The following is a 243,793-nucleotide window of genomic DNA, read 5'->3' as shown; positions in this document are numbered from 1 at the left end:
CTAAATTGGGCCTAATTTGGACCAAATATGGGCGTGGCTGCCCTGCGGGAACTGTTTGGCAGTTGGTGGTTGGGGTTCGGGACCCCCTCAAAAGTTCGGTCACCGGTCCTAGTTTGTTGGTCAACTGCTATCTCGAAACCAAGTTTCACAAAAAAATCAGGGTGAACCCCCCCCCCCCCCCCCCCTTAAACTCAATGTAAAGCTGGGTGTCATCTGCATACATGTGGATAGGATGTTAAATCCATGTTTCTTTGCAATATGATTAAGCTTCTTTGTCGCGATCGTTGACTTGCTTCGCAGAGCAACGATCTCGATTGGTTGACATCGTCAATCAAGCACTGTAACAATAATTAAATTTTTGAAATCCCTCACTGCTCGTATCGGCTCAGTAATGCTAAATGCATACGTTGCGATATGTGGTTGCGATTTACTGGGCCGCGCTCAGCCTGTCATTCCGCCGAATCTAAATTCGAGCTGAAAATGAATTACGACCTCCATCGTCCTGAAAAAAAGTTTACCTGGGGACCTCAGGCTATTATGTTCATAGAGATTAGGCGGAATGACAGGCTGAGCGCGGCCCAGTAAAAAAAGTGCGGATGCTCATTGAATGTTAGAGCGCACGTTACTAGCATTCACATGATCGTTTAGAACCAGTCACAGCCGCGCACAAAATCACGTGCACTATTAAATGTTTTTTATTGATATTGTACCTATTCAATGTGCAATTGGCAATGTCAAATGTATATGGGTATAATGGGTATAATGGGTATTATGGGTATAATAAATTAAATTTTATATTTTAATTATAATGTTTAAAGAACTGCATCAATTCTATACTTCAATTAATGTCAATTGTTTTATTTTTATTGACGATTTCAACTCTTCGAGATCGTTGGTCCCTTCGAGATCGTTGGTCTGCGAAGCAAAGCAACGTTCTGCGAAGCAAAAATGATTGTTCTTGTTGACTGATGTTATTCAAAGCGGCGATGTCCTCCAATTTTTTTCCAATTGAGACAGAGGTGCGCGAAAAAACTTTGTTAATATAAATAGTTAAGATTTGAATTTGGAGCTTCACATAGCTGCATGTGTATACGCGTACTGATTGATGCGCTTGTTTCACAAGTAGACCTCCTTCGGCGGTTGCGCGCTACTGAGAGGGCTCTGGTTAGAGCAAATTTGGAGCCACAAGGCCGGTCCAAGGGTGATTTTCAAATGTTTCTCCCAATATTTGAAATAGGGAATATATTGATTTTTAAAGGTTTGTTTTTACATAGGGTCATTGTGAAAATTATGTGTATATTGTTTGAATAATTTATAATTTTTCTTCAAATCATAACATTTAAGGTTAAATCGGCTTATATAGGAATTTCTAATTTTTGTTATAAATACTGTTGTCAATTGCAATTTTGTATTCACTTTATTTTACAATATTGATAGAAAATACTTCAAATAACTTTTTACATCAAAACGTTTTATATCAGCTATAAAACGTCTTATCAGGTAATAAAAACAATTTGCCACTTTATGTTAGGTGTTTTTGATTTTGAAATTGATCTTTAGGAACTAATCTATATAATGTTTTAGTAGACAGAGGCAACTTCTGTGTCAGATATAGCTTTAGAGGAAGTAAATTATATCGAGACTATTTGCATAATAAAGGACACAGGAGAAGCAAAGTGCAAAGAAACTGTCACAAACTGCTACTAACTGCTACAAACTGGCACTAACTGCTACAAACTGCTACAAACTGCTGCAAACGGCGCGCGAATGCGTGGGCCCGATTGCAGCAGTCAGTGCCAGTTTGTAGCAGTTAGTGCCAGTTTGTAGCAGTTAGTAGCAGTTTGTGGCTGTTAGTGCCAGTTTGTAGCAGTTAGTAGCAGTTAGTAGCAGTTTGTGCCAGTTTCTTTGCACTTTGCTCCTCCTGTGAGGAGGATCATGATAAACAACCATTTCGACCACCAATGTCCTATTCAGTGGCGTAACGTTGCCTGTTGGCGCCCCCTGCCGAAAAGGCGCCCCCTGTTGGCGCCCCCTCCCCTTTTGTGCCCACCTCTTAAAATTGAACAAATTAGGTGATTTTAGGGGATACGCGCCGGTAAAATCTCTAAAAAAGTGTGTATCTAGAGCAAAATGCGCAGATTTGCTAATACTTTAGTTAAGTTTTCAAAATTGTCCCACATTCAAACGACGATTTGGCGCCCCCCTAAGACGGCGCCCCCCTGCACAGTGGGTCAGCGGGGGCCATCGTTACGCCACTGGTCTTATTGTGAGTTGGTATTAACCACAATTATTATTATTAGTATAGAATAAGACAATTGTAATTCTTTACATTACACATGTACCTAATTGTACTCCTAAAAGTTCTAAGGTCTTTTGGTAAGAATACTCCTGATTTATTATTAATGAATGAATTATGAATTTAATCCTCAATAATATCATGGATTTCCATATCATTCTGGTAAATTAACTGCAGGATAATTGTAACCATGGCACACCTCTGGGTGTGCATTAATGAGTGTGTTGCCTCGAAGCAGTACAGTAGAGAAACAACATGTTATATCTGAATTTTGCCGTCACAGCCTCTACTATATAAATCAGTTGAATTTATGGTTCTATCCTTCTTTATTACATATTATTCTAATACAAATTCTTCCATTTAGCCCATGGAAAAAAGTGAATATATAAATTCACTTGTGGTATTAGGCGATGGATCATTCTCAACAGTATACAAAGGATATGATAAAAGAACAGGAGAATCAGTTGCCATAAAAAAACCGAAAAAGTTCAGCCAAGGAAAAGCTCACTTTCGTAAAGAGATAGATATTTTGAAAAAACTACCTAAGCATCCTAATATAATTCAGGTCTTAGACCGTAAGTATGTGAGCTAACTTCGTAATTTTTAAATGATGAAAACTTTTTTTGACCATAGTCTGTATCAAACTTGATGTAAAATTTATGATTACCCCAAGAATTTGTTGCAATTTCAAGCACTGTTAAAATAAATGATAACTTTACAGATGCTGAGTCTGACAAAAATCAGTACATGATTTTGGAGTACTGTCAAGGAGAAAGTCTCATGTGTTATATGAAAAACAATCTTGAGAATGCTTTTGGTGTTAAAGTAAATGATTTTCACAAAGCACTTCTTGGTAAGTCCAGACACTTGAAATGATATTTTAGGGGTGTCTCTCTTAATTTTAATGTGAAATTCTGTGTAGAGATACGTAATAGCTAATTCATTAATTTGTATCTGGTACTGAGCTTTTGAAGAGAGGACAAGAGTTTTACTTAAAGACCCTGACCCTGAGTGCTTGCAAACATAATGAAACTCATTTTCCTACTCATTTCCATAAATGCAGCATCTATGTCACTTTTTATATTGTATTCTTCCAGATATCACAGCAGGCTACAAACATTTGAGAGACTGTAAATTTGCACACAGAGACATCAAGCCTGATAATATTATGATAAGCTACAGCAGCAAAGATGGTAATTTCATCATAATATAGCGAATTTGGATAATCTTGTTTATCAATTTGATTCAGCCTATATGATAAATTTATAGTAGGAGCAGTAAAAGATATTTATTGTTGTATCTTTTAATAAGTTTGTAATTTACATAATATCATCTTCAAATAAAATAGATGTTCACCTTAAATTGAATTAATTTAGTAATACATTTCTTGTGAAAGGAGATTTGATTATTCATGTTAAAATCACTCCTTAGGATCAACTACTTACAAGCTTGCTGATATGGGGACTGCCAAGCAGTATACTGATCATGACAGTGAAGCTGGTAACTCAGCAACTCAGTTGAAATCTATTGTAGGTAAGTATCGTTTTTAATATTTATGTGGAAGTCGCTCCACATACTAAAGTGCAGTGCTGAGTCTTCAATAATGTAGTAGAGTTTTAATGATGTGATTAATTTTCCTTTATGCCAGGTTCTATAGACTATATGGATACATACATGCTTGGTCGCTACATTGACGAACAAAACAGACCAAAATGGAAGGGCAAAGACAAGGATGTATACCGTGCAAATATCGACTTATGGAGCATAGGATGTACTCTGGTGTACATAGCCTGCAATTGTGCTGCATTTGCAGCAGCAACACCTGATGATATCTTAGATCTACACAAAGTTAGAAAAAGCGATGCCATAATGGGATCAAATATAAACGGCAAAAAAACATTTTCAAATGCTTTTAGAGAAGTATCACCTCTCCGAAAAACTGCTTCACCGAGCCTGCAAGCAAAATATTTAAATGTAATTCTTGAGTGCTTCAAGCCTCTTGAAGAGAGAAGTGCCGACGCGTTTTTTGAATCTGTGGGTGAATTGAGAAAACGAGACTTGTGCTACATGATCAATGTAAATGAAGGGTTTGGACAGTATGAACTAAGTAAGGATGAAATTTGCAGTACAGATGCTGTAAGTGTCATCTCCATGAAGTCAATTGACCACTTATGTCTGGCTTTGAAGTTTCCTGTTCGTGTCAGATTCACTTATACCAAGGATATTAGTGTAAAGTTGAGGAAACCTCCATTGATAATTATGCCATCTGATCCTTACGGCAAATATATCCATGTCATTAAGTCTCGGTGTTCATCAATAAGGATTATCGTTGCTCAAGTTCAGGAACCCGATTTCGTAATAGTTATGCTGAAGCATCTTTCCCTTATTGTGGTGGATGACGATGATTTTGAAAGAATACAAAAAGATCATATTAACCCAACTGATAATGTGAGTAACAACATTTACACCCAGTATTCGGAAATTGAGCAAATATATAAAGATATGGGGAAAGTGAAGCGTACGGTAGAGCTTGATTCTCTACAGACTAGGTGCGGGAATATTGAGAAGGACCTTCAAGGCAAGCTCAAGGAGTATGGAAAAGCAGTGTATGGGAAGAAGCAGGCTACTGGACTCATTAAAGCCTTGTCAGATGCTATATTATGTGCTATATTGAAGACTGATAGCATCATGAAGAACACTGTTGCTATTTAATGAGTGGGCACCATGGCTAACCCCCTGTTAACTGGAAAGTTGTTCTGTGCTGGTGTTTTCTGCAGTTCATGCATTTTTTCCCTGTTTAAATGTACTTTTTAGTGTACAAATTTGATTTTTAACAGAATTTTTATCTTACGGAATTTTATTTTTATGATTCTTTATGAAGCAGTCTAAAAGTTATAATACCTTTTGCTTCTGATTTCTACTTCTTTCACTGAACTGATTTATTGTTGTCTTATTGGGAAAATATGATTAATGCCAAGTACAGGAAGCGAAAGAATGCGGAAATACATGTAAACTGTGTATGGAATTTTATAGGAAGAATGGCTGGGTAATTTTAAATAAACAATTATGATACATTTCTGCTTTCTATTTTTAACATCATCTTTGTATGGTATTATTGATGATGTATTTTTTCAATGTTGTTAGTTGCATGTAAATTTTGTGATAAAATATGCCCATCTTTTGTTTCTATAGAGTAAGAACTTATTGTTATTCAAATAGGCAAGTAAGTAAGTTATGTACTCAATACAGTGTCTTGAATGAAATATATTACTTCGCAAATATGATAGTATACTATATAACTATACAATTGATCTCTTAGTAGCGAATAGTGAATGCCAATATTAAATTGTCCCTCAATTACTAGCCCAGAAATAATGATGGTTATTACATTTGGTTGCTCTTTAAACAAAAGTAACTTTAGATTGAGGTTGTGACAATAACTATTGTACCCAGTGCATGATGAGGCCAGACTATGTTATCAGGGGTGAGAGTGTGGTTACCTCGTTATGTAGAAAGGATACAACTTTAGTAACAGGCTCAGAAGAGGGTAACATAAAGCTATATGACACTGAAATAATGAGACCCACTGCTACTTGGAAGGCTCACAAAAGTAGGTACTGTTTACAATTTTGGTACAGTTTTCATTAAATGATCGAGTTAATTTCCTTTAATAAGCAACATGTGTGTAGAATGTATGATATACACTGTTTATTGAACACAACATATTCTGTTTGCTGATCAACGGCCGCAAGTTCCATTTTATACTAAAAGTTAAGCTAAGTCGGAAGTCCTGGTCGATTTTATCGGAAAAGTATCCAAATCTCACAGTTAACCTGACTAAAGAATAACGAGGATGCAGCCCAGGTGATGTGTATGAAGAACCAGCAACACGATGGTATTCTGTCCCAAGGTAGAGAGGGAGCTCTGACCCTGTGGAAGGAGGGCCAGTGTGTTAGAACCAGTAGTGTTGCCAGTACTGGCTTTTGTAGGTTCGCCTTGTCTGATGATCAACGGCACTGCTTCGTCGGTCTGGACGAGAAATCAAAGGTTGGGAATGTTCTCATGAATAATCTTTCTTGTTTTTATGATAGAAATAATTTGGTATCTCTGATATTATCTCGCAAGTGTGTAGCTGAACATAACTTTGATTGTTTTCAGATCTCTTGTATTGTTGCTGATAAATTGAATGTTGTCAATACTTTTCAACCTTCAGACTACAACCAAAAAGGTAAGATAAAGTAATAAGTACAGATCGTAATTTAAAACTGCCAACAGTAACATGATAGCTGTCGCATTTTATACAGCAAAATTGCACAGAATTCTGAACTAACCCTCCCTAATTGTAGAATATACTCAGCTCCTTTATTACCGGTTAAACATAACGAGACTTTTAACCCTGTTCAGGAATGTGCTGGAGCGTTGCTGTCAGAGGAAACTATGTGTATCTGGGATATGAGAGTGGGCAAATTGTTTTGTTTGACTCCCGTCATCTTTCTAAACAGGTTCATATTCTTTTGTTATACGTTTTATTGACTTCTTATTGTTGTTTTTGTTTAGGGTCCACAATATTCTTGTTAAATTGTCGCACTTTATAACGTTCATGTTTTCAAAGTTTGTTTTAGTGAGCTTCCAAAGTGCTCCAGATATTTAAATTTCAGGTGAAAGATCTTACGCTTTTACCTTCGCTTGCCGGCTGTTTAGAACAATACATCAAATTTGTAAGATCCCATTTAATCCAGGTTCTTGAGGTGAAGGTACACGATGAGATTGTCACAGCATTAGATGTAATAGATAACAAGATAATATCTTCCTCGCCAGACTCTACCATCAAGATAACGTCTCTTATAACTGAGGGGATGGTATCTGAAGGAACACCTTCTAAAGAAGAAAGCACCGTCAGTGGAGATGAAAACGCCCTGGAGTCAATTGTCAACTCCTTAAATCCAGCAAGAACGGATCAGAAATATTCCGCGGAGGTAACCCACACTGTTCCATTGGAATGCAAGGGTTCCAGTCACATCAGTATTCGAGGTGATGGTAAACTGTACGCTGTTTCGGGGTGGGATGGTGGTTTGAGACTTTATAGTTGCAAGAAGAACAAACTGTTGGGTCTTGTGGAGGCTCATAATCCAGAAACAATAACTGATATGATGACTTATGATAACAAGATCGTGTGTAGTGGCAGGGACTGTAAAATTAGTTTCTGGACTTTTTATTGACTTTCTTGGACTTTCGAATTGACATTTGAAGAAATTTTGAATTAATTCTGAAATTAAATTATTTTGTGTCCTATTTATAATTGCTTTTATTGATGAATACACATAATATGTATTTGGAAAAATGTGCTATTTTGAAAAATCATTTCCTGTTTCGAATTTAGGTAACTAAAAACCTACTGTACATATTACATTAACTTTCTGAATTAACTTTCAGAATTAATTCAAAATTTCTTCAAATGTCAATTATTTTGTGTCTTATTTATAATTGCTTTTATTAATGAATACACATATGTATTTGGAAAAATGTGCTATTTTGAAAAATCATTTCCTGTTTCGAATTTAGGTAACTAAAAACCTACTGTACATATTACATTAATCTGAAATAATTTCTCTCCCATTAGCATAATATAACAATTACTACTCTACGTATTTCTTCGCTCACAAATATGACAACTGACCCCTACAATACAGGTATAACAATGTAGATACCACACACCCTGTGAGTTACCTAACTCACTAAGATAAGATGGCCTCACTGTTTCGTAGAAAGAAACAGCCTCAGACGGAGGAGGAACGATTGTTTGCGGAGTACAGGAAACTTGAGAAGAGAACCCAGTCTCTAAGCAATGGTATCAAGTCTTGGAAGACTAGCCAGCTCAACTTGTGCAAGGTACGCGTTAAGTAATGCAAGGTACACTCAACTTGTGCAAGGTACGCGTTAAGACTAGCCAGCTCAACTTGTGCAAGGTACGTGTTAAGACTAGCCAGCTCAACTTGTGCAAGGTACGCGTTAAGACTAGCCAGCTCAACTTGTGCAAGGTACGCGTTAAGACTAGCCAGCTCAACTTGTGCAAGGTACGCATTAAGACTAGCCAGCTCAACTTGTGCAAGGTACGTGTTAAGACTAGCCAGCTCAACTTGTGCAAGGTACGCGTTAAGACTAGCCAGCTCAACTTGTGCAAGGTACGCGTTAAGACTAGCCAGCTCAACTTGTGCAAGGTACGCGTTAAGACTAGCCAGCTCAACTTGTGCAAGGTACGCGTTAAGACTAGCCAGCTCAACTTGTGCAAGGTACGCGTTAAGACTAGCCAGCTCAACTTGTGCAAGGTACGCATTAAGACTAGCCAGCTCAACTTGTGCAAGGTACGCGTTAAGACTAGCCAGCTCAACTTGTGCAAGGTGCGCATTAAGACTAGCCAGCTCAACTTGTGCAAGGTACGCGTTAAGATTAGCCAGCTCAACTTGTGCAAGGTACGCGTTAAGACTAGCCAGCTCAACTTGTGCAAGGTACGCGTTAAGACTAGCCAGTTCAACTTGTGCAAGGTACGCGTTAAGACTAGCCAGCTCAACTTGTGCAAGGTACGCGTTAAGACTAGCCAGCTCAACTTGTGCAAGGTACGCGTTAAGACTAGCCAGTTCAACTTGTGCAAGGTACGCGTTAAGACTAGCCAGCTCAACTTGTGCAAGGTACGCGTTAAGTAATGGTGGGCGATATTTTGGGGTGAAACCGTAATTTTAATCATGGGTAGAGTTTATTAATTTACATGTTCGTTCAATTTAGCAATTACCTCATTGTTCGTCCAGGGCCAGAACAAGATGTCGAGTTGTTTGAAGCAAGTATCTAAGATAGGGCTCGATCCCTCTGCTCTGACAAGATGTGTCGATCTTATTACCACCCAACGACACAAGATGGTTCGTTATCTACACATTTCTATATCATTTCATTCTTGTTTTGGAATCTCAACTTCCCCCCTTTTTTGCTATCTTTAGTGATAGCATCTATGCCATAAACTAATCTTCATGTGCTCTACATTTACATAATTCAGTCTTAGTAATCGTACAATGAATAATGGCTAATACTATACATTCTTTGATTCATCCCGCCCTAATTCTTAAAGTTCCGTACTCCCAGCTGGACGATGTTCGATTAACTACTCAGGCTTCAATGCAGAGACTTCATTCACTCTTCAACAACATGAACGGTGCAACTAAGAAACGTGCCCAGGCCAAAAGCGAGGCTGATAATGTAAGTTGTATTCTTATTTTATATTCAGTTATCTTAGACTTACTTCAGACTTATTCACAATTAGATATCAACGCAGTAATAATATATCATGTTTACTAAAATCTTTTTGATCTAAATTGTCTGTGTGTAACCGTTCAAATGTCGCCTACTTAACCCCACAAACTTTCAGCTGAAGAAGAAAGTAGATAAGTACTACAACCAGTACCCGATACCAATAGAGAAGTATAAGAATGCAGTTAAAATACACAAGGAGGCTACAGAGAGGCATTCCAAAGCTCACGATAACTTACTTAATGTGTGTACATGAGTTGATTCTTTCTTTATAATATATGTAATTCAGATATACTCTGCAGTTTTTAGATTTAAGTTGGCAACGACGACTGAATCATGAACGGTCATGAAATAAAAGATTTACTATATTCATATTATTAAATGTTATTGTTATAAATTTGTACTAACGCTTTCACTAGGATCTCCGCTGCATCAGCAAAGGGAAGTACGATTTCTTTGAGCCATGCCTGGAGTCCCTACTGCTAGCCCAACTAACCTACTACAAGCGAGTATGGAAGACTCTGGAACCTGCAATACACGAGGTCGAGTCCACAGAGACACTCTCCACTGCGGCTAATATGGAGAGACTTAGATCTCTGTCTATCGTTACTGGCCCCCAGAACAATCTCAAGGCTAGGATGATGTCTAGAAAGTCTAGCAAGGCTCCCGCTCCTCCTAGTGCCATGAGCTAAACTTTACAAGCAAGGCTCCCGCTCCTCCTAGTGCCATGAGCTAAACTTTACAAGCAAGGCTCCCGCTCCTCCTAGTGCCATGAGCTAAACTTTAAAGCTTAATTCTGATGAATCTGATAATATAACTATTCAGTAACCCGCAATAACGTGATCGTTTGACTTCAATTGTATTTTGTAGACGGTTTAGTGTTTCGATATCATAATTTCTATACGTTTATATTCGCATAAGTTGTTCGTTACTGAATTCTGATATATCAGCTAATGTATAAACAGTCCAAGCTTCATATAAAATCCTTTTTATGATCGGCTCTACTTTAAAGTTTATTATTTTTCGGTATTCGCCGATTCGATTTAGAACATTTGTGAATTTCTACATATAATTTGATAAAAACTTATTCCCGATAAATAAACTTACCAGTTTGTTGATGAGCCATTTGATTGAGCTACCGGTGTTTTGAAAATATATGCTTTACTCATTTATCCGTTTCCAGATAAGTGTGTACGATGATTTCCCCTTTTCAAAGTTTCGATACGATCCTCAGATCAATTGTTACCGTTTTATACCGATTTTAAAGTGCGTGTATTTCGTTAGGTAGCTAATAAATCAGGGGTATGTGACGTGTATCATACAAGTTTGTTTTTGTAATATTAATAGTAAACGTTTAACTGTGTTTAGAATTAAAATGATAATAATTGTAAAAACACACTAACTAATATTACTTTATTGTATGCTATCTAAATGTTATTGAATGTTACAGTTGTAAGTGTTTATATGAAGTGTTCACTTGTAATTTATGATACCACTTATTCAGGAAACAAAATAATTTTATACCTTCATTGAAAGGTATAATCATTCAATTGTGAACAATTGTTATAAGATCTTTTCAGTTAGAAACATGTTTCTATTCACACAATTAAAACCCATCACCAGGTTATGTCTGCTGTATGATATTGAGTCGAACCCTCACTCTCAGCACAACTCTCCTCAACTCTCTACAACTCTCCTCCACTCGGAACACAACTATCCTCTTCAGAACCATGACCTCAATGGTGGAACAAGCTAAAGACGCAGCAGCAGAGCGCGCTGTTAAAGAGCACGTGTATGACGGATGTAGACTAGGAGTGGGTAGTGGCAGTACGGTGGTGTACGCTGTTAAACATCTGTCTGCCTTGGTTAACAAATCCGGGTTCAAGGTCACCTGTGTGCCGACTAGTTTCCAGGTATGGATATTGAATACTTTAGTGTTGAGGCTTTGAATATTTTACTAACTAATCGTCAGATCAAATGAAGTCTGAACTGCAATGAAAATTAACCTTAGTCCCTACAAATTCTAATTTGATATGGAATCTTAACACAATAATTGTCCATCTCAGGCAAGACAGTTGATAATAGAGAACGGACTGGACCTCTCAGACCTGTCCCAGACCCCAGAGCTTGACATAGTGATAGACGGAGCAGATGAGTGTGATGCATCCCTCACCCTCATAAAGGGAGGGGGCGGCTGTCAGCTTCAGGAGAAGATTGTAGCTGCGTGTGGCAAGAAAATGGTGGTGATCGCTGACTACCGCAAGAAATCTAAAGAATTGGGAGACCAGTGGAAGAAAGGGATACCAATTGAAGTAGTTCCCATGGCATACGTTCCAGTAATGAACAAACTGAGGAGTTTTGGTTTGGACCCCGTTCTGAGAATGGCACAGAGCAAAGCAGGTCCTGTTGTAACAGATAACAGTAACTTTGTGGTGGACGCTAAGTTCACTGGGCCTCACAATTGGGATGTTTTAGAGACCAAGTTGTCAAGGACCCCAGGGATTGTGGAGACTGGTTTATTTGTTGGGTATGCTAGTGTGGCTTACTTTGGGATGGAGGATGGGTCTGTTTCTGTGCTTCATAAACCTGCTCTTTAGCTCATTTCTTAAAGGTTTAATAGTTTTATATTTTTAGTTGACCATCATTATATTTTTGTTGATTCTATTTAAGATTATTTTATAGATTTAATTTTATAAAGAGTATTAGTTACGTATGACTGCTTCACGGTTTACTTTATGTCCCTTGTATTTGTGTATAAATTTTAAACGGTAAAAAATCTAAGTACATATTTTCTTGTTCAAAAAAGGTTTTTCATTTCTGTTAAACTGCTGCCTCTTGGTACCTGCATAATTCCGCTAGTGATTCGGTAAAATTGAATGATCAGACATTGTCCACATAGATGGTTAATAGAACGAATTACAAAAATGGCTGAGACAAATCCCTCAACTAATGAGAGTTCTGGATGTAATCCTGGATTTGGGGGAGTTATAAGAGAGGAGAGAGATGTTGAAACTTTACTACTTGATGAGGGTGAATCTGTTAATCAGGTATGGTAAAAGTTCGTGGCTTAAAGTTTGAAATTACAACTAGTAGTGGTTCGAGTAATATCTTGCAACTTCATACCAGTAAAAAACATTTAGGGATCAATGCTCAATTCATGCTTGTATCCAAGCGACGAAGTGTGTGTATTTAATAGAGATGATGGTAATTTTTAGGCAGGATCGACACAAGCATTACCCTCCCCAAGTGGCAAATCTAACGAGAGTTCTGGCTTGAAATATGCATTTGATGGTATGAGGCTGGGATATGAAGGATAATAATTTCCCATATCTTATATGAAACGGTGTTATTCAATGATTTCGAATTCAAATTGTACATTCTATGTTGCTGTCCTCAAGTTACGGATGAAATAGTTGGTTGTCGTACATGATTATACAATCGCGTGAAAAGCTAATAAATGAAACAGGAATTCATTGATTGAAAATGATTGTTTTAATGTTAATTTTTTCCAGATGTCGTCGGAAGCGATAGTGACAGTGCCACAACATCCCAGCTCCCTGATTTTAGTTATGAGGATTTTGCGAGTGGTTCTGCCGGTTTGGAGCAACAGCCCCTTGTAAATATGAGTGACAGAAGATGGAAAAAACGTTTCCTCTGTAAGTTTTCAATACTGGAAAAACTCTTTTCGCAAATTGTTCGCAGACAGCTTCCTGTAGTATCAAGATTAAAGCACTGTAATGCATCGAAATAGGTTTTATTTCCCCATTACGTTGAAATCCTTCACTTTGAAGTTTGTTTTTTACTTTCCCAATTCCCAACTATTCAGTAGATAACTAGTATCATATCTTGACCTGGATCATTTTCAGGCACACCTCACGAAAAGATAATGCAGGCTGGATATGACCTACTTAGAAACGAGATAGGACTAACATTTAAACACGGAGAAGTTATATTTGAAACCTCTAGAGATGGATTTGGGATAAAGCGAGCGTACACACTTCCTCCAGCCCCTTATAACCCGAGCTTCATTGACAAGTTCTCCAGAGATGATGACGATCTCAGTAAAAAGGAGAAGACGGAAAAACAGCGAATTGATGAATTTGAAGCTGAAGTTGAGCTATTCAGGCATCTTGAGACGTTGGAAGATGTTTTTGTTTTGAACGGGTTTAAATACACTCATGAACAGTTTGACCTATTTGTTTCTAGTCATAGCATTGATGGGTGTAAGAAAAAACCTCAGGAAGAAGAGGGTGAATGTGACTTTATCGTAATCGGTGGACAATATATTGCCGTCTTCGAGGTCAAGTCACCAGATATGAATAGTAGAAATCCTGAGAAAATGTTTTATGATCGTTACAAGGAATCTCTTGTTCAAAGAAATCGCACAGTCAGACTTATTAAGGGTGTTTTTGACTACCTTGGATTGGAAAACCCTCCCACGGTATTCTCATACAGTGTTTTTAACAGACTTTCTTGGAAAAATGTAGCTCAATTCAAAAAGTATCGACAAATAGATGATCATGAAGCTCAATGTAACTTGCTATTCAAAGAAGATTTCGAGCATTTTGATGATTTTTGGACAAGAATGTTATTCAGTCGCAAAGTTGCCACAATTAGTGAAAGAGGGAAAGATATGATTGAAAAGTTTAAGGACATACAGAAAATTATTCCTATATTGATTGGTCTTTGGTGTACAAACAATAAGAACGTTGGTGGACAAAGCCTAGCCTCTTGCATTCTGGAAATCGACCACAAGTTAAAGACTGCGACCATCACTAGACAACCAAAAGGCCCATTCAACAGAGAAATCAAGGGAAGCTCCCCATTATTTAAGAAATATCTTGGAATTGAATGTCTGACACAAGAACAATCAGACATCTTTAAATGCAAGCAGAATTACTTATGTATAACTGGCGCTCCTGGATCCGGCAAGTCAGTGCTGCTACAAGGAAAGATGATTGAGCTTGCAAAGCTGGTGGCTGGTGGTGGGAAGTCGGTGGTGGTTATTATCTTTGGACAGAGTGCTCTAAACCAATACGAGAATGTTTGCAAAAATGCAGGGATAAGATATAAAAGCATACACTTAACTCGCAAATAAAATGTTTCTGAGCGTTTTATTTTTAGATCACAACAGAAACGACTTGAAGAAGTTGTCGAACATAATTGGGAAATAACGCTTGGGTGGCTTATAAAATGTTTCATCGAAAACGCCCGTGACAAAGTCTATGAAGTTACCTTACTATATTCTACAACCGAAAAGTGCATTCAAAAATTAACACAATACTGTGATTTGCTGCAAATGTGCCTTTGTCATCATCTATTGGTTGATGATGCTCAGTTATTTTTCTGTTACACTATCAAGGAACAAACGAACGAATGTGTTGAAGAATTTCTGGCTATCCTTAAGAGAAGAAATAGGCCTGATCATAAAATTGTCAACAAACTTATAACATGGCTAAGTTTCGAAAATTTGTGCAGGTTTAGTGAAATCTGATCATATTTTAAGAAACTCTTGTGGGCATAATATACATGGCTTTAAGCCAACGGTTTATGTCCTAAAAAGTGATGTCCATGTTTATTTGCTGCAACAACGTCACCCAGAGAAAAAGCTTGTTACTTTGTCTGATGATTTAATTCAGTTTACATTCGGTACGTATTGCTTTGAGTTTCATGTAGAGAAAAGTAGTTCTGATGAGAGACTTATGATGGATGATACGGCTCACCGAGAGGGTCATGTTAGTAATGTTCCCTCTGCTGAATGGCCTCTCTGCATAACGCTTCTTTCTATCGAATGTAAATCATTTGAAGACTTTCTCTCAGAATTTTACCTCCTCGTTAGTAGAGCCAGAGTATATTGTGATATATTTGTTGGACCAATGATCCAAGAGGCACCTATCTTTAGTAAAGTTGACAATTTTCTTCGAGAACTTTTTCAGACTGGCTTGGTTCACCACTCTGATGTTGACAACTCTTGCTCAGACAATTATTTGCACGCTGTTATAACACGTTACAGGTGATAGATCTGTTTGCTTGCTGAGACCTTCTAGTTGAAACCGAGACCTTTGCTAAGATAAGCGGAATTCGTTGTACTGTACTTTTAGTCTCTCCTTAGAGCCTTAGAGCAAATTTATGTTTTTGAACAAACCTCCACTCTTAAAAATGTAAAACTCCTGAGGCTCCAGGTGGTGCTAACCGTGCCAATTAGTGACTGATTTATTTTAATTTACTGCATTGTAAATAAGTAAATATGTATTATTTATTATTTTTGTAGTATCTATTATTTATGTAATATTTATTATTTGCATTTTTAAATTATGTGCATAAATAAATTATTTCAAGTTTAAAACTGTAATTTATTTGAATTATTATTTTAGATTTTAAAATCTCTCCAGCATTAAAACTTTTTTAATAAATTCACAATTATTATGCAATCATAAACCTACCCTTGAATGTGTTTCTTAAAAGCTAAATATTTTATTATTTTTAGTTGACTATTATATTTTTGTTGATTCTATTTAAGATTATTTTATAAAGAGTATTTATAAAGAGTATTTATAAAGAGTATTTATAAAGAGTATTTATAAAGAGTATTTATAAAGAGTATTTATAAAGAGTATTTATAAAAAGTATTTATAAAGAGTATTTATAAAGAGTATTTATAAAGAGTATTTATAACCTGATTATTTATTTTATAAAAAGTATATAATAAGCTCTAATTATTACTTTATTATTTTTTAGTTCAAAAATTATCATTTTCTAGTTCAATAATTATAATTTTCTAGTTCAAAAAATATTTTCATTTCTAACTAGTAATAAAACTGTTAGTTCGCAAATTATTGGTTAAAATTGAATGATCAGACATTGTCCATATAGATGGTCAATAGAACGAATTACAAAAATGGCTGAGACAAATCCCTCAACTAATGAGAGTTCTGAATGTAATCCTGGATTTGGGGGAGTTATCAGAGAGGAGAGAGATGTTGAAACTTTACTACTTGATGAGGGTGAATCTGTTATTCAGGTATGGTAAAAGTTCGTGGCTAAAAGTTTCAAATTACAACTAGTAGTGGTTCGAGTAATATCTTGCAACTTCATACCAGTAAAAAACATTCAGGAATAAATTATCAATTCATGCTTGTATCCAAGCGACGAAGTGTGTGTATTTAATAGAGATGATGGTAATTTTTAGGCAGGATCGACCCAAGCATCACCCTCCCCAAGTGGCAAATCTAACGAGAGTTCTGGCTTGAAATATGCATTTGATGGTATGAGGCTGGGATATGAAGGATAATAATTTCCCATATCTTATGAAACGGTGTTATTCAATGATTTCGAATTCAAATTGTACATTATATGTTGCTGTCTTCAAGTTACGGATGAAATAGTTGGTTGTCGTACATGATTATACAATCGCGTGAAAAGCTAATAAATGAAACAGAAATTCATTGATTGAAAATTTTGCGTAACTTTTCTTTATAAATTTTAGCTACCACGCGGACAGTGAAACAATTTTATCGTATTCCAATTTCTGATCGACTTTCATGAGATTCTCTAATCTGAATGACCTTTTTATCAATTTTTGAATTTCTTTGACTGAGTATTATGATTGATTTTATCTGACTAATTTATTTCTTTTTTGTAGGCTCTAGCGATGTATTAAACGAAGTTTCCAAGCCAAATTTGTGTGTTTCCCTTCGTGTCCAAATCAATCATTGATTGAAAATGATTGTTTAAATGTTAATTTTTTCCAGATGTCGTCGAAAGCGATAGTGACAGTGCCACTACATCCCAGCTCCCTGATTTTAGTTATGAGGATTTTGCGAGTGGTTCTGCCGGTTTGGAGCAGCAGCCCCCTGCAGATATGAGTGACGGAAGATGGAGAAAACGTTTCCTCTGTAAGCTTTCAATACTGTAAAAACTCTTTTCGCAAATTGTTCGCAGACAGCTTCCTGTAGTATCAAGATTAAAGCACTGTAATGCATCGAAATAGGTTTTATTTCCCCATTACGTTGAAATCCTTCACTTTGAAGTTTGTGTTTTACTTTCCCAATTCCCAACTATTCAGTAGATAACTAGTATCATATCTTGACCTGGATCATTTTCAGACACACCTCATGAAAAGATAATGCAGGCTGGATATGACCTACTTAGAAACGAGATAGGACTAACATTTAAACACGGAGAAGTTATATTTGAAACCTCTAGAGATGGATTTGGGATAAAGCGAGCGTACACACTTCCTCCAGCCCCTTATAACCCGAGCTTCATTGACAAGTTCTCCAGAGATGATGACGATCTCAGTAAAAAGGAGAAGACGGAAAAACAGCGAATCGATGAATTTGAAGCTGAAGTTGAGTTATTCAGGCATCTTGAGACGTTGGAAGATGTTTTTGTTTTGAACGGGTTTAAATACACTCATGAACAGTTTGACCTATTTGTTTCTAGTCATAGCAGTGATGGGTGTAAGAAAAAACCTCAGGAAGAAGAGGGTGAATGCGACTTTATCGTAATCGGTGGACAATATATTGCCGTCTTCGAGGTCAAGTCACCAGATATAAATAGTAGAAATCCCGAGAAAATGTTTTATGATCGTTACAAGGAATCTCTTGTTCAAAGAAATCGCACAGTCAGACTTATTAAGGGTGTTTTCGACTATCTTGGATTGGAAAACCCTCCCACGGTATTCTCATTAAGTGTTTTTAACAGACTTTCTTGGAAAAATGTAACTCAATTCAAAAAGTTTCGACAAATAGATGATCATGAAACTCAATGTAATTTACTATTCAAAGAAGATTTCGAGCATTTTGATGATTTTTGGACAAGAATGTTATTTAGTCGCAAAGTTGCCGCAATTAGTGAACGAGGGAAAGATATGATTGAAAAGTTTAAGAACATACAGAAAATTATTCCTATATTGATTGGTCTTTGGTGTACAAACAATAAGAACGTTGGTGGAGAAAGCTTAGCCTCTTGCATTCTGGAAATCGACCACAAGTTAAAGACTGCGGCCATCACTAGACAACCAAAAGGCCCATTCAACAGAGAAATCAAGGGAAGCTCCCCATTATTTAAGAAATATCTTGGAATTGAATGTCTGACACAAGAACAATCAGACATCTTTAAATGCAAGCAGAATTACTTATGTATAACAGGCGCTCCTGGATCCGGCAAGTCAGTGCTGCTACAAGGAAAGATGATCGAGCTTGCAAAGCTGGTGGCTGGTGGTGGGAAGCCGGTGGTGGTTATTATCTTTGGACAGAGTGCTCTAAACCAATACGAGATGGTGTGCAAAAATGCAGGGATAAGATATAAAAGCATTCACTTAACTCGTAAGGAAGAGGTTCCTGAGGTGAATAGTTTTTCACCTGACCCTGCTGTTGTCAAACGTAATTGGAAACTTACGTTTGCAAGGATTAGAAATTGTCTCTTCGAAAACGCTCGTGACGGAGAATATGAAGTTACCTTACTATATTCTACAACCGAAAAGTGCTTTCAAGAAATAAAACTATACAGTGATTTGCTGAAAGTGCGAGTGTGTAAATATCTCTATCATCTGTTGGTTGATGATGCTCAGTTATGTTTCTGTTACACTGTCAAGGAACAGACGAAAGAATGTATCGAAGAATTTCTGGCTATCCTGAAGAGAAGAAATAGGACTGATGAAGTTGTCGACAAACTTATAACATGGTTAAGTTTCGACATAACTCAGTACTTTAACAACACAATCATACCATTTGATGTTCTCAGGCATATGGGCCCCACTCATCCTCCTCCAGCTATGCCAGAGAGATTTGAACCTCATCGCAGCACAATCTTTCATCTTCTGATGAATCACTTTAAAGGTTCTTTGGTTCACTTGTCAAAAAATCTTAGAAACACTGTAGAAATTTTTCAACTTTTGTATTTTTTAAGACAAAAAATTTGTGCAGGTTTGTTGAAATCTGATTATGTTTTAGGAAACTCGTGTGGGCATAATATACATGGCATTAAACCAACGATTTATGTCCTAAAAGGTGGTGTTCGTGAGCTCAAGATTTGTTGTTAGCATATCACCCAAAGAAAAAGCTTGCTACTTTTTCTGATGATTTAATTCAGTTTACATTCGGTACGTATTGCGAAGAGTTTGATATTCATACTAGAAATATATCATGTATTATGGATGATAAGCGGGCTCACCGAGAGGGTCATGTTAGTAATGTTCCCTCTGCTGAATGGCCTCTCTGCATAACGCATCTTTCTATCGAATATAAATCATTTGAAGACTTTCTCTCAGAATTTTACCTCCTCGTTAGTAGAGCCAGAGTATATTGTGATATATTTGTTGGACCAATGGTCCAAGAGGCACCTATCTTTAGTAAAGTTGACAATTTTCTGCGAGAACTTTTTAAGACTGGCTTGGTTCACTACTGTAATGTTGACGACTTTTCCACAAAGGAAGCTGTGGCTTTTTGGAAGAGATCTGTTTGCTTGCTTAGACCTTCTAGTTAAAACCAAGACCTTTGCTAAGATAAGCGAAATTCATTTTACTGTGCTTTTAGTTACCTTTGATATCAGGTAACTGACACCTTAGCTGTCCTTAAAGTATTACTTCAACATTGTTAAGTTTTACTTCAGCTGTAATTACCTGTAACCTTTATTAATTATTCGAGTGGTAAAACGCATGATATATGATGACTGATGTTATAACCAATTTGTGTTATTCAAGTGCCCAGAGCCTTGTTACAGCTTTAACTTTTCACATATGTACCGCAAAATGGTCTCAACCAAAATATGTCTCTCTCTGGATTGGAGCAAATCTTCAATTCTATGGAAACTTTCAAACAAATCCCACTCTTAAAAATGTAAAATTCCTGAGGCTGCAGGTACGGTACGAGGTCCTGTTAACTTGACATTTAGTGACTGATTTATTTTAATTTACTGCATTGTCAATATTATGTTTTATTTATTCTTTTTGTAACATTTGTTATGCAAGCTTAGAAGTCTAATTCACATTTAAACTTTTAAACCTGTAAATTATTTTCATTACTGTTTTAGATTTTAAAAACTCTCCATACCAGCATTAAAACATCTTTTAATAAATTCACAATTATTATGAATTTATGCAATCAGTTTTAAATTTTAAAACCTAGGCTCCATAAACCTACCCTTGAGTGTGTTTCTTAAAGGTTAACTATTTTTATATTTTTAGTGTGCTATTATATTGTTATTGAATGTTGATTCTATCTAATATTATCTTATTTTTTTTTAATTAAATACTTTTCAAATTTTACAGAGTACAGCAATAGATGAATATAAAATAGAATCGTTCAAAATATCGCCCCCATCTGTAAAATATGATGGGCACCCAAACACGGTAAACACATAGTGAACTATGTCCGCAGTAACTTGGACCCATTACATCGAATTAATCTAAATCCAAAAATTTATGAAAAACTATTTAATAACAAACAAATCCATGGTGAATAACTGTGGATATAGAGTCAAAATTTGTATTTCAATACGTCAAATTCCAGATACATTAGATACAGGTCTGAAATGGTCATTAATGTGTGAGAAGGTGTGCGGGTGAAGTGTGATATGATGTTGAAAGTATAGGAAGGTAGATAAAAAAATTAATAAAACAAAAATAATAATAATATGGGGAGCAAAGAGACTAGGCTAGACTGTTGTTTCACTATCCAATAAACATTTCCATAGATGCTTAGTGACCTCAGCTTTGAAAAGACTAGTAGACACAATCTGTCTTACCTGTAAAGGGAGTCCATTCCACAGTATATGGGTTCTGTAGAAAAATGATTTTGCCAGTGGGCTATTTGAGGTACATGTGGTGTGTGAATTCTGACTTAACTTAGGTAAAATTGATGACACAATAGACAGACTGTCGAGGTGGCAACGTCTTAGTCGAGAAGTGCCCTGATATAAAGAGAGATAGTGAGGCAGTGATACAGGAATTAAATTGTTAAGAACTTTGTGGAAAAAAATAAGATCATTCAAGTCAAACTTTTGAGACAAAGGGAGAATGTCGACAAGCTTGCACTTTTTGACATATTGCTCAGGTGGATAACTGCGGCCCTCTTCAGACAGAATCCATTTAATAGCTCTCTTTTGGAGACTTTCTAATTTATCACTAAGTGATTTATTACAAGGGCGCCAGATTATGGAACAATTTTCGAATTGGCTACGAACCAGGGAGAGGTAAAGCGCCCGGCGACGTTTCTGATCAATGACAATATGGCCATCTCTTCTGACCATACCAAGTTGTTGGCAGGCCTTAGTATAAATTCTGTCGCACTGACTATTCCAACTTAGCTTAGGAGTAACATCGACTCCAAGATCTTTTTCTAACTCTACATACACAAGAGGAGAGCCATCAAGATTGTATGCGAATGGAGGAGATAAAGATGGTTTTCCTGAAACAATAAGCACTTTACATTTTGCTGGATGGAATCGCATTTTGTTTCTTAGTGCCCAGTCAGAGAGATAGTCTATATCCATTTGTAAATTAGTATTATCAGAAGATGAATGTATTTTACGCCAGATTTTTGTATCATCGGCATACAAAACAATATCAGTATTATCCGAAAGGCCAAGAGGAATATCATTGATAAACAATACAAAAAGTAAGGGACCAAATAATATAGATATTATTTTATACAGAGTATTTAAGCCCATTTTTATGTTATCATTTTCTAGTTCAAAAACTATTTTCATTTCTAACTAGCAATAAAACTGTTGGTACCTACATATTTTCGCAAATTATTGGTTAAAATTGAATGATCAGACATTGTTCAAATATATGGCGAATAGAACGAAAAATTAAAATGGCTGAAAGAACGGTCTCAAATCATGGCTGCAGGCTGTCTTATATAATATTATCATGATTGATTTAAAGAATATCAAAAAACCGAAATTTAAAACAAGTTACAAACTACCAGTAATGTATGCAACATGATCAAGAGTAAAGTCCATCTCAGCTAAAGATGCGATTCAAAGCGAAGCTGTTCGATGTTCAATCTATAACTCAGCTACAGAACATTATCAGCGCAGTGTCTAAGTTCTGTAAGACATGTTGTTTGAAGCTGACTGAGGATAAGATGTATTTTATTCTGAATGACAGGCTTGTTTGCGGTGGAACTACTATTTGGTGTGAGGTGGGTGTTCTTGATAATTCTGATTTAAAGAATATAATGTTCTATAAGTTCTTATTTTCTTGCTGCACCTTAAAAAAGTTTAAAAGTTCCTTTAATTCAGTCGACTTTTTGTGCAGACGGTAGTGATTCTAGAGAATATTTTAGTTATATTTTCTTATTTTTGGCAAGTTTCGGATACAACTTGTTGTTTTGCTCAATAATGTTGTGTATATAATAATTTAACGAAACCAAATCCCCACTCTAATTTTAGGTAACACAGAGTAGCTTCTTCGACGAGTACCGTATAGAGGGTAAAGATGATAAGGGTGCCATCCTGATGAGTGTCAGCCCCGAGAACCTCTCCAAGTCTCTGTGTAACACTATGAACGCTTCCTCTGTTAAAATCAAGTTAGCTAAGAAACAGTCTGCTTGTCTGAGTGTTGAAATAGCGCTTCCTAGCCCTGGTAACTCTTTTGTTTCAATACTTTCTAGTTAATCATTTTTAGTACAATTAATAAAACTATAAAAGGAACAGAGTTTGTCGGTGAAAGAGATTGTTAATTCCAACAAAAGAATATGAGTAGAAAGCAGATGATATCATAGCATACCTCTAAATCTCTAATGAGCCATCTGGGCAGGTGGTTCAGGAATACAGAGGTTAGTAACACACGACGTGCCAGTACACTTGATACCTCTAACACACTGGGCCGAGTACGAGGAACCTGGTATGCCCGAGTTTGACATATCTTTCTACCTTCCTCCTCTAAAAAGACTCAGAAATGTAAGTGCAAGGCTAGTGGACCTCTCTTTCTGTTTTTGGTGGGTAGAAACTCCGGCTTTCTCTGCTCATTTCCTTTCAGTATCACCTCAAGTTAAGATTTTCTTCTCTGACGTTTCTCACATGTTTAGGTACTGGAACGGATCAAGAATCTGAGTAATCACGTGACAGTACGGGGAGCATGGACCGGAGAGTTAACACTTTCTGTAAAGACAGAACTCGTCACCACCAAAACCTACTTCACTGATCTGGATATTCCCCAACTTGACTCTGAGGTTTTTATCTGCACTGTTTTCTCTCCCCTTAAAGCTGCCTATCTCGTGACCGATTCTAATTACCGACTTCAGTCGACTGGTGATCTTACCATAGTTTAAATTTCTAAGATCGCAGCTCGTGATTCATTCATTATATTATATGGGCAATTTCATGAAACATGAACAAGGAGGGGAAAATATAAATTTCAGTTATGAAACTAGCTTTGATTGGAGTCTGAAAGAGAAGATCATAAACTGTAAGACACAAAAAACCGCTTATAAATATCTCACTTCGTTTCTGTGTTATCGCGTTTTCAAAATACCCATAAATTGTCATGTTTTACAGGCCAAAACTACTCTATAATAAAAGCTGTTTACTAAAAAGAGATTGTTGTAATATTCATTAATTCTTGATCCGTAAAGGTGCATACCACTTCACTGAAGCTGTATGCAATATTTGGGACTCAAAATTGAAGCAGATTCGGAGCAATGCTATTCTACTTTCTCCTGTTTTTAGTGTAAATTACTATACATAAAAAACAAAAAAGTTTTCTGCTGGCCACATTTCTTGTTATTTCTTGCTGAAATCTTGCTAAAACAAGCTAACTCTGATGTCAAGACATAATGTACTTGTTTATTTAGATCCATAGATATCAGATCATGTCAATACCAGCGTCAAGTAAGTTACATGTCAAGTAATTTACGTGTCAAGTAATTTACACATATGCTTTTTATTCAGTAATAGTAGTAAAACACAACAAGTAACGATTGTCAAACAGAATAAAAGTTATTTAAAAGTGATAATAGATTGGTTCTGGTCAGAATTTCATTAAAGAAATCTATAAAAATGGTTAAAAATGGTTAAAAATTAACTTTTCGAAAATAATACTTTACTTTACAGAAAATCCAGTGGCCTGCTTGAACACAAATTTTTGAGCTGGGAAACATTCGTACATTTACGCCCACCTACCTACTCTGTATAACTGGGCTAACTGTGGACCCAATCAGTGGATCAATCAACCAATTAAGGGGGCCGGGGGGTCTTCATCAAAATTCCCTCGAAATTGACTTTTTAGTTGTTTCTGATAGAAGGGAGTGATATCTATCAGATGCTTTTGGTCCCATGGAAAAATATTATTCCTAGCCGAAATTATTGTCGGTCAAAGGTCAGCACTTATGTGTAATTGTATTGCGCAAGCGATTTTCAATCACGTGTCCTGAAAATCGAGTCTAAAAATCTATCTTCTCCTACATTTTTTGAGCAATCACCTTGAAACTTTCAGGATATGTTCTAGAGATAATTTAAAAGAGATGAGCCAGACAGAATTTTGAGATAGGCCTTTAAACATATTTTATTCGATTTTGGAAATCTTGGACCTCGTTTTTTGACGATTTTTTGAGGTCCAAGATTTTCAAAAATTGAAAATCGCTCGCGCAATACAATTACACATAAGCGCTGACATTTGACCGATCATAATTTCGTCTAGGAACAATATTTTTCCATGGGACCAAACGCATCTGATAGATATCACTCCCCTCTATTAGAAACAACTATAAAGTCAATTTCGAGAAAATTTTGATGAAGGCCCCCCCGGCCCCCTTAATTGGCTTATGATAAACTGATATATCATTATTAATCATATATTACATAGTTCATACACTTAGCAAACGAATTAAAGACAAAGGGGCAGCTTTAAACAGTTAAAATCAAAGGATTGTGTAACAGTGTAAACTACTTGACACCAAAGAGTAACTTACTTTACAAGGAACAAAGGCTTCTACAGAACACAGCTATTAACCATTTACCAAAACAAACCCTTTCCAGTACAGGCAAGACATTTGCCAGTGTGCATGAAAAATATTTAAATGTTTACTCTCACACCTGGGCACGAAATGAGATTTCAATACACGTTGGTCAGGAATGTCAATTTGTGCCCTGTAATTTACTTTACATTTTCAAACGTGCCTCACTCAAAAGCCATAGCAGTTGGAGTAAAAATCTTAATATAGCTGTGTGTGGAGTACATAGGAGATGTTTCATGCAATTTATCATGATTCTGTTATGTTTGTGTAATGCTTGAGAGTCAGAATAAGGCCAAATTTTTGTGCTAAGTGTAATTTACTTTACGTGAAATCGCCCATATACTAATACGTAACCCCTGTCCCAACGCAGGTGGACACGTCACGTGCAAGCGCGGAAGTAACAGTGGACATAAAGAAGCTCCTCCTGTTCGTTCAAAGTCAGGGAATGGGAGCGAGCAAAGCTATCTGTAACATCGTACACAACCGAGCTCTCCAGCTCTTCTTACTACAGGACGACGTTCAGTTACAATATTACCTCCCTAGCATCGACACTAGCTGATGCATTGTGTATCGGAATTCAAGTGATGATTACCTAATGCCATGATGCGTATTTTACAGAACTGCCACAATGTGCGGATAGTAAATTAATAAACGGACAAAGTTTGGTGAAAGCTTTGTTTTTGGAGCGTAACTGTTTGTTTGTACACATTTTAACATGACATTTTATTTAATTCTAATTTATTGCATATTTTCTATTTCAAACTTGTTCAAGAAAACAGCTAGTTTTATTCTTCTTTTTTTCAAGTAAACTTTCGTGATTCGTTTATAGTCTCTACCCAATTCGCCATTTTGTGATTTTTTCTTTTCTTCCTGCTTATTATTCGCATCGTTTGTTGGTGGCAGTCCTTAGTAATAAAGGAGTCCTTTTTCTTATTCAACGAAAATTGCGTTAAGAAGCAATAAAATATATTCGCTAAGAAGCTCAGATTCTGTGCAATAAATAGCTAGTCCTAACTTTGATAAACTTTCTTGAATCTACAGGTATGATAAGGATGAAATCAACTGGAAATGAAGCAGAGAATAACAGCACGATGGAACAACTGCTTCAAAACAGTGACATGGTTGAAATCAGAGTCGATAAGGTAATTGCTGTTAGCTAATATTATCATCGTTACCTTTCGTGGACCAGTGCAGCGAGAAATGTCATGACGTCACATTTTCTAAATTGTGTTGCCACTTTCTTATATAATTAACATCCTAACTGAATACCGAATGTTGCCCTGCTCTAAGAACCACCTCTTTTAGGTGACAAGTGGAGGATTCTTCTATGTTCGAATTTTATCACCTGCGGAGCGAGCACACCAGACTAACTTCAAGGAATTACACCTGACACCACAACAAGAGGATGAACACTGTCGGGCTCTTGATGAGTACGCTGCTTTCAACTTCATCTCTCTTCCTGCGGTTAGTACTTCTTGTAACACCTCTGGTTCTCCTCCGATCATTTCTTGTATTAAGTCACTGTGCCACGCTTTTATACACCTACGATACGATAAATTATCCAATTTCAAAGATACCATTTTCGTAATTCTAAATATGTTTTGTGACTTTGAAAATTTGCCAGGCTGATCCCGATAAGCTGCTAAAGCAGCTTGTCTTCTTCAAGAGTAGAGATCAGAAATACTATCGAGGTATCGTAGAGAAAAGAAAAGACATTGCAGAGAAAAGAAAAGATAGCAACATTCAACTTTTTCATATCAGAAATGTAAAAATCAACCCATTTCTCGAAACGATATCGAAATTTTCTTATTACCTTTGAGCTTTGACATTTCCAAAAATGTTGTGTAAATAATTATTTATTTACATCTTTGATCTTAGCCAATTTATGGTTTATCCACAGTCCACACCCGTCCTATGTCCATAACGTTCAACTAATGCATCTCTCAATTCAAAACAGATAGATACAAGGTCAATGATTATCAACATTCCTTTATCTGATATCCGGCTGCTCCCGGAGAAGTTTGGGATAAAACGCTGGCCTCCAAAAATACTACAGTTCCAGTTAACGCAGGTAATCCTTTTTTAGGGACACTTTTATCTGTTATTATCTGATGTTTCGGATCCCATGATCATAAACATTGTTTATTTGAAACCTTGCATTTATTTATTTTAAAGTTCAGTATTCGGAGACAGTATATATCCAGGTGAAGCCAGTAACATTAAAGATGAAAGACGGGATGATAGCAAAAGAAAAGGAGGACACTGAAACATGGGACACTGCTGCAATCAACTTTATCAAGCAGTCCATCAAATTAGCGATAGTGGTCTGCAAGATCTGCAGTATGAATCCTGTTACAGGGGTGTATGACGTCATGATGTACAAGCAGAAAACCGTCAGTGAAAAGGTAACTCCCAAATTCACCAATTTTTAGGCATCTTAAGAAAGTAAGAATTGGTTGGACCCTTTCCGTCTCCGTTCCATTGCCAAAAATATCAGATTTTTAGTCTCAATCACAGCAACAACGAGGACTTATCTTCTAGGCTGTTTGTATAAATGAGGAAGTGATAGTGAAAGGCTTTGCCCGGAAGTCCTTACCAGGAGAAGAGGCGTCATCAGCCAGACCAACCCAAGGTCCTGACTTCTCACCGACTACAGGAAGCATTTCAACAGCCAACATATCAGCAGACTCACGGAGAAACAGGAGTCCGGCAGGAAACAATACAGATGCTAGTGTTGGGGGAGGCTCTGACAGAGCTAGAGGACGAGATATTGTTGGGAGAGATTCTCCTAGATCGGGAGCCCTGCCTCAATTCAACCTAAATGCTCAGTGAGTACTTTGTTATGAAATGTTTTGATATCAAGACTTTGTACACTAATGTCTAATCTTTAAACATATAATTTCATTGAGTTCGATATAAGAAAAAATCTCGGATTGCGTTTCTGTGGCAGCTAAATGTTACAATTTTCTAATCTTTCCCATATTCAGCAAGCGTTCGCCTCAAGCCTGTCCACTGATATTAGGTTGTGAAGACTTGCAACCAGTTAACAGTATAGAGAGTTGCAACTTCGAGAAGAAAATCAAAGAACAGTACATCAGAGGCCGGGGAAAGTCCCATACGGATCTTAGCTTGATTCAGAGATACGGCTGGCCTTTCTTTGAAAAAGGTAAAATTATTTGTTAAAACAACGAACTATCATTAAATATAAATATCACCATTTAAGTTTAAAACGATTTCTATCAATTTTGCTGTCATTATTTTTGAGTCGTAAAGTCGTAAAGAATTCTTATTTCAAGACGAACCTCTTATCTCAGTGATAACAATTCTCAGATAATTGATGGCAAGGAATAAAGTTATGTCAATTTAAGTGCAACAATAAGAGCCAGGGAGTCTGCACTACCTGTTGTAACAGTGTCCCATCTCACAGTTTCAGTTCGCAGTCTCTTCAACACCAGATCTAAAAGTAACTTGTGGTCTAGCAGCCCTGTTGCCAATGAGAACACTATGTGTCTTGTCACGTGACCCCAACAAGCCTTTAAAATACCTCCGGAGGTTCTCTCCTCTCAAAATAAGGACGGCCGGGTTCAGGGCAGCATTCACGAACATGGGCACGTACCCAAATATGTAGAAGAGAAGGTACTGGTCTCTAGCGTCCAGTTTTTCTATTGGACTGTTGATCCTGTCAGCCCAGTAGACAGGCTGAAGAAGAGCGAAACTAGAGCAGACGAAGAAGAGGAGAGTTATCATGATAATGGTTATCTCAACCTGCCTGTTCTTCCTAGCCCCACTCTTCTCTGTTGCGCTCTGACCATCAGTCCTCACAAGGTAGAACACTTGAAAACCTGTCAGCACCACAGCTACCACTGCTGGCAGTGTTATTGGGATAATGGTCAGGAACAGTGCCCAGATGAACATGTCCCTGCTTTGCAGTGGCTTGCCTGATGATTCGTGTTGGATGCTCTTCAAGAGACCAGGTTCGTAGAAGGTGTTTTTGAAGAAGTTAACAGAGCTGAGAGGGTTGTGACCCTCTTCCTTGTAGGTTGAGAAGAGAACCAGTTCAACCAGGAACACTGATACCCAGATACCGGTATAAAACAAGATACACACCATCACTACTTTCTTCTTAATCCGGGTAAAGGGGGACATGATGTTCATAGTCCTTATCACAGAGAACAGCAGACTCACAAACGCTGATAACCTGAAGAAGATAATGGTACAGAAGTAAGAGAGGACAGCTACCCAGAAAAGGGGTGCTGACTCCTCAGCCTGGACGATAAGGAAGATGAGGAAAGTAAAGAAATGGAGAAGTGTGGTGATACCGGTACACAGGTCACTGACTCCCAGGATAAAGTAGATAAAGGGTACTGTCTTGTTGAGCTTCCTCCAGTAGAACGTTATCACCACTAAGTTCAGAGAAACTGCAGTGAAAGCTAGTAGTAGGTTGGTGAGCATGATGCAGGAGGTTGCTCCTGTCCCCAGGTAATAGTAGGTGGTTGGATCTTTAGGATCCGTTACAGGGCCCGGAGAGGGGTAGGGGGTCGTGGTGTCCTCAAGTAACATTCCTGAATTTTTATGAAGTATAGTGTTTATATATAACATGTGAGGGTTGAAACTGTGCAACAATGCGAGCTATATAAAACCGATACTACCACTGCACAAAAGTAAAAGTCCTAGCACTGGCCTCTGGTCCAATAGATACGCGATGATTGAAAACCATGACAATTAAATAAATTGAGTCAACCATATCACCGTTCTAATTGAATTAGATAATGACCTCAGTGGAAATGGTGCGATGTGAGCCAAAGTAACCACATCACAATCTTGCGACTATCATTACACTATGAGCTCGCTTCAACACGTCTTAATAATCACTGCTCTAGAAGTTGATATTGAGGGAGAAACTATAAAGTTTTTGAAAGCAGTTTGGATTTATGTAGAGGTTTGGGTTTGGGGTACGTGTTTTTTGTTGTCCAGCAGAGCCATCTACAGATTTTTGTATGTGACTTGACATCTAGCATCTAGAGTAATAAACCATCATCCCAAATATGCGAATAATCCATACAACATGATATCTTTACCGTCTCTTCTTCCCTATTCTATTGAGCACACATGTCTGTTACGAAGTGCCTAACTTTTAGGTTGATCACAATAATATGGTTCTCAAATATCCCAGGAACTGTATTTGGTGGGATTGCGTAACTTTGCAATGAAGCCTATGTAGTAGTGTAGTGGTGTAGTAGTGTAGTAGTGTAGTAGTGTAGTAGTGTAGTAGTGTAGTAGTGTAGTAGTGTAGTAGTGTAGTAGTGTAGTAGTGTAGTAGTGTAGTAGTGTAGTAGTGTAGTAGTGTAGTAGTGTAGTAGTGTAGTAGTGTAGTAGTGTAGTAGTGTAGTAGTGTAGTAGTGTAGTAGTGGCAGCTGGACTAAATGTTTGGTATTTTGTTGCAATATTCGCGGTTTTTTTAACGCCAAATGCGACGCAAAGGTACGGTTACTGCTATTAATTATAATAGATGCGGCAAATTATGATCCGAAATACTAATGTAAGTGATTACGGTGGGATCAATAACTTTTGGTCAAGTTATTTTTTACTCAAATATAAGGCAGTAGGTTAAGATCGCCGTCAGAGTAATGCAGGTGTTATCCTAGCCAAAACTACATGTCATAGTTACGAAACTACGTTAACAGATGAGAGCAAGGCTGCTCTTACAACTCGTCATAAAATAATATTTGTGATGCGGAAAACTGCTGATACCCACATTTCACCCTGGCTCCATAGTATGAAGAATTTGTTTCACTTCTAGAGGAAAAGTTCGAATAGCTAAAATGCGATTCCCCACGCACTTAAATGTTACATAATATGGAGTCATGAGAACTGAACGAAACAAATGAGCATTATTCTGGAACGAAACTCTCACGTATTGATAATAACGAATGATAAAGATAACGGAAGTCTTAGTCACAGATGGGCACATCTGATCAACAAAATCTGATTTTGTTTCAAATAAATCAGAACAACCATGGCACCATGGATAGGAGCATTATGAAAAGTACGCGCTACATGGCCACCATGAAAAGGAGACATGACGTGCTGTGAGACGCAGTAAAAACTGGTTAGGATTGAGTAATGTCGTTAGTAAGGAACAAGTTACCAGTTGTCAGGTCCCCTGATCCCTGGACGGTAGTATGGCAAAATGAAACATGAGCATCCTCCGGTAATGGTCAATCTCTTTATGGGGCTCTGCGTGCCATGACTGCACTTGTTTGGTAGATAAAATAAGTTATGCTTCATTGAAGCGAAACTTTGTATGGCTAGCGAAAAGATGATAACATTTTCGTGAAGACTATGCTCATTATAAGGTAATGCATGGTTGAAGTTTGAGCCATTTTTGAGTTACAACGGTCGACTGAATTTCCCCAAAAGAATTGAGATGACAATAAAGTATCGAGTGTCGGTGATGGACATTAACGTGAAATGGTCGTTGGTCGAATAACCACAAGATAGTCGGGGAGACTGTTCCAGTCTCAGACTCACAGATTGTAGCTTTCTGTGAACCGTGTTTACATGAGGGTTAATTATATTTGGTTGTAATATTGTGATTAGGGGGGACGGATATTAGAGACCTTCCCTATCTTCCTTATTATGTGTTTTAATGTCGGCGTTCGAGAGTTCGAGATATTGATATAATATCATGAATCATGATATGATTTTACTCGTAAACTATGAATTAATGTTAATTTGAATATCAATCATTATATAATATGGGCTTTAATAGATAGTATCACATTTAGTGATGTGTGAAATGACTGGATGGGAGGTAAAACGGTAAAACGGTAAAACGGTAAAACGGTAAAACGTTACAACACTGCGACCATGCTGAACTCACAGGATCACAGGATGATTGTACTATTATCTTATTACAATATGATATAATCAGACTCCTTCCTAATTCTGAGCTAATAATCGTTTAGATAATCAGTTGAAATAAGAGTTATTGATACTAGAAGATGGGTAAGCTAGCTATAACAAGGTATGTAATAATGTGGTGGGCCCTTTATTTCTCTAAGATTACGGTTGCTAGGACAGATAATAGAAAATGGGCCGAGAAAAGCCAACTTGGATAAGAATATATAGCAATAATTAAAGGCTTTAACTTCAATTATTACATGTGCAATCACTTTCTTAATTGAGATAAGACTTAATCGGGTCTTTGCATCCTGATTCCTGACGCAGCCGAATGATCTGAAAACAGTTATAGAGGGTTAAATGAGGAGTCACGTTTAGTCAGGTCCACATCATTGCAACCGTCGCTGGCTCCAGTAATCTGCCGGCTAATTAGTTGCCACGTGGCTGCTTGATTTACTGAATCGAGAAGAATGAAAAGTATAAGGTATAAGTTGACAATATGTTTGTGGTATTACTCTACATCTCAGAGCTCCGGCAGCTGATATCAATTACAACCGGTAACGAGGTCTGATCGTCATCTTCTTACAGCGTTCGATGTCTGTGTGAAGGTAAAATAGTGACTTCCTCTGGATCGGGCAGAGGTCGAGTGTTATCGGGATTACTTCTGTAGTAGTTGTACAGCAATACTACAGTCCCATTACTTTAGTATTGCTGTACAACTACTACAAATTACAACCGGTGTTGATAATGGACCACAAGTCATATTCCTGAAATAGCACCATTAATTGGACATGTAATATTACAGGTAGAGACGGGGTGTTGGTGTTCCCTCCAGACAACACACTGCGAACTGAACTCACTTTTCTGCTTCCCCTGCTTAGCAACATCGCTAAGGGAACATATGGTACATTCCCACGATCTTACTCCGTGAGTTATAAGCTACTTTTCTTGTTTCATAAGCATCTTATTCATTTATTTGTCTAAAATTGTGTTTCATTGGAGTTTTTACCAATTTAAATTGTGCATTTCTAACCAAATCCGCAGTAACAGTTTAACGTTTATTCCTGTTATTCCCCCAGCCCAAGATATTGATCATCGTACCATCCTGTGAGGACGCTGATCTGCTTATGAATTACTGTAGAGAGTCCCTGGACGAGTCTATGAAATTTTCTCTAAGGTAAGTTCATAACATCTGAGTAGTTATTTTCATATCTGAGGAATAAATGGCATTTTTATGAATTTCAGCACATCACTTCTTAGCCATTCATTTGATAGTAGACCTCGTTGAAATACAGCGAAATGATCACAGGTATTTATGGTCTGTCGTGGAATTCTCCGCATATAGCATCTTGTTCTGTTCATTATACGGATTCCGGGAATCATTCTCTTTAAGCACTCTCTTTAAGCATCAAATTCTGCATTGCGATATCGTTAATTTAAAAATGAGTAGTTATAGGACTGTCTCCTTTTTTCAGTGTCCATAAAGCGTATACCTTGTCCAAATGCTGTCCTCATGCAGAGTTGTGGAACACTCAGACCATCTTGATTGTAACTCCTGACAGCCTGGTTAAAACACACACCGAACACATTCCTTCTGACGGCAAGTAAGTAACACACACCGAACACATTCCTTCTGACGGCAAGTAAGTAACCCACACCGAACACATTCCTTCTGACGGCAAGTAAGTAACCCACACCGAACACATTCCTTCTGACGGCAAGTAAGTAACCCACACCGAACACATTCCTTCTGACGGCAAGTAAGTAACCCACACCGAACACATTCCTTCTGACGGCAAGTAAGTAACCCACACCGAACACATTCCTTCTGACGGCAAGTAAGTAACCCACACCGAACACATTCCTTCTGACGGCAAGTAAGTAACCCACACCGAACACATTCCTTCTGACGGCAAGTAAGTAACCCACACCGAACACATTCCTTCTGACGGCAAGTAAGTAACCCACACCGAACACATTCCTTCTGACGGCAAGTAAGTACCCCACACCGAACACATTCCTTCTGACGGCAAGTAAGTAACCCACACCGAACACATTCCTTCTGACGGCAAGTAAGTAACCCACACCGAACACATTCCTTCTGACGGCAAGTAAGTAATAAAACCCACACCGAACACATTCCTTCTGACGGCAAGTAAGTAACCCACACCGAACACATTCCTTCTGACGGCAAGTAAGTAACCCACACCGAACACATTCCTTCTGACGGCAAGTAAGTAACCCACACCGAACACATTCCTTCTGACGGCAAGTAAGTAATAAAACCCACACCGAACACATTCCTTCTGACGGCAAGTAAGTGACTTACTGGACAGTATTTTTATAGTTGGAAGGTTACAAGGATATAGATTTGGTGTATTTCTTGTGAAAATTGAATTACATGTAACTAAAAACCGGTATTTTCTCAGGAGTATTTACTACAACTGCACCTGTCACGTGGTGTTACATAAGTCACATGATCTATTTACTCGACATAGAGAGAGCATGCAACAGATATTAGCAGGGTTGAGGGAGGAGAGGAGTGAACAGGTACAGTTATTATTGTTCTAAATACTTGCTGTTATGGAACATTCTACCTACTGTCTCTTCAGCTTAATACGATTACTCATAAAAATTTCTCCTCGTTTTCACTTGCTTCATTTGAGGACACTATGCCGATTCTTTACGCTTCTAAAAATTGTACTGTTTAAATCTATTGAATATCTCCAACATAACCACTACAGGAATACGCACACGCGTGTACTGTTTAAATCTATGGAATCTCCAACTTAACCACTACAGGAATACGCACACGCGTGTCAGATCACACTTTTTTCGGACGTGTGGTTACCAGTGTTCCACGCTGTGATCAGACAGTTCATGACGGATCCTATCATCATGTTGCTGAACAGAACAGAGGCTGCCCTCTTTGGGGGCGTCACTTCCGTACGTACATTATATTATATCATATTCCATTTTGTATTATTCTCAATATAATATGTTGAGAATAATACAATACTTAGTTTTATTTCGTTTCATACATAATATTATTATGTATGAATCGAAATAAAACTTGCAGTTTTTAATTAAATTTGTGGAATTTTGTATTGTCAAATGTTTATTCTAAAGCCCTATGTTATGATTTGTGTTTCTTGATGCTTTTAATTAACTTTCAGTACGTTGAAGAATTCTCCAGTGCAGCTTCCAAAAGAGATTCTTTTATATCTACGACAAGAAAGTTATGTGATAAGAAGAAGAAAACTGCTATCCTTGTAAAATCTCGCTCTGAAGACTTGGTGCAGGTGTATTTTCAAATATATTTTAATCCTTCAAAGTTGGGACTTTTTTACAGTCCATTATAATTTTCTACTGCTAAGTACTAATACTTCAGTTCACGTCTATTTTATCTGCAAGGTACTAAAAAGTAAAGCTGTGCCATGCACCGAATTAGATACAAATGGTTCACAGCTCCAAAACTGGTCTCCTGGTAGCGCTATGGGTATGTTTTTAGATGTTCTTAACTTAAATTCTACTGCAACTCCAAAACCTGAATTAACTAGGTCGTGACAGAGAGGGAGAATCAACACATGGGAGTATTCCACCCTTTTATGATTCATTGCCTTTCAATGCTGATTTGTAATAGATTTTGAGAGGAAACAAAAGTGTTTCTACTACGATAATTTGACTACTTTTCACTTTCGCCCCTATTTATGGCAAACGCCGTGCTGTCCACAAATATATAATTAACGAAGGAACACGCGAAAACAAAATTATTATTTGATAGCGCGCACGCGCATTTTTCAACACGTGCTTGTAGATCACAGTGAACGGGGGAACTACAACTCGTTCTATCATGACAGTCAAACCGAAACGTTAAGTAGATTAGTGATTACACTCAACTTTTACCCTAATGTAGAGGTTTGATCTAAATTAGACCCCACATGATGTACATCATTTATACCGTATTTTATCCCAGTTATTAACGACGTGATGGCTGCGAGCTACTGTGTACAAGACTGTGATGTGATTCTGCACTATGATATGCCTGGCAGCTTGACTGCCTTCAACAACCGGCTGTCCTTCTTAGAGTCCCATCTGAAGGGGCTTCTTACAGTGAGTCACTGAATGATATGGCCAGTTTGGAATAATTGTAACTTTTAGATAGTGTTAATAGCATATCGCTGAAATCTCTCACTAACATACCCATTACACAGGCTCAGGATTGTCTGTCCATCTTCTTCCTAACGGAGGATGAGGATCCACAAAGTGTAAACAATCTGGTCAAGTATCTGAGTAGACACAGTGTTACCGTACCGAAGAGTCTTCAAGAAAAAGCTGACAGGGGCGAGGTGAGATCAATTTTCAGATTATTGTTGAGAGCTGCTAACAAATATTCGGCATAATATCAAATTAGAATCCATTGTAGATAAGCCACAAACTAGTTGCGATCATTTGCAGAACATAAGACAGAAAGAGAAGTCAGGAAAAGATCTGTGCCCCTATCTGCGGCAGTACGGTTCCTGCACTGCACGTGCTTGTTCGATGAGACACGTGGTCCTCGTCACAGACGCTCCCGGATCCAGTCTCAAAGTTATGAACCTCCCGCTCAAAGGCAAAATCAGGGTGAGATTCCAAACGGGTTACATTTTAAGCTGGCGTGTAAGAGATAATTTGCGAATTTGAACGACATATTGTTTAATTTCTAACTAAAAAAAGTAACTGATCAGGTGAAAGTAAGCTCGGTAGCAGATGGGAACAGGCTCTACGGTAGAATAATGTCAGTTGATCCTGATCCAGGTAGTTGTTCTAATGCTGAGGAGGAGTTCCAGAGATACAGTGATAAAGTCCAGGGCTGGTTCAATGACAAACCTTCCCTTATCGGTACGTTTTCGTTAGTAACACTACAAATTTGCATTTGTAAGAACCTTTTCTAAAATCGTCATTGTGTAATCATAAAATAGGTTAAAGACACTATCCCATTATGAGCAATTTGCGCATTGAAACGCTGCTAGTTATATCGTTTGTTAAGATATCGCTCAGCTCTTATGGTTGTTACAAAACCATTAAATTTGCTAGATAACATTTGTGAAATTACCGAAGAATTACCCTCAATCTTTTTACAGACGAGGACCAACTACGAGAAAATCTTAAGCGAGGAAAAGAGGTTATAGTGGGAGTGAAAGACAAGAAGGACGGGATATTTTACAGGCAAGCACAACAATTCACTCTAACAACTAATTTACTGTTAAGACATTTCCAATCCGAGAAGACTCCTCGACGCAGTAAAACTTATTTCATTAAAAAAACTAAAGATTGATGAGTATAGTCAAATTGTACACGTTATTTACCCACACTTTCGCTACCACAGAGCACGTGTCAAGTCGATCCGTTACAATGCGGACCGAGAAGGAAAGCTAGACGGTATAATTGGTCAGTGCCTGGACACCGGCTCAGAAGGACTCTACCCGCTGGAAGCTGTGTACCGTTTCCCTGCTCGGCTAGCTGAACGTCCTGCCTTTACCACTGAGCTTATCGTGTGCGGGATAAAACCAACCGAGAATGATCTACATTTCTCCAGTTATTGTAAGAGAGAGTTGGTTGGTAGGGTGGTGGGGGAAGTGCTGGAGGGTAACATCGAGCTAGCTCTCGGCAACACTCTCTGGGTCAGGTTTGTCAATGCTACTCGGTAGGATAGTCAGAATAGGAAACTTTTTTCCAGCAAAATCTCACTCGAAAAGTTAAGATATATTTCCGGTGATCATGATCTAATCATGAAATGTTAATTTTAACTTCAAATCTCGACTGCACTTTGATACTCTGAAACTTTGTCCCATTTTCTTACCTAAAACTATCCCCTTCTCAGAACACTTGAGAAAAGGCAGCTGTTGAAGAACTTGAAACTTATGTCATCCGAGCTTAGTGTTAAAAAGGTCATCTCTGACCACATGTTTGGTGTGTCCAATGATGAGGTTTGTACTTTGATATTTGTTTGTAAACAAAAATTTTCTGCCCCCTTGTTTATAGAAATCCTTCCGCTCGACAGTGCAGTGTGCACTGTGGAGAGCGATAATATGTCTCGGTCTACACTTAACTTACACTTAACTGTACAGTCGGACGTTAAAATTGATAACTGATGATTTACACGAAACCAACAACTGAACCACTCTCAACTCCCAGCACATAAAACTGCTACGAGCAGCTGTAAGAGAAGCACTTCCAGACGAGGTACCAGATGAGATCAGTGACGTCACGATATCACGTGTCACTGTAGATAAGAGTTCACAGCACGTGGTGTGTGTCTCTCATATAGAGTCTCCTCACAACCTTAACGTTAATATCGTCGAAAACATGGCCAGGTTGGATTATTTATTCTTCATTTCTTGGTTTGTTGGAGAAACTAATTTAGTTCCTTTGGTTTAACTTAGTATATTATTTACAATACCAGTGATATCGTTAATGCTTCTGTTTATTTTCTACAATTTGATATCCCTTTCCTTAGTTTGGCAGACATGGAGGACCGGATTAATAACAACAAACTCTTAGACAGTATACTACCCAGCTGGTTACCAAAACACACTTATTGTATGGCGAGATACAGCAAGGATAACCGGTAAGAACTGGAGGAACGTTACTAGAATTTCAGCTTTTCACTTCAATTGTAATTGTCTGATTCACAAGTAACAAGAACATTCTTAAGTATCATTAATACTCATTACTCATTCCAGCTGGTACAGAGCAGAGGTATTGAAAACGTGGCACGACAAGTACCACGTGTATTTTGTAGACTACGGTAACGAAGATAAAGCTGTTCCTTCTAACTTCGTCAAGACTATACCGTCTCATCTTTTAGAGGTAATCTATCCTGTTAACTGTGATTCTCTGTACCGTCTCATCTTTTAGAGGTAATCTATCCTGTTAACTGTGATTCTCTAAACCGTCTCATCTTTTAGAGGTAATCTATCCTGTTAACTGTGATTCTCTAAACCGTCTCATCTTTTAGAGGTAATCTATCCTGTTAACTGTGATTCTCTATACCGTCTCATCTTTTAGAGGTAATCTATCCTGTTAACTGTGATTCTCTGTGATAATCCAATCTTTTAGAGGTAATCTATCCTGTTAACTGTGATCCTCTGTACCGTCTCATCTTTTAGAGGTAATATATCCTGTTAACTGTGATTCTCTATACCGTCTCATCTTTTAGAGGTAATATATCCTGTTAACTGTGATCCTCTGTACCGTCTCATCTTTTAGAGGTAATCTATCCTGTTAACTGTGATCCTCTATACCGTCTCATCTTTTAGAGGTAATCTATCCTGTTAACTGTGATTCTCTATACCGTCTCATCTTTTAGAGGTAATCTATCCTGTTAACTCTGATTCTCTGTACCGTCTCATCTTTTAGAGGTAATCTATCCTGTTAACTGTGATCCTCTGTACCGTCTCATCTTTTAGAGGTAATCTATCCTGTTAACTGTGATTCTCTATACCGTCTCATCTTTTAGAGGTAATATATCCTGTTAACTGTGATCCTCTGTACCGTCTCATCTTTTAGAGGTAATCTATCCTGTTAACTGTGATTCTCTATACCGTCTCATCTTTTAGAGGTAATATATCCTGTTAACTGTGATCCTCTATACCGTCTCATCTTTTAGAGGTAATCTATCCTGTTAACTGTGATCCTCTGTACCGTCTCATCTTTTAGAGGTAATATATCCTGTTAACTGTGATCCTCTGTACCGTCTCATCTTTTAGAGGTAATCTATCCTGTTAACTGTGATTCTCTATACCGTCTCATCTTTTAGAGGTAATCTGTCCTGTTAACTGTGATTCTCTATACCGTCTCATCTTTTAGAGGTAATCTATCCTGTTAACTGTGATTCTCTGTACCGTCTCATCTTTTAGAGGTAATCTATCCTGTTAACTGTGATTCTCTATACCGTCTCATCTTTTAGAGGTAATCTATCCTGTTAACTGTGATTCTCTGTACCGTCTCATCTTTTAGAGGTAATCTATCCTGTTAACTGTGATTCTCTATACCGTCTCATCTTTTAGAGGTAATCTATCCTGTTAACTGTGATTCTCTATACCGTCTCATCTTTTAGAGGTAATCTATCCTGTTAACTGTGATCCTCTATACCGTCTCATCTTTTAGAGGTAATCTATCCTGTTAACTGTGATTCTCTGTACCGTCTCATCTTTTAGAGGTAATCTATCCTGTTAACTGTGATTCTCTGTACCGTCTCATCTTTTAGAGGTAATCTATCCTGTTAACTGTGATTCTCTATACCGTCTCATCTTTTAGAGGTAATCTATCCTGTTAACTGTGATTCTCTAAACCGTCTCATCTTTTAGAGGTAATCTATCCTGTTAACTGTGATTCTCTATACCGTCTCATCTTTTAGAGGTAATCTATCCTGTTAACTGTGATCCTCTATACCGTCTCATCTTTTAGAGGTAATCTATCCTGTTAACTGTGATTCTCTGTACCGTCTCATCTTTTAGAGGTAATCTATCCTGTTAACTGTGATTCTCTATACCGTCTCATCTTTTAGAGGTAATCTATCCTGTTAACTGTGATTCTCTGTACCGTCTCATCTTTTAGAGGTAATCTATCCTGTTAACTCTGATTCTCTGTGATAATCCGCATAACTAGTATTTTAGAGGTAATCTGTCCTGTTAACTGTGATTCTCTGTGATAATATAATATATATAATCCAAATAACTAGGAAGCTCGTGTTAATCTTGGTGGCATATTGAATTTGAAAGTTGATCAGGTAGATTATAATATTATGAAAATAATTATAAAAAACTAAGCATAGAATAGTGTAAACGGAGCTACTAAACCAGTCTGGTTTAAGGTTTATAATATTATCCGGGAATTATTTCCCCGAAAAGTCGTGGACACTGGTAACCGATAATTTTCCGCAAGGGTTGCCATAGTATTATGAGGACAGACTGCGAGTCACCTCAGATGTGCCCCCGCGTTCCCTCCGCTAAAGCATCGGGAATTATCGCGGGTAGCACTCAACAGCCAAGATATTATTGTATTGTAATGTGTTACACTCTGTGATATAAAGTCTTGTAGAGTACAATACGCATTATACCTACAATTTACCCAAGGAATGATTACCTTCAGTTGCCGTTCCAAGCAGTGCGGTGTAAACTAGCAGATATCAGCCCCATAACAGAGTACTGGAATCCAGCAGACCAGCAGGTTATGTCTGAGGTTACAGAGGGGGAGGACTTCTATCTGGAGCTCATGGAGGGACCAGGTAACTTGGGGACATATTCTCAACAAAGCCGTCAAACTGCTAGTCTTGGGATCACATTTACCAACACATAATGATGTTTAGTTATTAAGATAATAAGCTAGAGAGCATTTTGGATATCTACATAAACCACATTCCACCATACCTCCCTCATTTGATATCTACATACAGCGGGCACTAAACCACATTCCACCATTTCTCCCTCATTTGATATCACGATAATATATCCCTCAGATGATGATAATCTGTACACAGTAAAGTTGAGTTACACAGACGATGGAGCTAGTCTTGTGGACATTCTCTGTAGAGAGCCAGCTGGTATGAACTCCTCTCATATCAAGAACAGTGTTTTTGGGGACCTCATGGAAACGGTGAGTTATTTACTGATCAGTAGATGATGTTTATCTTTTATTTGTACTCCGAGGAGTCCGCATATTATGTTAAAGTGCTTCTCGTAGTCAAAATAAGCTTCAGCATGGTTGCGCAACATAGCATTATAGTACAGTTAAATGTACCGTTTTATATTGTCGAAAGTAATATTATAACACTATCGTATTCAGCGGTTATTTAAGCCAGATTTTATGGCTATTCTTTTATTTTCAGTTGTACAAGAGCAAGGAGGATTACCTCTCGTTGTGTTCAGCTGATAAACTCGAGTCTCAGATAACATCACCTGACTCAAGGATCACGCCATCTGATCTGGTGACTCTATGTAGACTCACTAAAATTAGAAATCAGGACCAGGACATCCTGGATCATCTCATAAGATCTCTCACTCATGTAATCTCAAAATCAGGTTCGTGTTTATTATACTGCTCCGTAATCTAATTTCGTTTTATTCCGGATTATTGAATGCTTGGCTTCGAGCTCTCCTTTTGTAGCGATGTTGGTAAATATTGATACAAAAAGGAGTACTAGATGTGTATAGTGTATACTAACCAAGCATTAATGAAGGTTTACTCCCCATTTCAGATGGCTGGAGTAACGAAGTGGTACAAGAAGTGTTTCTAGGACCTCTAATAGACAAGCTAGCATCTCCCTCAGCCTTACACGCTGCTGTGGCTAACCTTATATCAGCCATCGGCACAGATACAGGTGAGCACACCCTTCTAATCGTTATCACTGATAATTTCTTTATCAATAATATCACGATGTACTGAAACTGTAGTCAGATTTAAAGTACATCTCATTATTTATCTCACCATTTACTGCACTGTTAACTAAGTTAATCTAGCGTCCTGTTAGTAGTTAAAAGCTAATCTAGCGTCCTAAACCTCCTACTTATCTCAGAGGTGTTTAATCACTGTATCTTGGAGACCAAGTGTATAGTGTCCCTCTGTGAGCTGTGTGTCTACAAAGCGGACCAGACCCCTAAGTTACTGGCAGTGTTACATGCCATTGAAACGTTAGCTACTGCTATCACGGTGGGAGAGGGAGGAGCTACTGCTATAACGGTGGGAGAGGGAGGAGGGGACGCGTTAAAGGGATCTGACTACATTCGCAAGGAGATTGTTGCTACCGGTTGGTTAATGGTTATTCCATTTTCAACTTTCAAACTTTTCAGATAAGATTTTTTGGAGATTTAAAAAGCTTATTTACGTTATATACGTACCAGGTTGAAATGGGAAAGTCGGATATTTTAATAGTTTAACTGTGTTATTCCTGCAGGACATGTTCGAACATTATGCAAGTTCGTCCGAGAATCTTCGGATGAGTGTCTGGAGAAAGTACTGATCGTATTAGCAAGGATATTTGAAGTCGAGAAAACTTCCAGTATGTTTTATAGTTATAATACCTTTTAACCTAAAATCCACTAGGTTCAGAAACACACACTACATCATCATGAACTGCGTAGACTCCGCCTCGTTCTCCTTTTACCTTCCCATTTTTATATTCTGTGATTACAATCGCTTATCGCTACCCCAAATATACTAATTTGAATAATTTCAGGCAGTCAGCGTATATACAGAGGCTTCAAAGAGGAAGGGGGTATTATAGATGTTTGTAAAGCTACTAGAAGGACAAACTCTACTGCTATCATTGATATCGTCAACTCACTCGATCTGGATAGACCAGAGGTTAGCAATAGTTGTTATAATACAATTATATACAATTATGTGATATATCTTGATAGTTATAAATGGTTGGTATAATATTCAAATATTGGTTGTAACTTGCTTTTCAGACATTAACTATTCTGAAGAAAGAAGGTCTGGCTGAATGGTTTAAAGCTCTGAGAGAAAAGAGAAGAGATTTTGGGACACGTATTGCGTGTGATCAGTTCTACAAACGTATTTCATCTCACAAGGTAGACATTTTCTACAATCTACAATTTATTTCGTCTCTCGATGTTCAATAGATCAAATAGTAGTTCAAACAGTAAACAGTAAACAGTAAACAGTAAACAGTAAACAGTAAACAGTAAACAGTAAACAGTAAACAGTAAACAGTAAACAGTAAAAAGTAAACAGTAGGGGGGGGGTCAACCTCATTTTACCTCATGAGGCCAGCCAAAAAAGGCAAAATTGGGATGAGGTAAAATGAGGTAAAATGAGGTAAATAAATCTAGTTTTCTAAGCCTTTTTTTAGAGACAAAAAAGGTTTATTCGAAGTCATTATACTATAATTCGAGGCTGTGCATGGTCTCCCATGATATTTAATGGTTTATTAGGGGTGATGTGGTCCCTGGGAAGGGGCATTCCCAGTTTAACCTACTTACTCTCAAAACTTGGGGTAAATAAAACTTCGCATTATAATTATTATTTATGAAAAGAAAATTGAACATTTCAATTTCCATGATCCATTAGGAAATTGTTAATAGCACTTGCTAAGTTTTGTAAAGGAATTAGCAATAACTTTAGTGTCACTTTGGCAGTTGCCAATTTATGGGGATATTTCCGCATTGCATGACATGGACCATTTAAATAATATCTTAGTTTGATATTGCGATTATCGAGTCACTCTGAAACAAATTGTGTCTAACTAGACCAAATGTAAACAACAGTTGTGCATGGAACTGGATTGGATATCTACATGAATTTAGTCGAAATTGCATAGTGAAAGGTCATTTCATAATAAATTACTCATATAAACTCATACTTCATACTATTCTAAGTTCTTATGTACATGTTCAATGTTTCGCTGTAGAATAAAGGGCGGTTCAGAAAACCACCTTTCGTTGAAATAATTAGATATCACCTCTAATTAGTTGCTCTATAGGGTCGGGAACAACCAAAAAAATTTTTGTGTCTCTAAGGTTTCGTATAATACTGACTTGGGCCACGCCCATATTTTTCACCAATTTTTAACAGGTAAAATTCTCTAAATCGTCAATTTAGTCACGAAGGAGTTTGGAAGGAGTTCTAAATGTGTGCTCTTCTAATAGAAACAGTAGGAAATGGTTAACTTTAGTCGAGGTTTCAGGTCTCTACAATGTCGGGAAGTTCCTGCAGGAATTTGCGCATTGCGCTGAAGCGCAAGATTCACAGCACCAAAAGCGAAGGTCGTAGAGACATGAGACCTTGACTAAAGTTAACCATTTCATACCATTGCTATAAGAGTATGCCACTTTCAGAGTCCTGAACACACTCCTACAGCTCTTAATCGTCAATTATATGAATTTTACCTGTTAAAATATATCATCTTTAACTGATATCAATTTAGTTTAACACTGTTAATTTTTTTAAAAAACATAATACTTCACACCAAACTAACGCACAATATGATAGTATAAAAAAGGAAGGTTTTCCTTGGATTCCAAATTCAACTTTGATTATATCCTGGCACTGATTATCATTTGGGCAATTCCACCGTGACGGACACCACGATTATGCCATTTTTTAAAGTTCAAACGAATGTTGTGCTCAGGATGTTGCTTCTTTATCAGCTTAAACTATTTATTAGTCCACATTTAACCTTTCTATAGGTTGTGTGAAAATTTCAGACCCCTACCATTATTACTTTCTGAGATAGCACCCCTGTGACGGACGCGACTTAAATATGACACTTTTTTGGGTGTCTACTCAGAAGGTACCCAAATCTATCTCAAAACGTTATCTATTATCTCTAATTTGGACATGCAGTGATAGAAAAAGGTTGAGGGATTTCTGAGATACCATTTTTTTGGAGATTGCTCAGTTTTTGTTTGCGTGGCGCCATTTTCAAATTGTGACGGACGTGACTGTGACGGACACACGTTTTTTTTCAATTTCTCCAAATCTTCTATTTGACACTATTATCTTGTTCAGTGACCTTCATTCTATATTTATGCCAATTTTTAGGCCGCTAGTACTTCCACGAGGTCTGCAAAAGCCAAAATCGTCCATTTTGGGCATACACGAGGGTATCAATCTAGGGGCAGCAATTATTTCTCTACTTGAACAAATTTATAACTCTGGTAAAACATTCATCTCTGTTCAACACATCACACTGTTGAGACCATCTCCCAAAAGTTTCATTACTTTAGTGTTTAAAATGTGGAAGATATTGAATTTTTACTTCAAAAATATGCGAAAATAGGGTAAAGTCCATTTTTTGTGCCTTTTACCCCTGAAAAAGGATAGGGCAAATAAAATGGCAAAACTCAGTAAATTTAATTATTGAATTGCATATGATGTTATTTGATAGTCTAGTCAACATAGTCAAACCTTATTTGACTTCAATTTGTCTTGGTTTTAGTCAAAATAATGGAAATATGGATAAAAATGGCTAAAAGTGAGCCGTACGCCCATATATGGGCATATACAAAATTATACATAACTCAGTCATTTTCTGTCCAATTTTCGATTTGACAACATCGTTTTGTTAAGAACGGTCTCAGCTTTAACAAAAATGCATTTAAAGTCTGTTAAAAGATTTTTTGGAGCATTTTCAAAAAAATGTGACGGACGCGACAAGTTGGGACCCCCCTTCCAAAAATTTTTTCTTAAAAGATACAAGCCTGATAATTTCTACGGTACTCCCTTACCTTCAGAAGAGATAGGTTACAGCGGTTTTTCAATATAAATAGCACTATGTGGCTCTGAAAAAACTTTTTTGCTTAATTTTGTGACGGACGCGACACCATCTTTGTGGAAATTTTTTAGAAAAATTATTCGAGTAACGGTTTTGAAACTTTGCATGGCTCTCATTCTTATGCCTATGCTTAAGTGTATGGAATTTCATAGAGAAATATTCCTGCATACCCAAACTATGGCCCTTTGAAAATTTGAATGATTTTTTTTCATTTCCGAGTAATGTTCCTTTGAATGAGAAAAATCAAAAGTTAATGCAATTACTCCAGTAGCAGGGAATAGTTGAGTGTGCACTTCGATGTATACGATTTCTGACAACACAGGGTTGTTTGATAGATCATTCTTAACCAAAATCGTTTAGGTACGCAATTTGTGTCGCTAGACATAACCCTACAGGGCAAATTTTCTAAATTACCCTCAGTCGCGTATACGGGATTTTTGTATTTCAGCTCCTGAAGGTCATAGAGACTTCAATTTTAGCTTAAAATTACCGCAATGGCCATATTTATATACAAGTTCTGAAGCAACATAAGGTCTCCAGTGCTTTGTTTTATAGATATTGACAAAAAACTGTTTTTTGGCTCAGCGAACCAAAAATGGGACTGAATTTTGGTAACTTGAACTAGGAAGATCGTAGAGACTTGAATTTAAGCTTAAAATGAGCGCAAACATCACATTTATATACAACTTATAAAGCAATATAAGCCATTTAATGCTTATTTGTTAAGATATTGACAAAAATCGGTCATTTTGGCTACACGCGTGAGGAAAAATACCAAATTGGGCAACAACTTTGGTCTTTTTTTGACCAGTTTTGTGCTCAAGTTATTAAAATGTGCTTTGATGTTGTAGATCGGGTGTTTTCTTCCAATATGGGTTTCGGTATAAATCCGGAAGCACCCGGTTCATGGGTGATAGGGGTTAAAAACCCTAAAATGTCAGGCGATGGGCGAGACAATTGTCTGAATTTGGTTATAAAAACACTTGCACTCTTTGCTAGGGTTTGCTTTTTTCTGCTTTTTTCTAACTACTAATCATCCGCATCTAGATCATTCTCTTTTAGATACATGATTTCTATAAGGTACATCCGGCATGATGTAAATTCTATATCAAAGCATTTTAATGTGGTCTTAACAAGTTGCAAGATATTCAAGTTCACTAATAAAACAAAGATTGTAGGTTATAATCCTTCTTTTAGTTTTACATTTTGAATAATTTTGGCTACACAGGAAAGATACCAAATTGGTTTAGCAAACTAAGATGGTAGGTTATTTATCATTCTTTACATGATTATTGACACAACTTCATTATAGTTAAACCTGTATTATTTTAAATATTTAATATTTATCCACACTCTCCATAAGAATATTATTGGGAGTCATTTTTGTGGTTAAAATTCGATTAAATCAGTATTTCCAAGCAAAAAACTGTCCCAAATTTCTCCTCCGAATATGGTCCGCTAGTTCGAAATTTAAGCACTTATGAACGCTATTGTTAGACATAACATTAGTGTAATACCACTGAGACCAGATGTAGTGATCTATTCAGATAAAGCAAAGAAGGTGCATCTGAATGAGGAGAACTTTGCTGATCAGGGGGGAAGCCAAGGCGAATTTTGGCGAATTATGTATCAATTAATTATGGCGATTTCCAAAATCCATTAAGGCATTCGCCAAAATTCGTCAAAATTCGCCTTGACCTCCCCCCTGATCAAGAGAAAAGAATATGAAGAGATATCAGCAGCTGACAGAATTGAAGAGATTGCAAGCTCCAGACAGTAGCAGTTCGAGTTCGAGTTCGAGGCATTTACAACTGCAGCCTCCAAACCTTTATGAACCACTGCACCTTGAACGTAAACACTAAAGAGAAAAAGGCCTGCATGAAGATCGCTGAAATTAGCATGAGGGCATCATACACCATCTATCTGTCCAGAAACACCATTATATGGACAGATGATTGGGAGTTAGTCCAGAGGCTAGTAATTGCATACTGCATAGTAGGAGCGTATACGGTATAATGTTTGTAGAATGTAATTATTTTTACAAACTACCGTTCAAAACTTATAGATCAAGTGATTGCCTACTCACAATTATATTACAACGTCGTGGGGTCAGTTGATAAAAATTGTTGCTAAAAATCAGGAGCAAGCGTCTTGAAACAGGATACCATGAATCTGAATAAGTTTTAAGTAGTTTCATTCTACGTTTAATATTATCATTGGGTCGTTTACGTTAAAGTTATATTCGGCCATTTTATAGCCTCCCCCTCAAAAAGCCCACAATTACTCAATATTACGTCATGTAAAAGAAGGATAACCTACAATCTTTGTTTTATATTAGTGAATTTGAATATCTTGCAACTTGTTAAGACCACATTAAAATGCTTTGATATAGACTTTACATCATGCCGGATGTACCTTTAAGAACTTATAGAAATCATGTATCTAAAAGAGAATGATGTAAAGGGGGATGCATTAGTAGTTAGAAAACTGATCGCTGTAGCGGAAAAAAGCAAACCCTAGCAAAGAGTGCAAGTGTTTTTATAACCAAATTCAGACAATTGTCTCGCCCATTGCCTGACGTTTTAGGGTTTTTAACCCTTATCACCCATGAACCGGGTGCTTCCAGATTTATACCGAAACCCATATTGGAAGAAAACACCCGATATACAAAATCAAAGCACATTTTAATAACTTTCGAGCACAAAACTGGTCAAAAAAAGACCAAAGTTGTTGCCCAATTTGGTATTTTTCCTCACGCGTGTAGCCAAAATGACCGATTTTTGTCAATATCTTGACAAATAAGCATTTAAGGGCTTATATTGCTTTATAAGTTGTATATAGATGTGATGTTTGCGCTCATTTTAAGCTAAAATTCAAGTCTTTACGATTTTCCTAGTTCAAGTTATCAAAATTCAGTCCCATTTTTGGTTCGCTGAGCCAAAAAACAGTTTTTTGTCAATATCTATAAAACAAAGCACTGGAGACCTTATGTTGCTTCATAACTTGTATATAAATATGGCCATTGCGGTAATTTTAAGCTAAAATTGAAGTCTCTATGACCTTCAGGAGCTGAAATACAAAAATCCCGTATACGCGACTGAGGGTAATTTAGAAAATTTGCCCTGTAGGGTTATGTCTAGCGACACAAATTGCGTACCTAAACGATTTTGGTTAAGAATGATCTATCAAACAACCCTGTGTTGTCAGAAATCGTATACATCGAAGTGCACACTCAACTATTCCCTGCTACTAGAGTAAATATGAAACAAAAAACTTTTGTTGACCTGTAAGGTTAAGAGTCTAATGAACATATTTTAACCAAAATTAGGTGCCTATCTTAACATTTTTCATTTTCACCAAGTGGAACCTTACCGTGGAATTGCCCATTTCTCGATTGTTCTCCATTTTCCAATGCAGTCAGCAAGTTCCAATTAAGGTAGACTAGGTTTTCGAATCTTCATATTATGTTCAGAAGCAGGCCAGAAGGGGTTGTTACCAGAGGAATATCTTCTTGGAACAAGGGAATTAATGAGGTCTTCATTTATAACTCGTCAGTGACAGTCCGGACAGGATGAGCATTGACGAGATCCACTGATTACTTCATAGCTCGTCATTGATAGGATCAGTATTAAATGAGGTCGAATGATTACTTCATAGCTCGTCACTAACTGTATCAGCATAACATGACTAACAACTAACGAGGTCCAGTGATCTCTTGCTGATACGTCAAGACAAGACCAGTAAATAGCTAAAAATATCGAAAAAAATGAGCTTAGAAATTACAGAGTACAAATGCCTTCTTCACAACTAACTCTTCGGCCTCATCTTTTTAAATCACTCATTCCCTCTGAAACAAGATAATGCTTAGGACTAGGAGGAACTTAGTTAAATTCTTTTATGATTCAGTAAGAGGAAAATTCCTTAGTAAGCTAACATTCTTTTGTAGGATGTTACCACTTATCATATCTGTTATCCATCATAATCCCACAACTAGACCCTCTTATTCTTGAGTCTTGACAATGACAGTAGCAATGTACACTATTTTGATGCTCGGTCCAGGTCTCCAAGAAAACCTTCCTTTTTATATTCTCATATTGTGTGTTAATTTGGTGTGAAGTATTATTTTCTTTTTTAAAACTAACAGTGTTAAACTAAAATGATATCAGTAAAAGATGATATATTTTAGCAGGTAAAATTCATATAATTGACGATTAAGAGATATGGGAGTGTGTTCAGGACTCTGAAAGCGGCATACTCTTATAGTAATGGTATGAAATGGTTAACTTTAGTCAAGGTCTCATGTCTCTACGACCTTCGCTTTTGGCGCTGTGAATCTTGCGCTTCAGCGCAATGCGCAAATTCCTGCAGGAACTTCCCGACATTGTAAAGACCTGAGACCTCGACTAAAGTTAACCATTTCTTACTGTTTATATTAGAGGAACACACATTTAGAACTCCTTCCATACTCCTTCGTGACTAAATTGACGATTTAGAGAATTTTACCTGTTAAAATTTTTGCCGAGATTTACCTCATTTTACCTCATGAGGCCAGCCAAAAAAGGCAAAATTGGGATGAGGTAAAAAGAGGTAAAATGAGGTTGACCCCCCCCCCCCACAGTAAAAAGGTTTATGTGTTGATTTGAGTAGCACGAGGAGTAACAGAACTGATTCTATATTATGTTGTTCGACATTTCACTAACCTACTAAACACACTGATGCTACGTGGGTTTCACTGTTTCACAAATCTTCAGATAGAAGAGGAAGATGATCTGGCACTGAACGATCCCCCGCCCCCAGTCATGACCCGGGCTCCTATTACAACACCTATTGATCAGCCAACAGAGGTAAACGCCAGAGTGTTGTCCTAGTTATGTTCCAGATATTGAGCGACATTCAGATTAATGCACTGCTAAATTAATAAATCTCTATCCTCTTGTATTGCTGGTTTCGTCGTCTTCAAATTTCGATAAAATATCTTCTACCTAGGTTAAAGGAGGTATTGGACTGGACAGCATCACAAAACAACCTTTAGTTTTATGGCACCAGAGAAAGAGGAAAGTTGGCATCAGTATTCAGATTAAGGATGTGGGGAAGTACAAGATGTTGCTTATTGGGGATAAAACACTAGAGTTCTCTACTTGGAACTCAGGATTTCTCTTCAAGTTCAAGTAAGCTCGCTGAATTTTGACTTTTAACTAGTAACTAGTTTTTGATGTGCCATTGCATTCTTCAAGTGCCCTCCATCATATCAGTTTCTCGATAGAATCTGAATGTAAGTTTGACAATTCTTCCAAAAAATGCCTTCAGACCTTTAATCTTTCCTTTAACCTCCTTCTCTCTAGATACGATCTGTTCGCTGAAGTGAAGGATATGAAGGTTTCTGCAAACAATTCAGAAGTGCGAGCCACACTCACGAAGATGGAGCCTGTAAAATGGAAAGGGTTACTGCAGAACGGTGCTAAGAAGGGAACTATTAAATTAGATTTCAGTAGAGCTGTAGACTCAGACGATGAAACTGATAGCGAGGAAGAGGAGACAGTGATGCCTCCTCCACTACCAATAGCAGAGAACGTGAGACCAGAATATGAGCATTTTTAGTTGTCATAACTTTTACTCTTCACCGGTTAAACAGTTTACAAATTCCTTGTATGAGATCGAAACACAGAGGTAAATCCACCAATATTGAAATTTTCTCTAGAGTTCCCCATTTGATGTATTTGCTGTTCAGGTTGAGATCTGTATTGGAGAGGAGCCGAGTTCTGAGGAGTATCTTACCGAAGAAGAAGAGATCGGAGACGACTATACGAAGTCTTTCTTCAACGAGATCAACTATGATGCTAACTCTGATGACATGGATGGCTTGGAGTAGTGAAATAGTTGGGATAATTGTAGCAATATTGTTACGAGTTTTACATGTTTTTAATCAATTTTTATAGGTTTTATTTGAAGGTATTTTTATTTGCTGATTATTTTAATGGTCATAGTATTTTATTGTAATTGATTTTCGAACATTTTATTCTTGTTGATATTCCTGAGACAATTTTTATTTATGTTGGATGAGTTTCAAAGATTCCTAGACATTTTGTTAACTTAAATTATAGTTGACCAATCTAGTTTATTCCTAGATAGGTTCTAAAAATAACCGCATTTTAGTTAGAATCGCGACCGCTGAGATAATCCTCTTAATTCAGGACTCACCAGAACTTGAAGTTTGGGTTTATTTCTGTTTTAACTTTTAAAAGACCTGATATTCCTGAAATTAATCTAGATCCATTTTTGGATTTTTCTCTTGTAGAATGCTTTTTTATCATTCTCAAATATTTTTTGATTTAATGTTATGATAATATCGTAGTAAATTTTTCAATAATTGTGTTACAAATTCGATCAGTTTCACAATACAATTTAACTAGTTCAATAGAGTCGTCGTCTTCCATTACGAAGTTCTCCTAATTGCGTGTATTTATAATTGAAGATGTCTTTCGCTGAAAGTTATGATATTACTATGTGTTCAATATTTCCATTCCCCAATGACTCGTCACTAACAAAGATCTCCGGTCAGGATGTTACGAACACTGCTAGCTGAGATCCTATCCCCTCATCTCACCACCTCCCGCTCCCTCTCATTAGGTATCAAGAAGGATATATTCGGATACCCTATAAGAGCACGTGACCCTGAAACAGAGGAGCCTCCCAATACTCGTAGAAGGGCCGTTAGAGATGCTCCTGCCCCTCCCCCGGTCCCACAACCGCACTCTTACACAGGACATACTTCAGAGTCCGTGTCACTTTACAAAGAGTTCCTAGAAGACGACCGTCGGAATATCAGGAGACTGTTTCTGGAGGGTAATAAGAAGTTTGAGGGAGAGGTGCAGCAGGTTGAGTTTCAGGAGGGATGCAGAGAACGGGCCTGATCGCCAGAAAACACGGGGAGACAAGGTCCTTCCTCAGACTGGGGACATTGTTGTTTCAACTTATCTGGAGATTCAGGACAACTACGTGATGAGTTGTCAACCGGTGTTTAACCATAATAGGATGAGCGGCTGTCCATAAAACTGGCTGCTTTTGAACAGGATAATATTGAAGAAGTACCCCTGGCTCAACAAAAGGATTTCTTCAGTATTGGCATGACTCCAAAACAAGCAACCCACAGTTTCCTTATCACTGCTGAACAAGCTCTACCAGTGAACTACAAGATAGACGTATCTCATTTCTTCGTGGGTCAGTATCTTGATATCAGTGGGTTGACGATAAACAGAGGGTTCCAGGGAGTTATCCGGCGGTGGGGGTACAAGGGGCAACCCAAATTCAGCGGTGGAAAAACTCATCGTCGTCCCGGTTCCATCTCAACCCAGGGTCTTGCTCGTGTTTTAAAGGGCAAGAAAATGCCCGGAATCATGGGAAATAAACCCCACACTACCCGAAATGCCCAAATATTATTCGCTAACTACGAGAAGAGGTATATAATTGTAGAGGGGCATGTCCAGGGTGTAAACGGGTGTTTCCTCTACTTATCAGACTCGGAACACAAGGATCCTATCCAGGGCCCACTGTTACATTATCCCACTTTTCTAGGCGACAGAACAGATCTTGGTTCTGAGATCTATGATAATAGTGTGATCGATCCTTCTGAGAGATTTGAGGACGTTTATGAGAAAAGGCGAGATAGGCAGAAATTCTGAAAATGACCAGTTTTATCAATTTCCATTTAAGTTATATTGAGAGTTTTTGAGGATTCGATCACGTGCTTGAACTGTATATAATAGTTGCAAAATTCAAGCTATCGGTTTGAGTTTAAGATATTTAGAGCTGTGAAGTAGCAAACTTCATATTATAAGAGTTATGGTGACTCTAACGTATTGTCTTAAATTATTATTTTGTATTTTGATACCTCTTAAACATTGTTAAAGCATTGACCCTTATGTCAAACGATTGGCGCCATAACAGACTTTTCATTATTTTGTTTCCTTGATACTTACAATCACAAATAACCACTGTTCACAAATTAGAACGTGGAGTCGACAAATTATCAACAAATATCTCGCTCAATAATGCTCAGTATTTCGCTAACCCTAGTATAACCATTATATTAACCCTAGTATAACCACCGTACCGATCTCACTAGAAGGTAATATAAACAAGATGAGCGATGATATACTGAAATCCTTGGCTGCTGCTGGGGGACATGCTCATATCAGTGTATTGGTCACCATGACAAACCTTCCTCTAGAAACTCTCAAGAATTACCTGGAGATGTTGAAGAAGGATAATAAGGTCCACTTTTTCGTACAATTTCCTGTTAAGGAAATTAGAAATAAATGTTTACATTAGCACCTAAAAACGCTGCTTCCTTAATTTTGAACCATTAAAAGCTGGATAACTTTCATTTTACTTCTTTCCTTTCTTATTGTTAATCCCATTGCAATACAGGTGGTATACCACAATTCGGCGTGGCATCTAAAGATATTCAGTAATAAGCCCAACATGAAGCGGCAACACATCAGTGAAAAGGTAATTGGAATGTGAAAAGGTAATTGGAATGTTACACCAGAAAACACCAGCATACTCTCAAAAGCTGTGCGGATCATACTTTACATCTTTAGATCAAAACATTAGTTTTGGAACCTCTCTCAGATCAAATACCCCAATAGTAACATAATGTATATAATAATGTTTCTTCATAATGCATATTATTATCCAGTTAATATCTATCATGTAACAAGATATTATCAATGAAGCTAACAATAATTCTGGTAGGTTTTAGAGTGCCTAGCTGACAAAAGAACACTGTTAGATCTACAGTGCATGTTACCTGAAGTCAAGCAAATCCAGCTGCAGGAGACTCTAGAGTTTCTTGAGAAGGGTGGTAAGATTAAATCGGTAAGTACAAAAAGCAAATGCCCAAAAATGGGGCCTCCTGTCAGTGTTTCCATCTCATTGAAACATTGAAATATGTCGAACTTTATGGTCAGTCCGCGGTATATTTTTCCATAGTTTTGCGGCCATTTTTGTCACATAATGTAACTGAAATATTGTTCTTCTCGGTAAATAACACGAGTACTAATTTCAGATGGTGTGCTACAAAGCAGTCCAGCCAAACTGGAACAAGCCAACAAATCCCGTCCAACCGTTTGTCGACAAGCCCCCTCAGCAAAACCAAAAACCCAATCTCAAACCAGCGAATGTGGAGCCTCAGTTTGCTTGTCAGGATATCAGATACAAGGACCAGGATACCAATAAACAGAACTCTGATCAACCTCCTAATAATAGAAACAATCATAATAATAGAGAAGATTTGCGAAATCACTTGGATTCAAGGCAGAATTATTACAGAGACCAGCCCAAATCTGGGCAGCAAGGACCTCCTACTCGGCAGTCTCAACCCAATGATGGTACAAGATATCCTGCTCCTCCCAACCAAGGGTTTACTAACCCCAACTACCCTCCCTTCTCCCACGATGGTGCTCATGCAATTCGTATGCCTTGTAATGACAACTTGCCCCCACGCCCACCCCCTCAAAATTACCCTCAGCCGTACGAAGATAGCCCAAGAGACCAACATCCACCTCGCCAACATTTCAACAACGCACCGAGGGGCCAACATCCACCTCGCCAACCTTTTAACAACGCACCGAGAGACCAACATCCACCTCGCCAGCCTTTTAACAACGCACCGAGAGACCAACATCCACCTCGCCAACATTTCAACAACGGCCAAAAAGGCCAACATCCACCTCGCCAGCCTTTTAACAACGCACCGAGAGACCAACATCCACCTCGCCAGCCTTTTAACAACGCACCGAGAGACCAACATCCACCTCGCCAGCCTTTTAACAACGCACCGAGAGGCCAACATCAATCTCGCCAGCCTTTTAACAACGCACCGAGAGGCCAACATCCACCTGTTCACGAGTACAGACCTCCTGTTGCTCGCCCTCCGATACGTCTCACTGGTATTGACCCTTACACTAACAAAGCGTACGGCTGTTCTGACACAGGTTATACAGGACCGTTAGTTCCGAGGAATCAGCCTGCTGGAGGTCCTCCTGCAAGACACCAGGCTCCTCAGATCAGGGGACACGACTTAACCATCAGACAACCGGCTCCTATAAATAATAGCGGAACTAGTGCCATCAACCGGCCTGACTCTTACAAGAGGAAGCAGTCAGCAGGCAGAGGTAAAAGCTCTGGCAGGGGTAGAAGTAAGGACATTGATTACACTTACAGTAAGGAGCGGAAGAATCGGTCGTGTACCCAAAAGGACCCGGGAGAAGATGAAGTCAAGGCAGCCATGGTAAAGGATAGTGAGGATGGTGTTCAGAGTCTCGGCAGTTGGAATGAACCGGACGCGACTCTCGGGAATACTTATAAAGGGAGTCAGAAAGAAGGTGAGAAAACGAAAAAGGTTCTGAAGAAACCAAGTGTCAGTAATTCTCACGTCTTGATTGATAGTGATGACTGTTCTGATGACAGCTCTGATGACGATGATGATTTGTCCTTACTGGATCTCCCTTCTTTGCCCTCTATTCCTTCAATGCTGGATGATATCGTTATAGACGAGCAGGCTGGAAATTACGTCCCACTTGGAGGCTCTTCTCAATCATCCGATCAAAATGCACTGAGTGTAACATCATCAGCTCCACCTCCTTCCAGCTTAGATAATGCAACTGCCAATTTATGGAATTCTCCATCAGAACAGGCCTTTTCCTCATCGGGAGGTCAGGAACCGATAATGTCTGAAGAAGCCACTTCCTTGCATTCAGCCCAGCAACCTCTAAGTCAAAGTGAAGCTCCACTCTTGACTCCAGTCCAGCAAATTGTCATCGAGCCCTCACTCTCTTCTACATCTCAACCCTGTCCCTCGCTCTTAAACTGCACTACCTCTTCAGAAGACCAGTTTCACACTCCACAATTGCACACGATAGCTGCTTCATCCGCAGTTCCAGAAATGCACAACTCTCCAGACTACGAAATAGAACTGCAGAATATCTCGTCCAAGCTCAGCAGCTACAACTTTGGAATCCAGTCTGACGACAGTGAGGACGATGAAGATGACCCTAACGCTCAGGTAAGCTCTAAGGCACCCACTCACCTCAAACTTACACAATCCCAAGCTGCTGTAAATAAAATGAAGATAGGCCATATCCTAAAACCAGTTTCTACGCTATGTGACAACGAGGGTCTGTCTCACCCAGTGTTAGTTGTCCAGCATCGTCCTGACGACTTTATATCACCCTGGTGCTGTGTGGTAACTGTTGAGGAGAGTTTCAGTGGTGTCGGAGAGGGAGTTACTCAGACTGAAGCCGCGCAGCTGGCTGCAGGGAGTATCAGATCCGCGCTGGGGTCTAAAGCCTCCTGCAGAAAGTTCAAACAACAGACTAATTTCTACGCCAAAATGCTGCATTTCATGTGCAAACTGAGAGGGTTCTTCCCGCCAATTTACCACCTTGTCATCAAAACCAACAGAGTACAACTCACTGCAACACTCCACGGGAACCTGTTACACAAGAGTAGGGGCTCTCAAAGTGTGGACCAGGCTCTAGTGTCCTGCTTTGAAGCGTGCTGTGAGAAACTTTGTGTCCCAGTTCCGGGGCTATCTGGGTGGAGGCAAGAGGAACTGGATTACAAGCAGAGTTTGTTGGGACAGTGTCCTGGGGCTGTGTTCTCTAGTAGAAAGGTTGAGGAGAATTGGTGGGGAGAAGTTACTGTTGATGGTACGTTTGTGCGGATTTAATCTGCCAATCAACTGTTAACCAATCGTGTCATATCACAATCCATCTGTGTGCTAGATATTAGTGACTGATTTTTATTTTCTTTGCCTTGTCAGTTCAGCACTTCTCTATTTTGATTTTTCGAACACAAAATTTTACAAATATTGCAATCCTATCATCCTAAACCTATGTTTGTATAACCTGTGCTCGTGTTATCACCTACTTTATTAACTGAACACATTTCAGGGGTAATCTACCAGGCTCCGCGAGGATTTGAAAAGAAATGGCTTTCCGAACAAGGAGCCGCTTGTCAGGCCTGTTTTACTCTAAAATTACCTGTTTTCAACTGGAACTTACCCTATGTGTACATCGGAAAAAACACAACTTTCCCAAAGGACTTGAGAAACAGAAGTTGAAGGTGGTGCTGTATTTTTTTCACTGGTTGTATTTTTGTAGAACTGTAAGCTGGAATATAACAGTTTTAATGTTGAACATTTTCTACTTGGTAAATAGGTAATTATGCATATGTTTAATTTTTATTGCCCAATTTTTATTCATTTTATTATCTTATGTTGGCTTGAGGTGGTTTAAGTTTCTTAAAACAGTGAAGGTGATTGGGGTTTCTTTCAACTTAAAATATTCTAATTTATTAATCTTTTTTTTCCACAATTTCAGAGATTCTAACTTCTGATTTACATGCTCGATGATAGCTGTTCATGACTTTGTTATTTTATATTTTGTCTCTACTATAGATAGTTAAGTTAACTCAGTTTTAGACAGTGATACTTTCAAATTTGAGTAAGTTTAGAAATTATGTATGAAGCTGAAGGGGTAAACAATTGAATCGACTACGATATTCTAATTTTTTGACATACAAAATTTATTTTACATTTTTTATTTGTAAGCTTGTGTTGTGAACTAGTTAATGTAGTTTTACAGAAGATTTAATGCAGCATCTTGCCTTTTGTCGGGAATAATGTAGACGTGGTAAAAATAATTCGTAGACAAATTATGACCCTTGACATATTCGAAAATATCGAACAGAAAGTTTGAAAAAAAACATTTTGGGAAAAATTATTTTCTGTTATATTGTGTATTGCCATCGCGCCTATATTTTTTCCGATATTAGGTATGTTAATGTTAAATGTTTAAATGAAGGGGTATGATACTGGATATTTTACCTGTTATGGAAATGAAATTTGAATTGTTACAATCAATTGTTGTATGAAGACTTTTTATTTCAAAGACTAGCTGATCAGTGCATCTCTCTTCTTTGATCCGAAAACGTGGCAAGCTTCCGGAAACTATTAAACTAGAATGAAACTGCCGAAAAGCAGTTTCAGTTGCACCTCAGTGATCCTGAATAGTATTAAAAACTGTAAGATGCTTAGAAGGGCAGCTCTGGTTTGCTAAGAAGCAGTGGCACACTCACAGTATCTTTTCTTAATTTGAAATTGGTTGTTGACAAATTGCATAGCCCAGTTAAAGTATCAAGATTTGAATTGTATTATTCTCCTCCTGAACAAAAATAAGACATGGAATAGTGCATCATTTATGTTTGAAAAAATTTAAAGATATGGTTATGAATTATCAAAGACATCTGCCGAATATCTATTCTTCTTTTTCTTCTCCACTGCTGCCTGAAGCGGTGATGAAGTAAGGATTGCTGGCAATCATGCAAACATTCTGGACACTTCGGGTAATCTTGAAGTAACCACGATCTCCCCATCCAGTACCCCAACTGTTCCTGATGTCCCAGTAGTTGCTGGCGTATCCTACCAGTGTGATGGCGTGGTTGGGCCACTGTCTGCAGTTAGTGTTGGTCCATATTCCGCTGTAATATCCCCTAATCTTGATGTTCCTGAAGTCCATGGCAACTCCGAGAGGACCGCTGTTGAGTCGAGCAGCCATGTCCGCATCACCCCGGGCCTTGTAGACTCCAGTGATGGAGAAGGGTAGACTGTTTTTATAGCTGGTCCGTCTGCAGGAGCCCTTGCGTGTTTGGTACCTGTAGTCGTTGCTTGCTGCAAGATGTCTGTTGTTCTTGATGTATCCCAAAGCTTCGTAGTACCAGCCACCACCACAGTCGTTGCTCCTTCCCGAACAATCGAGAACTTGCTGTTCAGATAGGTGGTATTTGCGTCCAGTTTTGATTTGAGACCATCCCTCGAGCATGCCAATGGTGGTGAAAGCCCAGCAACTGCCACAACTTCCCTGGTGTTTAGCATTGTTGTATCTGCCCCTGTGGTTAGCAGAGGATCCCCATGCAGTCAGGCCAGCTGGCTCCTCAGGTGCTGGTGCCTCTAGTTCCTCCTCCACGGCGCCATGGGTTTTGTTGGCGAATCCGTAGTATTGCTGGGATTCAGCTTCTGTCAGATCAGCAAAGAAGGTAACTCCATAGTCAACTCCGTCGGGTTCATCGTTGGCTTCAGCCATCTTGCCAACAAACTTCCTGAAGTTCTTGAGCCTCAGTCTAGCCTCTCCAGCGTTAGCGTAGTGTCGGTCTTCAGAGTGCTGGAAGTTTTTGAACAGAGCCTGAAGGACTTTAGGGTCTTTGGCAGCCAGATTCACCATCTTCTCTTCGGCCATAATGCAGGCCAGCACAGCGAACAGGATCATTACAGTCTTCATTGTTGTTTGGTCGGATTAAACTTTGCAGTTTGGTGTCGACTAGATGGTGAACTGTGTATTTATACCTCTTAAGTGGTAAATGTCTCACCACTAATTGAATTATTAGTGTCTACTAAAGGTGTCGGGCCGTTTTTTCAGTCTTGTTAGATTTAGAGCGTCTCTGAAAGGATTTATGGGCACACCTGACACCTGCTGCTGCAGAGGCCTTGTCCTTTATTGTTTTTCACTTATATACACATATATATATATACATAACTTTTTAAAATCATGATCAATGTCACCACAAAGTTCTAAACGTGTGAAAACGGATTATAAATTGAAGAATATTTTTTCAATCCCGTCACATTTCTCAAGTCTGAAGTCACAGCTGGGCTCGTTAGGCAGGTTTAAACGGTGTACACGTTCAACGTTGCTTAGAATAAAATTGATTAAATTAGTGGAAGTTCTTGACAATAACATGAAAGAAGTATCAAACGTTTTCGAATCTTTTTTCGAGAAAGCGGAGTACCGAATCAATATGAAATCTCCGAATCGATTCAGTTGACAAAATATAATTTAACAAAATACCGAACTTCGATCATGATCAATCCGAATATTTACCGAAACTTCAGCAAAAAACCCCAATTTACCGAATTGTTAATGTTATGGATAGCTTCGGGGTTTAGTTAATCTAGACACTTATTTTACTTCGGTGTATTCCAACAGCCACAATGTTACACGAGTGCAACCAGCCAATTACAGGAAGCCGAAGGATCTTTTTGGCCAGTGACAGTTAAGGTAGTGTGTACCATACTTTCTTCGTCCGAGACTTTGCTGCAATGTGCAGCTCCTCATTTAACCCTCACACCCGATTTCTCGAGTATTCGGCTGAGTAGACCGGGGGGCTGCATAGACCACTCATGATCCTTAGCTGAACGTCGACGACGCTCACCCCACGACCAGGCAGTCAGTGGGTTTCGAACTCGCAACCTAACGATTGTAAGACAGGCGTTCTAACCAACTGCGCTACCTGGCCGAGTTAGAGTTATTAGGATTATATAAGTTTATGTAAAACTGTTTTGTTCATAAAAACTAAAGTTGCAGTTCACGTGATAATTTTTGGACGCGAACGAATTAGTAATAGTATAAAGGGCCCGCGCTATATAATTATAATTATATATGTCATATAATCCACCGAAAGCACATCCAATTTGATAGTGAATGATACGTATGAAATATATGTCTATAACTTGCTTGATTCTGCACTCAGCACTGAGTTGACGTGTTCATGTTGAAAGCAAAATTGAACGAGGCGAGGAATCGTTTAAGATCACTTTCGAGGTTGATTCACGATTTCGATCCTTCGCATCTCGCCGATCTGCATTATTGGATGCGCGCGCGACCCAGTAGTGCATCGCGCTACAACTTTCGAGGCACATCAACAAAAGCTACTTACACTATTATATTGTTGTGATTTTCACGGGGAAATTAGACAATAGCGTTTTTAAGCATGTTATCAGTTATTCGATATAATACCGGATCGATACTCTTTCAAAATATCCTTAAAGTGATTTGTATAATAGTAGTACTAGTAATAGTACATATATTGATTCTGAATACAAGCATTTGTATTACCTGGGGACCTCATGGGCTATTATGTTCATTAACATATAGAGATAGAGATTCGGCGGAATGACAGGCTGAGCGCGGCCCAGTAAGCATTTGCATTGCAAAAGATTTGATCTCGATTCATGAAGTTTTAAAAAAGTTACTAGCTGCAATGCCAAATGCGCGCTAATGCAATTTTAATAATCCATTTGCATTAACAATGCCCAGGAAACCTTACTGGCCAGGGCATAACTTCAAAAGTAAAAGAGCTGGAGACTTCCGGTTTTTTTGCGAAATGTTTTTGCGAAATGTTCGCCGCGCGTGCTAAATCACTCTACAGTCGATTTTCGAAATTGTTCTAAAAGGGCCCCCGAAAGTTGAAACTAACAACTAACTTCAATCCATGTATTTTTGGACGCTGATACCGAATCACCCCCATGACATAGGGTTTAAAAATGCTCCCCTGACGAGATATTGGCGAAAAACTGTCTCGATCACGTGATATGATCGTATAAGCAATAAGGAAGTTAGTCTAATTTCTCGTTAGGGTTTTGGTTACAGTTACAGTTTGGAGGACTTCGCCGCTTCGACGCGCCGCTTCGACGCGCCGCTTCGACGCGCCGCGCGAACTAGCATTCTTGCTTCCGTCGTCGATCGTTGCTCTGCGAAGCAGAGCAACGATCTCGACGGATTGACATCGACCATCGTCAATCAAAGTTACAGCATATGCTTTTGTTAAGGATTGGGTTAGGGTTAGGGTTGGGATCAGATTAATTCGAAGTAACCAATTAGGGCTATTAAATGCCGAACACTTAACGAACACTAGTGACGTTAAGTGAGACCGTGAGCACCACTTCTTGCCAATTTGCTTTTGAACTACGGCCCAATCATGAAGTTAAACAATTCAAGTTGTGTTTTAACGGCAAAATACAGCGAATTCTAGCCCTTAAAAGTTGTAGGTTTGGAAGATCAATACGGCTGCTTTAATTCTTAAAAGTCTTAAGTTAGAACGGCCAAAACACCCTATTCGGCGTCAGCCAGCTACACCCAGGAACCCTGACCGGATGGGGCTTAACTTTGAAAGTAAAAGAGTTGGAGACTTCCGGTTTTTTGTAACATGTTCCTCTTTTAAAAGTAACGTTACCTCTCCAGGAGGAAAATTCAAGACAACGTAATTGTTGAGTTATATCAAAATCTCCAGAAAAGTCCCCTTTCGGGCCGATCAAAAGTTTGCAACTTTAACTTTGCGGATTCCTGTGCTCTGGTTGGCTGAATTGTGTCACGTGGTAGCTGCCTGAACATTGGAATACGCCACGCGTGCAAATCATGCTTTTTGTCGCGCGCGAGGTCAAGCCGTCTGTTTAAATTAAACCAACTCTAGTACCACCACCAGCCGGTAACTTTTCATGGGAATATAGAGGGTTAGGGTTTCGAAAAGTCGTTCAGAACCAGCTAGAGAACGGGTTGAAAAAGTCACGTGACAGCCGAGTGTAGAGTGATTTATCATCATCCGGGTCACGACTTGACCATTGTTAATGGTCTGGCCCGGCGCGCGCTACTTCGTAGCACTTCCATCGGGCCATTTCGAGAAGAAAGCGGCGCGCGCTACTTCGAAGAAATTTAGACGAGTAACATCTAATCCGTCAAGGTCACGACTCACGACGTGATACAGGGTTGTGGTTATAGATAGCTTCAGGATTATGGTTAGGGCTTATGTAAAACTTTTTTTGGTTTTGTTCGGCAACAAAACCATAAAAACCAAAGTCACATGATAATTTTTGGGCAAGCGAATTAGTAATAGCCTATAAACCTACAATGTTTCGATCACGTGATCAACTTCTTGATAGGGTCAGGGTTTTAACAGACACTAGAGTAATTGTACTAGTAGTATAGGGTTCGGGTCAGAGTTTTAAATTGCCCGTCAGAACTATCTAGAGAACGTGTTAAACTTAGTCACGTAAGGCCAAGGGAGCGTTCACATATGACATCGCAGCAAGATTTTTGCCAATTTAACCCCTCCCCCCCCCCAGTGATGTCTTAACCCCCTTACTGAAAGTGAATACAGAATACATACCGGATACCGAAATGCTGACGGGGGTGTAAGCAGGGAAATTTAGTGTAACTGATTATAAACAGTTGGCCAACAGAGTTCAGTTCACCGAAGTACTAATATTAAAGAAACTAGCGAAGTCTTATTGTTAATAAAATTGATCTGAATTCTGAAACAACAATTTTTGCCAAAATTCACGTATTTTTGCTGACGTCAGCAAGGCTCAGACCCCCTCCCCCGTCAGCATTTCCAAACCCCACCCCTCCCCCTCGGCTGCTGATGTCATATGTGAACGCTCCCTTACTCCCTAATATATCCCTAATAGTCCAGTGAAGAGTGTATCATAACCCCAATAGTTTGACAGGTTCACGGCAAATTTCCAAACTTTTTAAAGTTTTAAAGCACTATTTGAATATAAAGTACCCAGGAGTCATCTCCAACAAAAACTTGTATAAACGCTGCAATGCTGAACCATTGTCAGAAAAAGTGGCCCGTAGTCGGTGGAGAATGTTAGGACATGTTTTGCGGGGTCCTTTTGAAGGACCAGCGTTTTCTTCCCTCATTTTTGCCATCAATACACTGGACTCACCAGGGAGAAGAGGAAGACCCCAAAGCAATCTATTCTCGCTGATTGTGCATGATTTATGTAAAAGAAATATTTATTTGAATAATATCTTTGACCTGCATTATCTCCGTAATTTAGCGTATGACAAGAGATATTGGCGGGAATTGCAATGAAGTTTTTGATTTTTAGTTTTCATTTTAGGGAAAGATTAGACTTGGGCGTTGTTTTTTTAACTATCCCTTGTTTAGAACTTTGATTTAATTTTAAAGTGGCAATACTGACGACTAATAGGGCCGGAAATGGAAATAAGTTGCAGATTCAGCATGCTAAAGCAGATTGCAGGTTGACAATTCTCAAACGACTTTTTCAAACAGATTAAACCAGAACCTGAATATCGAACAGAGATTGGTAATTACTGATCAAATCAAACCGCACTCTTTACAAAAAGTACCTCTAAATCCGAGAAAATCGACGATCTGAGCCTGTAAAAATAAACTCTAGAAATATTTTATTAGCAACTGCTCTTTAGCTCCTAAGGCTAATCCTATTTTAGAAAAACAAAATTTTTCAAAACAATTTGAATGTATCTATTTTAAAACTTTAAGCTTCTCGTTTAATAAGATTATGATGTGGTAAACATGCCTTGTCTGAAATTTCCTTCAAATCTAGAGTGTCCTAAAATACATTAACAAAAGGGGTCACTAGTCTCTCAGATAAAAACTCCTCGAAAAATGGAGGTTTAATTCGGGAGTTGATTATAAGCAGTAGATGGTGTTCCACGTTGTTTGGTAGCGCAGAGAACAGGCCTTATCACGATACATCAACTAGTGGAGGTCCCGGAGGTTTTATCCGAATGAAAAGGTAAAACCAGGGTCAGCCCCTCGTGCTCCGTGGGGGAAACCACCATTAAAGAACTGTTGATGAGGGCCACCACCCCCTGCACCCCCGAAGAAGGTCTGGAATATCTGCGTAGGGTCCACGTCTGCAAAGAGAGTATTGAGCTTCGATTAAGGTAATGTATGAAAAAAGACTAAATTATTACGCATTGACAATTAAATTGAGAAAGCAAATCCTTAACGAGAAAAGTATGTGTGCTTACCGTGGATCAGTGGATGTTTTAGGTTTATACTGAGAAAGGAAATCCTTGATGAGGAAATCCTTGATGAAAACAGTATGAATGCTTACCGTGGTGCATGCCACCCATAGGGTCATCAAGATCTTCTCCATTATCGTACCTTAGTTTCTTTTTAGGATCTGATAACACTGCATATGCTTCTCCCACCTAGAGATAAAGAACACAGCTAGGAGTTGAGGACTTATGTCAGCTTACAACTAATTCTCAAGCTTTCTTTCATAGATAAGATTAAAAAAGCCAGAAATAAAAAATATCTGCATCTTAATAGTTCACAATTCAATGTTTATATCCGATAATGTTATCGATTGTTAAATTAGCCCATAAGATATATCAGAAAAATATATTAACATAAAATAATCAAAACAGAACCATTTACCTCTTTAAACTGCTTCTCAGCTGTAGCTTTCTCTTCCTCTGTACCATGACTGTGTCTATCTGGATGGTGTTTCAATGCTGCTTTTTTGTAAGCTTTCTTTATTTCGTCCATATTGGCTGATTTACTACAGGCCAGTATCTTGTAATAATCTTTCCTTTTAGACATCTTCAGTTTAATATTAGCGTCCCTGAGCCTCTGTTTAGACTCTCTACTGTGCTCCATTTTATGCATTTTCTCTGCATCCCTGACGGCATCTTCGTGTTGCTCAAGTTCTTGATAACACACTATCCGCCGAGCATACGCCTTAACGTACCCGTCGTCTAGTTTAATAGCAGCAGTACAAGCCTGGTGGTTTATTAAACATTACGTTTGCATTGGTACAATGTTTCTCGTATTAAGGGACACAATTATTTCTGAAGATTTAAACATTTTTATTCCTCGCTGCTTTTGATAGTCCTAAGATCGTCAGTGGAAAGGAAGGACCAACAGAAATAATCCTATCGTCTATATGCTCTAAATTAAACTCACCTTGACTGCCTCTTCATAGTTACGCAGTTTAATATAAACAGCTGCAATGTTGGCGTGTAATTTGGCGTTGGTAAGTTTATTGTTAGGGCATATCAACAAGGCTGCTCTGTATAACTTGAGCGCCTCCTCGTTTTTACCGCTAGTGAAGGCCGCGTTACCCTTTTGTTTGGTGCTCTCCAGCTCCTTTACTTCCTGACAAACAATGTTGTGTTACAAGAGCCGCGCAATTAGACTGTAGTTGAACAAACAGACCAGACTTCCGGGCTCCATACTTCGCAAGCTTTACCCGCTAAACACCTAAATACAAATATGGCGGATAATCAATTCGTTTGACACCGAACTTACTTTGACGGCAAGACGAGCTTTACCATGATCTGGGTCTACTCGTAAAACTTGCAGGAAATGCTGTCTGGCTTTGTCGAGATGATCCTAGGAGATGGTTTGTGTAAATGGGTGTTATTCCTAATAATAATATAACTAAGTCGATGGTAAACAAAACAAAAAAGTTGTTATAGCAGACAATTTTATCATCACAGACGTAGGCTGTTATAGCGACGTAGAGTGAATTCTATGATAATTGCAGCGCGATCGCTCGTGAGGCTTATGTGATGATGGCATACTTTCACTAGATACGAGGTGAAGACTGTGCGCGCCATGGCGTTGTTAGCAGCTTAAATGCGCGTCTTTTCATCTACTGTTTACTCTGCTGACTCGCCATGTGACCATTAGATGACATCACATTCGATATATCAGATGACCTCTCATAATAATTTAAGTGACGATAATGTGAACATCAACAATTTCGGGTTGAAGTCATCTTAAGCAACCGTGAAACATCAGTAATCCTTCATTAATTCATGAGGGAGTCAATTTAGGGTTTGGCTTTAGTTGAAGAATGAAATGCAAAGCCATCATGTCATTAGCAAGTCTATCTAGACTATAGTTAAAGTTAAGGAATGAAACGCAAACATATCTGCGATTCTTTAAGGAGTTTTCACGAGCACAAACCTGATAAAACAGACACAGTCCTTTAACATACAGTGCTCCAGCGTTCAGACTGTTTGCTCGCAACATTTCACTGAAAATATAATATACGTAAAGTTAACGACAAATTAAATCGCGTGAACAAGAGCATGTTAGATTGCCACTGAATATTGCATAAATTTCACAATAATTCGACAAAAGATGCGATTGAATAATAGCAAATCAATCAACTGTTATCATACTTTGACGCTTCTTGAGCTTCATTGTAGCGACCGAGTAACGCTAGACACTCCGCTCGTTTGGTCTTGTAGTTGACACAAGCGGGTGCCATTTCTAGCGCTCTATCCATCACGTAAACAACCTGGTGGAATATTAACGTAAAAAGGGGCTTAATTTATAAATTAACAAAACACTAAAACAATATTGTGATTCTCATGATGGTTTTAAGAATGCGAGCAATCTCTCATTATTCTAAAAATAGAACGTGTAAAGGTAAAATGGAAGGCAAAGTGAGTTATGGTAAGAAAACTAGTTCGATCAAGTGGCATATACATGTCTATATGAATATGATATAAGGAAGTAGTTCAGATATCAGGTGTTAGTTATCGAAGGCGTGTTTGGGTAAGGGTCTATGTTGAAGTTAGTTAACGAGCTAAACTTGGTTATTCAACATTTCCATTTAATAGAACAAGTCCTCATAAGCCGACTTACCCTCCTAAAGTCACTTTTGTTCATATCCTTGTCAGCATTTGCTTCCAGATCTCTTAGTCGGTTGATGTTAGTATTCTCGCTGGCATAAGATGTGCTGTTATTGGGGTCACGTGATTTGAGGTCTTGTAGAGCACGAGAAGCGGCTGTCAAGTTACCAAGTGCGATGTAGCACTTGATCATCCGTAATCCGCCCTGAAAGATAGAAAGAGAGGGTCAGGTGTGCTTGTTGTTTAGTGTGAGGTGACAGCTCGTGAGAAAAGGAGCAGACAGTCCGGCATCTCCAGACTGTCCACAAACTACAGTGGAAAACATCGGACTAGATTCTGTTGTGAATATCTGTCTAAAAACCACCCATCTGATCCTAAAATACCACCCAGTCGGACTCTAACTTTTAAATATCTTGATAATCGCTAGAAAACCCGCGAAAATACCAAGAGTTTCTTAAAATGATGCAAAGTGGTGAAATGTTGCATTGAGTAACCCTGGCCCTGCCACCCTACTATCCCTACTGCAGTAAATTAATCTCCTTTATAAAATAACTGCTCACCTTGAAAAAGTTAGGATCCATCTCGACTGACTTCACAGAATCTTCCAGTGCATTAGTGTAGTTGGATATCATCATGTAGGCAGCAGCTCTGTTACCGTAATAAGCGGCCTTATCTGGCAGTAGGTTTATAGCATTGGTATAAAACTTAATCGCTTTGAAGTAATCTTTCTGTTTGTAGAAATTATTTCCTGTGTTCTTTGCATCTTCAGCTTCTTTCTCACTGAAGGTATAGACTGATGTTAGCCCGATAGTGAAACAGAAACAGTAGTTTTAAGATTGTACTATTATATCGGTTATTAGGAGTCTAGGATCATTGTTAGTACAACATATTATAGGATATTATGCAACAAACAACATCAAATACCACATACAACAAATATCATAGGATTACATCAAACAACAGTAATTGTTGTGTATAACTTATAGTGTAACGACACTAATAACGACATACTTATAATGACATACATTAAGTGTGGTGACAGAGTGAGTAAACGCATATCATTATCTTTTTAGTATTGTGTGTCCGATATCTATAATTAGATATCATCTACTTCGACTATTATCCCAAAATTAACTCATGTACAAAATATGAGCTATTAGTATTAGCTAATATCATGAATCCGATTGTGGAATGTTATGATAAATGTTATATTTCTAATTATTGTTTCAATTTAATTGTTCTCCAAGTTAAATATCGCCTTTTAAATTATACGGTATTAAACAACTATTAAATTCTTATACTCAAATTCTCAACATTATATGCAAATTTTTCATTATATATATATTATATAACAATATTATCGTTACATATTCAAAAAAGCATAATTAACTACCTAACAGTTTGAAGTAACTTTGGGTCGATGTCAGCAGTATGATATGTTTTGTGTACCCCAGGAGCAACCTGGACCCTTACTACACCCATTCTTGGAACTATAACCGATATTATGTCATACACTTCAGAGAATACAGCACTATATCACTAGAACTCTATTACTTGCATAAATGTGACAAATGTTAAACTGTAGGCACTGTTCATCATCACACCAAGTCATGTGAAATGGCAATATTCCTCGAGTCGCTGACGGTATTAAACTGACAAAGTTGATTAAAAATGCGTTCAATGTTCATACATATTATACAGCTGCAATATATCGATCATTAAATGGTGCAAAACCACAAGTTTCAATCAAAGCAACAATCGATTTTAAGATTTACACTAAACGATGATATTGGGGAACAATAGTTCGAGATTTAAAATCATCACAAATTTGAGACAAAGGATCACGATTGAAAGAATGAATATGATTATTTCTGTGCTCAGCATGTTGTCCAGCTAAAAGTCAGTGAGGAGAACTGAATGCTTGTCATGTCAATAGAGCGCAGCAGCTTTCTGACACCATCCCGACACGTCACGTTTAATATAATATGTTTAACGGGCCAATAAAAACCAATACAACGGGTCATGTTTTCGCATGATTTAATGGAGACCACGAGCTATTGTCAGGAGAGACGTGTGCAGTGATAAGTAAATATTGTGCACTGGGAGGGACCAGTGATTACATCAGAAGTGAGGGGGCGCACTTGCCAGATAACAGGGGGGCGCACTTGCCAGATAACAGGGGGGCGCACTTGCCAGATAACAGGGGGGCGCACTTGCCAGATAACAGGGGGGCGCACTTGCCAGATAACATCAGAAGTGAGGGGGGCGCACTTGCCAGATAAGGGGGGCGCACTTGCCAGATAACAGGGGGGCGCACTTGCCAGATAACACCAGAAGTGAGGGGGCGCACTTGCCAGATAACATCAGAAGTGAGGGGGCGCACTTGCCAGATAACAGGGGGGCGCACTTGCCAGATAACAGGGGGGCGCACTTGCCAGAAGTGAGGGGGCGCACTTGCCAGATAACAGGGGGGCGCACTTGCCAGAAGTGAGGGGGCGCACTTGCCAGATAACAGGGGGGCGCACTTGCCAGATAAGGAGGGCGCACTTGCCAGATAACATCAGAAGTGAGGGGGCGCACTTGCCAGATAAGGGGGGCGCACTTGCCAGATAACAAGGGGGCGCACTTGCCAGATAACAAGGGGGCGCACTTGCCAGATAACAGGGGGGCGCACTTGCCAGATAACAGGAACTTCAGATCTTCTGTTCTGTGCTTGGTTGGAGCGCTTTAAAATGTTAAAACGTCATGCTCTCTCTCTCTCAAATGCTACCCGCAACGATCAATGGGAACATTATTCCAAATTTGGCAGCTTGCATGTGAATATTTTGGTGACTTTAAACGTCAACTTATTAACTTGGGGAATCGGAAATATGGAGAGCTCTAATATTTATTAACATTTTTATTTCAGCAGATCATTTTCAAGATCATGATTTTAACTGCAACCAGATCTAATCGTAAAGGTTACAAGTCTAGTTCAACAGAGATTTCCAAAGAACTATCTAATCAAATACATGGTGCAAAGAGAATTGTGCATTAGGTAAAGCCACCAAAACAACATTAGAAACCACTTAAGATAAACTTAATCGCAGACAAAAATATGTGGTTTTAAACATTAAACAAGATACGCTGAGAATGTTAAACAACTTTAATTAAGGGGCGGTGTTTACTCAAAGCTTGTTTTAGTGGTCATGTGAGAGGAAGAATGGATCAAAAATTTAAACTTGGAGAGTCAAGCTTATTATCAATCAATAGCTTTTTAGAACTTAACGAATCCATTGTATCAATTATTAATTAGTGATTAACCAATCAACAACGACTTGGGGAGATCCAACACAAATTATAGTAAAATTAATGTTTTATACATAAAGTGCGTGATAACGATTTTAAGAGGGGTGGTACGATGATGGTTAGGGGTCGTTCACATATATTACGTAATATTGCTGTCAGGGGGGGGGGGGGGGAGGGGGGTTGGGTCTTGATAACAGTTGATTACGGAGGGGGTAGGGGGTAAAAATTGCTTAAGTATTGGTTACGTAATATGTGAACGACCCCTTAGTTGCACTACACTATAAAGTTCAGTATGTTATTCAACATAGTGCAAGTTCAAACTCTTACAGACAACACACACAAACAAACCTATAGAGAGAAACCTACAAGTCTCGAGCCAGAGGTTTTTGAACTCCGACAAACACATAAACAAACAAAGACAAGCTATCTACAATCTACATGTTACGTGTAACAAACGAACAAACGGACAAACAAACGAACACACAAACCACCCACATGTCACATTGTTACGTGGAACAAACAAACGAACACACAAACCACCCACATGTCACATTGTTACGTGGAACAAACAAACGAACACACAAACCACCCACATGTCACATTGTCACGTGGAACAAACAAACGAACACACAAACCACCCACATGTCACATTGTTACGTGGAACAAACGAACGAACACACAAACCACCCACATGTCACATTGTTACGTGGAACAAACGAACGAACACACAAACCACCCACATGTCACATTGTCACGTGGAACAAACAAACGAACACACAAACCACCCACATGTCACATTGTCACGTGGAACAAACGAACGAACACACAAACCACACACATGTCACATTGTTACGTGGAACAAACGAACGAACACACAAACCACCCACATGTCACATTGTTACGTGGAACAAACAAACGAACACACAAACCACCCACATGTCACATTGTCACGTGGAACAAACGAACGAACACACAAACCACCCACATGTCACATTGTCACGTGGAACAAACAAACGAACACACAAACCACCCACATGTCACATTGTCACGTGGAACAAACGAACGAACACACAAACCACACACATGTCACATTGTTACGTGGAACAAACGAACGAACACACAAACCACCCACATGTCACATTGTTACGTGGAACAAACGAACGAACACACAAACCACCCACATGTCACATTGTTACGTGGAACAAACGAACGAACACACAAACCACCCACATGTCACATTGTCACGTGGAACAAACAAACGAACACACAAACCACCCACATGTCACATTGTCACGTGGAACAAACGAACGAACACACAAACCACACACATGTCACATTGTTACGTGGAACAAACGAACGAACACACAAACCACCCACATGTCACATTGTCACGTGGAACAAACAAAGTACAAACAAACCACCCACATGTCACATTGTTACGTGGAACAAACAAACGAACACACAAACCACCCACATGTCACATTGTCACGTGGAACAAACGAACGAACACACAAACCACCCACATGTCACATTGTCACGTGGAACAAACAAAGTACAAACAAACCACCCACATGTCACATTGTTACGTGGAACAAACAAACGAACACACAAACCACCCACATGTCACGTGGTGGGATCTCCTCAGTGTCCATGAAGTCCTCCTCCTCCAGGTCGCTCATGTTGCTCTGGGATCCGTTCTCTGACATGCCAAACAACTACAGCTATGGGAGAAGTCGGGTTAGGAATTATGGGAGGGTGGGTGGATAAACTCAGTTAACTTTTGACTTTATCCCAGATAATTAGATTTATCAGATAATCAGATTTCAGGAATGTTGTATTGTTGAAATAGTCAGATACTAACAGCTAACTGTATTCCGGTAAATCACGTTCTGTTATCCCCTGAAGTTTCCTAAACATGTTTGGGTCCAACTTGCGCCCTTTTTAATTTATCATTTATGGGATTATCGGAATAAATATTTTCGGAGTGAAACATCATTGTTCAGTTGCATATTTACAATAATTACTGACGTCTTAATTTCTTATAATCACGTAACATAAGCTTCTTTACCTGTTCTGGACAGAGCTTCGTTGTAGAAACGTGACAATAAAAAATTCTGAAATTAAAACTGCTACAAAGTTGCATTGGTAGCTGTATTTCCATCCACATTGAACTGCTAGGTCCTTATTCCACTAAACATAAGTTCATATTTTCAAACCAACACGGTACAACTTACCCATGCTAATTATATTTACTTTATATTACTTTCCCTAAGCTAGACATACAAAATATGAGCGCCATAAGAAAACAACAATGAAGTGGGGGAGCACCGACATCTAGACGGTTACTAATGAGCATTGTTGTTACTGAACAGGTGTCTAGACTTAACTCTTTTCACATATTCTTCTGCAACTTGGATAACTTTTTAATGGTTATAATAGTTGTTAATTAATGTGAGAACAAAGAATTTGATAGAACTTGTGACGGGTAAATAGTTAATTTAATAGTTATGCATTGCTGAGGGTTGCAAATGAACATGTAAAAACATTGTTCACCTCAATGGAAGAAGTTTGCGGTCAACAACATGAAATATGCCACTTAGGTAGCCTCTAAACTGTTTAGCACATGGTAGTAAAGGAAAAAAGGACAATATAAAATGCACCTGTTATGAAGTGTTATGTCTGATAGGATAATGGGAAAGTGTGACATTTCTTGTGCTTTATTTCTTTATAGGGCTACTAATTCTAGCTGAAGGTCAGTTTTTTCCGGAGCAGAGATTATTTTTATCTTAGCTCAATCATTGTTGGGGGAGGGGGTTTTATCGCTGTTATGGCTAGCAATAGAATTATCTATGCTTCTCATCCAGATTGACTGATAAAAACAAATTTTAAAACTTCTTTATACTGCGCAGGGAAAAATATATGTCGTTTGAATATTTTATCTAAACGTCACTCTGATTCTTTTCGAAGGTAGATGCTTCCCGTAATCCCGTATGTGACAAAATTATCGTAATTATAGACGGTTAAATGCTTACTTCAAGATTGACGGTATTTTGGGGTTGGTCGACATGTGCAAACTCGGTGTTAGGAATTGTTTAAAGGTTCAGAATGCTACACGTGCATCAAACACTTTACTTTTATATACGAATAGCATGCGACTCAGCAATAAGACAAACAGGTTTATTCTACAATCCATAATATATTTTATACCAAAATAATACTTAAATTGATAAAATACTACTACTTTTCTAATGAAACGTCCTCCATAAAAAATGAGTTTAAATAGCCACTTTGCAATTCTGCAGCTGAATCAAAAATCTGCATATTATAAAGTGCAGCAAATTAGTCAGGTTACACAGGTAGCAATTACTACGATGCTGTGCTTTTTTCTTAAATTATTTAAAAAACAGCAATTCAAAATTTAACATTAATTAGCAAACTAAAAATTTGTGAAATTATCAAGCTGAGTATAAAATTACTTTAATCATTCTTTGATAGAAAAATATTCTTCAACTAAAATCCTGGAATCGAAATAATTGATTCAATATTAGGTCAAGTTTTATTTGATTTACATCATAAATACACATTACAAACCTCAAATGTATTATTTACATTTTACCGTCCACAACGGTCAATATACACCATATTTTGTAATTTTCTGTTTTTCAATGATTGCATGGTCAATCTTCTACGACAAACTGGGCAGTTTTCTTTTCAACCAATTGTATAGATATGCATACATTGCGCCTTGCATATGAAAATATGCGGACGTACGTTTCTACCAACGGTCACTAACACTATTTAAAAAGGTTTATTGTTAATAAACTGCAGGAACGAATACTCACATGATCTTTCTAACATACTACTGAGTATGCTCTCAATAGCAAGCTCCTAAAATCGCGGTCTAAAAAGTTGATCTAAAGGCAAGGGTATGGTTGTAATAATGGTAGTAATGATGGTGGTAATTGTGGTCCATGATATACTGTTTGTACTCAGTCCCTCTGAGAGAATAGAACCAAAACTAAAGGAAATGTTCTGAATTCTGAAGTTAGGGATGTTATCTTGGTGTAACGGGGGATGCGTTTGGTAGTAATATCGAACCAGCTTCTAAGTTAGTCAAATTGCTGGTAGGCATTGTTCTTTTTCAAACCTGCAAAACAAACTGAATCAGCGAAACCAGCGTGAAATGTTCAACATGTTGAGAGCAATGGAAATGTAGTTTGTCCTAAAAAGATTCAACTTTATCATTATATAACAAATGCATAAGTACTATTCATTTCTATTTCATTTGCTTATGAGGTATAGTATGAGGTATAGTATGAGGTATAGTATGAGGTATAGTACCGTATTTCATCCTAATCGCATCGTGCTTCTCTTGTCGGTCAGCTCGGCTGAAAATATTTTATAACTTAGAATTTAACTTTGAACTAATTTTATACGTCAATCGAAAATGGACCACATTTGCAAAGTAATGGAGGACAGCAAAATCATAACTTTATAATATTATAGTCACAGAGCCTTGAAGATATAATACAATGGACTGTGTCCCATTAAACATAAACAACCAAACTAACCCGGCCTCATGTTTGTCAGAAATAGCGTCTCTCTGAGCTTGATACTCGTCTTCTTGTTTCCTCATCTTCTTAGCGCGTGCTTTGCGCCCGCGACAGCAGCAGCACCAAATCGTGCACCCAGTCACAAAGAGAATAACAAGTCCTGCAGCTATACCCACACCCACAATAACCATCTTGTGGTTAACTGCGGAATTTTGGGAATTATTTTCAAGGCTTTGGAATCACTGCTTTCATTAACTTTGTAAAGGTGTAATTAGTATTATCGATTATATGATCCTTGTGGCTTTGTGGTTAGGGTTGAGGTGATGGAGAAGGGGAATTGGATATTTTGGGGGACCTTTTATCATAATCCCACATCACATGGTGTGTCTTAAAGAGCTGCTGAATCTTAACTTATTCGTTATCAAATGTTATTTGTGCGATAGTAAAGCATTCAGAACTCTTAGATTAATAAAAGCGAACATCAGGAACGTTTCTGGCTGGTTTTAAACGTTTCCGTTATATTTGTATACTTTTATTAAGTGTTGCTATTTTTACAAAGCTTATTCATAGTGATATTTTTATTCAAATGTTCCTTTACGCTTTTACGATGACAGCACTTATTTAGATCGATATAAGCCATATTGTGTTTCCTCGTAATACTACTGATAGAAGGCCATCTATTATGAAGCGTCTCTTACACAGATACTGATTTTTATTATTTTATGACAGGTTCAGTATATTATAATCATACATTTAAGATGAAATAACAAGGCGCTTCAAAGAAATTGTGACAAGACGCAACTAATAATATTGATAAACATTATAAATGAATAAAGAATTGCTACGCTAACGTGTAAAGAACGGTTGGATCAGCCGCCAGTAGATTACACTTCAGATCAAGATGTATATTGAAGTTAATCATTCAGTAAGATTTAACTCACCCACGCAGTTGCTGGCGTAAAAGTTCTTGCCACAATTCGGAAGATTTGTGATGTCGGTAACTGGGTTGTAAGGGAGACACGTGCCCGTTTCTTTACACCAGGCACACTAAATTAAGGGGATATTTACTTGAAAATTTGGTGTTGTGGAGAAGATTGAACATTAAAAAAATTGATCTCAAGGCACCTGAAATTTCTCATTTGAAGTTGAACAAGTCGGCTTCAAGTTTATTTTTAATTATGGTATATCTTACTCTAGTACTGAAAACCTCTGTTATTCTTGCATTTTTAGTTATGTAATTCAATGAACATTAACCAAAAGTTGCTCGAATCTTCTTACGTCATTCTAGACTTACTTTCCCAGATCGAGTACCGTTGATGCAAGTTTTGCAAGATGATGTTGAATCTCCTAAACTGCAATCTACGTCTTCAGTCAGCACCTGCGTTATCAGCAGAGCTACCACAACACACAAGCTCTCCCGTAAAACCATTCTATAAATAAGGGCGTGGTTAAATTCCTTAGATTTCACGAATCTGTTAATTCTGAAAATATCGTAAAATAAGATTCTGGCGTGAAACAATAACGTTTGGTATTTCAAAGGTTCTATATTCTTAAGGTGACAAATCACGAACTGCTGCTACGGTAAAGAAACACTCCACGGCCTGGGTTCCATAACAATATGATGATATTATAATATATTCAAATAGCATTTATAATACATATATAAATAGCATTTATAATATATAAACAGCATTTATAATATATATACAGCATTTATAATATATAAATAGTATTTTAAATAATATATAAATAGCATTTATAATATATATAGATATATATTATATAAATTTATCCAAAGTTTTGTTAAATAATGTTAACTTTTATTATATACATTATATTGTGCATTGAATGCACTGCAGTCTGAATATCCAATGGCAACATTTCAAAGTCATACTATAAATGTTAAATAATACTGGTTTGATTAACAAGCAAACTATCGTAGCATGATGCGGCTCTTGCTGCTACCTTTTGTGTTCCTAGTACTGGTCTGTTCTGGTTGCGAAGTAGGGTAAGTTAATGGCATTTCAAATAATAATTGTATTAAATATTATTCTTTCTTGATACATTGAGGTAAAGGTACTGTGGAAAATAAATTAGTTTCTTGCATAACTGCTTGAATAGCATAAGCATAGTTTGAGATTTTCATAACTAATCTGAATCTGAAATTAAATGGAATTAAAGACACGTGAAAAGAAAGTATAATTAGTGAATAACAATCTTTTTATCTATCAGGTATCGTGCAGTCAACATTTGGCCAACTGGCTGGCAAGGAGAACTGACAATTCCCTTTACTAAAACCACTGCTAACTGGAAGCTTCACGTAGTCTTTACCAACCCAATTCTTGATGGTAACTTCTTTCAAGGCACTGCAACGTTAAATGAGGATAGTACAGAGGTGACAGTGACGGCTTACGATTGGTCCTCAGTACACCAGGCTGGAGCTACATTTGTTGCTGGTTTTACAATCACCCATGCTAACGAAAATGTAAGTGAATTGGAAACAGGTAAAACTATTTTTCTAAACACAGCACTGAGAATTGAAAATTTTAATCGGTTTTGTGGTAATTACGTTGTGTTTAGTTCGAGCTACATTTTAATCGGCTGTATCTTCGGTTGTGATGGATATTTTTTAATGCGATAAAAACTGATTACCAAAGAATACTATTACCTTCCTCCCTGTGACCACGGGCTTTCTAATTATTTATGATAGCAGAATTTGGCCACCATGGTGCTGGAGGATTTAAAATCTACCTCCAAAACCCTTAGACCCCCTTTCAAATCTCAGGAAGTTGAGATAGCTAAAATGACTCTCGAAGTATGCTATGCAGATGGGGGTTGTAGTGAATGTGGGATTGAAGTTGAACCAAAACAATGCTCTGGAGCTTATCTCCATACTAAAAAAAGTAAGAAATAAAGTTGAATTCTCAACCTTTTGTTTTGTGATGGTTTCTGTACACTTGCACTTTATAATTCATTTAAGCAAATTCAGCATAATAATTTTGTTGGATAGTTTAAAATATATATATTTATATAATGAACAAATTAATCCACAGTATCAAAATTTCTGATTGTTTTGATGATTTTTATTTATCCATAATTATATTAACGATAGCAATTAGCAATTACCATTAAGAATCATATTTAGTTATACTAGAAATAAATACTACCATAACCAAACTTTCCATATTATGTAAGTTGCTGAAAACCTATATAATTCAGATTCAAAGTTCATAAAAGGAAAGATACAAGTGATGCCTGCTGAAGACTACGCAAAATTTCCAGACATGATATTGGCATTCAGTGAACCAATAAAGAAAATTACTGTTCCTAATAAACTTTATCAAGTTTATTGCTGGGATGAGAATATGCAATGCACAATAGCTGCAAAGAATCCAAAAGCTTTGAAGAGAAACGTTCTGTTAACTATACCTATAACAATCTTTATCAACAAGAAATCTCAGCCACTCTTGGTTGGCATGAAGTGGAATGGTCTTGATGTCTGTGAAACAAAACCTGAGCCACATCCAGAACCTGAACCAACGTCACAACCAGAACCAGAGCCTACAATGGAACCTCAACCAACACCAGAGCCAAAACCAGAGCCCAATCCAGACTGCGATCAGGGAAAGTAAGTCAATGATTAATGTGTTGTTATAGCTGCTGAAATAATATATTTTCAACTGCAGTCATACCTGGCTTACTGAGCTGAGGCTGTTAGGGAATGATTAGCCCCGAAAAAGGATCCTCAATCCTCTATTATATAAGGCCAGGGCACAGTAGGTCAGGACTCAGGGTTTGCTTTGATTGTATTCATTTTGATTTGAAATACCACGCTTGGAATAACGAAGTTCACTAGCAGTTAGCACCATGGTGATGATCCATGAAAACTATCTACCGATTCTATCACAGGTATTCAGAAGCCCTTCACTTGTCGCTTCTGTTCTATGAGGCACAAAGATCAGGACAACTGCCAGCAGATCAACGAGTTACATGGAGGAAAGACAGTGCTCTCAACGATAAAATTCCAGGGGGTTACTACGATGCTGGAGACTATGTAAAGTTTGGATTTCCCATGGCAGCATCAGCAACAGTAAGTTCTGCTTCAAGAACAACAATCGTGTATTTAGTTACCGTGATCCTGTATGATGACTTAAAACTAGATCACAAACAATGAATCATGATTAAAAATGTATACCTGTATCTCTATTTCAGCTATACATTTAAAAGTTTAAAATAGGACAGATTTTTTAAAACAAGGTAACTTTTGCCCTGAGTTATAACCTGTTACTTGTCAGATGGCAGGGTGGGGAGGAGTTGATTACAAAAAGGGTTTTGTAAAAGCTTGTGAATGGGAAAATTACAAAGCTATGATAAAGTGGGCAACTGATTACTTTATTGCTGCACACACTGAAACCAATGAGTTAGTGGGACAAATTGGAAACGGTGATGCAGATCATGCTTTTTGGGGTCGACCTGAGGAAATGACTATGCAAAGGCCAGCATATAAGGTACAATACTGAAATAAATAATATTTTAAAGATCTTACAAGGCTGATAGAAAGATCTGCAGCTACAAATAGCTCTTTCATCTTTAAGTTTTTAAACAATTCTAAAAGCATAACCAAGATTTCCACAGATCACAGCCCAAAAACCAGGATCTGAATTAGCAGCAGAAACAGCAGCAGCTTTGGCAGCAGCGTCCCTGATATTCAAAGATGATGATCCATCATATGCATCTGAATGCTTAAAGCATGCTAAAGAGCTTTATGATTTTGCAGACAAGTATAGGGGCTCTTACACACAGGCCATACCTGATGCAGCTAAATTCTATAACTCATGGAGTGGATACAATGATGAACTCGCATGGGGAGCAGTGTGGTTGTACCGTGCAACAAAAAATAAAATGTATTTGGCAAAGGCTGAGCAGCTCTCTAACAGTTTGGGTTCACCTGAAGAACTCTCCTGGGATAACAAGGGATCTGGAGTACAAATACTACTGGCAGCTGAGACTGGGAAACAAGTATACAAAAATAGAGCTAACCAGTTCTGTACTAGGGTCCTAACTCAAAAGCCAAAAACTCAGGATGGTGAGTGTATGAGATAATTCTATTTTTTAATATCCTTACAGAGACTATTTTCTCAAGGTCAATGTTAATACATTATTGCCCACTTTAAGGTGACGGTTAATGATTAATTATTACAAGTAAATGCCAAGGTCATTACATTGACAATTACCAGGACTTGTGTTCATTCAACAGTGGGGAGCTCTCAGACATGCTAGCAATGTTGCTTTTGCCTGCCTGTACGCAAATGATAAAGGACTTCTCACAAATGATGTCTCTGTTCAGGCCAAAAGACAGATCGATTACGCTTTAGGTAGATACAATTTATGTGGAGTTAAAAATTCATGTCATACTCATTCAGAAATATAAGGAATATAATGTATTTATTTATTGCTTCTTAGAAAAGGTCAAATAATTTATACATTCAATCAAATCAAGTGATGCAATTGGCAGAGCACAATACACAAGTAAGTAGTCCATTGCTACCAATATTATCCGAGGCATATAGATTAGGAAAAATGTCTATTACCAGGTGACAACAGCAAGAAATTTAGCTTCTTGATCGGTTTTGGGAACAACTATCCACAGAAGCCTCACCATCGCTCGTCTAGCTGTCCTTCAACTGGAAGTTGTAGCTGGAATGACTACAATAGTGCTAACCCAAATCCTCAGGTAAGTTGGTTTCTAATTATACTCCCCTATTTAGGTCTTGATTTTATCCGGTTGCAACATTCTGAATTAAATTTTAATTTACACGAATTCGGGCTCTTTTGGAAATCTAATGATCTTTTGAGTCTGCTGTACAATACCATAATCAATAAACAAGAATCCCAATTTTTGATTGAATAGAACAATGATTGAGGTTTCTCGTCACACTTTCGAATTTCAAGACGAGTTTATATAGAACGCTATTGCACAATTTGTGAAACTATACCAACAAGACGTGTGGACAACCGAAATAATGTTTTGCAGGTGCTAAAAGGGGCTTTAGTAGGAGGGCCCAAGTCAGTTAATGACAACAGCTATGTGGACAGCCGACAGGACTACATCACAAACGAAGTTACTACAGATTATAATGCTGGTTTTCAATCAGCACTAGCTTTCTTGGTGGATAATCAATAGTTTTGGGGTTATGAAAATACATTGAGTCAAAATGTGAATTTCAAATAATTATAATTTTGCATAGATTTGAAAAATTAGATTGATGATTATGTTATTATTAAATTTGTTTTCCTTGAAATCTGTGTATTCATGCAAATGCTTTATATGTATAATGAAGACAACTTAATATATAATAATTGATATACTAGTGCAACTGAGATCTGACAATACTACACCTGCACCTCAGTTAAGTAAGTGTAGTAAGTAAGTAATGTATAACTAGACTTAAACAAAAGTCTAATAAAATATAAAATATAAATATTCTACTGCTTGAAAGCTTAATATGTAATAATAAACTAAGAAATAGTGGTTAACAAATTGTGGGTGCGATTAGATTCCTATCGTTCTGTTTTCATTTGTGAATGCTGACTTCGATTTTAATGCATAATGGTAAAAATTTAAAGTTAAGGTGCAAACATTTTTACTTCAAATTTTTATATTACCTTCACGATTATTTTAAAACCAAAACTAACTCGAATTCTAAAGCATTAACAGCTCAAATATCGTTTTACAAGCCTGTCACGTGCGCGCGTACGAGGGCTTTGGTCAAAGCTTGACGGATGTTACTCGTCTAAATTTCTTCGAAGTAGCGCGCGCCGCTTTCTTCTCGAAATATTATGTTGCCCGATAGCAAGTGCTACGAAGTAGTGTGCGCCGGGCTATACAATTAACAATGGTTAAGTTAAAGCAAGTCTACGACAGCAAAATATTTGAAAGGCCCACGATATATTTCCACCGAAAGCACAGTCAAATTCCAATTTTAAATTTGATGTACTACGAAATATGTTAACAGCTTGTTTTATATTTACTTGATTCTGCATTAAACCTGTGTACTTTGGAGGACTTCGACGCTTCGACGCGCCGCGCGAACTAGCATTCTTGCTTCGCATCGTCGATCGTTGCTTTGCTTCGCAAAGCAACGATCTCGATGGGTTGACATCGTCAACCAACTGTGTACTGTAAGCTTACTAAAATTTATCAAGAGGGAATATGAATCTTTTAAGATCATTTTCAAGGCAAAATATCAACAAACCCAAACGTTATTCACGCTATTGAGCTTTTTCATTTTTACAAAGAAAATATAGTATATACTATTGCATTGCATTTTTAAACTTTTTAGTTGTTATTCATATACTCTTTTAAAAGTATTCCAACTGATTTGTATAAATGCATAAATTGATTCTGAATATATCGCACAATATTTAATTTTGATTGCGCGCAATTTGGGGAGTGTGCTTTCGGTGGAAATATAACCTGCGCCTATTTTATAATATCACACGAATTAAAAAATTAGACGTAATATGACATATTGATTGACGATGTCAACCCATCGAGATCGTTGCTCTGCAAAGCAGGAATGCTAGTTTGCGCGGCGCGTCGAAGCGGCGAAGTCCTTAAATATGACATAACTATGAAGTTGCTTAATTAAGATATTTTGCCCCTTGGAAATTTTTGTACAAAACCCCCAGATATTTTATTTGTGTTGACTGAATGTTAAATTGGTATATTGTTATATATTAAAGTCACTATTGTGACGGTACATTAGAACTAGACAGAAACAACGTGTGAAGGGCCTGAACGGAACCCCTCGGTTTCAGTTCCTTGTTTAACACTGCCGTACAGCAAGGACATCCACCGGGTTCTCCAAGGATGGGCACATAGCTCACTCCACACTATGCTTTGTCAAATGTTGCTTATATACCAAGGATCTACAGGAAATATTTCCTTGCAAGTTTAGAGGGCGATCTATGAACAGACCTCATTCCCAACTATATAGGAACTAGAATTCCTATACTATCCCAACGAGCTACACCAAGCATAGTTTCAGATGAGAATAGTTTCAGATGAGAATATATGTTTTTTGACTTAGGGTGGCTTCGATGTCCGAAAAGATATATTTTTCTCCAAATCTGTCTATCCTGTGTGAGTTTCTTCATCTTCTTGCTGTCGTCAAGTTTTGTGTTCCTCCGCAGGATGTCTACATATGATTAAGTGAGGTGTGGTCTTCCCCTACGACGATGTCCGTGGAAGGGTTCTTCGAGGAGAAGCTGATGGGTCTGAAGGTTTTCATGTCTGGCGAGATCATCCTCCCCTCAGCTACCTACCTGATGCTCTAATGAGATTTCAATACACTTTTGCGTTACTCTGCCAGCCTATGTTAAGTGCCATCCTCAGCAGTCTCGTATAACATCCATCTATTTGCTTTACGAGGGTCTGGCTGACAGTCTATGTTTTAGGGCCATATAGAAGGATTGACTTCTTAGTCCACATGCCTTGCAAACTTAATGCACTGTATTTGTAATGGTCGCTATTAATACTCGCCAAAGATGGTTCCCCTTTAGTCAATCGTAGGAGAAGAGAATTAGGTGTCTGCATTTTGTTTTGATTTTATGGGGTCATGAGTATTTTTGAGAGTCCCGACGAGAATGGCCCAATTCTCATTCTCAAAAATTATTTTTGAGTATTTTTGAGAAAAGTTTCCAGGAGAGGCGAAATACTCATTCTCAAAAATTGATTTTAGTTGAAAGTTTCATCTCAATTGGATCACATTGCACTGATATGAAGAATGATTTGGCATATCACTATTTTTGAGTGGACAATTTTTGAGAAAATGAGAAATCCATGCTGAAATTCTCAGATTCAAAAATTAGTTTAGAGTGGACAATTTTTGAGAAAATGAGAAATCTATGCTGAATTTCAAAGATTCAAAAATAATTTTTGAGACATTTTTGAGTATTCCAGGCAAAAATGGTCAAATTCTCAGATTCAAAAATTCTCAAAAATACTCATGACCCCCCCTAAATGTTATTGTCTCTATTCAATCTTGACTCATCGTTAAAACTGAACTTTAAAATTCAAGTTTGCAGTAAAGATATGACTTTGTCAGTGGCATTGTTTGCAACATCATCTGTCCACTTGGCATCTCTTGCTGGAATTATCTGTTATGGAATTACATTGTGGTATGAGTTTGAAGATTCTGTGCACACGCATTGCAATGTTTGGAACCTACTACCATCCTTTTCATCAACGATTGGGAATTACACTCCTCAAAGGTTTTTAGAATATTAACTCTATTAGATGTTAATTTTGTTAATTGATTGATTAAATGTTTTATTAGAATGTGAGTGCATAGATTAATTCTCAGCTGTATTTGACACTCAAAACTATTAAAAACCGATATCAATAGTACAGTCAAATAAGTGTTTTTGTCGGACATAATTCACAACAAAGCGATTTCAACGGGAAATGGTCGGGAAAGTGATCATACGTTTTATGTAATTGTGAACATTTTTGTCCAAAATGTATTTTTGAAATTTCTGAAAATTTACTAATTATTTAATTAATTAATTAAATAATTTATCTATTAAAAATTGTAAGACAAAAAGTTGTTCTTCTTTGTTTTCTAAACACACTGCTTTAAACTAGAATCTTATAAGATATTCAGAAGTTGACTTATTTGCAAAAACCAATGTGGTAAAAATAAAAAGGTGGTAAAAAAGTGGTTATTGTGGATTTTGCTGATTTCAGAAATTTTGGGAACTCTCTGGAATGATTCCTGGGACCTTTCCCGGCCATTTTCTGTTGAAATCGCTTTGTTGCGAATTATATCCGACAAAGGCTTAAATTGGGACGTATTTTACTGCTAGTATAATGAAATTAATCTTACATTTGAGCAATGCTCAGTGCTCACCGGGTATCATAACCAATTTCAGGTATATTTGGAGGTTTTTAGTGGGTGTCTCCTGTGTTTTGAGGCTGTTCTCTGTAGCAATATTTTCCCAAAATCTGAAAAGGTCCAACAAAAAGGGCGCTATTGTTCAGATCCTGACATCAATGCGAGTGGCTGAACTTATAGGTAATGTTCAATTATGTGATAGTTAATTTTTAATCTTACTTTTTGCACATAATGTCCATAAAAACAATTTTTTTAACAAGGTGAATTGATCTTCATCAGCTCTCTCTTTACAATAACCACAATGTATTTATTGACTTGAACATTGTGATAATTCTTAAAGTTCAAGGAAATGAAGATTGCTTTATTCCATTATAAATTACTTCTTTTTACATTTACCTTCTTTTCAGGTTTGTTCCTGTTGACAATGTTTGCATCCACTGAAATATTTCCAGCTCACGCATTTGGTTTCTGCCTTTTCTTCCTTTTTTCAATGTTAAACATAACAATCATATCTCGCCTTATGGGCAGTGGTGTGACAGGATCTGGGAAACTAAACACAAAATTAGCATGGTATCCAGCAATATACTTGCTTACTTTTGTCGGCTGTTTTATATCCTACATTGTTCATGGTAAATACTGTTTGTCAGGAGTTTACACAGTATTTGGTGCACTTGAAGTGATTATGATATCCAGTAATATTATGTTTTGGCATTATAGTGATGGCTTGGAATGGAGTTCTTACACTATTTCCATTGAATGAATTTTTTGATATAAATTATAAATTATTGCCTACTTATTATTATTGCCTTTTTAAAATGTTTCAAAATAGTCGTTTTGTGATATATTCAATGAAGAAGTGTAGATTTTACCATAGAAATAATATATTAAAGATTTTCACTTTTCAGTCTAATCAAATTTTTCTCAGTGGTCAAGGATTTATCGAGTCTCCGATTCAAAATTATTTATCAAATTTTGGATAATATGGACTATTTAGATAATTTTATCAATTTGCTAACATCAGTTAATAACTTGACTAAAGTTATCACTGAGACCCCAATGAGGTGGCACCAAAAGGTTAATGAGTGTAAAGGAAGAGATATGATTAATATTTGTTATGTTTTGTTACGATTATTACGATTCATTAATTAAAATATGCAGTGGTTTGATGAGGCGTGTTGCTACGTGTATTACTCAGCCACATCGAAAGGAATCATTAGCTTTACCATTCGCATTTCACACGTTAGTCAGATTATAGAACTGTTTCTAGTGCTCTCTTTGATTTCAAAAGTAAGGTTATCATTTCGCTATATTGATGCAGATTGATTCACTATTTTGCTTATATTTCTTTGAATTAGGTTAGTGGCTTTCCAACAACATACTTAAATCCTAATTGAGATCATACTATCGAAAGATTGATGTTCATAATTAATTATTAGGTGTTATACGGAAGTTACTAATTGTCGAGACTTGATTATCATTGTAACAGGAGTTCGGGTTTAAAAAAAGTCATAATTGCACCTTTTCCATTTTCCTTTAATCATTAATCTTTATTTTAGCTTAGCTCTCCGAAGTCGATCCATCTGGTATGGCAGCCAAGGATAAAAAGATGAAAAAGACCGCCAGAGAGAGGAACGGTAGAGCAGAAACAGAGGTCATGCTAGAGGACGAGCCCACAACAACCGAGCTAGAAACCAAACTAGGAGCTGTGGGTATATTCATCTTATCCTGTGTCATATACTTCATTACCATGTTTCCTGGACTGCCGATGGGGGATTCTGGCGAGTTTATGGTGACAGCAATAGACTTTGGAGTAGCTCACCCTCCTGGGTATCCTCTCTTCACATCCATGGCCCATTTAGCCATAAAACTTATCCCCTTTGGAACCCCAGCATGGAGAGTAAGCCTGCTTTCTGTTCTATTTGGGGCTCTGTTCAATGTTACTGTCTACTATGTTGTGAGTCTAGTTGGTAAGAACAGTGTCGTGGGTCTCATGGCTGCCGGATGGATCGGATTCTCCCGTCTATTTTGGATGTGGTCCATACAGGGAGAAATATTCAGTTTAAACAACTTCTTCTGTGCGTTCATTATGCTCCGGGCTTACTATTTCGAGAGCTGTTCAAAGGAAAATATCTTGTTTGAAGCTAAAATCTCTGCTCTGACTTGTGGATTATCGTTATCTAACCAACATACCTCAGTCTTGTTCATCGTTCCATTTGCTCTGAGAGTAGCATACAAAGTTTTGATAGTCGAGGGGAAGTCACCTAGGGATGCCTGTAATATCGCAATGTATGGTATCGGTGGGATGGCCTGGTATTTGCAGATGCCAATATCACATTTCTTCTTCACACCACGAGTTACTTGGGGAGACTTCGGAAGTATCAGCACATTCCTTAAACATATGCTGAGGCTGGACTATGGCAGCTCTTTCAAACTGGTGGCTGGAGATACTCAGGGAACGTTTATTTCAAACTTCATTGCCTTTGTCAAGGACTCGTCTGCCGAACTAACAGTGCTACCCTGGGCTTTTGCTCTTTTCCTTATTTACACCGTTACTACGAAAGTGCCTGGGCATCTGTTTCGGACCACAGTGAAAGTTTTTCTAGCTATGATGGGCTGTTATTTTGCAGTCTTCTGTTCTTTAGCTAACATTGAGAATCCTGCTGGACTCTCAAGGGGTGTTTTAGAAAGGTTCTGGATGCAACCTTCCATTGGTCTTCTTATTTTAGCGGGGATTGGACTTAGCAAATTCATCATATTTTTATCTGAAAAAGTGCACCCGATCCTGAAAAACAAATACCTCCAACTTGCCCTAGCTATCCTTATCATATCCGTGCAGATAAAAACAAACTACGAAGAAAACGACGAATCAGACAACTGGTATGCGCACCACTACGCGCAATCAATCCTCCCAGAGCTTCCAGAGAACAGTATTTTACTAACTGGAGGGGACCTGCCCACCAATGTGTTTAGATACCACACCATCTGTGAGCAGATGAGACCCGATGTCCGGGTTATGGACATGCAGTTCATGGCTGCTGACTGGTTCAGGGATGTCCTGGCTCCCACTACATTTGCTGGCATAAATGTGCCTGGAGTTTACCGACCCTTTAAAGCTGCCGATCTTGTTAAAGGCCAGTATAATCTAAAGGGGTTCCTTGACGCTAATATTGACAGTTTTGATATATTTGTGTGTAATTCTGTGAGACGTGATGAAGGTAGCGACTATGAGGTGCACTACATGCTGATCCCTTACAGAACTTGCAAGCGCTTCGTTAAGAGATCTGATGTTGTCAACCCTGTCGAGGTAAGATTTCTCTGATGACTGACTAGCCTCACAACAAAACATCACTTTTATCTTAACTATCGCAAAATGTTTGTCAATTATTTGATGGTATGCCCCGTATTTTGTCTGTAACACACAACAGACCTTTGCCCAGGTGGTAGAGAAGACCCCAAGCACAGTACTGGACGAGTGGCCGATGCCAGATATCCGGAAATACGAGGACCGAACCTGGGAACACACCCTGAAGGTGGCGTATCTCAACAGCCTCTCAGAGAAGGGATCCCTCATGTGGCAGGAAGCTGTGGCTCACAAAAATTCGAATAATCTCAGGTAAAGCATGATTTTGTAAATGTAATTTTGCAGATGTGAATTGGAGCATTGTGATTTGTGAATCAATTTGTGTTGTTTAAATCGATTTTAAATGTAGATTGTTGCAACCCTATTCAATATTCATGTGTGATAACAAATTATACGTGCATGTAACCCTTTTATTAAGGGGTAACTGTGTAATGACCGCATCGTCAGTGATAGCGAATACTCCGTGTCTACTTTTCATATAATCATACATGTGCTCTTTACCCTTTCAACATGTAATCTCTGTGTGTGCCTGTGTTTGCATGAGTTCCTAATTCTGCTTCCGTAGCGAATTTCATCAAAGGTACTTATTGGAACACGGAGCGGTGTTGCACGGCCAGGGAGTGTCTCAGATAGAGACCGCCATTGCAGATGGACGGCTGGAGAGGGACGACTGGCAGCATGTTTACACCATCATGGCCAAGAATATGGGACACTTTTGCATGATTCTCCACACAATGGTAAGAAATACTTTTCAGAGACGCTCGCTTTCATAGAGCTAGATAGTTAAATGTTAATCAGTCAGCTCAGTTTAAATACGCTTGATATTTTATTAGTCTATGAGGCGAATTTGTTTTCCATATTCGGGATGATTGTCTTGATCTGCTAAATGGTGTCGTTCGGTTCTGTGTTTTGGGTCTGATGTACTGTCCAAGTGAGTAAAACCCTGTCAAGGTCCAAGTGCGAGAACTGGTAGTGACTTGTTCTGAAACTGAATTAGGTGTACAATTGAAAAACAGCTTTTTATTTTATGTTCTATAAATGTATAAATTGAAAAATACTTATGGCCTCCTCTTCTATTGGATATTTTGATATCATAAAAATGTGGTGAAATGTTATGACAGAACATAAATATAGGAATTCATTAAGCACATTCGAGCTTTTCATTTAACAAATAAATTTATGATTAAATAAATTTATGATTATATCAGGAACACTAAGGTCTAAGGAAAGTTTTTGTTTTGATCTGATTTCCGGTGATGATATATCAGTATTGGGGTGTTTGGACAACACAATAATCATAATACCTCTGTAGTGTGTACTGATTGTTGTGTCCTAGTCATTGTTGTTACTAAAGATAAGAAGGAGTCAACTTCTTCACTAATGTTTAAAACGTCTTGAATAACGAATGTCTCTGTTTTAAAACCATTTCCTCAGGTAGCAGCCGAGGGTAACGAGACCAGACGACTAGAACTCGAGGAATGTGGCAGGAAATACTGGACTATTTATGTAAACTGGTCTGAAATATTGCGTAATAAAGACGAGGTGGCACTGGTCAAGGAGTTGAGGAGATATTTGGCAATGAAGTCTTTCAAAGGACTAAGGTTTAATATTTAGGTTCACGATTCTATAGGTCTACTGTCTAGGTTGTGTCATTTATTTGGGTAGTGCTCGTGTATTTGAGCAAGATATTTGTTCCCATTGTGAGTACAGTAGTGAGTAAAGTAGTAACTTGTGATGGTATTTATTTGTATTCCACTCGGATTATTTGATTTGGGAACTTGGTAATTTCTGTCGACGGACATTAAACAAAGTTGACGGACATTAAACAAAGCTGACCTACTATCCTTCAACCGTGTGACCGTCCACTAAGTTTCAATTCGAGTTTAAGCGAAGACATGATATTCATAATATTAAGTATTTTACAGACCTTCAAAGGCCTATTTTGTAATATTCAGTACACAATCATTATTATTAGCATTACCATAAAAACATGAATATGTATGAACATCAGTGATATCAGTCAGAAATGTTCAGTAAAAACAATTATGTTTGAATTTTGCTGTTTGCAGTTGTTATTTGTGTTGTTAATACTTTAATATTAGTTTCGTGCATGTGTTATTTGTAATGTAGTACCTTTTTGGGACCTTTACCGATTGTTGAAATTCATCATCGAGCGCTATCTAGCGCTAGATCGAGACATTAAAAAGGTGCCACGCAATTGGCGGCATTGTAGCTAACTGGCGGTATCTAACGTCATCTAGCGTCATTTCACGCTAGATGACGATAGATGTCGAATTTCAACAATCGGTAAATGTCCCCTTTTTGTTAATTGATATTATGTTATTCTGTTCCTATAGACTGAATTATTATTTTCTTCGCATTATTTGATCTTTTTCATTACAATTATTGCAAAAATTGAGTTGTTTCAATATATGATATAGATAAGCTTGGGAGTGTAGCTGGTTTTTAGCGATTCAAGGGTTTCAAAAATATTATCAAGTTAACTTTTGATATCTGATCTTTTGTTTGTTTAGTTTTGATTTTTGTTAAGAAAACGTCTTATTGTATCTGCTTGCTTGTGTTTTTAGGTATTTAGTTAATTATTATTATTAAGTTAATTATGTGTTTTTGATTTTATGTGTATGCTATTTGTGTAATTATTTCTAATATGTAGTTGATTTGAGTTAAAACGGTGTCTTATCACGAAGTTGAATAATCCTCCTATATGAACCATTATTATATTGGTGTCGATTGTGCTATTAATCCTATTATTAGATATTATACTAAAGGAGGCGCTTTTGCACATGCTTTAAATGAAATTTGATATTACTTATAATACTGTCGACTATGTAAATAAAGATTATTATTAATAGAATTATTTATTCTATCATTGGGATGTTATTGGTTGTAATTAATAGATAATAATATTTAGTTAACTTGATCACACAGGTCATCCGTCATCGTCATATTATTTAACCTTTTAAACTTTGAAAAATTTTCGTTTTATTGCAAAAAGATAAACATAATATATTCGGGGGTCATAGCGACCTACCGACAAAAATTTCCTCTCAATTGGCCGTATCTTGGTTTGAGAACACCGCAGAGGCGATAAGTAGATAAAATACGCCTTAAATAAGTATAAAATAAATGTCTGGTTACTTAAACATATTCTCAAAAACTTAGTTGAATTTTACAAACGAGGTAAGGTGTGAGAGTCTCCTGAATAAGTAAGAATAACATCTCATAAAATAGCTGCAATACGTATATTAACAAATATCATATACCTTAGTCGGTAATATTATGGAGTGGGGGGAAATTATGGGTGTTAAAATATGGACTGTTATAAATATGGTTCTTTGGCCCGAAAAGAACCAAATTTGACTCCCCACAATTTAAACTGCGACTTTCCTTTCGTGAAAAAAAAATCTCAGATCGAATTGTACACTGCAACGAAACAGCTGCTGCTGAACTTGTATTATTCATCTGAAGTTGCTGATCTGAAATTGAAATTTAAATTGTTCCTAGTTAACCCCTCAAATTGAAAGGATGGGGGGAATGGTAGACAAATCGGACTTTTTGAACCAGAACTAGCTTCAATTCAGCAAACAACTAAACAATAACGTAAGCATACTTCTGGACGTGAATGAAAGAAAATGAAAGAAACGTTAAGCATATTATGACTAATATACCAAAAGGAACACCAAAATTTGACTCGGGGGTTAAATTATGGGGGGTAAAAATATGGACTGTTGTAGATATGGTTCTTTGGCCCGAAAAGGACCAAATTAGACCCCCCATAATACTACCGACTAAGTTAAGGTAACAATCTCAACGAAATCATTGAAAACAGTTTTCATTTAGACTTCAAGAGTACCTAAAATCGAATACAAATACAGAGCGAAAGTGTCGTTGATTACTGTACCCTGCGCCCACTCCTACTTAACAGGGTTTGTCTGTTAATAAGCTAGTAATTAAGTAATGGCTAAATCCGCAGATCCTGCTATTTAATTGGCTATGAATTTAGTGTGTCTGGCTGGTGTTAGCCATCACTGGTCTATCAAACAGTATTATCACCTCCATCAAACGGCTAAAATTGTTATCTTAATATCATATTAAACTAACTCCTCTGAAACCAACTAAAATTCCCTCAGATTCGCTGGATATCACCACATTTCCAAGCCACTCCGCTGACAGAGCATGTAGCTATGTGATAATAATAATAAACTACTCCGTGTGCATGAACAGTTGAAATGTTGCATTTCTAATTGTGTGTTCAATCTGATGAATGTTGACACAACCTCAATACTTCTCATTGCATGAGTGCTGATTTCTAAATACTAATCTATTAGTAAAAGTGAACTTCACCTTCAAGGTACCTGTTGGGGAAGGGTGCGTTGGAGATTGGACAGGCAGTTACCCAGATAGAGACCGGCATTGCGGAGGGACGACTTGAGGAGGGTGTCTGGGACCATGTGCGTATTGGCGTGGCTATGAATATGGGGCACTTCTGTATGATGCTACATACTATGGTAAGATATTCAACCTGTCAAAGTCGCTTGCTTCTATAGTCATAGAACTAATAATATTTCATATAAGTTGATCAGTCGCCCAGGTTTAATGCCGCCGTCGGTTGATATTTTATTAGTTTATTGGGCGAATTTGTTTTCCATATTCGGGATGATTGTCTTGGGTTGTCTTGATGCTAAGCGGGGTTATGTGATTCTCAAATCCTGGTCTGAGTACTGTCTTCGTCCGTAAAATGCAGGACAACTTGATGGGTTTTTAAAAAGAGTTCTTTTTACTTATTATTTTTACGGCACACAATAATTGATAGTTTGCTGTGTAACTGTTGGTTTTGTGGTTTTAAAATCGCAAAACTTTCAGCCTTATCTTCTTTGATATTATTAAACTGTCAATAAATGAGACAAACGTCACTGGTTGATATAATAAGCTTGGGCAAGGTTATTGAACTGTGAAACACGTTACAAAAGTTTATGTGTGTTTATCTGCGTGTTGCTGACCGGAACCGTCAAGATCTTCACTGATATTTTAAAATGTTTTAAAAACACTCCCATTTTTACAGGTAGCAGCCGAGGGTAACGAGACCAGACGGTTGCAACTTGAGGAATGTGGCCGGAAATACTGGACTATTTTCGTACACTGGTCTAAAATAACACGACTTAAAAAAGAACATAATGAGGATGCCCTTGTTGAGCAACTGGAGACGTATTTAGCTTTGAAGTCTTTTAAGGAACTTCAGTTTAACCTCTAATATCAGGACTGCTGATATTATATAAAAGTGTATATTATTTTATATAATTTTTTATGTCAGTTTTATAGTTATATCAGTCTTAGACGTTTACAAGCAGGTGAGCAAAACTTTCATTACACATCATTCTAATCTGAATAGAAAGGGAAATTATATTCAAATAATATTATGTTTATGTGAATTGTGGAACGTAGTTTCAGATCAGTTTAATTCGAGTTTAAGACTTGATTAAGTGAAAGATATTATATTATTATCATTATAGTATATTGAAATGTTTGCATGCTCCGAGCCTCTGTGATAGGACTCTGCTTTTTGCCTGATTTAGCAATTACCGTAATTTTTCAATGAAAATTGAAATCATCATAACATTGGAGCATGTTTTTTCATTAATTTGGCTTTGTCATTATATGGTAGGTTGTTTTCAATAACCTGATTGCAGAAGCACAATTCCTTCTAAAATTTTAATGAAAGTAAAAAAACTAAGTTTTTAATTTCAAAGATATTGTAGGGCCAGAGGTTTGCAGATTTGCAATGTTTTACCAATGCATGATATTAAGAATTAAAAACAAAATAATATGTAGTATAGGATAAAGATAGAAAACAGATAATAAAGATTAACTTTTTAAAATATTATATTGATTTGATTGGAGAGAAATAAATTATCTGTAACTGTTGTTCTAGTTTGTTTTTGTCATGAAATTTGATTGGCGCTTAATAGTTTATTTAAAGATGAAGGTGTTAACCATGTGATATTAATATTAGAATGTACGTTAGTTGTCTTATAGTAGCCGATTAAATGTCATTAAAGTTCAGATTTTTGTTTTACTGGACAAGGAAACCTATAATTCAGGTAGTACTCGTAACAAAAGGGCACAGACATCATTAATTAATCATTCCCCACATACTAAATAAAGATCTGTTCTCTGGGTACATTCCGAGTGACTACAATATAATACTGATAAATACTACATAAAAGATTGTAACGTAATTACTATAATAACCTTTTCTTGAACTTGATACAAATTCTAGTCCAACTTAAAGCTGATCAAGCTAGCAGTGATGAGTGATGCGCAGACCAAACCTACTAAACAGGACAAGACAAAAAAGCGACCCCTAAAGAATGAACATGCGCTGCGCACCATGAACTTTCTCCACAGCGCTGCGCATCAAGCACCCACCATCTCCACAGCAACCAACATGAACACCAGCCTGGTGACCCTAAAGGAGAAGCACACCTCCCGACTAACCCCCGATTTGAAGCGCAGCATGTGCAGTAAGTGTAAGGTAGTGCTGGTGCCCGGCAACACGGCCAGGATCAGGGTGAGGAGCAAGGCAGGGAACCAGTTCCGGGTGATAACGTGTGTAGTGTGTGGACTTAGTAAACGGTATTTGCTCCGGGAGAAGGAGTTGCAGATTGAGAGATGTCCCTTGTTTGAGAATACTTGATCTTTTAATCTATCATTTAATATACTTGTGCCTTTTGGGCGCTGTAATTCAATTTCAGTGCTTTCAAAGTGGAATAATTTGACAGAGGTTTAACAAAATGTTGCAAAGTTTTACTGATTTTTTATTAATGATTGCTATTCAATGAGGGGCTGTTTTGATTGTTATTTAAATCAAGTTTTGGATGTATTTATCATCAAGTATTAAATAACTGCATTTTACTTTCATCTCAAACACTTAAATGGATCTGACGTTACTACATACAATAATTACTACTTCACTGTTCGCTGTATATGAAAATAAAACCGTTGTAATTACCTGACAATTAACTGAGCTTATCTACTGGAACTACTAAATACACCCCGGCACTGTAACTCACAAGATTGCATGTATGAACTGGTCCATGATATCTAAAATAGCAAGATATCACCGTGACAACTGTATCACACTTTTACATGTGTGAACTTGTTGATAGTAAACCGTAAAAGTGTGGCAAGGTCTCTCATTGGAAGCCTGTTAAACGAGCAGATATTGGCTCTGATGATACATTCTCGCTGCTTAACACCGATAAAGTTACCTCAGAGATTACTGGGGCCTCGTAACAGGGCCTGTCACATCTTCACTGACTCACCGCCGCATTTTAATGAGAGATAATCCTTCCTTTTAGCATCATGGCCGTGGAACACACAAAATAGCACCCAGTGAGACCCTGAGAGAGGTTAAATGTGAGGTACGAGTTAAATCTGGGAGTCTGGAAGAATGAGTGAAGTCTGCATGGATTATCATACGTGGAAGTAAGTGTGATAATTCTTGTTGTAAAACAAGTCATTTGTGTTTAACTTTATTAATAAACACTCTTGATTTACAGCAGAGTTTGGAAGGTGGGTTAAAAAGAACCGATGGGTACGGAATCAACAAGTCATTTGTGTCTGAGTATATTAACACTTTTGATTGGCGGCGGGGGAATTTAAATGGACCAAAGTCCTGGAATTAAAATTAGATTGTCATTTTATATTGACCGACAACCTTTATTGTGCGACGATTCACCTGCTGGTTAGATATCACTAACAATCTATTCTTCCACACACTGACTGCCACACTAAATGTGGCTCTTCAGTTCACTTCTGTGAATTCGCATGCAAATCGTAATGACATTTAAATGGTTGCCTGGAGCTCACCCGAGTGAACCCCTTTAATATAAAGTTATCTGTATTATAACATAACTTTACCCGCAGGTTACACAAGAACCGAATAGTAACCTTACTGTGCCTCATTTCCGCTTTTCTACTGACTACCTCAATATGCATCATACACTGGGCCAAACTTACGGTTAGATATTACTACTTTACTCAATATGCATCATACACTGGGCCAAACTTACGGTTAGATATTACTACTTTACTCAATATGCATCATACACTGGGCCAAACTTACGGTTAGATATTACTACTTTACTCAATATGTATCATACACTGGGCCAAACTTACGGTTAGATATTACTACTTTACTCAATATGCATCATACACTGGGCCAAACTTACGGTTAGATATTACTACTTTACTCAATATGCATCATACACTGGGCCAAACTTACGGTTAGATATTACTACTTTACTCAATATGCATCATACACTGGGCCAAACTTACGGTTAGATATTACTACTTTACTCAATATGCATCATACACTGGGCCAAACTTACGGTTAGATATTACTACAAGTTTACTTAATATACATCATACACTGGGCCAAACTTACGGTTATATATTACTACTTTACTCAATATGCATCATACACTGGGCCAAACTTACGGTTAGATATTATTACTTTACTCAATATGCATCATACACTGGGCCAAACTTACGGTTAGATATTACTACTTTACTCAATATGCATCATACACTGGGCCAAACTTACGGTTAGATATTACTACTTTACTCAATATGCATCATACACTGGGCCAAACTTACGGTTAGATATTACTACTTTACTCAATATGCATCATACACTGGGCCAAACTTACGGTTAGATATTATTACTTTACTCAATATGCATCATACACTGGGCCAAACTTACGGTTAGATATTACTACTTTACTCAATATGCATCATACACTGGGCCAAACTTACGGTTAGATATTACTACTTTACTCAATATGCATCATACACTGGGCCAAACTTACGGTTAGATATTACTACTTTACTTAAAATAACTACTACTTTGCCAAATAACTAGATTATACATAATAAATACCTCGTATCACGTCATGATAAGTTCATCTAATATGTAGTTTCCGTGTACATTGTAGTAGCAACCAGGAGCCATTAAACTGCTCGAATGTTCTGTTCCAAAGCAGTAAGTGAGTACTCTAACTCAAAATTCAAAATGAGTACTACGCTCCGCCGGCTCCGGCTACATTTGATTTATTATACTACATACTGATAAAGCTAAATGGTTTGTGTTCAGCTGCCGCAACACCAGTACCGTCCCAAGATAGGAGATTACATTGGACCCGATAACATCACCAGTATATACCTGGGACTCTTTACAACCTCTCACGGCTCATGTCAGTTAAATAACTTAACTATTTTATCAATTTATAGAATTACTTTTAATTATTGTATAAATACTTCAATTTAATTTATCTGTCCATTTATTGCTTTGAGGTATGTAATATCTTGTGCGGATATTCTTTCTTTGTTGGTGAGAATATATTTTTACACACCTTGAAAATATAACATACGACAGTGATATAACTCCAGCTATGGTAAAATTCTCTGACCTCATTTGTACCTTTTGTGCTATACCTCAATTATTACCTGACCTTTTTCTTTTTTCTTTTCTGGGTGATATATAAGCTAAACACGTAATATGAGACAGACGTCAGATTTAACACACAGGGAAATGGTCTGGCTGTGTGTGTCTGTAATAGATATAGGACAGTTGTATTATATATAGACAATTGTATATTGTGCTATACACTCAATAGGCTTTGTTGTACATCTGGAGGACTAAAGAACAACCATATCGGCTGTAATATCGGCTTGTACGTAGGAAATAAACGTTTTAACTTTAACAATTTACTGACATGGTAACCGCTCTTATTGTAAAGTAAACTCAAACTGGTATCACTTATTTCAGACTACTCGCTCTTCAAGGATGTTAACAAGGAGGAAATTAGAAAAGTAAACATTGTGGCTAGTTTGCTACTAGTATCGGTGTGCTCTGTGCTCATGGCCGCAGCTACCAAGGTTTGTGTACTTACTTTTTTATAAAAGTACAAAACACGTGCACCTTTTATACCATTTATTAGTACTAAGACATAACAAATACAGTTTGTACGTGACACAGATATGTTACAGACATGTTACAGACATGTTACAGACATGTTACTAGTTACAGACATGTTATAGAGATGTTGCTTCTCATTGTTAACCACATAATATATCATAACCACATAACACGCACTTCACACGAATCAGCATCTTCATTCTTCAACATGTATTCTTTAGTAACAGTAAATGTACATCATTATATGATACATACTATAAATTATTCATCATGTAAAACTGTGTACAGTCATTGTCCATTATGTGTCATTGTCCATTAAGTGTCATTTTGACCGTTGTACTTTCAGACATGCTACACGCAAAAACTTAACTGTCTCGACACTTCATGACAAAATCTATGAGTGGTCTGTGATAATGTGATCTGTGATAATGTGGTCTGTGATAATGTGATCTGTGATAATAATGCGGTATATTTTCAGTTATTAGCGCCAAGACACTGTCACCTAGCTAAACGGTACAAGGGATCAGCATTACTTAGCGTGCTGGCTGGTACGTAGACTTAAAGTATTTAACGTCAAGTATTTCAGGTTAAGTATTTAAGGTTAAGTATTTAAGGTTAAGTATCCAACTTGGAGTTCGTGTTGAAGGGTGGTAGTGGTTGCGTTTTATGTAGATCTATTTGGGGGTTATATTTTGTAATTAAAACTCTGGCTCCATGATAGCAGTCAACTACCCGCCAAGGTCTCATATAGTTGACAGCTTCCCGCCCGTTTTGGCGTGTATTAAAGTTCATCGTTCTGATCGTTTTTGTCTCAGAGGTGAACTTAAAACGACATGCACTATAAATAGCCATGACTTACGGCAAGTCAGTTTGTAGCTGATGATCACCATATATTTGAATTTAAAATATTTCCTCTGCGATTAAGTAGTTTAAAATTCTTCCATCTTCAAAACTAGTTTGTTGTTGTTAGGACTATCTACCAGGACGTAGGCAAGCAATAAACATTTTCGTGCTAAACCTTAATGAAAACTTATGCATATAAAACTTTAAAATATTCCTTTGACTTTAAGACCGCATGCTTCTCTGCATTTGTAGATGAAAAGTAAACTATCTAGCTCATGGAATTTAATGAGTATGTTTTGTTTACAGAACATTCCAAGCTTATATATTTGATCAGGAATAATTGATTGAGTTTCAGTAATTAAGTTAAGACTATTATTTTGGACTAATCTATGTATAATACACGTCCATTAAACAAACAAACTTCTCGATATTTGTTTACGGCCTTCAGGAAGGAGATCGAAAGGCACGCCGTAGTTACTCGCATCATACTTATTTGGAACACGCGCTCAATATTTTCCTGTATAGCTTAGCGCATTCGTGTGTTTGATTTGTCGCGCGCGCACGCGCATCCAGCTAGACTAAATATAACCTAATTTGATGTGCTCACGCGATAGAGCGACGTAATTTCATCAAAGTTTAGCTGATAGGAATTGGATCCTAAAATAAAATTGAGTATCACAGACTAGGAGTTGGAGCAGTTACGTTGTATAAACAAGATAACAATTGCTTGTCGCTAGTGAAATTCAAAGAGCGCCACAACTGATTAAACAGCTCAACCAAGTCATCTTTCAGCGGTGTTGAACATCGGTTCACTGGTATTGTGGTTCTGGTTCACACACGGATTTACACATGGCAGATCCACTCTGGGCGCTGTTCTAGACTTCAGCTACTCTGTGTTTATCATGCTTTCTAGCTGTGGACTACTCATCATAGTCATCGGTATGTATGGTATTTTTATCTGCTTGCTCGATACTTTATAAACTTTTCAACTTTTGACTACTCGACAAGACTGTTTATGCCAGCCGAGGGGGGTTTCCAAATGATTAGTGTAATTTTGACACAATACCTATGTGTAAAACTGATTACGGAGGGGGGAGAGGGGTTAAAAAATGTCCACAAATTGAATACGTAATATGCAAACGACCCCATGTAGTAATGAGCCATTTTAGGGTTAATAATCAACCATAGAAACCGAATGCATGCCCGTAATACCATAGCCTCCCCATTTCGTGACGTGTAAGCTGAAACGACTAACAGACTTTTCATCCTCAGCCCTGGAATTTATATCATGTCGGAGAAGATCACATCTGGATACGGATCTAGTGATCTCGCCAACACCGTCTGAGGAGAGCGATGTTGCGCCCCTGAACATGACACCAGATCCTCCTGATCGACCCCCTCCTTATCAAGACCTGCACTGAGAGTGGAACCCTTAATTACGATAATTAGACAATTATGTATTTTTGTGTGATGGAATGGGAATGTGCTTAAAGGTCATAATAATGGATGATACATGATCAGGACTTTGTTTATAATGAAACTCGGCAAAGCTGGCAGGGCTCGTTTAAACCGTGGTGAGATACTAAAGATAAGTCAGTTTCGGCCCAATTTCGATGGGACCACTTACGCAGTTGTTAGCCAAATCTGATTTATTTATCGACATAATAATTTATTCGTTGAAAAATTATTTAAATTCATAGTATGATGCTGATTTTAAGCAGTGGTTGATTCCAAATTTTCTATAGATTTCAGACCTATCTATTTCGTTACACCCGAATATTTGATTGATGTTGAAGATTCTGAATTGTTGATTCTTTTATTTTTAGAACGAACTTTTTATTTTCTCCTCTTTTCTCGATCCAAATAATAATCATACATGTTAACCACGAATTTCTTTGGTAATACATTATTCAACGGATACATACCTATACCCACAGTTAAAGCCCATCCAACAATCGTGGTATAAGATAATAGAAGGTGTCTTATCTAGAAAAGAATAATTTAATTTACACAGCTAAATATTTCTGAACAGGTATAAAAATCGGAACATTCAAGAATGATATAAACATGATTAAGAGTATCATAATTATGTTATTTATATCACATATCTGTTAATTATATTCCATCTCATTTAGACATACTTAATAATCTGTACAATAAAATCCGTATGAAAATTATCTAAATTCATCTTAAGCCGTCAGGGAATGCTGATATAACAAGTCCTTTCCTTTTTAGCTCAGTTTTCTAATGAAAATACCCTTTTATCCTATTTCTGTTACAGTGACATAACCAACTGTTTCGAAGGTGCCTGAAATTATGTTGCGTTTATTTTCTTTGATGGGCATATGAAAACATATGATAGGGAATCACACACGTTGAAAGTATGCACTGGCATTAAGACTATTAAGTTACAAAACGCTTACCCTCGATTTTACTTCTTTGATAAGAGTGGGATTGTTCAGCGTAACATTGAAGGACGGCTTCACCAAGGAGTGTGATGTAACACTGAGATACGAGGAACTTTGTAATTATTTCCGTTAGTATATTTGCACTTTTCGACTAGGGATTCAATGAATTTAGTACCTCCCCCAATAATGTCAATCCTGATGCCTTAAAGTGGAAATCCGTTCAAATACACCTCGTGATAGTATCGTATTTTAAATACAAGTGCAAGTACCTTTCTCGATAATGTCCCGGTCCTGGGACGTTGTTAGGTTTCTCAACAAATCTGGGGGTCTGGCTGGCAAGGGTTCCCTTCAAGTAGGACTCAGTTTTAGAGGGGTTGTACGCTCCTGGTCCTGGGTGATGTGTCTTAACAAAAGTAAATCTACCAGGCTTTAATGTATTCATATTTTAAGCAGCATCCGGTGATCCGGTGTAGTGTCATGAGAAAACTTCATCACATCTGACTATTCTATTTAAGGTTTAAGGCGCTCATCGGTAAAAATCACTGGTCGAAAGTTTGGTCTGAATCTCTTTATATCATGAAGTTTATCGTTCAGTGTTTAGTGTACACGTCACACGACGATCATTGCAAAGTTTGTAGAAATGATTGCTTATGAAAATTGCTTATGAAAACCAATCAAGTTTTGAACAAGCTTTCGAAAAGTTGTTTTCTACCGATGAGCAGACATCCTTGTCAGTCTTATTAATATTTATTCAGTATAAAAATATAACAGTAGATAATCAAACCTGGCACCAGAGGATCAGATTCTTTGATCAAAACATCACGTGGGGGAGCAAATCTTGCAGATGAAGACAAGAAAGACCCTGCTTTAATCTGGCCTGCCAATGTCCTAGGTGCAGCAGTCGTCTTTTTGACTGAAACATACAAATATTTCTATCTCCGATCGGATACAAACTTTTAATTAATTTATATCTAGAGTTGAGTATGGCAATCTTTCATTGGAGACATTTTAAGGATCTTACCTTGAGAGTCATGATATGAGGACTCCACATTGTAGCTGCCCGGAGGAGGAATATCCTTGTCAATTGTTCCAGCTATTCTAATTCTGTCACTCGTACTGGCAAACACTGACGTGGCATGGTTCGTTTTGCGTAGCCTGTGAGAGGAACCTTTAACCACGATACTTATTATATTTTGACAGAAGCGGTAAGCTCACGACACTTAAACTCGGTGTTTTTATTTAACATTTTCATCCAATTACCCAAGCTAGTCAAGTATTGAAATTGATAGCATGTCGAACCGAAAAAACATATTTACTTTTCAGCTATGACATTGCTGTCCTGAATGTAGTGGGACGGTCCGGGGAGATGCTTGTCCTCGTGCTTCGTATAGGGCAGAGTTCTGACGGAGGACGACCCAAACACTCCTTTAGTAGAACTAGACATGCTGAGGAGATAACTTGTTCATAACTTGTACTAGGTGGTAACGTAACAAGTAAGATAGATAGTTACCATAGCAACAGTACACGCTGTATATCATCTATTTCAGGTTTACCTTCTCTAGGGGTCGGCTAAGTGATTAGATTTGCTCAATTTTGACGACATAAATGATAAACTAGTCTTAACAGCTGTGACTAATTAACTACGAATATATAGTCTCCATGGCAACCAAGAATCAGTAAATCTAAAAGACGCGCACTTAGCATGCTGGAAAATAGACTTTAAACCAAAATGAGAGGTTACGCGCTACAAATATAAGGCTTGTAAATTGTGACTGACCGAGTTCTACCCGCTTTTTTGAGGGCGAAATCAGTGTAATTGAATTTACTTTTCAATCATTAGCTATGGAACAAATTTCAGAGTAAAGTGCTTACTGTGCTTTCTTCTGAATGTTTGTGTTCAAGCTTGTCATTATGTCCACGTTATATGTGCCGGGCCCAGGAGCGAAATTACTGCGGCTGCCGCCAGATTTCCCAAATCTCGTAGAAGTCTGACCAAATGGACTCTTTTTTAAACCACTTATCCTGCAATTAGTGATTATTGAAACCAAATGTCAGCGAAAACTGAGTTAGCGATATCAGAAATATAGTAAAAAGTTCGGGTGCTAAGGGAATTAGATGAGATATGAAGCTTACTTTCTCAAGGATTCAAAAGCATGTCTAGTTTCGTTGTATTGTCCTGGAGCAGGCGCAGTGGTCTTCGGAGATATAAATCTCTTAGTCGTCGAACCGAATGGTTTAGCATCGGATCCCTCTGCTTGCAGTGCTACATGTCGTTCCAGTGTTGATTTGATATTGTAGGAACCGGGCCCCGGCACGTTTTTCTTGTCTGCTTTCAGTGGAATCAACTCGTGATATCTTGGAATCTGCGGCAAATGAATTTGGTTACAAATGTTAAATCTTCAGGGGAAGTAGTGTGAACGCCAGAAAGAAAACTGTAAGATACACGAAATTTTCATTAAATATAATCATAGAAACTAGAATGGTAATTGGTAAATGATAAAATCAAAACTCACCCTGGATTCAAATTTCTTAGGTTTTCCAGATTCGGAAATAGTAAACTTCTCCTGGATAACGGGCTCTTTGTGTGGGTTGTATTGTCCTGGGCCTGGATTGTCTTTACCTGAAAATGTGGTTGTGGAGTCTTAGTTTAGGGATCTTTCACATATTACGTAAGCAACCAAGCTACGAGGGGGGAGGCGTTAAAAAATGCTTACGCTATTCTTATGTATACTCAATACTGGTAGTTAGGTTTGAACGTAAATGGTAAAGGTATGAACGGAAGTGGATGGTCCAAAATGGCAAAAATCTGGCTTACGTAATATGTGAACGATCTCCTATTTCTTTATCTAGAGATCGCTTTTGGCGATATAAAATGCTTAACGCTCATGCTTGAGTTTACCTGTCAGTTTTTGGGAGGAAGAACAATCATTTGATTGTATGCAATTTAATTGTATAGTAAACATTAAAGAAATAATAATTGTATGCTGGTATGCAGAAGTAAATGATGGTGAAAAGATTTTCAATGATTCTACTTGTAATCATGATGCAGGAATACAAATACTTGATAATGAGTATGCATTTGGTTGAAGGCAAGCACTTGGCCGTGAGTTCATAATTTAAGAGAGATAAATGTATCGATCATTACACTTTAAGTTTAGTGAGAGCTAAAGGCTGATAAAACATGCAACCTGAAAGGGTAAAGTAAAAGCTCTGACGACAGATTATTCGAATTAAATGGAAAGGTATATATGCGAGGTTAGCATTGAGGCTTAGACACTTTGCTCAACATGATGCAATTTTTCGGGTTTAGGAATAGTGCAATTTTATGCGAGGCGTTTGGAGGATGGTACCTTCATCAAATTTCCATGGAACTTCATAGCCATTGCTCCACACTATGAAATAGCTAGTTATAAGAAACTATTATTAACTTGAAAGAAGTTTGAAAATAATGATTGTTTTGTTTTTGTTTTTTAGCATAAATAGTTTAAATAAAAGCAAGAATCGATTTTTTTTTTTCTTTAACCATTTATAAGAGCTAAAGTGCGAGAGTAAAGTAACTTACAGTAGAATTTGAATCTATTCTCCGTCCTCTTGGACCAATGAACGCCCTTATATCTTTTTTCCGCAATAGTAGTGGAAACCTTGTCTGACTTATAATAAGCAGGCCCCAATGACCCGTCTTTCTCAGGCCCTGCTTGTGGAATGAGGCCTCCGTCTGTTCCTTCTTCGTAACCAAAACTTTTACCCGGTGATGGAATGGAGGGTGGATCCAACTTTCGTTTCCATGTTATATGTCCTGTAAATAATTAAGATAAGATGTGTTTTCTACAAGTGGTGCAATGTTGTCTAATAAAATTGAATCATACATTTTTAAATGGATGCATTCTTTAGTATGGATAGCAAAGAAATTTTACTTAATTCGTGGCATTCTAAAGAATAACCATGTCACGAATCTTTTGAATCACGTCAAACGAATATGAGTCAAGTTAAAGAATTGAAGATGTAAGAATTTATTATGCAGTGCCACCACCAATAAGGTATGCTGAATAAAACCTATCTTAGAACAAACGATAATGTTTTGGGTGGTAAAAACATGGCAAGGGCCAAGGATATAATGCTCAGCTGATAAATTTAGTCTTTAAAGATTGTACGATCCCCATGAATAGAAATTATCTTGAATAAGTAATTTTTATCAAAATACACGTCAAAAATAGCAAGTTCGAGAATAATTAGTAGAAAAAGATTTAGTAATAATTTTCATATCAAACTAACTTTATCAGATTTCATTAGATTTAAACGCCACTGATTATTCTTTAAAAGGTTATTCAGTTTGACAAACCATACATCACTGTAATACAAAGATAATGTCAAATCAAGAATTGCGTGTTTTTTATCCGTCCGTAGTATTCCATGCATTGAAAAAACAAAAATCAGCAAATTAAAAAAGGAAACCTAGCATAAAGTGAGTGCAGCAGCGAGGAACTTAATTGCACCTTTACAAAGGTAGGAACACAGATAACATACCAATTATAAGTCACTATTAAATGACTCGTGTTACTCACCCTCTGAGACCAAATGTTAAGTTAAGCTTTCATTCATGCATTGCAGAAAGTTAAAATCAGAAAGTTAAAATCAGAAAATTTAAATTTATACAATAAATTGGAATAGGCTTAAATTGAGTGCAGCAGCAACAAACTACATAAATTGCTCCTTGATTAAAATAATAATGCAGTTTAACTTACCAGTTCCTTCGAATACCTGTTCGTCAGGTAGAGGCATGGACCGCGGTTTGATCCAATTAAGTTCAGTTGAGTAGGTTCCTGGTCCAGGGGTATCTGGAACCCTTTCTCGGAACCTCGGCTCCTTAAAACAGTATATCAGTAAACAGCTGCCTTGATTATTTAAAACAGTTCACAGTCAATTTGATAAATTTCAGAGTCAGCAATTGTTTAAATTCCATTTTAGCCGTGCTTGCTATATATAACGTGAAATTACAAGTCTACCCACCATATTAGCGATAGTGCTGCCACCCTTAGCTCGGTCACGTGATATCACTTCCGGGTAATAGTGACCAGGTCCTGGCGCTAAGATAACTGTGTCCGGTACATCCAGGAATGTGGTCCTTGGAGCCATCGACTGGAACGGTGCATAGCCCTCTGAGGATGAAGTGGAGCTTGTGGAAAATGTAGGTTAATATTTCTAGCATGCAGAGGCAGCTGCTGGAGTATGTGAATGTTTAATACACTGTGACTACTTAGGGGGCATGCAGCAACTAACTTTAGACACGATTTATTGACCATCATTTACTGGTTATATTTTTAGTTATCCTTAGATGCTTTAAATTACATTAAACTTTCCGTGAAATATTTGTTACTTTACGACTATGGTCACTTCAACTCCCTACATATTAAAGCAGAAATTAAAGAATGGCCAGGTTTTCTTACCGCTGATGGGTTTTCTGTCAGTGAATCTGTGATGAGGTTCGTATGCTCCCGGTCCTACATGTTGGGGGATATCTTTCTGTGTTTCTGAGAGGGCTCTTGGAGCTCGGTCATACATCTAGGAGCTATAAATCAGGATGTGGAGTTAGTCGTGTGTTGGACAAGAGAAAGAAGCATATTTACTATTTATGTTTACTATTTAACGGACATAATTTAGGAAATTACCGTCTTTTAACTTTGGGGTCAACAAATTAAAATTCATTATATGTGTATCATAATTTATCAATAATGCTAAAGAATGTAATTTGTGACGTTTTTATACTTAACTCATGCTAATAATGATCACATAATTTTCTGACAATAATGAATTCATTCAGCTGTATAGCTTTTCGACCCCCAGGGGTCAAAGTATGCAGTGTATTGTGTGTGTGTCTGATACACGGGCAAGTAGACGAGTAAAACTATAGTATAGATTTTGAGTTAGGTTCTAGTTATGATTTAGTCTAACTATTAAAGTTTAAATGAAGTTTTTTGTAGGAGAGAAATCTTTAAACTGTGGAGAATCTTACATTATAGAGCATGTACATTGTACAATTAAAGATTCATTGTTGATTGTGTTGAAAAATACAACAATACCGAGCTGAGTTCATCAGCGATCAAATTTCATATAAGCCGTTGATCAGAAAAATAATAATTCGAGTTCATTTCAGCGATTCTTCTAATTGAGTGGCGAACAAAGATATAATTTGTATGATTAGACTCAAATTTAATCGGTCGTGGAATTGACAAGCAATGAAGCATGCATGGTAGAACATAAAACCAATGGTAACACATCATATTAAAGTAATGAACAGTTTATTTCATGCACATCAAATATAATAATAGACAATAGTAGCATTGCTACTACTACTACTAGCAAACGGCAGGTGCTAAAGAGAATCCAGCTCTTTCAAACACTGCCCCCGTTTTGTATTAATACAATTACACATGCAGCATACCTTTAAAATATTATCAATGGTCTGATCCCCTTATTAAAATCTTGCTTGATATCACACTCAACACTCATCTAGGAGGAGGTAGCATTGTTACTTTTGACTCTGTTCCATTTTGAACGACAGTGTTTTGGGACAAAAAGGACAGGTCACGCAATAGAAATTGTCTTTTAAAGAGTCTTATTGAATTATCACCGCTCACGACAAGAAATGGAATGGTTTATATCAGATCTATGAGATTTTGATTTAATGGTGCCCCTGTACATTTTCCTTTTTTCCTTTTTGTCCTTGTCTCATTTACAGTTGCTCTGTCAAGTCGGACAATACTACCCCCTAATAATGTCTCTGCACCACCACAATTTCATAGTGCAATCTTAAATAAAAATATAGCAAAACTTCGAACAACAAACCATTTCAAGTTCAAACAAATCGAGATTTTCCCGGAAATTCGGTGGTTCACTGTTCTGAGTTTTAAAATATTACTTGACTTGATGAACAAGTTAATTGTGTGCGATAGCTAAGTCTATATCGAGTGTTCGTTGTTCAACCTTTCATGTAAGTAAAAACAAATAAATTAATCAAATCTATGTAAGTCTACAGCCAGCGTAGTGATGATAGAAAATGTGACTCATTTCCAACTTTTGGTTTGAGCAGCATTTTTGTTGGACAGCATGCTCTGAGCTCTGCTCATACCTCCGATTCTTGAAGGACCAGCCATACTCAACATGAGGTTATCGAGAGTATCCTCTAAAACTTCTAGGTCAGACTCTGTAAAATCATTTCCAGCAATATTTTCACAAGCTGGTGTTGGAGTAACCTTTGATTTAGGTTTCTTCAGTCGACCGTCAGCATCGACAAGACAAACTTTGGGGAGAGGCCCTCTGATGATTCCTTCAGGGAACTTTGAACTCAATACTTTAAGTCCACCCGACAACATAAACAAGTTGTCTACTCCCCGCTCAATCATCGTTGTGGAACACATATGGGCCAACTTCTCATCTTCATCATATACTATTATTATTTTACCATCTTTATTAATATAGTTCAACATTTCTTTTGTGAAACAATTCTGAGCCCGGGACAGCATAGCACTTGGATAATTCACAGCACCAATTATGTGACACAAATCATAAGCATCCTCTGTACGCACGTCTAGCAGAAGATAAGGTTTATCTGGTTTTTCACATAGAGTTTCTGGAACTTGAGGTTTCCTAGCATCATACTCTCCAATACCTCTGATGACGTCACTAAATCTTGAATCACAACTTCTGTCAGTGGCAAGGTGGTTCATCTGGACTGGGGGTTGGTGGAAGAGAATCATCGTCAGGTATGGGACTGAGACCAATTTGTTCTTCTGGGATGTAGTTTTCTACCTGTCAATAGTTTGAGTGAACATTGATGCAACTAAAATTGACTATATATCAACAAAATGTTGTTTTGAATAATCCTAACCCCTTCTGAACCAAACATTGCACGTTCCTTCTCTAAAAATCAATTGCAATTTCTGAATGAAACCTGTGAATTGCTATATATTTGGTTTATATATTTATGATAGTCGATACAATATATACTAATTGTGTTCTATTTCAGAATGTACCACAAAAATGTTGTCTGTGGGGTTTGATAATTGCTTAGTGCTTACTGGTGTTTCATTGCATTGTGATTCCTATAAAGTTAACAAAACCCACCTGATGTAGGTATATCAAATGATATTAATGAAGTGAAGAAGTATCAAAACATACTTTCGAACAACCCTTATTACACATACATTGTGACTGTAAAGTGTAAACTATAGAACTAAGTAGTACTACTATCTTAACTTACTTGTATAACAAGCTGAACAAAAGTAGAGACCTTCATCCGTTTGAATATCTCTCCTTGTTTGAACTTATAGTTGTTTTTAATATCGTCCATCTGAAATGTATTCAAATTAATCAAACTACCTCAAGCTTTGGTTACTATGACTATAAATATTATAGAAAATATTTTAAGCTAAAAAACAAAAGCCAATCAAAAATAAAATATTGTAGTTACTAGATAGCATACAATTACACAAACCTTTTGGTTATATTTAGACAAGCTAGACCCAGTATTTGTTCGACTGCTCACACCTCTATATCTTGGGTTCTGATGTATTTTCTTGTCCATGATTGAACCAGGCCGCCCCTTGTGTCCCGATGCTAATGACATGATGCAAACCTCTGAATCCTAAAGTTTTAGGGAATTAGTTTTGCAGGTTATTCAAAGTTGGGGCTCATGGTGAGATGAATAAAATACTTGTATAATTAGTGAACAGCATTGGCGTTAACAAGGGGAGGAGTTTAGTGGAGAGGAACATTGCAAAGACGTGAGAGGAAAAAATCGAGAGGAAAAAATAAGGTGCGAAACTTGGTCATAGGAGGAACACGATGGGAGGCATATGTAGAGAGTAAGTGCAATCAGCAGTACATTTGTAATGAAGGGAGTTATACATTAAGGGGAGACATTGCTGAGGACAAGATGGTGGAATTTAATAAAAGCAAACATGAAATTTGTCTAGTACTTTAGTTACGGTTTACAAAATGTTTCCACATTTAAAAGATTATTTTGCAAAAGTTATGTCAAAGGCACTAACAGCACTGTAATCTGTAGATCAGTACTTAGATTCAAGGAGAAGATGCGAGTAATTGCACCAAGAAAACCATCCCATGCACATGTGCATGGGCTGTGTGTGATCTGATACTTCTTAATCCTGATAAAATTCTAATTGTACAGTATAAGTATCAAATCACTTCTGTCTCTCAGGGATAATGAAAGAAAATAGTGAACGATTTAAGAGCAAGTCATAGTCCAGTAAGCAGGATAATACAGACGTGCTAATTTATTCGTTATTTAAATCTATAAAACCCTCAAAGTCTCCTAGTTTAGAAGATACCCATCCTTCAGTTTGAAAATTCTTTTTCTGTGAGAAGATCTCTCCTTTTCAAGGAACATGAACAGTGCCCTAATATAATAGATGGTCATATACCTCAAGGCCTGGACAACGGCCTCCATTACAGGGTGAGAATCCTTGTCAGGTTTGCTGGTTCTTCCAGGGCTCATAGCTATGTCTGACCGCATTGCACTGTGTGGCGAGTCAGCATTAGTGTCAATAAAAGAATCTTACTTCCATCCTGTGCGGTATATGGATAGCTCTACTAGAGAACCAATACCTGCAACATGCCGCCGTGGGCTTTTCACGACCTCCAATACACCTACTCTGATAGTGGCCAGCTAATCGGCTTAGTAGTTAGTGTAAAAACTGGCAAAACTGGCAAACCGTTCTGCAACTCAACAAGACTCTGATAATGCATCGCTGATTGCCCTACGTGAAACACCTGTATTCCAAGGCACTGTTTTACTCACAACTCAAGTACACAATCTGCCCAGCACCACCATCGCACAAAAACGCTGGCCATTGCATGAGAGCCTTTGAACAAGTCTCACAACTCTTTTAGTACGGTCGCAGAATGAGGCCACTAAAATGCAATGTTAACATGTTTTAGTTGGAAATTCCTGCACATTACATGCAGCTGTGCATGCAAGATCAAGAAGTTTGGGAAAAATAATGCAGTTCACGGAATTTCGATTAAAAATCACCCAAAATATAAAATAGTAAACTCAATTGCTAAATTTCCAATAATATTTTATTTGGTACACGCTGTTTTGATTGCTGTTTTGAATTGTGTTTACATGGGATGCAGGCTAGGTGATTATTTTATATTACACATAAAATATATAGCGTTTGGTGGTCATGTAACATTAAATCACCAAGCATCAAGTGTGCTTGATGCCATTTTCAATCGCAGACCATGGTCGCTTATTGTATTTAAAGTGCTTAATGAAATATTACTTTACGACATTGCTTACAATTTGTTTCCAGTCATAAATCTACCATACATTCATCAGGCCAAAAAAGTGTTAAGCTTATTTTCGCGTTAATGATGCTTACAGAAATCACATCTACAGTTCGTAAGTTCTCGACACGTAGATACCTATTTTGCGTTTCTTTAAGAGTAGTGATACTGCAAAACGCACTTCTGTAGACTTGTCAACTGTGAATGCCCAGGAAACTTACTGTATAGGGCATGCTTCTTATAAACTTCGTACATAATTAAAAGAATAAAACGCTGGCATTTGTCTGAAGCTTTGAAAAGTTCCCTTGTAAATGCAATGTTAACTGTTTTCATTGGGAAATTATTACAAGCATGAAGATAGAGTTTTGAATATCGCACAATCATATTTTCAGCACAAATATAAATGCCACAAATTTAACTTTGCAGTGTGTTGATTGCTGCGCGACGCTTTTTTCGAGTTTCTTACACAGGAGAGCTTACCTGAGGACCCCAGGCTTTAATGTTGTTAAACAACATTAGAGTTGTTAAACAACGAATAGAGATTAGGCGGAATGACAGGCTGAGCGCGGCCCAGTAAAGGAGAGCTGGAGATCAACACTCATATCAACAGTCAACAGCTAAAAGCGAGCAATAAACTAGCAAGCAGAGCTAGAGTAAAAAGGCAAATATGCAATATGCATACTTTAATTAATATTGTATTTGTGGTGCACCACATTTTAAAAACTTTTGATATAATTGTTGTTGCAAATCGTTGTTTTCTTGAAAATTCTTGTTTTCTTGAATTACAATGCGCGGTTCAATTATGCGCGCGGAGTGAATAAATATCGAAATAATTTAATTTAAACATAAAAAACTTCAATTTTTTTATAAAAACAAATTTTTGTTCATATAAGCTCAAAATTAAATTTGTTTGCAAAAGTGTTAAATGGCTATAAAATTGTTTAAAAAGCCAGTTTTTATTTAACATAAATGATAAATTTGTTTTTCCTTGATTCACGATGTCAATCTTTCGCATTTCACTGATGATTTGCATACGAGAAAATGCGCGGCGCGACCCAGTAGTGCATTGCGCTACAATTTTTTCCCTTTTTGCATTTGGCAAAGGCCTTTATTGCATAAAATAAAATATAGTTATAACCAATAGCGCACGATGCACTGTCAATTAATTGAAATGGGCCGCGCGGAACATCCAATTATACTTTCCGCAACCATCACTTTTTCAAATCGGCAAAATGCACCACTGGGTCACGCTTGCAGCTTGTTTTATTTAAAGTTTTTGCGCTTGTGAAATGGAAATATTATTTTTTATACGGAACATTAACTGAAATAAATGATTCCAGTTTCATAAACAAAATCTTTAACAGATTCACTATTCTTCACCCAAAACAAATTTAAGCAATTTTCCCTTTTAATGATCATGCCAATATAACGGAAAAGTCAGATCAGTCTGTTACTAGTTTTTTATACGATTCCTCGACACGAGATACATTTTGCGTTTTGTCTTAAGAGAGAAGTAGAGTTGAATTACGCTTTTATTTAGACTTTTTGTCCGGATGTAGTACATGCACCGATCTTCGGTAAAGGAGGACATGGCCAATTATCTTAAGTATAAATTTGTGGACATTTGGTTTTTAAAAAATAAATTTGTGGACATTTGTCCTTTGAAAGCATTTGAAATAGTTTCCCCTGTAATGTAATGCACCAGTGTTATTTTTCACTTGTGGTTTATTATATCAGCATGAAGTATTGAGCAGTCTAACACGCCACATCAATTTTCCACAAATTTCCACAAATACTGTTGTGTTGCATTTTGTGTTGCAATTTGTGTTGCAATTTGTGTTGCAATTTGTGTTGCAATTTGATAACTCTAATGGTTACCATTCCCTTATTACTTTTTTCAATCGAAAGTTTTGGTTTACCTCATGAGCGAATCCAGATCAAGGACACCAAAACAGCTGTGACCATGGTGAATTTATTGAAACAATATACTGCCTTTAAAAAAAAAAAATTAATGAAAGAAATGTCAAACAGTATATATACAATAAATTAAATCAAGTGATGCAATTGGCAGAGCACAATCGTAAATCCTGAGCAATAGATATCATCTATCCCTCGTAGCTCTTCTCCTCAGGTATCAGGTCGAAGGAGACATTGGATATTGGGGCAGTCCATGCCTTCTTTGCCTTTCCACGTACACCTCTAACTGCTACTAGCACACTCCTCATTATATCCATGCTCAGGTGTGTCCTGATGTTACACATCACAATATACTGCCTAATTTCCAAGTGCATGGATTCCGAATTAAGTGCCTTATCATTTAGTTTCAGTTTAACAATCCATTTTATAGTTTTTCTGAGCATGAGAAACAGAGGACTAGCACGATGAGGTCAAGTAGAACAGTGAAAAATCAAAGAGAATTCAATAGTTGCAATGAAATCTATGTTAAAAGTAGTTACCCATTTTCTAGATTCAACAGCCGCAACATGAACAAGACTGGAAACCATAATAATAACCCTAAACAGAGCCCTTAATCTTTCAAAAACATTTTGTCGAGCTGGTTATGTAGCCACTATAACTGCTGTCATACATGCTGGAATCTGCAATTATGTTTGAGGTTGTCCAAGCTTAAGTCCACTTTTTCCAAACGAAGTTGACCACAGTGTTTCACTTTCTGACCCTATTTGCCAAATCTAGTACAGGTAGCGGTCATGGTGAGGCTATAACCGATTCCAACCTTAAAATGTGATGCATCTTTCCTGTTGTTAACTTTCAGTTTCGCACTGTTTTGTGCAGTTAGCCTTTTTGTTTTTTTCCAGATCTGGTTGACAGCCATATTCAACACCAACAGGATTGAAAACAGGATGAAAAACTAGGAATGTAACCTTGTTTTTAGTTCTACATATATTTGTGGATCAAAAAAATCTTGTTAAACTTTAAGGTTCCAATATCTCGCATGATTTTTAAAGTACAATAACATCAAAGTTTATCAATGATAATTATCATCTTCCTATCAATATGACTAGTACCTGTAAAAATTCCTGTGTCACTATTATAATGGTATAATTTTATCACTAAATATTTCAAATACTTACTGAAGTTTTACCATAGCCTCACAGTAACCATTATGAACTGACAAGATAAGAGTTTGGATTCACACTAATTTACTATGCCTGGAAGAGAGATCAGTACCTTTATAGCAGCTGGAAGGTTCAGCTTGGTCAAGAAAATTGGAAGTGGCTCATTTGGAGAAATATACCTTGCTATCGATTTGAAGACTGGACAGGTAAGCTATATTAAAACACTCAAGGATATCTTGGTGTAAATGTATGATAACCATCTAATATACTATTTGTAAGTCTTCAAGTATTGAAGTCTTACAGATGTTTTTCATTGTTTTGTGCACAAGTGAACACGACACTGCATTATTGATTCTTAGTCCAAAACCGTGATACCTGCCGTCATAAAGTTTTTTTTCTTCACTGTCATAAAGTATATATAGTGAGGGACCAGGTTGTTAGGTGTATTGATATTCCAATTATTATGCAAAACTTTAAACTTTGTTTAAACTTTCAGGAGTTTGCAGCAAAATTAGAAGCTGCCAACGCAAAACACCCACAACTTAACTTTGAAGCCAGACTCTACCGCACTTTGTCTGGTGGAAAGGGTATTCCCTCGATCAGATGGCATGGACATGAAGGAAACTACAATGTCCTTATTATTGAACTTCTTGGTCATTCCCTTGAGGAGCTATTTAACATGTGTGGCAGACAATTCAGGTGAATATTTAATAGGAGCTGAAGTTTAACTCATTGTCATCTGCTACCAACAAATTATCGTATGATTAATACAGAACTGAATATTAATTATTCTTACAGTGGTGGGTTGAGATTCTTTCCATTTATGGTAACTGCAATAGAGCGGACTTCGATTAAAATTCTATATTTGATAACTACTTAATCAATAAAGTTGTACTTATGTAATTTTCAGTATTACTGAATCATGTTAAAATATAATTACAATTTTTGTTCTCAGTATCAAGACGACTGTGATGTTGGCTGATCAGATGGTTTCCCGCATTGAATATATTCACAGCAAAAATTTCTTACATCGAGACATTAAACCAGATAACTTCCTCATGGGATTCGACAAAAATGCCAAAACGGTAAGCAACCCGCAACCATTAAACTGTTCTTCATTTATTACCATTATTTTAAATTTGAATAAAGAACTGCTGATATAATACCCAGTACATTGTGGAATGTCGTTATCTTCACACTAATTCAAATTGAAACCGCTTCATTTTAATTAACATGAACATTTTAGGTTTATCTGATAGATTTTGGTCTTGCCAAAAAGTACAGAATGGGAAAAAACCGAACGCACATTCCGTATCGAGACGGTAAAAGTCTGACAGGAACTGCCCGTTATGCTAGTACTAACGCTCACATTGGTATCGAACAGAGGTATGACATATTTATGTCCATTCTTTTTCAGATAATTTCTTCATTACATTGAACAGAGAGGGAAATGCAGTGTGCATTCTTTTTCAGAAAAATGTATACATTTGTCAGCATCATCAAGTAACCCGATTAGAGTTATACGATACTTTCCGTCTCAACCTATCGGTAGAATTCAAACAAGTTGTAATGATAAAAATACCATTCTTGGCTCCAGACAAAACACTAATCACCGGTATTTCAGCCGGAGAGACGATTTGGAGTCGCTCGGGTACGTGATGTTATACTTTAGCAAAGGCAGTTTACCTTGGCAGGGGCTCCGTGCCAACAACAAGAAACAAAAATACGAGAAAATCTGCGAGAGGAAAAAGCAGTACACGCCACAGATGCTCTGTAAGGTATGTGCACTTCATTATTTTCTAACAGTACTGAACCTCCAATGTTTCAAAGGAGATCCAGGATTATTTCGACTACCATACTATTTCAGTTAGCTGCATTTTTCTTTCCACATTTTATTATTGTATTTGTCTTATCTTATCAAGAATTCCGTTTATCTATCGACATTTCCTCACAGGACGTACCCCAAGAATTTGAAGCATTTTTAAACTACGTAAAGAAGTTGAAGTTTGAAGAAACTCCAAACTATGTGTACCTCCACCACTTGTTAAGATCGGTGAGTAAAACATAACTTCTACCAACTCTAAACGTAACTCTACTCCAGTGTTTCATAGCACTCATAATTACAGCTTCTTCGCGGGTGTGCTTCAGTAGGCCAGCTTGATAGTACGTTCAACTAAATACTTGCTGACGTGGCTCCCCCTATAACAAATTCCCAACCCCCATATCCTGGCATGCTTTAAAAATCTACACCCACCCGTTTAAAAGTCTTCCTCCAAATAGGGCTCGTATATTATAACGGCAGGTGATTGACTGGCCTTGTAAAAGATATCGTATAAAATATCTATTGTGACGTGTGAACTCTCTGCCTTTGCGCCGAATAATAAACGATTTTACAGCAATCAGACAAAGAAGGGTGATAAAATTAGTAAATTGTTGCAGAGCGTAGTTTTATAAGTTATGTCGTCGTTTAAATTTGCAAGCAGTAATTCAGTTGAATATATTTTTAGTAACTATCGGGCATTTAAACTATAAGGATATAAGTATCAAATTGCAAATTTTTTAAAAGATTGAGGTAATGTCCACGAAGGAAATGCATTTCGTGGAAAATAGGAGTTATTTTGAGATCTTATTCTGTGTACTAGCAATATCTTTGTAACCCGATAGAAATATCCCAATTCACAACTGTAGTTTGCAAAATATGTAGAACTAACATAAAATTCAACGGTATTATAATGAAACATTATAAGTTGGTCTAATGAAAATAAATTTAGAATCGCTCCGACAATATTTTAAATACCACAGCGACTCCGAAAATACAAGTCTGTAGGAGACTGAGGGGGAACAATACTCTCTGTGATAATTGTCGTAATTAAACCGTTATATGAGAACCCTCCGTGTCTGCAATAAGTCGTGACCATATCTTATTCTGTATGAAAGTGTTCATGCTAATTAGAGTGTGTTGCCTGATTATTAGATTATAACGGGGACTATATTCCTTATTGATTTATTTTAAATATATTATTTATATTCAATAAACCTTGTCTTTCTCCCGTTAATAACACTTAATAACACTTAATTAATAACACTTAATTAATAACACTTAATTAATAACACTTAATTAATAATACTTAATTAAAAGCACTTAGTTAATAACACTTAATGACCCACCAGGTGCTACGACACTTCGATTTCATGTTCGACTACGTGTACGACTGGGTGCCCAACTCCAAGCAACAAGTGGTAACATCTCCCACAAAGAGAGAAAGTGGAGTTGGAGCCACCAGTCCCACGCCCCGAGAAGAGGCTGCTACATCAGCTAAACCAACCCCACCCAGATCCCCAGTTACGCTGGACACACGCCACATTGCATCAGTAAGTTATGCAGTACAATATACTATTACTTATTACTAATTATATACAATATTACAAGTACATTAAGTTGAAGTCGTTAGTTTTATGTTGTGTAATGTTTTGATCCAAAATATTTATATTGGAGACATGACCTGGACTCAACAAATTATACTATCAGTATTTCGTAATAAGTTAGTAATTGTTGGTGTGTATGTAATTGAGACTGGTCCTGTTGTACTCAACCAGTCCCGTTTCTTGGCTCTTGCTTTAATGAGAATACACACGTACAGTTTAATTCGTAATAATATAACAAAATCTGTGTGCAATTAGCGATCCGCGTCGAGGCAACTTTATTTATTAAATAAATATTTAAAATGTTGGTGAAAGTATAAGAGTAGCAGTGCCTCCCTCGAGAGATTTTAATTAATAGTATCACTTATTATTGTCGGATAATATCGTTAATCTCTACTTGGCACGATAAGAAAAGAAGAGACGTTCACCAATTATAGCTGTCTTATTATTATATCTAATTTCTCGATTTGATAAGAATTAAGATTAGTTCAAATTCCCAGTGCTACTTGATAAGGATGATCCAAATTCCCAAGAACTATTTAATGTCTCAGATAACATCCCGATGAAATTTAATTAAAACCTCCATAATATGGATATTAGCCTCTACACCGTATATATGGGTATCCGGAAATTGATAAGTTAGCATAATCCAAAGAGGCAGTTAGACTCAACGATCTCATCATCACGTGGAGTGAGCCATGGTAAAGAAATGAAAGCGACCATCGTTGAGGGTTTCGCCCTATTTCTGAAGTCAGGCCTCTAGAAAATAGCTTGACCGCAGACTGTACTTTTCTATTAAATATACGGACATTCCAATCTCAATATATGCCTGGGTTTATGAGCCAGACAAGCTTCACAAATATTAGACCTCACTAAAACAGGGGAAACAGGGTTAAGTACAGGTTTTTATTGGTTCAAGACATCAATACCTAGTAGTGGCCACCAGGCTACTTAAACTTACATTGCATACATACTTCACATTTCTCTTTGTTGTACATTCTTCCTATCTGCGACTAGCGGCGCTATAACAACTCACTCTTCACACACACACGTCATGTTTAGTGTTTACTACACAGATCATCTGAGAAATAGCTTAATTAAAACTTGAATGTACAATTTTGTAAAAAGTATTTTTAACTATAATCAAATGTAACTTACATACCCCGTGTAACCAGTAGCACTGGCAAATACCCAAGTTTCTATCAAAAGAACCCCTACAAAAGTTAATCTCACCTCATTACCTCATTACCTGTTATCTTATCTCCTCGTTACCCTCCAGGAAGAACCCACGACCAAGACCCGAACCGAGTCAAGACTGCGTTTCTGGAACTTTTCCGACTGGAAAGCCAGATTAAAACGAACAGCTCACTGATGTGTCACTACAGTGTTTATTTATGCTGAATAGTCACGTGATCAAGGTGTTGTTACCTGGGAACTGGTGCTATTTCAGTATAAATGTACATTTATTTTGCTAAAGTTCGTTCGAAGCGTATTTGTTGTTCACACGCCGATTAAAGAGATTGATTACAATAAAGACATAATACGAGAGGAGAAGACTACTAAAAAAGGATTGAAAGACCTTTTCAAAACCACTGGATTTAATTGTCGTTATAATTTTCTATATATAAATTGTTTATTTTGCCTTTATATTAAAGTTATTTTGCAAGCGTTTAATTGATATGTCTGTCAACGTGACTTGGTTAAAGCTGCCGATTCTATATTTAAGAAGCGACTATACTCCACAGTAGATAATACTATATATTCGTGAACACATCGCACGTTAAAATTTACCATGTGTGGAGTAGTAGTGATGCATGTCTAAATTGTGGTTTGATATCAAGCAACTTTTGCAGCTCTTATATCGGAGAATTTAAGGGCATGATCGCCTGGTTTTTCAGTTGTTTTTATATATAATGCGATGTATTATTATAATGGAGAACGCGAAGAGTGAATTATCGTAACATCATCATGGGGTTTATAAACGAGTTTAGGATTATAATTGATTGACTATTATTAATTGTATGGGGTCGGATCTGATCTTGTAACATCCGGTATCTGATGGTTCCACTAGATAAACACACTGTATCGTATGAGTAGCATCTTGTTTTATGTGCAGAAATAGAATTGTTCGTTGCCAAGGCGTTGCTTCCTGCTGATTAATTATGTTCTGTTTTAAAGTCGTTTTATATGTCCAATGAGGCGATTGTTGGTTGAAAGCAATCTTAATGTTAACGTGTTAACTCCAAAATATAATTTATATTCAATTAAAAGAACTCGGGCAATGTTAACTGATGCTGAGTTAAAAGTTAAAAGTTAAACTGTTAAAGTGTTATACATTATATCCATTAATAGATGGTACAAATGATTAATCACTGTGGAGCATGATTTCCCCTTCAAGACTTCTTAAAAGCTGGCAGGATTCCCGAAATTCCCAGAATTCCCAGTACTTTTAACATGATATGTGTCTAATAAGGCGGAGAGTGCTGCCAGTGATATTAAACTATCAGCCAGTCCTCTACCACCGGTGTTTGAACTCTATATTTAATTATAACATGTGTAGTTGCTACCCAAGGGAAAATTTGATCTTAATAAACGATAAAGAATCATCTAGTTTCACTTTTAATCTTAACTTTCTACTACCGTAATTTAACCAGTATCCCACGTCAGATTCGACGAATGCACGAGGACTAAATGTAACATTTTTCCCGTGTGAACAAACGAGTTATTAGGTAATACGTTACATTGCTAAATCGGATGGTATATTTTTTGCTAACTGTTACAAACATAATATGGTGTATTTATATCCCTCAACAGATTTTGATAGCTTAACGAGTTAAAACTTAAAAATAACGTAATACGAAGTCTAGACTTTAGATGAACACACACACATGCGTATAAATATTATGGAGTAATGATAAGGTTGACTGACATGAATAAGACATAATAATGAAATACATATTATATTTCATGCAATATCTGTATGAATATGCCATACACAGACTAACACTGCATTATATTGGTGAATATCGCATAATGATACATGTGAGTGTAAGACTACTCAAATAGAGTCATTGTGAGACACCACACTGTCATGGGCACTTACTTCACCATCCTTTACTATGGAGCCGTTTTTACGGAACCATCTTTCTTCAGTCAATGAACTGGTTAACAATAACAGGATATGCGTAGAAAAGACATTTTTTAAGCCAATCTTTCGCCAACTTCGACATCTCGTCTCATCAGTAATATAATAAGTTTTTTTCTCAAATGCATCCATCACACAAATGACATTGTCACTGACATTTTTAGAAAATAAGAAATTCCTTGCTACTGCTAGCGAAATGTTTCATGAGGCGTCAGACAGTCAGTTATCTAGTTATTTAGTTAGTCAATACTGGAGTCATGCGGACCACATCGTCTGGAGATGTATTGACTTTGCTGCAAAGCCAGATCATGTGTGCTCACATCCACTGCAAAAGCACAGTGCACGTACATGTCATATTTTTAAAGCAAATTATAAAATTTGAATATATTCATTAAAATTTGACGCAACTGGAGATTGCAGTTTGTCGCTAGTATTTAGTGGATTAATATTTAAATAATGAAATCGTTATGCTCCTGTAATGTTAATGAAGAGCAGGTTGTCAAATATCATGGGCATTATATGCTTTATATTTTATAATCTAAGAAAATAAATAAAACCTTCACATATTATTATTATGTTTTATGTCCTAAAAAACAACCGATAACACTGATGGAAAATATTTCATATTTGTCTCAAATTCCCGGTATCAAATTTTTATTACTTGTACGAGAGTTGTACTCCAAATTTTGTTTTGAGCAGCGGGTATCTATTTTGGGCGATTGATTCACTGCCAAACCTTGCTGCAAACATTCCCTGAGCCCTGTGTTATATCATGCATCATGAGATTAATAAAGCACTGTGATAATAAACCACACGTTGAGGTCACGTGTTTCAGAGGATGATAGCTTCTGAAATAACCAATATTAGGGTTATAAGAGGGACAAACAGTTTTAATTTCAACGATAATTTAATCCTTGAAAAGAGTCTTCTAGCACCTATGGCAATGTTCAGTAAATTCTGACAACGATTAGTAGATTCTAGAATAGAACAGAATATAATAGAAGTTCATTATCCTACTGCAATCACTATTTATATAATAATATAATAATATGTTATACATTCTTCATTGTTGGTTGCTCAGCAGCCCAAGTTTAGCACTTGAGTAGGGAAAGTGAAGACAGTTTCCAGGCAATTCTGACAACGATCAGTAGATTCTAGAATAGAACAGAATATAATAGAAGTTCATTATCATACTGCAATCACTATTTATATAATATATTATACATTCTTCATTGTTGGTTGCTCAGCAGCCCAAGTTTAGCACTTGAGTAGGGAAGACAGTTTGGGCATCTTTGCCAACTTTATCCATACCATTATCACACAACATGTATACACTTTTATCCTGGACCTCACACGGAGTGGTGTTGTATTTCAAGTGTTCTGGACTATTCTACTCAGAATGGATGAGTAAACACAGTTCTTAATTTCTTCAATTAGATATATTTAACTTAACCTAAGTAATTAATTTAATTCATGAATTGCTGTAACTTCCCACATTAGACATAATATAAATTCCTCATTAAAATTTAAATTCCTGAATGGTCCATTTAACTTTAATGCATGGATTATCATGGCTTTATAATTCCTTATTTCGTAAATTGTATCTCATTGATCAGCTTTTTAAACTTTAAGTGTTGCAAATCAAAATAATACATTGTTCATGATTCCAAAGTTGGAAGTTTAAAGTTCCTTAGCCTTTACAACAGAACCAAGTGGTACTCTCAACTCTCACAACTCTCTCTCTCTCTCTGTTCACTCACAACATCCCAGCTCTAAAGGGAGGAGCTGATCACGTGGTCCCTGATCACGTGGTCTCTTGTTGATAGTCACTGAACAGTCCTCTAATCACATGTCACGTTCTACTTTACCACTGCAACACTACTTTAAAGTCTTCCAACACACCTTCCAATACACTGTGTGTGTGTGTGTGTACACTGTACGTGTGTGTGTGTTACGTACTATGGAGATGTTGAACATGTCGACGACCTCTCACTTGTTGAACTGTCACGAGGTAAGACTTAAAACATCCTCTCTCTCTCTCTCTCTCTCTCTCTCACTCTCTCTCTCTCACTCCCTAGTCCTCATATATGACATGTTGATCAAGCGGTGGGGCGCCGACACACTTCAAGTAGGAGCTATCATCATGAGAGTTGCCTGGTACAGGATCACACTAGTTGGCTCATTATCAGACAATGTTTACACTCCCCCACACCCACAATTACTGTGCTGACGCCAAACAATAAGGGGTTCCAGCACATTTCACGTGTTGTGTCGGAGATGTGCTGTATATTGGGTGTTGAAAAGAAGGCGGGCCCTTTCATTGCAAGTTCCATTTGCTATATAATATAATATAGTTATATAACACAGGCACACCTACTACAGTCTCAAGACATGTTCTCCTCCTCCTCATCATACTTTTATTAGCTGTCGGTGCTACATGTAACATTCCCAAACATGGTCCTCCGGATCCAGGCTAGAATGTTGTTATTGGTATCCCGTGGTATTACTAGCTGTCAGGAACCAGGACCCGGTAAATGTACTTTATTATTAGATAGGTGGTGAGTCTGCCTCTCCTCTAGTTTGATGATTTAATATGTACATATTATTACTTTATTTTGATGATGAGATCATTCAGTTTTTTGCTCAAACATAATAAATATTTATAAATCTAACAATACACCCACTCTGATCATTGGTAACAACACTGGAAAATATGTCTGTAATTCCGTAAATTCCTGCGTAATTATTGTTGCAATTGAAATTGTGTGATCGATACAAAGCTAGCACAGTGTACATTGCAACAAGTAACCCACACTGCATGTATAATTCAATATGTAGCCGGAACTTCTCCCGTCTGCTCTACAACTACAATGTAGTTGTTGTGTTGTATGCCGGCCGGATTACAGCAAAGCTTCCTCTAATTCTCCTTCAATTATAGCATTGCCAATGGCTCGCATTCCCCAGCTCAAGACCTGTTCTGCCAGGAATTACCTGCCCGAATTTTAGAAATTCTGTAATTTTAGAAATTCTGTAATTTTAGAAATTCTGTAATTTTAGAAATTCTGTAATTTTGGAGAATACAGGGTCATGATTAGACTTTACTCTCCCTGATCTGGGAAAATATGATGACATCACGTAGCTTCCAGCAGGAGAATAGAGCTTGAACACTGGGTGGTTATTTGAAAATACTGTGATTCGACCTGAGCTGCTGTGGCCTTCCCATTCTTGCACTCAAGAGTTGTATTCATGAGGTCCAGCCCAGTTCAGTAATTAAAATAATAGCTGACACAGTGACTACTGACTACTGACTAGTGAGATTAGCCCCTGAATAACCACTCTGGTTCTCGTCTGTAAGCTGTCTACAAATACCTGCTCAGTACGGAGTATCATATCTACAAAGGGCCACGTTTGAACAGTACGAGGTACTACATCAGTACGAGGTACTATATCAGTGGACAGTGGTGGTCGCCACTTCCCTTACATTCGCATCATGCACTTTTAAATTTCAAGTGGACATCCTACGTGGGAAATACTTGTGATTACGCATTATGGGCTTGATAATATAAACTCACTAACTCGCTACACAAGATATTATTTGCTCAGTTTAGCTGTTAAAAGAGAGCCGGCTTAAAAGAAAAGACATTTAAAATATGACTCATGTTCATTACCGCGGGTAAGCGCTTACCAATATCAGGTACACATCCGTTGTATCGCTAACGCAATGTCTTAATGGCACATTATTCCGGCGATAAAGGAACATGTGACTCGTTGTGCCACGGACCACGGACCACCGTATAATCATCTCTGATAGTGGTAATCTGGTAAACACGATTATACAATCTCGACAACATCTCTCTACAGTTTTTGACAGGCAATCGAGGGGAACTTCCTCGAGATTCAAGTGGTTCCTGCATAACGTCATAATGCAAAAATTGGGTATTTTGGTACATAAATTGACGCAAAACGGGATCTCTATTACTCTTGTCAGATGTCAAAGAGAGTGGCGTAATTACCGGCGTGTTTACTAGATTTAATGATCGTGCCGTGCCGTGCACACAACGTTACGATTGTGGTTTGCTCCAAATATTTATATATTATGCAGTGCATGGGATTAAATGGAGAACAGAGAACTGTCCCATGAGCAAGGTGGGTCTGGCACACCTGTACGTACCAAGCAAGGTGGTTACTTGAGCGGGCAGTATTATTTTTAGAGTTTTGCATAGTAGCAATTACTATGAGACAGAATGTACCGTACATTGCACGGTACCTTGCACGGCACTTTGCGCGGCACTTTGCACGGTACCTTGCACGGCATTTTGCACGGCACTTTGTACTTGGGTTATCATGAACACAACACCAAACAGCTGCATCCTCGTGATCACCAATATTACCCCTGATCATATCACTGATTACACCAAATCATTCTCATGATCACCCTCAGTGACGTGATGAGGTATTTCTGTCCCACTTGTCAAAGAAACAAAATCACGAGTTTTATGATTTGTGAGAGTACACAGTGTAACTGAGCGTGTGTATACTGTATGTATTCCGTTAACAGCACGGAAAAACGGCTACTTTCACGTCTGTTTAGAAGACACAGCGTTCCCTTTGAAGTTCGAAGAATGACAAATTTAAAATTAAGGTGTATATAGAATTTTGTACATAAATGTTTGAAAAAAACTGAAAGAAGGGCTTTTCCGTTAACTTATCCTACTCAATGTGAGTTCCTTCTTAGTAGTACATTTAAATAAGCGCCATTTGAGTAAATAAGATAATATTTGGTGGGGATAGAAGACATAATGGGAGGCGTGAGCACGCAATACCGCTAGAGAAACCCCTACTCTTTAAAATGTGAATCCGCTTCTACCCGGACTCTAGTACGACACGTACTGAAGTTCGGCTAGAGAACTTCAACTGGGGAACGGATTTAGATACATTTTGCAATTTAGATTAGCTTTCACTTCGATTATTTCATTAAACAATTTTATTTCAGTATTAAACTTGATAATTGTTGATAAACGGTATTTAAATATGATATTGAAAAGTACACTAAAGTCATAGTCCATAGATCCCATACACTTCAAGTAAAGAAGTAAGCAATCTGCTGCAGACATCACAGGAGGTGATGTAGGAGTTCTACTGCCTGTCTTGTCTTCTGTTGGGGAGGAGGGAGCTGTCGTCCCAAAAAGGAAAGATCGTCTCCGCTGCACACTGTATCCGTAGGTTTTACAGTTATGCTTAAGTTATGACGTCACCTAAGTTTTTAGGTTATTAAATTGAATTTACTCAGTCATTTGTCAAGTTTCGGACCGTGCTTTTCAGTATATTTTGAAATATGACCATGTGAAGTTTCCACGTACCACAACATTCAGCCACCGTAAAATTAAACAGAACAGCATATTATGGTATTATGGAGTCACATAACAGCAAACATTATCACATTATTGAGTCAGTGCTGCTTGTTTCGAGGGGGGGGGGGGGGGGGGGCCTTGTTTCAAACCTCCCCTAGCTCGTTACTCTTTAGTTATATCTCTAATCACCCGATTTTCGGTTTGAAGTTACCTGAGCCTTGTGCACGGTTAGAATGATTTTAAAATTTGTAGCAACACAAACGTAGCCATGTTTTCAAGAGCATCTAAAATAGACCGAACAAGTCAGTACATTAGTTCACTAAAAATATACTTTAATGATTTGGATACGCGATAATTGGTTTATTTTGTTGCACGACCAGCCAGGCTATAAATACAATGTTAATTTGTTAAGTGTAAGAAAGCTGCTGTGCTCCATACCAGACGAGACTTGATCTCAAAACAAAATGACAGTCTTCATCCGGATTAGAACATGACCTCATAGTGTTGGGGCTACATGATGTGCGTATTGGCGGATATGCTAATCTCAGCTGTACTGTCAACGTAAGTTCCCTTTTCAGGATATCCTGATCCGGTGTCAATTATATGACGTCACAGATTCATTGTAAGTTGATTTAGTTGTGATGTTACACCTCCGACGGATGTTTACAGTAATTAATTACGCTTGTTACACTAACATTTCTCTTTTTAGATGGCAAATTGAATGATGAGCTAAGAAGCTGTCACAATATCCAAACTGTATCGCATTGTGTGGTGTGTGTGTGTGTACGTGAAGTTGGATCAGGCCACTAGCGAGAAAGTGGGGGCAGTGGTAATACTGGGTTTTAAACATTTGGTAGAGTATTTAAAATTTAAGCCTGAGCAGTGATATTATGATGATAACAAATTTAAACTTCGTGCGATTTAATTTAATAAACCTTAAACATGCCGCTGCTTGGATTTGAAAGTTATGTGATATAAATTGCGTGGTAGACGAAGTAACCCTTCCTTTACCGTATAACAGTTCTCGGTTATTCTAGTATTCTTGGTTATTCTTGGATATATAATATCCCAGAAAAATGATTCAAACACGGGTGTTATAATACTATAATACCTTGGCTTCTGAGTATATAGTGCCCCACTGTTTGCACGGGTGTTATATTATAGCGAAGGACCGTTATCCAGATATGTAAAGTGAGTATATTTTTTACAGACTTAAATTGAAAGTATTAATATTCCTTCATTTACTTTGTTTGTCTCGTGAGTCGTGAGTCGGTTCGCGAGAATTGTCATGAAACTAAATTAGGCTCGTCAGTTTTGGCACTTGAGATGACAAGTTTCTGGAACAACTTGACACTTGATCCAATGATCCAGGGTAATTCCCGACATTGGAGTTGAGTGGTTTGATTGGGAAAATTGTGTTGGGACATGACTTGCCTGGTACAGTGCTCCAACAGGCCCGAACCAGGTGTCGGGTCGTAACACGAGTCACGTGCCCCGAGTCAGGGGTCACGTGACACGAGGTAGGGCTGAGGAGTGAGACCTCTCTAGTGCCTTAAGACGAATGTAGTGTAGACTGTAGAGGTACTGAACTGCTTATATTACGAGTGTGCGTACTACTTGGCAATTGTTAGAACTAAGAAGGAGATTATCTACATTCTCTCAGTTATTAGTAGTGGTATTGTAGGCATCCGAAATATCCTAGATTAGCATGTCTTTGTGAACATTGGTGAACTGCTGGCTATTGTCTTTCTACCCACTATAAAACATTCAGCTTCAATCTAACTAGTGACTCAAGTAATGAGTTCAATCCAATAAGACAGTAAACCAACAGATCAGGCCACATTTCTCTAACTACTTTTAAATCTTCATATTATCCCCCACAGTCACTGAGTGAGGGTGAAACAGGTCACGTACCTTGAACAGTTAAAATGTTAAATGGTCAAATGTGAACAATGCTCCATTCCGATCTTACTAAGCTATATTGTGAGGCTATGTTTCAGCATGTATTAGAATGATATGTGCTAGATTGCAATGTGTTTCAATTATGCTGATTGTATTATTTGTGGCATTGTGGCACGTGTCCATTCTTTACTTTGTATAACTTGCTTGGTCACTTAAACTGACCAGGCAGTACTGACATGCAGTGTAGTATACAATACAGCATACAGTACAGCTATACAGTACAGCATACAGTGCAGCATACAGTACAGCATACAGTGCAGCTCTCCGTCTCTGAGAGTAACTTTATCCTAGAGTAGCATCAATGTGTCAGAGATCATCAAAGAATTAGGAACTCATAAAACTGTAATTTTAGCAGATGAAGCGTTTATTTTATAATTTCCTGTGACAGCAGCAGCTTAGTAAAAGGTATTCACTGTCTCACTATCACGGATCTGGAGAAGATAGCGCTCTCTGATAGCCTATATTGAGACGGATGTGTTGAGTGTGTGTGATTATAAAGTTACGTCAGTCTTTTATCTTCTGATATGAAATATTAGGGTGGAGTAGAGCTTTCGAGATATGATTAATTTTGAGTCGACCCAGCCCTTGGCGTATCCAGACAGGATATAAGAACCTTCCTGACTTTTGAGTAGATTTTCGAGATGGAATTTTAAGGTGACTGATTTTACGTAATGCTTCACATCCGGCTTTAGATAACATCTTGCTCTCAACATACCCTTTTTCGAGCAGAACGTTAAGGAATCAGGATACAAGTTATTGCGAGTCTCTCAAGCCTTATACATACTTTTGCCCTTTTGGGGTGATTGATTTACGTAATGACAGATAGCAGATGGCACATATCCGGCTTTAGATAAATACTTTGACCTTTTATGACCATCTTTACGGGTGAGAGATATTGTGTTGGTTGTATTTGTCACAATATGGGGTTAAGTCCACGTTTATTAAAATTTCATTAAATGACCGTATGAATTAAAAGATTCGTCTCATACCCATAATGTTAAGGCCAGAGGGGGGGGTAAGGGGTCAAAAAATTCTACCAAAATATTATTTTCTAAATCGATTTAATTTTGAATGACAAAAACATTGCCGATATTCACATATTTGTAGCTGATTAACTTTATTTTATAATTGAGGTTAACCGATTTTCACAAAATTGACTATACAACATTGAGGTTAATAAAATTGAGGTTAATATTTTATTACACGCCATAATTTTTTGTTATTTCGGTCAGCAAATGTAAACTCTAAATTTTAGGTTCATAATTATCAGAAAAAGTAATATCCAAACGTGATTAAATGAGGTTAACCTCGTCTTTTAGATATAGCGAGAATAGATCAAATGATAGAGTTACTATTTTGCATCGTAAGTTTACGGTATACACATTTCTAAATAGATGACGTGTCGATTGACTTTCTTTTATCTTGGGAAAATTTAAAAAATGAGGTTAACCATCACATTTTGGTACCGTAGGGAATATACATACGATTCTTACTTATGTAATGTACCACAATATCGAAGTGAGGTATCTATTGGTATCACAATGCCTACAACTATAATCACGTGACAAAGGTGATTTGAACTGACCATATTTTAGTAGAAGATTTTACCCGTAAATGGCTAAAAAATGAGGTTAACCTCTCATTTTTTGAATATCTGACCAGTCAATTACATGTTAACCTCAAAAACTTAATCGTTATACTGTGCAAATGTTTTACTACATATATAATAACATATTGATAAACCAATCCCACTATTATATGGTCTAAAGCGAGGTTAACAACCAAATTCTAAGCAGTTAGTGTTTACAGGAAGTCTTGGTTAACCTCATTTTTTACAATACAAGGACATTAACTACTGAAAGTGGCTAAAATCATTTAGGGAACGGCCAGGTCTGATCAAGCAAACGTTATTAAGTGTATAAAAAGTCCTAACTAACGAACTGTGATACATTCCAGTGAATATTCAAAATTTTGAAAACACTAAATTGCATCTATCTCAAAACACATTTTTTGACCTTTCGATTCCTTAGTTGAGAAAACTGGCCACTCCCTGATCTTGAGATTTGGTACAGTGGTTCCTTGGACAACTATCTAGATATCTGGTGCAGCGATTTTTTTTATTTGACTCAGTTCTCGAATTATGAGGTTAACCAATTAAATTTTTCGAATTTTTGACCTGGTTAACCTCATAATTTGAGAACAGAGTCAAATAAAAAAAATCGCTGCACCAGATGTGAGGATAATTGTCCAAGGAACCACTGTACCAAACCTCAAGATCAGGGATTGGCCGGTTTTCTCAACTAAGGAATCGAAAGGTCAAAAAAGTTACAGCCGTTTAAAGTTCCAGTTTAACATGTAATTACAGGTAAACCTCAAAATTGAGCGCGCGATATCTCAGAAGCGCAAGGTCAGATTTTGATCCGGTTTTTTTCTTTTTGTTCGTCTTCAGTAGCTATTATCAAATATGCAAAAACTACAAAAGTGCCATTTACCCCCCCCTCTGGCCTTAACACCAGTACAGGTATACAGGTATAGAATCTAAACAGGTTAATCTCAGGTTATTATCGCTCTAAATTCTGCGGAACCTCATCTGATGGTAAGGTTGGGGTTATACTTTATACTGTCTTTCTGTGATACGTGTACTTTATCATCTTTAGTGCGTTGTTGATGAAGTGCGTTCGGTGTTATCGTATTTTGAAGCACCACTAAACTTCAATCACATTACCCGGCACCCTATCAAACCCCTAACGAGATGAGACTATATTAAAGTGTGGTCACGTGGTTGGTGCTCGTTTCACCACTTAAGTTACTGCCAGGATTTGATACATTCATTTTCGTATCCGTGATCGAATTTGGGGCTTTTGGGATCCGATTTGGAGTAATAAGTAATCACATACGACGCATTTACACATTATTACTGATTACACCATCTTACAGAACCCTACCCCTCACTAAACATTGTGCCTACATTTACATGAGCAACGTAATAATATGTATGTATGTTATGTTAAAGTAGAGCATTATTACGCAACACCCTTCATTAATCTTCATGTAACTATTAGAATTAATATAGATGTGAAAAACGTAAAGATGTAACTTTTCTTAACTAATATTTCAACGCTTCCTGCTTCTCCCGATACTAATTAATTGGCAGCAGTAAACTAACATTATCATTTATCATCACATCTAAATATTGGCACATGGAGAGGGCCATTAAATTTGAATTACAGTAATGACATTATATTGAAATAATCTGACTTTAGAGTCAACTTAAGACCCCCCCCCCCTGCCCCCTTAACGCACATCTGAAGTCATAATTAACATCACCACATTCTCTTCATGTCCTTTGTAGACATCCAGTAAGACGATCAGAATATAATAGCCGTCACGGAAGATGATGATACCCCTCAAAAGTTTCTTTGACAGGCACATTTAACTTTTAACACGTACATTTTGCTGCTTCCCTCTCAAAAAGGAAGACCAGGTGCAGAGAATTGTGTCTCCACTTTACCATGTTTTTAACACTGCCACTGTATAATCTTCTGACAAAGATTACAGTGAAGACATGACGTGATCGTTGAGGCAGGTTCGAGCAGGATTGACATGGCGACTGGTGTGGTGAAATTGAGACGAAATGGAGAGTGCATGAAGGATGAATTAGTGGCAGGCTTTTACAGATTGTGTGTAGAACCCTTGCTATACACGGATGTAGAAAACACTGGGGAGAGTGTAAAACGTGAGCCCTTAAAGAGGATGTAACAGTATCGATATGTTATGTTTGACCGGAACAAAGATGCTGTCATCAGTATAAAGGGAGATGTGTTGAGTGCTCCTGGGAGTGCTGAGTGTAAATTGTGGTTACTAGGAGTTGCCCTTTCTTGAATATGACGTCATCGTGACGAAGGGGCAGCTCTATTCTGTTGTGGTGTTACATCCGTATTCCGCGCCATGTTTTGAAAATATCCGCAACAATTATTATATTGTGATCTAGGTTATTCTAGGGGGAAGCAGTCGACTGAAGTGTTTACCTTGGCAGCACTTGTATGTTACCTCCTCCCGGATAAAGTTTTTACTCTTTTTGTAGAAAATTGCCGTGTTATCCTACCAACCAACCAACCAACACAACACGCTCTCACCGTGCAATATTTATATTGTACTTGCTAACAACTAACCAGTAGAAGTTACCAGTAGTAACCAGTAGAAGTTACTATATCTAACAATAGGACACAAGATAAACATATTATAACTTTCTACAGCCCCACAATGAGGCGGTCTATTTTGGGACTCTATACTTGTACAATATACCGGTATTAACTTGTGTGTTCCGTACTGGTGAGCAGTAGGTCCTCTACCTCTATTGTATGAGATCACTGACCACTAAACACTATTAAACTGTCGCTATATAACATGTCACGTGGTGTACAAATGGTAGTGGAAACCTGTAAACTACCTGTGTTTACACTTGGCTCCCTGTAACACGGTACTGGCTGAGTGGTGTTGTGGTAGAGGAGGGGTATCACTTGAGTGACAGTATCTGCTATGATATCATCTCTTAGGGTAGAGGTATTATACTGTCATCTGATCACCAGCACATGTAAAGTAGCAATAGCATTTAATATATATATAATAGCTGTTGATTGTTAATGTTGGTTGTTAATGTTGATTGTTAATGTTGGTTGTTAATGTTGGTTGTTAATGTTGGAATTGAAACAATACATTAGAAACGTGTGAACAGATCTGAAACGTATGAACAGATCTGAAACTAGGCTTTATTTGGATGTGACCTAGTTGTGTTGAGCTCACGCCTAGCTTCCTAACTCTATATTTACATTAGTTACTGTATTAGTCACAGGCTTTAGTGAATTAGACTCCGACTTGATGTCCACTGTTATGATATATAACTGCGTCTATTATACTAGGTGTGTATTATATACACACAGTTTAAAGGCCTGGCAACTTTAAATAATATTAAATTCTAGAGCACTTAGCAACTGTCAATATTCGTAAGATGATAAATTAGATAGGTCATGGCTCAGCACTGTTGCTGTCATCTGCTTCTAGCTTCTACTTTCGTACCAATACATTAACATTAAAAACAGCAGGGTTTAAACTTGAGGACAGATTACACCCTTTTTGTAGGATAGGGACCCAATGTGACCGGTATAATAATAACAAAACTGAGGTATTAAAATACGTCCTTTTCAGAATATTATATGTGCTTGACATCCTAGTGTGCGCAACAAAACACAAACACACGTGGATTGTGATGAGCCCGGATATCAACATTTTAGTTGAGCCAATCAGTCTCAGTTGAAGGAAACGATAATAAGTTCAGAATAATCTGCTTTGACGGGTCTCAAAGTTTTGAGACCATACTTGTTAATTTCATGACGTTTTCTAAATTTCATGGGATATTTGAAGTCTCGGCTGATGGGGCAGACGGTTACCAAATCTGCTTTGATTGGGGTTGTTTAAGGGCGTTGTATATAATGAGCTTATCATAATATTATCTAGATCTTGTCTTCGATGTAAAATTTTACGATCATTTAGCTTAAAAATACACAAGCATAGCTTTCTTTTTAAAAACAGAACTTAATTAAATAGTGTGCCATAAAGAATAATTCTGACCATAGAGTTTAGATTTTAGATAAAGATCTGGTATCTAAATCTAAGGCAGGGAATTGTTAAAGGAGCACAATATTCAGCACAATAGTAGTGTTATTTCTACCAGTGTTCTATATATTTAACTGGCAGCAGTGTTCTAGATATTTAACTGGCAGCAGTGTTCTATATATTTAACTGGCAGCAGTGTTCTATATATTTAACTGGCAGCAGTGTTCTATATATTTAACTGGCAGCAGTGTTCTATATATTTAACTGGCAGCAGTGTTCTATATATTTAACTGGCAGCAGTGTTCTATATATTTAACTGGCAGTATAACGAGTGCAGCAGATCGTTGACCAACAATGTCTTTAGGTGTTAAGATAATAATATATATAGTGGCTGGTGATTCACCGATCACCAACACCCACATAAAGTAGTGGCTAACACCCACACCCACACACACTCGTTTAGTCCTCACCTGCTGGACCGCTCTGTGTGGTGTGAGTAGCAGTCTGCAGTGTGCTTCTATTTTTATATAGTGTGTCAGGTAAGATGCTGTTGGGGAGGGAGTAGTGGCATGGTGGTGGAGTTTTGTGAGGGAAAATAGCATAAATAGTATTATAAATAGTATTATATTTAAATACACCTTGATATATATAATATATGAACGCATCATATAATTTATTCTTACCTTTCTCTGCCGTTGGAAGGTTCTTGACTGCCAACTGCCAAGTGCCATAAAACCCAACCTGCATTCATGTCAAATAATCGAAACCTAGACTAGTACATTATTATGTGAGTGTTGGATATTCTAGATGGTACGTTCTGGTCATGTTCCAGATGGTACATGCAATATGCATCAGCCAAGAAACGTGATTAGTTCAAGTTACAAAGTATTATATATATTAAATATAGCTTAAAGTTTAACATTCTTACTTTCTAAACATAGAGAGGCATCACATGCAAGTCAGTATTTTTCAATCTGATCGTATCCTGATTCCACAGAAGTATAATATTATCTACCGAAAAATGGTAGCGTTTATTAGATTACGATTCGATGCCGACTCGTATATTTGTGTACTGTTTAGTGTGGGCTAAACAAAACGTTCGAGTCAATTCCTATAATTGTAAGATTGAATAGGGCGCGTTATTGCCTTGTCCGAGTTGGACCTAAAAGAATGTATGAAGCGATAGAAATATGCTGATACTAAAATATCATTCAAATTTGGAGTGAATTAACCTGTGTCGGTGTGTGCGAGCTTTTGAGTCGGTTAACAGAAGATCACTGACCCCACGCGCTGCAGTCTGCAGAAGGTATATTGGGTCTATATTGAGTCATGATAGAATATGCAGTGTTTACAGTGGTCAGTGATCACATTAGAGCATTCTCTGAGAAATGACCTGCTATCCATTGGCGGACCTGTTCATCTTCAACCTGGATATTCGACTAATAGCCACTGAATACTAGAATGCAGCTCTACCGTATAATATGCGTCCATATTGTTGTGTATAATAATTATAATCGACTGAGATCCGCTGCTCAGATAGCGCAGGTTACAGAATGTTGTATTCTTCCAGACCTGGATCCGCTGCTCAGATAGCTAATAGCCGTCCAGAAAAATATTTACTGTCAGGTATATGTTATTTTAGCAATTATCAAAATATGAAAAATGGCTTAAACAGGTTAAAATAGGTCGTCAAAAAACCTCGTATCAAGGAACCATGAAATTAGGGAGGGGGGGCTGACAATATTAAAATATCCCCACTACGCCCCTAAATCGGGAAAAAAACCTACTGTATTTAATAATATACTTTAACATGGTCAGCCCCCCCCCCCCCCCCCCCAATAACGACGAACAAATTTGGGAACAAATTATAAAGCAGGGAGTTAGGAAGTTAGGAGCAAAATTAGATTAAAAGGATTATTAAATTAAGAAACTTTTGAGGCCATATTTTTTAATTTCACGATGGTTTCATAATTCCTTGTAATATGTATAGCTTAGTAACTACCATTTCGATGTTGCGTTGTGTAGTCTAACCAGCAGTGTATCTAACCCTCCTAACAGTAAACCAATGTGATCCCGTACTGATCTTCTATCTATTACAGATTTACTACCAGGACTAAGTGAGATTATAAGTGGTGTGACGTAATTTAAAGTGGGGGACATTGTTCTGGCTTGTTTACTAAGCTGCTTAGCCACTGGAGCCTGGAGCCTTGTCTTGAGGCTGACAATTCGTGGTATTTAAGCGATTTAAACCCGCAAATTTGACTGGTTATTAGTTACTTATCGTGTTTAAGTGGATTTACAGTCACGATGGTTTATTATCTGAAGCAATAAGTCTAATATCAGATCTGATAGTAGTATAACTCAACTTGTAGATGAATTGTCTGTCCGTGATTCTACATTTGACGGTATTGATGCTGGTCACGTCCGTCTATATTACTTGTTTACTACAGTGTTAAGTTTCATAATATGCAGTAGAATGAACTGGAGGGAACTTGATGGAACTGCTGAAGAGTTCGATGAGGTCTAGAATTTTGGGAGTATTTAAAAGTAGAATTGTAGATAGTTATAAGGGAGTTTGACCAGGTGATGATGCTATCATGTGCGGTCGGCGACTAGGAGCTGCAAAATATCTGAGGAATTTGAAAATGGGAAATAACTTTTTTCGTTTTAGAGAATGATATCTGTAAATAAAGATCTGTATGTAGAGATGTGGGTGTTGGAGTGGGGCAGTTTATATTGAGCTCTGATTAGCAACACGGAATCAAAATCTCATATACTCAGGTATTGATCATGCCTCTAATGTAGTTACTGTTTTCTACAGAAGATTCCCACGAGTATTCCTATCTGAGTAGATTCTTAGTTTCTAGTCATCCAGAACTGTAGAAACAAAAGTTGGATCCATATTACGCTACTCTACCAGTAACGTGCATTGTTTCGCTTTTGTCAGTCTTCCAGTTACAAGAAAATAGTTCGTAAGTAACACGGAGACTAAAGCTCAGTGATTTTCCCAATTAGAGAAACACACCAATATCACAGGATTGGGAAGTGTGATAATTGTCAATTAATCCGTGATAAAAAGTCTTATAATATAATATATGGAGCACATAATGATTCCGGCAGAAACGGTAATTATCAGGAAATATTAAATCCATTTGCGGCTAAATTTACACTATAGTAGTGTAGTAACCCTGCTAGTCCACTAAAAATCATATTCATAATCCTCTGTGGTTATGAAACATCTTCCCATCCCACTAATGAAACACATAAATACTAAATAGCTGTTCTCTGTATCAATATCTAAAAATACATCCTCTTAACGGGGCAGCAGCACCGTGATAATATGTTACATTTTAGCAGTAGTGCTGCTAAAAGTAGCGTTTTAAACTGTGTTCATTGTGTAAGCCTGCTAATTTAACTAGACAGAACACACTGTGTAATTAGTTATAACACTGAACAGTGTGTATCTTCCAACATGACTGTCTTGACTCTTGCCAGAAATACCTGGCTCGTATTTGCCACCAGCCATGTCAATTAATAATTTCAGAAAATATTAAGTTAACCGAACATGGTGACTTGATCTACAGGAAATGGTAATTAATGTTACTAGAGAATTAAATAATTTAACTTTATCAATAATATTATACAGTACAGTAGTGAGAGTTGAGGCCTGGATCAGAAACGAGCTTCAGACCAGCCAACAAACAGTTTAAGTTAGTTTTTAAAAGTTACTAAAGTTAGTTAAGTGCAGCAATGTTACAGAATGTGCAGGAATGCTACAGCATAGGCGCAGCCCCCCGGAAAAATTTTGCGAAATAGGGTGTTTTAGGCTAAATTGAAAGTTTAATGAATTTACAAAAATGTATGGTTTGGCATAATCATTGCCTACAATCCTGACCTGAGTAATTTACCCCTTTGAGACTTTATTTTGGGTTGAAAATTGAGTTTATCAAGAGGAAGTGAAAAATCTCTGGTTCAAATTTGGATTTGAAGCCATGTTTAATTTTTTCTGCTGAGGTAAATTTTTTGCGCAGAAAGCGCTCGATTTTAGGGGAAAAAATTTAAGTTTGCTTTTAATTTTTATGGTCCTGTCGGCACCTGAAATCGACGAAATCTGCAGAGGTGTGCTACAGAGGCCAGGGCTTGTTACACATCATCTCACTTTTTTGTATTATATAGAGGCCCAAATACTAAGATACAAATAAAATGTCAGACCGACAAAACAAAACTACCAGTTTTAACTCTCAAAACTGCACTGTGACATACTCTATCATGTAAGTACATACACCCATTTAACTGATTACATCCTATAGGAATAAATCTTCTCCAAATCATAGTGCGACAAATTGAATAAGTCTTTAAACCAATTTTAAACAATATCCACAGTATAACACATTTTAACATTGATGGGGGTAAATTGTTGTAAATTTTGGGCCCAATAAGGCGGTCGCGTGTGCTTTATCTCCTGAAACACACCTAGTCTTAGCAGTTAAGCAGTTAGTAACACTGGTATTATTGGCTATAATATCTAGGATTTAGGATATAGGATCGTGATGAGGACCGTTCGTTGCAATTTCTAAATTTAAGCGAATTGCACCTCTCTTAATATTCAGTTTCCACAAATAGATGTTGACTCTCATAAACTGTTCCATTATATTAGGAGCGTTAAACTTACAGGCAGCTCTTTTTGACAACTACCGATATAGATATATTGTCTCGCTGAGGCTGAAGTGGTACAGAAACTCTCGTAAAAGCATTTGATGGAGTTTATAGAATTGTTATAATTTAATGCCACAGGGGGGGGGGGGGGGGGTCCGAGGTCAATTTTGAGATTTTGAGATATGTTGTAGAGCTCGATCTAAATTTTCAAATGCTTTTGTCCTTACCGAAAACAAAGTTTCCTATTTGAAGATATCGCGCGTTGAATTTCGAGGTTTACCTGTAATTCTACTGTAAATGAAAACTTTAAATGAAATTGTGTTCAAAATCTATCTTCTTTTTCAGTTTATGACTTAGAACCTTGTAACTTGGCAACAATGTTCCTCAAGGTATTTTGAGTTTTTGTTATGTAACGATTTATGGTATATCTTGCTCCAAATCTGAGATATGAGGTTAACAATGAGTGCGGGTTACAAAATTTAAAATGGTTAACCTCATAAAAAGAGTTAGGAGCAAAATTACAACAATCGTTACATAACAAACTTTTAAATTTATGTCAGGAACATAAGTTCCAAATTTGAGGTGAAATGGATAAAAACTCTAGGAGAAGATAGGTTTTTGAGGTGGTAAATAAATTGTTCAGGAGAGTCAAAAGACTGATTCTGAGAAAATATGTTTTTTCCAATTTTCCAACAAATAAAGGACATCACCCCTGCAGATTTCATATTTTCCCCTAAAATCGAGCGCTTTCTGCGCAAAAAATTGACCTCAACAGAAAAAATTAAACATGGCTTCAAATCCAAATTTGAACCAGAGATTTTTCACTTCCTCTCGATAAACTTAATTTTCAACCCAAAATAAAGTCTCAAAGGGGTAAATTACTCAGGTCAGGATTGTAGGCAATGATTATGCCAAACCATACATTTTTGTAAATTCATTAAACTTTCAATTTAGCCTAAAACACCCTACACAATACGAATGTGCCCGAGGAGAAAAAAAAGCAAACTTAAGAAAATTTCTCGGGAACTTAAAAGTTTACCTCAAAACGAAATCTGCACCTATGAAGGACATATAATAGTTCTGTTCACATTGGATGGCCAATTGATACCCATTGATAAGTTTAACTTGTGATGAGAGCAACAAAATGTTAAGAACTGGTTATTTGTGAGGTTAACTGATTTAAAAGGCGATAGTTAACCTCAATTTTACGACAAACTAGGCGCTCTGGGGGGCTAAGGGTGGTGTGCAAGCGGCAGATAGTACGTGGTCTGCCAACTGGCAAAAAACGTTTTTTCGACCTCGGACCTCCCCCCCCCCCTGTGGCCTTAAATACTCTGAACAGTTCATTATAAATGGTTGTAATATTTCAATGATTTATTACTGTGTGCTATTTGAGGACCATGATGTCGTATCAACTAAATGCGAATGATCTTTTCAGGTTTTAAGTCACACGGATACGATTTATAAAATGTGAAAGTATTCTGCAATAATCTGGCTGGAAGTACTTAGTACTTAGTACGATTTATATTCATAATTCTATATCCTACCTTTCAAGCTAGATAATTCCCCTTAGTATGCAGTCTGGTGTTTGAAGCAATCACCTTTAATCTGACTTTGAGTTTTCGTCACATAGTATTATTTAAGAACAGATTCTTCAGAATTGCTAATATTTATACATATTATAACGATGTGTGGTGAATTAGAATTTCTTCAGAAATATTTGTAACAGCTCAAGGTTTTACAACATTCTTGTTTAATGAAAAGTTCTTATTACGTGGGGTCGATAGTTTAACTTGTCGAGTTTTTAATGAGAGTTGAAAAGAAATGACAGCTTGAACAGCGTGAATGAAGCTTAAATACTTGGTAGACCTGTGCCATCTATATTCTACCCAAAAGTATATAGCTAAACATGTGTGAAGTGCGAATGAATTTATTGAATATTTGTTGCATCCTTTTCCTGTCTATGAGCAAGCTGGAATTCCATTATTGGAATAATTGAAACTTTGCCAGAATGTTTCGGGTTGGGTGATTCTAAAGCCTTATTTTACCCGAAACATGCCGGCTCTCCCTGAAACATGCCGCCTCTCCCTGGAACATCGGTGCCTCAAGCATGGCATTCAGGCAAATTCCACAATCTAAACTTTATCGATGTTGGTGCATTGCCAGAGTGATTCAGCTAACAGAACAACAGTCTTACCAAGGGTGAAAGTGGGTCCTATTTAAAGGGCGGAGTCAGCACATGCATGATTATATGTAGTATTTGTGGTAGTTCTTCATGTTGCTATCCAGCCATCGTTATTGGTAATTCTCACGAATCATCAGTTTTAGTTTTTCTGAGATAACGTCTCATATAATTATAAAAATGCGTCCATTTTTATAGATCCACATTATTACAAAGTAATGGCAATTTACCGAGTCCCACTCCCCAGTCCCCGCTACTTAGCTGTGAATGTCTGACCTCGTTGTGTTTGTCATGTAGAAGAACACACACTTTACTCCGAATGTTGAGTACAGTGTACAGTGTACTGTGTAGATACGCCATATCTGATATTGCCATGCTTCATCGAGGAAGTATTTGTACAGCTACATTTTGCTCGTCCACATTGATTGGTGTGATGTGTGTTAATAATAAAGGAAAATGGTGCTAGATATTCAGGTTAGAAAAGGGGCAGGATTCTGTGTTTCTGTTGTGGGTTGTACGAAATCCTCATCTTGGTGTGACTCATCATGTTAGAAATAATATCATCAAAAAACCGGTTTAAAGTTTGTTTTCATCGCGTCTCTTAGCAGGACCACACAGCATTAGTTTATGTAAGTACACAACATTCTCGTTTATTAGATTACAAAGTAAAACGGGCCCAGGTCGTGTTTTAAATCGCTTAGAATTCCTCCTGCAAGCTGCCAGACAATCACTAATGCTAATTTAATTGAACTATAACTTGACGCAAACGTCAAGGTAATCATGAAGTAATTGTTCTTGAGCACTTCATCAATTTTACTTAATCCTCCAAAGTAGGGAGATATAGATGAGATGTAAAGATGAGATGTCTGCTTTTTGATTGTTTCAAATGACTTAATGAATGAATTCACGCAACTTTGCACAAATTCTTGTAAATTTAAGGGGTCAATGAACGTTTTACGGATTGAAGGCTCTATAAAATGAACGTATGGTCGAACAGTTGAAGTAGTCTTTTTTAATTTTACCTTAAATGCTGCAAGTAACAGTTCCATTTATAAAGGGTAACGCCTGACGGTTTGAACACTTAAAATTATCAAGGAGAAAAATGTTTCTAATTTTAGTAGTTACTAAAAGGGTTGACCCTTTTAGTGATCCTTTTAACTATTTGGAAGCCTTATGAAGACTAAAGAGTAGAAACCTTACTTGTTCCAATGGAACTAATATCATAAGTTGCTATAATATCAAATACCCTTTAAAAAGTCACTTTAATGTACATGTGACACGTGAGAAATTCAGGACACGTTTGTCATTTTTATTTAGGACATGAACGGCATTTAAATTCGCATCGATACACGGCATCAAAATTAAGTTTTCCTAGCGCTTACTCTGCCTCCAAGTATAATATATAATATAAATAATTAGTTTAATGAACTTCAAAGGATGCACAGTGAGTGTAAGGGAATAGTATTCATCATTCAGTCGATAACCATATAAACCATTATAAAATATATAACCATTATTTTGGTGCAATTTTGCCATTTGCTTGCATTGGCAGATCAGCTGCTGAAGCCCCATCTAAATGTCAGCCCACAGACATGAGGTAAAAATACCGTTAACAGAGTATTTAACATTTTCAGGATACATTATAGTCTAGGTGTTTTTTACTGCATTCTGTTGCCATCTCTCGTGACTTTTCCCTTTGAAGTTAAACAATTTACGCAGCATCGTAGTGGAATTCAAGGACAAAGAATATATCCGTATATATACGGATATATGATATATAAGTATAATATAGGAGGCCAGGTTAATTTACTTCACCCTCCCTTACCAAACCTTTTAACGCATCTACCAATTCCCAAGTTTCCGTGCTCAGATAATTATAATGATTGTGAGTTTAACTTGAAGTTGAAGTATTAAAACCTGGATTACCTCACTTCTCAGACATATTTGACTGTTGGTGCTCAAACAGCATAATTCCTTCCTTAAGGATGAACCTGTAACTTCAGAACAACTGCAATGAACCAGGTTACTCGTAATATAAACGGGTAGTAAAGCAAATATATTTGGACTTAGTTACGAGGTTGATGAAAAGGAGCAGTGTCGTGTGGCGTCTGTAACTTCCACTACCAGAAAGATTAACTCACCCGAGTTGCTCTCTCTTGACGTAGCAACTTGTATTTTATTTTTAACTTGCATTTTATGAACTTATAATCAATTGACGCACAGGAGCTCGGTGAGCACCAATAATGCTTCTTATTAACATAATATTCAAGTATTACATGTAGTATCATTTATATTAAACATTATGAGTCCCCGCTGTACTGCTCACTAGAATTATATTTCATACAAACATAACGTGATATAATGAGCTATTGTAAGACATTTTAGCGTGCTTCACTTAGGAGATGGGCGGGGTTAATTCAACTTTCAAGTCTTCAAGTTGAGTGAAATGGGCGGTTTAGGTTACGTCCGAGCCACGTTTAAAAAATAATAGTTATAAGTTAATTTCACTAGTCCTACGAGGTTTAAACGAGTTCCCTCCGAGCTTGCTCCGATATTTAGGTAATTTCACAAGGGTGTGTGGGGACGAGTCAGAATGGATCCATCAGAAATGGAATGATGTCGTAATTATTGAACCATTGACAGTTGTACATTTTAGATCTTTAGTATCTCTCTCCAGAAGGGATGAATACTACGCTCTGCAACAGTGCAAAGCGACAATATAGAGAGCTCACCGAATGATTCTCCACACTTCATTTGTCGTCATACTGATGGATTGTCAGGGTATCACGTGACCATATAAGGCAACCACGTGACCTCACGTGACCATATAAGGCAACCACGTGACCTCACGTGACCATATAAGGCAACCACGTGACCTGTCACCATAATCACAGAGCTCCTGATTTATTGTCGCACTATATATAATGAATAATCAGCATCTGTGAGACACGCGCGCTTGGCGTGTGTGTCGTATAACATTGCAACTTGTGTGTTATAATAATGTTATTTAACATTGCAAGTGTGTTATAATACTGATATATAAGATTGCAAGTATGTTATAATAATGATATATAACATTGCAAGTGTGTTATAATAATGATATATAACATTGCAAGTGTGTTATAATAATGATATATAACATTGCATGTGTGTTATAATAATGATATATAACATTGCAAGTGTGTTATAATAATAATATATAACATTGCAAGTGTGTTATAATAATAATATATAACATTGCAAATGTGTTATAATAATGATATATAACATTGCAAGTGTGTTATAATACTGATATATAAGATTGCAAGTGTGTTATAATGTTATGTAATGCTTGTGATACACAGAGTTTGATGTCAGTCCTTATCCTCCTGGAGATAATGTGTTGTTGTTGTGTACTTGCTACGGACAGATCAGTGAATAATTACTCATCATTTTATGAACATGTTTATAAATAGTATATCGAATTCACAACAATCGTATGTATAATATATATGATAGCCTATCAGTAATCAGTCGCTCTGTTAAGACAGGTAATATAACGTAGTATTGTAGGTTCTGTTGGGATCATGTGAGTGGTAAGAGTGATACTTCTAGGATGGTAGATTCTCTTTGTGTGTGTGTGTTGGATTATTCTACTGTACTACTCATACGAGTAGTACAGTCTTCTAGGATGGTGTGTGTGTGAGGTTATTTAATTCTCCTTATAATATCCAATAACTGTACAGGTCATGGGTTTCGTAAGAAACGAAACATCAGAAAAGAAGCTTTACAGTTTACATTACTGTTAAATGTTGGTATCCCCTACCAGTTACCACCAGGCTCAATTACATCATGTTACATTACAACTTTATCACAACTTTATGAGCTTCTATTAAGTTGTGAGCCTACATAATATCACGGGAACCTACAGTGGCGTAACGTTGCCTGTTGGCGCCCCTCCGCCACTGGGAACTTACACAAACCAGGGAACAATATTTCGCTTTACATTACTACAGTTTATAGAATATAGCTGTCATTTATATTTTATCTTTCCACTGAAAATTAATTAACCACTATTTGATATATTTACAAACACTTTGCTCCTACAAATTATTTAGTGTGGTCAACATGCATGTCGCTGTAATTTATTCAGATATGGGCGGAATGGCATTTTAATTTTTAATCTTAAGCCATCACAGACGCGATTCATACTTGCGATTAATAGCTACTAAATGGTTCCTCGCTCCTGATCTATGGATGCTTTAAAATAATTCAATTTTTAATGATACGCGGACAGTCGAGATTAAGCTATTTAAGGTTACGTCTTTGCACTTTAATATTATAGCCTGATTGAATAACGTAACCTTGGTTCTAACCTAAAATATATAATATTGTTAAAATATTTGACTGAGTATGTGACTAACTTGAGAGCAATCAAAGATATGAAACCGTTTATGTACAAAGATTACTCAGATTAGGTATGGCTTTATATCTTTGATTGCTTCCAAGTGACTATAGTTAGTCACGAATAAAGAAGCATATAATAAAATTGGACACTCCACATAAGAGTGTAGAGTCCAATGAAAAGGTGATGTAAATGCGGGGGTCGAGCAATCTATATTAGCAAAGTAATGGCGGATTATATTATAATGTACCATGTTCTGATCCTAAGTTGGGAGTATTGAGGGACACTGGTTATACACTGTTATAACGTGCGTTACACGTAGTGTGGCACGGTGTAGTTATTGTACACTGTAACGTACACTTGGTGTGTAGTGGCAAATGACTTGATGTAATTTTCTGTGATTATTAATTAACGAATTTGGGGCCTATATTCGAGTGTATGTTTCTGGTAACTACTGACAACACCGCTACACGCACGCACGCACGCACGCACGCACGCACGCACGCACGCACGCACGGACGCACGCACGCACCCACCCACCCACCCACCCACACACCCACACACACAAACACACACACACACACACACACACACACACACACACACACACACACACACACACACACACACACACACACACACACACATACACACACACACACAACACTTTAAGTGTAGGTAATAAAATGCCAGTCTTTCTAGCAGCTGTGGTTTTTAAAGTAACTTATATTGTCCAACCAGCACCACAGCGTTAAATCAAGTGTATGTATTGTATATTCTATGTTGAGGACAACACAGCCATCCGCAGGAATGTTGGCAAGTCATGTCAATCCGGCTCTTCGAATACCGTGTTTTTCGCGTGAACGTGATGATGGTCTGGAATTTTGGAGCTCCACATGTTATGGTTCTAGAATATGCTCCACATATATTATGGTTTTGAAAATGTAAGAATTGTCGTATCCACAATAGAAACACTATATAGCGAGACATAAAGTATCCTTGGTTTATGTAATTGGAGCTCTCATAGACTTAAAACTATACAACTTTCCCTTTGTGAGGGAAGGAATTGTTTGAAACGTGAGCATGTGCCGCTGCAAGACTCATATCCTTAGCAGAGCATTAATTAACGTTAACAAATTCAGACCTTATCATTACCCATTGTTATGTTACGCCCTTTTATTGTACAATAAGCAACAAAGAGACATGAAACGTACAGGGCTGATACTCTATGCGTAAATAAGGTCATATTTGTGCTGGATATTCTGTGTACGGGGTGCTATATGTTTAATATAGAGGTGACATGAACTATTGGACATGAACTATTGGATCTCTCTCAGTAAACAAGGGTAGAATTACTGTGGTATATTCGGTTAAACGGGGCACCTCTAATGCTTCCGGGGGACCCAGTGTACATAGCGGGGGTTGTACAGGGGCCAGCTGAGTGTGTGTAATACTCAACAGTTGTGTGTAACATCTTGTCATTACCCTGCTGTGTCATCATCATTACCTAAAATAGTAAGTTCAAGTTTGATCTCTTAGTCTTATGTCAAAAGATAAGTTAATATTGTAAACACTCAGAAACTCCCAAAGGTAAGAAGTAGATGACAGACGTGTTTGTCCTGCTGCTAAATTAGGCAATATCTACAGTTCACTGTTGTAGTTGCACTCCGCCAGTGAGATCATAATAATATGATAAAGTTTGGTGACAGTAAATATAGACGTCATGTTTCTTAAGATCATGCAGTGGCGGTCTCCATCATTGATCTATTGTTACCTCTAGCATTGTACTAATTTACAGAGTACAAAGCAACCAATTTGTAAGATCTGTTTTTGTATCCAAAAAGCAAAGTGGCTCCATCCATTTTCCCACGAACCGACAAAAAGTAGGTCTTTATCTTCATATTGTGGCTTTGCGGGCTGAGTGATTTAAGACTCTCAAAGCATAGACGTTGCTTGTGTTAGACTTAGACGAATAACTTACAGTGCAATTACCATCAGTTAATTTCCGACTAACCACCTCCTTAATTGAAAATGAGTATCGGTTCACGGAGAGTTACCCCTCTGGTTTACTACTCACAAATCCTGGGAAACTCGCTACTGAGGGTAACGTAACATCTGTTGCAGCGCACATAATATGTAATCAGTAACGTTATGAAACTCTTTAGTCTTTGTCAAGTACTGCAGCCTAGCAGGTGGATGTTTTGCAAAATACCACTTTTTGTCATGTGCCCTGTTTGAGGAAATGTTTATATATAATATGCAGAAAGGTTTCCACCATGAACTAGATTCTAAATATAAAACTTCAGTCACGCGGCTCTCAACAAAGTAATCTTATCGTGATTCCCGTCAGTTGAGGAGCGGTTGAGAGTGTTTAACTCTTTAGCTAAATCTATATTTAATTGTCAGATTAGTACCAGTAACTATCACGTGAACAACAAAGTGGTGGTTCTTTTGCCAAAAAGGTATCAACATTGCTATCTCAAAAGCCATATCATAATATCTCAGGTTACACCTCTCAACAGTATATATTTGTTTTCGTTGAGAGCTGGTAAGTTGTATTGGGTGTATTGTATTAATTGGACAGCTAGAGAGAGAGAGAGAGAGAGAGGGAAACCTCACAAGTCTTATTATTTAGAAAGTACTCAAGGAGACTTGGGAAGTGTTCAGTGGGCATCAGGGCGTTGTCTTTAACTTGTTGCTGACTGGTTAATTATTTAGCGCAGAGATGAAGAGCGCTTGATACTGGAGGTTTACACTTCACAGAGTTAAGATTGAAAAATGCATTGTATTTCAATAAGACGGGATCGTGGCAGCGTGATCTAATGCATTTTGTCGTGTGTGACCGTTTTCTGAAGAAAACCCATTAATTCATTACATAAAATTAAGGAAGTCACGACTGAATTGCGATTAATGAAGAGTCACGTGAATGGAGAGTTGGCAGCTGGTTGGCTGGGCGATATATCAGATCATCACTCCGACGGAATACAACATTTGGTAAATCATTGGCTGGGTTTCCTTGTCGGTCAAAGGCAAAGTGATGGGTCACGTGATAATCAAAATGCTCGATGTAAACCAATACATTAGTGAACATTGCAAGACAGTTGCGGCGATGCCGATCTCAAGTTGAGACTTCACCACGATGGTCTTGAGTATTAATTATTAACCCTCCGGTTCGTGTGGACCAATAACTGACGACCTGGTCACAAAATTCATCGCCACCGGGAATTTGTCTGTCGCTATGTTCTGCGAAAATATTACGTACATATTGTCACAAGTTTTCATAATCCTCGTCAATATATAGATTTTCAGCGCAACCTTTGTCGCGGAAGTCTATTTATATAAAAGTACGACTTAAGAATAGTGAGGAGTATCACTGAAGCTGTTAATGACTCAGCTAGTTCGTCGTACGTCAAACTATTGAGAAAGTTGGAAGTTTGAAGGATTACAAGGTCGAATTATTGAATTGAACAGAATGAAGGATAGGAAGAATTTATATGCACTCGAGTCCTACCATATAATATGTCCTAAGATAACGGCTTGATTGAACATCCAAGAATCAAGATATATTAGATCAAGCACTGGAACGCGATTGTTTTTACACGTGATAGGCGATAGCAATAGCCACATTGAATGTTTGTGTTTACTAATGATCATATTCAGAGTGTTACTAGCTTAATCGTCCCCGAATACTAATAATGTTAAAATTTAATTCAATGTTTTTTTGGGGTCCGAAAAGATATCGACACTTAATTAAAAGATCCACAACACTAGAAAACGTCTGCTGAGAAGAGTTGTGTCTGGAATCCATGGAAGGCGCGGACCCGAAATTGTAGAGAATGCGCGCCTGAAGCGCTCAATTAATCGCGCGCGCGGTATCACAAAAATAATATATAAATTGTAGGTTTACAACCTACCAGGACGCGCGCCGAGTTGGACTCGTCGACGGTCCTGGTAGGTAGAAATACGACTCAATTACGGCAGAAAAGTGCCGTAGATGCTGATTGGCTGAGACGTTTGCGCCAATAGGAGAGCTTATATTGAGTCACGTGAGCTATGCGCGGCGTAAAATCACTCTGCAGTTCGAAATTCTGTGATAAAATCGAGCGCTCATCAATTTTGTCTGGCTCTGTAACTTCACTTCCTCACGCAGTTTATAAACGATTCACTGTTGTTTTGTTCGCTATCTATGACCGCATTGCAATTAAGCTTAACATTTGATAACAGATTCTATTCACTTCCAGCTTTAATTTGATCGCTTGCTGAGTTGCATGTCATTTGTTTGATTGTTTCCAGATTCAATCTGACCGGTGTATCATCAATCAATATTACGGTTAAGTCATTCAGTGGGCCATAATTAAGCTGCTACCTGCATAATATGCAGATGAACAAATGAATATTGTGGTGCATGCCAATGTAAATGAAGGTTTTTGTCGCTTACCTTAGTGTACAATTAATTTTGAAGATCAAACATATTTTTGCTATTGGCATTGTTGATGCGACCTAACCCGATCGTTTTTGCTATAACTATATCCCTTGAACTATATGTTCAAGACTAGAATTTCGAGTTCTCCTTATGCTGCAGGTACTCCAAATATCGTATGATAATAATAATCTAAATCATTGGCTAGAAATGACGAGACACACTTGTAATCCAGTGGCAGTAATGTTTATTAACGGCATTACATGGAGTCCCTGTTCATTTTACCAAATAATGAACTGTGACTAAACTTCCAAGTTGAATTCTTTAACTTGCCCCTCGGACGTTATTCCACAGTAACAGACCTGATATAACGTGAGGGACACCAGTTATATATCGGTTATTAAATATAAGGCTGATGTGTTAAGTTATTAAGTGTTTCTAAGGTGTGTCCCAATTCCCAAACATCCGTTTACACTCAGTGTGTACTGAACGATTTGCTTATAATAACAAGAACCCATTTGTGTATTAAAACATAAACCTCAGTTTGTAAAGTAAATCTTTTGAGTTTGTAAAGTAAATCTTTTGAGTTTGAACACCTCCTAGTTACCATGGTGATAATTCCAGAGATATCACGCGATTTGCTAACCAAGTAAATTGTTATAATTGAATGCGTAGAGAACACTAATCATTGGCTTTTACTTTTAGTGGCAGTAATTTTTATTGAACTGTGACTAAATTTCCAAGTTGAATTCTTTAACTAGCCCCTCGGACGTTTCCATAGTAACAGACCTGATATAATAACGTGAGGGACACCAGTTATATATCGGTTATTAAATGTAAGGCTACTACGATTAGCTATTAAGTGTTTCTAAGGTGTGTCCCAATTCCCATACATCCGTTTACACTCAGTGTGTACTGAACGATTTGCTTATAATAACAAGAACCCATTTGTGTATTAAAACATAAACCTCAGTTTGTAAAGTAAATCTTTTGAGTTTGTAAAGTAAATCTTTTGAGTTTGAACACCTCCTAGTTACCATGGTGATAATTCCAGAGATGTCACGCGATTTGCTAACCAAGTAAATTGTTATAATTGAATGCGTAGAGAACACTAATCATTGGCTTTTACTTTTAGTGGCAGTAATTTTTATTGAACTGTGACTAAACTTCCAAGTTGAATTCTTTAACTAGCCCCTCGGACGTTTCCATAGTAACAGACCTGATATAATAACGTGAGGGACACCAGTTATATATCGGTTATTAAATGTAAGGCTACTACGATTAGCTATTAAGTGTTTCTAAGGTGTGTCCCAATTCCCATACATCCGTTTACACTCAGTGTGTACTGAACGATTTGCTTATAATAACAAGAACCCATTTGTGTATTAAAACATAAACCTCAGTTTGTAAAGTAAATCTTTTGAGTTTGTAAAGTAAATCTTTTGAGTTTGAACACCTCCTAGTTACCATGGTGATAATTCCAGAGATGTCACGCGATTTGCTAACCAAGTAAATTGTTATAATTGAATGCGTAGAGAACACTAATCATTGGCTTTTACTTTTAGTGGCAGTAATTTTTATTGAACTGTGACTAAATTTCCAAGTTGAATTCTTTAACTAGCCCCTCGGACGTTTCCATAGTAACAGACCTGATATAATAACGTGAGGGACACCAGTTATATATCGGTTATTAAATGTAAGGCTACTACGATTAGCTATTAAGTGTTTCTAAGGTGTGTCCCAATTCCCATACATCCGTTTACACTCAGTGTTTACTGAACGATTTGCTTATAATAACAAGAACCCATTTGTGTAAATCGTACATTTTATCGTACCTTCTATTTAAGCTTCAATTATCCATTGAACATGGATATTAAAACAGAGACCTCAGTTTGTAAAGTAAATCTTTTGAGTTTGAACACCTCCCAGTTACCATGGTGATAATCCAAGAAACATCACGTGATTTGCTAGCCAAGTAAAGTTATAATTGTATAATCGAATCCGTAGAAAGTGCAATTATCATTGGCTATTAATGACGTGACATAGTTGTAGTCTAGTGGGAATAATGTTTTTGGCTAGCTGACTGAACACGCCATTTTGGAATTAAATTGATCGTCTCCAGGTCCCCGGACAGTTTCATCTTAAAATATCTTAGTTAACTAGTTTAAATCAGACTTGAAATGAAATGAATCTAAAAATGATCTGACGGTGTACACTCTTTAAATATATGATAACCTCCTTTTAAAATAAAATATATATTTTAAACAAATTTGCTGTTAATTAGTACTTGATTATTTAGTATCCGTGTAAATAAGTCCTCTTTACTGGTTTTTGTCGTTGCTTAGTTACCTTAAAATGTGTGCTTTTAGCGGTATAAATACGGTAAATATTTAACTCAGTGAGATTATCATGAACTATTACTCTTCAAAATTTCGTTAGCCAGGACTGATCGAGTGCAAGATGAAGTACTGTAAACATTGAACGAGAACAAGGAGAGTTAAGTTTTCGTTATGGAGAATGGAGAATGTAAGCAAGTGATTTTTAAATATCATTTTCTACTGATAAGTTTTTAATTTATATTACAACAGGTAAAAACTGTCTTCTTCTCTGTTGGACGTTGCCCGTTGGTAGGTTAAACATTTGTGTCATTGTAAACTAAAAGTTCAATTATTTAAACGTAATTAAATTGATACATCTCACTAATTCAATTTATTTATCCAGGTGTCTGGGCAGAGTCGGACAGATTTTAGAAAATCGCTAGGGTACCATCCTGCAGAAGATGGTGAACATATTTATTGATGATAAGCACTGCTACATTTGACTAGAATATGATAGAGGAGAGAAAAATCCAACAGGTGAATTAAAAGCCCTTGCTATAATACCACTCTTTCTTAACTTTAACTATCTCATCGATCAAGGTTCTGTCTTCTTTTCTGTTGGTAGGTTATACATTTGTGTCATTGTAAACTTAAAGTTAAATTATTTATATACGTTAAATTATTTATATACGTAATTAAATTGATACATCTCACGAATTCAATATATTTATCCAGGTGTTTGGGCAGAGTCGGACAGATTTTAGAAAAGCGCTAGAGTACCATCCTGCAGAAGACGACGAACAAATTAGCACTGCTGCATTTTACTAGAATATGATAGAGGAGTTATACTGTTATTCTCCCCTTTGCTTTTTCGCTGAAGCTCGTTTACGGACAACACTTCCCCTAGAACTGGATCACGATCACGAAGGATAAAACCCGGGTGGCCTACTCTGATCTTGTTATCTCAGATAATCACAGATTCTCACAAAGTAAATTTATCAAAATTTTCGCATGCCCCTCTAAGTAAGACAGTGCTAATTTAGTCGTTTACTATTATATGTTTCGATGAAATTTTCGAATGTTTTTAATAGACTCAGTTTCTAATTCAATTAAATCGTGAGATCATTTTCTAATGTCATTTATTGTTAACTTGAATGCAACTTGGTTTTGAAATAGGTTATTTTATTTCTGTGCAAATTTGTAGACTTATAAGTCAACTACTTGCAGGATAAGATTTTCAACAGAACCAAGAGCGGTACCCAAATCAACGATGTGGTTTGCAAGGGAAGCAGTGGTCAAATATCCTGTTCAAACTAAACAGAATTCTCGTCAGATCCGGTAAAATTATAATGATTTAATAAAATTATCGATGCAAATGACAATCTTTTAGATTACAAAATCAGTCAAGCAATCTTGACCATATTGTTGCAGATTTTGAACTATACCGCCGCAACCACATATAATGACCAGATTAAATTTTGAGACACAAATTTACACTTTCTGGCCTTTAGAGAATATCTCGCTGTATCAACAAAAACATGTATACCTTTTGGTCTTTTAAATCGCCCTGGGCAGTGGCACTGCGAGGTATTGACAGCAAATAGGAGCTATAAATTTGGTTTTCAATTGGTTTAAACAAAACAATGCATGTTTCTCCGCCAATATATTCCTACTAATATGACTAATACTGTGTCTGTGATAAAGCGTACGTAAATAATCGATCTTTTGAAATGATTCCAGTATGTCTTAAACTAAGATGAGAAGTACGTACTGTACCCAGCTTAAAGTACGTACCGTACATTGTACAACCACTTCAAAGTACGAAGTTTTTCTGACAAAAATTGTGTCCGCTTTTTACCTTATCTTTACATAATTTTGTGTGGCAAGTGATGTGATCGAGCATTTTAAAGGAAAATGTTAATACGAGATTAGAGATGTGTCATGTGCGTGATAGGCTATATAAGTAATTTTACTTCTACACACAGACATAACCCTTTATCAACTGTAATATAACATAATTGATTAAAGTATCAATGTCTGGCGAGATATTTGTTTCTGCACACTGAACATGTAGCGAGGAGCGGTACACTGCACGTGGGCGAAATTTTCCCGCTTAAACTGACTTGATAGTAATAACTGAAACTCTACACTTAGCATTTCATGCGCTATTATAACAGCGTTATAAGGGAACGTTAACATATGACGTCAGCAGCCGAGGGGGTTGTGAAATGCTGACGAGAGGAGGGGGTTTTAGGGGGGGGGGGGGGGGGGGTTGGGTCGCTCAATGCTGAAAGTTGCTGACAGGGGGGGGGGGAATTTTGTCCCAGTAATCCTCCTAAGTATCCCATATTCAATTTTGCGACCAATTTTGTATTATATTTTCGTTAAAGTTCCAATCAGAATTATGTACACAATTATTAGCACGCGTACCTGAATTCTCTCCAAGTAAAGTGGGCAAATAAAATAATATGTTGTTGTGGGGGGGGGGGGGGGGGGGTAAAATTTGCCAAAATATTGCTGATTTCATATGTAAACGCTCCCTATAATAAATGCTCACACTGCATTAACTAAGAATTGAATTTAGCAATTGGAAGTTTGAGGCGATTTCTTTTACTCAAACCAAGTTTGGGAATCACTGCATGTCTAGCACCGATGTAACCAATGTGCCAATTTCGTCCCAATAATTGTCCCGAGTATCTGCAGATTTTTGGAACATGGGGACTCCGAAGTATTGGCTGTATTTGAGTGCTGGGAAGCCTCAATTCGGTTTTCTAAGATGGATATAGTTAAAAACTAGGCCTAGGAGCCATCAAAGGTCGCATAACATTACCCATGTTCATGGAATGAACGGAAATGAACAAACATGAACATTATCCTCAAAGTGCTCAAAATTGTTCAAAATTGGTCGGAAAGAGTAAATATTGGTCCTAGGACCACTCAAACCAAGTTTGGGAATCACTGCATGTCTAGAACCGATGTAACCAATGTTCCAATTTTGTCCCAATAATCGTCCCGATCAGTATCTGCAGATTTTTGGAACATGGGGACATCGAAGTATTGGCTGTATTTGAGTGCTGGGAAGCCTCAATTCGGTTTTGTAAGATGGATATAGTTAAAAACTAGGCCTAGGAGCCATCAAAGGTCACATAACATTACCCATGTTCATGGAATGAACGGAAATGAACAAACATGAACATTATCCTCAAAGTGCTCAAAATTGTTCAAAATTGGTCGGAAACAGTTAATATTGGTCCTAGGACCACTCAAACCAAGTTTGGGAATCACTGCATGTCTAGAACCGATGTAACCAATGTTCCAATTTTGTCCCAATAATCGTCCCGATCAGTATCTGCAGATTTTTGGAACATGGGGACATCGAAGTAATAAGTATTGGCTGTATTTGAGTGCTGGGAAGCCTCAATTCGGTTTTCTAAGATGGATATAGTTAAAAACTAGGCCTAGCAGCCATCAAAGGTCGCATAACATTACCCATGTTCATGGAATGAACGGAAATGAACAAACATGAACATTATCCTCAAAGTGCTCAAAATTGTTCAAAATTGGTAGGAAAGAGTTAATATTGGTCCTAGGACCACTCAAACCAAGTTTGGGAATCACTGCATGTCTAGCACCGATGTAACCAATGTGCCAATTTCGTCCCAATAATCGTCCCGAGTATCTGCAAATTTTTGGAACATGGGGACATCGAAGTATTGGTTGTATTTGAGTGCTGGGAAGCCTCAATTCGGTTTTCTAAGATGGATATAGTTAAAAACTAGGCCTATGAGCCATCAAAGGTCGCATAACATTACCCATGTTTATGGAATGAACGGAAATGAACAAACATGAACATTATCCTCAAAGTGCTCAAAATTGTTCAAAATTGGTCGGAAAGAGTTAATATTGGTCCTAGGACCACTCAAACCAAGTTTGGGAATCACTGCATGTTTAGAACCGATGTAACCAATGTGCCAATTTCGTCCCAATAATCCTCCTTAGTATCCCATATTCAATTTTGCGACCAATTTTGTATTATATTTTCGTTAAAGTTCCTATCAGAATTATGTACACAATTATTAGCACACGTACCTGAATTCTCTCCAAGTGAAGTGGGCAATTAAAATAATATGATGTTGTAATATTCCAACTTCATGACCGAAATGTTATCACGAGATGTACATGTTCGCTTGCTTTGTCATTACTTTATTACGGCAGGCTGCGGTAATCTATAAATAATCATACTTTACACACATTTCTTTACACGCTGTAGGTTCCACACTACACACGGGCGTATCATATTCCACTTATTATGCACACGCACAAATTGCCCATTTTGGTCGATAAATGGTACATAAAAATGTAACCATTTATCGACAGAAATACGATACTGAAACCGAGGGGTTCCGTTCAGGCCCTTCACACTTTGTTTCTGTCTAGTTCTAATGTACCGTCACAATAGTGACTTTAAAATATACATAATGTTCCCGGAATAGTATAACCTAAAAATGACTTGTTTGAAATCAAATATCTAATTAGCCGAGTTCTGATTATATCTTACCAACCTTCCCGATAACACCAGTTTGTATCTAAACATTTGCTCCTAATAGCAACACTGACGTAATGGGTTTTATTTTCAGTTACTGATGGACTGACCTGCCATTGTGTGATACTGATAGTCGCCGAAGGATCTCTCTGACATGAAAACGGCTATACTGACGTCTGACAAATTTACTCAGAATGTTCTTTCTTCTCTAATCTCTGACTCTCATTTTGCTGTGCCGGAGCCCGGAATGTCGTGCCCTTGTTATTTCTGGAAGATGATGTACTGCTGGGAATAATCTATACTCTATTTTTATGGTCTCCTTCTCCTAAAACTGTAAAACATACAGTAGGTGAGGACATACTAGAATTTTTGGAATATAATTATATGGCTTACAGTTTTTGTAGTTAAATCAGTATTGCATCATGTCTTAACTCCCAAACCATCTGATAAACCGAGTTTCAACCTCTTTGATCAATTAAAATGAATTACTTTCAGTTACTGCCAAAACTTTCTTCTACAAATCCTCTACAATGATGCCGAACGCTTGAACTTGAAGATTGAGTTAATCTTCAAAATGTTGCTCCGATCAAAGAATTTAAGATGACAATTCCAGTTCATAATGTTACACTGTGCACGGGATTTAGAAAGTTAAACATTATATATTATAATCCGTTGTTTCAATATTTTGTTTTCTTTGTTAATCACTAACTGATCGATGATCTAACTAGGTTTTATCTCTAACTTAAACTGTGATCTGAGAGAGTGTGTAGTGTGGGTGCAGTACTGCGCCGTGACGTAATAGGACAAAAAGTACCTGCCACCAATGGTCAACACCAAAAGCGCGGCGCACTGCGCGCGACCAACTATTTCGCCCGTACAATATATGGAACAGATATTTTACGAGTATCACCCGTTAATATATAAAATATTCAATATTTCATATTTTGTATTTGAGATTTTCATCTGGCTTACCTGGCCTGGGGACCCCCGGCCAGGCTATTACTGTCACCAAGATGTAAACGGTCACCAAGATGTAAATCAGATCGAATTGAGACGCCGTTCGATCTAATTTCTCGTTCGATCTAATTTCTCGTTCGATCTGATTTACATCTTGGTGACAGTTCATAAACATAATAGAAACATAAATAAAACGAATAAAGATTCGGCGGAATGACAGGCTGAGCGCCGCCCAGTAACATCTGGCACGCACTATCATGAATCAGCGATTCAGCTATACCTTCAACCTTATCGGACATAATTAATCATCACGGACCACATTTTTACGGACATAATCATTCCTTTTATTTTAGTATCCACGCTCATGACCACCTAAAAATTGAAAATTTCCAAATATTGTAAACATTTTTGGTGATTTTTGAATGCCCTTTTTCTCGAACTCTAGAATTGACAGATCAGGACTCAGTACTGTCTACTGAGTACAGGAGTGCAAGTGATTATATTTGTCCTAGCTTAGTATTCACATAGCCATGTGTATACGCGTACTGCGTGACGCGCTTGTTTCACGGCGGTCGCGCGCTACCAGCTACTGCAAGCGAAAGGGCTCTAGTTAGAGCAAAGCGTAGTATACTAATAAGCTAATATAGTAATCGGTAAGACATATCTACGCACATGTAGGGATACACATTGAATTGTAGCTCGATGCACTACTGGGCCGCGCCGCGCCCAGTAGTGCATCCAAAATTAATGAAAATATTAACTGACGATGTCAATTCATCTCAGCTCGGCGCGGCACAGTAGTGCATCTCACCCATCTAGAGATTTTCCCAGTCATAAATTAACTTGACCATTGTTAATGATCTGGCCCGGCGCGCGCTACTTCGTAGCTCGTGCCGTCGGGCCATTTCGAGAAAAAAGCCGCGCGCGCTACTTCGAAGAAATTTAGACGAGTAACATCCGTCAAAAATTAACCCGCTATAATAATCCCGAGTATAGTAAGGTAAACGGACTTTTTATTAATGCTACAGACATTATTAATTTTCGCGGACACAATTATTTGCACTAACGTCTTCAGCACGTCATGAGCCGTGAAAGTAATGTCCGTGATAATTATGACCGACAAGATGTACATAGTTTTCGTAATAATTGCCATGAGTTGGCACCAAATTTTTCCTCCGATTTTGATAAATTTTGTACTGAAAGTTGTCTAAAAATGTGAATGAAATAATTCCACCCTGTAGCGATTTTCGCTAAAAATGCTGTACGGCGCTTGTTTGCCGCGCCTGCTTTTTTCGCACAAATTTGTAGTTTTTGGTCTAGAACTTTCAACATTTCAGTTGCTGTTAAATAATTATCATGGCATCGTAATCAACTCATTGAGACGAAACTTTTAGTAATAATATCATAAGATTCAAATATGTTAAAGGAAAATATTTTCAAATTTTTAAAACCTGAACATAACGGTCCCCCTTGTAAGAAATTTAAAAAAAAATGTCGTAAAAAATATTCGGTATTTTAGGAGTTATATGCATTTTAAGTAAGAAATAACCTATTTTTCGTCCTTTTTACACTCTTGTAATGCACAGGAGGCCCACATACAGCTCGACGTTATCGTGCTACATGGTAAATATGCATTATTCACACTTAGAGGAAATCGGCTTGTTTACTGGTCCCTCATAAGTATCACACAATGTAATGTGCAATTTATTGAATGTTCCACGTGCTGATTGGGTGTCTGATCGCCTGCTGACTTGGTAGTGTGCAGCTGATTAACAATCACCTTATCAGTTAAATGAGGTAATCTGTTGATCTCACGTGATGGTTAGATCCTGCAGCTGTTGGCATGGTGGACCGTGGATCGCATTATCCTAATGGCTGACTTAGTGCATCGAAATTTGAGTCAGCTTCAGATTGAAACACTGTGCTCTAAATTTAAACGGTATAATGTGCTCAGCAGCAGCTCCATAAGTCAGAATCTGGCCATTATGTACCTTCACTCCCAACAAGCCGTTTTATTCCTCAGGGAAGTTGCAGTGGCGTAACGTTGCCTGTTGGTGCCCCCCGCCGAAAAAGGCGCCCACCTGTTGGCGCCCCCTCCCCTTTTGGTGCCCCTCCCTTTAATTGAACAAAATTAGGCGATTTTAGAGGATACGCCGGTAAAATCTCTAAAAAAGTGATTTAGAGCAAAATGCGCAGTTTTGCTAGTACTCTAGTTAAGTTTTCGAAATTTTCCCACATTCAAACGACGATTTGGCGCCCCCCTAAGACGGCGCCCCCCCCCCTCCCCCTGCACAGCGGGGTCAGCAGGGCCCTTCGTCACTGGGAAGTTGATGCACCTTTACTGAGAATAGTCACTTCGGTCTACTTGCTTTCAGGTGCCTCAGCTACATTTTAATGAGAAAAGACAATTTCATTATTCATCACCAATTCAATGTTTCAATTCATAATCAATAAATATATATCCGAATAAATTTGATTTAAAATTAAATGATACAAGTATGCTAGCAGCTAGCGCGCTTTTATTTGATCAATATCAAATATACACGCTGTTGAAATGGGTCTTACCACACTGGGATTATACTTAAAATGATGAATCATATGTTTAAAGTTGAAATGTGCTTATTTGTGCTTCATCACAACAAATTTAGTTGGTGTTTGACGAATTCGGAGGTTTTAAAATCTTACTATGTATAAAGCAGGACAATATATACTAATTAGTTGTGATCTCCCAAGCTTTCGCTGTATGTAACATATTCCACATGAAAATGAGAGATAAAAGCTCTGTTATTCTTTTCCATCGCGGGCAGAGCGTTCATTTATGACACAATCACGTGGCACTATTGTGACATAAATAACTGTATTGTTCGTTTAACGGTAAATTTTTAATTTCCAGGAGGTCTGATTAATCGAGGGTTAGTTTTACATCTTACTATATATTAAGCAAGACAGTATATATTACATATCTGTTGCCATTTTACTGACACCACGTCATCAATTTTAACACAACTTTCCACAAAAGATATAGAGATATACCATTGAAACTTTGTTGAAGGAATAAGAACTTTAGGTCCCGAAATCTGAACCGCCAAGTGGTGTAAATATTAATAAATAAATATATTATAAACTATAACTGTAGTGTGTGTTAAAAAAATTTAAACTTGATGCTATGTTTTGTAATCGTATTTGCACAGTTTTATTGAGATGTTTCACATGATTTGAATCTGTTCTCGATCTACCCATGTATGTTGCAACTTATTGTTGTACAGATGTCAAAGAACTTATTGAGCTGCCATTTGGGCCCTTCTCCATTATATGTACCTGGATAATAATTAAAGGATTTACTGAAATATGTAGTATACAATCCATCTGATCAAGCTGCCCTTTTTAACGAATATTTTTATGAGCAGTTTTCTCAAGAGAGCGATTATGGCATTGACATAGATTTTCGTGATGATTGTTTCTTGCACTTGCATTGAATAACAGGTCCAGGACTGATATAATATATTTTGATTTTGCGAAAGCCTTTGATAGTGTTTCGCATGACCTCATTTTAAGTAAATTAAAGAATATTTTTAATGTCGATGGACTAATGCTTAAATTTATTAAGTCCTATCTTGAGGGGCGACAACAACAAGTAGTGATAGGAGGCCAAACGTCTTCTTCTCTACCAGTTCGGTCTGGTGTCCCTCAAGGTTCTATACTTGGCCCTTTATTGTTTGTAATATTTATAAATGACATGTTCTCCTGTGTCTCTGAAGGCACCAATATCGCCCTTTATGCAGATGACACTAAAATTTGGAGGGAGATCCTTGGTTACCCTGACCATCACATAATCCAAAATGACATCAACAGATTATATGATTGGTCAGTGAGAAATCGAATGAAGTTCCACCCACAAAAGTGCAAAGCCCTCTCTGTGTCCCTGCAAAGAAACGTGCTGGATAACTTGCCATTCAATACCTTCTTTTATAAACTTTCTGGAAGTGATATTGACTTTGTGCCCTCTCAGTCAGATTTAGGAGTCGCAATAAACTCCAGGTTTAATTGGGGTGCACAATGTAAAGCGCTTGTTTCCAAAGCTACCTCTAGACTTGGACTACTTAAGAGAACATGTCATTTCACTACTGATAAAAGGCAGAAAAGATCGTTCTATTTAGCGTTAATTAGGTCTATATTTGAACATTGTTCTGTCATATGGTCCCCTCAATCTGCAACTCATCTTCAACAGTTTGTTGCTATCCAAAAGAGGGCTATTAAATGGATCAATGGTGAACCTTACTCCAGTTATAATGACGATAAACTTGCTACAGAGCAAAAGAAACTAAATATTCTCCCTGTTAAACAGAAGTTTATTTATAACGATCTTATGACCTTCTATAAAATAGTGAATAGCATAATTCCAGTTTCGCTCCCTACATATATAGTCCTATGCCGTCCAGAGGGCACCCGATACACTAGGCACAATGCCCAAATAATTGATATGTCGGATACTTCAACATACATGAGTACCACTGTGCCCTGCTCGGATGCCTTCCGAAATAGCTTTTTTCATAGATCTATGCTGAAATGGAATAGTCTACCAGTATGTATCCGGCAGTCAGAGCGGATTTCTACTTTTAAGGCCAAACTGATCAAGTACCTCTGGGCTGCCGATACAGTCTGGCCAGATTAGCTCATCACTCTTATGAGTCTCAGAAATTTATTTTTGTTGGTTACAATTCTGTCCGTCCAATTTCCTATCTGCTTGTCCTTTTCTTTTTTCTTTATCAGTTGTGACGGAATTGTAATGAACAAAATCCTTATAATTATTTATGATATGTTTGATTTCTTGTTAATGTTTGTCATTCAAATTTGGTAGATGGCCCCAACGTTAATGTGGCTCTTGCTATGTGTTGGTTCAGCCGAATTAATTATTATATAATCAAGTTTATTTTTCTCGTTAGTTGTCATCCGGCCAAACATTAAGCAACTTATATTGCAGTACCATTTATCATTTAGTATATCAAAATATGTCATTGTAATTTTGCATGGCTGAAATGTAACGCTTGATTTATATATATAATGATTAATTGAATTTTCAAATAAAAAAAATAAATGGGATGGGTGAGGTAGAAAATGAGAAACCTTAATCGATTTTATAAATTTTCACAAATTAGACAACCTCAGCTGTAATTTTTATATTGATCATTGCTAATAACATTTCTTACATATCTATACTATAGCTACCTTGATCAAATTTCCTTTTCAAGTTCAAGACTTTGAGTATTCATTTAGATTCTGATATCAATTATATTGATGATGCATATTAGAACAAAAAGAATACCATGTTTGGTCCTACAGGCTACAGTTTCCTGAACTAGCTGTTTTACCAGTCTCGAATATCCTCACAGCATCATTATAAATACCATTTAAACTGTAATCACTCATTACTTGTTTTCAGATGTAGCTTATGTGAAATCAGTTGAGTAGCAGAGATGTCTGACCTATTTGGAGGCCTTGTCCTGTAAGTACATATTTTATTGTGTTTCGGATTGTTCGGATTAAATGAGCCAGCTTACTTTAGGGTAAAGGGGTTTGAAATAGTTTGCTGTAAGTTCTATGCAACAGCCTAGCTATGTATAAAATAGCATGCGGAGGAAAAATGACATACATGATATGTGAATGATTCTTTGAATAAGAAACTATCCGCAAACACACACCCAACTCTTATGTTTGGTATTTATCTCGCTTGAATGACTTAAATGTACATCTTTGTTGGGTATATTTTAATGTAGAAGCGTGTAATAAATGTTAAAATTTATTTATTATTTATTATTTAACCGTTTTCAATTATATCCACTTTAATTCACATTTTCTTGCCTGTTTTAATGTGCTGTGCAATATTATCATCACTATATCTGCATAAGTTCATTCGTATTCTCCTTTCTTCAGCATTTCTGCTGGAACTCTCTACCCAGCCTACTCCTCCTACAAAGCTGTAAAAACTAAGAATACCAGAGAATATGTGAGTTATAATTAACATTTAAGTTGGTTTTAAAGGGGCATTATTAAAGGGCAATCATACAAGTATTCGTGTGGAATGTAATTTGCAAGTAAATTTACTGAAAGCAGCTTTGGGAACACTACACTGCCTAGTACCATGTTTTAGATCAATGCCATTTATAGTCATTGCCCTCATTCTCCCAATCTACCAGGTGAAATGGATGATGTACTGGATTGTCTTTGCGTTCTTCAACGCCCTCACCCTCTTCACTGACATCTTCATATCTTGGTTCCCGGGATATTATCTATTTAAAACTCTCTTCATTATCTGGCTGGTTTCCCCCGCAACCAGGGTAAGTGTTTTCTCTTGTTCAACACAGCTCACAGTTTTAACTGCACAACAACAACCCAAGTTTCACTTTCTCCACTTTACTTTTAGTTTTCCCTGAAAGTGCAGTGGAGAAACTGGAAATTTTAGTACTATTCTGGGCAATCCTGTATATAACTTAGCAGACCAGAGACCTATTAACGAAATGACGTGCTGATATGTTCTGCATTCTTTATGTGATCTTTCCTCTTGCTCAACCAACTATCCAACGTTAAACGGTCGTGTTGTGTTGATGGAAGGAGAATATTTATCATAGTTACAGATTAGCGTCTATTAGTTAATTTGAATAGTCGATATTATATAACAGGCACGTGCCAGAGGAGCTAAATTATATTATTATATAACACGGTGTTGATGTACATATCTTCTCAGGGGTCAACTTATCTCTACAAGAAAGTGCTACATCCCACACTGAGACGAAATGAAGAGGTAACAATATAATATATCTTCTGTACATACTTTGTAAACTTGAGGTGAAGCGGGTGATGACTAGTTTCTGTCACTTCCTAGTCGTAATAACTTCTGGAAGTAGAAAAGCTTAGACTTGTTATTTATAACTTAAAAATTAATCTTTTAATCACGTGTCATAATAAATGGCACTATGAAAGGATGCTGTTATCATAACAATCGTTGTAAAAATGCAACATACATTTTTCAGAAAATAGACAAGACGATAGCCAACATCAAGGAGCGAGGGTACGATTACACCTCCCAGTACGCCAGACTCGCAATGCAGAACTTTAGTAGAACCCTCATGGAAGCTGTATTCAGGGTACGCGTACGTTATTATCCTTCTCTAGCCAGACAGAGATTTGTTATGGGTCATGTGCATAAAAGGAAGAAATTGTTCCCTCGATTGAATGCCTTAAATAACATTATTAGTTATTACTTAATAGTATTTAGATGTGAACTTGAAGTTACTGATCCCTTTAGCGTAAATCTCCGCAGGGACAAGTTATGATAGCCGATCAGATGCAGCGACAGTACATGCAAAATAATGTAAGTAATCCAAGTCCTACTATCATTCTCACTGTAAATCTGTAAACTTACAAGGATTACAACCTATAGGGTTGCCTCTGGCCAACTTGCCGAGCACATTCAATTTTCATTGCAGCTAACCACAGACCTGTTGTAAAATTTACCCTTACTAAGTAAGTTTTAATTTAATAAGAAATGTTGAGGACCGACACAGGGCACAGTTCATTCAATTGTGCTCTCTTCTAATGACTTCAAACTGACATCTGATATATTTTGTAATCTTACCACAATTTGTAGAACCAAACCACTGCGTCGAGTTACAGAGTTTCAGGCCCTGTTTTTGGTTATATATAACTTTTAACCCAAATTACGAATCTTACGATTATCGCTAAAACAGACCGGGCCCACTGTCCAAACTGATGGCAGAGAATCAGAGAGAATGAGCCGCAGTTCGGCTCCTCCTCAAAACGCCCAGTTCCCTCAAGATGACCAGTTCGGCAGACTCTATAGAGTGGATTCGCAGATGTTCGAAATGGACGATGAGTTTGTCGAGCTCTCAGCTGATGTTGATGGGGATAACCTTCACCCTGACCAAGTAGGTTTTAGATAATGGGATTCAAAATATTTCCTTGTGTTTAAGTTGGTTTTTCCCCACAGATCGTGTTGGAGGATGAGAACGGGAATCCTGTACACGTGCTGTCCAGTAACGTGGTGTACTCAGGGGATCACATGACGGGCGCCCCACAACACGTGATCACATCACCACAACAACACATCACTCACACCACCACCAACTCAGCTGAACCCTACTCACAGTATACAGACGAGAATGTATTCGAGCTGCAAGAGTACGAGGAGTTTGAACCTCCGCCTCAGGTTACATTAGCATTACAAATCATATAATCAGCAACACAGCCGGGTACAAAAACAGCATGTGCCATGGTTTTTATTTCAGGGCATGAGATATTCCAGTAATTGGTATGACCAATTTACCGTTTGATAAGTCAAAAATTCCGCACTGTATTGGTCAGATTGAACTGATAATCATGCCCCAACAATCTCTAATTTCGATCTTCTCGGTTCCCACGTTCGCAAAATCTTTCGAAGGTATTTTCTAAATATGCAAGCTATTGAAGCTATGAAAGTCATCGCAGTCACAGCTTAATTCCTTTGGGATTTAACCGACAAATATTTAGCGGGTACTCACCTTGCCTCCCTGACACATACTGTTAAAATGTTTCGTGATGGTTGCCATCAACGTTACCATTCTTAACGTCCCCCCATGTCCCAAACTCACGTAAAATAAACCTGATTTTCGCAGTCAGCGGAGAAATTATGACTTCACTTTAGACTTTGACATTTCTATTACAGTATTACGAACTTTTTACTGTGCGTACATTCTTTTCGTAAGGCATTCTAAACAAGGTTTCGTATTGAGTTAAAACAAACCGGTAATTAGGCTTCATGTCAAGGGTACGTACATTATACAAAAATACCAACATTCTTGCACAATGAGACGCCTCAAAGGGGAGCCTATATGTTGACAGATCGCAAGAAACTTAAATGCACCATTAAAAATGCATCAAAAAGTAAAGGAAACGATTTATATTGCATTAGGTTTCCATTGACCTCCACCCTCAATGACTAAATACCAGGAAACTTATAGAATACACTCGGCATTTTGATTACTATATTATTATTATTTACCTTATTCCGTCATCTCACTCTAACGATTTATCCAACAGAGCGCCGCGCGGCAAAGGAGACGAGCCCACAAGTCCCGTGGGAACAGACCCAAGTCAATGCCACCACCCACCATCGACGAGATTCAACATCCCCTGGGAGATCCTCTAGATGATCAGTATCTCGAGGGTGTCCAATCTGACCCTGATTATGCTCCAGATGATGAACTTGAGAATTCGGTGAGTTATAACCACAGTCCGTGATTTGTTGCAGAACCACATCAATTGTTTATGGAACTGATAACTGTACCGATTTTCTTAGAGGAGATAAAAATGTCGAATATTGTATTTTATTGAATGTGGTTATAGTCCGTAGGGTAGGAAATATAATAATGAATCTAGCCATTAATTAAGTTGGCTATTTATTAAATAGTTGTTAGACTCACTATTCAATAATAGAAATTAGTCAGAATTAAATTTTGGAATTTTACAGAGAAATTTCGTTCGGTACAGAGTGAGTAAAAAGTTGAAAATATACCTTTTCTCTTCATATTCTGATTTAGGTTTAAGAGTGTGGTTTTCTAAGCCTGACAATGCACATCTTGCGCAACCATGTTTCTGAAGCATCACAATTCTAATACGAAGTAATTGGCCACTTTCAATATCTCTGAACCGGGTTATTGTTGTGGCCACTTGTTTTCTTGAAATTGTTGTTTTCTTGACTACGCGGATATAGTATAATGATCTCACTGAACCACGTGTAGCCAGTGCTACTTGATTAGCCTCTTGAGGCACAGGACATAACTATACATACACATCAGTGCCATTGTTATACACGACATGTATTATAACCGCATAGAACAGAGAAAATGAACTTTTATTTTGGTAATGTCCCTGTAATTTTATACTTGAAATGTTGAAAGGTGAGAGGGATATGTCACAGATTGGTTGTAACACCTGACTGTGCTAGTGTGTGAAGGAAGTCTTACTTCTGAGAATAATAACCGCAGTAACCAGCAAGTAACCAGCAAGATAATTGGTAGTGGGCAAATTTAGGGCATTTAATTTGCCATTCAACCTCATTACTGACCGCAGTTTAATTAAGACATCGGTATCCTAATTAGCCTGTACTACATTTGAATTGTTGTCGTTGTTTTATATTTAAATGAGGAACACTCGCAAAATTCAGAAATTGTACGTGTTGGATGTAAAAATTACAAATTTAAAATTTACAAAACATAATTTCATAATTTCTCTGGCAAACTTAAATTGTAAATTTAAAATTAACAAAACGTTCAGTTAAATTACTGTTGACATAGTGTGGTGAAAGCTAGTTCGCTAAATTTATTTTGTTGGTCGTGGCATGCCAGTACTAGAAAGACGGGCCACGTGACTGGAATATATTTTAGAAAAAGAGTGTGACCCCACGTCGACATAGTGTGGCAGTTACCACACCACAACAGCGAGTGAGTGAGAGCACGGGGGCTACTTTCATGTGTGCAGGCTGCATGTATAGAAACTGTACAATAATGCATGTATAGAAACTGTATAATAATGTTTAGTGATTGTGTGCTGAAATAAATGAAGAAATGTTAGAAATTGGGGAAATTGGAAATCTTAAAAAACAACTTTAATTCGGATTTTTCAATGTGTTGTGCATGTTGTAAAGTGATGTGCTTCTTTGAAGTTTTAGTTTTTTAGCAAAGATTGTTAAATCAGCAGTCATCTACACAGATTGTTATGTGAAGCATGTAATTGCAAATTTAAAAGTTTTCTCTGCTGATTCGATAACTTTATACATCACTCTTGTATAAAATGTCACATAACATTGCTTATACATTCCGTACAGGTGTAGCACCACTGCAACTACTATATAATAAGTTATTTCTACTCAACTTTAAATTCTAGGTATAGATAGCAGGAAATGAAATAGTATATTATACCGTTACCCTTGGTAACGGTAACCTTGACTATAATTACCTTGGAAATGGGCCATAAATTGGCCATTTAGTCCCTTCTACAGTTGTACCCATGGCCTGAACCATTGTTTGAATGGTGTAGGCTCAGGACAATGGTAATTTATAGAATGTAGCCCTACATACATTATTACATTCTAGTCACAGTCTAACATTTACTTGTGGTTGTTGAGTGATTAACCTCAGTTTAGCTTGTGTAATATGTATAACTGTCATATTATGATGAGTTCTATTTAGCAGTGAGTACCACAAAACAATGAGCCGAGACAAATTATAGTTCAATGTGGCTGAATGCTAGCCGCTAGGAAATGTTCATGTTCATTGTTCATTTTCCTTTGTCTTAAGTATGATGTTTTCAATGTTATCTCAAACAAAGTAGATGATATTTGTCTGTAAATGGTCCATTTGTCGACGATACGCCGAGACTAACAATGTGCGAATACAAAGTATTAGGTGAGGCCTATAATAATAATAGTAGGAGTGCAGGATATTACCAACATGAAGCTTAGATCACGCTGTCAGTAAATGTGATCATGTAAGTGAGTAATAGCAGCTGAAATTAAGTTATCTAACTGCGTTAATTTTTCTCGGCTGCACTATGCTGCTTCTTAATTAGTCCTGAGATTATACGGCTTCAATCTGCGTGTAGTTCGTTTCCAGTGAAGAAAGAAATGAGTAACTTTGAGGCTTGCACGTGTGTGTTAATGTATATGTGTCATCATTATTCACAAGAATTAAGTTCATTATTATTAAACTTTGTCTTGAGCCGCATTATAACCTGTCAATTGTCAAATGTCAGACGATATTATTGTAAATTGCGCAAATTCCATCATTAGCTAACATTAGGAAGTGTCAAATATTTCGACAATCAGTCAAATTCTTTGTACATGCGTTGATGAAACATTTAAAAGTCATATAATGTGGTCATGCTATTAATAATATTGCCGTCTACAATGCAACTTTCAGAGCTTACATCGCAAAATTCGATGTGTAATCATAGCACCAAAGTTGAATATTATGCCATCATCTACTGTCAACAGTCCAATTAGACAGCTATGATCACACAAATCTGGCCCAATTAATCAATAAATTGTAGTTAGATTAATTTGATAAATGTTTCATTGAGAAGCGAAACAAATAAACCCTTCAACGGACCAAAATAAAAAACATGAATGATCTATCAACATTTTCTGTCATGTCATTGTTTTGTCATGAAAATAAGCAAACTGTTTTAGCCACGTTATTATTTACTGTCTACATTATTTTACAACGGCTTCACCACATCCACCAGTAATCACATCAGATCTACATTGTTTCTATTTGTGTATCTGTTATCCTCACTTATTAATTATCTAATCTATTTTTACATCATACAAACAGTGCACATTCGTGTTAATCATGAGAAATGACGGATGTGTTATTGTAATTAACACATCAATGTTTTAATTACCTCGCATTCTCATTTCTAACACAATTCAACACAATCGTACACTTTTACTGCATAAATTAGATGTAAAGCTGAAAAACACGTACTGCTCAACTGAAAACATCACCCCAGTACCGCGTGCGTGTAGTCTAAGTTTGATTCGATTAGTACCATTTCGAATTTACGGGTGCTGCACATCCAATTCGTTTACCATAACATTGGTAATGTGAAAGTATGAAATGGGACAAGAGAAAAGCAGTGCTAAACTTCCAAATGTGACATGGGAGTTAACCCTTACAGTACTCAGTGATCTATTATGTTGTTGAGCAGATGATTTATTTGTCAGCTGGTGAGAATCGCTTAATATGTCGTTTAGACTAAAAAGTTGTATCATTCGCCTTTCAACAGGTGTACTATGACTTGGTTAAGATTGCCTGTGTGGCATTCGCAGTGAATGAGAAATGACCTGATGCATCTTCCATTTTAGTTCAAAATTTACAGACTTGCACGTAGCGCGTGTAGTAAAATTGTATATTCACTTTTGCATCGCTATCGCTATTTATCACGCGCGTTACAAAAAGACGCGTTGTAGAATTAAGTTGCTAAGCAATTATTAGTCGATCAAAACTTTAATCTGCATAAAACAATAACATTACATATAATTAGCACTATATGAATTTATCTTATTAGATATCTTATCTCGAAACGGAGCAGTCTTGTACGGAGGTAAAAAGGCTGCTAACACCACTTTTCAGATATTCCCCGCTAGGATTCCATCTGGTAAAACTAACAATAAACAAAAATCTAAAGTTAATAAACTTCACTCACGGTATGCGGCACTATCAAGCACCTCCCAAAAAAATCCGGTGGTAATTCAGTCAGTTGACCGGATTAGGCCGGATAATCCGGCAGCTGATAGTTCTTCTCCCACTTGGTCAATCGAGTCAGAGGACAATTATCCAGACTATCAATACAGCTTTTGGAGTGCCTTAATGTAGGTGTAACTTGCACATTGCGGTGTGAATTTCACCTGAGTCGTCGCATTTCACTCACGATTTACGATTAAGCATACCGCTGTGATTATATATAATCTACCATGTTAAAACATGAAATAAAGCTCATTAGATGGTAATTGTCACTGATAAAGTTCTTTCATCGCCATTAGAAAGCATCCGAAAATTGCAGAAAATAGACTATAAGTTTCTGGTTACTCTGAGAAAGCTGTTTCTGAAAAGTATTTTGTTTAAAATCGTAAAGCCCATTTGCGTAGTGTCTGTAATCGTGATTACAAGCCCTTATTAACACTTTAACACGGACCAGTAGCACGTTTCTTTTCATTTCATTATCACTCTATAATTAGAAAATATTTTCAGTCGAAGTCTAGTAAGAGACAAGCCGCGGAACAGGTTAGAATAATGTTATTGTTATGATATTATATCAGTAGTATTTCGAACTTTACAATGATGTATGATTATTATTAGTATATACAGTTTAAACATGAAAACTACCTGAAATTTAATTCGTAGGCTTCCAGACAGACAGATTCACCGACAGACACTATACAAAGCACGTACATAAATTCAGAAGGCCAGACGGTTAGAGTTATCAAGAAAAGGGCTGTTAAAAAACCGGCAGCCAAATTACAAAAACCGGCAGCCAGATTACGAAAACCAGGGTTTAATCTGTAACTTAAAATCACTTACAGAGACGGGTGACGAGATCTAGTGCGAGAAAAGATGATGCTGTAGTGTCTCCTCCAGTGGAGGATGAAGACGATTTCTTTGATTGAAACGGAATGAGTTCCACCTACCCTCAATAGCTTGTGAAGTGACTTCTGTTTCATTTCAAACTACTGTTTTTTGTTTTTCCGATCAATTTTTAAGTAATAATTTGAACTCTAGAATATTTAACAGCTTTGAGCATACTGTCGAGTTTACTTTTAATTTCTGGAATTTTGTTTGGCAAGATGATGAAATGCTATATGGTTCACTCTCTTGCCTATGTCTTGGACTTTTTGATGCATCTGAATTGTCTTACAGTTGCTTGTTTGATTAAGTATTTGTTGTATATATAGATTTTAGTATTTCTATTTAATTAAACTGTTCTAATCAAAATTTTATAAGTTTTAATTGCATGGGGCCATCATTGAGTAATGGTTATGGTATTTCTATTTAAACTGAAACAACTACTTATCAAATGCAAATAGATTTATAAGCATCTTGTAGTTCCAATTCGGCCGTTCGATCGAGAAACTCTAAATTTAATAACCGTTGAACAACCATGTTTGTAGGGTTTGATTAAAGATTGTTGAATAATAAGTATTGTTGAATTGTTATCTGTTATGTACTGTACCATTATTTTGAGATTTCCAATTGAATCATTAAATGACGTCGTTCGTTTAGTAATCATTCAAATTATTCATTGAATTCATATTTTAGCAAATGACTAGTAAATAGTTCAAATTCAAAAACAACCTATTTATTAATAATGATAGAATGTAATGTCATTGGTTTTCAAAATTCGAAGTTGTTTACAACATTTACTGAAGTCGAAAATGTTCAACGCCTAACTAAAAGTAAATGGGCTACAGCAATCAGTTGCGGCCGAAAAGCATACATTATATTAGGACTAACAACTATAGCTAGTAATTGTTAATGTTAGTGAAATTGGAAAAATACGGCAGTCTTAAAAGATGTGTCGAGCTGATAAAGACTTTCTCATTGCAGTTGAACTACGATGAGAGAGTTTTTATCAGCGCAACACTTTTTTTGAGACCGCCGTATTTGTTAAATTTAATGTTCGTGTGCCTTCCCCCTTGCTGATGCTCTTAATGTTCCGTTGAAGCCTCAGAACATTCCGCTACTCTATATTTACATGTCCTGCAAAGAAAGAGTTCCACAAACCTTGGAATGGCCCAACACCAGAGATTGAGAATACTCAATCACAAAATGGGTGTTTTTATAAAATTATTCTTCAAAAAATAAACTTAATTCCAATAGCGAATATCTTTATGAAGGAGCAAACTAAGAAAACTTTTCGGTAGATTTCCAGACTCATGCTTGAACATATTTATCTAACTTCAATATAATTATGACTGATGACACAGATGAGTATTATTGGATTTCTAATTGGGGCCCAATTACTAAAAGTTCAGCTTTATGTTCAACTTCAAGAGACCCAAACTTTTATCAGACTTGTGGCTTTGTGGCGTGAAGAAATCTATTCAGCAGATACAAAGATAACATTAAACAGCGATATTCTTTGTCGAGACTATCAGTATCTGTGTCAATTGAGAAACTTGAAGAAATGCGGCCGTTTTCTTTTGTGGGTGGCCGTGGCCGCTCAATTTCCCAATCCGTGATGGCGTAATCGTATTTTATCATATTCCTTTTTTTATTTTTTTTTGTTTTATTATTAACAATAACATTAACAATTAAAATGGACAAACGGCGGTCGCAAAGCTACCATATACCAAAAAACCACTTTCTCTATCCCTTGTTTTTTTTGAGTCATGGATCGGTAAAAAATCTGGTAATATTCCAACGACATCGAATGCACATGTCATGCAATTCAATTAGGAACCGACCGGAATATAAAAACTATTTGACGGATGTTACTCGTCTAAATTTCTTCGAAGTAGCGCGCGCCGCTTTCTTCTCGAAATATTAGCCCGACGGCACGAGCTACGAAGTAGCGCGCGCCGGGCCAGATCATTAACTAGGGGGTGCACGATAAAAATAAACTTGCTCGGATTTTTAAAATTTTTGTACCACTGTTTTCTAGAGACTGTGAGAATTTTCACAATACCAAATTTGTCATACCTTTTTGAAAAGATCAGTGAGTTTCGCCTAGGTGCCATATTTGATAGTGCGCGGCTTTTGGAGCAAAAGTAGCTGTAAAAGTCGCGTAATTTGACCAAATTCGTCCAAATTTGACCATTTTTGTCGTATTATTTGGATTTATCTTCAGTTCCTTAAATGAGATCATTCTGGAAATTGGCGACGACCTTCTAATAGGGCTTTTACAACTGTCCGAAAAATTTGGTGGATATCGGACATCGGAGTTGATATAGTGATCAAAATGGGGCAAAATACGCTGCTTTTAGCTGTAACATAATGTCTGATGGTTGGATATGCTTTAAATTTTTCGGACACTTTCCTTGTAAGTCTATAAGTAAGCTTACCAATTTTTGTTGCAATTGGAGGTCGGGAAGGATACTCAATATCTATTTGTTTGAAGAAAATTGTGCTGGCCGAAATTAGCGCTAAAAAACCATCCTACAGTCGGCACGCGCGGCTCACTGTCGATGGCGCACTACCTACATTAACAAAGGTCAAAATGACTATTAGTCTATGTAATAAGCGCCATGAGTTGGCACAGAATTTTTTGTCTCTGATTTTGATAAATTTGGTACCAAAAGTTGCCTCTAAGTGTGAATAATGCAAATTCACCGTGTAGCAAAATAATGTCGAGCTATATGTGAGCCTCCTGTGCATTATATTACTTGGAGGACTTCGCCGCTTCGACGCGCCGCGCGAACTAGCATTCTTGCTTCGCATCGTCGATCGTTGCTTTGCTTCGCAAAGCAACGATCTCGATGGGTTGACATTGTCAACCAAGTGCATTACAAGAATGTACAAAGGACGAAAAATGGGTAATTTATTGCTTAAAATGCATATAACTCCTAAAATATTGAATATTTTGAAATAATTATTACAGTATCGTAATGAGCTTAGTCAGACGCAACTTTTGGTACCAAAATTATAATATTTGAAGCACCAAATTTTTCGAAAATCTGTTCAAAATTTTACACAAAAGGGGGACCCTTCTGTTCAGATTTAAAACTTTTGAAAAAGAATTTCCTTTAAATCTTAAAGCATTAGTACTAAAAGTTTCGTCTCGATGAGCTGATTACGATGCCATAATAAGTATGTGATAATAATTGAAAACGTGAAAGTTGTAGGCCAAAAACTAAAAATTTGCGCGAAAAAAGCACGCGCGGCGAACATGAAGCGCCGTGTAGCATTTTTAGCGAAAATTGCTACACGGCGGATTTATTTTATTCACATTTTTAGACAAATTTTGGTACCAAATTTATCGAAATCGGAGAAAAAAAGTTCTGTGCTCGCGCTTGGCGCTTATTACACTGACTATATGAGCATTGAGCGCCATGCATGGGCTTTTATGAGTTTTATAATGTGTTTTGGCTGCCGGACGGGATTTTTCCGGATATATCAATCTATTATCCGGTTAGCCGGATTTAGTTGCCGGACCGGAATTACCGGTTGTTAGAAATTCAAATATAGAAAGGCCGGAAAATATAAGTGATAAGGTAATGGAAGTGTGGTACTGCGGAAGCTGAATATCCGGAAAAAACTTTGACGAAAGGAATTAATATTTTAAACTTTGACGAAAGGAATTAATATTTTGAAATGTCCTATTATATTAGCTTAAGAAATTTTCAGATTTCAGCTTTTCGCAACACATGACTGAATTTTTTTTGAATGACCAATTATATTATTATATTAATGAGCTCACTGTGGATGGCACAGCCACAAGACACGGTTGAGGTACTCAAAGTTAAGGTACTGAACAGTTAAAATAAAATGTCCAGCAATACTATTATCACACTCTGATATTTTTCAGATGAGATTAGTTTCCAATTTAAGATTATCCGAGCTGAATTAGTTGAAGGGGATGGGGACTTTGCTCAGGGAGGTAGATAGGTGGTAGTTTATCGGTCAGTGGGTATAAGTGTAAAAATAAAAAACAAGATCTCGAATTATAATTTTAAAATTACTACTACTACTACTAGTACTATAAGTATAACTACTGTTAAAGAAAAAGTTTATAAGAGTTTTTAAAAGTTTGATTGTAAGTATAAGTCATTAAGTTTAACGTTTCTTCAATATTAGATGGTTCTTTCAGCCCTTTCTCTGTTCCTCTACATCATGAGCAGTTAGCAGCGATAACAGCCAAAGTTGTAGAAGTTGTCGAAGGAGCCGCGATCCTGCCTCTTGGTAAAATTCTGGCAGAACACCAGATGCTATCTCCCCTGTTTACAGATAGACTCCAGAGAGGGTTCCGTTGATACGAACATAATCCTAAGCATGCAAACGATACTCTCTATTGTACACTAATTCATAACCCTTTATGTTTAAAAATCAGTTCTTTTCTTACTGCACCAATATACCTAAATGAAGCTACCTGTTCATGTTCACTTTCAGTGTCCACTAGATCCTATATCTGAACCCCTTTCTTCGCTCCTGAACTTCTGCAGGCACATGAGTTAATTCCTTGTCCCCCGTCTCAATTAAGAAAACTGCTGCCAAAGCACAGAGAAGCGAAAGCACAGCAAGGAGTATCCACGGAACTGCTCTGGTTGTTGCTGGACCCAGATTGTTGAAAATATAGGGTCCGGCAAAGCCTCCAAACTTACCTAATCCTGACCCGAGAGTGAAAGCAACTCCTCGGTGGGATGTCGGCGCAATCTCTGACGTCCACAGGTAGACATTAGAGAAACAGATGCTCACGGTCGTCAAACCTATCAGAGACAAAACACTATCCAATCCCCAACCGTTGCCTAAATCCACATCCGCTATTGCAATCAGGAACACCAGGGCCGAAAGACACTGGAAGACAATCATGGCCCTTCTCCTGCCCAGGAACTGTATCACTGGCATACTTAGAAAATACGCTATAGCCTCTCCAACTCCTGACATCACAAACCCAAGGTAAAGGCTAGCCGAAGGCAATATCATATCCCATGCAAAGTTAAATCCGTAGTAGAACATATTAATACAGAACCAGAGAGGTGCCAGGCATAGGCCCTCCTTAAAAAGTACTGGGTAAGTCCACAGGTCTTTCAGCTGCTGGATGAAAGTCTGTTCCCTATCATTCACCTTCTCCGTATCTACAATCTCAATTTCATCTACGTCCAGATCAGCTGTAGTCAAAGCAGCTAGCGCTTTCAGCGATTTCTTTGCTGCCTTCATATCGTTATTGACGAGGTGAAACCGTGGTGACTCGATCAGAAACACATAGACGTGAAGATTACAGACAAGAGCTAGGATCGCCGTTGTTAGGAACATGTAGTTCCAATCGTAATTGAAATATCCGGTCGCTATTAAGAATGGATAGCCAGCTACCCATGTTAGGCCCTGAAAAGCATTCACAGAGGTTCGGTACTTGATTCCCGTCAGTTCCATCATTAGTATGTATGTTCCAGTGAAAGTCACGAAATCTCCGAAACCAGTGAAGAATCTGATCGCAAGGATGATACTGTAATTATGGCACCACGTTCCCACCAGATGCGCAATGACGGTGACCAAAACAGATACCCTCGCTGCCTTCACTCTCCCAATATTGTCCCACACATAACCTCCAGTTATGAGTCCAAACAGAGATCCTACGAAGAACATGGAGTCTATGAGCGTTTTTTGTGCACTTCGTGATCCAACATCGCAGTACAAATCCAAATCTGCTGAAAATGAGGTGCGCTGAAGATGCCATTTTATGTCCGACGGTCCAAAAACCAGCTCTTCTTTTCCATCCAAAATTTCGGTGATATCGCAAGGAAACATTTCCAGTAATGTGGTATTATCTGTCGTCAAATTCTTGCATTTTTCAGATATACAGGACCAAATATCCCCGGGCTCTGGGTCCATTCCTGAATTAGCTCGATTAGGTTATCATTAGATCGGAATGATTATAATTCCATAATAGTATTTAAGTAGATAGCTTATTTAGATAATATTCAGTATGATTTTAAAATTGTAATGAGAGTAATTTCAGTACCTGCGAACGTAGTAACGAAGGAACTGGTAGCGGCGTAAACCTGAGCGATGGAAATATACAAGACCATAAGTGTATATTTCCATGTCCGGTGCTCAACTAACTCCTCAATAAGATCATCAACACTCCTCTGATTCTTCCGAATTGGGTCCACCTCCAATACCATATTTCCTGGTACAAGATTCTGCAACGTTAAAATGACAAAAATGGACAAAACGTAAAATTATAGCTTAAAAAGTGAACAGCAATGTAATGGTTGTAATTCACAATTTGAGTTAGACATGGTCAGACTGCAAAAATCGATTATGCAGCTCAGTTTTGAGATCTATAATTGGGTACTTGGATCTGGAAAATAAAATCAAAGCGGTTCGTTATATTATTATTATCATTAACAACTTACATACATTTTTAGAACATTAACAAATGAAGCACAGGTTTGCTGTACTGGGGGATTACGAACCCCCTCCAGCCAGTTTCAAGCCCTGATTAAAATTAAGTACTGATGACTGAGCTGCAAAGTAAAACTAAATCAATTAAGAAATATTATTCTCCCATGATTATGTAATAAATGTCCATTATGTAATAGTTGTTCTCTCATTCTCGTTTACGCTAATATAATGTAATTTACCCATGTTATAACTACCCATGCGATAACTACCAATGCTCAAAGGCATTCAAATTTCAAAACCGTCAAATATCCAAATTTGTTCATCTTTTTTTTGCGTTTTTAAAATTTTAGCAGATAATTTGTAAATTAATTTTTCATACAATGAGCAAGAAAGGCAGCTGTTAAGCATTAATTAAAGATTTCAAAATATCTATAGATCAATGTTTACTGTTCATATAGCTCAACTGTTGGTATCTCAGGAATTTGTCAGCTCATTGTTTGGTGCGAAGACTTTTGGCGTGAAGACTACTGTCCCTTGATTCCTCAAGTCTCTTCTGGTCTGCAGTTATTTAACAGGGGCAAGTATAAACAATGGTGGATGCCAAACAATAGCAGGTGCCAATAGTGGGTGCCATTAAATCTACAAGTATAAACAATACGACCGGACGCCAGTAATCTACCGCGAGTATTAATTGAGCTTCTCAAACAAAAGTAGGCAACAAAGCATGCTCGTAATTTAAGAAGCTTTGCCAGCACTGTTTAGTTCAAGGAAGGTAGGTCTCAACACTGCCTGTCATGAACGATGATGTATTCCTGTTTAGACTTTAAGCCTTCCTCATGAGCGACGTGAGGAGTTCGCGCCCCTGAGTGGCAGCCAAGTCAGCATAATGGTTGTGTGCCTTCCTTCCACTTCCAGTTCCGAAATACTAACCTAATGAGAGCTATTCATAGCTTGGACATTATAAACATAATTAAGTTCGACATGTCTAGTTTTGCTTTGGTGGGATTCATAACCAACGTCTAGTCAAATTCTGCTTTCCGGGCAAAATTTGGCTCCAAAGAAAGTGTATTAAAACATTAAATTTAATCACATGCCTTCTCATGCGATATCAACATTTTCAAAACTCGGCAAGCCTCGTGTTTGAAAATTGAAAATGTCGATATAATAACCCTCGGCAAGTTATCGAAACTTTTGATAACTTGGCAAGCCTCGTCGGCGAAAGTTTTGATATCGCATGAGAAGGCATGTGATAAATGAATACCTTATCGGACCTTATTTGAAAATGTCAAAATATCTATGATTATGAAAGTTGTGTAAAAACAACTGATACGAAATATGACCAGATTTGATGATCATATCACAGGTCATCTTCCTCAAATGGGTTATCGTGCATTAAATATTCCGTGTTTAAAAAAGCATTATATCAGTAATACCTGATTTTTAAAAACAATTTTTTATTCGAACATCTCGGTCCTGCATTTCAGTGTAAACTGTTAAAAGATGTGGAGGTAAATAATAACTCCGAAGAAGTGAACGAGGAAGCCGAAGATCAAGAAAGTGATCATGCCATAATGTGATACTTAAAATATCTAAATTGTATAATAATCGTATTTCATTGATCCAATAATATACTATACCTTATCGGACATTATTTGGACGGACATTACATGGACGCTGGAGGCCCTAGCGTTCATCTTAATGTCCGTTCAAATAAATTCCGTTCAATTAATGTCCGTCCAAGTTAAAGTCCGTTGAAATTTTTTCAAAAATTTTTCCATTTCGAACTTTTTGTCCAGAATATGACAACTATGAAAACTTTATTGTGCCGTAAGTTAACGACGGAAAGGTTCTCCTTGGTCTGCCGGAGGCACAGAAAACTCTACTAGTATATGATGTTTTCAAGGGTCACTTGGCGGAAAAAGTCAACGAAATTATGGCACTCAACAACATAGTTCATGAGCTAGTCCCCGCCAACATGACAAACTTGTTCCAGCCTCTAGATATTACGGTAAATCGTGTTGCCAAGGACATTGTCCGACGTTGTTATAGTTCATATTACTGAGGATAGGTAATGAAACAGTGCTAGGAAAGCTCCACGTGATGTTAAGGTTAACCTAAAGTTGTCTAAGATAAAACCACTTCACGCCGAAATTCGGCTTGTAAAAGTTAACACTGAAATGCAGGACCGGAGTAGTTTGATAAAAAAAGGTTTCCATAAAGCTAGAAATCACTGATGCTTGTTTAAGCATGGACTATTTCATGCACGAAAACCCATTTGATGAAGATGATATGTGATATTAGACACTGATCATGTACACATATTTTAACATTTTTACTGCTTAATGACAGCTTTTCTTACTTACTGTATAAAAATGGATTTAAAAATCATTTGCTGAAATTAAAAAAATGTCAAAAAATTGAAAAAATTCGGATTTTTGATGGTTTTGAATGCCTTCGAGCGTTTATATTAATGTCCGTTCATAATTATGTCCGTTCATGTAATGTCCGTCCAAATAAGGTCCAATAAGGTAGTCTGAACCGATGATAGAAATTACGATTGACTGAAATTAAAAAGTTGTCATATCCTAAACATGAGTTTGCAGTGGAATTATTTTGGAAAAATCCCATCTTTTACTTGGACGGACCTCAAACGGACAGACTTTAATTGAACGGACATTAAGATGAACGAATAAGGACCTCCAGCGTTCAATTAATGTGGTGTAATAAGTAATAACTCCTGATCTCCCACTGGTGTTAACAAATGTTTAATGCTGAATGAATGTTATAATTACTATTAGGACTAACCTAGGTATGATATGCAAAGAAGACCCAATACATGGCTGTAAGCAAGTGCACCTCTCAGCGACCTTTCAGTTTCATCAAGGATGACTGTATTGAGCTGTCGGTTGGGGTGATCCCGTTGAGCAGGTTAGTAACTTTGTGATTGTCTACCTGGGTGCAACTATCAGTGGGGATGAGACGATCAACAGAGACCAGGATGTCCGTACCCAGAAGGCTAATGGTGCCTTTAATCAGCTCTGGAACATTTGGAATAGCAGAACTATAAAGACTCCAACCAAGATCAGGATCTATAAGTATAAGGCTGCTGTCCTCACCATCTTGTTGTATGGAGCTGAAGTCTGGAACACCACAAAAAAATGAAAAGCTTCGAGGTTTTCCATCAGACCTCCCTAAGAAGGATCATTAGGATTAAATGGCTCTTTCATATGTCCAACGAAGAAGTTCTTAGGAGGACTGGCATCATTGTCATCAAGTCAGTTGAGACTTTCATCAGCGCTGCCAGGCTGCGTTGGTTTAGACATGTAGTATTAGTAAGAATGCCAGACTCTAGACTACTGAGGTTTCTGTTGAACTGGAAGCCAAATTATGGAAAGAGGTCAAGGGGCAGACCCCGTAAGAACTGGAAGGCCGGTGTACTCGAAGATGCTGCTAAGTTTACAGGTGTTGAAAACATCGAAAACAACACAACAGAAGCTCTGGCTACCAACCGAGTACAGTGGAGACATATGTTACGCCGCCAACGCGATGTGTGTGATGCAGGCCACTCCAACGACTAGGAGGGAGACATTACCATGTAACAATATGTAGGTATGATATGTATATATGCGTCAATTTTGCAAGTAAAGTGCGTTATGATTTTTTCGTGCGTTAATTTATGTCATTTCGTGCTTGAAGCCAAAAGTGCGCTGTGTTTTAAAAGTACGTAAAGTGTACACAAAAAGCCATGAATAAAATCAAAGATGTGTGAATCTAGGTATGTAACTCCATTATTCCAGGTCTAGATGAAGTTATATACAGCTGAAAACACGCTTTTTTGCCCGTAAGAGCCTCAATTATTTGAAAAAACTTGTGGGTTCCTACAAAACAATTCATATCTAATAGAGCTACATGGTAAAATCCATATTTATATTTTCAAATGTTAGAAGGCTAATAAAATAGCGACTCATCGTGAGAATAATGTATATAACGAAAAGAAAAATAACAGAAGATATTTTAAGTTTAACATAGATTTAGGACTAGGAGCTACAAACTAGTCACATACTACTACAAACAAGTCACATACTATATAATTGAAACATGTTACGCCTTCGGTGGCGTGCGTTTCGCTTGCGAAAAGTGGCATGCAACGTATGTCAACTATATATAAGTTGTAAGAACTCGAAGTGCATTATTAAATTTTCCATCGTACATTATTGATTATTAAAAGGCAAATTATCTCGCCGGTCATGGGGACTAGTAAGGAGTTGCCGAGAAATAAAAAGCTTGATAACCAGCTGCCAGCTAGCTGCTTATTTGGCTTTTTTATATGATCAGATTGGGTTTCAGACTATTAAAAAAGTTGAATAATATATGCTCAATAATGAAAGCTATAGTGCCATAAAAATACTATCTTATTATAGTCGAATTAAATTGAGAGTGCACCTGATCCACAGGAAAGAAGATTCACAGGAACAGGGCATCTTAAATGGACCATATAGTAGAAAATATAAAATGGTAAGAGCGGAGGAATTTTTTAAATTGAATTAGAAGCTGCTTTTTAGCCATCTCATTGTACCCAGAAGCATTCTACTTATTGTGCACACGTGTGTAGTGCCGTGCTCCGTTGCTTGCACGTGCATCAGCATTGCACGTGCTCTCACAAAACAGTACTTTAAAAGCAGATTGAGGATATCAGCAACATCTTAATTTTTATTTCTGATATACTAAGGGATTTTATATTAGGTGGCCGTCTGTAACCGCACTATGTTCGAACTTTAACTAAGGACGTATGCGATTTACTGTGATTTACTAAAGCTGAATAAGCGTGTACTAAAACAGTAAAACATTTCATTTACATAATATTAATATTGGTATCGATATAAATTTTCAAGTTTGAAACCTTTTTCAGACTAGGTTTAGTTTATTAATATTTTCAGTGTTCTATTCTAACAAAAATTGACGTGAGCAGGTTATATGATGTAAGTCATCTATCCTCTTATTAAATAGCTGCAGTACCCTTTATTATATAGTCCGTGAAATGGTTTCTCTCAGACTGCCTCATAAGTTTATTTTCAGGTATTCCCCACTATGGAAATTTGCTGCTGTCCTGATCTTACCCTTTCTTCGGTTTTTGAGCTACCTTATCGGACCTTATTTGAGCTACCTTATCGGACCTTATTTTCATCTTAATGTCCGTTCAAGTAAATTCCGTTCAATTAATGTCCGTCCAAGTTAAAGTCCGTTAAATTTTTTTCATTCATTTTTCATTTCGAACTTTTTGTCCAGAATATGACAACTTTTTAATTTCAATCAATTTCAATAGCTATCATTAGACTAAACTATATCGTTGAATTAATAAAAACAAGGTATTATAAAATTTTAACAATCTGAATTGTAAATAGAGTGAGCTGTCAGTAGTGGCAGAGTGAGCTGTCAGTAGTGATAGAGTGAGCTGTCAGTAGTGATAGAGTGAGCTGTCAGTAGTGGCAGAGTGAGCTGTCAGTAGTGACAGAGTGAGCTGTCAGTAGTGGCAGAGTGAGCTGTCAGTAGTGACAGAGTGAGCTGTCAGTAGTGACAGAGTGAGCTGTCAGTAGTGTCAGAGTGAGCTGTCAGTAGTGACAGAGTGAGCTGTCAGTAGTGGCAGAGTGAGCTGTCAATAGTGACAGAGTGAGCTGTCAGTAGTGACAGAGTGAGCCGTCAGTAGTGACAGAGTGAGCTGTCAGTATTGACAGAGTGAGCTGACAGTAGTGACAGAGTGAGCTGACAGTAGTGGCAGAGTGAGCTGTCAGTAGTGACAGAGTGAGCTGTCAGTAGTGACAGAGTGAGCTGTCAGTAGTGACAGAGTGAGCTGTCAGTAGTGACAGAGTGAGCTGTCAGTAGTGACAGAGTGAGCTGTCAGTAGTGATAGAGTGAGCTGTCAGTAGTGACAGAGTGAGCTGTCAGTAGTGACAGAGTGAGCTGTCAGTAGTGATAGAGTGAGCTGTCAGTAGTGACAGAGTGAGCCGTCAGTAGTAACAGAGTGAGCCGTCAGTAGTGACAGAGTGAGCTGTCAGTAGTGATAGAGTGAGCTGTCAGTAGTGACAGAGTGAGCCGTCAGTAGTGACAGAGTGAGCCGTCAGTAGTAACAGAGTGAGCTGTCAGTAGTGACAGAGTGAGCTGTCAGTAGTGACAGAGTGAGCTGACAGTAGTGGCAGAGTGAGCTGTCAGTAGTGACAGAGTGAGCCGTCAGTAGTGACAGAGTGAGCCGTCAGTAGTGACAGAGTGAGCTGTCAGTAGTGACAGAGTGAGCTGTCAGTAGTGACAGAGTGAGCTGTCAGTAGTGACAGAGTGAGCTGTCAGTAGTGGCAGAGTGAGCTGTCAGTAGTAACAGAGTGAGCTGTCAGTAGTGACAGAGTGAGCTGTCAGTAGTGATAGAGTGAGCTGTCAGTAGTGGCAGAGTGAGCTGTCAGTAGTGACAGAGTGAGCTGTCAGTAGTGACAGAGTGAGCTGACAGTAGTGACAGAGTGAGCTGTCAGTAGTGACAGAGTGAGCTGTCAGTAGTGCCAGAGTGAGCTGTCAGTAGTGGCAGAGTGAGCTGTCAGTAGTGACAAATTGAGCTGTCAGTAGTGACAGAGTGAGCTGTCAGTAGTGACAGAGTGAGCTGTCAGTAGTGATAGAGTGAGCTGTCAGTAGTGACAGAGTGAGCTGTCAGTAGTGACAGAGTGAGCTGTCAGTAGTGACAGAGTGAGCTGTCAGTAGTGACAGAGTGAGCTGTCAGTAGTGATAGAGTGAGCTGTCAGTAGTGGCAGAGTGAGCTGTCAGTAGTGACAGAGTGAGCTGTCAGTAGTGACAGAGTGAGCTGACAGTAGTGACAGAGTGAGCTGTCAGTAGTGACAGAGTGAGCTGTCAGTAGTGCCAGAGTGAGCTGTCAGTAGTGGCAGAGTGAGCTGTCAGTAGTGACAGAGTGAGCCGTCAGTAGTAACAGAGTGAGCTGTCAGTAGTGGCAGAGTGAGCTGTCAGTAGTGACAGAGTGAGCTGTCAGTAGTGATAGAGTGAGCTGACAGTAGTGGCAGAGTGAGCTGTCAGTAGTGACAGAGTGAGCTGTCAGTAGTGACAGAGTGAGCTGTCAGTAGTGACAGAGTGAGCGACAATCCATATTTATATTTGCAAATGTTAGAAGGCTAATAAAATAGCGACACAGGAAAAGAATGTATTTAACGAAAAGAAAAATAACGGAAGATATTTTCAGTTTAACATAATATATATTTACTAGGAACTACAAACAAGTCACATACTACGAGTACGAACAGGTCACGTATTACTTGGGGACCTCAGGCTATCATGTTCATAAACATAAAATAGAGATTAGGCGGAATGACAAGCTGAGCGCGGCCCAGTAAAGTCACATACTATATAAGTTGTATGCATATAATATGAATAATGCACTTCGACTTCATATATGAAGTCGAAGTGCATTATTCATATTATATTGAATACTAGTGAAATCCCTTCGTCCGGGATTTCACTGCCACAGTTAAAAAGGGTATGTAAGAGTCGTTTCATTATAGTGATACAAGGGGAGCCGCGCACTTCGTGCGCGGCGGGTCATACAACGTATGACAAGGCATTAAAAATAAAAAAATAACAGAGCTACTAGAACATAAATTCTCAAATAATTATAAAACGGCACATATATGTAGCATGACACGTGACGAGTGATTGGTGACCATGGGACATGAAGATACTATTTGAATGGTTGTGAAGTCGTGGTGAAGTGAACACGTGACAATGACGAGTGATTAGTGTTATGAATCTCCAAGGTGAAATGACCTGTGCTGACTTTGTGCATATGAAGTGAATTGGTGTTGAAAGTGGATTGTGCTAGTGCTTGTTATTTGATGTGAAAATAACGTGCAGTGGAGCATGATTTGATATGTAACTCCATTATTGCAGGTCTAGATAAAGTTATAGACATAATGAGGTCTGATCGTCATCTTCGTACAGCGTTCGATGTCTGTGTGAAGGTAAAATGGTGATATCCTCTGGATCAGGCAGAGGTCGAGTGTTATCGGGATTATTTCTATAGTAGTGGAACAGCAATACTAAGGTAATGGGACTACTGCGGACCCTCTACCGGCCAAACCTTGTTAACAAAGCCGCAGTCAAGGTTCGGTGAACGGTAGTTAAAAGCGCTTAAGGGACATAAGTCAAATTGGTAGAGCAACATCATGTAGTGGACGTCTTAAGAAATGAGGAGTAGGTAGAATGTTAGGTTGCTCCTTGAGAAGATAAAGGCCTTGCTCAGCAATGGGTAGGGTTTGCAGTTTAGATAGCCATGTGGCACGCTGCAACTAAATTATTCGAGATTCTTCTCGAATAATTTTCAAGACTTGATGTCAACTTATTATCGGAGAAAAAGACGATTTATAAAGGAGCAACCTAACATTCTACCTACTCCTCATTTCTTAAGACGTCCACTACATGATGTTGCTCTACCAATTTGACTTATGTCCCTTAAGCGCTTTTAACTACCGTTCACCGAACCTTGACTGCGGCTTTGTTAACAAGGTTTGGCCGGTAGAGGGTCCGCAGTAGTCCCATTACCTTAGTATTGCTGTTCCACTACTATAAAGTTATAGACAGCTGAAAACACGCTTTTTTGCCCGTAAGAGCCTCGATTATTTAAAAAGAACTTGTGTTTTCCTATAAAAACAATTCATATCTAATAAAGCTACACGGTAAAAATATTAAAATCCATATTTATATTTGCAGATTGCAAATGTTAGAAAGCTAATAAAATACTAATACTAATAGCGAAACAGGAGAATAATGTATTTAACGAAAAGAAAAATAACGGAAGATATTTTAAGTTTAACATCTAGATTTATGAACTACTAACAAGTCACATATTACGAAGTAAAGAGGTCACGTATTAACTGGGGATCACAGGCTATCATGTTCATTGTTCATAAACATAAAATAGAGATTAGGCGGAATGACAAGCTGAGCGCGGCCCAGTAAGGAGCTACAAACTCAAAGTACAAACAAGTCACATACTACAAAGAAGTCACATAGTATATAATTGATACATGTTAGATTATGAAATCGAAGTGCATTATTAAATACTAGCAGGAACCCGTATAACCCTAAAATGGTGTCAAGACTCAAGCGACTAAAATAATTATTACTATACCTATTTAATTTGCGTTTTTGACACCACTTGGGGCACCAAATTTTGGGCTCTAAAACTCCTATTTCTTAGCCAATTTTTCATTTTTTCATGCGGATTTTGAGGCTATTAAAGCAATTGACCCAGTCAAAAAAGTTTCAGTTGTATATCTTTTATGGTTTTTGCGGAAATTCGCATTAAAGTTGATGCCGTGGTGTCAGTAAAATGGCACGGATAAATATATATATATCGTCTCGCTTTATATATAGTAAGATTGACTATAATGAGAACAGTTCTCAGGTGCAGGTTACTGCGTAATAAGAAACTCAATCGAGGTCCAATGTCCATAGACAAAGTTTCCACCTAGGCACTCAGGCAACTGTATACCAGTGTGAACTGTTTGCTCTTAATATGACCATACTGACCATTTCAATGCCCATGATAAGCACTTAGCTTCAATCAGAAGCTGCGATATCTTGTAATAAGTGTGTCAATCGCTACTCGCAAGAGTGTAAAAATATGTTTTAACCTAATAATTCAAAAACCTGAAGTCTGAAGACTTTGAAACCACGCCCTACCCCACTCAATGTGATAATTCTGACCATTTCAATGCCGAAGATGAACACTTAGCTCCAATCAGAAGCTGATATATCAGTAGCATCAATCGCTACTCGCGAGAGCGTAAAAATGGGATCTGAACTAATAACTCAACAACCTGAAGTCTGAAGACTTTAAAACCATGCCTTACCCCACTCAATGTGATAATTCTGACCATTTCAATGCCCAAGATGAACACTTAGCTCCAATCAGAAGCTGATATATCAGTAGCATCAATCGCTACTCGCGAGAGCGTAAAAATGGGATCTGACCAAATAACTCAACACCCTGGAGTCTGAAGACTTTAAAACCACGCTCTACCCCACTCAATGTGATAATTCTGACCATTTCAATGCCCAAGATGAGCGCTTAGCTCCAATCAGAAGCGGAGATATCTTGAAATAAGTGTGATAATTGTTACTCTCGAGACTGCTAGTATATAGTAAAATCGGATTTTTGGCGACTCAGACTTTTCCTGTTCTTTCTTGATTTTCTCCAACTCTTCAGCCAGTTTCACTACTTCAAGACTTGCAGCACTGTTGTTCTGATTAGTGCTGTTTTCTAGCGAAGTGTTGGTATCTGGTCGAGCCTGGTTGATTTCCTTAGTGTGACCTGGCGTTCCCATTCCAGACGGTGGTTCATCACACTCCCCAATGTTGTTGTTTTTGTTGACTGCTATGCAGTCTGAGCATAACCATACCAAACCACTGAGTTGGGTTGGGAGACTTTCGTAAAGCTCCATTTGGGCTGTGAAGTTTTCACAGTCGTGAGCTCCATGAAGACAACTCCAACATCTGTATTTGGGCTGGAAGCCCGGCATCACTGTGTACTCTTCTGAACACTCGGAACAAACAGCAGGGTACAGAGAAATGATCTCTGACACAATCCGTTTAGCTAGTTTCTCTCGTGAGCTGAAAAGTTTCTTCTTTAATCCTCTGCTAACTAGAGGCAACTTAAGGTAATTTCCAAGAGCGTCTAGCTCGCCTCTGTTGACCTTGGCCAGTTTAGAGATTTTGACAGAAGAATCCAGGGAAGGATCAAATACAGTGAGTACTCGTTTCGAAATAGGGTCGGCATCCTTCAGCAGTCTCCCGATGACACTCTTTATCTTGTCACTCAGATTCTCGATGGTTGACATCGTGATTTGAGGTTGTAGTGTAGAAAGAGGTATCAGAAGTTATCAGAAGCAATAGTAGTAGTAGTAGCGTCACACAACACAACAGTTACAGCACGGGTTACCTGGACTTGGGAGAAGATTTCACCTGGACAACCCGGCTGCTGAAATTGTTTCTTCAAGTGTTCCGCTGTGACCACTGTTACCACTAGTCTGAAATGAGGAGTACAGCAGTAAATAGTTCAACTTTTGAATTTGAACTATAAAATAGAGAGCTGTATTGCCGGATGGATCAAGCACAAAGGGAGCTTCTCAACGGGAAACTAACTTGATCCTAAAGCTTGTGTTCAGCAGGGCACACGTATGATGTGGTCCCTGTGTTCACCGATAGCCTAATGTCAGGTGTACGTCTATCGGACTACCATAGTGCACCTCAAATTATTTGTTATTTGTTATACAGTATTCAGATGAACTATTATTTTGTACAGTGCAGTGTTTGACTGAATTTATTGTGTTTTGGTTCACACACATGCCACACATAAAGTACACACACACACACACCTATTGCTTATTTGTTAGTATTAACTGCACATGACTACAGCCTTTATATATAATTGAGGGATGAAGTCCTTAGTTTATCCTGACAACAATTGCTTAGTTGTTGCAGCTCTTAGTACCCTAGCCACTTAGTACCCTAGCCACTTGATACCCTAGCCCGAGCTTTGTTTTTGCATAATGTACTAGCATTGTTAGCATTTTAAACACGTTTTGGAAATTTCTCAATCCGTTTCCAGGGATTTCCGATTTTTTGTACATTTATGTACATGGCCATAAGATTTTTACCAATATGTTACCCTGGGTTTGTTCTTGGTGATCAGTGGTTCCTTCTCAGTTATATTTGCTGTCAGCATGTTTAGTTTGCTTTGCAAAGTTTGTTTCTTGTCTCTATCATGGACAACTTGGGTGTTTTCTTAGTGCTTCTACTTGTGAAGAAACCAAAGGTTCAATTCTTCTCCAATCAGTCTCACCCTTTTGAATTAGTGAGATTAACTATAGAACGACTTTAAAGGAATCTAGCTGTTTATAATGCGCAAAAATTGTGAACGCGCCTTTGTGATGTGTTATTAGGAAGAAATTCGGATTTGGCGGGATAATCACAGACCCTGCATACAAAGTATTTCCCGCCCTAAAGAATATGCTAGAAGTTCTGGGTGAGTTTTCTACATGTTTGTCAGTCACGATTGTCTTTCTGCCGAACGGAAAAAAAAATGTAAGCAATTTTTGCGCTAGCGCCTAGCGACCACGCGCGCGCAATATAACCGAGCCGCGCATAATAATATGTAATTAATAATTTTAGCATATCCAAGCTTCCAAAATCGACCATAACTTGACTTCTGATGATAAATTTGTTAATTCATTAATACCATTCTAGAGGTAATCGTTTAAACTTCAATTCAGTTTCAAAGTTTAGTCCGAAAGAAGGTAAATTTTGTCTAAAATCGCCACTAAAGAGACAAATTCGGATTTGTGTACAGAAAATAAACATTTTGGCAGAACTTTCAAAGTCTTCAACATTCTTTCTGGTATTGAACTGTTCAATTTCTCAGGTTTATACAACCCCCGGAAGTACTGACAACAAAGCAGACATAATCTGGAATATCGATAACCTCTAAAGCTCTAAGAGGACCCTAAAATAAAAGCAACTCCTGGAGGCTGGGATGATCGAAGATTTTCACGAAACTCACGCCAGCTGCTTCACACATTGAAAATGATGAGAGGCTGGTGAATTGAAGTGTAGTCAAACAGTATTTTTCAACAGTAAGTTTGGCAGTTTAAGATGCACTTATAGATTTTCTTTCCCTACTGCACTCGCCACTCAAGTCTCAGATTTGATTTTACTCAACCGTATTATTATTCAGTTCCTTTTATTAAAATCTGTTTCAGATGTGGACAGTAATGCCCAATGGACAACTAAGAAGTGCTCCTTCGTTACCCTCCTTCTCCAAACACTACATGTCAATAGTCCCAACAAAAAGTTATAAAACAAGCAGTCTTGACCTTCCTTTCCCACCGTGACAGGCAGAATTAATAGAGCTATCAAGTATTAGTAACTGCTAAAGAGGGATTGTCGTTGAGAGAGGCACTTAAAGACCAATCCAGAGCTTTCTGCCTTCAGAATGTTCTTTTCGCAGCATACCAAGTTTTACACCAGATAGAAACAGAATCCTTAGCAAACTGGGCCCAGTCCAAAACGGACCAAATCAGACTGATAAAAACTGCTCATAATCATATCTGCAGCTATAGCAGCAATTTAAAATCTATGTAATAGCTGATATCGACGACTCCGAACTGAATACTAATCGATGCAGATGCAACACTGGTCACGTCTGTTACTTGTATATATTTAAAAATAATCAGAGACAGACAATGTTATTTCTATAAAATTCTAGTATAATGTTGCTCTGCGTATTATACTTATAGCTGCTTTGCCATTTCTAATTATGAATTTCATCCTAGAGTATAACTTTTAATATAGTTAACTAATCAATATTAACCAAACACTAGAAAGTTTTTGTTGAAAACTTGTTTCAGTTAAAACAAAATTAAAGTCTAGACAGGGATTTGAACCCTCAGCTACCACAGCCAATCGCCTGCTTAGCGAACTAGGCTATCCTGCTGGAGGTCGAAAATCAATATTAACTACCATATTGTAGACCTTGCGCATTCCCTGCGCAAAGTTATTCTTCGACGGTGCACATGTTTAGCCATTTTGGGGCGATTGCGCGGCACGAAAGCTTTAAACCTTCATAACTCTACCCAGGAACAGTCCCCAGAACTGATTAAGCTTGCGATGTCCGAGTTAGAGCATGTACTTTAAGAGGATGTAAGATTTATCACAGCTACGTCCACACAGTGGCATCGCAAACGGGTATAGTCGCGAACGCAAAGAAACCGCAGGGAAATGACTATGAGCATTGAGCGCCATGCATGGGCTTTTATGAGTTTTATAATGTCATGTGTTTTGGCTGCCGGACGGAATTTTTCCGGATATATCAATCTATTATCCGGTTAGCCGGATTTAATTGCCGGACCGGAATTACCGGTTGTTAGAAATTCAAATATAGAAAGGCCGGAAAATATAAGTGATAAGGTAATAAAAGTGTGGTATAACTGCGGAAGCTGAATATCCGGAAAAAACTTTGACGAAAGGAATTGATATTTTGAAATGTCCTATTATAGCTTAAGAAATTTTCAGATTTCAGCTTTTCGCAACACATGATTTACTGTTTTGACTGAATTTTTCTTGAATGACCAATTATATTATTATATTAATGAGCTCACTGTGGATGGCACAGCCACAGGACACGGTTGAGGTACTCAAAGTTAAGGTACTGAACAGTTAAAATAAAATGTCCAGCAATACTATTATCACACTCTAATATTTTTCAGATGAGATTAGTTTCCAATTTAAGATTATCCGAGCTGAATTAGTTGAAGGGGATGGGGACTTTGCTCAGGGAGGTAGATAGGTGGTAGTCGGAGTTTATCGGTCAGTGGGTATAACTATAAGTGTAAAAATAAAAAACAAGATCTCGAATTATAATTTTAAAATTACTACTACTACTACTAGTACTATAAGTATAACTACTGTTAAAGAAAAAGTTTATAAGAGTTTTTAAAAGTTTGATTGTAAGTATAAGTCATTAAGTTTAACGTTTCTTCAATATTAGATGGTTCTTTCAGCCCTTTCTCTGTTCCTCTACATCATGAGCAGTTAGCAGCGATAACAGCCAAAGTTGTAGAAGTTGTCGAAGGAGCCGCGATCCTGTGCCTGCCTCTTGGTAAAATTCTGGCAGAACACCAGATGCTATCTCCCCTGTTTACAGATAGACTCCAGAGAGGGTTCCGTTGATACGAACATAATCCTAAGCATGCAAACGATACTCTCTATTGTACACTAATTCATAACCCTTTATGTTTAAAAATCAGTTCTTTTCTTACTGCACTAATGTACCAAAATGAAGCTACCTGTTCATGTTCACTTTCAGTGTCCACTAGATCCTATATCTGAACCCCTTTCTTCGCTCCTGAACTTCTGCAGGCACATGAGTTAATTCCTTGTCCCCCGTCTCAATTAAGAAAACTGCTGCCAAAGCACAGAGAAGCGAAAGCACAGCAAGGAGTATCCACGGAACTGCTCTGGTTGTTGCTGGACCCAGATTGTTGAAGACATAGGGTCCGGCAAAGCCTCCAAACTTACCTAATCCTGACCCGAGAGTATAAGCAAGTCCTCGGTGGGATGTCGGCGCAATCTCTGACGTCCACAGGTAGACATTAGAGAAACAGATGCTCACGGTCGTCAAACCTATCAGAGACAAAACACTATCCAATCCCCAATCGTTGCCTAAATCCACATCCGCTATTGCAATCAGGAACACCAGGGCCGAAAGACACTGGAAGACAATCATGGCCCTTCTCCTGCCCAGGAACTGTATCACTGGCATACTTAGACAACACGCTATAGCCTCTCCAACTCCTCCCATCACAAACCCAAGGTAAAGGCTAGCCGAAGGCAATATCATATCCCATGCAAAGTTAAATCCGTAGTAGAACATATTAATACAGAACCAGAGAGGTGCCAGGCATAAGCCCTCCTTAAGAAGTACTGGGTAAGTCCACAGGTCTTTCAGCTGCTGGATGAAAGTCTGTTTCCTATCATTCACCTTCTCCGTATCTACAATCTCAATTTCATCTACGTCCAGATCAGCTGTAGTCAAAGCAGCTAGCGCTTTCAGCGATTTCTTTGCTGCCTTCATATCGTTATTGACGAGGTGAAACCGTGGTGACTCGATCAGAAACACATAGACGTGAAGATTACAGACAAGAGCTAGGATCGCCGTTGTTAGGAACATGTAGTTCCAATCGTAATTTAAATATCCGGTCGCTATTAAAAATGGATAGCCAAGTACCCATGTTAGGCCCTGAAAAGCATTCACAGAGGTTCGGTACTTGATTCCCGTCAGTTCCATCATTAGTATGTATGTTCCAGTGAAAGTCACGAAATCTCCGAAACCAGTGAAGAATCTGATCGCAAGGAGGATACTGTAATTATGGCACCACGTTCCCACCAGATGCGCAATGACGGTGACCAAAACAGATACCCTCGCTGAATTCACTCTCCCAATATTGTCCCACACATAACCTCCAGTTACGAGTCCAAGCAGAGATCCTACGAAGAACATGGAATCTATGAGCGTTTTTTGTGCACTTCGTGATCCAACATCGCAGTACAAATCTAAATCTGCTGAAAATGAGGTGCGCTGAAGATGCCATTTTATGTCCGACGGTCCAAAAACCAGCTCTTCTTTTCCATCCAAAAGTTCGGTGATATCGCAAGGAAACATTTCCAGTAATGTGGTATTATCTGTCGTCAAATTCTTGCATTTTTCAGATATACAGGACCAAATATCCCCGGGCTCTGGGTCCATTCCTGAATTAGCTCGATTAGGTTATCATTAGATCGGAATGATTATAATTCCATAATAGTATTTAAGTAGATAGCTTATTTAGATAATATTCAGTATGATTTTAAAATTGTAATGAGAGTAATTTCAGTACCTGCGAATGTAGTAACGAAGGAACTGGTAGCGGCGTAAACCTGAGCGATGGAAATATACAAGACCATAAGTGTATATTTCCATGTCCGGTGCTCAACTAACTCCTCAATAAGATCATCAACACTCCTCTGATTCTTCCGAATTGGGTCCACCTCCAATACCATATTTCCTGGTACAAGATTCTGCAACGTTAAAATGACAAAAATGGACAAAACGTAAAATTATAGCTTAAAAAGTGAACAGCAATGTAATGGTTGTAATTCAAAATTTGAGTTAGACATGGTCAGACTGCAAAAATCGATTATGCAACTCAGTTTTGAGATCTATAATTGGGTACTTGGATCTGGAAAATAAAATCAAAGCGGTTCGTTATATTATTATTATCATTAACAACTTACATAAATTTTTAGAACATTAACAAATGAAGCACAGGTTTGCTGTACTGGGGGATTACGAACCCCCTCCAGCCAGTTTCAAGCCCTGATTAAAATTAAGTACTGATGACTGAGCTGCAAAGTAAAACTAAATCAATTAAGAAATATTATTCTCCCATGATTATGTTATAAATGTCCATTATGTAATAGTTGTTCTCTCATTCTCGTTTACGCTAATATAATGTAATTTACCCATGTGATAACTACCCATGCGATAACTACCCATGCTCAAAGGCATTCAAATTTCAAAACCGTCAAATATCCAAATTTTTTCATCTTTTTTTTGCGTTTTTAAAATTTTAGCAGATAATTTGTAAATTAATTTTTCATACAATGAGCAAGAAAGGCAGCTGTTAAGCAGTAATTAAAGATTTCAAAATATCTATAGATCAATGTTTACTGTTCATATAGCTCAACTGTTGGTATCTCAGGAATTTGTCAGCTCATTGTTTGGTGCGAAGACTTTTGGCGTGAAGACTGCTGTCCCTTGATTCCTCAAGTCTCTTCTGGTCTGCAGTTATTTAACAGGGGCAAGTATAACCAATGGTGGATGCCAAACAATAGCAGGTGCCAATAGTGGGTGCCATTAAATCTACAAGTATAAACAATACGACCGGACGCCAGTAATCTACCGCGAGTATTAATTGAGCTTCTCAAAGAAAAGTAGGCAACAAAGCATGCTCGTAATTTAAGAAGCTTTGCCAGCACTGTTTAGTTCAAGGAAGGTAGGTCTCAACACTGCCTGTCATGAACGATGATGTATTCCTGTTTAGACTTTCCTCATGAGCGACGTGAGGAGTTCGCGCCCCTGAGTGGCAGCCAAGTCAGCATAATGGTTGTGTGCCTTCCTTCCACTTCCAGTTCCGAAATACTAACCTAATGAGAGCTATTCATAGCTTGGACATTATAAACATAATTAAGTTCGACATGTCTAGTTTTGCTTTGGTGGGATTCATAACCAACGTCTAGTCAAATTCTGCTTTCCGGGCAAAATTTGGCTCCAAAGAAAGTGTATTAAAACATTAAATTTAATCACATGCCTTCTCATGCGATATCAACATTTTCAAAACTCGGCAAGCCTCGTGTTTGAAAATTGAAAATGTCGATATAATAACCCTCGGCAAGTTATCGAAACTTTTGATAACTTGGCAAGCCTCGTCGGCGAAAGTTTTGATATCGCACGAGAAGGCATGTGATAAATGAATACCTTATCGGACCTTATTTGAAAATGTCAAAATATCTATGATTACGAAAGTTGTGTAAAAACAACTGATACGAAATATGACCAGATTTGATGATCATATCACAGGTCATCTTCCTCAAATGGGTTATCGTGCATTAAATATTCCGTGTTTAAAAAAGCATTATATCAGTAATACCTGATTTTTTTAAAAAAATTTTTTATTCGACCATCTCGGTCCTGCATTTCAGTGTAAACTGTTAAAAGATGTGGAGGTAAACAATAACTCCGAAGAGGTGAACGAGGAAGCCGAAGATCAAGAAAGTGATCATGCCATAATGTGATACTTAAAATATCTAAATTGTATAATAACTCGTATTTCATTGATCCAATAATATAGTTTACCTTATCGGACATTATTTGGACGGACATTACATGGACGCTGGAGGCCCTAGCGTTCATCTTAATGTCCGTTCAAATAAAGTCCGTTCAATTAATGTCCGTCCAAGTTAAAGTCCGTTGAAATTTTTTCAAAAATTTTTCCATTTCGAACTTTTTGTCCAGAATATGACAACTATGAAAACTTTATATTTTTATTATTGTGCCGTAAGTTAACGACGGAAAGGTTCTCCTTGGTCTGCCGGAGGCACAGAAAACTCTACTAGTATATGATGTTTTCAAGGGTCACTTGGCGGAAAAAGTCAACGAAATTATGGCACTCAACAACATAGTTCATGAGCTAGTCCCCGCCAACATGACAAACTTGTTCCAGCCTCTAGATATTACGGTAAATCGTGTTGCCAAGGACATTGTCAAACGTTGTTATAGTTCATATTACTGAGGATAGGTAATGAAACAGTGCTAGGAAAGCTCCACGTGATGTTAAGGTTAAGGGGGGGGGGGGGGGGGGGGGGGGGGGGGGGGGGGGGGGGTTCACCCTGATTTTTTGGTCCAAATTAGGCCAAATTTAGCCAAATACCCTGAACATGCCCAAAATCCTGCTTTTAGGTGCTCTACTTGTAGCTAGTGGTTCCCTGAACTCGTATATGAATTTTCATCAAGATTGTACAAAAATGACTGAGTTATGAGCAAAAAACCATATGACCATATTTGGGCATACGCACCAAATTTGATCGATTTTGGCCCAGAAATTGGTCAAATGTCAATATTTTTGAATGAAACCAACTTTATATGGAAGGTGAGCTTATACTACACATTATTTATGATTATCAGCTCTGTATCTACCTAACTGTGGATTCTGTGTTCAAATAATCGCAAAAAATGAACAAAATTGCCCATATCTCAGTTCGCGATATTTGCAAAACTGACTTCGCTCAAAACAATAGAACTCAATAGGGTTTCAATATTTCTTCATGAAATTTTCAGAATCAACGTAGAATTGTCTCATGACCTTAAGTTTTGGGACAGAATTTTGAGTTAGGCCTTTAAAAAAATTTGGCGGCCAAATTCTAAATTTAGCAGTGCAAATTATACGAGTTCAGGGAACCACTAGCTACAAGAAGAGCACCTAAAATCTGGATTTTGGGCATGTTCAGGGTATTTGGCTAAATTGGGCCTAATTTGGACCAAATATGGGCGTGGCTGCCCCGCGGGCACCGTTCGGCGGTTAGGGTCCGGGACCCCCTCAAAAGTTCGGTCACTGGTCCTAGTTTGTTGGTCAACTGCTATCTCGAAACCAAGTTTCACAAAAAAATCAGGGTGAACCCCACCCCCCCCCCCCCCCCCCCCCCCCCCCCCCCCCCCCCCCCCCCCCCCTTAACCTAAAGTTGTCAAGATAAAACCACTTCACGCCGAAATTCGGCTTGTAAAAGTTAACACTGAAATGCAGGACCGGGGTAGTTTGATAAAAAAAGGTTTCCATAAAGCTAGAAATCACTGATGCTTGTTTAAGCATGGACTATTTCATGCACGAAAACCCATTTGATGAAGATGATATGTGATATTAGACACTGATCATGTACACATATTTTAACATTTTTACTGCTTAATGACAGCTTTTCTTACTTACTGTATAAAAATGGATTTAAAAATCATTTGCTGAAATTAAAAAAACGTCAAAAAATTGAAAAAATTCGGATTTTTGATGGTTTTGAATGCCTTCGAGCGTTTATATTAATGTCCGTTCATAATTATGTCCGTTCATGTAATGTCCGTCCAAATAAGGTCCAATAAGGTAGTCTGAATCCGATGATAGAAATTACGATTGACTGAAATTAAAAAGTTGTCATATCCTAAACATGAGTTTGCAGTGGAATGATTTTGGAAAAATCCCATCTTTTACTTGGACGGACCTCAAACGGACAGACTTTAATTGAACGGACATTAAGATGAACGCTAGGACCTCCAGCGTTCAATTAATGTGGTGTAATAAGTAATAACTCCTGATCTCCCACTGGTGTTAACAAATGTTTAATGCTGAATGAATGTTATAATTACTATTAGGACTAACCTAGGTATGATATGCAAAGAAGACCCAATACATGGCTGTAAGCAAGTGCACCTCTCAGCGACCTTTCAGTTTCATCAAGGATGACTGTATTGAGCTGTCGGTTGGGGTGATCCCGTTGAGCAGGTTAGTAACTTTGTGATTGTCTACCTGGGTGCAACTATCAGTGGGGATGAGACGATCAACAGAGACCAGGATGTCCGTACCCAGAAGGCTAATGGTGCCTTTAATCAGCTCTGGAACATTTGGAATAGCAGAACTATAAAGACTCCAACCAAGATCAGGATCTATAAGTATAAGGCTGCTGTCCTCACCATCTTGTTGTATGGAGCTGAAGTCTGGAACACCACAAAAAAATGAAAAGCTTCGAGGTTTTCCATCAGACCTCCCTAAGAAGGATCATTAGGATTAAATGGCTCTTTCATATGTCCAACGAAGAAGTTCTTAGGAGGACTGGCATCATTGTCATCAAGTCAGTTGAGACTTTCATCAGCGCTGCCAGGCTGCGTTGGTTTAGACATGTAGTATTAGTAAGAATGCCAGACTCTAGACTACTGAGGTTTCTGTTGAACTGGAAGCCAAATTATGGAAAGAGGTCAAGGGGCAGACCCCGTAAGAACTGGAAGGCCGGTGTACTCAAAGATGCTGCTAAGTTTACAGGTGTTGAAAACATCGAAAACAACACAACAGAAGCTCTGGCTACCAACCGAGTACAGTGGAGACATATGTTACGCCGCCAACGCGATGTGTGTGATGCAGGCCACTCCAACGACTAGGAGGGAGACATTACCATGTAACAATATGTAGGTATGATATGTATATATGCGTCAATTTTGCAAGTAAAGTGCGTTATGATTTTTTCGTGCGTTAATTTATGTCATTTCGTGCTTGAAGCCAAAAGTGCGCTGTGTTTTAAAAGTACGTAAAGTGTACACAAAAAGCCATGAATAAAATCAAAGATGTGTGAATCTAGGTATGTAACTCCATTATTCCAGGTCTAGATGAAGTTATATACAGCTGAAAACACGCTTTTTTGCCCGTAAGAGCCTCAATTATTTGAAAAAACTTGTGGGTTCCTACAAAACAATTCATATCTAATAGAGCTACATGGTAAAATCCATATTTATATTTTCAAATGTTAGAAGGCTAATAAAATAGCGACTCATCGTGAGAATAATGTATATAACGAAAAGAAAAATAACAGAAGATATTTTAAGTTTAACATAGATTTAGGACTAGGAGCTACAAACTAGTCACATACTACTACAAACAAGTCACATACTATATAATTGAAACATGTTACGCCTTCGGTGGCGTGCGTTTCGCTTGCGAAAAGTGGCATGCAACGTATGTCAACTATATATAAGTTGTAAGAACTCGAAGTGCATTATTAAATTTTCCATCGTACATTATTGATTATTAAAAGGCAAATTATCTCGCCGGTCATGGGGACTAGTAAGGAGTTGCCGAGAAATAAAAAGCTTGATAACCAGCTGCCAGCTAGCTGCTTATTTGGCTTTTTTATATGATCAGATTGGGTTTCAGACTATTAAAAAAGTTGAATAATATATGCTCAATAATGAAAGCTATAGTGCCATAAAAATACTATCTTATTATAGTCGAATTAAATTGAGAGTGCACCTGATCCACAGGAAAGAAGATTCACAGGAACAGGGCATCTTAAATGGACCATATAGTAGAAAATATAAAATGGTAAGAGCGGAGGAATTTTTTAAATTGAATTAGAAGCTGCTTTTTAGCCATCTCATTGTACCCAGAAGCATTCTACTTATTGTGCACACGTGTGTAGTGCCGTGCTCCGTTGCTTGCACGTGCATCAGCATTGCACGTGCTCTCACACAACAGTACTTTAAAAGCAGAACGAGGATATCAGCAACATCTTAATTTTTATTTCTGATATACTAAGGGATTTTATATTAGGTGGCCGTCTGTAACCGCACTATGTTCGAACTTTAACTAAGGACGTATGCGATTTACTGTGATTTACTAAAGCTGAATAAGCGTGTACTAAAACAGTAAAACATTTCATTTTCATAATACTAATATTGGTATCGATATAAATTTTCAAGTTTGAAACCTTTTTCAGACTAGGTTTAGTTTATTAATATTTTCAGTGTTCTATTCTAACAAAAATTAACGTGAGCAGGTTATATGATGTAAGTCATCTATCCTCTTATTAAATAGCTGGATTTGTAAATAGAGTGAGCTGACAGTAGTGGCAGAGTGAGCTGTCAGTAGTGGCAGAGTGAGCTGTCAGTAGTAACAAAGTGAGCTGTCAGTAGTGACAGAGTGAGCTGTCAGTAGTGACAGAGTGAGCTGTCAGTAGTGACAGAGTGAGCTGTCAGTAGTGACAGAGTGAGCTGTCAGTAGTGACAGAGTGAGCCGTCAGTATTGGCAGAGTGAGCTGTCAGTAGTGACAGAGTGAGCTGTCAGTAGTGACAGAGTGAGCCGTCAGTAGTGACAGAGTGAGCTGTCAGTAGTGATAGAGTGAGCTGTCAGTAGTGACAGAGTGAGCTGTCAGTAGTGACAGAGTGAGCTGTCAGTAGTGACAGAGTGAGCTGTCAGTAGTGACAGAGTGAGCCGTCAGTAGTGACAGAGTGAGCCGTCAGTAGTGACAGAGTGAGCTGTCAGTAGTGACAGAGTGAGCTGTCAGTAGTGACAGAGTGAGCTGTCAGTAGTGACAGAGTGAGCCGTCAGTAGTGGCAGAGTGAGCTGTCAGTAGTGACAGAGTGAGCCGTCAGTAGTGATAGAGTGAGCTGTCAGTAGTGACAGAGTGAGCTGTCAGTAGTGACAGAGTGAGCTGTCAGTAGTGACAGAGTGAGCTGTCAGTAGTAACAGAGTGAGCTGTCAGTAGTAACAAAGTGAGCTGTCAGTAGTGACAGAGTGAGCTGTCAGTAGTGACAGAGTGAGCCGTCAGTAGTGACAGAGTGAGCCGTCAGTAGTGACAGAGTGAATTGTCAGTAGTGGCAGAGTGAGCTGTCAGTAGTGACAGAGTGAGCTGTCAGTAGTGACAGAGTGAGCCGTCAGTAGTGACAGAGTGAATTGTCAGTAGTGGCAGAGTGAATTGTCAGTAGTGGCAGAGTGAGCTGTCAGTAGTGACAGAGTGAGCTGTCAGTAGTGACAGAGTGAGCTGTCAGTAGTGACAGAGTGAGCTGTCAGTAGTGACAGAGTGAGCTGTCAGTAGTGACAGAGTGAATTGTCAGTAGTGGCAGAGTGAGCTGTCAGTAGTGACAGAGTGAGCTGTCAGTAGTGACAGAGTGAGCTGTCAGTAGTGACAGAGTGAGCTGTCAGTAGTGACAGAGTGAGCTGTCAGTAGTGATAGAGTGAGCTGTCAGTAGTGACAGAGTGAGCCGTCAGTATTGGCAGAGTGAGCTGTCAGTAGTGACAGAGTGAGCTGTCAGTAGTGACAGAGTGAGCTGTCAGTAGTGATAGAGTGAGCTGTCAGTAGTGGCAGAGTGAGCTGTCAGTAGTAACAGAGTGAGCTGTCAGTAGTAACAAAGTGAGCTGTCAGTAGTGACAGAGTGAGCTGTCAGTAGTGACAGAGTGAGCCGTCAGTATTGGCAGAGTGAGCTGTCAGTAGTGACAGAGTGAGCTGTCAGTAGTGACAGAGTGAGCCGTCAGTAGTGACAGAGTGAGCTGTCAGTAGTGACAGAGTGAGCTGTCAGTAGTGACAGAGTGAGCTGTCAGTAGTGACAGAGTGAGCTGTCAGTAGTGACAGAGTGAGCTGTCAGTAGTGACAGAGTGAGCTGTCAGTAGTGATAGAGTGAGCTGTCAGTAGTGGCAGAGTGAGCTGTCAGTAGTAACAGAGTGAGCTGTCAGTAGTAACAAAGTGAGCTGTCAGTAGTGACAGAGTGAGCTGTCAGTAGTGACAGAGTGAGCCGTCAGTATTGGCAGAGTGAGCTGTCAGTAGTGACAGAGTGAGCTGTCAGTAGTGACAGAGTGAGCTGTCAGTAGTGGCAGAGTGAGCCGTCAGTAGTGACAGAGTGACATGTCAGTAGTGACAGAGTGAGCTGACAGTAGTAACAGAGTGAGCTGTCAGTAGTGACAGAGTGAGCTGTCAGTAGTGACAGAGTGAGCTGTCAGTAGTGACAGAGTGAGCTGTCAGTAGTGACAGAGTGAGCCGTCAGTAGTGGCAGAGTGAGCTGTCAGTAGTGACAGAGTGAGCTGTCAGTAGTGACAGAGTGAGCTGTCAGTAGTGATAGAGTGAGCTGTCAGTAGTGACAGAGTGAGCTGTCAGTAGTGACAGAGTGAGCTGTCAGTAGTGACAGAGTGAGCTGTCAGTAGTGACAGAGTGAATTGTTAATAGTGACAGAGTGAATCGTCAGTAGTGGCAGAGTGAGCTGTCAGTAGTGGCAGAGTGAGCTGTCAGTAGTGACAGAGTGAGCCGTCAGTAGTGGCAGAGTGAGCTGTCAGTAGTGACAGAGTGAGCTGTCAGTAGTGACAGAGTGAATTGTTAATAGTGACAGAGTGAATCGTCAGTAGTGGCAGAGTGAGCTGTCAGTAGTGGCAGAGTGAGCTGTCAGTAGTGACAGAGTGAGCCGTCAGTAGTGGCAGAGTGAGCTGTCAGTAGTGACAGAGTGAACTGACAGTAGTGACAGAGTGAATCGTCAGTAGTGGCAGAGTGAGCTGTCAGTAGTGGCAGAGTGAGCTGTCAGTAGTGACAGAGTGAGCCGTCAGTAGTGGCAGAGTGAGCTGTCAGTAGTGACAGAGTGAACTGACAGTAGTGGCAGAGTGACATGTCAGTAGTGACAGAGTGAGCTGTCAGTAGTGACAGAGTGAGCTGTCAGTAGTGACAGAGTGAGCTGTCAGTAGTGACAGAGTGAGCTGTCAGTAGTGACAGAGTGAGCTGTCAGTAGTGACAGAGTGAATTGTTAATAGTGACAGAGTGAATCGTCAGTAGTGGCAGAGTGAGCTGTCAGTAGTGGCAGAGTGAGCTGTCAGTAGTGACAGAGTGAGCTGTCAGTAGTGGCAGAGTGACATGTCAGTAGTGACAGAGTGAGCCGTCAGTAGTGGCAGAGTGAGCTGTCAGTAGTGGCAGAGTGAGCTGTCAGTAGTGGCAGAGTGAGCTGTCAGTAGTGACAGAGTGAGCTGACAGTAGTAACAGAGTGAGCTGTCAATAGTGACAGAGTGAGCTGTCAGTAGTGACAGAGTGAGCTGTCAGTAGTGACAGAGTGAGCTGTGATCAGTACAGCCTTATCGATTTTCACAGAAACTGCACCAATGACGCAGTCAAGATCGAACCGATAGCCAGCTGTATTATCATTTTATGCGGTATATGAAACGCTTTATACTGCGAGAAACCTGGTATAGAGAGGTTTTACAGTTTATCACGAAAACGTATACTTGGCCTCATGAATCATTTACAGCTTGAAAAAGGCAAAAAAAGGCCAGGGAAACCAAGGAGGGTGCCTGTTAACTGCGTGGGAACTAAGTTCAATTGGGTTCAGTTGTCAGTCACCCGAAGGTATATCTCCGGTTGGAATAACAAGTTCATATGCGTGGGCCATATATATTGTATAAGGTCACGATGATTCTACCGAAGCATCGAACAATTAACATCAACATGTCTTCTACAATCACGTTCATTCCTGGACGCTCTACTGGTTCAAGAAACTTTATCCACGACAGATACCGCTACTTCCTTCTTTAGGATTCAGTACGGGAACCCATTGGAATATATACGATGCAGTACTCATACCATGAACATACGAAGCATTTGGTCAATGACCCCGATAATGATGATCTGTTTAGTGCCAGACATGCAGATCAAGTAGCGAGAGCTACAAACAGTGTTTTTAATGAAATGTGCCACGAACTGGATGTTAAAGAATACGGAGATCTTGTATTAAAAAACCTGACTGCGAAAAACAAGCGAGAAGATCAATGAAGGAATAAAATTTGTACTGGTAGCTAAAGACACGTCACCAGTCACCACTCACCAATCACGCGAAGAGCTAGCAAATATTTAGGGAACCAGTAACGAAATTTGAAATAGCATACCATCTAATTGGTCTGCGAGAACTCTAACATCAACATGTCTTCTGGTTCCTTGTTAGTTTGTTTGTACTATAAAACAGACAGCGTATGAACTATAATCGAATTTCGTTTCCGGTCGTTCGTGACCTTGTCATTATTGCTAGGTATGTAACTCTATTATTGCAGGTCTAGATGAAGTTATAGACAGCTCTCAATCTCACCTCAAAACTCAATTAAAAGATCTGCCAAAAATTGCGTTACTCAATAAGTTGTTTGGAGTATTCTTTGTAACTAAAAACCGGTTTTACACGTGCCCACAAGCGTCTCAGTTTCGTTTTGTTTGTTTGTTTGTTTGTTTGTTTGTTTGTTTGTTTGTTTGTTTGTTTGTTTGTTTGTTTGTTTGTTTGTTTGTTTGTTTGTTTGTTTGTTTGTTTGTTTGTTTGTTTGTTTGTTTGTTTGTTTGTTTGCTTGTTTGTTTGTTTGTTTGTTTGTTTGTTTGTTTGTTTGTTTGTTTGTTTGTTTGTTTGTTTGTTTGTTTGTTTGTTTGTTTGTTTGTTTGTTTGTTTGTTTGTTTGTTTGTTTGTTTGTTTGTTTGTTTGTTTGTTTGTTTGTTTGTTTGTTTGTTTGTTTGTTTGTTTGTTTGTTTGTTTGTTTGTTTGTTTGTTTGTTTGTTTGTTTGTTTGTTTGTTTGTTTGTTTGTTTGTTTGTTTGTTTGTTTGTTTGTTTGTTTGTTTGTTTGTTTGTTTGTTTGTTTGTTTGTTTGTTTGTTTGTTTGTTTGTTTGTTTGTTTGTTTGTCAATAAGTTGTTTGGAGTATTCTTTGTAACTAAAAACCGGTTTTACACGTGCCCACAAGCGTCTCAGTTTCGTTTTGTTTGTACTATGTTGTAGCTAGATTCATTATTGCTCCATTATTGCGGGTCTAGATGAAGTTATAGACAGCTGAAAACACGTTTTTTCGATTATTAAAAAAAACTTGTGGTTTCCTATAAAACAATTCATATCTAATAGAGCGGTGAAATCCATATTCATATTTGCAAATGTTAGAAGGCTAATAAAATAGCGACACAGGAGAATAATGTATTTAACGAAAAGAAAAATAACGGAAGATATTTTCAGTTTAACATAATATAGATTTACTAGGAACTACAAACAAGTCACATACTACGAGTACAAACAGGTCACGTATTACTTGGGGACCTCAGGCTATCATGTTCATAAACATAAAATAGCTTAGAGATTAGGCGGAATGACAAGCTGAGCGCGGCCCAGTAAAGTCACATACTATATAAGTTGTATGAAGTCGAAGTGCATTATTCATATTATATTGAATACTAGTGAAATCCCTTCGTCCGGGATTTCACTGCCGCAGTTAAAAAGGGTAGGAGTCGTTTCACTATAGTGATACAGGGGGAGCCGCGCACTTCGTGCGCGGCGGGTCATACAATGTACAACGTATGACAAGGCATTAGAAGATAACAGAGCTACTAGAACATGACCTCTCAAATAATTATAAAACGGCACTTATATATAGCATGACACGTGACGAGTGTGGAGTGATTAGTGTTATGAATCTCCAAGGTGAAATGAACTGTGCTGACTTTGTGCATATGAAGTGAATTGGTGTTGAAAGTGGATTGTGCTAGTGCTTGTTATTTGATGTGAAAATAACGTGCAGTGGAGCATGATTTGATATGTAACTCCATTATTGCAGGTCTAGATAAAGTTATAGACAGCTGAAAACACGCTTTTTTGCCCGTAAGAGCCTCGATTATTTAAAAAGAACTTGTGTTTTCCTATAAAACAGATCATATCTAATAAAGCTACACGGTAAAAATATTAAAATCCATATTTATATTTGCAGATTGCAAATGTTAGAAGGCTAATAAAATAACTAAACAGGAGAATAATGTATTTAACGAAAAGAAAAATAACGGAAGATATTTTAAGTTTAACATCTAGATTTATGAACTACTAACAAGTCACATATTACGAAGTAAAGAGGTCACGTATTACCTGGGGATCTCAGGCTATCATGTTCATAAACATAAAATAGAGATTAGGCGGAATGACAAGCTGAGCGCAGCCCAGTAAGGAGCTACAAAGTACAAACAAGTCACATACTACAAGTACAAAGAAGTCACATAGTATATAATTGATACATGTTAGATTATGAAATCGAAGTGCATTATTAAATACTAGCAGGAACCCGTATAACCCTAAAATGGTGTCAAGACTCAAGCGACTAAAATAATTATTACCTATTTAATTTGCGTTTTTGACACCACTTGGGGCACCAAATTTTGGGCTCTAAAACTCCTATTTCTTAGCCAATTTTTCATTTTTTCATGCGGATTTTGAGGCTATTAAAGCAATTGACCCAGTCAAAAAAGTTTCAGTTGTATATCTTTTATGGTTTTTGCGGAAATTCGCATTAAAGTTGATGCCGTGGTGTCAGTAAAATGGCACGGATAAATATATATATATATATATCGTCTCGCTTTAGGAATACAAGGAATACAAGGAATACAAATTTAAAATCTTGAGCTACAATAGTAACTGTTAAGATAATAACAATATCATAAGATTTGAATTTATTATATTAATATAACTTAACTAAAGTGAAAAATAAAGATTTGACATAAAATATTTTGTTTTCAGTCGCCTTGGTAATGCTGTAATGCTTGAGCCAGGTCACTTTGCAGTTTGCACTCGTCGTTGCGCGAAAAGAAACAAAAGCGGGTACAGTGATTTTCAGTGTTCACTGTTCATGTACTGGCCAGAGAGTCAACAAATTTCTTGCGGTTGTTAAAACACGTAGTGGCAAACCTAGCAACGACTCTCGTGAGGTGGACTTGACTTTCGTTCGTGATAAGTTCAATGATTTCACTGTTGTTGCTGATGAATTTGAGAACGTTTGCTCCAGGGATGACATTGTGAACAGAATAAGATGTCGCAGACGGTTTGATTGGATTTGATATGAGTGACTGGATCTTGTCTAGGACTTTTCGCCTCGATGCAGCGTTAAGATCACAATGGTTAAGGAAGTGGTCTTCATTCTCAATAATACCAGAACCTAAGACTATATTGCACCAGGAGCATATTCGCTCGTCACGTGGAGTTTGATTATATCGGCCAAGTTCAATTTCGAGTCGATGTGCACTGATCCGCAGTCTTGTGATATTAGCACGGTCTGCATATTTAATGACACTATCTAGGTAATACTCTTTGTTAAATTTGGATTTTAGGTCACGATAGAATTCTAATTTCCGAGAAGTGTTGATACAGGACCCCCAATATTCTCTAAAGTTACATTTCAAAGTTTTAGTAATGACGTGTGGTGTGAATATTTTACTCCCGATGGGTTGTGTTGATTGAGGAGGAATTCGTTTCTTGAAACCGTTGTGAATAAGAAAGTCCTCTTTTGGTGGTTTTGCGATACTCGGGTTTCTTTCGAAAAGTAACTTGGAGTGATTGTTTTTGAGTGTGCAGTAGGCTGTGACATGATCGGTAGAGAAACATGGGTCTAGCGCGAGGACAGGCTCCAAACCCCTGTACCAGTCCAATTTCATGTTCATCTGTTCTTTGAAAGCTAAGGAGACAAGGGAGTTATCTTTGAGATTTTTCAAACGTTGGCTATATTTGAGAGTGAGGTTAATACATTCATAGATTAATGGGTAGCGGCCTGACTCACCCCAGACGCCTGCGTTGCTGGCTTTACGATTTACCCCCAGTGACCATTTAAGAAAGTGAAGGTGAACTTTTTCGCTGTTCAGAAGGCTAATTTTCTTGAGGATACTAGTTTGAAATTTTGTTTTTGTGTCGGCATCCATATTGAGATCGACTTGTTTTGTTATGTGTTTTATGATAGCCATGTTAGGTGTGTAAATAGGCGCTCCGTAAAGAACGATAGGTTTAATAAGACCATCAAAGAGTGTTGTTAGAGAGCGGAATGATAATTTGGATTTGTTTACTGAGCTTTTCATGGCATAAAGTGCACGCATGGCTTTCTTTTTGAGCTCAGTTCGGGCATTTGTGAATGTGCCGGATTTGTGTATTTCGATTCCTAGATAGCAGTATGACTCGACTTCTTCTAACAAGTGATCACCAATTTTGAGGGGAACCGGCTGATAAGTATCAAAACGGGCATTAAATTTCATGAGTTTAGTTTTATCTGCATTAATTTCGACGCCCCATTCCAAGCAGAAATTGTTCAAAGCATCGAGTTGCTTTTGGAGGGTTTTGGGGTCCAGTGCCAAGAGTATCAGATCATCTGCCCATAGTAAGTGACTGATAAGTTGGTTCATTAGTTTCGGACAGTTATCATATTCTAGTCGAGGGGAAAGATCTCTGATGTATATCTTAAATAGATCAGGGGAAAGTGGATGACCCTGTTCAGTTCCTTTATTGATATCAAATTTTTCGCTGACAAATCCAGATAGTTTTATCTGGCCAGTGGAATTTTTATACATATGTTTAAGAACATTAAATGTGTTGCCAGTGATACCTAGTTTAGCTAATTTTAAGAAAAGAGCTTCACGGCAAACAGAGTCGAAGGCCTTCCGGAAGTCCACAAAAACAGCATAGACGGGAACCTTGAGCTTTTTGTATTTAGACGTAATGGTGTTGAGTGTGAGTATGTGGTCATATGTTTGAGCTCCTTTAGCGAAGCCAAGTTGATTTATGGGGTCCGGGTTGTATTCATTTTTGAACTTGATTATCCTGTTTAACATGATGGTCGAAAATAGTTTTCCGATTGTACTACTCACAGCAACTGCTCTGTAATTGTCTGGATTATCTTTGTCGCCTTTTTTGTGTAGGGGTGTAATAATGCTGTTGTTCCATGGGTAAGTTCCAGTGTCCAAACAGCGGTTAAAGACTTTGCAAAGGAGTTGTGTGTTTGTTGTGGACAAGGTCTTCAGTATTTCATTACATATCATATCCTCCGAGGAACTTTTGCCGTTTTTGAGTGAAGAGATCGCAGTAGATATTTCGTCCACAGAGATCTGGCCATTGAGTATTGATTGTGCAGGGGATGGTTGGAAATTATTGTTAATAGCCTCTGCATTTTGAAGCATTTCTTCCTTATTCTCTACAGTTATGGTGCTATGTGCATTGGCATAAAGTTTACCAAAGAATTTTTGAAAGTTGTCCATGTCATGGCAATCAAATTTGTCAACTCTTCCTTTAAATTTTTTCAGTTTTTTGAATTGTTTCCAGTTAAGAATTTTTCCAGTTTCAATATCTGTATTCAATTTGTCAAGATATTTGTTTTTTGTACGGTCAATTAAACTTTTGTACGTATTTTTTACTTGGTAAAAATTTTTTCGAAGATAATCGCTATTGGGGAAATCAGAAACAATTTGAGCTGCACGAGTACAAGATATTTTAGCTTCTCTGGTGGCTTGTGTGAACCAGGGTTGTTTATTTATTGATCCCTTTTTGGTTATTTTGGGATGTTTGGTCTTTTGGAGACATCTGTCTGCTATTTTGTTCAAGTGTACTGTGATATCTTCGTTTAATTTGTATGTACCTAGGAGATCTTCGGGATAATCTGTTTCTAAGAGGCTTTTGGAACATTCTTCCACAAGTGGGTCCATCATTGTATCCCGTAAGCTTGAAAGGCTATCAGGAGTTATTTTGTAACGAAGTGGGGCTCGAGCGTAAGTTTCATGGAGTGCCTTTGTGTTTACAAGAGTGTTGGAAGGAGAGAAGTTGAGTGCCAGGAGTAGTGGTTTATGATCAGAAAAGCAAGTGAACGGCTGGATTGTCATATGACTTAGATACTTACTGCAGTTTGGTGATATAATAAAGTAGTCAACAACGCTGGCACCGCTGGTCTGAATACAAGTGAAGTCACCATATGAGTCTCCTAAAGTTCTCCCATTGAGAATATGGAGTTCATTATTGACAAGCATTTCTAGAAAGGGTCTTTTGTAATTGTTCGACTTTTTGTCCTTTGAGTTCCTGGTTGGAAGTTCTTGTGGGGTGTAGTCTTCTGGCAGGGGAATGAAGCTCTCGTAGCCACATTTGTCCTCTTTGATAAAGTCAATGTCATGGCCGATACGCGAGTTGAAGTCACCACAAGTAATGACATCACCTTTACTTAAAAGAACATTGAGAAATTGGTCCAGTTCACGGATGGTGTCAAAGCCCGAAATATTTGAGTTTTTAGAGGAAGTGTTAGCTGGCTTAATGTATGAGTTAACAATGAATATATCATTCTCTACGCCAAAGTAATTTTTGTCAAGTTTACAGGCAACAACATCTTCAATTGTGGATTTTTCAAGTTTAACGCCTTTGGATATTTCGTTTTGGACCATTATGCATACGCCACCATGTTTTTTGTCCCGGCGGGTTTTATTGAAGGACCTGTAACCCGAGTGTTTGACAGGTTGTCTTATTTCTTGAAGGCAGACAATAGGAAACTTGTCAAAGACGGCACAAAATTGAGGGTCATCAAACTTAGAGCCAAAAGTTGTATTTGTTGATTGGATGTTCCAGCTTATAATTTTGGATTGTAAATTCATAGTATTTTTTCAAGAGGTTGGGTTGGTGGTCATGATTTGAAGACTAAAATTTAGACTGGAAGCTCAAACTCCCTGAAGATCTTGTCGAGGGTGTCTCTCATGGTGTTGGTGATTGCATGCATTCCTCTTTCTGATAGATGGAGATTATCGCGGAAGTACATCAAGTTCTGCTTAGAAGTGGACTGAGTGTTAATGAAGAACTTATCATTTCTCTGAAGGAAAATCCTTTTTGTTTTAGGGTCCTCGTCTTGCTGCTGATTGACCAATAAGGACAGGGATCTCCTCAAGGAAAAGACGTGTCGGTTCTGGTAGGTGTTTCCGTTCAGTAGGGGGCAAGAGATGACCAGTCTGGTGGTGGGAGATACTAGTTCTAGCATTTCATTAAAGATCTTGAAGTTGTCGATGATTTTGGTAATGTCCTCTCCTTTGTGTATATCATTGATGCCGAGATGTACATATATTAGTTGAGGCTTCTCTGTTGGTATTTTGCTCCCCATCATGTATTCACCGGTCAGTGATTCACTACATGTAAAGTCAATTCTTTTGAAATTCAACCTATATTTCCTAAATTCCAAGCATGACTCATCAATGTGTCTCATAATTGAATCGGTAACAAGCCAAACGTTGATGGGTTGCCCACTTTCGACCAAGACTTTCAGGGAGGGCTTTATTGGATCGGGGAAACCAAATTTGGGCGAAGGCGAGGCTAGGTTCGGTTGGTCTCCTAACGCTGCTATTTCTTTTATCAAAGGGTCAGTTTGAATTGCGACCTCGCACATTTGGTGTGTTACATACGCGTGGATGTCTTTAATGTGCTCCCTTGTTTCATCGCAGAAGACACTGTTGTAGTAGCTCCCCATGTCTTCCACCGATTTCTTCATGATATCTACTCCATTTTGACTAAGGTCGTTCAGAATCTTCCTCATTGACTGAAGGTCATCTTTTGTGCCGTTTATGTTCTCCACAAGGTCATCAATTTTACCATTGCACTCCTTTATCGTTTGTGTAAAAACATTTGTCTTGCTCAGATTGTCGATTCTGTTGTTGCAATCACTCACTGCACTTTTCAAATCACTTATCGCATCCAAAACATCGGTGTTGCTGGTTGGGTGAGGCGAGATTTCTTTTTGAGTTTGTTGTTTGGTCGCTTCCTGGAGAGTTGCTACATTCGCCTTGACAGATACGATGGAATCCACAACATGCTTTAGAGAGTTCTCCACACATTTTTGAGCATTACGCACTGATGCAATGTCATCTTTCATTTCCACGTCTTCGATCCTCGGGGAGTCACATCGTGAGAAGTTCATGCCGTGAGACATCGAGTTATTGGCTGCTGACATGGAGAGTTCCCCGATTGACATGCACATTTTGTTCTGAAGTCTTGTCCGCTTTTCAGATAAAGATCCTGCAGTTGAGACTTGACTTCTTATGAGCTCCTTATCTACCGTTCCCTCATCCATCTTCCCTACAACTGCACTGATCGTTGATGCAAGCAGGAGTCCTCCATCTGCTTCATAATCCAGGTTGTCTGCTACAGACGTTACTCGAACAACAGTGGGGGGAGTCTTAAGGAGGGGGAAGTTCATTTCTTCAGCCTGTTCCGTGGTGATGTCTGACTGAGGGTTCTTCTGCGGACCTTTGAGGGCGCTGTCAGTTTCTGTTGGACATTTCTGTTCAAATATCAGGAAGTACTGTTCTTCTACTTTTCCCCAACCTCTAGGTATCGAGCGTTTGTATCTCAACTCTGTCTTGCCACTGAGTACGCACAACGTGCCAGACATAAGGGCCGCTTTGTGGGTTACTTGACTCCCAGCTTGGGTCTTGATGTACATGGGGCGTGGATCCTTCAGACCAAGTGCCAACACTGCAACTACTGGAGAGAAATTGCTGTTTTCCTGGCTAGTGTTGCCGTATGGAATACTGTGTGAGGGGTCACTCATCCGATAAATAGTGGTCTTGTCAAACTTAACATCCAACTGAAAAACGAATCAACGCGCATTAAAATCAAACCAAATCAACGTGTACTGAACTATAATGAGAATAGTTCTATAATGAGAATAGTAACTATAATGAGAACTATAATGAGAACAGTTCTCAGGTGCAGGTTACTGCGTAATAAAAAACTCAATCGAGGTCCAATGTCCATAGACAAAGTTTCCACCTAGGCACTCAGGCAACTGTATACCAGTGTGAACTGTTTGCTCTTAACACATCAGCTCACTGGGCAACTAAAACTACTACAAAACCTGGGAGTATAACATTCTTTTTAGATCCACAGGCAGAAATTTTAGCAGTCACATACCACACGGTCACATCTATAACCAGCTTGATTAATTTTATATTATTTTTTCATGCTGATTTGGAGGCCATTAAAGCATTTGACCCAGTCAAAAAAGTTTCAGTTGTATATCTTTGACGGTTTTTGCAGAAATTCGCGTTAAAGTTGATGCTGTGGTGTCAGTAAATGGCACAGATAAATATATATATATATATCGTCTCGCTTTATATATAGTAAGATTATACGTATTCGTCAATTCTGGAATCTGGTCACGACCATACGAACAGTATAAAACCAAGAATCGTATTGATGAGCTGAGTGGTTGAAGAGAGGTCATCAGGTTAGGTCACAGGACACAGTTGTACTTGTGCCCTATTTGACGACAAAAATATTTAATTCATCACCGGGCAAGAAGACCGTTAAAAGGACTTAAAGAATAATCTAGCAGAATAACTACATTTAGCGGTCAGTTCATTGGGATTTGGTGATTTGTCACCGAGGACAGAGAACTAGAAGTTTGCCGGTGAGGACGGAGAACTAGAAGTTTGCCGGTGTTCTATGTGATACGATTAATTGCGACACCATCATCAGCCTGTTATTCTCCAAGTATGTTTTAAGGCTGTGAAATATAACAAACCACATCATGGTCGCAGTTATAGATTTTAATTATATATTTCAATGTTGCCATGGGGTGGCAAGTCCCTATTCATCGCAGTCCGATAATTTTACTGCCTATCAACAAGGTCAAAAGGAAATCGCGGCACGTCCCATTCTCCACGACAAATTTGTTAAGTGAAATTTGGAACAATGATAACATTGATCAATTGTTAAGACAATTAATCTATATTATAATTTTATAACATACCTTTGCGAACACAATATTTATATGGACAAAAACTCATGAGGGTAAAGGAAATATTTCTACGACAGTGAGTCGAGCGTTCCTCCCACATATCCTCTAGAGTTCTGGAATCATTTCGCCAGTATTCTTCGGGATCCGGAGTTCCCTCGGACCTCTAACATGGTGGAGCAGTATTCTGTACTATGTACAGAGTTGTCATATGAACTCTACCCCAGATCTAGCCAATTTCTAGGTCAATTATATTCAATCCATGGATCACATCACTAATTTAAATTATACGCCACAAGCTTCCATATTAATTACTTGATGACATATATGGTGGTCATATCACTTCTGACCCAAGGTCTGGCAGCCGATGCCGCAACCTCTAAGTAACCATCTCTAAGTCGTACACACAAACCAACTAGCAAGTCATTACCCTACAAACCAGTCTAACCCTTAAATTCATAATTCTATTCGTGCAAATACATTATATTTCCTAATCCTCTTATCTGATCCCAACCCTAACTCTAACCCAATCCCTAACAAAAGCATATGCTGAAATCTTAACCCTAACGATAAATTCTACCAACTTCCTTATTTTTATACGGTCATATAACGTGATCGAGACAGTTTTTCGCCAATATCTCGACAGTTCTTTTATTCAAATTTCTGATTGTTTCTGAATAGACTCAGTGAAGACAGATTCTAATGGAAATAAATAGCTGAATAACGTATCGACATTTCTACGTCATACTCATATTCTGAAATAGTATCAATTCAATTATAACGATCAATATTCACATTAAAAATTTGACGACGAAATTTATTTCAAACAAAATATATAACTGTAAAATAGTTATCAACCGTAAATAGTTTTTAACGAAATCGGAGCAAATATGAACATAAAACTGACAGCATTTATCAAATAGGGCTCATCTGAAAATTAACGAATAGCGTGACGTTATACAGGAGATAAAAGATTAAAAGAGATAAAAGAATTAAACGAGAATATTACTATTTACACGTCACTCAACTAAAAACTGTGTTAGATTGTTCAACTCTGTTTTATCGTTGAGTGTTGGTTTATTTTCAACTAAAAATCGGGCTTCTTTAATCTTTCTGTTGATGAGTGATGTTCCTCTATCTACGATTTGAAGTTTAAGTTTTGGGGGGCCTTTGTGCTGAGGGTGACTTTCCCTGTAGTGCTTTGCTAGTGGCTTATCTTCGTAAGATTTTGCTGTTGGATTTGCCGCACTACGGTAATGCTCGTCGAACCTGCACTTGATCGGTCTGTATGTTTCCCCACCATAGTTCTCGGTACAATTGTCTACTTCGCAAGTGATGTGGTAGACGGTATTAGTTGTGGTGCATTCTCCATCGGTTAAAGCTGCGCATGTTCTGCAGTTTGATGTTGTACAGGATTTCTTGTCAAGGGGTCTGGAGTCTGTAAGGAGATCCTTCAGTTTCCGTCCAGGTTTCTCGACAATTTTGATGGGGAGTCCACTATGTCTGACAGCATCTATGTATTTGCGACTAGTAGCTTCGTTGACATAGGGTAGTTTGAGAATCGCTCCGTCTTGGTCTTTGTTCTGTACGTTCTGATTAATTCTCTTTCTACGTTTTCTCTTGTTCTTTATGGTTTCTAAGACTCTATCAGTGTAGCCGTTGTTGATGAGAAGTTTATCTATCATCTTTTCTGAGTACTTCTCGTTTTCTCTGTTGTTAGAGACTGCCTTTGCGGTGTTGTACATACTCTCAACAGTAGCATTCTTTGTACGTGTTGTATGATGAGAGTTGTAGTGGAGGGTGAGTGGCTTTTTCTGTGGTTTTCTGTAGAGTCTAGAATGTACTATTCCATCTGAGTCGATCTTTATTTCCGTGTTGAGGAAGGGAACAAAGTCGTTCTGATTGTCAGGGTAGTCTACAGTTAGTTTGATAAGTTTGTCAGGATCTTGTTGTTCGATGAGGTTGCACAGTTGCTGAGCTTTTCGTCTGTTGGTGGTGGCTCCGTTTAGATCGTCGTAAAACCTGCTGTAGGTGGGCAGTGTTATCCTCAGGTCTACGTAGACTGAAAGTTTTTCCAGTTTCCACATTTTGACAGTAGCTAGTATAGGTGCAGGGTTGGTTCCCATGAACAATCCAAGAAGCTGTAGGTAGACTTGATTGTTGTAGACAAAATATGACTTTCCTAGGGTTGTCTCTAGTAGTTCTTGTAAATCAGAGAGATGGAGACCGTATGTACTGATTGACTGTCTATTTTCTTTGGCAAATTCCATGACATCTTCTATTGCTGTTAGTACGTTGATATTGGTGTATAAAGCTTCGACGTCTGCTGTAAAGAGAATACCAGAATATCTCGACAGGTAAGCATTTAACCCTATGTCATGGGGGTGATTCGGGATCATGGCGTCCGAAAACACATCAATTCAAGTTGGTTTCAACTGTCGGGGGCCCTTTTAGAAAAATCTCGAAGATCGAAGCTGTAGAGTGATCTAGCACGCTCGGCATATTCCAGCAATTAAGCAGGTACTAAGGGAGCCTGGTGTCTGGCATTCTGGTGACATAGGCCATGGCCAAAGTCAGTTGTTTCTTGAATAAGTAAAACTGACTAAAAGTTTCAGTAAAACTAACAACTAAGATAGCAAATTCTAAACAAAAGTTCTAATAAGACTATTGATTATAATCTGTTTATAGTCTATAAAATGGTGACTCGTAGTTGTCAACTTAAGAAGCACATGATAACAATAATCACTGTAATAGCTATCTTTAGCAAGTTGCCCAATGCCCATTCAATATGGAGTGAGAGACACATCTTGATGAGTACGTTCTTTTGTTAGATTAATCTCGTTCTATTTGCCCTTAATCAAACATCGTCACATTTGAAAAACAATATATAATTGTATCCTTCAAACTACATTCTCAAACTACATTCTCAACTAGTTCGATGAGGGTTCCATCAACTGCTAGTTCCCCTAATTCGGCTGTAGGACTATTGAGCGGAGGACTGTTGAGCGTAGGACTGTAGGTCGGTGAAGGTCGGAAGTAGGACTGTAGAGCGGTGTCAAATCGCCAGGGTAGGAATCCAGAGCGGCCGCCCTTATAGATATCACAACATGAGGACTTTAGAGCGGTACGATCCTAAAATGAGGACTGTAGAGCGGTGGACTGTTGAGCGGTGGACTGTAGGCCGGTGAAGGTCGGAAGTAGGACTGTAGAGCGGCCCTCCCTTATAGATCCCATAACATGAGGACTCTAGAGCGGTACCCTCCTATAACATGAGGACTCTATAGCGGTTGAAAATTTGAAGATTGAACACTCAACGAAGCTAAGTTATATATTGTAACTCGTGATTGATTATGGTCATGACATTCTAGGATGATAACTTTATTAAAGAGTCATGGAGTTAATGAACATTTTCATTTACTTATTATAAATATTTCATTACTAATATTATAGTGTAACTTAATTTAAGATTATTGGTCGGTCTCAACGTCTTCCAAATGATTGAAATATTCCCCTGCTACTCAAAAATGTAAAACGTGTCTTCGTTATTTTAGTGAACTGTTCGTATCAATGTGATTTCGCTAAGCAGAGTACCGATCAAGTTCGTGCAGATCATTTAGGAATGAGGATCGCATCGCGTGACGCTTTAGCGCCTACTAAGGATATCTCATGTTCATCAATCTGGTGACGGGACTGATTCAGATCAGATCCCATCGCAGTGCGATATCTTGTTAGGATTTCGAAGGTATGGTATAAATATCACGGAGTATCCAGTTTTCGTATATCAAATTCGATTCCTACTCCTCTTCTACAACTACCTACGATATGCAGAGTGTTAACAGTCTTCCTCCTCCTGAGAAGCCCATCTTCATCCGGGGACGAACAGCCGGCACCATCAACCTTGTCCTGCAAGGATTTCGCTACGGAAAGGATGGAAAACCTACCCAAGACGGCCGTCAAGCTTGGCGATGTGTCCTGAGGAAATACAAGTGTCCTGGTCGCCTCTACACCACTGGAGATTCTGTCTGTGACACCTCACATTCATCCTAAGATGGCAAGTACGTACGGTACGTACCTTTAAATTAGCTGTACGGTACGTACTTAATAAAGTAGGCTGAAAGGTACAAATCCAGTTGCTAGCAATGGATTTCAGTGTTTTAAGTTCTTCGTCAATTTGTGAGACCAATTTTAGGGACTACGAGTATATAATGGACAAGCGTAGATTAAGGTTGCGACCTGAGCTAGCTGAAAAGCTGGTGTTCGCATACTGCAACAAAAGGATGAAGCTTCGAGTTTAACGATAATTACAAGTAGTAGTAGTGTAGTACCGGTTAAGAGCGATCTGGTACACAAATTTTCCTCTTAAATCGTTTATTGTTTTAACCACTGTGTTTCTTTTCGACTTCTATCTCAAAAATTACGATGATAATACTAATCAAAAATTGCAAGTAATTCACTGAAGTTAATTCTAAAAATTTGAAAAAATTGTACCTTACAGTGCCTGTACGGTACGTACCTTTAAAAGTAGCTGTACCGTACGTACTTAAAGCCCTGTACCGTACGTACTTGCCATCTTAGCATTCATCCTGCAGACGTAACCAGCTGCGAAGTGAAGACTATCTACTCCCGCGCCAAGGACCTTCGGATATGCTCTAACAACCCTCCTGCCCAGATCCTAAACTCCGTTAAGCAAGGTGCATCCGAAGCCGCTCTTCTTCACCTCCCTAAGCCCTCATCCTTCAAACGCGCCCTCAACAAAGCGAAGAAGGTTGAGAATCCCACTCCTACAACTCCTGGAACATTGGCCGACCTCCAACTGGTTCCCTCTGCCATCGAATCCCTCAACGGAGAATCAATGCTCGTGTACGACTAGCCCACCTAGTTGAAGTAAACGATGATCAGGACCTCGTCTCACACCTGGACATGCTGCGAAATGTGATGGCTGAGGAGTGAAATGTTATTTTGATATTTGTTAACTATAGTATTGATTTTTCGTAATTGTTTGTAATATTAATAAGTTTTATCGATTTTATCATCCTAATATCACATGTGTTATTGATTACGAGTTAAAAAAACATAATTTTATTCAATGTTCAAATTTTTTGGAAGACGTTGAGACCGACCAATAATCTTAAATAAAGATACACTATAATATTAGTAATGAAATATTTATAATGAAAATGTTCAACTCCATGACTCTTTAATAAAGTTATCATCCTAGAATGTCATGACCATAATCAATCACGAGTTACAATGCTTCGTTGAGTATTCAATCTTCAAATTTTCAACCGCTATAGAGTCCTCATGTCATGACCATAATCAATGACGAGTTACAATGTATAACTATAACTTAGCTTCGTTGAGTGTTCAATCTTCAAATTTTCAACCACTATAGAGTCCTCATGTTATAGGAGGGTACCGCTTCGTTGAGTGTTCAATCTTCAAATTTTCAGTCCTCATGTTATAGGAGGGCCGCTCTACAGTCCTACTTCCGACCTTCACCGGCCTACAGTCCACCGCTCAACAGTCCACCGCTCTACAGTCCTCATTTTAGGATCGTACCGCTCTAAAGTCCTCATGTTGTGAGATCTATAAGGGCGGCCGCTCTAGAGTCCTACCCTGGCGATTTGACACCGCTCTACAGTCCTACTTCCGACCTTCACCGACCTACAGTCCTACGCTCAACAGTCCACCGCTCAATAGTCCTGCTCCCCCTAATTCATCTTGTAACTGTTGTTTCAAAATGTACGATAACACATATTGATATACGTCTTTTCCTAAAATGAAACATACGCAAGAGTCACAAGTTTTTGTCCAGAATATGACAACTTTATTGTGCCGTAAGTTAACGACGGAAAGGTTCTCCTTGGTCTGCTGGAGGCACAGAAAACTCTAGTAGTATATGATGTTTTCAAGGGTCACTTGGTGGAAAAAGTCAATAATATAATAAGTGACGTTCAGGAAAATTTGATGGACGAAGAAAATTGAAAATTGAAAATAAGACACAAGTCCGGAAATGAGCTGGCGGTGGGATCGAATGATAAATTAGCTTTATAGCCGACTGAATGATTCAATGAATCAATAAATATTTTAAGACTGTATAATTGGTGTGGAACAGTCCTTAAACATTCTGAAATTTCTGGAGGATTTCTGAAATTTCTGGAAATGATCTTACTTTACCTCACGTTTGCACCCGACAGTAAGTGGACCGACAATGGTATGGGGGTCACGACATGATGGTATGGGGGTCAAGACTTCATATACAAATCTTAATCAGGTAACCGCGGAAGTTAACCCAGTAGAGGAATCTATGAATCTTTCCTAGCCGTTAAGTAAACATCTACGGTAAGGTAATGCTTCCCTTGACGATAACCTATATAGCCTGCGGACATACTATGTTTCTAAGATAAACATATATCTCTGCGGCTATTTCTATCCTCAGGATGCCAGATAATGTCAAAAAACACTTCAGTTTATATTGGTCGTTCGCTTTTCTTATTCTGATTCATTCACGGCCGATTTCATTCTCGGCAACATTTCGCGTTTAGTACAGAAACGGTAATTTAAATTGATATCATGTTTCCTTTTATTTGGAAAAAGGAAACTTTTGTTACGTTCCATGCACTTTATATTATTACCCAATTTTGGGTTTTGGTTGAAAACTATTTCCAATGGAATTGAACATAATTTAAGTTTAACAGTTTAACTACAAGTACATGTATATTGTATAGTCTTATAGTGTCAGTGACAAATAAACGTGTCAATGCAATGCAAACATTTATATGTGCCATTAATTTACGAGAGGGCCGCCAAAATTTTTGTCGAAATAATTTTTGGGAACTAAGAGTAAAATAATAGACTTTCTAATTGTAGTACGAGAGAGCATAGAGTAAAGATACAGTTAAACTGCGAAGGCACAACACCAAACCAACCTTACTCTATCTCCCAAAAACAACCTTCTCCTGGTCAGCCATGTCCCTCATCCTGCACTTGACCCCCGCAGAGGTCACAAGCCCATCGGAGCACAAATGAGCGAGAAACGGGGAAGCCTTAGCTACCGGGCTAAGGACTGCATCACTAGCAGCGAAATACGGATATACCCTCCCTTTTACATGCGTTCAACCGGCACCCGAACCACACGCTGTTTCTTAGACATAACTTCCCACTTACATCAGTGTCTTCTCGCATCAACTGGCATCGGCAAGTGGCGACACTGTGTAGACTCAACCCTGAGCTTGATCAGAATCTTCAGTCACAAACCTGACACCGTTTCGGGGCTTTCATTGCGATACGGTTTTCTGTCAGGTGCCCCAGCAGTCTCTCTTGGACCACCATCTGATCTGACAATCACCCGAGGATACCTGCTAGAGCTCGCGATTTACGACGAGTTAGCTTATGGCACCTCTGGCTGTTAGGTGAAGTCATAAAGCTCAAACAGCTCTCATCTCCCACTCTCTTTTCCTAGACAGCAGATAAATCCATCTTGAACAATGGGCTGCATCCTTCCCACAATCTCTGACCAACTTCTTGAGGGCTCTCCCAGTCAGACCAATCTTCCTTGATGCACACTCCAAACTTGCTGCGACCACACCTCTAGCACCAACCTCAACAGCAAAGCTGAAACATGACCACCCATTAGCTTGTATTTCCGCTTGTAGACTGTTATACCGATCAAGCTTCAGCTCATGGGATGCAGCTATTCTCTCTTCCGACGGTACTGTAAGCTCCCACCAGATTACTCTCTTGGAAGCTTTCGAGAAAAGAACCAAATCTGGTCTTAATCTGGTCGTTGCTATATCCGACGGGAATTTCAGCTGCTCATCCAGGTCTGCTAATACTATCCAATCAGTGGCCCCACTCAGAATCCCAAACTCACTGACTTTCGACCTCTTCACCTCCTTAAACCTCCCTCCTGCTGGAACAAACTCAATGGCTTTCCGAGTGACACAAGAGCTCTTCCTCTTGTTGACTCTCCGCTCACAATGGAATTTCACTTGGTCTGCTATTTGTTTAAGCACCTTATCGTGGCGCCATCGGTATCTCCCTTGACTTAGTGCCACAGGACAACCAGCCAGAATATGCGGCACAGTTCCCAACTTGTCACCACACAGCTTGCACATCCCATCCTCATCCTCGCTCCACTTGGATGCTAAAGCTGGTGTAACAAGCGTGCCATACACAGCACTAAGCAGAAAACCGATTAATGAGTCCCCATACTTGAAGAGCGTGTGCCAGCTCATGTCAGTCCTTGTCACCAGCTCTCTCCAATTACCCCACCTGGACTGCATCTCCAACGTACCCAACTGCACCTCTCTTTCCTTCCTGATGTTCTCCTTAACCCTATCCAACACCTCCCTCTGCTGCTCCTTTTCTGACATCTTCTCCCAGGGCTTCTTCCAATCACCGAAACCAATTCCCGCTCTACTAAGAGGTTGCACCATACCTCGCACTGACTCACACACCAAGTCTCTTTCAGCTTCGTGAAGCTGAGCATCTGCCTTCCAAACTCTCCCAGACCGCACCTGGGGTTGCACCGCTCTGATCAAAGCATCCTGAGATGTTTGATATGACTGCAAGAGACGGCACTTTTCTACTTTCCAAGTGTCGGTTAGGCTGTCGATGGGGAGAGCAAAATTCTTGTTGCATATAATTATAAACAAATTAATACTATCAAAATTCTTGTTACTGGGCGGCGCTCGGCCTAATCCTATCAATTGCACATTCCAATATATATTCAATCTGTTTATGAACAGAGAAGCCTCGAGGTCCCCAGGTAAAATTCGTGGGGAGATATAATTAAATTTTTCAAACGTGATGTGCAGTAGTTGGTACCCTGATAATGACTTGTAAGTTATACTTTTACTTAAACCCATGTCTATACTGGAGCTACGCGTTTCCGAGAAAGCTTGATTACTTGATTCAATTTTTATTCAATTTCCCGTAAAACTAAAATAATTCTTCCTGTCCTACCCCTAGATACCTTGCAATGTTCACATGTAATAGCAGATAATTCAGGGGTGTAGGAATGATTTTCTGTGCGCCACAGTCAGAATTTCAAAGGTTTTATAAATTTCAATACTATAGTATAGTAGTACCGTACAGTTAAAGTTTGCCGAAGGCAAACATTTTTGAACATTTTGCTCGTGCAAAACGCCTGGAAGCAATTTGGAATAGAGACATTTTTGAACTATACTTACACTGTACACCATTAAAATATTCTCTTAAAAAATATAACACTAGTTCTACTAGTATATGATGTTTTCAAGGGTCACTTGGCGGAAAAATTCACCGAAATTATGGCACTCAACAACATAGTTCATGAGCTAGTCCCCGCCAACATGAAAAACTTGTTCCAGCCTCTAGATATTACGGTAAATCGTGTTGCCAAGGACATTGTCCGACGTTGTTATACCTTATCGGACCTTATTTGGACGGACATTACTTGAACGGACATAATTATGGACGGACATTAATATGAACGCTAGAAGGCAATCAAAACCATCAAAAATCCGAATTTTTTTCATCTTTTTTTGAAGTTTTTTTAATTTTAGCAAATGATTTTTAAATCCATTTTTCATACAGTAAGCTTATCTGCGCTGTGCAGATAAGGTACGAAGGTACCTACAGGACTAGATTAGATACCGTCGGTCACATACCTTATAGGGAGATATCCCGGTTTGTCTTCTACTTTATCGAGATGGGTGGTATGGTAGAAGGTATCGTAGCTGACATAAGCCACCGAAGGTCGCCTATATTAATATACCAAGTGGGGGGCTAGAGATAAAGCTTAAGCTGTACTTTAGGCATTCAAGTATCTCTCTAGTAGAGCAGTTGAGATCGTTCATTGCCCGGTACGACTACGAGTTGGACAGACAACCAGTTGTAAAAGAAAATGTGGAGGTAGAAGAAGCCGAAGATCAACTTCAAGATAGTGATCATGCAATAATGTGATATTTACAATTCAGATTGTTAAAATTTTATAATACATTGTTTTTATTAATTCAACAATATAGTTTAGTCTAATGATAGCTATTGAAATTGACTGAAATTAAAAAGTTGCCATATTCTGGACAAAAAGTTCGAAATGAACAAATTTTTGAAAAAAATTCAACGGACTTTAACTTGGACGGACATTAATTGAACGGACTTTATTTGAACGGACATTAAGATGAACGCTAGGGCCTCCAGCGTTCAAGTAATGTCCGTCCAAATAAGGTCCGATAAGGTAGTTCAGGGGAGGTAATAAAACAGTGCTAGGAAAGCCCCACGTGATGTTAAGGTTAACCTAAAGTTGTCTAAGATAAAAACCACTTCACGCCGAATGGCTTGTAAAAGTTAACACTGAAATGCAGGACCGGGGTAGTTTGATTTAAAAAAAAGGTTTCCATAAAGCTAGAAATCACTGATCCTTGTTTAAGCATGGACTATTTCGTGCACGAAAACCCATTTGATGAAGAAGATATGTGATATTAGACACTGATCATGTACACATATTTTAACAGTTTTACAGTTTACTGCTCAATGACTGCTTTTCTTACATACTGTATAAAAAATGGATTTAAAAATCATTTGCTAAAATTAAAAACGTCAATAAATTGAATAAAATTCGGATTTTTGATGGTTTTGAATGCCTTCGAGCGTTCATATTAATGTCCGTTCATAATTATGTCCGTTCGTGTAATGTCCGTCCAAATAAAGTCCGATAAGGTAGTGATTCCTGATTACTAAAATCTGCCCAATTTACTGAACTCCATTCCAACTACAAATATTGGTGATTTAAGTATTCTTCGAACGAAAAATAAACTAAGTTTTTTTGAAAAGCAATTTTCTCCGCGTTTCATGCAATTTGATCACTTTTTAAACAAGAAAGGTGGTAAATAGTGGTAAAGTGGCAAAAATTTGCTTTAAAAGAGGTCGAAAAGATTGGAAAAGTTGGTCAGCTATGAAGGGCACCTAATGGGACTCAAAAACGTCAAACATCCTCTAAAAGCTAGGAAAAAATTATCAGTACAACTACAAATAACTTAGGTAAATAATAATATGTGTTTAATTACTTAACTGATTTTCAGACTGCATTTCGATTTTCATAATGTACGCGGTCCTATCCGCTGACGGTGCTAATACTATCTACTATATATATACATGTATTATCTAGTATCACTATCAACAACAACTTTGATCGAAGAAAAATGGGGATTGCTTAATGGCACAAACCGATAACGTTGTCACCAATTAATATCATTGAACATTTGATCACATGATGGCCCTACGGCCTACAAGACATATTGCGACATCATGTCGGTAAATATATTTAAACTCGATTACAAATATTAGTACTAAATAAAAAGATAAAAGACGGTAACAGCAGGTACAAAACACGAAAGGATTAGCCTCCAATCTTTTTGTAATCGTTTTGTTGGAAAAAACTGCAGCTTCCAGGACAAATTTGTAAGGACTTAGACTTCATAGAATATGTAAGTGTCTCCTCTGCTGCCCATTTTATTGTTAAACATTGATAAGAAGATCAACATCCAGAAAATTAGCAAATACTCTTTACAATAATTGAAACTCGATAATGAAAAACTCCGCAACCAGAGGTGAAAATTAAAAACTACTTTATCAACGAAGGTCTACCTGGAACGGTCTAAGTCTAGGCTACATTAATAACAGAAATTCAACAAAGTGACTGATAAGAAACACAGATCATTCTTTAAGGGGGGGGAGGGGGGGGAGGGGGGGGGAGGGGGGGGGGGGGCAATGGGTATTTTTGTGAAACTTGAATTTATCGAGATAGTGGTTGACCAACAAACTAGGACCAGTGACCGAACTTTTGTGGGGGTCCCGGACCCCAACCGCCAAACGGTGCCCGCGGGGCAGCCACGCCCATATTTGGTCCAAATTAGGCCAATTTAGCCAAATACCCTGAATATGCCCAAAACCCAGGTTCATGGTGCTTCTACTTGTAGCTAGTGGTCTCCTGAACTCGTATATGAAATTTCATCAAGATTGGACAAAAAATGACTGAGTTATGAGCCAAAAACCATATGCCCATATTTGGGCATACGCACTAAATTTGGTAGATTTCGTCCCATAAATTAGTCAAGTATCAATATTTTTGGATGAGACTAACTTTATATGAAAGGTAGGCCTAAACCACATATTCTCTGTCAGTTATAGCTTTATATCTGTTTAAATGTGGATACTATTACTATTACTAAGGCGAAAATACCCCAAAAAATAAACAAAATTGCCCGTATTATATTTTTGTTCGCGATATTCGAGGAATTGATTTCATCAATTTGGGAATAACTCAATCAGTTTTCAAAATTTTTGCATGAAATTTTCGGAATCGATTCTAAATCACATTTCAACCTTATTCTAGAAAGTCGATTTTTTTCTTTTCACCCTTTTGTAAAAAGGCAATAGTGAAAGGTTACGAATGGACATTTTTGCAGAAAAACGTGGATTCTTGGGATTGCAGTAGTATAGGTGGGTCAAATATATGGCGTGTTCCTTGCTTACTTACTTACTTACTTCCGTTCGTTACCATGTCAACTTGCCGCGAGCACGCGCGCACGGATTGCTTGCGGAGATGTGGTGTATATATATAATAGCTAGTCTGTGGTAAATGAATGCGCGGCACGAGCGTATTTTAATGTATACTAGTAATGTATAGTATTATGTAATAAGCCCAACTTGAACGTGGCACGCGTAGTGTACTGATGTTTCGATATTATTATTATAAGGTGAGCTGATTAGAGCTTATATTAATAGTTATAGTGAAATGGAAATCTAGCGTCCGCCAAAACGAAACAACGGGCGCAATTTTTGTTAATTTAGGCCTCCAAAAAAATTTAACGGCCAAATTCTGAATTTTGCACTGCAAATTTTGGACTTGGCCGCCATATACATTGATCAAATGGAGTAGTATAACAAAATAATACTCTCGCGCTCTGAGGGCCGCGCATGATAACGCCCGAACGTAGTGAGGGCGTTTGCGCGGCCTGATAGAGTGAGACTGAGAGAGTATTATCAGTTTGCAGTTATAACTTGACATACGTTGCATGCCATGCTTTTCGCGCGCCGAAGGCGATGTAGTTAAGAGCCAGGGGACAATAGTTGGTTTGCAGAAGTTGAGCAGCTTGATGAATTGAAATCTGTGGTTGTAGCATTGCAGTTGAGGATACTGTAAAATCAGAGTTGAACTTAAAGACATACAGCGCCGCGGTTTTGCCTTTGGAATCAAACACCTCAGCAGCATGTTCCGGTCGCGCTAAATCACTCTACAGTCGATTCTTCCATTTTCACCACTTTTAGTTTCGCATTGGATAAGCACATGTTATACGCGCGCGTTACGTGTCAATCATATTTGATCCCGATTTCTTACTTTGGGTTTCAAACTTGCTTGTCGAGTTTTCGTCAATAATCAATTATCATCCATGATTCATCATTGCCACTTGTGTAATACCTTGAAATCCTATAAGTTGAATGAATATGTTTTTAAATTGTTGACATAGCATAGAAGGACTGTTGTCAGAATGTAGAATGATACAGAGCCGCCTTCAGAAGTTAAAATTGTTGAGCAGTATTTTCTAGTGTACTGTTTCGTATGACATATGAGTCGAGGTACAAATAGAATTTTTCGCTGGATCAAAATGCTGAGATTTTAATATAAAGCAAAGCCAAGTTGAAGTATCAATAAACTAGTTTAGATTACGCCTGATTGCGCTGAGTCCTATTTAAAAATATTTTTGATATGTCATCCTAGAAGTAGAATCACAAATTTTGCATTCGTTTTAATTGTGTTTTTTTTATGCGAAGAGCATATATTGTTTTTCCTTAAGCCATAGCTGATCCAGCTATTGTAAAAGTCTACGGTCTTACTTTAGAAACACTGCGCTTCTTATTTGAATCATTAAATCTAGGCTGCATAAAATGATAGGTTTTCGGATTTTGACCTGAGCAGCCGAAACTGATATTATTATTATTGTTATCCATATAATATACTATTATCGATGTAGTTTAATAGACTATAAATTTATTATATAACCTGGTTTTATTTCCATAGAAGTGTTTTTACCAGTTACTTTAGTAAATTAACAAAATGTACGTCTCCACTCTGCAGTTCCGACTGCAATTCGAACTTTGCCGTCTAGAATCTAGTGTGAATATTATAGATATTTACAACAAATATTTTAATTATCAGGTTTCATCAGCATGGGACAAGTTGCAGATCAACCGCCATATAGGTACGTACTACAAGTGTTCATTTATGACTCAGTAATACAATTAAACAACAAGTTAAACTTAAGAGTTGCAATTTGATTGATATACAATATCATGCGATAGTTTATTTAAAAAACTTCGAAGGCTTTTAACTTGAATAACAATTTCATTTTTAAAGCAAGGTTTGTAATTGAAGGCAAGCATATCGGTCTGTACTGATGTAAAGGATTTTTGTTCTCAGTTTCTATGAAATTGTACCATGTACATATTTTTACCTCGTTCACCCTTCCAGCTCATGCATCAAGGCTGATTCTTCATCCTCACACTTACACGCCTTCAATTAGTCACCACCTGGAACTTTATCATATATTATATAATCACGTCATCGCCCCTTCATCCCCTATAGTCGAAGACGATAACATATGCATATTGTATAATTCTGCAAAATAAAACATGTTTTATTACTTATATGTTTGAACCAACTGATCCCTATCCCCTCCTTAGATTATCAATTTTTCTCAATTTTTGCTACTTTTCAAAAGTTCAAAGAAATCTTTTAATAAGCTTGAACTCCCATAATATCTCTGGACAGTATAATGTATGTGTCCGGTGCACCGGAATCAATTCTCTCTCAAATTATATGTGTTCACTGTTCAATGTTCACAGTTTATTTGCGAAAAGTTTTCTCTATCAGCTATTTAATTTAATTACAACTTGTTTTATTAACCTTCCCCAGTTTGGCTATGAAATAATTGATATCACCAAATAAATCAGCCCACGTTAGGATTCACCGTTAATAAGTACAAAAAATGCATACTCACATTCCTACTCAGTGCACACTATGTATAAATAACTTGTTGCCAGATAAAACATTCAATGAGTTGCTTTAATTACAATTAATAAACGATGTGCAATGTATAATATATATATAGCATAGCTTATGACTACATGTTTCCATGGTAAAATGGGTGGGCGACAATTAACCCTGACCCTGACCTGACCCTGACCCTGACCCTGACCCTGACCCTGACCCTGACCCTGACCCTGACCCTGACCCTGACCCTGACTCATGACCCTGACCCTGACCCTGACCTGACCCAGGACACCTGACCCTGACCCTGACCCCTGACCCCTGACCCTGACCCTGACCCTGACCCCTGACCCTGACCCTGACCCGACCCTGACCCTGACCCTGACCCTGACCATGACCCTGACCCTGACCCTGACTCCTGACCCTGACCCTGACCCTGACCCTGACCCTGACCCTGACCCTGACCTGACCCTGACCCTGACCCCTGACCCCTGACCCTGACCCTGGACCCTGACCCTGACCCCTGACCCTGACCCTGACCCTGACCCTGACCCTGACCCTGACCCTGACCCTGACCCTGACCCTGACCTGACCCTGACCCTGATCCCTGACCCTGATCCTGATCCTGATCCTGATCCTGAATCCTGATCCTGACCCTGACTTTAAACTTTCCAGATGGCATTATGAATATATGAAAACATTTTGACATGGAGTTGTAGAGTGAGTTATGTGCCTCGCCGGGCTAAAGTAGTGGATGTCCTTGCTGTACGGCAAGTAAACAAGGAACTGAAACGACTAGGTTCCGTACAGACTCAACTCTGCACCCATGTCAACATGTTCATTATATGCAAGCCTCTTGATTTATAAGACGGATAATCTGAGCAAGTTTGGGCAAATTTCTATGTGCCAAACTTGAGATATGACTTCAAAAACATTAAAATATCTCAAATTGGCGGTTTTTGGTACGATATTTGACGAAAGTCGATTATCTCAAGATCTAACTGATAGAATTTCTTTAAACTTTCCAGATAGGGGGGGGGGAGCCAAGTAGATTTTTGTAGATATTTGGATACGTTAATTCACCACCTTTTTTCGTGAATTATCCATTACAATAATCTACAAATATCTACATTTATCTACAAAAAATGTATATCTCAAATATGTGCCCAGAAATTCTACTGAATTTTTGGAGATAAATGTATAAATTTTGTAGAATTTGTAGAATTTTCGTGAATTATCCATTGACAATAATCTACAAATATCTACATTTATCTACAAAATGTAAATCTCAAAATGTGCCCAGAAATTCTACTGAATTTTTGGAGATAAAATGTATAAATTTGTAGAATGTCAACCACTTTTTTCGTGGATTATCCATTCTACATTAATCTACAAATATCTACAAATAATCTACTTGGCTCCCCCCCCCCCCCCCCCCCCCCCCCCCCCCCAGATAGTTACATGGCTATAAGACGATTAATCTGAGCAAGTTTGGGCGAATTTATATGTGCCAAAACTTGAGATATGAATTCAAACACATTAAAATATCTCAAATTGGCAGTTTGGTACGATATTTGACGAAAGTCCATTATCTCAAGATCTTACTGATAGAATTTCTTAAAATGTTTCCAAATAGTTACATGGCTATAAGACAGACAATATGAGCAAGTTTGAGCGAATTTCTATATGCCAAATTTGAGATATAACTTCAAACACAAGAAAATATCTCTAATTGGTGCGTTCTAGCGGAAACGCGGGCATATATTTTGAGATCTAACTGATAGAATTTTTTTAAACTTTCCAGATAGTTACATGGTTATAAGACGATTAATCTGAGCAAGTTTGGGCGAATTTTTATGAGCCAAACTTGAGATATGACTTCAAACACATTAAAATATCTCAAATTGGCGGTTTTGGTACGATATTTGACGAAAGTCGATTATATCAAGATCTAACTGATAGAAGTTCTTTAAACTTTCCAGATAGTTACATGGCTATAAGACAATTAATCTGAGCAAGTTTGGGCGAATTTCTATGTGCCAAACCTTGAGATATGACTTCAAACACACGAAAATATCTCAAATTGGCGGTTTCGGTACGATATTTGACGAAAGTCGAGTATCTCAAGATCTAACTGATAGAATTTTATTTAAACTTTCCAAATAGTTACATGGCTGTAAGACGGACAATCTGAGCAAGTTTGGGCGAATTTCTATGTGCCAAACTTGAGATATGACTTCAAACACAAGAAGATATTTCAAATTGGTACGGTACGCAGGCATATATTTTGAGCTCTGACTGATAAAATTTCTTTAAACTTTCCATATAGTTACATGGCTATAAGACAGATAATCTGAGCAGTTGGGCAAATTTCTATGTGCCAAACTTGAGATATGACTTCAAACACATTAAAATATCTCAAATTGGCAGTTTCGGTACGATATTTGACGAAAGTCGATTATCTCAAGATCTTACTGATAGAAATTTCTTAAAATTTTCCAAATAGTTACATGGCTATAAGGCGGATAATCTGAGCAAGTTTGGGCGAATTTCTATGTGCCAAACTTGAGATATGACTTCAAACACAAGGAAATATTACAAATTGGTACGGTACGCAGGCATATATTTTGAGATCTGACTGATAGAATTTCTTTAAACTTTCCAGATAGTTACATGGCTATAAGACGGATAATCTGAGCAAGTTTGGGCAAATTTCTATGTGCCAAACTTGAGATATGACTTCAAACACATTAAAATATCTCAAATTGGCGGTTTTGGTACGATATTTGACGAACGTCGATTATCTCAAGATCTAACTGATAGAATTTCTTTAAACTTTCCAGATAGTCACATGTCTATAAGACGGATAATCTGAGCAAGTTTGCGCGAATTTCTATGTGCCAAACGTGAGATATGACTTCAAACACAAGGAAATATTTCAAATTCTATCAGTTAGATCTTGAGAAAATCGAAAATAACCGTCAGCTTATGTAATGTAATCACAACTTGTTTAAGTTGACTATGAAAACCTTCCCCAGTTTGGCTATGATATAATTGATATCTCTAAATAAAATTGGCCTACGTTAAGATTCACCATTGAGCGAGCTACAAAAAATACACAGTACCCACTCACATTCCTACCCAGTGCACTGTTGCCAGATAAAACATTCAATGACTTGCTTTAATTACAATTAATAAACGATGTGCAATGTATAGTATAGATAGCTTATGACCACATATGTTTCCATGTATATTCAGTAGTCAATGACTAGACAGTGTTATTGAAAATTACAAAGAATAAAATGGCGTCTGGACTTGGGACCAGCTCATAGTACATTTCATTAATGCCCTCTGAAAACCATTCTGCTAGCTAAAAAATGATATTTTTAGGTAAAACGTACTGAAAATTAAAATTAAGATCAAAAATTGAAAACGAACTAACAAAAAGAATGACACGTCATGCTAAAATACATATTCCGAAGTAAGATTAATCCCAGAATAATTTTTAGCAACTTTCAGACACGTTTTCAAACATAATCCAACAGCTACAGACAACTGCTGCAAGGAACTATTTCTTCCAGATGTAATGAATCGAAATTTAATAGGGTCCTTGTGCATTTTTGTCGTACCATACAGATATGGAAGCTTTCTATTCTCAGACTTGATTTTAATTCCATGAGACTTGAGGAAGTCTACATGTCTGAGAATGATTTCAGGATCTTGTTAAGGTTGATATCCTCAACATATTTATTATTGTACTGAACTACCATGTAATTGTTACTTTTAGGTTGACTCTTCTTTGACCAAACGTATTTACATCGATACAATTAGTATAATGTAAACAAACAAAACCCCGATTTACCACGAACCCCGATTTACCGCAGATGTTTCCTTTCCCCAAACTCCGCGGTCAATCGGGGTTTTACTGTATTTAAAAAGTTTCGATTCCGCAATAATTTCCGTTCACAAATTAGGTGGAATCATGATTCATACATATCAAATTATGCATAGATGTATATATTGATATTGTATAACTCAATCTATAGCATATAATAAGACGGGCGTACTCATCAATTAATTTGGTTTAAACACTACTTTATTTAGCTCCTTATTATATTTGAAATCCGAATTGAATATTATTTATGAGAGTCAAATTTCTGTTGATCCCACGTTTGATTACGATGTTGTCACATTGAAACGTTGAATAATTCCTTTCCCCCTTATTTTATTTTTCATAAATATCTTATCATAAATATCTTATCAGGAGCAAAGAAAAACAGTCCTGGCTGTCCAAGAACACTAACAGGGCCGGAACACACAACCAGTGATAGCAGGAAATACAACAAGCAGTGGCGTAACAACAAAAAGAACTAGAGGGATAGAACAGGTTACCACTTCCTGCAAAGAAGAAGAATAAAAAACATTCCCCCCATCTCACGTGCAGGCAGATTAAAAATCTTACTGTTATCTATATTTTGAGACCTCATGTGGCGTGTTTTTCTGCTTTTTATACTTATAATACTAAAGATTCTGCAGTCTTAACTCTTATACTTTTCAAGTAAAAATAATTGACTTCGGTAAAATTGTAATATGCCGACTCGCTATAAAGGTTTAAAACATGAGTGATTGTTGGTTGTAAAGTGCTAAGTATTTTTCCTTCTTAAATGGCTATATAAAAAGGCTTGTTATATTAGCCGGAGTTTAGCAGCTCTGAAACAACCTTATGATAGAGCGCACAAATATAGAGCAGCTGTTATGAACAGTCAACTAATAGCCATTTAACGGCCGTGATCATGTCGTTACGATAATACATAATAGCCGTCTCAGCTTTTTTAGCCGGTTAATTAGTTTACCGGCTTACGCAGTGGGAGATTTATAATTCGCATCGTTTTGTCGTTTTAGAACCTAGAAATAGTGCTCAAAGCTGGCTTTGTGGTTAAATTTTGTAGTTGGAAAGTGTTTTTAATGTAGAGTACTAGGAGCTCTGAGGATTTATAATTGGCATCATTTAGCCGTCTCATAACCTAGAAATAGTGCTCAGAGCTGGTTTTGTGGTTAAGTTTTGTAGTTGGAAAGTGTTTTTAATGTAGAGTACTGGGAGATCTGAGGATTTATAATTGGCATCATTTAGCCGTCTCATAACCTAGAAATAGTGCTCAGAGCTTGTTTTGTGGTTAAGTTTTGTAGTTGGAAAGTGTTTTTAATGTAGAGTACTGGGAGCTCTGAGGATTTATTATTCGCATCATTTAGCCGTCTCATAACCTAGAAATAGTGCTCAGAGCTGGTTTTGTGGTTAAGTTTTGTAGTTGGAAAGTGTTTTTAATGTAGAGTACTGGGAGATCTGAGGATTTATCATTCGCATCATTTAGCCGTCTCATAACCTAGAAATAGTGCTCAGAGCTGGTTTTGTGGTTAAGTTTTGTAGTTGGAAAGTGTTTTTAATGTAGAGTACTGGGAGCTCTGAGGATTTATTATTCGCATCATTTAGCCGTCTCATAACCTAGAAATAGTGCTCAGAGCTGGTTTAGTGGTTAAGTTTTGTAGTTGGAAAGTGTTTTTAATGTAGAGTACTGGGAGCTCTGAGGATTTATAATTGGCATCATTTAGCCGTCTCATAACCTAGAAATAGTGCTCAGAGCTTGTTTTGTGGTTAAGTTTTGTAGTTGGAAAGTGTTTTTAATGTAGAGTACTGGGAGCTCTGAGGATTTATTATTCGCATCATTTAGCCGTCTCATAACCTAGAAATAGTGCTCAGAGCTGGTTTAGTGGTTAAGTTTGTAGTTGGAAAGTGTTTTTAATGTAGAGTACTGGGAGCTCTGAGGATTTATAATTGGCATCATTTAGTCGTTTCAGAACCTAGAAATAGTGCTCAGAGCTGGTTTTGTGGTTAAGTTTTGTAGTTGGAAAGTGTTTTTAATGTAGAGTACTGGGAGATCTGAGGATTTATTATTCGCATCATTTAGCCGTCTCATAACCTAGAAATAGTGCTCAGAGCTGGTTTAGTGGTTAAGTTTTGTAGTTGGAAAGTGTTTTTAATGTAGAGTACTGGAGCTCTGAGGATTTATAATTGGCATCATTTAGCCGTCTCATAACCTAGAAATAGTGCTCAGAGCTTGTTTTGTGGTTAAGTTTTGTAGTTGGAAAGTGTTTTTAATGTAGAGTACTGGGAGCTCTGAGGATTTATTATTCGCATCATTTAGCCGTCTCATAACCTAGAAATAGTGCTCAGAGCTGGTTTAGTGGTTAAGTTTTGTAGTTGGAAAGTGTTTTTAATGTAGAGTACTGGGAGCTCTGAGGATTTATAATTGGCATCATTTAGTCGTTTCAGAACCTAGAAATAGTGCTCAGAGCTGGTTTTGTGGTTAAGTCTTGTAGTTGGAAAGTGTTTTTAATGGAAGCTCTGAGGATTTATTATTCGCATCATTTAGCCGTCTCATAACCTAGAAATAGTGCTCAGAGCTGGTTTTGTGGTTAAGTTTTGTAGTTGGAAAGTGTTTTTAATGTAGAGTACTGGGAGATCTGAGGATTTATTATTCGCATCATTTAGCCGTCTCATAACCTAGAAATAGTGCTCAGAGCTGGTTTTGTGGTTAAGTTTTGTAGTTGGAAAGTGTTTTTAATGTAGAGTACTGGGAGCTCTGAGGATTTATTATTCGCATCATTTAGCCGTCTCATAACCTAGAAATAGTGCTCAGAGCTGGTTTTGTGGTTAAGTTTTGTAGTTGGAAAGTGTTTTTAATGTAGAGTACTGGGAGCTCTGAGGATTTATTATTCGCATCATTTAGCCGTCTCATAACCTAGAAATAGTGCTCAGAGCTGGTTTTGTGGTTAAGTTTTGTAGTTGGAAAGTGTTTTTAATGTAGAGTACTGGGGGCTCTGAGGATTTATAATTGGCATCATTTAGCCGTCTCATAACCTAGAAATAGTGCTCAGAGCTGGTTTTGTGGTTAATTTTTGTAGTTGGAAAGTGTTTTTAATGTAGAGTACTGGGAGCTCTGAGGATTTATAATTGGCATCATTTAGCCGTCTCATAACCTAGAAATAGTGCTCAGAGCTGGTTTAGTGGTTAAGTTTTGTAGTTGGAAAGTGTTTTTAATGTAGAGTACTGGGAGCTCTGAGGATTTATAATTGGCATCATTTAGCCGTCTCATAACCTAGAAATAGTGCTCAGAGCTGGTTTTGTGGTTAAGTTTTGTAGTTGGAAAGTGTTTTTAATGTAGAGTACTGGGAGATCTGAGGATTTATTATTCGCATCATTTAGCCGTCTCATAACCTAGAAATAGTGCTCAGAGCTGGTTTTGTGGTTAAGTTTTGTAGTTGGAAAGTGTTTTTAATGTAGAGTACTGGGAGCTCTGAGGATTTATTATTCGCATCGTTTAGCCGTCTCATAACCTAGAAATAGTGCTCAGAGCTGGTTTGTGGTTAAGTTTTGTAGTTGGAAAGTGTTTTTAATGTAGAGTACTGGGAGCTCTGAGGATTTATAATTGGCATCATTTAGTCGTTTCAGAACCTAGAAATAGTGCTCAGAGCTGGTTTTGTGGTTAAGTCTTGTAGTTGGAAAGTGTTTTTAATGGAAGCTCTGAGGATTTATTATTCGCATCATTTAGCCGTCTCATAACCTAGAAATAGTGCTCAGAGCTGGTTTTGTGGTTAAGTTTTGTAGTTGGAAAGTGTTTTTAATGTAGAGTACTGGGAGCTCTGAGGATTTATTATTCGCATCATTTAGCCGTCTCATAACCTAGAAATAGTGCTCAGAGCTGGTTTTGTGGTTAAGTTTTGTAGTTGGAAAGTGTTTTTAATGTAGAGTACTGGGAGCTCTGAGGATTTATAATTGGCATCATTTAGCCGTCTCATACCTAGAAATGGTGCTCAGAGCTGGTTTTGTGGTTAAGTTTTGTAGTTGGAAAGTGTTTTTAATGTAGAGTACTGGGAGATCTGAGGATTTATTATTCGCATCATTTAGCCGTCTCATAACCTAGAAATAGTGCTCAGAGCTGGTTTTGTGGTTAAGTTCTGTAGTTGGAAAGTGTTTTTAATGTAGAGTACTGGGAGATCTGAGGATTTATTATTCGCATCATTTAGCCGTCTCATAACCTAGAAATAGTGCTCAGAGCTGGTTTTGTGGTTAAGTTTTGTAGTTGGAAAGTGTTTTTAATGTAGAGTACTGGGAGATCTGAGGATTTATTATTCGCATCATTTAGCCGTCTCATAACCTAGAAATAGTGCTCAGAGCTGGTTTTGTGGTTAAGTCTTGTAGTTGGAAAGTGTTTTTAATGTAGAGTACTGGGAGATCTGAGGATTTATTATTCGCATCATTTAGCCGTCTCATAACCTAGAAATAGTGCTCAGAGCTGGTTTTGTGGTTAAGTTTTGTAGTTGGAAAGTGTTTTTAATGTAGAGTACTGGGAGATCTGAGGATTTATTATTCGCATCATTTAGCCGTCTCATAACCTAGAAATAGTGCTCAGAGGCTGGTTTAGTGGTTAAGTTTTGTAGTTGGAAAGTGTTTTTAATGTAGAGTACTGGGAGCTCTGAGGATTTATAATTGGCATCATTTAGCCGTCTCATATTAACCTAGAAATAGTGCTCAGAGCTGGTTTAGTGGTTAAGTTTTGTAGTTGGAAAGTGTTTTTAATGTAGAGTACTGGGAGCTCTGAGGATTTATAATTGGCATCATTTAGCCGTCTCATATTAACCTAGAAATAGTGCTCAGAGCTGGTTTAGTGGTGAAGTTTTGTAGTTGGAAAGTGTTTTTAATGTAGAGTACTGGGAGCTCTGAGGATTTATAATTGGCATCATTTAGCCGTCTCATAACCTAGAAATAGTGCTCAGAGCTGGTTTTGTGGTTAAGTTTTGTAGTTGGAAAGTGTTTTTAATGTAGAGTACTGGGAGCTCTGAGGGTTTATAATTGGCATCATTTAGCCGTCTCATAACCTAGAAATGGTGCTCAGAGCTGGTTTTATGGTTAAGTTTTGTAGTTGGAAAGTGTTTTTAATGTAGAGTACTGGGAGCTCTGAGGATTTATTATTCGCATCATTTAGCCGTCTCATAACCTAGAAATAGTGCTCAGAGCTGGTTTTGTGGTTAAGTTTTGTAGTTGGAAAGTGTTTTTAATGTAGAGTACTGGGAGATCTGAGGATTTATTATTCGCATCATTTAGCCGTCTCATAACCTAGAAATAGTGCTTGTTTCAATTGTTCGAATTATAATGCTCCTGCTTAACTGCAGTCGAGCACTCTCTTTGGGAAACCAAACAACAACTATTTATTAGTTATGCTCCTTCGACTCGTCGTTGTTGAGCACTCTCGTTTGATAACCAGAATCAACAATTAACTCTCAAATACGGATCCTAATTCTACCAGCTTCACGGAACTCAGTAAAGAATTTTCCTCTACCACTACACGAAGGCCAACGCAGTTTACAACTTTAAAAGCCAAAGATATCTTACTACCTTAATTCATAGACAATTTTAAAATTGGGACGGACACAATAAACTGTTTTTTTGGAAATTTTGTAAATTTTGATAATTTTGAAAATGTTTCATGATCGATAAAAATTATTTTATAAAGGAGCAACATGTCATAGCGATACAATTCATTATTCTATTTGGCACTGATGATTGGTATTGTTTTTATACATATCATGAAACGGATCGTTTGCCCGCCAATTTGATTTGTTTCAATTGTTCGAATTATAATGCTCCTGCTTAACTGCAGTCGAGCACTCTCTTTGGGAAACCAAACAACAACTATTTATTAGTTATGCTCCTTCGACTCGTCGTTGTTGAGCACTCTCGTTTGATAACCAGAATCAACAATTAACTCTCAAATACGGATCCTAATTCTACCAGCTTCACGGAACTCAGTAAAGAATTTTCCTCTACCACTACACGAAGGCCAACGCAGTTTACAACTTTAAAAGCCAAAGATATCTTACTACCTTAATTCATAGACAATTTTAAAATTGGGACGGACACAATAAACTTTTTTTTTGGAAATTTTGTAAATTTTGATAATTTTGAAAATGTTTCATGATCGATAAAAATTATTTTATAAAGGAGCAACATGTCATAGCGCTACAATTCATTATTCTATTTGGCACTGATGATTGGTATTGTTTTTATACATATCATGAAACGGATCGTTTGCCCGCCAATTTGATTTGTTTCAATTGTTCGAATTATAATGCTCCTGCTTAACTGCAGTCGAGCACTCTCTTTGGGAAACCAAACAACAACTATTTATTAGTTATGCTCCTTCGACTCGTCGTTGTTGAGCACTCTCGTTTGATAACCAGAATCAACAATTAACTCTCAAATACGGATCCTAATTCTACCAGCTTCACGGAACTCAGTAAAGAATTTTCCTCTACCACTACACGAAGGCCAACGCAGTTTACAACTTTAAAAGCCAAAGATATCTTACTACCTTAATTCATAGACAATTTTAAAATTGGGACGGACACAATAAACTGTTTTTTTGGAAATTTTGTAAATTTTGATAATTTTGAAAATGTTTCATGATCGATAAAAATTATTTTATAAAGGAGCAACATGTCATAGCGCTACATTTCATTATTCTATTTGGCACTGATGATTGGTATTGTTTTTATACATATCATGAAACGGATCGTTTGCCCGCCAATTTGATTTGTTTCAATTGTTCGAATTATAATGCTCCTGCTTAACTGCAGTCGAGCACTCTCTTTGGGAAACCAAACAACAACTATTTATTAGTTATGCTCCTTCGACTCGTCGTTGTTGAGCACTCTCGTTTGATAACCAGAATCAACAATTAACTCTCAAATACGGATCCTAATTCTACCAGCTTCACGGAACTCAGTAAAGAATTTTCCTCTACCACTACACGAAGGCCAACGCAGTTTACAACTTTAAAAGCCAAAGATATCTTACTACCTTAATTCATAGACAATTTTAAAATTGGGACGGACACAATAAACTGTTTTTTTGGAAATTTTGTAAATTTTGATAATTTTGAAAATGTTTCATGATCGATAAAAATTATTTTATAAAGGAGCAACATGTCATAGCGCTACAATTCATTATTCTATTTGGCACTGATGATTGGTATTGTTTTTATACATATCATGAAACGGATCGTTTGCCCGCCAATTTGATTTGTTTCAATTGTTCGAATTATAATGCTCCTGCTTAACTGCAGTCGAGCACTCTCTTTGGGAAACCAAACAACAACTATTTATTAGTTATGCTCCTTCGACTCGTCGTTGTTGAGCACTCTCGTTTGATAACCAGAATCAACAATTAACTCTCAAATACGGATCCTAATTCTACCAGCTTCACGGAACTCAGTAAAGAATTTTCCTCTACCACTACACGAAGGCCAACGCAGTTTACAACTTTAAAAGCCAAAGATATCTTACTACCTTAATTCATAGACAATTTTAAAATTGGGACGGACACAATAAACTGTTTTTTTGGAAATTTTGTAAATTTTGATAATTTTGAAAATGTTTCATGATCGATAAAAATTATTTTATAAAGGAGCAACATGTCATAGCGCTACATTTCATTATTCTATTTGGCACTGATGATTGGTATTGTTTTTATACATATCATGAAACGGATCGTTTGCCCGCCAATTTGATTTGTTTCAATTGTTCGAATTATATATGTATATATATAGATAGATATCACGACAATCTGTCGTAAAACAGGGGTTCTAGAAAACCCACTTCCCAATGTTCCTGAAACCTGAAACTTTTTTTGCAGTCGATTTGGTCAACGTCTAGACGCCCTGAAAAAATTCAGATCTCTAACTCGATTTTAACATGGTTTTTAAGGCACCTGAATATGGCGATTTTGGGTTTTTTACCGAATTTCGTATAACAGTGCTGGCGAGTATCTTATGCAAATTTCTTAAAAATCTCAACATAACTATTTTTTATTCCTGTCATCTTTGACATCAAATTAGAATGTTTTGAACTAAAAATAAATCCGCTGAACGACTTCCGATGAGTCTTAATGCCTGAAAAACTCCTGCCGGAGGCGGCGGCCTTCGGCCGCCGCCTCCGGCCGGAGTGCACGCTTCGCGTGCACGAAAGAGGCTTGTAACGTGTACCAAAGGGGTATAATAGTAAAGGGGGTATAATAGTAAAGGGGGTACATAGTATACCCACAATAAATGCACCGGTCGTGCTTGCCAGCACTGTGATACTATTTTGCACACATCCGTGTCGGGTGTCAGGTTGCATAAACAAT

At 37.8% G+C, this 243,793-nt stretch overlaps 23 protein-coding genes and 1 long non-coding RNA gene across 38 annotated transcripts; 16 read left to right on the top strand and 8 right to left on the bottom strand.

Moving 5' to 3' along the window:
• The first annotated feature begins 2,641 nt into the window (after positions 1-2,641).
• LOC134816741 (serine/threonine-protein kinase TBK1-like) lies at positions 2,642-5,619 on the top strand. Its single transcript, XM_063825730.1, has 5 exons — positions 2,642-2,871; positions 3,018-3,149; positions 3,394-3,489; positions 3,728-3,829; positions 3,945-5,619. The coding sequence occupies exons 1-5, from the start codon at positions 2,664-2,666 to the stop codon at positions 5,006-5,008; spliced, it is 1,602 nt and encodes a 533-aa protein (XP_063681800.1). The 5' UTR covers positions 2,642-2,663; the 3' UTR covers positions 5,009-5,619.
• A 43-nt stretch (positions 5,620-5,662) lies between these two features.
• LOC134816748 (uncharacterized) lies at positions 5,663-7,599 on the top strand. Of its 3 annotated transcripts, none has more exons than XM_063825742.1 (5): positions 5,663-5,906; positions 6,156-6,343; positions 6,455-6,524; positions 6,701-6,798; positions 7,036-7,599. In XM_063825742.1, the coding sequence occupies exons 1-5, from the start codon at positions 5,753-5,755 to the stop codon at positions 7,513-7,515; spliced, it is 990 nt and encodes a 329-aa protein (XP_063681812.1). In that variant the 5' UTR covers positions 5,663-5,752; the 3' UTR covers positions 7,516-7,599. The 3 variants fall into 3 exon arrangements, with proteins under 3 accessions (XP_063681812.1, XP_063681820.1, XP_063681826.1); XM_063825750.1 differs by having other exon boundaries at positions 5,832-5,906; positions 6,161-6,343; XM_063825756.1 differs by having other exon boundaries at positions 5,832-5,910; positions 6,161-6,343.
• Positions 7,600-7,961: 362 nt separating this feature from the next.
• LOC134812509 (bridging integrator 3 homolog) lies at positions 7,962-10,994 on the top strand. The gene is made up of 5 exons (XM_063819981.1): positions 7,962-8,185; positions 9,100-9,207; positions 9,428-9,541; positions 9,711-9,836; positions 10,012-10,994. The coding sequence occupies exons 1-5, from the start codon at positions 8,042-8,044 to the stop codon at positions 10,282-10,284; spliced, it is 765 nt and encodes a 254-aa protein (XP_063676051.1). The 5' UTR covers positions 7,962-8,041; the 3' UTR covers positions 10,285-10,994.
• A 225-nt stretch (positions 10,995-11,219) lies between these two features.
• On the top strand, positions 11,220-12,391 carry LOC134819249 (ribose-5-phosphate isomerase-like). Its single transcript, XM_063829076.1, has 2 exons — positions 11,220-11,505; positions 11,659-12,391. Exons 1-2 carry the CDS (start codon positions 11,230-11,232, stop codon positions 12,187-12,189), a joined length of 807 nt encoding a protein of 268 aa, XP_063685146.1. The 5' UTR covers positions 11,220-11,229; the 3' UTR covers positions 12,190-12,391.
• Positions 12,392-17,366: 4,975 nt separating this feature from the next.
• LOC134819181 (uncharacterized) lies at positions 17,367-20,829 on the top strand. The gene is made up of 3 exons (XM_063828975.1): positions 17,367-17,487; positions 17,698-20,296; positions 20,384-20,829. Exons 1-2 carry the CDS (start codon positions 17,454-17,456, stop codon positions 19,635-19,637), a joined length of 1,974 nt encoding a protein of 657 aa, XP_063685045.1. The 5' UTR covers positions 17,367-17,453; the 3' UTR covers positions 19,638-20,296; positions 20,384-20,829.
• Positions 20,830-22,516: 1,687 nt separating this feature from the next.
• Positions 22,517-26,407, top strand: LOC134814588 (checkpoint protein HUS1-like). Its single transcript, XM_063822718.1, has 5 exons — positions 22,517-22,743; positions 22,994-23,186; positions 23,361-23,503; positions 23,632-23,775; positions 25,928-26,407. Exons 1-5 carry the CDS (start codon positions 22,573-22,575, stop codon positions 26,114-26,116), a joined length of 840 nt encoding a protein of 279 aa, XP_063678788.1. The 5' UTR covers positions 22,517-22,572; the 3' UTR covers positions 26,117-26,407.
• Positions 26,408-26,602: 195 nt separating this feature from the next.
• Positions 26,603-53,160, top strand: LOC134825955 (uncharacterized). 2 transcript variants are annotated; one of them, XM_063838162.1, is made up of 37 exons: positions 26,603-26,699; positions 26,863-27,021; positions 27,182-27,322; positions 27,515-27,628; positions 27,762-27,962; positions 28,099-28,385; positions 28,545-28,723; positions 33,266-33,387; positions 33,540-33,637; positions 33,936-34,064; positions 34,890-35,010; positions 35,263-35,406; positions 35,637-35,762; positions 35,875-35,959; positions 36,437-36,573; positions 36,675-36,809; positions 36,919-37,083; positions 37,188-37,341; positions 37,584-37,668; positions 37,829-38,128; positions 38,324-38,429; positions 38,638-38,816; positions 38,960-39,070; positions 39,186-39,312; positions 41,596-41,731; positions 41,963-42,099; positions 42,332-42,524; positions 42,701-42,823; positions 43,019-43,182; positions 43,213-43,249; positions 43,397-43,501; positions 43,679-43,806; positions 43,914-44,036; positions 51,493-51,585; positions 51,728-51,909; positions 52,084-52,312; positions 52,470-53,160. In XM_063838162.1, exons 1-37 carry the CDS (start codon positions 26,610-26,612, stop codon positions 52,608-52,610), a joined length of 5,286 nt encoding a protein of 1,761 aa, XP_063694232.1. In that variant the 5' UTR covers positions 26,603-26,609; the 3' UTR covers positions 52,611-53,160. The 2 variants fall into 2 exon arrangements, with proteins under 2 accessions (XP_063694232.1, XP_063694231.1); XM_063838161.1 differs by having other exon boundaries at positions 43,019-43,249.
• Positions 53,161-53,304: 144 nt separating this feature from the next.
• Positions 53,305-54,693, top strand: LOC134826148 (large ribosomal subunit protein uL3m-like). Its single transcript, XM_063838445.1, is given in 3 exon segments — positions 53,305-53,688; positions 53,691-53,737; positions 53,773-54,693. Coding segments are annotated over 3 exon segments (750 nt in total). The 5' UTR covers positions 53,305-53,633; the 3' UTR covers positions 54,421-54,693.
• A 174-nt stretch (positions 54,694-54,867) lies between these two features.
• LOC134821526 (uncharacterized) lies at positions 54,868-59,701 on the top strand. 2 transcript variants are annotated; one of them, XM_063832240.1, is made up of 5 exons: positions 54,868-55,012; positions 55,169-55,249; positions 55,496-55,618; positions 55,809-57,806; positions 58,696-59,701. In XM_063832240.1, the coding sequence occupies exons 1-5, from the start codon at positions 54,881-54,883 to the stop codon at positions 58,699-58,701; spliced, it is 2,340 nt and encodes a 779-aa protein (XP_063688310.1). In that variant the 5' UTR covers positions 54,868-54,880; the 3' UTR covers positions 58,702-59,701. The 2 variants fall into 2 exon arrangements, with proteins under 2 accessions (XP_063688310.1, XP_063688306.1); XM_063832236.1 differs by having other exon boundaries at positions 54,886-55,012; positions 55,809-58,452; positions 58,696-59,666.
• A 289-nt stretch (positions 59,702-59,990) lies between these two features.
• Positions 59,991-61,136, bottom strand: LOC134821510 (uncharacterized). Its single transcript, XM_063832235.1, has one exon. The coding sequence runs from the start codon at positions 61,078-61,080 to the stop codon at positions 60,061-60,063; it is 1,020 nt and encodes a 339-aa protein (XP_063688305.1). The 5' UTR covers positions 61,081-61,136; the 3' UTR covers positions 59,991-60,060.
• A 4,707-nt stretch (positions 61,137-65,843) lies between these two features.
• Positions 65,844-74,026, bottom strand: LOC134825945 (dnaJ homolog subfamily C member 7-like). Of its 4 annotated transcripts, none has more exons than XM_063838151.1 (10): positions 73,912-74,026; positions 69,564-69,783; positions 69,017-69,208; positions 68,548-68,666; positions 68,330-68,399; positions 67,667-67,750; positions 67,322-67,513; positions 66,794-67,138; positions 66,468-66,564; positions 65,844-66,264 (listed from the first exon to the last, which is right to left on the bottom strand). In XM_063838151.1, exons 1-10 carry the CDS (start codon positions 73,995-73,997, stop codon positions 66,128-66,130), a joined length of 1,542 nt encoding a protein of 513 aa, XP_063694221.1. In that variant the 5' UTR covers positions 73,998-74,026; the 3' UTR covers positions 65,844-66,127. The 4 variants fall into 4 exon arrangements, with proteins under 4 accessions (XP_063694221.1, XP_063694223.1, XP_063694222.1 ...); XM_063838153.1 differs by having other exon boundaries at positions 66,382-66,564; positions 73,912-74,014; XM_063838152.1 differs by lacking the exon at positions 73,912-74,026 and adding an exon at positions 70,397-70,505 and having other exon boundaries at positions 66,382-66,564.
• A 1,441-nt stretch (positions 74,027-75,467) lies between these two features.
• LOC134810987 (pituitary tumor-transforming gene 1 protein-interacting protein-like) lies at positions 75,468-78,277 on the bottom strand. Its single transcript, XM_063817688.1, has 5 exons — positions 78,139-78,277; positions 77,786-77,891; positions 76,863-77,046; positions 76,633-76,679; positions 75,468-76,438 (listed from the first exon to the last, which is right to left on the bottom strand). The coding sequence occupies exons 1-5, from the start codon at positions 78,271-78,273 to the stop codon at positions 76,401-76,403; spliced, it is 510 nt and encodes a 169-aa protein (XP_063673758.1). The 5' UTR covers positions 78,274-78,277; the 3' UTR covers positions 75,468-76,400.
• Positions 78,278-78,779: 502 nt separating this feature from the next.
• Positions 78,780-83,136, top strand: LOC134814022 (endoglucanase E-4-like). Its single transcript, XM_063821995.1, has 10 exons — positions 78,780-78,852; positions 79,077-79,329; positions 79,630-79,747; positions 80,064-80,472; positions 80,754-80,934; positions 81,140-81,352; positions 81,480-81,930; positions 82,082-82,219; positions 82,439-82,578; positions 82,879-83,136. The coding sequence occupies exons 1-10, from the start codon at positions 78,788-78,790 to the stop codon at positions 83,026-83,028; spliced, it is 2,118 nt and encodes a 705-aa protein (XP_063678065.1). The 5' UTR covers positions 78,780-78,787; the 3' UTR covers positions 83,029-83,136.
• Positions 83,137-88,289: 5,153 nt separating this feature from the next.
• LOC134825936 (protein O-mannosyl-transferase TMEM260-like) lies at positions 88,290-96,186 on the top strand. Of its 3 annotated transcripts, none has more exons than XM_063838138.1 (4): positions 88,290-90,047; positions 90,181-90,356; positions 94,477-94,633; positions 95,188-96,186. In XM_063838138.1, exons 1-4 carry the CDS (start codon positions 88,329-88,331, stop codon positions 95,374-95,376), a joined length of 2,241 nt encoding a protein of 746 aa, XP_063694208.1. In that variant the 5' UTR covers positions 88,290-88,328; the 3' UTR covers positions 95,377-96,186. The 3 variants fall into 3 exon arrangements, with proteins under 3 accessions (XP_063694208.1, XP_063694209.1, XP_063694207.1); XM_063838139.1 differs by lacking the exons at positions 94,477-94,633; positions 95,188-96,186 and adding exons at positions 90,685-90,841; positions 91,539-93,094; XM_063838137.1 differs by lacking the exons at positions 94,477-94,633; positions 95,188-96,186 and adding exons at positions 90,670-90,841; positions 91,539-91,801 and having other exon boundaries at positions 88,299-90,047.
• A 246-nt stretch (positions 96,187-96,432) lies between these two features.
• LOC134826143 (ribonuclease P protein subunit p21-like) lies at positions 96,433-96,819 on the top strand. Its single transcript, XM_063838431.1, has one exon. It carries the CDS (start codon positions 96,433-96,435, stop codon positions 96,817-96,819), a length of 387 nt encoding a protein of 128 aa, XP_063694501.1.
• A 658-nt stretch (positions 96,820-97,477) lies between these two features.
• On the top strand, positions 97,478-102,775 carry LOC134825940 (uncharacterized). The gene is made up of 7 exons (XM_063838145.1): positions 97,478-97,610; positions 98,052-98,145; positions 99,280-99,379; positions 99,955-100,064; positions 100,583-100,652; positions 101,740-101,886; positions 102,220-102,775. The coding sequence occupies exons 1-7, from the start codon at positions 97,576-97,578 to the stop codon at positions 102,366-102,368; spliced, it is 705 nt and encodes a 234-aa protein (XP_063694215.1). The 5' UTR covers positions 97,478-97,575; the 3' UTR covers positions 102,369-102,775.
• Positions 102,776-102,829: 54 nt separating this feature from the next.
• LOC134825937 (sperm-tail PG-rich repeat-containing protein 2-like) lies at positions 102,830-191,617 on the bottom strand. 3 transcript variants are annotated; one of them, XM_063838140.1, is made up of 15 exons: positions 191,601-191,617; positions 108,800-108,921; positions 108,363-108,511; positions 108,098-108,218; positions 106,918-107,151; positions 106,706-106,747; positions 105,869-105,975; positions 105,489-105,718; positions 105,228-105,377; positions 104,672-104,800; positions 104,377-104,510; positions 104,140-104,268; positions 103,625-103,745; positions 103,371-103,452; positions 102,830-103,255 (listed from the first exon to the last, which is right to left on the bottom strand). In XM_063838140.1, exons 2-15 carry the CDS (start codon positions 108,912-108,914, stop codon positions 103,223-103,225), a joined length of 1,776 nt encoding a protein of 591 aa, XP_063694210.1. In that variant the 5' UTR covers positions 108,915-108,921; positions 191,601-191,617; the 3' UTR covers positions 102,830-103,222. The 3 variants fall into 3 exon arrangements, with proteins under 3 accessions (XP_063694210.1, XP_063694211.1, XP_063694212.1); XM_063838141.1 differs by lacking the exon at positions 191,601-191,617 and adding an exon at positions 147,158-147,167 and having other exon boundaries at positions 108,800-108,923; XM_063838142.1 differs by lacking the exon at positions 106,706-106,747.
• Positions 110,327-111,998, bottom strand: LOC134825941 (centrosomal protein of 41 kDa B-like). The gene is given in 4 exon segments (XM_063838146.1): positions 110,327-111,064; positions 111,066-111,161; positions 111,613-111,702; positions 111,847-111,998. Coding segments are annotated over 4 exon segments (966 nt in total). The 5' UTR covers positions 111,979-111,998; the 3' UTR covers positions 110,327-110,416.
• On the top strand, positions 116,770-122,766 carry LOC134825939 (casein kinase I-like). Its single transcript, XM_063838144.1, has 8 exons — positions 116,770-116,946; positions 117,237-117,439; positions 117,696-117,825; positions 117,987-118,126; positions 118,365-118,518; positions 118,695-118,793; positions 119,912-120,112; positions 121,443-122,766. Exons 1-8 carry the CDS (start codon positions 116,830-116,832, stop codon positions 121,533-121,535), a joined length of 1,137 nt encoding a protein of 378 aa, XP_063694214.1. The 5' UTR covers positions 116,770-116,829; the 3' UTR covers positions 121,536-122,766.
• On the top strand, positions 165,120-174,511 carry LOC134818090 (receptor expression-enhancing protein 2-like). Of its 4 annotated transcripts, none has more exons than XM_063827510.1 (11): positions 165,129-165,197; positions 165,626-165,698; positions 165,889-166,029; positions 166,437-166,493; positions 166,723-166,836; positions 167,013-167,063; positions 167,700-167,918; positions 168,788-168,964; positions 170,134-170,190; positions 173,500-173,532; positions 173,832-174,511. In XM_063827510.1, the coding sequence occupies exons 1-11, from the start codon at positions 165,169-165,171 to the stop codon at positions 173,913-173,915; spliced, it is 1,035 nt and encodes a 344-aa protein (XP_063683580.1). In that variant the 5' UTR covers positions 165,129-165,168; the 3' UTR covers positions 173,916-174,511. The 4 variants fall into 4 exon arrangements, with proteins under 4 accessions (XP_063683598.1, XP_063683580.1, XP_063683584.1 ...); XM_063827514.1 differs by lacking the exon at positions 167,700-167,918 and adding an exon at positions 167,440-167,637; XM_063827528.1 differs by lacking the exons at positions 167,700-167,918; positions 170,134-170,190 and adding an exon at positions 167,440-167,637 and having other exon boundaries at positions 165,120-165,197.
• LOC134825938 (solute carrier family 22 member 7-like) lies at positions 177,904-180,087 on the bottom strand. The gene is made up of 2 exons (XM_063838143.1): positions 179,964-180,087; positions 177,904-179,795 (listed from the first exon to the last, which is right to left on the bottom strand). The coding sequence occupies exons 1-2, from the start codon at positions 180,004-180,006 to the stop codon at positions 178,360-178,362; spliced, it is 1,479 nt and encodes a 492-aa protein (XP_063694213.1). The 5' UTR covers positions 180,007-180,087; the 3' UTR covers positions 177,904-178,359.
• Positions 191,618-194,761: 3,144 nt separating the features above from the next.
• Positions 194,762-196,964, bottom strand: LOC134815666 (putative transporter B0252.3). The gene is made up of 2 exons (XM_063824224.1): positions 196,788-196,964; positions 194,762-196,659 (listed from the first exon to the last, which is right to left on the bottom strand). The coding sequence occupies exons 1-2, from the start codon at positions 196,948-196,950 to the stop codon at positions 195,224-195,226; spliced, it is 1,599 nt and encodes a 532-aa protein (XP_063680294.1). The 5' UTR covers positions 196,951-196,964; the 3' UTR covers positions 194,762-195,223.
• Positions 196,965-217,540: 20,576 nt separating this feature from the next.
• LOC134826132 (uncharacterized) lies at positions 217,541-218,920 on the bottom strand. Its single transcript, XM_063838419.1, has one exon. The coding sequence runs from the start codon at positions 218,918-218,920 to the stop codon at positions 217,541-217,543; it is 1,380 nt and encodes a 459-aa protein (XP_063694489.1).
• An 11,789-nt stretch (positions 218,921-230,709) lies between these two features.
• LOC134826034 (uncharacterized) lies at positions 230,710-236,097 on the top strand. Its single transcript, XR_010161651.1, has 2 exons — positions 230,710-230,767; positions 235,820-236,097. It is a non-coding gene; the product is annotated as an uncharacterized LOC134826034 (long non-coding RNA).
• Positions 236,098-243,793: the final 7,696 nt, after the last annotated feature.

The sequence above is a fragment of the Bolinopsis microptera genome, chromosome 1, assembly GCF_026151205.1.
Source record: "Bolinopsis microptera isolate Bmic1 chromosome 1, MBARI_Bmic_1.0, whole genome shotgun sequence".
NCBI lineage: Eukaryota > Metazoa > Ctenophora > Tentaculata > Lobata > Bolinopsidae > Bolinopsis > Bolinopsis microptera.
This window is presented reverse-complemented; position numbering and strand designations above follow the sequence as displayed.

Coding starts and splice junctions, on each gene's coding strand:
- LOC134819249 (XM_063829076.1), top strand. CDS start 11,230: ATGATATTGAGTCGAACCCTCACTCTCAGCACAACTCTCCTCAACTCT. Junction 11,506..11,658: donor GTGTGCCGACTAGTTTCCAG/GTATGGATATTG, acceptor TGTCCATCTCAG/GCAAGACAGTTGATAATAGA.
- LOC134825937 (XM_063838140.1), bottom strand. CDS start 108,914: ATGTATGACCGAGCTCCAAGAGCCCTCTCAGAAACACAGAAAGATATC. Junction 107,152..108,097: donor ACAGGTATTCGAAGGAACTG/GTAAGTTAAACT, acceptor AATTATTTACAG/GACATATAACATGGAAACGA. Junction 105,378..105,488: donor GCTTTTGAATCCTTGAGAAA/GTAAGCTTCATA, acceptor CACTAATTGCAG/GATAAGTGGTTTAAAAAAGA.
- LOC134825939 (XM_063838144.1), top strand. CDS start 116,830: ATGCCTGGAAGAGAGATCAGTACCTTTATAGCAGCTGGAAGGTTCAGC. Junction 118,794..119,911: donor TCCACCACTTGTTAAGATCG/GTGAGTAAAACA, acceptor ATGACCCACCAG/GTGCTACGACACTTCGATTT. Junction 120,113..121,442: donor ACACACGCCACATTGCATCA/GTAAGTTATGCA, acceptor GTTACCCTCCAG/GAAGAACCCACGACCAAGAC.
- LOC134821526 (XM_063832236.1), top strand. CDS start 54,950: ATGACAAACCTTCCTCTAGAAACTCTCAAGAATTACCTGGAGATGTTG. Junction 55,619..55,808: donor AGGGTGGTAAGATTAAATCG/GTAAGTACAAAA, acceptor TACTAATTTCAG/ATGGTGTGCTACAAAGCAGT. Junction 58,453..58,695: donor GGGAGAAGTTACTGTTGATG/GTACGTTTGTGC, acceptor AACACATTTCAG/GGGTAATCTACCAGGCTCCG.
- LOC134821510 (XM_063832235.1), bottom strand. CDS start 61,080: ATGAAGACTGTAATGATCCTGTTCGCTGTGCTGGCCTGCATTATGGCC.
- LOC134819181 (XM_063828975.1), top strand. CDS start 17,454: ATGAGTGACGGAAGATGGAGAAAACGTTTCCTCT. Junction 17,488..17,697: donor ATGGAGAAAACGTTTCCTCT/GTAAGCTTTCAA, acceptor GATCATTTTCAG/ACACACCTCATGAAAAGATA.
- LOC134816748 (XM_063825742.1), top strand. CDS start 5,753: ATGATGAGGCCAGACTATGTTATCAGGGGTGAGAGTGTGGTTACCTCG. Junction 6,525..6,700: donor TTCAGACTACAACCAAAAAG/GTAAGATAAAGT, acceptor AACCCTGTTCAG/GAATGTGCTGGAGCGTTGCT. Junction 6,799..7,035: donor CCCGTCATCTTTCTAAACAG/GTTCATATTCTT, acceptor CATTTAATCCAG/GTTCTTGAGGTGAAGGTACA.
- LOC134826143 (XM_063838431.1), top strand. CDS start 96,433: ATGAGTGATGCGCAGACCAAACCTACTAAACAGGACAAGACAAAAAAG.
- LOC134825940 (XM_063838145.1), top strand. CDS start 97,576: ATGAGTGAAGTCTGCATGGATTATCATACGTGGAA. Junction 98,146..99,279: donor TACACTGGGCCAAACTTACG/GTTAGATATTAC, acceptor GTTTGTGTTCAG/CTGCCGCAACACCAGTACCG. Junction 100,653..101,739: donor ATTACTTAGCGTGCTGGCTG/GTACGTAGACTT, acceptor GTCATCTTTCAG/CGGTGTTGAACATCGGTTCA.
- LOC134818090 (XM_063827510.1), top strand. CDS start 165,169: ATGTCTGACCTATTTGGAGGCCTTGTCCT. Junction 165,699..165,888: donor CTAAGAATACCAGAGAATAT/GTGAGTTATAAT, acceptor CCAATCTACCAG/GTGAAATGGATGATGTACTG. Junction 166,837..167,012: donor TCATGGAAGCTGTATTCAGG/GTACGCGTACGT, acceptor AAATCTCCGCAG/GGACAAGTTATGATAGCCGA.
- LOC134826132 (XM_063838419.1), bottom strand. CDS start 218,920: ATGATCCCGAATCACCCCCATGACATAGGGTTAAATGCTTACCTGTCG.
- LOC134825955 (XM_063838161.1), top strand. CDS start 26,610: ATGAAATCAACTGGAAATGAAGCAGAGAATAACAGCACGATGGAACAA. Junction 26,700..26,862: donor TTGAAATCAGAGTCGATAAG/GTAATTGCTGTT, acceptor CACCTCTTTTAG/GTGACAAGTGGAGGATTCTT. Junction 43,250..43,396: donor CAAGGAGATTGTTGCTACCG/GTTGGTTAATGG, acceptor TTATTCCTGCAG/GACATGTTCGAACATTATGC.
- LOC134812509 (XM_063819981.1), top strand. CDS start 8,042: ATGGCCTCACTGTTTCGTAGAAAGAAACAGCCTCAGACGGAGGAGGAA. Junction 8,186..9,099: donor GCCAGCTCAACTTGTGCAAG/GTACGCGTTAAG, acceptor TTGTTCGTCCAG/GGCCAGAACAAGATGTCGAG. Junction 9,542..9,710: donor CCAAAAGCGAGGCTGATAAT/GTAAGTTGTATT, acceptor ACAAACTTTCAG/CTGAAGAAGAAAGTAGATAA.
- LOC134814588 (XM_063822718.1), top strand. CDS start 22,573: ATGCGATTCAAAGCGAAGCTGTTCGATGTTCAATCTATAACTCAGCTA. Junction 23,504..23,631: donor CTCTAAAAAGACTCAGAAAT/GTAAGTGCAAGG, acceptor TCACATGTTTAG/GTACTGGAACGGATCAAGAA. Junction 23,776..25,927: donor TTCCCCAACTTGACTCTGAG/GTTTTTATCTGC, acceptor GTCCCAACGCAG/GTGGACACGTCACGTGCAAG.
- LOC134810987 (XM_063817688.1), bottom strand. CDS start 78,273: ATGGTTTTACGGGAGAGCTTGTGTGTTGTGGTAGCTCTGCTGATAACG. Junction 77,047..77,785: donor TTACGCCAGCAACTGCGTGG/GTGAGTTAAATC, acceptor AAAATTCCGCAG/TTAACCACAAGATGGTTATT. Junction 76,439..76,632: donor TGCGATTAGGATGAAATACG/GTACTATACCTC, acceptor TTTGTTTTGCAG/GTTTGAAAAAGAACAATGCC.
- LOC134825936 (XM_063838137.1), top strand. CDS start 88,329: ATGGCAGCCAAGGATAAAAAGATGAAAAAGACCGCCAGAGAGAGGAAC. Junction 90,048..90,180: donor ATGTTGTCAACCCTGTCGAG/GTAAGATTTCTC, acceptor ACCTTTGCCCAG/GTGGTAGAGAAGACCCCAAG. Junction 90,357..90,669: donor AAAAATTCGAATAATCTCAG/GTAAAGCATGAT, acceptor CTGCTTCCGTAG/CGAATTTCATCAAAGGTACT.
- LOC134816741 (XM_063825730.1), top strand. CDS start 2,664: ATGGAAAAAAGTGAATATATAAATTCACTTGTGGTATTAGGCGATGGA. Junction 2,872..3,017: donor TATAATTCAGGTCTTAGACC/GTAAGTATGTGA, acceptor ATAACTTTACAG/ATGCTGAGTCTGACAAAAAT. Junction 3,490..3,727: donor AAGCTACAGCAGCAAAGATG/GTAATTTCATCA, acceptor ATCACTCCTTAG/GATCAACTACTTACAAGCTT.
- LOC134825945 (XM_063838150.1), bottom strand. CDS start 70,485: ATGGGTGTAGTAAGGGTCCAGGTTGCTCCTGGGGTACACAAAACATAT. Junction 68,400..68,547: donor GAAGCTCAAGAAGCGTCAAA/GTATGATAACAG, acceptor TTATATTTTCAG/TGAAATGTTGCGAGCAAACA. Junction 67,751..68,329: donor GACTGTGTCTGTTTTATCAG/GTTTGTGCTCGT, acceptor ACCATCTCCTAG/GATCATCTCGACAAAGCCAG.
- LOC134815666 (XM_063824224.1), bottom strand. CDS start 196,950: ATGGTATTGGAGGTGGACCCAATTCGGAAGAATCAGAGGAGTGTTGAT. Junction 196,660..196,787: donor CTTCGTTACTACATTCGCAG/GTACTGAAATTA, acceptor GAGCTAATTCAG/GAATGGACCCAGAGCCCGGG.
- LOC134825938 (XM_063838143.1), bottom strand. CDS start 180,006: ATGGAAATATACACTTATGGTCTTGTATATTTCCATCGCTCAG. Junction 179,796..179,963: donor TGTATATTTCCATCGCTCAG/GTTTACGCCGCT, acceptor GAGCTAATTCAG/GAATGGACCCAGAGCCCGGG.
- LOC134814022 (XM_063821995.1), top strand. CDS start 78,788: ATGATGCGGCTCTTGCTGCTACCTTTTGTGTTCCTAGTACTGGTCTGT. Junction 81,931..82,081: donor AAAGCCAAAAACTCAGGATG/GTGAGTGTATGA, acceptor GACAATTACCAG/GACTTGTGTTCATTCAACAG. Junction 82,220..82,438: donor ACAGATCGATTACGCTTTAG/GTAGATACAATT, acceptor GTCTATTACCAG/GTGACAACAGCAAGAAATTT.